General features: G+C 38.4%; 5 protein-coding genes and 1 pseudogene across 10 annotated transcripts; 2 read left to right on the top strand and 4 right to left on the bottom strand.

Annotated features, from left to right (window-relative positions):
* Window positions 1-28,292: 28,292 nt before the first annotated feature.
* AGR2 (anterior gradient 2, protein disulphide isomerase family member) lies at window positions 28,293-39,530 on the top strand. Of its 2 annotated transcripts, none has more exons than XM_014830618.3 (8): window positions 28,293-28,429; window positions 31,376-31,521; window positions 31,749-31,812; window positions 31,931-31,983; window positions 33,342-33,415; window positions 35,522-35,585; window positions 37,892-37,975; window positions 39,236-39,530. In XM_014830618.3, exons 2-8 carry the CDS (start codon window positions 31,383-31,385, stop codon window positions 39,283-39,285), a joined length of 528 nt encoding a protein of 175 aa, XP_014686104.1. In that variant the 5' UTR covers window positions 28,293-28,429; window positions 31,376-31,382; the 3' UTR covers window positions 39,286-39,530. The 2 variants fall into 2 exon arrangements, with proteins under 2 accessions (XP_014686104.1, XP_014686103.1); XM_014830617.3 differs by having other exon boundaries at window positions 28,304-28,447.
* A 6,068-nt stretch (window positions 39,531-45,598) lies between these two features.
* TSPAN13 (tetraspanin 13) lies at window positions 45,599-81,491 on the bottom strand. 2 transcript variants are annotated; one of them, XM_014830608.3, is made up of 6 exons: window positions 80,973-81,491; window positions 59,858-60,025; window positions 59,116-59,196; window positions 58,011-58,124; window positions 56,255-56,368; window positions 45,599-46,719 (listed from the first exon to the last, which is right to left on the bottom strand). In XM_014830608.3, exons 1-6 carry the CDS (start codon window positions 81,033-81,035, stop codon window positions 46,645-46,647), a joined length of 615 nt encoding a protein of 204 aa, XP_014686094.1. In that variant the 5' UTR covers window positions 81,036-81,491; the 3' UTR covers window positions 45,599-46,644. The 2 variants fall into 2 exon arrangements, with proteins under 2 accessions (XP_014686094.1, XP_070365594.1); XM_070509493.1 differs by lacking the exon at window positions 45,599-46,719 and adding an exon at window positions 48,894-49,131 and having other exon boundaries at window positions 80,973-81,257.
* Window positions 81,492-119,258: 37,767 nt separating this feature from the next.
* Window positions 119,259-122,178, bottom strand: LOC106824323 (splicing factor YJU2 pseudogene; annotated as a pseudogene).
* An 8,374-nt stretch (window positions 122,179-130,552) lies between these two features.
* BZW2 (basic leucine zipper and W2 domains 2) lies at window positions 130,553-190,171 on the bottom strand. 3 transcript variants are annotated; one of them, XM_014830550.3, is made up of 12 exons: window positions 189,891-190,171; window positions 168,663-168,727; window positions 160,815-160,991; window positions 156,730-156,833; window positions 152,887-152,952; window positions 149,534-149,669; window positions 146,169-146,278; window positions 141,398-141,568; window positions 139,233-139,379; window positions 138,056-138,194; window positions 131,707-131,829; window positions 130,553-131,007 (listed from the first exon to the last, which is right to left on the bottom strand). In XM_014830550.3, exons 2-12 carry the CDS (start codon window positions 168,718-168,720, stop codon window positions 130,979-130,981), a joined length of 1,260 nt encoding a protein of 419 aa, XP_014686036.1. In that variant the 5' UTR covers window positions 168,721-168,727; window positions 189,891-190,171; the 3' UTR covers window positions 130,553-130,978. The 3 variants fall into 3 exon arrangements, with proteins under 3 accessions (XP_014686036.1, XP_014686037.1, XP_014686033.1); XM_014830551.3 differs by having other exon boundaries at window positions 189,875-190,070; XM_014830547.3 differs by lacking the exon at window positions 189,891-190,171 and adding an exon at window positions 171,413-171,501.
* Window positions 190,172-190,351: 180 nt separating this feature from the next.
* ANKMY2 (ankyrin repeat and MYND domain containing 2) lies at window positions 190,352-229,931 on the top strand. Of its 2 annotated transcripts, XM_044766483.2 has the most exons (11): window positions 191,173-192,170; window positions 193,458-193,662; window positions 198,329-198,393; window positions 205,386-205,524; window positions 207,238-207,336; window positions 215,015-215,175; window positions 219,708-219,922; window positions 220,669-220,804; window positions 224,836-224,964; window positions 226,957-227,086; window positions 228,487-229,931. In XM_044766483.2, the coding sequence occupies exons 3-11, from the start codon at window positions 198,349-198,351 to the stop codon at window positions 228,669-228,671; spliced, it is 1,239 nt and encodes a 412-aa protein (XP_044622418.2). In that variant the 5' UTR covers window positions 191,173-192,170; window positions 193,458-193,662; window positions 198,329-198,348; the 3' UTR covers window positions 228,672-229,931. The 2 variants fall into 2 exon arrangements, with proteins under 2 accessions (XP_014686032.3, XP_044622418.2); XM_014830546.3 differs by lacking the exons at window positions 191,173-192,170; window positions 193,458-193,662 and adding an exon at window positions 190,352-190,658.
* Window positions 229,932-236,327: 6,396 nt separating this feature from the next.
* Window positions 236,328-281,147, bottom strand: LRRC72 (leucine rich repeat containing 72). The gene is made up of 9 exons (XM_014830552.3): window positions 281,055-281,147; window positions 275,247-275,320; window positions 270,618-270,687; window positions 259,219-259,300; window positions 258,014-258,124; window positions 250,997-251,086; window positions 243,812-243,964; window positions 237,530-237,557; window positions 236,328-236,621 (listed from the first exon to the last, which is right to left on the bottom strand). The coding sequence occupies exons 1-9, from the start codon at window positions 281,145-281,147 to the stop codon at window positions 236,456-236,458; spliced, it is 867 nt and encodes a 288-aa protein (XP_014686038.1). The 3' UTR covers window positions 236,328-236,455.
* Between the last annotated feature and the right edge of the window lie 7,211 nt (window positions 281,148-288,358).

Genomic DNA, 288,358 nt, shown 5'->3' with positions numbered 1-288,358 from the left:
GAAAATGTAAAATATGTGCATTTTACCAAAATAAGACACAATCTATTGTAAGAAAAATCATTATTTTATACATAACACTAAAAATAATTTAAATTGTTGCCAATTCAACTATGACACACGATCAATTGTAAAAGACATTTCCATTTCAGAGCTGCTAAGACATTGGAAAATGTGCATCTTATAATAGAAGAAATATGTTTGGAAAAGACAATGTAATGTTACTCTTGATTTCCAAGCTTAGATTTACTATTTCACAGTTCCCTGGATCCCAGCAACTAGTTAAGTTACTAAAAGAAGACATGACTTCTTGTATTTTGTTTAAAGTTCAAGAGGAAGTGGTTTTAAATGCATAAAATATTTTTAATATATTTGGAATTTAACATTTTCAATCTATATACCTACAAAGTAAATCGAGATCTCTCTGATCTAGAATTATATATTATTACTTTCCTTTGCCGCTGCACTTCTGAATGTAGAATGAGAGTTTGGGAGAGAATGCTTAATAGATGTTTGATCTTGGACAAGTTATATAACCTCTGGGGTTTTTTTCATTTGTAAATGGGGATAACATTAATAGTGGTTCTCTTATTGTATTGTTGGAAGATTTAAATAAGATGTGTAAAGTGCTGACAATGAATGGTGCCTAGCATATAGCAAGCACTTAGTAAATGTAAGCAATTATTATCATTTCACATTCAGTCAAAATATACATATAAGTAGCAGTCGCATACAATTATGTTCTATTGACACGCCCATGGGAAGGGAGAGTAGGAAAGGAAAGAAAAGTGTTCTAGATACTACTGCTATTTACAAACTATCTCAAAACTTACTATCTTAAAAGATCTATTTTATCATGTGCACTGATTCTGAGAGTCGCCACTGCATACAGAGCACAGCTCCTTGATGTTGGGGGCCTCAGCTTGGAAGACTTGAGGCGAAGGGAGGGTAGCTCATCAGCTGAGGGCTATAATCACCCTCAGCTGTCTTCACTCGCATGTCAAGGAGTTGAAGCTGGTTGTTGGCTGCCATCTCAGCTGGTCTATCAGCCAGAAAGCATATATGTGTGTTCTCCTCGTGGTCTCTCAATGTGGACTCGTTTGGATGTCCTCACAGCATGGCGGCTGGGTTCCAAGAGCTAGTATCCCAAGAGAATCAGGCAGCAGTTGTATCACTTTTATGACTTAGCTTTGGAAGTCACATAATGTCACACAGCCCCACCAGACTTAGGCAGAGGAACCACAGAACCCACGTTTTGACGCAAGGAGTGACAAAGCCACATCAAAAGCAGAGCATGTGGAATGGGAGATATTGTTGCAAACCGTTTAGAAAATACAATCTGCCAGAGAAAGAGAGGGAGACAAACTTTTAAGAGAACCTGAAAGAAGAATAGCTCTTGTGGCACAGCCATGCAGCAAAACAATTTGGAGAGGTATTTAATTTTGAAGTGTCAAATAACCACTGCCCAAATGCAGGAACTCATTCAGAACTGTCAAAAGTTTACTAGGCTCATATTCTCTGAAAGAAAGTAGACTATAGCAAAATTTTCTAAGTTGCTTCTCAAACTAAGCAGAATGAAATAATAAAAAAATAAAGTTGTTGTTAGATATATAGATACGCAGGACCCATCATAAACTAGGTAACGGGAGAAACTCAGAACTTAACCACTGTGCCACCAGGCCAGCCCCAGGAAGATTTCTTAATGAGAGAAAATACAAATTTTTGAACAAAAAAGCATAAATATTCAGAGGTAGTCCAAAAATCAGTAGAGACAAACAAGTAATAGAAATACAAATCTGAAGTTGACTGTGTTAATTAGCTGGAAAAAATAAATATAGATATTAAATCAATATTTCTGGAGCTCAATATTGTCATTAAAAAATAGAGGGGGCCAGCTGGCGGCACAGCAGTTAAGTGCACATGTTCCGCTTCGGCGGCCCAGGGTTCGCCAGTTTGGATCCTGGTTGCAGACATGGCACTGCTTGGCAAGCCATGCTGAGGTAGGCATCCCACATATAAAGTAGAGGAAGATGGGCATGGATGTTAGCTCAGGCCAGTCTTCCTCAGCAAAAAGAGGAGGATTGGCAGATGTTAGCTCAGGGCTGATCTTCCTCAAAAGAAAAAAAAAAAGAAAGAAAGAAATTGACAGGAAAATGGTTCAGAAGAATTTTTTTCCTTCTTCTTCTCCCCAAAGCCCCCCAGTACATAGTTGTATATTCTAGTTGTGAGTGCCTCTGGCTCTGCTGTGTGGGACGCCACCTCAGCATGGCCTGATGAGCTGTGCTAGGTCTGCGCCCAGGACCTGAACAGGAAAACCCTGGGCCACCGAAGCAGAGCATGTGAAGGTAACCACTCGGCCACGGGGCCAGCTCCTGGTTCTGAAGTTTTAACAAGGCAGACTCTTTTTCATAGGCCTACTTTTTTCTTTATTCTTCTTTGACTTTTTCTTAGGCTGTAACCTGAAATCTCCTTAGGGACATCATTTAATTTGCATTTTTCTCACTGTCTAGATTAACATGCCTTTCCAGATTTCTCTCAGATAATAAATTATTTTATTGAGCTAGTGAAATATTTTTATTTAGAAAGATTTCTTTCAAGATGGTGCAATAAAGGCATTTTACTGTGGTTTGCTACTTAAGCCAAAAGGAATCCTGGGTATTTTTTAAATATGTGTCACAGCACAAAACAAATTATAGAACTGAACTTTAGAAAAGATAATCTAATACTGATACTTCCATGTAAGCAGTGCATAAAGCTCTCTTATAAAGTTGGCTATTCACCTAACATCTTGTTGAAAAAGTTAGGGAAGTTTTCATTCTTAAATGAAGAGGTGAAACCAACTGCAATGTACAGGTCCATAGCAGAAAATGCTAAAGCAAATTAAGAGTATTAAACTACGTTCTTTCCACAAATAAACTAGCTCTGACTATTTAGGAAAAAACGCCCTTTGTTGAAGCCTCTCCCAGTAAGTTTATGTAACAATATTTTATAGCAAAATGCCACATTCACTCAAGCTATTAATTAAACAAATTTGGAAGCCTCCACATGAGAGTAATTTTAACGCACGCATGCATGCACACACCTTCACACACACACACACAGAGTAGAGTGAGTCAAGAAACAAAAGAAGCAGTGGTGTGTGTCTTTTTTGGTTGTTTGAAGTGTCTTTCTACATTACCTAAAGCTAGTTACTGGTGGTTTAAACTTTCTCCTATTCAAAAGCTTCTATATCTGAGACCTGACTTTTTAAGGTTTAGATTCAAAATCTTGAATAACCAAATAAGAGTGTGTTTTTTACCATTTTACCATAGAGAGAGAATTATCATTTAGAGAAAAACAACAGTTAAAATATTTCTGCAGCTAGCAAAGGCTTACCAGGAGGTCCTTCTCTGCCATTCAGGGCTGGGTTATCTGAGCCAGGATGGATGGACTGGAAGAAAACAGCCAGAGATCAAGCCAGTGCCTCCTGCCTTATGTAAATGCACCGGCTGCTGTAACCTAGTCTCTTAAAAAGGGAAATAATAATTTCAGACCTTGATATTTTATAAACATGTACCCTCCTATAACTGATAACTTCTCAAATGGCCATACTTTATTATCTTCAATTTATCTCCAAAAATAGGAAAAACACTCTCTTTTGTAAATGAACATCATTATTCATTTGCACCTAAGGATCTAAATTCAGATCCATTATTGAATAGGATGCAATCTGAGCCATTTTCAAGTTTTCACTTGGAATTGCAAGTCGGACCTGAGGAGAAGGTAACTAGTTGGCAGAAACCTACCCTCTTCTGCTGGTGAAAGCTTCATAGACGGCTAAGGATTTTTCAGAAGGAACTATACACATTAAAAGAATATGGAAGGTCCCTAGGGGCCGGCCTGGTGGCACAGGAGTTAAGTTTGCACGTTCGCTTTGGCGGCCCAGGGTCCGCCACTTCAGATCCCGGGTGTGGACATGGCACCACTTGGCAAGACATGCTGTGGTAGGCGTCCCACATATAAAGTAGAGTAAGATGGGCATGGATGTTAGCTCAGGGCCAATCTTCCTCAGCAAAAAAGAGGAGGATGGGTGGCAGATGTTTGCTCAGGGCTAATCTTCCTCAAAAAAAAAAGAATATGGAAGGTCCCCTTGCGTTAGGAACACGCTAGGCCTTTTAATCCATTCCCTACAAATAGTTTTTTGTGTTGTTTTGTTTTTTACCTTCAGAGCTCTCAGAGCCTCATAGAGGCCTATCAACACAGTCAGTGAATAGACTGACACAGACTGTTAAATTGGTTCACAGAACTGGAACTCCCTCCAAATCTTCAATGAATGCCTCATTCATACTGTAGGAAACAACATAACAGACTAGTTAAAAAGAAATATAGTTTATTTTCAAGTTTATACAGTAACTGGATCTAGCTTATCCACTTACTATTAAGGGCTTCACTCCAGTGAATGGATAAAAATGGTCTGTTTTGAATACATAAGATAAACTGCATGAGAAGCATTTATCTCAACCTACTGATATTGGTTTATGTTATATTGCTCAAGTTTTTAATTAGTCTGTTGTCTTAAGTAGGTAAATATTCCCACTTGAAATCTTATTTACACCATTTTTTGGCACAGACTCACCTTTCCAAAGGCATATCAAAGTTTTACGTCAAACTAGCCGGATATGCGTTATCATAAAGTCCAAATTAATGATAATTGACAGGATGACTTCATAGCAACAAAAAAGGCACTGTTCCAAATGGTACTTACCATTTATACAGTCACATTATAAAAAATGTTCAACAGAAAGTTAACTTTCTTTTCCCTCTGCTGTGTCCAGAAACTTAGAGTCATCAATCGCCAAGATTTGGATTAAAAGAACAAAAAGAGACCAGAGAGAAGTAATGGTATATAATAATGATGCCCCCTCCTCAGGAGTCATGGAGCTGCCCTAGGGCTTTCCAGAGAGAACTAACAGACCAAGGTAAACGTGGGGCAAATATCTTTGGGTCTTAGCATCAAGACAAACCACCACAAATTTAAGTGCCTTCCTAAGTGGCTCAACTGACAGGTGTTAATTAACAACACGGTCTGATTCTTGCCCTGAATAAAGGACAATTTATAGGAATGCTCTGCCCACTGTTTGACTCGTCATTGCCCGTCCGCAGTCAGGCTTCTTTCCTTGGCAGTGTGTGTTGTGGTCCAGCACCCAGGTTTTGAGTGGTGCTGGACTCAAACCCCAGTTTAGCCATTTTTTAACCTATGTGGGTTTAGATAAGTCAAGTCACCTAATTTGTCTCAAAGCCTCTGTTTCTTTATGTAAAAAATTGTAATAATAATACCCACTTGACATACTGTTGTAAGGAAGAGGGATAGTGTAGCCAAGCACCTAGCTTAGGGCCAAACAAGTGTTTGATAAATGATAATTATTCATTCAATAAACATCTACCCAATATTGCCATTATGAGCTACAAAGAATCATGAGTTGAACAAATGGAACTGAATCCCATCCTAATTTTCATATACTTAGAGCTCCTTACTGCAATAATCCAACTGTAAAAAGAGGGAATATTATACCCACTTACCACTAGTAGATATCTTTTCTGCCCTGTCCATGGAGTCCAGCACATACTGTCTATATATGAGGCCATTTAGAATATTTATAGTTTCACATTTATATCCTCTGATAATAGTTTGAAACTTGGAGCATGCATCCTCCTTCCATCTGCAGGCCCAACCTCCATGCTCCCCTCATCTTTGTACTTTGGTATATAATAAAAGCTTGGCCTTTAGAATCAGACAGACAGGGGTTTGATTTTTAGCTCCAACATTTACTAGTTGTGAAATCTTGGGCAAATTACTGACCTCTATGATCCTATTCACCTCATCTACAAAATTGGAATAATAATAATTGCTTTATCATGGTATTGTAAGGACTGGAAACAAATAAAATGTATGTTCCTGGCACAAAGTTGGCTCTCAATAGGTGGGAGCAATATTAGTAGAGTTCTTTGTGCTATTTCTCCCTAATTCTAAGCTTTAGTCTTAAGCTGAGCTATTTCAGTCTTTGAAAGAATAAAGATCTCATTCTGAACTTCTTATTTTGGACAAGATGGAGTCGATGTACTTCCCTCATTCCTCTTCCTAAGTACAGCTTAAAACCATGGATAGTATGGGGCTGGCCGGTGGCATAGTGGTTAAGTTCATGCAGTCAGTCCACTTCAGTGGCCTGGGGTTCACCAGTTTGGATCCCAGGCATGGACCTACACAGTGCTTATCAAGGCATGCTGTAGCAGATATCCCACGTGTAAAATAGAGGAAGATGGGTACAGATGTTGCTCAAAAAGAGGAGGATTGGCAGCAGATGTTAGCTCAGGGCTAATCTTCCTCAAAAAATAAAAACAGATATTACATATATATATATGTATATATATATACATATATGTATATATACACACAATATTTGAATATCCTAATCTTGGGACTGAAGAAGTTGGCAACCTGAAACCACCACCGAGTGCTTGCAAAATAAGCTCCAAGAAAAGCCTGGTTTTTCTAGCTAAAGGACCAGGAAAGGCATAGCTCAGCAAGATAGAAAACTGTTAGACAATACCACTCTATTCCAGCCATGGGAAGAGTTGTAGTTTCACCATCACCCTTGTTAGCAAGGCCAAGCAGAAAGCCAAGACTTCCATCACCATTTGGCGATAATGTGGCACCCCTTCCAGCTGTGATGGTGTCTAGGAGATCAAGTGGGAAGTGAGGACTTTCATCACTGCCCAGGATTAGTGAGGCCATCTCCCCACCCCTGTGTTGTCAGTAAAGGATATGTAGAGAGGAATAATGAGGCACCCCTTCCTTTGCCAGGCAGGGTGGTGTCATTGAAGGCCTAGTGGGGAATCAGAAGTCCTACCCTCACCTAGCAATAACAAGGCACTCAATAACAAGGTGGGGACCTGTTGTGTCAACAAAGGTTGAGTGGGGAACCTGGATTTCTATCACCACTGGGAAGTAACAAGATGGCTCCATACTTCCCTCACCAGTATGGTATCAGAGGTGTCACTAATAAAACCGAAGACTCAAATAAGATCTTAAGTCTCATATCATATTACCAAAAATATCCAGGATCCATTAGAAAAATTTAAAAACTCATCATATCAAGAACCAAGAAAATCTCAACTCCAGTGAGAAAGGACAATCAATAGATGTCAACACTGAGATGACACCAAAGTTGGAATTATCTGACAAGGACTTTAAAATAGCCATCATAAAGATGCTTCAGTGAGCAATTACAGACCTACCTGAAGCAAATCAAAAAATAGAAAGTCTCAGCAAAGAAATAGAAAACATAAAGAAGGACCAAATGGAAATGTTAAAATGAAAAAATACAATAACTGAATTTAAAAAAACTCAATAAATGGACTCAACAGTAGAATGGAGAGAACAGAGGAAAGAATCAGTGAACTTGAAGAAAGAAGGGAAAAAATGACTCAATCTGAACAACAGAGAATAAATACACTGAAAAAAAAATGAACACCAACTCAAGGACCTATGAGGCTGTAATAAAAGATTAAACATTCACGTCATTGGCATCTTGGAAAGAAAGGAGAAAGATGTTGGGACTAAAAGTCTTTGAAAAAATAACGGATGGCAAATTCCAAGTTTGGCAATAGACACAAACCTACAGAATCCAAACGGGATAAATCCATAGATATTCACACGAAGACATACGATAATCAGACTTCTGAAAACTAAAGATAAAGTTGTAAAAGCGGAGAGAAAAAAACACATTACCTATATAAAGGGGAAAAATGACAGATTTCTAGTCACAAACATTGGAGGCCAGAGGAAGTAGACAACATTTTTCAAATGTTGAAAGAAAAAAATGTGAACCCAGAATCCTGTATCCAGTGAAATATTCTCCAGGAATTAAACGGAAATCAAGACATTCTCCAGTACAAGAAACTTGAGAGAATTTGTTTCCAGGCCCTATTCTAAAAGGACAGCTAAAGAAAATCCTTGAAACAGAATGCACTTGTTAAAGGAAGGAATCCTGGAACTTCTAGAAGGAAGAACAACATAAAGAGTAAGAATATGGACAAACACAGTACATTTGCCTTCTCTTCTTGACTTTTCCAAATTATATTTGTTATTATATTATATCATGTGGTGCTCAAGATACATAGAGGAAATATTTAAGACTATTATATTATAAAAGGGGGAAGATAAAAGGAAGTAAAGCTTTTACCCTCTACTCAAATTGGTAAAATGTTGAAGCCAGTAGACTGTGTTGTTATGTATATGTAGCGTAATACTTAGAGCAACAACTAGAAAATATTGACAAAGAGACACACTCAGAAATACTATAGATAATTCAAAATTGGAATTCCAAAAAGTGTTCAAGCAACCTATAGGAAGACAGGAAAAACATCTTATTCTGTTAAGGTTTGGGTAGAAAGTGCCCGTGGCTAATTTATGCCCTACACCAATACAAGCTATACTCCAGCTTCAACCTTCCTCTACTGTGAATATTGATTATAACATATGGGTCTATACTCAGTGAGCCCACTAATAGCCACTACAGTCTTGGACTGAGTATTAATCAAAAATTGTGTTAAGGAAAGTAATACTCAGGGCTGATTGTTTGAAGAACAAGGGGCCCGTTTTCCGAGTCAATATAGCCCTGGATCAAGCAAGATCACAAGAGAGAAGGGCACTTGGACTACACAATCGTACCTCTCCCTCCGCCTCCCTACAAATGCAGAATAGCTTTCACTATGTTGCTTCTTGGTATAAGCTGTCAGCCACATTGATGGGAAGGTTTTTCAAAGAGACAGCCCTGCATCTAATATTAATAATACTGGTACCTTCCATTTATCAGGTACCTCTTACATACCAGACGTGTTGTATAAATTATTATTAATCCTTAAAACAAGCCCTGGAAGGCAGATATTATCTCATTTACAACTGTCTGGGCCAGAAGGTGAACTTGTATCTGTCTCCACTCACTCAGACTATGACTGTATAGAGAATTTTATTGCAAGGATGCTTTTTCACTGCTTCACAGTGTTCTCATTAGGAGGAGATACCAGGAGAAATTCTGAGTTTAGGAGACAGAATAATTGCTAACAGGAATTATAATCACAAGGCTAAAAAACAACCCAAAGTAATTAGGATGTGTAGCCAGGAGAGTTGACCAAATCTATGAACACCCAACAAAAAGAGAACAAGAGAAAAATCCTTACAGCCTCCAGAAAGTAAGACAAGGAGGCATCAAACTACCCTGACAATTTTCACACAAGGGGGAGCTTCCTAGTGCTATTTAGACAGGAACCAATCATGTATGGGAATTCTAGAAATTGTAGGATAACAGGTATTCAAATGGTACTGAATGTCAGGGGACAATTGAAGGGATAAGTCTTACAGTCAGATTCTGATACAGTGGCTGGGTTTCTATTCACTTCCTCGAGAGTTCTTAATATATTTGCATGTCAAAAGCAATCCAGATCTGGCCCTGGAAATTCTCTCACCTATGTTTCACTGTAACAAGCAGCCTTTTCTTGAAGAGTGAGACAAGTTGGGATCTTCTCCAGTCTTGTGCTAAAGCAGTGAGTGTTCGGGAGGCCCCTTAACTCCTCTCAGCCTATTTCCCCATTTGTAAAATAAGGAATCTGGAATAACTGATCTCTAAAATCATTCTCAGATGTAAAATCCCATGATCCATGATGGAGACAAACCTCCAGTCCTGTTTGTTTGAAGAACATGATATTTACAATTCCTGTTGGCTTCTAGGTTATTACTCAATGTTTAGTAATTTTTGTGAAAGTTAAACACAACTTCACAATGACCAATCTGTAAACTTTTCTAGTGTTTTAGTGTACTTTAGTTATTTCAACTGTCTAGAACACATATTAATACCAGTATTTTCTCATAGAACATTTATTTTTCTATTTTCAGTTCCATGTCCATAATCTTCTCTTTCCACATCAGCCAGATATTATATAAGATGTCTCCCAGTGACCATTAACGGGAACCACCACAAAGAATGTTGATAGATCAACACAAACCAGTCACCATGATGAAAAATACAACTCAAAGTGCAAGTACCCCCAACAGTGATTCAACACATTTGTGGAACAAAGTGATGGCCATCAGCCAGCTCTGGATGCCTAAGGAGTTGGAGTAATATTACCCTTTCAAACCACATTTTCTCTTTTTTGTTGTTGTTGAGGAATATTCGCTCTGAGCTAACATCTAAACCAATCTTCCTCTATTTTGTATGTGGGTTGCTGCTACAGCATGGCTGCCAACAAGTGATGTAGGTCTGCGCCCGTGATCCAAACCCACGAACCTGGGCTGCTGGAGTGTAGCACACCAAACTTAACCACTATGCCACAGGGCCAGCCCCAAGCCACATTTTCCTTATGTCAAGTAGGATAAGGATAGCTGCCCTGCTTTCTCAAACAGTGGTTTTAAGAGTCAAATGGAATGAAGTAGGTAGAAGAACTTCATGCACACAGAAGCATTGACATGGAAATGTATAGGTAGATCTATCTTTCTAGAAATAGGTTGCACATTGTCATATCAACTAAGCAGTGGTCTGATTCTATAAAATATCTATTTTGGTGCAACATTTTTTTTACACTAATTCAAGATTTCCTAAAATTTGTTCCATGGAATGTTAATAGATATTAAGCAAATAACAACAATGAAACCCCTTCCAAATTTTTTTGATTAAATAGTCTGAAAAAATGCTTGATTAAGCAAAGTTAAACTGACTTCTTTCCCACAGAACTTCATAATGCCTTCAATATGCTAATGTGCAATACTCCATGGGCGCTTTATAATGTAGTGATCTCTAAGCTTATTTGACTATAAAACCATTTTCCTATAGACCATCTCTTGGCAATAATGCCCAGTGAGTATCATTAGGAAATAGAGCACTAATAACATTTTTTTTCTGGTACAACTTGCTGAATGAAGCAAAACCTATTCAGCACATGCCTCAGAGCTGCAATTCTAGACAGACACATAGGAAGACGCCAGAGTAGGTAATACTGAATCCAGCTGGGTTATCACTTTTCTAATAAAAATAACAATAAAATAATAAGACTTCTGGGTGGCAGATATTTTAGACACAAGACATTTTTTTTGCTTCTCTGGCTTTAAAGTAAAGCCATAGGTAAGTGGGTGTCATTTGGCCTGGATTCTCTCCCCCACATCACCAGAGCTGCTCTCCCTTCTCACTCCCTCCACTCGTATTCTAATATTCTGTGTTCTAACTATTTCCTTCTCATTTCTATTAAAAAGTTAAGGTCCTAAACTTTCTGGGGCACCATTGGAGGTCCTAGAGAAAGACAATGTATCATAGTAAATAAGAACTTACTAGGCAGCCTGACTGTCTGGATTCAAGTCCCATGTTCAGCATCCACAACTGATTAGCCAGGTGACCTTGGGCAAGTTACTTCATTTTCCCTGGCCTCAGTCTCCTCCAGTATAGAGTAAATATAATCATATAGGTATCCTATTTAAATTTAGGAATGGAATAAATTTGAATAAATCCCTTGCTATCCAAAATCCCACTACCCGCTGTCGGCAAATCAAAAACCGTATTGATTTGGATAGTATGATATCCCTCATCATCCAACTTTGCGATCCAGACTCAATAACTAACTAGATCTGATAGGAAGAGATGTCTGTGGTACCTACATCACAGAGCCGTCATGAGAGTTAAATTATTTAATATCTGTAGAGCACTTAAGAGAGTGGCTGGCACATAGGGAGTACTTGCTATTCCTATTATTCCAGCTAATATGACATAATATTCCATAAAGAGTATTAATGACAGACCTCTTCTAGGCAATTTATTTTTATTTGACAAAGGCTCTTGGTACTTTAATCCAAAGTTTTATCAGAGGACTGACCCTCAAATGTTATTTATATATTCATTTATTTGTTTTTACCAGAGGATCTTTTTAGGAAGGAAAAAGAACATGGGGATATGAACCAGGAGACCTCATTTCTAGTCCCGTCTCTACAAAGTACTAATCATAACTCTTCAGGCAGGCCTGTAACCTCTGAAGCTTCAGTTTCCTCTTTGGAAAAGTGGAACAAATACCCACCCTTCTTATCTCATGGGGTCAACAGAGAAAATGAATATAAAAGTATTCTGCAAATGGTAACGTGTGCCTTAGAGGAGCTTGTCACTCCACTTAGGTCACTGTCGACTTGGTTTGTGGGATAGAACCTCAGAATTACAGTCCTAATCCTAAAACCCAGATGAAACCCAGAATCATAAACAAATATTTTTTGCAGAGGAAATCAGAGCATCCTTCACACTGATTAGCAGACTGGTGGATGTACAACAGAACATTTTGGAAACAGTATTCACTCAAGCAGCAAACACTTATTGAGCACCTACGAGGTACCAGGAGGTGTCCTTGGGGCACCCCTGGTTGAATCATGGAGCATGTGATTCATTACCTACAGAACCAGACATTAATGTAAGTTCTTCCTCTCACCTACCATATTGCTGATCCTTATCAAGTCACTTATATTATTTGCTCAAACTTCCTTCTCTGTAAAAATGGCCCCCTACTTCATGTTCATGAGAATAGGACTGTTCATAAGATCATGTTACTAAAGTTTTTGCATTTCCTCAAAAGGAAAGTGTAACTGAAATCCAGTCTACTTATCAGTAAAGCGTTAGAGGACTGATTCCAACTTCACTCATTTTCTTTCCTTTGAAATTTAATAAACTTTATCTAAAAGGTCATGAGTCCTTCCTGAATAGCAGCACCAAAGGTATTTGTATAGCATTTAATATTTAGCCAACCCTTTACAATCTTACTGTTTATTTTCCTTCTAGCCACCCAAAGTAGTTCATTACTATGATACTCTTTCTAGAAATGGAGAAGCTGAGGCCCCAGGGTATACACAATTCATTAAGTGTAACCACCAATGGTTATCCTTACTCTGTTAGTCAAGTAAGAAGTAAACCATCAAGTTGAATAACATCTTTAGCTTCTTTTTTATTTTATCCCCTAAGTATAATTGACCATGCAAAGATTTAATCCTGGCTGGAAAAAAAAAGGCTCAGATAGAATATGAATCCAGTGACAGACATTAAAAAAACATTACTGTTATTTAATATGAAAGAAATTCTTCTTTCTCTCTCTCTTCAATGTCCTTTTCTCCTTATTCCAATTATCTGCTAAATTACCCATAAAATACGCTATTAGCTTATCTCATACCAATATGAAATTGCAAAATAGAAAAAAAAAAAGGCAACTAAAAACCTTAGTTCTCCCAAATGGGAAAAGTCACTAAGAGTGAGTTGCAACTCCACAGCCTCTCCTGTGTAAGTTCTCTAATTCAAAAGCAATTTGTTTTTCTGAAGAAAGATCATAAACCCCTGGCTGTCTGAGGACACTTCAAGGTCACGGTCCCTGACCTCAGTTGGGCCCTTACTGTCTGACAGGTCTCTTATACACCCTTATTGAGCCTCATCTTGATCACAACTACTGCTTCGAATCTTTTTCCTCTCTAATTCCCAACTTCACTCAAGCAGACAAACCATCTCCCAAGTGCAGAAAACACTAAAACCAACCACACGCACACAGCAACTCCATCAGCTTCCCTCCCGCCTCCCCAAATTTCGGCTGCTGCTGAAGAAAAGATATCCCACTTTCTTGTCAAGGAAAATTCTTCCACCAAAGTTCCTCCATTGTTTCACTATGGCTCCTGGTCTTTCTTCAATTCCTCCAGCCCTTTGGGATCCTTTTCCTGTTTTCTCTAACAAGCTCAGATGGGCTCAGTTCTAAAGTAAACTTTCATCAGCCCTGCTCCTCTCTCAAATTCCCATCCACTCTCTTGCCACCAGTTTCTTGAGTTAATCAATATTTTGTCTTCTACAAATTATTCTCTACCCAATCACATCTTAAAATTCTAAAAACTGGCTTTTGCTCTCAATCATCTACTTTCATGTCTTACAACAGGACACATTTATTCATTCAGGAACTACTTTGGGAGCATGCACTATGCTTGGTGCGTGGAATACCATGGTGACTTGGCCCTCACAATCTAGTAGGGGAGACAGCTAAGAAACAGGTAAAATAATAAAAAATACTTGCAAATAATGAGGTATGATATGAAGGAAATGAAAAAGTAGGGTGACAGATGACAGCAAGGGAATCCTACCTACTTGGGGAGAGTGGTCAGGGAGGTTTCTCTGAAATGGTGACCCAAAAAAGCCAATTGTTCTAAGAATGAAAGGTGACCCTTTAGAATAGAGCAATCAGTTCTACAAAGACTTGAGGAAAGAAAGAGGTTGGAGCCTTTGAGGAATGATCCAGTTCATTTCAGCAGGCAGGGCATGAAGTGAGGAACCAGGGACTCTGAAAATACACCTACTGGATTCAGTAGCCCACCGTGTGAGACACACAAAGCGCGAGTCATTCTGAATGAGATGCAGGGCTGCCTACTTTTTCTCTCCCGCCACAGGATCCCTCACAGATTCTGCAGAGTATCTTAGGCACCTTTGATTTTCATATACTAGGCTTTGAAATACACATGCACACACTTCGCAGCGTAAACCATAAATTTCACCAATTTTTTTCTAGTTAACTACTTTTTGTGTTTTGTCCTCCCTCAATTATGTGCTCCTTTATGCAAACTCTGGACTAAATTTTATTTGATAAAAGCTGTACCGCTACAAAAAATTTATTTTTTTTACAAACTCCAGCATGCATTGAATCAGATTATTCATAGATAGTTTAGTAATTCTCATATTACAGATGTAAAGTGCACGTGGACAAGCCTACAATAGTACTGTAGCTTCTGAACAAATCGAATATTTTAAGCTTGCTTTTATGTTTTTTATTACAGATTCTCAGACTGTAGAAAGACTCTTTAAAAAATCTTGTACAGACGCGGGTGAGCTGGAGATAAAAATTAAGTTCTAATTTACAAATTACTTGGAAGCGAGGAAGTTATTTTTTATTTATATACACATATATATTCTTGCTTTTAATTATTTTTTATTAACTAAAATACTTGCTATGAAGAAAGATAGATTGTAAGACTATTAAGTAACATCCATAAAAGTTAAATTCTGGAAACTAAGTTATTCAGAAATTTCTGTAGCACTTAATTTGGGGAATTAAGAACATTTTTCCAGGGCTTACAGGATCTCTCCATAAATTTCTCTCTTGAAAGCCTCCAGATTGTTCTTAATGGAGCAAGAAGTTGTGCTACTTGTTTATGCAAGTATCAGTTGTCAAACAAGATAGTGTAACCAGAGAGAAATAGCTAGAAAAGGCAAAAGAGGAGCGTCTGTTGCTTGGGATAATACGTAGCATTGGCAGAGGCTGGCTTGTGTTCCAGGTACTGTTCTCAGTACGTTAGAGATGTTAACTCATTGGTTCTTCCAAAACGCCCTGTGCAGTAGCTGCTATGTTATCCGTAGTTTACTCACGAGGGAGCTGAACTACAGAGAGAGTAAGAAATTTACCTAAGGTCCCTCAGCCAGTAGTCAGGATTCAAATCCAGGCGCTTGCTTTGTCCCTATGCTCTTAACACCGTGTCATACCATCCCTGCAGAGCTGCAGACCATCCCTCTGAAGCAGGGTGCCGATGATCACAGCTCACTCAACCCAAGACCAGTCTTTACAATTGCTATGTCCTTATGTTTTAAAAATTACCAGGAAGGGGCTGGCCTGGTGGCGCAGCTGTTAAGTATGCAGGTTCCGCTTCGGTGGCCCAGGGTTTGCTGTTCAGATCCCGGGTGCAGACATGGCACCACTTGGCAAGCCATGCTGTGGTAGGCATCCCACAAATAAAGTGGAGGAAGATGGGCACATATGTTAGCTCAGGACCAGTCTTCCTCAGCAAAAAGAGGAGGATTAGCAGCAGATGTTAGCTCAGGGCTAATCTTCTTAAAAAGAAAAAAAATTACCAGTAAGTTTTCCCTCTCAAACAGTATCACCCACACTGTCAGTGACCATGTCTGAGATTCTATCATTAGTAGCATTGTATGGTTATTTGTGTAACTCTCTTTCCTCTCCATCCCTGTCTTATCCAGTAAATTCGCTGAAGGCAGGCTTCATGTCTCACTCTTCTTTGTATCTCCCTGAGGTGCCTAGTGGCATAATGCCATACACACAGTTAAGTACAAAAGTAACTTTCTACGTACAAGGAATCTAAATTATCTTTGGGTCTTAAAGGAAGTTTCTCTTCAAGCATCCTAGAGGGGCAAAGTGGGTGGCAACGTGAAACCAGTATCAGCCAGGACCTGAGCAGGGACAGTTTATCAGATGACTTTGGAGCCATCACAGCAGAGCACAGGATCCCAAGGCAATGCTGCGGGGAGGCAGACAGGCTGGGCCAGCTGAAGCAGGAGGTGAGGCGGCCATCAGAGAGAAGCTTCATGGGCTCTGCCATTCCTAGGGCTGACCCTGGAAACAAAATGCACCCTCTCCAACACCCACCCAGAATCCCACCCCAATCTTTGATCCAAAGAATCAGTTCCCTCAGACATTACAGCACTTTTGTGCCGTGTTCTCATTTCCATGGAGATTGGACATGGTGCCCTCTACTGTACCACGAAATCCCCACAGCTCCTTGGAATCTCTGGCTCCATCTCCTACTCTTACCTCCTGGCTCACTCAGCTCCACCCTTGGCACTCCTGCCCAAGCGCTTCGCCCTGCTCTGGGCCCTGCCTGGCTGGCGCCGTTACCTCCTTCTCTGAGGGCCTCCTCTAAGCACCCTATTTAAAATGACAGCTGCCCACCCCCTACACTCCATGTCCCCCTCACTTGCTTTATTTTCCTCCATCCTACTTCCCTACTTACCTACGTACTACATGTTTCACTAACTTATTTTGTTTATTGTCTGCCTTTCTGCACTAGACTGACATTCCATAAGGCCAGGTATTTTTCTGTGTTTTAGTCACTACTAAATCTCTTATGCCTGGAAATGTTGACATGTCACAATTATTTCTTGACTGAATGAAGTTTCCTTCACCTTTACTAATGATTCACTACCACCAAAGATACTTAAGCACCTGGTATGTGCATAGAAATAGATAAAGATAGAGATGAATACCCACAGATAGACATGAAAACAAATGTATACACATATGCATACACACACATACACACTCCTGGGCAGTATATGAAATATATTAAGAACATGGTTAATATTAGACACTGAGTGTGCTTGGAATAAAAACAGCACATCCTGGGAAATAGCCTAACTCACTCTCTATCCTGTCAGCTTATTTTCCTAGATGTTTACACTGGGGCACACATATCCTGAATGTTATCACTTCTCATTCTGAGGATAAATATATAAAATCAGGAAATAGAGGTCTTCTTCTACTTCTCCAGAAAGAATTAGGTGGTACTGCCGTTCTACCCACCCTGAATCAGGCCTCTCGCTGGGCACGCATCTGCTGCCCAGTACGTTTGTAATCACCTTTTGACTCACCCCAGGCTTGCTGCCAGCTCCCCACCTCACCCACTTCCTTTCCTAAGTCTCTTTCTCACCAATCAAGACGAGTAAGGCCCTGGGCTGGCTCCACCAGGACCTTAAATAAAGTCACTCCCACGTCACCAAGGCAATAATCACTCCTTACACAACACTCTTTACGCTGCCCCACTGGATCCTCATTTTCAGGGAGCAAATGCAGAGTGAAAAGTAATCACAAAAGCCTGCATGAACGCAAATCTGTTCTCACCTGGATATTGCAGGGACCGGGTTGCTTTTATACCCTAAGCATATCTCCAACTGACACTTCCAGGAACATTAAGAAGTGCCAAATGGGCTTAGAAAAAGTGATTTTGGTGCAAGGAAGAGAGCCAAAACTGAGAACTCTACTCAAACTAGGGCCCTGGGGAAAAGGGGCTGGAAGATTCCATGATTCCAAAAGTGGCCAAGAAACACAGGAAAGCAACTTGTCTTTTACAGAGACCTGGTAGAGAAAACCAAAATAAAAAAACATAGTCTTGTGAAAAACCAAAACTCTATACCTGTCCTATGCGTGGGTGTGGAAAGGAAGTTTACACTATCCTTATTGTGCTGGAATCTTCTAGAGAAGATCAAGTAATGTAAAAGTGGCCCTGGACTGCAGAAACCACTCAGGCACCTGCCACACACAAATTCAAAACTCCTTTTTAGAAACCTGTCTACAACCCAGCATACTGGACTCCTACAAAAAATAATCCCAACAGTCAATGAGTCCACAAATAAAAAGTATAGACCATTGGAAAAAAATGTCCCCCCAAGGGAGAGTCACCAAGCAAAACATGTAGGTTTGTTTAGCACTGCCAATTCAAATAAGTATGTTTAAAATTATTAAAGAAATGTTTAAAAGGAAAGAAAGAATAAGGGTAGGATGTTATAAAAACAAACAGGTGTATTGAGAAAGAACACAATAAAACTTCTTGAGATGAAAAATAAAACCATTAAAAAAAGGTGATCCATGAATGGCCTGGGGAAAGTGGAACATCACCCTGGAATTCCCTGGAAGCACTGAGGTGATTCCATTTACTTTCTATAAAAGGGAAACTTTCCCAGGCTGTCAAAAGGACAGCACTCTGCCCCAAATTTAGCTATAAGAAGGCATAATAATTCCCTTGAAAGCCCCAGTGGCGTTATGCTAACAGAGGTACGACATAGGAGGATCCCGACTCAGCTCCAGTTTACACAACTTCTTGTCATAACATAACGCTCTGCCTAGTGAACACACAGACATCCTCGGAAGCAGGGCTTTGAGGATGGCAAGTCTAGATGCTGGGGCAGATACTGAAGGTATAAAGATGGCAAGAGGCTCTTCTGGGTCACATTATTAGATGGAGGAAGCACGAGCTTATTTCTTCTCCTCTTCCATTAAGCACTGAACAGGGGTATGACCTTGGAACTACTGCTTTCGTGGACTTTTGAAAACCAGACTGAGTAAACAATGCATTTTTGTGGCCATATCTTGGATGCTGACTTGTGGTTGGAAATAAAATATAAAACTCTTTGTACTTACCCAGCACCCCAGAATTCTGGCAATTAGCTAGCATAAACTGGCCCCCTGGGCACCACTTCTGCATTGGTAACTTCCTTCTTCTGGGATTAATAAATCTTTGTGGCATTATTACCTAACCTGAAATGTTCCTCCTGAGTGCCTTGCAAGAGGAAAGATCGCCACAAAATCAGAACCTCAGAGTGGTGTGCAAAGCTCCCTCATGAAAGCTGTCATTTTTAAAAACTGTGAAGTAGTTCGGTCTACAGTTCCACTGAAACTTGTCGTGTTTCTGAGTGACAAGATGTCAAAGGATGTACCATTGTTTCCGATATGCTTTGGGTATTAGTTTTTTTAAGTTTAATCTTTGTTGGATCACGTGTGCCAGAATAAATATTATATTACTTCATACACGGTCTCTAGTTTACTCTAACTCAGAACATGAAGTTAGTCAACAAAAAGAGGCAGTTTTGCCAAAATTCAGTAGCATATACTCTTTGAAATGGTTACAAAAGTAACACCCAAAACCAATAGAAAGAAAAATTTCATTTTTACTTATGAGAGTAATTTTTTTAAAAAAAGTATGCTTTTTAGTGAGGAAGATTGGCCCTGAGCTAATATCTATGCCCATCTTCCTCCGTTTTATATGTGGGATGCCTGCCACAGCACGGCTTGATAAGTGGTGTGTAGGTCCATGCCTGGGATCCAAACCTGTGAACCCCAGGCCACTGAAGTAGAGCTGCAAAATTAACTGCTATGCCACCGGGCCAACTCCCAGATAAGACTAATCTTCAAGTCATAAATAAGATGTCCATGTATTCATTTGAAATTACAAAAAAATTCTATCCATAGATTGGCGCTTCAGAAACAAAAATCAGGGGCCGGCCCCGTGGCCGAGTGGTTAAGTTCACACATCCTGCTTCAGCAGCCCAGGGTTTTGCCACTTCGGATCCTGGGTGCAGATATGGCACTGCTCATATCAGGCCATGCTGAGGCAGCGTCCCACATAGCACAACCAGAGGCACTCACACTAGAATCTACAACTATGTACTGGGGGGCTTTGGGGAGAAGAATTAAAAAAAAAAGAAGATTGGCAACAGTTGTTAGCTCAGGTACCAATCTTTAAAAACAAACAAACAAAAAACAAAAATCATCCCAATGCTAGTTCTAGTATTTTAAACAAAGTGACTTGAATGATTCCATATGGAAATCTTCTTATACAATATCTGCATTTCAAGCCCTGGATACATTCAAATATCGCTCAAACCATTTTTACACCCTCAGAAAATTCACCAAATTTATCAAATGGTTTAATACTTATAGTAATTAGTTGGTAAATTTCTTGTTCTAGAGACTTTTCTTTGGCAACCCAACATAGAATAGGAATAATAGAAAACTGGTTTAGCTGTAATTAAGGTACACTTCTAAAGTTACATCCTAAGTATTCACTGAATTGGAACCCATTTTTCCTCATCGTGCAGTCTAAAAGCCTATAAATAATGAACAAATGTGATCTCTTCCCATAAGCACAGATTAGAAAAACGCAATGTGGTGAACACAGCAAAGCTTAGTCTTGAAAGGATGACGAGGTCTTAAAGAAATCAGGAAGAAGGTGAATGGGACTAGTTTCTTTTCTGTTTGCTTTCAGGGCTGACCTATTGCTGAGGACTAGGAGAATAAAGTTATTAGAGAATGAGTCATATGGAAAACACAGGCAAACAGAAGAATACTGAGAAGAGGAGTACGTGTTATTCTTTCACTGGTACTTACCATTAAGGATAAAACTTAAAAACTGGATAATGCAAAGTGTCCCAGAAAGATCATTTGTGAAAGCAATAAGTGATTATATTTCCTTAAATAACAATCATGGAAGCTTTTTGGAAACCCCAAAATTACTTAAACTCTGATTTTTCTTTTTAAAGATTTTTTATTTTTTAATTTTTTATTTTTTTCGTTTTTCTCCCCAAAGCCTCCAGGTACATAGTTGTATATTCTTCATTGTGGGTCCTTTGAGTTGTGGCATGTGGGACGCTGCCTCAGCATGGTTTGATGAGCAGTGCCATGTCCGCGCCCAGGATTCGAACCAACGAAACACTGGGCCACCTGCAGTGGAGCACGCGAACTTAACCACTTGGCCACGGGGCCAGCCCCTAAACTCTGATTCTTTAAATCAATTATTTCATTTGGAGAAATGATGTAACAGAATCAATTGGTATAAAAGAAACACACAAGCACACTCAAGGCAAATTTGGAATCATAGATCACAGAAGGATTATTTTTGATCTTCCAAGAAATATATTCAATTATATGCACAAGAAAATTTGAGGTCTCGGAAAGTTACCTTTTACTATGTGACAGATGAGAAAATTATCAGCATAATAGTACTTTCTTTTTGAGCCCATTTGCTTAATAGCAAGGCATATTTTCTGCTGTAGATTCAAAATATTAAAATGTATGGTTTTTTGCTCATTAAAGAAAACTTCATGAACTTCAAAGTACTATATTACATGATACAGTATGCCATGTGTTATATTTACCAAGATAATATTGACATGTAATATATTTGCTATTTCCATAATACTTTGGTATTCATTTACCACTGTTTCTTACAAAACATTTCAGCATACAGATGGCTAGGTAATAAGATAGAAAACTCTAGTCACGACTGCAAGACAAGCTGCTTACACTGGGTAGGAAAATAATGATATAATCGTTTTTAAAGAAGGAAAAGTGAAAAAAATTATCAGAAGAAATTTCATAGAACTGAAGTCAAAGTAAAGCTATCTCAGAAGATAGGAGCAGACTTTTTAAAAAGTCACTTGCATGCACAGGGAAGAATGACAGCTTCTGACAGCATCTCTGCTTGTTCAGGGCTCCACCCTAAGGAGTATATTTGTCATGTAACAATATTGACTCTAGGGTCAGACTCCAACTGCAAAGGACACGTCTCCTTAATGTATTTGAAATCCTTCTTTCACATATGGTTAAAGTAGTCACTAGATCCAGATATATTTTTTTAAATGATCCCTGTTTCCAGTGTATCCAAATTCATTAATTGCATTTTACTTCAATGGGAAGTTTTAAATATTTATGAGCTTATGCACTTAAAATTCCAAAAGAATGGTGTTAATGTTTCCTTTATGACTATCCATCTTTAAAAAGGTAGAGTTCATGGGGAAATCACTCATCCACTTTGGAGGTTCATACACTATAAGTTACTTTTCATTCCTCCTTCCCTATAAGGTCCGCCTCTACAATGATCTCAAAGGATTTCTGACTGTAGGCCTTTATTCAGGGAAAACAAGAGACTTGAATGGCTGTGAGACCAGGATTCCTTCCAGCTTAGCACAAGCTATAAAATTTCTGATACCCAGGAAGAAATATTAGATTGTACTATAAAACAAGTGCAGAGACCTAAATGCCAAATTCTAAAGCTCTGGGCTCCTTGACAATGGCTGCACATAGAGACTCGAACTCTGGAGCAAGAGTTTTTAACCCGGGTCTATGGATCCCGCAAAGGGCTCCTTGGATTAAGTTTAGTATCTAAATGAGCCTTCTGAAATAATTGTAAAAGTATATGTGTGTATGTGTGCATTTTTCCTGCAGAAAACTTCTTTGATAGATTTCATCATCTAGACCTTATAATTTATTGTCTGAATCACAATACTTTTGAGAGTAAAAGCAGATATTCTCAATTATTGTGCTCAGCAACAGGCTTACACTGAAACCATTTTGGGCAAAATGAGAGTATAGTCACTTTATTCACGACCCTAGAAGGTAATACCCTACTGCCCCAGAGAATTTAGCTTTTCATTATTTCAACACAAGTGCCATTCATAAATTTTGGTTTGAGGCAATTGATTTTTATACAATCAGATGTAATCTCCAAGTGTCTGGCTACAAGTCAGACAGCTTTGGAAAGCAATCAAATGCTTTTAAGCCTCAGGTACTCTTCTCTAGCCCTAAATTCTCACACCAGCATCTCATACTGGCTGTTGCTTTGTGATTTGCAGTTCCTATTAAACTTGGATTCTGGGCATAGCATATCCTGGATGTCTTCATACTGTCTCTCTGATTCTTTTTGCGCTTTCCAAGCACCTCTTTTCCTCACCCTCCTAAATGGATGAGTGTTACCAAGGTTTGGTGCTGAGCCTTCCGCTCCACACTTGCCCTTGAGAAACTCATCTAATTGTACAACTTTAAGTATAACATATCAATGACTGGTTCACAGCCTTTATTCCATATCAGAGTACCAAATTTTAGACCCAGGAAACTTGGTCCACCCTAGGGGCAAATCTGCTCCCTCTTCACTAGACCCTAGAAGGAACAGAAATAAGAATAAAGCTGATGAGGTTATTCAAATCCATGGTATTAAGACTTCTATGTGAAGTTGAGGAATGAGATTTGAAAATATTGGAATAACCTTTACACATTTGTTATTTAAGTATTTGTAAGATATAAGAGAAGCTTATATTTCAGAAATCTGAATATTAGCCTGTGACTCTAATTTAAATTGTACCTAGAATTAGGATTTTAATTTGGAAAGGATAATATATTTGCTTGTTTGTGAGCCATATTTACCTGATTAATAGAACTCAAATTACTATCCAGCAGTTTTTATTTATGGTATTTATAAGAATTGCTAAAGTGCTTAGAGAGGTTTTGCTAATTATGTTTGCAAATCTGCCCTATTGGGCCTTTTAAAGTTTAAAAGAATTAGATGTATTGGTATTAAATCTGTAAATGTAGTTAAAAATATTTAAGGGAATTTTATTAAAGAAGTAGATAAAGGGGCTATTTAATAGATTGAATTTAATCTATTGAAATGTAATCTAATTTAGGTGAATTTAATCTATTGAAATTTAACTTAATGAAACATCAAGAAACAAGTTCTAGAGATCTGATGTATAGCATTGAGTTATAGTTAACAATATTGTATGATACACTTAGAAATTTGTTCACAGAGTACATCACGTTATCTGTTATTACTGCAATAAAAACAAGTGAAGAAGAAACAAGCTAAAACAGATTTTCCATTTTGTACCAAGTTACCATATTCAAAACCAAAATATTTTCGTATGCTTTATACAAATATTGAAAATTTATGTAATTTTAACCTTAAACTTGTAGATTTAGAAAGAACTAGGTGTTAAAGTTTTGCCTTTAACACACTGAATAGCAATTAAACCCCAAGAAGTGGGAAACAGTTATTTTTGTACACGGAAGCCCCCCTCAGACATTAAGATAAATTCAATGGCAATCAACTCTTCCTAAAGGTGAAATCACTAACGCTCTGTGTCTACTTCTCTAAGCTAGATTTCGGGGAGAGCTTACTTATTCCGCAACTTGGTTTGCAGTTCAATGTATGTTTTTGAAAGCTCCTTTAGAGGCAAAGTCCTTGAGGAGAAGAGACTATTCTCATTTTCCTCTGCATAAGGCTCCTCACTATTCAACTTTGTGAGGTTGATGTTTGCTTACAGTTTTATCTCTTTACTTCCTGACATCAGAGGGCAGCTTGGTACCCAAAAGGAATATTGGATGAACTACCAGCAATTACGGAGGATTTTAGAGCCTCTCTTTACTCATCAGTTTTGTGTCTCTGGGTCAATTTTGTCCACCCAGCTGAGCTTATTTATTTTTCAAAGAAAATAATGATGTCTGATGAGGTTGTTATGATGACAAATTAATTTTTCCGATAATATGAGTTGAAAGTTTAAGTCTTATGATAGGCTGTAATTAAAGAGGAATCAAAGATCCTGCTGCCATGGAGTTAGTAAAGTAAATAGACTTAATATTAGTTAATAGATTGAGACCTAAATAATTATAAGACAGAGAAGCGAGTGACACATACTGAAATAATAACTAACATTTTGAAGTGTTTACTACATGGTATGTACCATTCTAAGCACTTTACCTCAATTGTTTTATATAACCTTCCACGGATACTATAAAGTAGGTCTTACTATCCACACTTTACAACTAAAGTACAGAGAGATTAAGTAATTTGCAGAGGTTAGTAGAGTATGCAATTGTCATAAAGTTAAATTTGAACTTGACCAACCTGAATCTACAACTTGCCCTCTTAAACACCTTAGTACACTTCCGCTTGAGGGTGAAGTGTAAACTCATAGTAATGGCATTCAAGGCTCCAGGCAAATAGCCCTAAAACACCTTTCTAAATCTATTGTCTATCAGACTAGTCCCATTAAATATTCAACAAACGTACTTTGCAAATTCTTATCACGTCTCCATCTGGAAATTTTGCTTTCTACAACCAATTTGAGCATTGTATTGGATAGCAATCTCTACTTCCTTTGAAAAATAATAACAGCTGATGTGTATACTACTTATCTGTCGCTTGTTGCATGCTATTCTCATGTAGATGGTTAATCTTTGGAGAGGTTCTATCTTAATTCTTCAATCAGATCTAAGTAACCTTAGGGCAGGGACAATGTCTTCAACTTCTTTGTGTTTTCTCATGCCATGGCTTAGCACCATGAATTATAGTTATCTATGTATGAGGTCTGGTGACCTCAATAACTGACCTTGTCTTTTTCATCTCTATATCTTTAACGGCTGGCATAATATTTGCTATATAAATAGGTTCAACGAATATTTGGTGAAGAAATGAATGAATGGGTGAAGGAATGAAATAATAAAGTCGAGTACCCAGCGCATACTGGATACTCAGTAATTGCTAGTTATTATTATTATAAGTCTCCAAATTTTGGAAATAACCTACTTTAAAATCTGCTTGATTAAAAACTGCTTGAATAAAGCCTCTACAATTATGATGACACAAATGTATAAAACACAAAAGGATAGCGTCCACTTAATTAGGCTATTGTTAGGTTCATCAGCACTAAACTTAGTTTCACTTACCAAACATTATTTTACATATCACATTATCAAATCCTACTCAGAAAAAAAGTGAATCAAAAATATCTACCTAGTAACAACAAATTTTTACAATACCAGGCAAATCCCAAAGACTGATCACATGACATCACTGTTAAAAGTACTGAAGTTTAATAACATATAAGAAAAACTTGTACCACCTACAAAACCCTAGTTGCTTCACGATCAAGACAGATCTGTATGCCAAGGATGCCACAGTCACCATGTGTGTGTAGGGTATGTTCTGTTAATTACTTTCTCCCTGCCATACCTTAGCCACTATGACAAATACTGGGTTTTTATTGACACAGGATTAGGCACAGAAGTACGGCAGAATATATGATATCATTTTAATTAATATAAAAAAACCAGAAATGTTTTTAATTAGCAAGTGTTATGGGCTGAGCTGTGTCCCCCAAAAATTCACACGTTGAAGTCATAAACCCCAGTCCTTCAGAATATGACCATATTTGGAGATAGGGTCTTTAAAGAGGTAATTCAGTTAAAAATAAGTCATTAGGATGGGCCCTTATCCAAGATGACTGGTGTCCTTACAAGAGGAAATTAGCACACAGACAGGTACAGAAGGAAGAGAGTGTGAAGACATAGGGAGAAGATGGCATCTAGAAGCCAAGGAGAGAGGCCTCAGAAGACATCAAATTTACTGATCTTCGATCTCAGACTTCCAATTTACGTTGTCTCACCCACCTCGTCTGTGGTACTTTGTTACAACAGATCTAGCAAACTAATACGCCAAGTACTTTCTCATTTCTCAATTCATTAAAATCTTACTTAACACTCAAAACAGTCATGGATGGTAATATTATCCCCATTTTACAGATAAGGAAACCGAGTTTCAGTGTTGTGAAATGATGCAGGACTCAGACTGGAATCTTGTGGCTCTGAATCCTGCTCACTGGGGCCAGCCCCGTGGCCAGGTGGTTAAGTTTGTGCACTCTGCTTCAGCGGCCCAGGGTTTCACTGGTTCGGATCCTGGGCACAGACATGGCACCACCCATCAGGCCATGCTGAGGTGGCGTCCCACATGCCACAACTAGAAGAACCCGCAACTAAAATATAGAACTGTGTACCAGGGGATTTGGGGAGAAAAAAGCAAAAAAAAAAAAAAAAATGATTGGCAACAGTTGTAGCTCAGGTACCCATCTCAAATCCTGCCCACTTTCCACTCTCAGCAGGTGATGGACTAGAGGACACCTGGGCTTTGGTCCCAGCAATTCCATAAACTAGTTGTGGGACCTTCAGAGATAATTAACGTTTTAACATCTTTCTTTTTTCATCTGCAAAATGAGGGGATTGAATTGAATATTCTAAGGGCTAAATTACACTAAGGATCTATATAAAAGCCTTTCCAGTTTTAAAAGTTTAGCTCAAATCATTGTTTTCAGTCAAATTCCTAAAGAAATTCTCTCTCATTTAGAATTGAAAGAAAATTAAATATTTTGGGAATCACTATTTTGCCCATGAGTATTTTGACTCTCTCAATAAATGTAAATTTAGTGAAAATGTTTTGAACCATCATGATCTTGACTCATTTCAAAAGTTATTTTTATAGGGCTTGCATCCATCCCGTTAGTTAATTTTCTATTGTTAAAGATTTCTCCATTCTGCGCTTTTAAGGACTGTACATAGCTTCATGAACAAAACTCAGGATTGAAATTTTTTACAGAAAATGAGTTCTGGCTTAAAATCTTTAATGAATAATTGCATAATCTTGAGTGAAAAAAAAGTAGTTGCAGGCCTTAGTTTCTAGGTCTGAAAAATGGGGTAAATGGCCTCCTGTATGCCTAGCAGGAAAGTTTGCTATTCAGTGAGAGGATATCTGTGAAATACCTTTGAACTCTTTGGATGGAAGTTGCTGCATATATTCAACTACAATATAATTAATAAAACTCATAGCGTTAGGTATCTTTGTTCAATAACTTCCTCAGTTTTGAAATATTATGTGAGTGCCTGATTTGTATTTTTTTTGTACCAGTAGTGAATGTACATTTTGTTTGCCAGAAAGAGGGAAGTATATTACAGGAAACAATTTGTACCATAATGCAGGATAGCAGAGTCGATGGCTGTAGAGGTTAGAAGCAGTGAATCATCTCTGGTGTGTTTTTAACTAAATAAAGGCAATCTGCTCAAGGGGGAGAAAAAAAAAATCTAGAAACCACACACTCCATCCAATCACGTAAAGACAAATCAGCCTTCAGGCAAATCAAATGTCTTCATTTAAGCTTACCTGGATTTGGCATTCTGCCCATCTTTTTCAAATCTCTTAACAATACGCTTTTACAAATAGTTAAAAACATGCATACTGGAAAGCATACACTTTGCAATGTTCTCTTTAAAAACAAGGAACTCTTCAGCCCAGGGGAGACAATTGCCTGGGAAAAGGAAAGCTCCTTTCCGAGTTTGCAACATGTAAATATGAGATTAGTGGGTGGGATTGAGGTGTGCTCCGGGGCATAAATAGAGGCGCCCGGCTGAGCCAGCACACTAGGAAGCTTGGACTGCATTGAGGCCACCTGGCTCACACGGACAGGTGGGTGGGGAACTCCAGGTAAGGCTCCTGACAACAGTGCTGGAAGGGCACTTGTTAGAGTGAGCTTTGGCTCTGAATACTGGGTATAGATGCAGGCAGTCAACAGGCAGAGAAATGCGAGGTAGTTGCAAGGGCAATGAAGGGGGATTTGGAGAGGAAATAATGGAATTTCCACCAAAGGCTTACTGGAGCCTCTCTTTGGTCAGAGCTGTATGTCCCCGAGCTGGTTCAAGGTGATGCTTTCTCCCTTAGGAAAGGAGAGGTTTAAGAGTGGGTGAACTCTAGTTTTCAAGCCAGGGACGGGGCCCAGGGTCTTCTGTCTCAGCCACAGTCCCTGGTCACCATCTAATGCTCTGCTTCTCTCTCACTGGCTAAAGCAAAGTCCCACAGGACTGTGAAATCTCAGCTTGGATTGCCCACCTGAGATTGCAACTCAGAATATTATTGCAAATCAGAAAACAGTTTTCTTTTTCTGTCTGGTTTAAAGATATCCTTGTTGCTTCTTCAGTCTTTAAATTCATGGGCTAGGCTGTAAGAGGAGAGATCTGGTTGCTTTTTTTTTTTTTTTAAAGATTGGCACCTGAGCTAACAACTGTTGGCAATCTTCTTTTATCATTTTCTTCCTCTTCTCCCCAAAGCCCCCCAGTACATGGTTGTATAGTCTAGTTGTAGGTCCCTCTGGCTCTGCTGTGTGGGACGCCGCCTCAGTGGGGCTTGATGAGCGGTGCTAGGTCTGCACCCGGGATCGGAACCAGGAAAACCCTGGGCCGCTGAAGCAGAGCACACAAACTTAACCGCTGGGCCACAGGCTGGCCCCTGTGGTTGCTTTTCTGAAGCATTTATGAATAGGGACACTGAAACTTCCTGCAAGTCATTCCTTCCTAAAGACAAGAAGACAGAGATATAGTGGCCATTAAAAAGTGCTGGTTTCATAGATTGCGCGTGTCTCCAAATTATCAAAATCTTCCATGGTTAGCGTTCTGTTTTGAGGTGGTTTATACAGGAAGTTTGAACAGCACAGTCTATTCATGTTATGAAAACTCAGTAGAGTGAATCTCAAAGTCAGCTCAGAGCAGGATGTTTGTACAGCAGGAATTACGTTAGTCATCCTGCCATAAAACACGTGTAATATATCCATAGTTCCAACCAGCAAGCTGCAGAGCTGTCGCAGGGTCCTAATGGCCACTTGCACTACAAGAACCGTCAAAGGACTAAATAAATAAAATACTTCACCACCAGTTTACTATTAATTTTCTAATATACGTAGATGCTGTTTCTATAAATAAAATACAACATCAAATGCTTGTTGAGAAATTTAAAGTAGTTATTTGCCATGATATGCTTCTGAATCAACTAACATTCCAAAAGTAGTTATTCTCACATAAAAATTCTGGTTTTTTTTACGTTAAAAAGAAGTCTTTTTACTAAGAGCACTTGGAATTGTTGACTTGTGGTACACTTGAGTTGTTTCTGCAGAACTCTAGGATACAAAAGTTATCATTGGCATTTCTGTGTCTTTATGAGTGTAGAAAATGAAGAAAGTGTGTCCTTGATTTTTGCTTATTTTTTTTGAGTGAGACATTTTGTAGCTACAACTATGACATGGGTAATAATTGGTCAGTTTAATATAAGGCATTATCTGGATTTGGTAACTTAGCAACACTTTTTTTTTTCAATCAGCTAACACTTAGCAAAGATTCCCAGTCAAGGTGGCAGAACATGAGAAACTTCCTTCCTTAAAGCATTGATCTTTCATCCTGCTTCCTTTGCAGAGTTCATTTGATTGAATTCAAAACTTCCACCGATATTAGAGTTAGATATTTCTTCTTAAGCAGTCTCAGTCTTTGGCTTTACTACAATCCCCAGTCTCCAGTCTTGCATGTTTTGGTGCCTGGATAACCACAGTGGTTTGCTAGTGAAACTCACTTTGCTAGCTAGCTCATGCCGTCACTCACTCATGGATCTTATCTTCCCATTCACTTTCCTGTTCATAAGCATCTGCTTTCCAGTAGTGTAACTTTCTCTGAGAATTAACTGTGGAATATAGGAAAGGAAAAAAAATTAACAGATAGACATCCATGGGGTTGTTTTCTCTGTGTTATGAGCCCCATAGAATATTTTTGTGCACAAAAGTGCATGCCCACAACCACTACAGAGAGAGTCAAAGAATTATTACACTGGAAGGAACTTGCACTGACGTATTTTAGTCAATTCAGAACCAATATATAGAGTTTGAGTAAATGCTACACTAGGGAAAGAGTTGTATGGGTGTTAAGTCTTCAGTTAAGTGGCAAGGTTGGCAGGTTCTAAATGAAATAAGGAATCATTTTACTCAGATCTTATTCTTCAATGGCCATGTTCCCATTTTAACAGAATGCTAAAGAAATACGTAAGTTTAGGGTAATTGTTTTAGAATGGGAAGAAGGGAGCCAGCAGGGAAAAATGGCAAGGTCGCGAAGACTTGGTTCTGTGCCCATCTCATAAGTCTTCATTTCTCTGAATTTCAGATTCTTCATCCATAAAATGAGGCATTGGGGAGGAGGGAAAAGAGGATTTATCCCTAAGGTGACCTCCAGAACTAAAATTTTTTAAATATAAAATTTAAAAGTAAATTCCCTTAGCTATAAGAGTACATTCATCTGTTTATTTTCTTAAAATATATCTCTATATATTTCTATACTGTAGATTTCTAGGGAGATCTACATCATATATTTATATTTATATGGATCTCTATCCATATAGAGATATAGACAGATAGTTATACTGTGTATTCTTAGGAAAATTCTGTAGAAGGTAGTTTTTCTCTCCAATTGCATGTGTTCAATTTCACCTAAGCCTCAATCCCTGTTGTAGCCCAGAGGTGTGATACAATCTGAAGATGTTGAAGACTGCTAATTCCCTTTTGTTTTACTGACTTTTTGCTTATTTGTTTGTCTTCCATACCAGATTTGCCATGGAGAAGATTTCAGTGTCAGCATTCCTGCTCCTTGTGGCCCTCTCCTACACTCTGGCCAAAGATACTACAGTCAAACCGGGAGCAAAAAAGGATGCAAAGGACTCTGGACCCAAACTGCCACAGACCCTCTCCAGAGGTAGGAGTCAGATGCTTCTTGGCTTCCAATGCTACTTAGCTGGGAACAATTTAATCTTGCAGCTGAGAGTTGTATGCTGAACATATATAATAATTTCTACTTTCTCTAGAGGTTTTGCCTCTTCTTTAGTATGGAGTATATATTTACCCAAGTTTTACCATTACTTTTCAACAGATTTGGGTCTGAAATTATCATCACTTTACAAATCCTGGTTCATTTTGTTGTAGGTTGGGGTGATCAACTCATCTGGACTCAGACATATGAAGAAGCTCTATACAAATCCAAGACAAGGTAAAGACAAGGGTTACAGAGTTCTTTCAAAGGTCTCAAGAGCACCATCTAGTGATATTTAGTTATACATGAAAACCTACTCATTAAAAATTATCCAATCTTTCTTTTTCTTTTAAAGCAACAAACCCTTGATGATTATTCACCATTTGGATGAATGCCCACACAGTCAAGGTAATTTATTCTTCTAAATATAATCTCCTTTACAGGATTTTAGCTTTAGGGCCAGGATTTGGATCACTCATCTTTATATCCTTAGCACCTAGCACAGTTGAATAAAAAAGAATATTTTATGTAGTAAAAATATGTTTTAAAGACTTCAAATATTTCCGTGGTTTGTGTTAACCATCGGTGCATATTTTGAAAAACAAGCTCTAGGATTCATCCTTGACTTCTTGCTTTCTCTTATATCCCATATCCAGTACATCAGCATATACCATGGCTTTACCTGCAAAATATAACTAAAAGCCAGTGCCAGCTTCATGGGCATGCAAACTGTGCAGTGACACAGGGCCCAGTGCTTGGAAGGGTCCTATGCTTGGTTTAAAGCTCTGTTGCTACTGTCTTAAAATTTTTAATAATTTTTGACAAAGAGGCTTTGTATTTTCATTTTGCACTGGGCCCCATATGTTACGTAGGTCCTCCCCAAATCCAGCAACTTCCTATTGCCTCATTGCCCTGGTCCAAACCAAGATCATATCCTGTCTAGAATACAGTGACAGTCATCTAAGTGGTCCCTCTATAGTGAGCTCTCCATACAGAAGCCAGAGCGAGGCTGTTAAACATAAGTCAGATCCAATCACTGATGTGCTCGAGAGGCTTCTCATCACAGGCAAAATGGAATCCAAAGTCTTGACTATGGCCTGCATGGCTGGACGTGATCTTGGCCCTGGCTCTTTCCTTTCCTACCACTCTCCCCTTGTTTTCTCTCCACTCCATCAAGCCTGGCCTTTGGGCTTTTCCTCAAACATCTGAGCACATTCCTACCTCAGGGCTATTGCTCTTGCAGTCCCCTCTGCCTAGTTTAATAGACCCTCAACATCTCAAAATGGATCACTGTCTCACTTCAATGTCACCTCCTCAGAGAGGTCTACCCTGACCTCTCTATAGCTCTTAATCCTCTTGCTTTGTTTTATTTTTCTTTAAAGTACACATCTCCACCTGAAATTATTAGATACTTATTTGTCTACTTGTGTATAGTCTGTCTCCTACACAGGCATTTGAGCTCTATGAAGAAAGCACATTACTTTTTTTTTCATTGCTCTATTTCCAGGGCATAAAAAAGTACCTACACATAGAAGCTACTCATTAAATATGGGTTGAAAAAAATAAATGGATACATGAATAAATGATTGCGTGAATGGCAAGAATCAAAGGTAGTCAACGGCCTAGATATTACTTCACTAATCATTTGATGAAGGGACAAAGTAGAATATTGTATTAAAAATACGGTTCAACCTAAAATGTAACAGAGAATGATGGTTTTAACCAACGATGAGATGGATGCGTAATGATTTTTCTTTATATTATAGCTTTGAAGAAAGTGTTTGCTGAAAATAAAGACATCCAGAAATTGGCAGAGCAGTTTGTCCTCCTCAATCTAGTTGTGAGTTGACTTTTCATCATCACTGACATTTCTCCATAGATCATTATTTGAAAGGGATGAATTATTTTTCCTATACATCTTAGTCATACTGCATTACCTTGGATCTGTGCCAAATATCTCATCTCATTGGTTAGAGAGAAAAAAGAGATTTTATTTTATTAATAATCTATCTTGCATGTCTGTTTTCATTTAGTAATTAATAATTTTAGGTTGTCTGAAAAATACTCTCCTGTGGTCAAGATTTTCTCTGTTGCTGTAATAATTGGAAGGCTTTTGTTTTTTGCAAATTCCTTCCTGTGCCACTTTCCCCTAAGTCCTGGCTGCTCTACACCCATTCTTAGTCCCTATCTCCTCTCTCTCTGGAAGAGACAGCTCTCTGGCTGTCTAAATCTAGTCTTTCCACTTGTGCTTTAACCTCGTGCCTTCCCACCTCGCTTCACCATCACCACCTCTCCTGGTGTTCAAGCCTTCTGCCTTTGCAAGTTCTTTCTACTCAGTATACAAACAGGTCCAACTTTCCTTCCAAATGGAAACAAGCAAACAATAAACAACTCAAAAAATTCCTCTACCTAACCATATGTCCTCTTCTTTCTTTCCTTCTTGTCCTCTTCACAGTTTGGCAGGATGGCTTCTTCAAAGAGCATCCTCACCGGCAGTTCTTCCTCGCCTCCCTTCCATTGGCTCCTCTTCCTCTTTCTACACCTCAGTGTTAGTGACTTGGTGAATCTATACTGGGCCTACTTCTCTTTTATATTTTATATTCTCTATGGACAACTTCATCTACATCTGCCTTTATTTAACACCCACACACCAATAATCCCCACATCTTACCTAAACATGCAATAACTTCCAACTTGTGTACACAACCATGGTCCAGATCTCTCATAGTTAGCTTAAACTCGACATGTTCAGCACTGAGTTTATCAGTCTGGTCCAGGATTGTTAAACAGCTCTTCTTTCTCTATTCCCTAGTTCACTGAAAGTGTTATTCTAGATTAGACTCTCCCATTCACCTCCAGCAGTCAAGTAGCCCATAGGTTGTGACTTCTAAATATTCTTGCTATTGGTCACTTCCTTATGAACTGAGGACCACTATTTTAGTGTCAGAATTTTTCACTTTGCCTGACTTACTGCTGTATTACTAAATGGCTCCCTGCCTACAAATAAATCCTGTCTAATCCCACATGGCCATCAGGGTAATCATTCTAAAAGTCAAGTTGGAATTATGGTACTGCTTTTAATATTCCTCCAGAGTGCTTATCTATTTATGAACAAATGCAAACACTCTGGCATGGTGTGCAAGGCCATTCATGAGCTGGCTCCTGAAGCAGTCTCTCACCACTGCCTCATGCACCCCTATCCTTCAGTCCTCCCCAAACACTTGGTCATACCATACCAGAAAGTGCTCTGCCTTTCCTCTACCTTGGCGTAATCTCTCCCTCCTCCCTGGAGTGACCTCGTTTCCCACATAACTGACTCCTAATCATTTTTTAAGATTCCTCCCTTCCCACTTCAGAAGATCCTAGTAGAGCTTGCACACTGGGTCAAATGTCTTCTCTGGACACCCACTGCACCTGCATATCCTCCATCATAACATTTCACCCACTGGATCCTCAATATTCATTTTCCTACTTGTATCGCCCAATAGACTTAAAGATAAGTGCTGTATCTTGCTACATAAATTATAAATAAAAAAATGATAAGTGGGTAGATGAATGCTCAAGATAATCCTGTTTGTTTCTGTAATTTCTCCAAAAGTGACTTCTGCTTTTTTCATTAATCTTTTTCTTTCTACCTCATCCAAGCTGTCTTCCCAAACACTATAACTCATTGCAAAATTCTCCCTTCTTGAACTTTTTTGCTCCTTGTTTATCACATACATTCAGCTCTTTGCCTTATGTTCTGAGTTACATTCTGCTCTGTCTTGCTTATTATTTCATGTATACAACTTGACTCCCCATCTATATTATAAATGCTCTGTGGAAGAGATGTGCCTTACAGTACCTTAAGATACCTAGCTCAGTAATGGACACATTTTTGAGTTAACTTTGAAAATGACTGAAGAGTAATCAAACTAAAGGCTGCTTTTTTTTTTTTCAATCTTAGTATGAAACAACTGACAAACACCTTTCTCCTGATGGCCAATATGTCCCCAGGATTATGTTTGTTGGTAAGTAAAAGTGACAGTGAGATGAAACACAGTCTGAAAATTACCCAAGTGCTGCCATATCTCTTGCTCTGTCCTCGCCCACCCTCATGTGCCGCTCCACCATAGCCATGGCCAAGCTCTGGCAAGGGGCGTAACATTCCTTTAATTCGTACAATGTATTTTCATTAGAAAATGCAAGCGTCTACCTATTTCCACATTTTTTTTCTCATCTGCTAACTTTTTCTTTCCATCTTCTGCCATAAATACCTTGGAGAAGGAAGCAAGTATCCTGTTAGCTGTTTGAATGTATTGACCATCTTCCTGAATACATCAGGCCTATAAATATCTATTTTCAATCAGGAAAACTTTCAATTTGCTGTTGGATTTTTCTTTCTGACATTTTTGATAATTTTTTTTAGGCAAGTTAGGAATATAGGCTGAAAAAGAAATCAAAGGAGCCATGTTCCTTCCTGCCACTGGTACTTTTCATATGCTGTTCCCTCTGCTGAAAAGCTTTTCCTGCATCCCCCTCTGCACCCTCACGCCGCCTACTTAACTCCCCAGTCATCACTGTCATTCACTGACCTGGCCAAATCCCCACTATATGCTCTTGTGGCACCACGTTCCTCTTGATGGTCGCATTTTCCTCAGTCAGAATTCTGCCAAATTGGCTAATTTTTAATAAATATTTCCCCCCATGGGACTATAAGTTCCATGTGGCAGGGACGGTATCTGTTTCTGCTCATCATCATATTCCCAATAAGACCCTGTGGTGGGCTCTCAACAATATTTGTTAAATGACTGAACAGATGAATTGAGTTTGGCTTTGATCAAAGTCATACTGATATAAGGACGACCCATAATTAAATCCATCACATAGCAGAGATCACTCTAATCAAGAGGTTCACCTATGTAATTCATCCAAGTTCACACTAAATGTATAAACCAGAGAGAGGAAAAGCGAAGGAAGGAGGAGGCTGACCCAGAGCTAATTTTATAGGTTTGCTTTTATTAGGATTTAGAAAATTTAGAACCCTGAAATTGAACGGGACTTTAGAGGTCACCCAGTCATACTTGTGCAGAAATTCTGTTCACAGTATTCCCGTCTAAGAGCATTTTAGCCCACATTCAAGTCCTTCGGTCATAAGAACCAACTCTGAGGCAGCTTGCTCCTCCAGCTCAGTGGTTCTCCACGCTGGCTGCACGTTAAAATCACCTGGAAGATTTTTAAAATCAAGCTGCCCAGGCCACACCTCAAACCAATTAAACCAGAATCTCTGGGAGTGGGATGCAGGTATTAGTATTTTTTAAAGGTCTCCAGGTGATTCCAGTGTGCAGCCAGGATTGGAAGCCAATGGCTGGGTGTTTAAAAAGCCTTCCTGATATTAATTTATTACCAAAACTAGACCATGTGTTGTATCCTTTGCACCAACAAGAAGTATAGTGGATTTTAAGTCTTTGTTGAATAAATGAATGTCTACTTCTTGTACTTTATGTTGGTCCTAGTCCAAAATTCTGAAATGACAGAGATTGTCCACTCAAGTACCAGAGACACACTTTGCACACAAGCCAATGCTTCTCACATATCTGCTTCATCTAGTTTTCAGGACGTGAAATTAGGTTCCTTCAATCATCTCTCTCAAGGCAAGGTTGCTAAATCTCTGGGTATCCTACTACCTCCCTCTGGATGCAGCTTATTTTTAAAATGCCTTTCTTTTTCTCATTAGCTGATAATTTCAAATTTAAATATAAAACGTGAAAAAATAGATTTAAATCTAGAGAAATATTGGTGTATATATAAGGGATGACCCCTAAATCTCTATTTTTAAAATGCCAGCTAGTTAACAATAAAGTGGAAAATAGAGACACGACATGCTTATTTGACCTTTGCTCTTTTTTTTTTTTTGAAGATTAGCCCTGAGCTAACTACTGCCAATCCTCCTCTTTTTGCTGAGGAAGACTGGTCCTGAGCTAACATCCATGCCCATAAGTTTAAAATAATTCTTTAGTAGAGAATGCCAATGTTTCCACTGAAAAACACCACCCCAAATGATATATATTATCCTGTTTTCAGGTTACTATAGATAGGACAGCAGGGTTCATAATCTTTTCCACAAATAGCACTGTGCAGCTGTTGCATGCCCTCAGCCTGGCTTTGGGTATTGACTGCTGGAGGCTGGGTTGCAGAGTGGAGGGAGGAGAAACTGATCCAGTGGGACATATACCACGTTCCTTTCACATGACATGGATAAATATGTAGGCTTCGTCATGCATTGGAAGTCACTTGGAAACACAGCACTCCACTCCCTTTTGTTTTTTCTTTGTAGACCCATCCCTGACAGTTAGAGCTGACATCACTGGAAGATATTCAAACCGTCTCTATGCCTATGAACCTTCGGACGCAGCTCTACGTAAGTGTTACCTCCTTTGTACCTCTCTATTGTGAGGCAAGAGAATGCCCTCTCAGGGACACCAGAGAATCACTTTGACCCCAACTAGTCTTGTGTCCTCAGGCAAATCAGATTCACTTTGATTTCATTTTTTAAAATCTCAATTGAAGATGAATTATTTAGATTAGGTGTCGTTTTCTCTAAGAGGATTCTATGACCTTATCACCTGCTTTTAAGGTTTTTCTCTTAGGCACACTAACACACAACTCCCTCTACCACAGAACTGTGTGCAATAGTTATACTAATCTGCATGCCTTGTTAAGTACTTCCTTCCAAATAACAAAAAAAAATAGTATTATCTTGCTCAGATAATATCACAGTGCCTTATAGAAAAGGCATTTAATAACAAAGGTGAAATCCGATAATCCAGCTTGTTTAAGTTGAATTCAAGTTCAATTTTAAAGATCAGTTAGGAAAAATAGCGCAGAATAGTTGCCAAGATATTCACTTCCCCTGGGGCTGCCATAAAATGGAAAAGGAAAAAAAGAGACTCAAAGCAGATGAGGTACCTCAATGGGAGACTGTACCTACTTGTGACCTCTAATTAGTCCTTCCGGGAAGAAAATTGGATTTTGTCCTAAGAACCATTTCTGCTCAATGACTAGTGGCTGCCTAGAATTGCACTGGCCAAGATGTTAGCCATTAGCCACATGTGACTGTTGAATGTTAAATTAAAATGATTTCAAATTTAAAATTCAGTTCCTCAGTCATACTAACCATATTTCAAGTACTCAGTGCACAGGCACTGGATATTTTTCATCATCACAGAAATTTCTATTGGGTAGCACTGACCTAGAACATTATATTGGGAAGATTTTGAAGCCGCGTCTGGGCAGCAGAAAGATTATGATGGTCCATTAGCAATGCCTCAAATTGATGCTGGGAGGAACAGCGGAAGTACATCCCAAGTATTGACTAGTCTCAAAATAATAGCGTGTATCTTAATAAGACTCTGGACTCCTCAAAGGCAAGTATCTTGCTCAGATAATATCACAGTGCCTTATAGAAAGGGCATTTAATAAATATTGGAAGAGAAGTGGATTGTAATAAAGCCATTTTGCCTAATTTTAGAAAAAAATTTTCAATAAGATGACCAACTATTCACCCTATGATAAAATAGAACCCATTAAAACAATGGAGTACCCAAGTTTGGGGGGTTACTATATCTATTAAGATAATTTCTGGTGGTGTCTTGACTCTTGTAACTTTCTCCCCCACTAGTGCTTGACAACATGAGGAAAGCTCTCAAGTTGCTGAAGACTGAATTGTAGAGAAAAAACAAAATCTCCAAGCTCTTCCCTGTGTTAGGCCCTGAGGCTTGGAGCCAGAGGAGAGTTTAGAAGACTTTGGAGAACGCAGAAGCACTGGCGGACATGTGATTAGATGATGGTTTAATGTTACAACAGCTATTGTTTTTAAAATTTGGTTTCAAGTATACACATGTCAAAATAATACTGTATACTACCATAGTGAGCCATGATTTTTTAAAAAATAAATCCTTTTGGGGGTGTTCAAACTGTTGTGTTTTTTCCTACAACTTGGTCTTTCACAGAAAAGCTATTGAGTTCATTCATCAAATAGGATTTTTGGATACACAGAGGGGACGAAAGTACTTCAAGCAATAAAGACCAAAGACAATTGTTATCTCACCACACAACTGTTTCTCACTGGGTGACTAATGTGCAGACATGCACTTAATCAAAAGAACTATCAAACAGAATATGTTTTAGCATAAAAGAGTATGGAGAAAGGCATCCCAAGAAAATCAGGTACCTACATGAAGACAATCCACCACCTTGGCCAGAAACTCCTATGTAATGTACATACTTTATTGTTTGTTCATATAGTAATTCAATTTCAGTTAGATTTTGCTCAACTGAACACTCTCAGAGAAAGCCTCTAGGAGATATGTTTGTCCTTCACAAGACTAATTTTGTGAAAAGGTCATTCAAAGAACATCTGCACCCATGAGCACACCCTAAAGAAATCCGGAGAATGAGCCTTATAATACATTTTGTCTCTCAACGTTTTCGAGTACTGGCCTGGAATAAATTCAGTTGAATTGTTCCCACCTTCTTCAGCAAAATGTGACTGGCTGGGAGAAGAGCAAAGGGCAGTGATACCATGTTTATGGGGTAGAGATCAGAGGTCGCCACTTATCTTTGTAAATATTGTGAGAGGGTGTGGCATCAGATAGGGGAGCAGTTTTAGCTACTTTTAACTCCTTATACTGCCTGAAAAAAATTAGAACTGTGTATTAATTTCTACACTACATATTTAATCTCGCAATAATTGTTACATGGAATTTTTTTATTACCCAGCCCCCACTGGGGCTGTGGTGGTCTATACAATGCTTTACATATTGATTATCCATTGCTTGCCTTAACTTTCCTTTTTTTGTAATAAATTCTTTTCTGAATAGATCCTTTGGCATTATTAACTTTTCCAGGTCAGGTAATATATTTTAAATACTTTTCTCTTTCACAGTACTGTCAAAGAGCTATGCACTAATAGGTTCTGAGCAAATACTGTTGATTTAAGGACCTCCAAGCCTCAGCCAAAATATCACCAGAGGGACTAGGCTCCCCTCTCATAAGTAGGTAATCTACATGTGCTTACAACGTAAAATATTCCATTTAGAAAGCTGTCAGAGTTAATGAGAGGCAAAAACAGTTTTTACTTGTATAAACAAATATTTTGAAAAACAACTTCTAGGCTATTCAAGTTTCCCCTACAGTACAGCAAAATAATGTTTATCTTTTTATTGGACTGATGTGAAAGATTAAGTCCTTAAAATTTATTGAATGACAAAATGTTATTTTAACAACACATGTAATTGTAAAAATATAAATAAATCTCTAGGAAGTCAAATGTCAAGATTGTAAGAAAAATGAATCTCCTCGAGAAAGTGTTAAATGCAGAGGAATAATCATTTTTAAAAAATTGATTAACTTTGACTCAGTCTCCTCTACTTCTGAGAATCTGTCCTAAGGAAATCATTCAAGAGAAACAGAATTCTGTGAAGATGCCAATGGCAACATTATATAAACACACCAAAAAAAACTGGCAGCCTCCAAATATAAAGATTACATAGTTTATTAACAAAAAGTGTACTAAGTTGTCATCTATAAAAGCAGTAAAAATTATGGAGAAATCAAAAGGATAAGTGAAAAATGACTTTAAAATTTCTATGGCTATAATCGCAATCACAGGGAACGTGTTCATACACAGGTGAGAAAGAGAAGTGAAGATCCATACATAAAAACTTGTTTTAAGTTCACGGAAACATCAGCAATGCCTGTTCTTTCTATCAAACCCTTTACTGGCATCTCACAATCTTTCTTTTGTGCATAAATAAATTTAAGTGAAAGCACTCTTTGACTCTGGAGAAGGGGAAGAATGTTCTAAGACTAGGGGGTATTATTTCAAACAGCTGAATAAAAATGTTGGTAACATAGTGGGAATGTAAAATGGTGCAGCCACTATGGAAAAAAATATTACTGTTCATCAAAAAATTAAATACATCATTACCATATAATCTAGTAATTCCACCTCTAAGTACGTACTCAAAACAACTGAAATCAGGGGAGAGATCTGTGTCCTCACATTCATAGCGGCATTATTCACAGTAGCCAGGAGGTGGAAGCAACCCAAATATCCAGCGATGGATGAATGGATAAATAAAATGCAATGAAATATTATACAGCCTTTAAAAGAAACTTCTGACATGCCACAACATGGACAAACCTTGAGAACATCACGCTAAGTGAAATAGCCAGTCAGAAAAGGACAAATTTTGTATATTTCCACTTATATGAGGTACTTAAGAGTAGACAAATTCACAGAAAAAGAAAGTAGAATGGTGGTTGCCAGGGGTGGCTGGAGTCGGGGAAGGGGAGTTATTGTTTTAACAGGCATGAATTTTCAGTTTGGGAAGAAGAAAAAGTTCTGGAAATGGATGGCGATGATGGTTGTGCAACAATGTGAATGTACTTAATATGACTGAATTACACACTTAAAAATGGTTAAAATGATAAATTTTATGCTATCTATATTTTACTACATCACAAAACTATCAGTTTTATTAAGGCTCCACATCTTAGGGGGGAAAAAGGAACTAAAAAAGACTTGGAAACATAAACCATCTGTAAAAGTCATTTACACGGATCATCAACATGCCTGAGAAACCATTTTTACCTGTGTTAGAACTTCAGTCTTCACAGGTATGACCGTCTCTGTTTTGGGTTTTTGTTTGTTTCAAGCATTCAGGAATCCTAAGCAGCTACTGAGGTCCTTATATTTAGCAATCCCTTATGAGAACGGGAGCTGGGGGAGAGTAGAAAAAGCTCTAAGGCAAGACAAGAACTTTCTTCAGTGCCTCACCAAGGAGGCCGACTTCAAAGTCCAAGAAAAGTCATCCTAACTTACTAAAAGCCTACTTGTCTAGCTGTGACCTCTATCTGTAAAAAGATCCTGAAAGTAAGCAAAAGTGGTTTCACCCTCAAAGTGAGGTCAAAGTCCATCCTTTGACATATATTTTAACCCACGAGCAACTCCCTCAAGCTCTCATTTGAAAGTGAATTCCAAAGGCCAATTTTCCTGAGGAAAGTACATGAGATGTAGCCTGCAACTTGGTAGGAGAGTGATTTTCCTCTTTCCCACAGTCTCAAGAGGTATTTCAATGACTGCAAGTGCCCAGTTGTGATCCTGACATTCAAGAGAAACTTCGACATGAAGAGCTCTGTTCTCTTTTCTTGCTCTCTCCGGGGTCGGGGGATGGGGCGAAGGGCATTACTTGTTGCTCCCTTAAAACTGTTTAGAAAACATTCACCAACAACATACGGCAATTGCATTTGGCATAGAGACCCTGGTGCAACTGCTGGCCCCAAACATACCAAGTGCAGAACAATGACTTTAAGCAAACCCCCTCACTTATCAAGAAACCGGGAAATATTGGTTTAACTTTCTCGTCATCCTTAATAAAACAGAACTGACATGTGAATGATCATATGTGTATAATCACAATGCCTAAAAGTGTTTTTCTCCCAAGAAATACTATGTAAAAATGTCATTCTAATTTTTTCAGTGCCAACTAAGAAGTGAAATAGTTTCATATACTTACTCAGTGCATTTTCAAAAAGATGAATAAACTTAAACAGGGTTAAGCAAATATTTAGAAGAATTGAGGAGGAGGGTTTTTGGCTTAAGGAAACTAACAACTAAAAGGCACACTTCTGGTTTCTTTTCCTTCTCTGAAAGGTTCCAGACAGCAGCATATTACTTAGGTTGAACACGCAGAACTGGTTTTCATACCAAACTCATCGTTGCTTAGTAAACAGAATATCTGAGATGAACTTATGCCACATGAGCTCAGATTTTAGAAATTATAGCCTAACATTTTTCCTTTGCATTTGCATTATATTCTCTAACTAAAATTTCACCTTTATCCTCAAGGCTGACTGGGTAAACCTTCTAAGAAACAGTCCTCTAAAAGGAGTATGTAAACAGGGAATAAGAGAAATTTTAAAAAGTAATACATTTTCTTTTTTAAATGAATGCTAGCTTTAGAAGAAAGAAGCTCTAGGGTCTTGAGTTTGCATTATAACCATTTGTTGTAATTTGAGGACAGACCCTGATCTGAAACTCACCGCCCTCTGAAACGTGTGTGTGTGTGTGTGTGGGGCAACATTTCTGTGCACACAGGCAGTGAGTCTGCTGTAATCCCGGGATCAGCCTGACTTCCACAGGCTCACAAGATTCAGGACACATCTATTCAGAGGCCTTTCCAGTGGGCATCATAATACACGGTGGAATGGGAGCTACAGCTCTGCACCCAGACACCAAGATCACAGGAGACCCCTGGCAGAGGCAGAATAATCAAGCACGTTCAGATCTGCCTGAGAGAACAGAAAGCCCAGATTAATCTGACAAGGCTGCTCTTGGAGCTAGAAAATGTATTATTTGAGCGGCTAATCATCAGTAATTACCCAATTTATAATCCTATAGATGAGAAGCCCTGAAGACTCATGCACCCCAAGCCCTGATTTGTGACTGGGTTAACCCAAATAAGGCCACTGCAATTAGAGCACACACCAAGGCTAAGGGGTGGTTCTCACTGGAATAGCCCTTTCCACATATAACCATTTGTACCAAGAAAAGTATTCTATCAGGAGATGCCAGAACCTCACGGGAACTTCTAAATGGAACAAAGCAAACAGGGAAAATACCAAACGCCTTAAAAGAAGACAGAGTTTAAAAATCTCACTTTCCTCATGTGTCACATACAATTTCATCTTACGGCACAAGTGGGAACATTGTCACAGTTGCTCAGAGGTCAATATGACATTGAAGGATAGCAGAATATGCCACCCCAGAATACATCTCTTTGGAATAAAGATTATTTGGAGCTGATTATTTTTTATTTAATTTTGGTGAGGAAAATTGGCCCTGAGCTAACATCTGTTGCCAATCTTCTTCTTTTTGCTTGAGGAAGATTGTTCCTGAGCTAACATCTATTCCAATCTTCCTCTATTTTTTGTATGTGGGATGCCGCCACAGCATGGCTTGATGGGTGGTGTGTAGGTCCATGCCCAGGATCCAAACCAGCAAACAGGCCGCCGAAGCAGAGCACATGGACTTAACCACTATGCCACCAGGCAGGCCTGTGAGCTGATAATTTTTGAGAAACGGAAGACACAGAAAAAGCTCTGAAAACAGAGTACAAGTTTACCTTTTTGTAAGGGAAATTTACCTTTACGAAGGAAATCTCTATCTGTACCAGGAAGAGAAGGATGACTCTAAATCCCAAGAAACTTTTATCAATGTAAAAGGCACTGACTTAAATCTTTACAACAAACCTTACGCTTGTTTAAGGTACTTTTCCTGGTAAGCCCCCATAACTGGCTCCACTCACACACACCTTTCTTTCTTTTGTCTTTAGCTGAAGATGGTATTCAAGATGGTGGCTTGGGCCACCTGGGGGAGTTCCTCAGTTTTTCTGGGTATATCCTCATATACATGAGGTACAGATGTTAATAACCTTCCATTTTTCTCTTCTTAATCTGCCTTTTATTGCATGGGGTCTCAGCCAAGAACTCAGAAGTATAGAGGGAAAATTATTTTTCCTCCCCTACAACATTATGGGAATTGCACAATTCAGTTTTCTTGAAAGATTAGCCAGTCTTCCAGAGTCATAGATATGACACACCTACAAAATGCTCTAAAATTCTATAGATTAACCATTTACCCTTTTTCTTGGTCTAAAATCAATCAAGACAACTGCCAGTAAAGTACCATCTACTACATAGAATGCAAGACAAGAAATTAATAATTTTCAGTAACAGGAAAAAACAACATATTTTTCCCAAATAAATATAAAAGACTTCTCTTTTAAAAAACAATTCTCACTATGGAGAAATATTAAACACAGAAACATTTCCAGAAAGGATTTGGGGATGACCACCAGTAGACATTAGCACCGAAGTTCATTTCCATGGCAGGATTATACACTAAAATAGCAATACTCAGCTCTAGGTCAGTCAAAGAGAACCCAAAGCAAAAAGAAAAGAATTCCACTCCACTTAATTCATTTATCAATTATTCCATTACTTTCTTTTAATTCAAACATTCATACACAAAGAAAGGTTTCCATCCTTTAATTTTTAAACATAATATACAGAACCACAATACTATTTCAATTTCAAATTATGGGAGATCACATTCAAATATGCTTGGATTTGACAAGTTGCTGTTACAATACTGAGAAATTTCATGAAATAGGTATTTAACAATTTATAAGATAATCAAGTATCTTTTTGCTACGTGGGCCAATGCATTAAGAGTAACTTGGTTAAAAATGCAGTCTTTTGGACTTCAAATTATAAAAACACATCAAGATTATATAGGTATACTTTCGGAATTTCTCAAACTCATTCCATTTTCAAGGCTGGAGGCAAATGTACATGAGAACATTTCATGAGACCATTTCTCTTTCGCAGTTACCTGTAAAAATCAAAAACTAAACTACACTTTCCTAAAGACATAGCTATTTCTAGAATACATTAGTGTAATCATAAAAGACTACTAGAACTAAATTATCACTTTTATATTAACAATTTTTACCACAATACACCTTTCCTAAAAAGACAAAAAAATTTGGGAACTTACATTTCCCTTATTGAACTTAACATAAAAGAATCGCATACTTTCTGGCTTCAATAAACATCAATTCTTTTTTCCAGTAAGGAACTATCTCCACAGCACAGTGCTACATACAACTAATTATTCCAGTGAGATGTCTATTTAGAGTCACAATATGATCAACACAATAGTGCCATACAAAGTTTTTCTGCAGGTAAAAATGCTAAGAAAGGCCACAGTGGACAGTGCCAGACACTGAATACAGTAGATTACAGGGACCACTGAGGTTCAGAGGAGACCACAAGTTTCAACTTTTTTTCAGCAATGGAAAAAGAAAAACATTTAGAGAAACCTAAGAGTAAAAATATATAATTCCACTGTCAATCATGTAATTTTTCAGACATTGTTTCCTTAAACAGGCAAAATAGCTTAACTTAAAGTTAGAGAAAGTGAACAAGATCAGAATATGAAAGATTTCCCTTGTTTTCTCATCAAAGGAATGCACTAGGATTAGCACGAGGATCCTTCTGGTTCCTGTATCTGTAGGTCAGCCAAACACCCAGAATCTGGAATGGAAGAAAAAAAAAGAAGAAAGAAAATAACAGTTGTGTATATTTATTCAATTTATCAGTAAAATAACTCTGGACTCTCTGGAGCACTTTGCACTATTTTTTCAAAAAGGAAGAGATTTCTTTTTCTTTTTAAAATGGAGTACGTAACCTAAATGAGAGGCCCTAAGAAAAATTAATATGAACACTGTGGTAGGCTGAACAATGGCTCTCCAAGGATGTCCAGGTCATAATCCCCAGAACCTGCAAATACGTTACCTTACATGGTAACAGGGACTTTGCAGACATGATTGAGTTAAAGATCTTGCGACACGGACATTATCCGAGTGGGCTCAGTGATGGAATCATTAGGGTCTTAATCAGAAGGAGGCAGGAAGGGCAAAATCAAAGATATAGAGAAAAGGCAATGTGCTGACAGAAGCGGCAGGAAGTGGAGTCAGAGAGAGAAGATACACAAGGAATGCAGGCGGCCTTTAGAAGCTGGAAAAGGCAAGGAAATGGATTGTCCCCCAGAAGCTCCAGGAGCCTTCATTTGAAACTTCTGACCTCCAGAAGTGTAAGATGACGAATTTGCGTTGACTTATGCTGCTACATTTGTGATTATTTCTTAGAGCAGCAATTGGAAACTAATACAAATGCTGAATTGTCTGAATAGCTAAAATACCTCATATTTTGATAATTCAGAAATTCTGGGTTTAGCAAAAATTAAGGAATAACAAAAATCCTACAATAAATAAATTTTCCAATACAGATCATAAAAAATATTATAATTCCTACCTCTCCAAGAAGGGGGGGAACCTATAATTTTAGAAAAGTGGTAAGTTGTTATTGTGCCATTTCCCATACCAGGTTCACCAAAAATGAACCAATATAACTTTTTTTATATCAAGAAATGTGTTCATTTTGTTTCTGCTACTTCAAAGTTGATTTATTTAAAAAACCGGCATACCTCAGAGATACTGCAGGGTCAGTTCCAAAAGTGTTAAAGAATCGTATATATTCGGGCAGAAAATAATCAAAATGTACTTTATTTCCATAGGCCTCCCAAGAATTTGCATACACCTGAGAAACAAACTACCACATTTTTGCAGACAGACTTTAAGTACCAACCACATTTACTTTACATCTCCAATTAATTCTTTACAACGTGAATGCTTTGTAATTTAATGCTTTATAAAGCAAACATTTTGATAAAGCGAGTCACATGACGTTTTTGGTTTCCCAGTGCATATAAAAGTTATGCTTACACTATACTGTAGCCTATTAAGTGTGCAATAGCATTATGTCTAAAAAAGCAATATACATACCTTAATTAAAAAATACTTCATTGTTAAAATCTGCTAAACATCATGTGAGCCTTCAGCGAGTTGTAATGTGGTTGCTGGTGGTGGGTCTTGCCTCAATGTCAATGGCTGCTGATGATCAGCGTGGTGGTGGCTGAAGGTTGGGGTGACTGTGGCAATTTCTTAAAATAAGACAACAATGAAGTCTGCTGGATTGATTGACTCTTCCTTTCACGAATGATTTCTCTGTAGCATATGATACAGTTTGATAGCATTTTACTCACAGTAGAACTTCTTTCAAAACTGGAGTCACTCTTCCCAAACCTTGCTGCTACTTTATCAACTAATTTAATATATTAAATATTAATATAAATATGTGTATTAATGAATATATTAATAAATTATAACCACTTATTTTTATCATTTCAACAATCTTCACAGCATCTTCACCAGGACCAGATTCCATCTCAAGAAACCACCACCTTTGCTCCTCCACGAGAAGCAACTCCTCATCCGTTAAAGTTTCATCATGAGATTGCAGCAATTCAGTCACATCTTCAGGCTCCACTTCTAATTCTAGTTCTCCTGCTATTTCCACCACATCTGCAGTTATCTTCCCCACTGAAGTCTTGACTCCCACAAAGTCATCCAAGAGGGCTGGAATCAACTTCTTCCAAACTCCTCTTAATGTTGATATTTTGACCTCTTCCCATGAATCACGAATCTTCTTAATGGCATCTAGAATGGTGAATCCTTTCCAGAAGGTTTTCAAATGACTTTGCCCAGATCCATCAGAGGACTCAACATATATGGCAGCTATACCCTTATGAAATCTATCTCTTAAATAATAAGACTTGAAAACCAAGATTACTCCTTGACACACGGGCTACAGAATGCATGTTGTATTAGCAGGCATGAAAATAACATTAATCTGTCCTGGGTGACCAGGTGTATTATCAATGAGCAGTAACATTTTGAAAGGAATCCTTTTTTCTGAGCAGTAAGTCTCAACAGTGGGCTTGAAATATTCAGTAAACCATGTTGTAAAGAGATGTGCTGTCATCCAAGCTTGTTGTTCGATTTTTAGAGAACAGGCAGAGTAGCTTCAGCATAATTCTTCTGGACCCTGGAATTTTTGGAAGGGTAAATGAGCATTAGCTTCAACTTAACACCAGCTGCATTAGCCCCTAACAAGAATCAGCCTGTCCTTTGAAGCTTTACAGCCAGGTACTGAATTCTCTCTAGCAATGAAAGCCCTAGATGGCATCTTCTTCCAATATAAGGCTGTCTTGTCTAAGTTGAAAATCTGTGGTTTAGTGCAGCTGCATTTATTAATCATCTGAGTGAGATCTTCTGGTTAACTTGCTGCAGCTTCTACATCAGCCCTTGCTGCCTCACCTTGCACTTTTATGTTATAGAGACGGCTTCTTTCCTGAAACTTGATGAGTCAACCTCTATGAGCTTCAGACTTTTCTTCTGCAGCCTCCTCCCCTCTCTCAGCCTTCAGAGAATTGAAGAGCGATCGGGCCTTGCTCTGGGTTAGGCTTTGGCTCAAGGCAATGTTGTGTCTGGTTGGATTTTCTGTTCAGACCATGAAAACTTTCTCCATATCAGCAATAAGGCTGTTTCGCTTTCTTATCATTCGTGTGTTCATGGGAGTAGCACTTTTAATTTCCTTCAAGAACTTTTCCTTTGCATTCACAACTTGCCTAACTGGCGAGGGAGGCCCAGCTTTTGGCCTCGCTTGGCTTGCAACGTGCCTTCTTCACTAAGCTTAATTACTTTTAGCTTTTTAGCTAAAGTGAGAGACATGTGACTCTTCCTTTTACTTGAACAGTTAGAGGTCACTGTAGGATTATGAACTGGCCTAATTTCAATATTGTTGTGTCTCAGGGAATAGAGAGGCCTGAGGAGAGGGAGAAAGACGGAGAAGAGCCGATCCGTGGAGCAGTCAGAACACACATTTATCCATTAAGTTCGCTGTCTTGTATGGGTGCGGTTTGTGGCACCTTGAAACAATTACTATAGTAACATCTAAGATCACTGATCACAGATCACCATAACAAATGTAACAATAATGAAAAAGTGTGACATATTGTGAGAATTACCAAAATGTAACACAGAGACACAAAATGAGCAAACGCTGTTGGAAAAATGGTGCCAACAGACTTGCTCAACGCAGCAGCGTTGGCACAAACCTTCAATGCATAAAAAATACGCTATCTGCAGAGTGCAATAAAGCAAGGCACAATAAAAAGAAGTGTGCCTGTAACAAGAAATTCTTAGACTGAAAAAGATACAAAATTTTAATGGAACAAAATGAATTTCAAATTATATTTCCCACTTTAGATCTGTGTCAACTTTTCATTTAAATTTTGTTTATTTAACTTTGTAACCGCTCAGTAGCCCTTTAAACCACTTCTAGCGAATTATGGTAAGTCCCAAATTGTCTCCATTTACCACAATAATAACCCCTGAATTACTGTAAAATTCATGACTGGTAACGTTTATAATTACAACTTGTAAGGCCTAATGGAACTATCGTTTGTGAGTTGAATCAAGGAAAGAGAAGCCTAATTTAAGAAAATGGAAAGTCTGGTTTGGAGTCTGTATGACAGGGGGAAAAAAAGGAATTTACTTAAAAAACACATGAAGAATACTTTGTGACAGGCTCTGTTCTACACACTTTACAAATTCATACAAGCCTCCCAAGAGCCCATGATAGGAACTATCATTTCCTCATTTTACCAGAAAGGGAACTGAGACACAGAGAGGTTAAATAACTGGGAAAGGTCACACAGGTCATGAGCAGAGAATCGGGGTTCAAACCTGGTGTCCATGCTCTTAAGCACATCTGCAGCTCTGTGAGAATCTAATGTGTTACTGGCTGTTCTCACCTAACATTCCACCTATCACTTCAGCCATGCTGGTTGTTACAATACTGAAATACCTGTTGTCAAACGGCTGCTTTTCTGATGCTCCCCACCTACCCAAGCATCATTTCCCTGACCCTCCCTCAGAAATGCTGGCACAGAGGGAGCTTCTGGTTAGAATTTTTACTTTTTTCTTGAGTAAGATTAGCCCTGAGCTAACATCTGCTGCCAATCCTCCTGTTTTTGCTGAGGAAGACTGGCCCTGAGCAAACATCCGTGCCCATCTTCCTCCACCTTATACGTGGGATGCCTACCACAGCGTGGCCTTCTGAGTGGTGCCATGTCCACACCCAGGATCCAAACCAGCAAACCCTGGGCTGCCAAAGTGGAGCGTGTGCACTTAACCACTGTGCCACCGGGCTGGCACCTGGTTAGAATTTTTGAGGTATAATATTTTGAGTATCACCCTTGGATATATGCCAAGAGCATGAGTTACAGTCCTTAGGAGAAACGAAGTAATTGGGTAAATACTCATAATCTGGAGCCACATTTTACCAAAATTTAATTCCTTCAATTCAGCTGTAAAGTGACAAAATAGGACAATCCTTTCCTTTGCCCCATTGCTGAACCACTATTTCTGCCCTCACTCCCAAGGACAGCATGGAAGGGAGGCATATCCAAAATGCAAAAAGATCAAAGTTAGATAATTATTGGATTTTAAGTTTATGAAGGTGCTCATGATTTAGAGGTTTTCAAGGGCAACTGAAGAGACCTGATTCTAGAACCTAACTCCTGTATTCAGTAGGTCACCAAAGTATAGTTCCTAACATGAAAGTGTCTACGTAGAGTGTGCAATAACAAATCTGTACTCATTTCATTAAATTTAGGAAGGCAGAGGCAATATGCTAAAATATAAACATTACTTCTGAGTAAGTAATTTTAGGCAGTAGATACATTTAATCTTTCATCTTCATAATTTTCTGCATTTTCTCAAGTTTCTACAAAGAATGTGTACTAGTTGTCATTAATTTTTTTCCAGTTTCTAAATCAGTGTTTCTTTGATGGGTTAAATTTATTTTCAGGCATTATAAATGGCTCCAATCAAATCTATTTCACCTACGATAAGAAACCATCAGCTAGTTGGCCTCATCCCTCCAAACTCTGAGAATAATGTGACATAGTGAGTGAAGCAAACATTTAAAAAGTCAGGGAGCCCATAAAATATTCACTCTCCAGAAAATATCAGCTTGGATAAATTACAATTAAAATCTCTAGCTAGGTTGCAGAAGGATATGGTATATAAAATAGAGAGCAGGATTTCATGAAACAACACTTCAGAAATCTAAGACTCATGAGCCTACGTTCTTAAAGAACTGATATTTTAAAAAACAGCAGGGGGAAGGGTGACTAGGCAGAGCACAGAGGATTTTTAGGCATGAAATACTCTGTATGATATGATGACGATGGATATATGTAATTCTACATTTGTCCAAACCTGCAGAATGTACAACACCAGAAATGAACCCTAATGTAAACTATAGACTTTGGGTGATCATGATGTGTCAGGGTGGGTTCATCAATTGCAACAAACATACCACTCTGGCGGGGGATGGTGATAATGGGGGAGGAGATGCATATGCAGCGGCAGGCCATATACATGGGAAGGCTCTGTACTTTTCTCTCAATTTTGCTAAGAACCTAAAACTGCTCTAAAAAAAAATAAAGTCCTTTTTAAAAAAAACACTAGGCATAATTCAAGGCAGTGTGATCTGATGAGAAGAAAATAGAACTGCTCAAAAGAACTGAATTCTCAAAATAAATGCCAGATATAAAAAAAAAACCATGTGGCAAAATTCTGGTAACTGTTGACTCTAGCTAATGGGGTGAATGGAGATTGCTCATTCTGGTTTTCCTCTATACTTTTAAGCTTTCGTGACACAAACTCATGTCTTTTTTCTTTAAGGAAAGAAAGGAAGAATTCACAGAACTGTTTTCAAGCTGTATATGAATTTTCTTGAATCAAGGTCACAACCAATCCACAAGTAAGACAGCTCTTTCCTGAGAAAAAGTGAAATGAAACAACACTCCAAGTAGGACGGGATGGCAGGGGGAACTTCTTTTAAAAACTGAATATTAAGCTTGGTCTTTATCTACACTTTGTTAATAGGAGCCAAGTGTGGATTTTTCATTCTCAAGGGGAAAAAATGAAAATCAATTAGAATAAAATATATAACATACACACATATATGTATATATAATGAGCCACTATATGCTATATGTTAATCATACATTATATACATATATATACACAATATATACACTATACACAAATGCAATGCATGCATTATATGTATATGGTACACACACATGAAAGGATCTAATGTATAACATGGTGGTTGTAGTTGATAACACCGTACTGTATAATTGAAAGTTGTTAAGAGACTAGAGCTTAAACGTTCTCTCCCAAAAAAAAGTACGTGAGGTAATGAATGTATTAATTTGATGGGGGGCATTTTTTCACAATGTATACACATATCAAATCATCATGACATACATTTTAAATATCTTACAATTTTATTTGTCAATTATACCTCAATTAAACTGAAAAAATATATATATACAGTCATGGGCCAGATAATGACGTTTTGGTCAATGACAGACCACATATATGATGGTGGTCCCATAAGATTAGTACCAGATAGCCTAGGTGTGTAGTGGCTATACCGTTTAGGTTTGTGTAAGCACACTCTATGACGTTCACACAACAACAAAATCGCCTAACCACGCGTTTCTCAGAACCTTATCCCTGTCATTAAGCAACGCATGACTGTGTATGGTTGAAATAAATTTCTAGTGCCACGAAGGAGCTGCTTCTGCCCAAAGCGCCATATCAGCAAACTGAAACTTAGAGATCTTTCATGTCCCTGTAAATGCTCTGCTTGACCAGAAATGTAGTATATTCAGTCAGCCAATCTCCAAACGTCAAGCCAACCCTGGGCCTTCTGACCCCAAACAAAGCTGACCACATAGCCCCAGCCAATCACATATTTTCTATTTGTCTCTTCCTTGTTCTTTATTCTTTATCCTATAAAAGCTGCTTGCCTTCCGCCCATTTTGCAGTTCTCCAAAGGAGACTGTCTGCTTCATGAAGTGTTAAAGTTGGTTTGTATCGTTTAAATTGTCTTCTTCAATACTTTTTTAACACATGTAATCAAAATGAGAAAGGCCTAAGGATAAAAATCAACGGAATAAACCTATAGGAAAAGGCAATAAATTTAACTACAGAAAAAGCAAAATCTTCTATAAATTTTGTTTGAAAGTCGTAAAGAAAATTAAGTAAATGCCAAAGAAATTGAAAGCAGAACAAAGAAGCCTAACAGAGTGGGGACTGAGAGGAAGAGGGAGAAAGGGACGGAAGGGAGGAGATGAGAGGGGGCTGGACGACATTCTCCTGCGCCTGGTTTCTAAGCCCACCCCCTCATGAGCCCCAGCTTCGTGAGACGCTTCTTACACACCCCCAGGCACGGAGGCCCCCCCTGGTATTCTGATACAAAATTCCGATTTTTTTGCATATGCTATTTTGAGTTTGTTACATGCAACCCAGAGAGCCTCAATCAAGACAAAAGTAAGTGAGCAATTCACAAAAGAAGAGATGCAAATAGTCAAGAAACATGAATATACTGTCAGATTCATCAGTCACATTTTCAAAAGAGCAAATAGAATTGTAAAGCTATTTTTACCTATCAAACTGGCAAATATTTCTAAAACAAAAATATCTATAATTAGTGGTCAAATCAAAATTTGGTAGAATCTCCCCAAAAGGAATTTAATAATTTTCTTTTAAAATGTCCACATACTGAGAGTGTCATATTTTACCACTACAGATGTATTCTAAGGAAATAAACTAGAAAATATAGATAAAAAATAATATAGAAGGAAATTGACCATGGAATTATTTATTATAGTGGCATATTGAAGGGAAAATTAAATGTTGAAGGGATTAAATGAACACATTAAACTTCAAGCACATAAAACACAGGATTTTTCTGATTTTCTTTTAAAGATACATGCTCACTCTTACAATAGTCTACCATAAATTTCTATAGTTATATATACAATCTTACTTAATAGCACTGAATAGCATTATTCTATACGCTATTCTATTCTCTATTTAAAGCAGGAATGTGACATGGGTGACCAACATGACAAGGGTTCCCTCATCTTGTTAATACGGTGACTTATCCCTCAGTAATTAACTAATAGCTACAGAATGACAGCTAACACACAGCACCTGCCATGTACCAGGTAGTATTCCAAGTATTAAAAGTTTTTCATATACTAACTCTTTTAACCTTCACAACAACTCTACGAAATAGGGGCTTTCCATTATTATGCTTATTTTTAAAGATGAGGAAATAGAAGCAAAGAAAGGTTAAGCAACTTACCCAAGGTCACACAAGTAATGAGCAGTGGAACTAGGTTTCCAAACCACACAGTGCATTCCTTAACCATTTGCTCCTGTCTAATGTACCCTCATTTAACCAGCTCATTACTGAAGAACACAAGCTGGCCCAAAGGTTTGCTATTATAAACAATAAACATTCTTGTGTATTCATTTTTCATAGTTATACGATTATCTCCATGAAATAAAGCATTGTAAGTAGAATTTATGAGTTAAAGCAAAACATTTTAATTTTGATGCATATTGCCAACTCATACACATCAAAAAGCATCCAGTTATTTAGAGTTTAATAAAGACACTGAGGAAAGAATTAGCATTCCTCAAAAGTTATCAAATAATACGTGTGTGGTTTTGCTTAAAGACACATCTATTATATCTAAATGTATTAATATATTAATATAGTATAAATATATGTTATATAGATAATAAATTAATAACAGTGGTTACTGTAGGTTTTGGAAGGCTAGGAACAAAGGCGAGTGGGGGATGGGGTTGGAAGGCAATTTTTCAAAGCATACATATATGTGTGTGTATTATATATGAACATATACAGTCAACAATGTGAACGTCCTACGTATTCCAAAATTAAATTTAAAATAATTTTTCATACAACTTTAGAAATAGGAGAGACCCTAGATACAACCCAGTCTAATCTCCTCATTTCTTTGTTCACTAAACTTTACATAATTTAATGATCAAGCATTTCACCCTGTATAAAGTTCATGCTAGATCTGTGAGGTCTTCTTATTTCAAGCCAGGGCTCCTCCTATTGCAATATTAGTTCTCATGAAAATATCCATTGACACATTCCAAAAGTTGAGTGCAACGCTAAGGTAAAATGTTATGCCCTCTTCCCACATAAAACAGGGATCTCTCTGACAAAGGAGGGAAGGTACTGAGTTATTTGTACGTACCTCTGTAAAACTGAAGAAGAGGCCAATGCCACCGACGAATCTCAAAACTTCTCCAGCATATTCTCCTATTATCGGAGCACATGGTACGCAAGAGCGGCTGCTTTTAAAACAGCTCTGTATCAATTAAAGAAAAGAATTTTTATTTCAGATTACATTTATGAAGAGCAGATAAAAAGTGCGCCCAGACAAAAATTAATGTCTGGAGTATTATATCCAATTTGGGGCTGTGGTTCTTTAGTAATGTCCAAAATTCTTAAGATGGCTCCCAAGATTCCCATCAGTGTACACGCCCTAAATAATCATTCCCTTGAGTGTGGATGGGATTTGGGAATACAATGGATAGTCACTCCCATGTTGTGTTACATAAGACAGTCTTAACAGAATGAAGAGATTCTCATGTTGACTTTGATGCCACCATGTTGTGAGATGGCTGCACAGTTAGGACCAGAGAGCAGCCTCTAGGAGCTGAGAGACACCCAGCAAGAAAACAAGACTTCAGTCCTACAACCACTAGAAGCTGAATTCTGCCAATAATCACTGAGCTTGGGAGTGGACCCCAAGCCTCAGATGAGACAGCAGCCCGGCTGGTACCTTGATTTCACCCTGGTGAGATCCTGAGCAGAGGACTCAGCTAAGCTATACCCAGACGACTGATCCACAGAACCTGAGATAATAAATGAGTGTTGTTTTAAGCCACTAAATTTGTGATAATGTGTTACACAGCAATAGAAAACTAATAATCCCAGAAAAGAGGTCTCCTTGAGGAGATATCCAGCTCAGGGCTCAGAGAGGTAGTAACAGGAGTTTCCCCAAAATATAAACACAAGTGAACTTCCTAGGAGAGCCAAGCTCCAAGTCCATCCTCACACAGGAGCAGGTTGGGACTTGGAGGTCAGGGGTCTGGCCTGGGAAAACAGGGTAGCTGTAATTGGTCCATCACCAGCTCAGCTCACAGACAGAAAGGGCAGGAAGTCGTGATAAAGATGAAGGGAAAAAGGAAAAAGGAAAAAGGGTAATTCCATGTGTTCTCTCCCTGAGGATGTTTAGCTGGTTAAAAAAATCCAATTTAAGAGCCAGCTCCAATGGCCTAGTGGTTAAAGTTCAGTGCGCTCCATCTCAGTGGCCCAGGTTTGTATCCCCGTTGCAGAACCACACCAGCCGCCTGTCAGTTGCCATGCTGTGGCGGCAGCTCACACAGAAGAACTAGAATGACTTACAACTAGAATATACAACTATGTACTGAGGCTTTGGGGAGGAAAAAAAAAATGAGGAAGATTGGCAACAGATGTTAGCTCACGGCAAATCTTCCCCCCACCCACTGCAAAAAAAGGACCCTAAACCAGGGTTGCCAAACTTTAAAAAAAAAAGAAATCCAATTTAGTACGGACCACTCTCCTCCTACTACCCTGATATGCTTCAAAACCAAGATATTTACATGCCTCCTCTGAATCTCTAAGGCTGATTTGCTATTATTTCTCTTTCAACACTTGCTCTATGAGGATCTGAATGGGAAGGAATTAGGGGCAAAGAACCAAAAGCATCTATGTCTGGGAGGGCCCTGGAATATTCAGTACTCTCAGGAGTAGATATTTAAGAATAGACAAATGATATAATAGTCTACACGGAATATATTATAGGTATATGTACAGCATTTTTAAAATACAATTCAGCATCAGAAAGTCCAGTTCTTCCAGATTAATTATTATTCATCTCTACACAATACATCTCCAAAAACTATTTTATACTTTGTACTTACAGCCAGACAGGTCTCATTTGGGTTAAAAGTTCGGAACCCACAGCAGTTTAAATTTCTCTGGATGTCATTTCTAGCACTTGCTGTATTGTTCCAGCCAACTTCCAGAAGTTGACCCTAGAAAATGCATTTAATATATACATCAAAATGTATCATCCCGGGGCCGGCCTGGTAGAGCAGTGGTTAGGTTCACATGCTCTGCTTTGGTAGCCCAGGGGGTCATGGGTTCAGATCCCAGGTATGGACCTACACACCACACTCATCAAGCCATGCTGTGGCGGCATCACACATAAAAATAGAGGAAGATCAGCATAGATGTTAGCTCATGGCCGCTCTTCCTCAAGCAAAAAGAGGAAGAAAGGCTACAGATGTTAGCTCAGGGCCAATCTCCCTCACCAAACAGAAAAAAACAATGTGTCATCCCTGCACAAAATGTATAAGGCTAGAGCCTGCAGCTTTTAACACTGAGTGTGCCTAAAATAAATATTGTTTATAAGACCATTAAAACTTTTCAAAGGGTTATCCCTCAATCTGCAACAAAAATTAAGGCACTATTTCTATCCTAAGAATGAAAAGTCTTAATTTTTACATGCAATGTTCTTTTGGCGGTAGGCAGTTTATCCCACTTCATGCAGACACTGACCCACATGCTACATGCAATTTAAAAGAAGCACTTGGTTGAATGGCATAATTCTCAGAAAGTAACAAGACAAATTTTCCATTGCTCCAAGACAGGGACCCATATTCTTCTACAAATTAGAGGTTGAAATGAGTAACTGCTAGAATGGAACCACAAACATTCTGGAGCAAATGTGTCGTTGCACAATGGTGGGCAAAGACTGGGTGAATATCTTTAGCAGCAGCACTTTTTGCCCAGTGAGGGCAAAATCCTATGTAAACGATGCACAAAATGGCAACACCTGATGATGTTTTCGGGCTCCAGTCAGCCCCACTAACCCAATCAGGATTAAAAAATTTTATCTATGTAGAATGAAATGGCATTCTGAGCAAGAAGAAATTATTTATATTCCCACCATTTCTCCCCCTTTTTTATACCCTACACGTATTCTGTGGGATAATAAAGCAGAAGGAAAAAGTCTCTACTTACCTGTTGCCCCTGGTTCAGGGCTAAGCAAGCACACGATACAGAAAACTGAACAATAAATACAAGTAAGAGAATAATCATGTACTGAGAATGCAAGTTAAGGGTATTTCTTGATACTCTTAAAATAACATAAAACAGAGGTACTGACAACTTTAGAATGCACTAGAAGGAATTCATCCAGAAAATAGAACAAATGGCACACACAGTTCAAAAAGACTACATATAAATATTATTTTGATAATACACTGTAGATAAGTTTATATATAAAAATACTAACAGTAACAACTAATAAAAGCTGACCTATTAGAATTTCATTTAGATTAAAATAAAAATTCTTAGATTCTTAGGAAATAAGTATAGATAAATGTATATAAGCTTTCTTAATAGTAAGTGAAGTATTAAGTGAGATTCTCAACCAAATATTAACATATTGGAGAGGCTCAGAGGTCACTGAATCAGTTCCACGTAACTCTGAATTTGCAGTACATAAATAGGACTGTCCTGAACCTGCAGAAGACATTCTTCACGATGTGAAGAGAGTGGGAACATGTAAACATACGACAACTTCACCCCAAGGAATGTTCCTAATGTTGGTTGAACAAATACACATAGGGCTTGCTAGGAGTTGCTGTCTGGCAATTATATTTCCTAATGATAATATTAAATCAGTTGTAGTTATCAAAAGAGTAATCAATAAAAGAACAAACTCAACTGGAGTAAAAGTCCTGCTTTAAAAAAAGGATACAAAAAATAGCAACACCTGATGGTGTTTCACGGCTCCAATCAGTCCCACCAAGGCGATCAGGAACAAGAAGATGCCCACCGCAATGACCACGCCGACTACGCGGAGACTGGAAATCAACCCGAAGCCAATGCCCCAGGCAGCAATTCCAATCAGCAACAGGCTAACCAACTGCAGAAACAGCAAAAAGAGTGGGGACGGGGGGTCGGGGGGCAGGGAAAAAAGAGACAGGAGAAAAGCATCAATTTATAATAATAATAATATATTTTATAATAAAAATAAATTTATAATAAAAATAATAATTGTCAAGAGCATTTGTCAGGCACCTACTCAGTATCTTACAAACGATTGCTAATACTCAATACTAGAATACGCACAAGATCTCAGTAGATAGTATTATTTTAACAAATTATATTAATCTTCAGTCATGCTTTAAAAAAACTAACAGTAATCTATAAAATTATTATAAAGCCTCAGACATCACTTGTTTTACTAAGCCTAAATGACTGCTACTTAAGCTTTTGAAATAATAGCACATGTACTACTTCTAGAAGCCAATACACCTCAATCCAACATATTGATTTCTTCACGTGGAAATCATTCACCTTTCCTTCAAAGCCCAGTTGGACTATAACCTTCCCTGTGATGTCTTCCTAGTCCCCAACAAACTAAATTAATCTCGCCCTTCTCTGGGCAATCTCAGTTCTTTGAACATGGTCCTGTTGTTCCCCTCATCACACATTCTGCTTCCAAGCCTGTCTCTCCGGGAGTAACTTGAGAGTAAGAACCCCAGCTTTTCTCCTGTCTACATCCCCAGAATCTATCACAGAACCTGGCCCTTGGGAACAGTCAGAAATTTCTCACGGGAACAGACTGGTGGTTACCAGAGGGGAAGGAGGTTGAGGGTGGGCGAAAGGGGTAAAAGAGGTCAACTGTAGGGTGATGGATGGTAACCAGACTTTTAGAGATGATCACTATGTACACGTCAAATCAGAATGTTGTACACATGAAACTTACATAATTAAAAAAATTCCCACAGAACTGTTGCTGAAATGAATTGCTTTAGATTTCATCATCTCCTCTATCAGAATTCATATACAGAGAGAGAGAGACCACCAAAACTTTTAGGATGAAAAGAGTGTAAGGGATTTTAGCTCTTTAGTGCAAAATGGCATTCTGAGCAAGAAAAAATTATTTTATAATCCAATCATTTTATTTCTATACTTATAAAAAACCAAGCGAAGAGATAAAACACATGCCTCAAAATCGGTCATACTTCTTTAAAATAATACTTAAATAAATACCATGCAATATAAAGATTATAATTAACTGATAGAAGATAGAGTTTAAACAAGTATGTGAGAGGGATGGGGTTGGGGTTTGTCAAACAGGAAGGAGACTATCTTCAATTCAATCAAGAGTCAATCATTTCTTGGAGCAAGTTGGGAGGAATACAAATACATAAAATATTCTTTCTAGCACCATTTGAAGGCCTAATAAACTTTGTTTCAAACTATAAATCACCACTCACTCAAATGGATCTTTTTTTACTCAAATGAACACATTTTTCCTGTGTGTAGCCATAGTTTATTGGACACAAATTTTAAATGTCTTAGTATATAAAACTTCTTACATATGCAGAGAGATAAAACTGCTAAATATTGACAAATACATCATCATTTGTATTTTTATCCATTTATTATAAAGAAACAAAACTTGAGGATGAAAGAAACTATCGGTAGCATGGCAGAACCAACTTATGGATTATATGGACTTGGTATCCTCTGCTGCGGTCAGTACATACAGAAAGCTTTCGTTTTCAGAGGAAGAAGGAGAAAGAAAAAATTCTCAGAAATGTTGTCACCCAGAAATTTGCCTAGTCTCTCTCACTTTTGCAATTGCTCCTTATCAGCAGGTCCATTTGCCTGTGCCTCATTTTTATCATCTCCCTCACAATCTTCTCCTAACTTCAAACAGTCTTGCATTGAGAAAAAGTCCTCTGCCCCATCACAAGTGAGCTTATTTCTGACTTGTGATATCCAAATATAGCACATTTCCTTTCACGGGGTATAAAAGACAGAAGCCTTTAAGGAAGTGTGAAGGAAGAAGGGCAAAATGACGCAGGAATAGGCCGCGGCTCAGCAAGGCAACAGGGCCAAGCTCAGCATCCTCACTGCACTGTGGGACCAAACACTGAAGACGGTCCACATTTCCAACACGTCAGAGTAACAGACAGGCTCTCCAGAGAAACAAAACCATAGGGTATACTTAGGGAGAGAGACATTTATTTTAAGGAATTGGTTCATACAATTGTGGGGGCCAGCAAGTCCAAAGTTTGTAGGGCAGACCGGAAGTTTGGAAATTCAGGCAGGATTTCTACGATGCAGTCTTGAGGCAGAATTCCTTCTTCCTTAGGAAAACCCCAGTCGTTGTTCTTAAGGCTTTCATAGTTTATGTTGTGGTTGAGGCCCACAATACAGAGAGCAATCTGCTTTATGTAAAGTCAATTGAGCATAAATGTTAATCACATCTAAAAAAATACCTTCACAGCAATGTCTAGACTAGTGTTTGACCAAACATCTAGGCATCACATTGTGGCCAAGTTGACACATAAAATCACCTATCACCCTTGCCAACTTCAAGTGCTGGGTATGATGCCTATTTCCTATTTCAATTAAATTCAAGGGCAGGATTATCACATTATATTTCTTTATTTGAGTCAGAAGCATGAATAATATGATACATAAAATTCTTCTAACCCCATAGTTTTAAGGAATCCTTTTGGGAATCATACCAAATCCTTACTATATTAATGAAATTCTTACAAGTTAAATATTCATCAAGAAATGACTGGTACCCACTATGCACTAAAAGCCAGAGACAAGATATCCCCACGAGAACAAAGGTTGGCAAACTTTCTCTGTAAAGGGCCAGACAGTTACCATCTGGCTGTGTGGATCACATGGTTTCTGCCACAACTATTCAACACCGTCACTGTAACATAAAAGCAGAAGCAAACTATACGTAAACGAATGAGCAGGGCTGTGTTCCAATAACACTTCATTTACAGATACTGAAATTTAAAGTCATGTAATCTTGTGTATAACAAAATATCATTCTTCCTTTGATTTTTTTCCCAACTGTTTAAAAATGTAAAACCATTCTTAGCTGACAGGCTATATAATAACAGACGGTGGAAGGGATGTGGACCACAGGCTGTAGTTTGCTGACCTTTGCTCTAAAAGTCGGTGTAGAAGAGAATGAAAAATTATAATGGAACAAATAATTGCTATATCAGAGATTTTTACATGGTGGGTCAGGGCAGAACAATAATTCAAAAAATCCAAATAAATAGAATAGGTCAAAGAACGGCAAAGAAACAGTAAAGGAGCAGACAGTAGGCTGAAAAAATGACCCCACAGTGAATATTACCTTATATGGGAAAAAAAATGAGTATTATCTTATATAACAAAAGACGTAACTACATTAAGGATCTTAGAAGGAGTTTATCCTGGATTATCGGGTGGGCCCTAAATGTCGTCACAAGTATCCTTAAGAGTGAGGCAGAGGGAGATTAGAGAGAGAGACAGAAAGAAGAAGGCAATATAAAGACAGGGGCAGAGGCTGATGTAGCCACAAGGCAAGAAATGCCAAAGAATGTTAGCAGGCACCAGAAGACAGAAGAGGCAAGGAACAGATTCTCCCGCAGGGCCTCCGGAGGGAACGTGCCCCTGTCTACACCTTGACTTTGGACTTCAGAACTATGAGAATAAAGTTCTGTTGTTTTTAAGCCAACAGGTTTGTCATATCTGTCATGGCAGCCCTAGGAAACTAATACAGAATAATTCACACCTAATGGAGTTGGACAAGTCAGGAACCTCGAACTGTTACAGAAGCTGCCTGACATTTTACCACCAACAGAATCCCTACCGCGTAGCTGGAGTGAAGCATTCAGATGTCCTTGTCAGCACCCTCCCAGCAAAACAAATTCGTTCTTTACAACAGCAGCATTTCAGCAAAATGAGAACACTGTTCTCTGCTCTCTCAGAGGCCAACTTAGAGGCTCATTAATGAGAATCTTTTCCCTTTTGAAAAATAATTTCCACAACTAAAAGGGGAGAAAAAGCACTTTCTCACTTCTATAACAAGTTCCAGCTCTCGGACTAGGCATTATTCTATTATCGAAAACATTATCTAGAACATTCGCAAGTATCTCTGTTTCAACTTTTTTTCTAAGTACGGGAAAACTGACGCACCCTTCTACAAAACTCTCTCACGAGTATTCCTCACCAAGTTCATTCTGTTGTGTCTCTTTAACACAGTTTGCCCTGGTACTCTTACCAGGCACCCCTCCCTCAAAAACATTCACGAGGGTGTACCAGTTTCCTATTGTTGCTTGAACAAATTACCACAAGCTTAGTGGCTTAAAACAACACAAATTTATTCTCTTGCAGTTTTGATGGTCAGAAGTCCAACATGAATCTCACTAAGCTAAAATCGTTGTTATCAGAAAGGCAATATTCCTTCCGGAAGCTCTAGGAGAGAATCCATTTCTTTGTCTTTTCCAGCTTCTAGAAGCCACTTGCATTCCTTGGCCAGCTGTCCCTGCCTCCATTCTCAAAGCCAGCAGTTGTAGCATCTTCAAATCTCTCAGACACCCTGCTTCCCTAGGCACATCTCCTTCTCCAAGTATAACCCCGCTGCACACCTCTTATAAGGACCTTTATGATTACATAGGGCTCCCCCAGACAATCCAGAATAATCTCCCCATCTCAAGATGCTTAACTTAATCGCATCTTCAAAGTCCCTTTTGCCATGTAAGGTAACATATTCACAGGTTCCAAAAATTAGGATAAGCACCTCTGGGGGAAGAGGGGTATTATTCACCATACCATAGAGGGTTCTGGCAACAGGAGAAACTGACTGACTTTAGAATCCTTCCTGTTACAAATACTTTAAAACATTGAAAAAGATTGTAACATTTTATTTAAATATATAGCTGAGCACAGAGAACTACGGGAAATTCTGACCGGCCAGAAAGGAAGGGAGAACTGAAAGTCAGAAGCATAAGCAGACAACTGGTGCTGTGGGGACCCATAGAGGGGTGGAGAAGGAGTTCCTGGATCAGAACAGTTCCAAAAGAGGAGGGACTTAGGTTTTAAACCAGGCACAATTGGGAACTGGAACTAAGACCCTTGCATGTCTAGGACCTCCAGAAAACTATATTTTCAGTGTAAGGGGTTAAAGAAAAACCACACCACGACACCCAGGAAGACAGGAAGAAAGAGAGAAAACTGGGATATGAACCCAGGCTGTCTGACTGCAGAATGGGTGTTCTTAGCCACCACACTACGCCTCACATTAAAATGTTAAAATTCTATATAATAAAAAACACCAAACGTAGGATAAGCCTCAGACTGAGAGAAGATACTTCCAGCACACACATAGATCAAAAAACACCTACAGATCAATTTCAAAGGACAAAAAGCACACTGGCAAGCAGTCAAAGGTAACAAGATGCAGTTCACTGAAGAAACCAGAAGGCCAATCAACACATGAAAGATGTTAAATCTCATTACACATCAGAAAAACGAAAACGAGAACAATGAGATACCATCTCACATGCACTAGATTGGCAAAACTTAAGGCTAAGGACACCAAGGATGTTGAGAATCTAGAACTCACATTCAAGTAGAATTGTAAATTGTTGGAGCTGCTTTACAGAACAATTTAGCAGCACCAGGAAGATTTAAGATATGTAGCCCTGAGTAAAACAGCAATTCTGCTTCTAGGTTAATACCCAAAAGAAGCACTCACGTCCCCAACTAGACGTTTATCAGGATTTCTCTGTAGCCTTGTTTGTAATACTGAAAAATTGAAAACAACCTCCAACATTATGACTATGGAAATCATAAACTCTATTGTGATCACACAGTAGAATACAAATGATTTTGATCTATTTCTATTAACTTGGTTAACCTGAAACATAAAAGAAATGAAACTGTATAAATATTAATAAAATATACCATTTATATAAATTTTAAAACACAAAAAACAATACTATATATTCTTTGCAGTTGAATAATAGTTCAAATTGTCATAAATATATAAACATCCAAGGAAATGACAGATGTTGATTTTAGGACAGTGACTACCTTCTACCTTTGAGAGGGGAAAATGGGAAAGTGGACAAAGAGTGGGCCTTTAGCTGGACTGTCACAATTATTACAATGACAGAGATGTGGCAAACACTGGCATCTGTGAAATTAGGGTATTGGCTTCACAGGAGTCTAGTGTATTATTTCCTGTGCATATGAAACATTTCCTAATTAAAACTAGCCTTGAAATTTAACAGCTCCAGGCCTGGCCCGGTGGTGCAGCGGTTAAGTTCACATGTTCCCTTGGGCAGCCGGGGATTTGCCGGTTCGGATCCCACGTATGGACCTACGCACCTCTTGTCAAGCCATGCTGTGGCAGGTTTCCCACATATAAAGTAGAGGAAGATGGGCACAGCTGTTAGCTCAGGGCCAGTCTTCCTCAGCAAAAAGAGGAAGATTTGCAGTGGATGTTAGCTCAAGGCAAATCTTCCTCAAAAAAGAAAAAAAATTAACAGCCCCTTTCTTACTAGGGCAGCAACTCTAAATTCTTCTGCTTTGCTTTCCTCTGTAAATTGGTCAAACTTTCTTCACACAGCTTTTGTTCCCACTATTCCCAAACACAGCTTCTTAAATCAAGATTTTCTCTTTTGGGGCTGGCCCCGTGGCCGAGTGGTTAAGTTCACACACTCCGCCTTCGGCAGCCCAGGGTTTCACTGGTTTGGATCCTGGGCGTGGACATGGCACCACTCGTCAGGCCATGTTGAGGCAGTGTCCCACATGCCACAACTAGAAGGACCCACAACTAAAAGTATACACCTATGTACTGGGGGGATTGGGGGAGAAAAAGTAGCAGGGGGAAAAAAAAGAAGATTGGCAACGGTTGTTAGCTCAGTTGCCAATCTTTAAAAAAAAAAGATATTCTCTTTGATCTCTCAAATATTTCACATTAATTCCAATCTGAGCCTCTTCAAGTACTGTTCACGTCCTATAATTTGCTCCCATCTAGGAAAAAGGAAGGCTTTCAATTGAAGGTGGTATACACCTGAAGGCAGTAAGCCATAATTTATTTATTTATTTTTGGAGTGAGGAAGATTGGTCCTGAGCTAACAGCTGTTGCCAACCTTGCTCCTTTTGCTTGAGGAAGATTATCCCCCAGCTAACATCGATGCCAATCTTCCTCTACTTTGTATGTGGGATGCCTCCTCAGCATAGCTTGATGAGTAGCGTGTAAATCTGCACTGGGATCGGAACCTGTGAACCTTGGGCCACCAAAGTGGTGCACACAAATTTAACTACTATGCCACCAGGCCAGCCCCTGGCCATAATTTATTGAATCTCCACTTGTTTATAACAGAAAGCAAAGCTCTAGGTGTATCACACTTAGTCTCACGTGTGAAACAAGATGCCCCTATCATCCTCCTCTTGTACCCAACTCCCAAGCGAGCACACGTATGCATGCATGCACACACACAAATACATTCTCATTTCTAAGGTGGAAGAGAACAGAGACTTAACTTCCCTATCCAAAACAAATTTTGCATTTATTACTACAACAGTGAAACTGTCCAAACATAAAGTTATTTGAGCTAATCAATTTTCTGATAAACCCCCAAAACGTTAGATTTTCTTAATAAAAAACTAAAAACAACCTAAGTGTTTTCTTGTGTGTAACTGGTGTTTCTAACACAATGTAACAAAAATCCCCCAAGTCTTCATAATTAACTTTTTAAAATGAGAAATAACACCTAAAGGTTTATGATACACCTCTAATTAAATTTGATTATTGATGTTTCTATAACTTTTACTAAAAAGGAACCTTTTAAAGATAATAATGAAAGTATTTCTGAGTAGTGCTAATTGTATGTTATGGTTGGTTTCTAACTTTGAAGAGAATGGGATTATATGAAGTCTTCCAAACTAGTGATCTAAAAATTATTGATTCCAATAAAATTAATTCTAAGTGTATAATTAAAAAGCAAAAGTTTACCACTAGAACTTAGTAGACAAAGCAACTGCAAGAATCCTTTGTTCAATAACAATAACAGTCTCCTTATGAGACCAACTGTAATAGAAAGTAAATTTAGACCTGTGACAAATAGTTTCCTTCCTTTGGGGGACAGAATGCTGATAAAAACAGGTTATGGATCTGTCAACTCGTTGATAGCAATGTTTTTATGAGCAGAAAGCTCCAACCTTTCCTGTTTTTTCTTTAAAGCAAAGAAAAGTGAATCATTTAAAAGGGCTTTAAAAAGAGAAATTACAAAAGCAATAACGGATAACGCACGCCAAAGCAAGATTATAAAATGTCTACACCTGGCATTGCCTCCCCAAGCAAATCCTAAAGGGAGGAGGTGGTGGTGCGAGTGTGGGTAGGTTCTGATGAAGGTGAAGCAGCAGGAGGGCACTAGGGAAGGGACAGCGCACTTCTCGCCCAAGGCTCACGAGACAGCACCAACTCAGAGTATCAAGGCACAAAGCTACCGGGCCGGTGATCTTAATCTACTCCCTTCATTTTATAGGTAATAAACCAGAGCAGCAAAATGACACACCCAATGACACAAAGTCAGAGTTACAGTAAACTTTCCACTTGGTCTATTTTTTCTCCTGTAGGACTATATCATAGTCCTACAGATATAGTCCTACAATATAGCAATATATTTAAGTAATTTTTAATATTGAGACATAATACTAAAAACAATATTATAATGCATAAGAAATTGTAGTTCTTGCTTTATTGCCAGGTCAATATGCGTTTGAACAGCATCTCTTTAACTCACTCCCTATGAGGCCTGGTTGCACAGCCATGCATAAAAGAATGATAAAGTCCTCTACGCATATGACTTTTCTATTACTTAACTATCAAATGCCAGCTTATTCATTTTGCACTCTTTATTTTCCTTTTCCCTGACCCAGAAATTTTGTCACATATGCCTACATTCACATACAAGCACACAGTGCATTGCCTGAAGCAGGGAAGCAAGAAACTGTACTAGAGATGAAGACTATCTTTGAGATTACTCTAGCATATAAAATTGTTTAAAACTACTCAACATGTTACAATGAACATAGGGATGCACAAATCTCTTTGGGTCATTGATTTCGAGTTCTCTGGATAAATACCCAATAGCGGGATAGCTGGATCATATGATATTTCTATTTTTAACTTTTTGAGAAATCTCCATACTGTTTATTCACAATAGCCAAGATGTGGAAGGAACCAGATGCCCTTCTACGGATGAATGGATAACGAAGATGTGGTATACACACACAATGGAATACTACCCAGCCACAAAAAAAGACAAAATCATCCCATTTGCAACAACATGGATGGAACTTGAGGGTATGATGTTAAGCGAAATAAGCCAGAGAGAGAAAGACAAATACTGCATGATTTCACTCATATGTGGAAGATAAACTAACACATGGATAAAGAGAACAGATTAGTGGTTACCAGAGGGGAAGGGGGTTGGGGGGTGGGCAAAAGGGGGTAAAGGGGCACATACCTATGGTGATGTACAAAAATTAGACTACTCGTGCTGAGCACAAGGAAGTCTATTCAGAAACTGATAAATAATAATGTACACCTGAAATTACACAATGTTATAAACCATTAGGATCTCAATAAAATTACTGGAGAAGAAACTAATCAACTTGTCTTCGTGCACCTTTTGGATTAATACATGCAATGCCAGTAGAGAACAACAACAAAAAATATGTTGTGCATAACGTTCCTTCTAATCTAGCTGAGGTGGGTGTTGATGTATTAACCCATTACACTAAGCCTTTCAAATGTTGAAGGAATTGCTAGAATATTCTAGAACTAAGAAAAGAAGAACCAGGGGCTGGCCTGGTGGCCCAGTGGTTAAGTTTGCGCAGTCCACTTCGGCAGCCTGGAGTTCGTGGGTTCAGATCTTGGGCACAGACCTGCACACCGCTCATCAAGTCATGCTGCAGCAGCGTCCCACATACAAAAATAGAGCAAGACTGGCACAGATGTTAGCTCAGCAACAATCTTCCTCACAAAAAAAACAAAGAAAGAAAGAAAAGAACCAGACGAATTGCTGCTCAGAGGAGGAATGACCTCGGTGGTGGACATACGTTGCTTTTACAAGCCAGCACATACATTTCTTGTAAAACTCTTAATCACAGTGTCTCACTGGTCCTCTCTGACCACCACCAGCAGCAGAGAAACAAGATTCAGGCCTATCAATCATGGTTGCTCATCCTCCTGTCCACAGTAATTGGTCCAAAGGATGGGTCCATAAATCAACAGGGTCAACTGTATGTCTCAGAAGATATTATAGGAATATTGAAAAAAATGGGTTCCTTTGGCATAGCAACCTATAAGGACAATCAAAATTGTTCTGCCAGTGGCCATCTTGCACACAGAAAGATCTAGCCTCAAAAAGAATCTAACCAGAGGCCAGCTGAGCTGAGAAGTGGCTAGAAGGGGCCAAGAGAGTTCTGACCTTTTCTGAGCCCCTTGATCCAGTCATACTTGATGATCCAATGATTGGATGTCCCAATTATGTGAGCCAACACATTCTTTTAAGCTCATCTATAACCCATAAAGAATTCTGATTAACACAAGCTCCACCTTGCAAGTGTTTATCATAAATTTTTTAATACCTGCAAACTTTCAGTGACTCTGTTTACCTTTACCACTGCGACCACCTTCCCTACCTAGACTAACTCTAAATCCTTCACCTCGTCAATGGGCTTTAAAAAAATATGAGCACTCCCTTTTAGCTAAAAAGACTGCCCTAAAACTGTTTAGGCTAAGGACAAAAGAAGAAGGAAATCAACGAGCCGGAGAAATGCCCTAGGCCATCTTATTTCTGCCATGCCCTCCTTAGGTTTACAGATTTAACTCCAGCCTCAAGTTTACTGCGGAGCACATCTGCGGTTGCCTGAAGACTGGGAGCAGGGGTTGTGCTCCAGGAGGGAGGGGTTATAAATGAGGATAAGGACACTGCGGGAAGATACGTTCAAGGTCTTGAACGTGGTGCTGGGTTCACAGGCATCACATATGTCTAAACTTATCAAATTTATGCTTTAAATACGTGCAGCTTATTGTATGTCAATAATACCTCAATGAAACTATTCCCCCCAAAAGAAACAGCTTTAGGAGGAAAAGCATTTTACAGCATCATCCTTCTGGCATGGAACAAATCATGATGCCTAGAGTTGCAGATGTAATTTAGTGACAAAGAAGAAAGTCACAGGCCAAGGACAATGGGGCAGGAAAACAGATGGAGACTGGGACCTTGATAACATGCTTGAACTGTGTGCCTGCTTTGGACTACCTACATCTGGATTTCATGCTACATGAAAATAATAAAGTTTACTATTTTAAGCAGTGGTAGCTGGATTTCTACGACCTGCAACTAGACTCTATTCCTAATATGGTGGTCTTTGATGGTCTTTTTTTTTAAAGCTAGTAAGATCAGGTCATTTCCATGATAGCTATCTGTTGTTTCTAATCTTAGGATAAAGTTCAAATCTCAGGCTGACAAATCCTGGATGTGAAGGGCCTAGATTACGTCTGGAGGTAATTCATTAGCCACTATTCCCCACCTCCAGCCATACTTTGAATTCTTCTAATGAGCCCTCTACACTTTAAATGCAATAAAATCAAGGCACATGTGGACCTGATATTCCTAGCACCTGGTTAAGTGCTTGGTCTAGAAGAGGTACTCAAAGTATACCGCTGAATGAAAGAGCTCATGCTATTGCTCATTATGCTTTAAGGACAGGCAAATGTTCATTTCCTAACCTATACTATATTTGGGGGAGAAAGGTCTAGTCTAACAACGTTCCAGATTAATCTTTCTCTATATTACCTATAAAAGAGATTTTCATTCTTTCATCAAATATCTACCACATTTCAAAAACGAGATGCAAAGAGAGGCTTAAATTATTTCTAAAACAACTACATTTTTTGAGCATCCAAATTCTACCAGGGTAAGTGAATTGCTTTGAGGATAAAAGAGAAATGTAGAACATTTGAAAAAGTAGATTTTGTAGTTAAATCACTCAAAAATGTTTTGTCAGCACTAAAGCAAGAGAGAAGTTGTGATGGTAGTGGAGGGTAAGCAAATCTAAAACAATAAGATTTAGAAGGACTACACCACCAAAATGTAATACAGCATCCATGGACACGTGGAGAAAATAAGGGCCCCTGCCATCTTCCCTCTATATGCTTCAACAAATACAATAAAGAGTTTCTCCTGAACACCCAGCCTCTTCTGAATTCTGCTTAGTGTGGAAAACTGAAGAGCACTTTAGAGATGATTGAGCATGTGTTTCTACAATGCCAAGCATCTGGATGGAATTTGAAAATTCTGTAAATAATCTAGATATTGCTCAATATCCAGACGTTTAGTGTTGAAGCCAAGACCTAAGTTCTTTGATTGCTTCATTTTCATTCCACAAGTAACACACGGAAGCCTCAACTGCTCTTGCCACATGTTTTTCTTCTTTACGTTCTCCATGGTGCCAAGCAGATTATTTTATACTTACTAGGCACAAAATACATAGTATATAATGTCTGCTGGGAAGAAATTACATAAAAGGAACTAAAAGTAAGGGACCAGGACTTGTCATTTTCCAAAAATAACTAGTTTGAGGTGGCACCCGTTGCCGCCAACAAAGTTCCAACCCCACTTTACCCTCTTCATCTTTGTAGTGGTTCTGGGAGAAAAGAATTGGGGTTATGGGTAGACCAGCCCCCTGCACCGATTCCTTCATTCAATTAACTACATGCCAACCATGTGCCAGGGCTGTGTTAGGCACTCAGGAAAGCAGGAGTGATTGGGACACGGTCCTTATGGTTGAGGGGTATATAGTCTAACACACGAAAAACAAAAGGGTAATTGCTCTTTTTCTTGACTTCTTCATTGATTAAGTCAAAATCAAGTCTTAGTGCTCACCTTACTTAGCAGCATTTGACACAGATGTTCAATTCTGTCTCCTTAAAACAATTTGTACTTGGCTTCAAGGACACGAAATTCTACCAGATTTTCCTCTACCTGACTGGCCATTCCTTCTCAGGCTCTTTTACTGGCTTTTCCTTGTCTCCAGAAACTCTTATAAGAGTATCCTTGCTTCAATCCATGGACCAGTGCCTTTCTCCATGTACCCTCACTAACTTGTTGATTTCATCCAGCTTCAACTGTAAATACCATTTTCTATGTTGATGGCTCCCTGAATTTAAACCTCCAGCTATTCCTCTCCCCTGAACTCCATTATTCTTAGTCTAACTGCTACCTGACATCTCCGCTGGGTACCTATTGGCATCACATTTAATACCAAATCCCTCACTTTCTCCCAACGCCTGCTCCACCCACAGTTGACCCCATTCCCAACAGCAAATCCGTCCTGCCAGTTGCTTAGGCCATAAATCATCAGTAATCTGAGACTCATCTTTCACATCCCATTGCAATCCATTAGGAAATTATGTTGGCCCCACTTTCAAAACACACTCAAAATTTGACTATTTCTCTTACTTCCATTGTTATCATATTAGTCCAAGCCTCCATCATCTCTTGCCTAAATTACTGCAATAGCCTTATAAGTGGTCTCACAGCTTCCACTTTTCCCATCTATAATCAACTCTCAATTCAGTAGGCAGACATTCTTTCAAACAAAAATTAGGCCCAAACCCACTGATGACTCCCAATTCACTCAGTGTAAAAGCTTAAGTCCTTAAGTGTTTTCAAGGCCCTTCATAATCTGGGTCCCATAACTTCTCTGACCTCATTTCCTACCACTCCACCCCTTGCTCCCTCTGTCTCAGCATACTGTACTCCTCTCTGTCCCTTGCATAAAGCAGAAATACTCCTTGGCCAGGATCTTTTCAAAGGTCATTCCCTCCACTTGAAACATTCTTCCCAGGAATTTGTCCTGTATCTCCTTCAAGTCTTTCTTCCAATGCTGTCTTCCCAAGCAGACTGATCCTCCACACCCACACCACTGCCCCACTACTCTTCATTCTTCTTACTCTACCTTTCTCCATAGCACTTTTTTACCTTCTAATATGATGTATAATTTATTTGCTTATCTACTTATCTTCTGTCTTCCCCCAAAAATGTAATATCCACGAAGGCAGGATGTTTGGGTTTGTTTTGTTTACTGCTGTTGATGCCCAATTAATATCTATTACTGGAATGAATACAATTATATAGGTTCACCTTATAATACATTTATATTAGACTAATAATAATATATTAGACTAATAATATAAAGAACCCCAGCCAACTATGATTATAGTACAATTTTACAGGAAGTGGATTTGCTCAGGGGGAAGGTTACAGAAAAACCTCAGAAATGTATGAAAGGTTGGCCAACAAAGAAAGCAAAAAGACTATCCCAAGAAAAATATTAGATTCTACACTAGATAGAGAAAAGTAATTCCTACCTATTATTATTTTTTAACCCAATGCTAACTTGCATGTTTTAAAATATTTGGCTGTCTTCTAGATTTCCTTTCGATCAAAGTACCATTTTCATGCAAGTTTTCATTAGGTATGTTTTACCTCTGGTGAAAAGGGGGCAGCCAATTCTGCAAATTTAATTCAAGAAGAATTTTGAGAGTATAGGTTCTGTGTCAAAAAAAAAAAAAAGCTACTCACTGAAGGATGCAACAAGGAGAAAGCTATGATGCAACAAGGAGAAAGCTATGATCTTTGCCAACAAAAGGTAAACGGTCCAGCCTGTGGGGGGAGAAGCAAGCACAGAGCTACCCCCAATACAGAGCATTGGTATGGTCGATGCCAAAGACAAAGTAAAACAAAATCTTACAACACCGGCTCTCTGGCCTCCCTGTAATTTAGAATTAGCTAGGAAGCTTTACAAAAGCTTTTGAAAAAATCACATGCCCTCCCCCCTCACTGAATCCTGATTGAATTAATCTGGGGCGACACTCAAGTATTAACACTCCCAAGTGAAAATTTAAGGAAACAATTCATTCTGACTAAAGAAATAAAAGGCTTTATTTGAGTAACTTCATAAAGACAGAACAGCAGCAGATCAGCAGAGACAAAAAGGGGAACTCTTCTACGTGGGGAATCTTCTCGGGCTGAAATACATAAAAGGATGCACATAGGAGGAGCAGATGGTGAAAGATCTTGAACGGAATGCTAAAGAATTTGGGTTTGTTCTCCTAGAGTTTTCATCCATTATTACAAGTGGGTTTGGATTATTCATTTTACAGTAATAAGATACTCTGGAGGATGAATTCAGGTGAAATGGGATAAAAAGAAAGAGGAAATAAACCTCGCCTGCCTTCACCAGTAATTCGAATGTGTTTGAAGTGACCACGGCCAAACTTTAAACCACTTAAAACTCTATGTAAAATTAAGCCACTGAGATGTTCAAATCTCACTTTTCAAATATGGGCTGAAATACAATTTTTCTCAAAATTAACTGTTTCTTTGTAACTGCCTCTTAATTATGTAGTTAAATTTTGTGAAAGTCAATAACCTCATTTCAAGTAAGAAATGGCATGAATGGCACATTTTTATTACTGTGTTTCTAAATCAAAAGTTGGGAAATTTTACAAACATATTTGGCACAAAGGCGGACTATAAATATCAGCACAACAGCATCATGTTAAAATTCCAGGTTCTGTAAACAGTGAGTCATTTTTAAATTCAAGACGCAAGTAAATATTCAGCAACCACTTAAATATTTTAAATTCACTCAGTAGTTTGAACAAGGGCAGAAACAGAAATAAGATACACCTAGGCACACATTAAAATATCAAACAAGAAGGATTTGAAAAATGATGATCAGAATTTTTGAAAAATGGCAAATGTAATAATGTGAAAGCATTCGCAAAGAATAGATTTTCCTTTACCTGAAGTGCTAGTGTTTTCCATTCATTGTGGAGTTGAGACTGAACAAAATTATAGTTTTCTAGCACTCTAATGACCAGAATAGGACTAAAAAAAGATGTTCAGGTAAATGATTCCAAATTTATACTTACCACACCTCAGTCATTTTTTTCTTACAACAAAAAGATTAATATTACTATTTGGCGGGTATAAAATCTTGCCTCCACTAGGCCAGCTTGAGTTAACACCAGCCTGTAAGTGTTAGAAATCCCAATAGCTTGACAATTTCTTCATTATAACATGCAGGTTTGTAACTCAGAAATTTAAAGTAATTCAACTTTTTCCACACGAAGCTGTTAACAACTTCCTTTTTTTCTGCAGTGCGTCCGTCCATCTGAAGCATGTACCCACATTCTCTCATTTTATCCTCACTACAACCCCGTGAGGCAAGAGCGAAAAATATCACCACTAGTTTATAAATGAAAAAAATCTGAAGCTCAAATAATAAGCTGTTTGCCCGAGGTTAAATTCCAAGCAAGCTGCAGAGTTGGTACTCAAACTAGAGTTTCTTCCTGAATTCAGTGTTTTTTCTCCCCATAGATTGTATAGCTATATATTTTTTTATATTAGTATGGTATGTTTTACCTATTTTAAGACAATCCAATTTCAGAGATATTAAAATGAAAATCAATAGTGTGTCTTAGAATGAATGTGAATAAGTATAATTTTTGATGCTGCATGGGGATTTTTCCCAAAGCAATCAAAAGTATAGAAAAAAATTACGAAAAGAAAAAATCAATAGAAACAAACTTGCAAAAATTTTAGAACAATATGGAAAAAGAAACAAAACTGAAACTTCTGAAATTACCCTTCTTATTTTAAGACCATGAGTTATTTTCTGTTCCTTACATTCTTTTTTTTTTAAAGATTGGCACCTAGGCTAACAACTGTCGCCAATCTTCCTTTTTTTTTTTAAGGATTGGCACCTGGACTAACAACTGTTGCCAATCTTTTTTTTTCTTTATTTTCTTTTTTTTTATTTTCTTTATTTTTATTTTTTTACTTTATTTTCCAAACCCCCAGGTACACAGCGGTATATCTTAGTTGCAGGTCTGTCTAGGTGTGGGATGTGGGACGCCGCCTCAACGCGGCCTGACGAGCGGTGCCATGTCCGTGCCCAGGATCCAAACCCTGGGCCGCCGCAGCGGAGCGCGCGAACTTAACCACTCGGCCACGGCGCCGGCCCCGTTCCTTACATTCTTAATTAAAACTATTCACATAGGGGCCGGCCCGGTGGCGCAGAGGTTAAGTGCGCACGTTCGCTCGGGCGGCCAGGGGTTCCCCAGTTCAGATCCTGGGTGCCGACACAGCACCGCTTGGCAAGCTATGCTGCAGTAGTCGTCCCACACATAAAGTAGAGGAAGATGGGCACGGATGTTAGCTCAGGGCTAATCTTCCTCAAAAAAAAAAAAAAAAACTATTCATAGATATACATTCATATATATATACACATATCAGCAGTGCAATTCCTAAAAGTCTTTTCTTCTCTGCTTAAGAAGCACTAGGAGATATAAATCCTCAAAATGTTAAATATTGTAATGTAACATTTATTTCATATTTCCTTCAACTCCCCACAAATTACTAAGCATAATTTTAAAAAGTTTTTTATTACTTGTCAAAATATTTTCAATCAAAACTATTTTAAAATAAACTATTAAAAATAAAATAAATCATTTTCCCAAAGTAGTTTTAATTTGTATTTCTATCCTAAGCAGTATCAAAAAAGACCCACACTATTTTCTACATTCCCCCCCCATTCAATCATACCTTCACTCTCCGACTTCTCTACCCACAAAGATCTCCCCAGTCCTAAATGTTATGACACCTAAAGTCAGTCCATTGCCTTATGTAGCATTTAATTTTCCCACTCCATGAATCCCAACTAGCTCCTGTCTTCACAGAGTAGGTACTGTTTGTCTGTGTTTATTATTTCCCATAGTTCTCAGCAGAGTGCACACAGTGGGCAAATGTTTATTGACTGACTAATGTTCCTGAGGTCATATGTAGAAATGATAGTATATACAAAAGAGGCGTCAGGGGCCAGCCTGGTGTAGTGCTTAAGTTCGTGTGCTCTGCTTTGGTGGCCTGAGGTTCACAGGTTCAGGTTCCAGGCGCAGACCTGGACACCAGTCATCAAGTCATGCTGTGGCACCGTCCCATATACAAAGTAGAGGAAGACTGGCACAGATGTTAGCTCAGGGACCATCTTCCTCACAAAAAAAAAAAAAGAGAGAGAGAGGCTTCATAACCGCATATTGAACATCAAGCCCAGTTCGGGTCACTGCTATATTCCCAGTCTGAAACAGAGCTTAGTATATAGTATGCACCCAATAAATATTTATTGAGTGAAGAAACTTTCAGTTTCTCTAAATGTCAGAAGTCCTGAAGCAAGTCATTCTCTTTCTTATGACACCATGAAGGTGTGTGAAGTGACTATCTTCTCCCGTTCCTCCCATTTCTACAAACTGTTTATAGAAATTCACTACATTAATCTAAAGTTGCTCAGTACTAGAGATCCTATTAATTAAAATGACCAAATCATAAACAACAACAAAACTCAACTGCACCTTTGGCTAGAGATCAAATGTCCATGACTAGTTCGGGGGATGGTCCCTTCAACCTATTTTAGTGACATGCTTTCTGGACTGATGATGAATTCTGCTCTAATCTCAGGCCATTAGCAGGCCAACTGAGTAGCTGGACAGTTTGGCTGGTAGAGTCCTAAGTTCCCCAAGAAACTGCTTCAGCACAAGACAGACGACGCGTAACGCAGGCATGGCCTTTACCCTGCCACTCCCAATTGCAAGTCTGGTTTTACTAATACTTTTAGAAATGACCTCAGACCGAATCCTGCAACTTTGAGCATATTTTAGAGGCAGTGACCCAGGTGGGACTGGAACCTACAGAGGGTCCTCCTATTCAGGCCTTCAAAAGAAATATATGCCAAGTCTTCAACCTCAACCTAGCCCCAACCATGTCACGTTTTTCATCTTAGAAAGCTGAGGGAGAGACCAGGGAAGATACAGAATCTAAATAACAGCAGTGGCACACTTTCAGCATCTGTGTAAGACCTGGTGCAACTTTTACCTTTCATTCACCTCCAATTTAAACTGCTGAACTTATTTGAGCTAGTTCGCAACATATAAGAGTAGACGTGAATTCATTTTAAGAAATATCCTTTTCTCTAAAAAGTCTAGGATTTAAAAGGGCTAACCATTTTTACAGTCCTGTGAATTTCCAATTAATGAAGTTTTACTGCATAGCTATTAAAATCAATAGAATACACTGCGAAGATCAATAATTTAGGATAGATACGAAAGTCTAAAAATGTTCCTTTAGAATCATCTTTCTCCTTGCTTTCCTGATACACAGTAAATGTAACCAGAAATGATATATCTTGAAAGCAACAGAACTAGATTAAAAAACAACTTGCCTAGCACCTTCGTCTATGTAGACCCCCTCAGTCAAGTAAGTAAGCAAAGCAGACATTCTACTGGGTGTAAGCAGATGCTATAAGGTGAAGCATCTGGTGAGCAGGTGATTAAATCACTGGGCGGGGGCAGAAGTCAGGGTACAAAACAGGGAATCTGAAGTTTTAAGCAGGCCATTTATGCTAATAAAAGAAAATACCTGGAGAATTAATCGGCATTTACTTAATAAACAATCAATGTGATAAGCACGCTTTAGGCGCGACAAAGATGGATATTGATCTGAAACTTGACATGGATCTCCAATTACATGGAGCTGTATCACCAGGTGTTCTAGAATTGTTTCCCCCAAGCCTACTATTAGTGACCATGTTGATTACCTTCCTACTTAACTAACCAGAAAAGCATACTTTATTCCAGTTTCTGTCTTGCCTTCCAAGCTTTGCAATCATGTTCACATACAAAGGAACAGGAATGGTAAAATGACCCAGCCTCTTTCTCCTGTTGGTGAACACAAGGCAGCCTCTTCATTCCAAGGATGTAACCTAAGCCTGGACAGATGGCCTAGCTCTCTCCTAATGCAGGGGAGCTGGGTTTGTTTTCAGGGTGGGTGCTGCAAAGCACTAGGTGTATTTATAGAAGGGAGCAAGACGAAAGGTGGAGGGATGATGACAGAAGAGGAAGTTTCTTCCCTCTGGTAGAGAAGCCTGTGGAAAGGCCTGGGTTTCACTCCTGACTCGCCAGCTGCCAGCTATGTAAACTTACCAAGACCGTTTTTGGGATGTTATTTTATGTACAAAATTTAGACAATGCCCCTTACCTCGGACGGTTGTCAAAATGACGAGGGAAAACCACGTATGTAAAACCTGGGACGTGGTAGGCAATCAATAAAGGGCAACCTGCTCTCCCATCCTCCCATTCACCCAGGATTGCGCCGCAAAATTCACAAAGATAGACTGCAGCGTTAAAACTAAAAGGCCCAACCTGGTTGCAGGGTAAGAAACGACTTGGGTGGAGGCTAGCTCATTTACTGGAATATTTCGCTTAAAATGGTGTTAGGATGTTGATAAGAGGGGAGACACATGGAAAAAGAATTAAGTATCACCAAAACTGGCCCCCCAAAAAAGGACATCCTTTATGTAAGCACGAAACAAACTTCGGAAGCTGCGGATATCCTGTGAACCTACTCGGTGGCCTCAATGAAAATCACAGGAGCACGTAGAGCTGCCAGGACGCACACCATCTGTATGGCGCCTTGTCAGTTTCAGATCACGCTATTTCTGCAAAACTGTCCTGAAAACCAAGGCGGCTCTCCCACCTCCAAACCCGTCCCAGATAGGTCTGGGAGCCAGGAGAGAGCAGCAGAAGGGATAAGAATGGGAAAGTGGGAAGGTCTGGTGAAATGACTGCAAAACAAGGCAGTGGGTGAGGGGCGGGGTAGAGCAATGTGGCAGAGACGCGGCCAGCGAGCCAGCAAGACTGGCTTCACAATGAGGAAAACGAAGAGACTGCGACAAGCGTCGGCTCCCGGTCCCCACTGGGGACTGATGGCGAGGCCGGGGGCGCGCAGAGCGTGGGAAGACGGGAAGGGGGCGCGGGACGCAGTGAGAGAACCGCCGGCCAAGCAGGGTAGCCAGGAAAAACCCGAGCAGGTGCAAAGCCCCCAGACCGGGAGGAATAAGGAACGCATACTCACGGTGTAGAGCAGGTTGAGCGCGCACAGGCAGTTCTTGGAACACGCGAAGCCCCCGCAAACCATATTGGAGCCTGTGGTTCCCGGCAAGTGCAGGTAAATCTGGCTCCGGCGGAGCCTCGCCGACAGCCTCTTTGTCCTCGCGTCTGGGCCTGGCCGAAGCCAGGCAGAAACGCAGATGCGAGCGGTGAGCCCGGGGCTAGGGCTGCACTGCGCGGCAACCCCGGGGCGGCTCCGACCCGCTCTGGAACCTGCGGCCGCCGCAGCGGGAGCCGGAGCCTGAGCCCCGCCCAGCCCCCCCGCCTCGCCCGGCGCGCTGATTGGCCGCCGGCAAGGAACAAAGGTAGAAATATGCAAATAACTGCGCGCTGCCACCCCGGATCCGGGAGGGGAGGGAAGGGGAGGGGAGGGAAGAGGAGGGAAGGGGCGGCCCGGAGGCGAGGGGGAGGGGGCCGAGGCCTTCGGGGAGCGAGCCCGAGGCCAGAGCGTGTGACAGCGGCCTTGCAGTCGTTTCCTGGGGAGCAGGTGAGGGGAAGAGGGCGGGGCTCCACGGAGATCCACGCTGGCAGGGAGAAGCATGACGGCACCTCTCGGTTCCCGGCCCCGGCGGATGACGTGGTCCCATTTTGAATGAGATTTGAAAATTAAGCCCCTGGCCTTGTTTGGATAAATAAATGAAGCAATGAATGAATGGGAAAGATTTAAAAGAGAAAAGGAAGTGGGGGAAAAATGAAAGGAAGGATCTAAGTGAAAGAATAAAAGGAGAGAATGAAATCTCTCCTCTCAGAAAATAGGGAGGGTACATGGCTTCTGATGGTGACTCTTGTCAGGTCAGATTTATCCCACGGGGATTTGAAAAATACTAATAAAACTTATTAATATGTGCATGCAAAAGAAAATCAAGAGAGATTATTTTTGTCTTCCCTGAGTTTCAATAAGCTTATTTTTTTCACAAATAAGAACTCAAAATTTGTAAATGACAGTCTTTACCTCCGTCAGTTCATTATCGCTTTACTGAGTGTCTATGTGTAGAAATGCATCTTGTATCCTCAGACTCCTGACCGATAAATTGGAATATTAACAGTATGTCAAGCACTTTTTGCACAGTCCCTGGCACAGGGTAAATGCTCAATAAATGTCAGCTAGAATTAGTATTAAGACTAATCCATAAATGTCAGCTAGTGTTAGTAGATCCAACAGTTTTTGAATACCTACAATGTTCCAGGCAGGCACTAAGCTAAACCAGTAAGGATTTCGGTATTTCATAGTACCTTCTACCAAAAAAGGTTCTTATAAAGAAACATTCAAATACTTATATGGAGCCTAAGAGTTCATGTTGAGTAAATTATGTGATAGCCAATGCTAAATATATGTTAAATAAAACATTGCAGCTGATTAAAATAATTTGTGTTCTTGGAATTCTCTGCTCTCTCTTCTAAGCTCTGCTTACCTCCCCAAACCTCACCATACCAAGAAAGCCCCACTGATTCTTTGGCTTTTGTATTCCACATTAACCTTTTGTATACACTGAGAAGTATTCCAAAAATCAATCTGGAAAATGACCCTCAAACCCAAACAATACTTTGGTGCTCCGCTGTCCATTTTAAAAGCCAGAGGCTTACTAAAGAAGAACGAGTAAGGAGATCTGTTCCTCCTCTTCTCATTCCTGGATGTCAACAACATTGCCACCACTTCAACATTACTCAACCAACCATGGCAACTCTCTTTGCCTTTTTCATACTGTCTCCTATCTCCCTGGGGGTTGAATCTCATTCTTTTTTTCAGAGAAAGGCCACCTATCGGTCAGGGATCCAGGAGGGAGATGGCTCATTCAAATAACATAATTGAGAAGAGTTTAATAAAGGGGCTATTTTCAAAAGGGTGGACAAGGTTAAAAGAAGCCAACAAAGGATGATGAAGCAGCTCAGACCTAGTAAGAGCAGGTAGTTATGGTTTCCCTTACATTTGAGGGACAATTTAAGGGAACAGTTACAGAAGCGAGGCAAGAGCTGCAGTGTAGGAGGGCTGTCCCACAGGAGGTGTGGCCTTTAATAGAGAAAACAGAGAAATTACCTACTGCAAATTGGGAAAGAAAACAAATGAACACAGTGGGATTTCTCTTAGGATTTGGATGTAGAAATTTATAAAAGACCATTTAGTCCCACCCTAACAAGAATGAGCTAGATAAGCTACAAAATCATAGTTTTTTAAAAACCCTACTAGAGAACTGGGAGCCCAAAGGTACCTAAAGGAACTAAAATCTAGGAAGTAACAAGACATTCTTAGGAAGGTCCACAGTTGCTTCCATCTCTTGTGGACTGGCCAAAGAAGGAAGACTGCCATGGAGAGGAACAAAGAGGAACTAGCTGATCATTTAACCATCTTTTAATGGCCATATGCGGACTCGTGCGACAGTTTATAATCCAAGGAGCCCCAGCCACAGTGTAAGGCTACAACTACTCACCAGCTTTAACTCACGGGCCTTCACTTAGTACAAGGCTTATAAGCTCCAAAGGCTGTAATTAGACAAGAGCGCTCCCTCCCCAACTATCTCAAGGTTCACAGGCCTTCCTCAAGTACAAAAAAGCGACTAAAAGCTGGGGTCAGAACAAGAAAGATGAGAATGATCACTATGAAGCAATCTGAACCTTTACATAATCCAAGGCAGTGGCGGCCAAAGGCTAAGGGAGTAGCAGAAGAGAAAAATCCCTCTATGGTATACTGAAGAGCCCTCCAGGGCTGCGCTGGAACAGCAGGAGAGGGAGAGATTCCATAAGGACATGACTGAAAGCCAAGGACGTGACTGGAGAGCAAAGACTCCCCAGGAAACAAAAAGCTGACAGGCAGGTGGTAAAGCACAGAGATCTGCAAGGCTCAGAAAGCTAGAGGCTAAGCTATAAAGCACAAAGAGATCTCTACGCAGACTTCCTTCCTAAAACAGGACAGTCTTAATTATGCCCTCAAAAATATTTGAAGTCAATGCTAAATGGAATCTAACTAAACCTGTAACAAATCCTGACCCAGCTCAACTACAGTTTAGACTGACTTAGACACCTACAGTAGCAGCCTGACAGAATGAGGGATGTAGCATTTTCTGGGGATAAATATTATTTACTTCAGTCTCAATAAGTATTTTATATACACAATCTTACACACAATCAAAAATTATGAAAGGCTTGGAGCAGGCCCAGTGGTGTAGTGGTTAAGTTCGGCATGCTCCACTTCGGTGGCCTGGGTTCGCAGGTTCAGTTCCCAGGCATGGATCTACACCAGTCATCAGCCTTGTTGTGGTGGCAACCCAAATACAAAACAGAAGAAGACTGGCACAGATGTTAGCTCAGGGCAAATCTTCCTCAGGAAAAAAAAATTACAAAAGGCTTGGATGATCAAGAAAATTTGACCTATGATCAAAAAAAGAAATGGTTGATAGAAGCAGACCCATGGATGATCTGGATGCTAGAATTATCAGTCACGTCCTAAAAACTCAACATGATAAATGCGTTAAAGAATTTAGAGAAAAACATGCTGAAACATGGGGAATTTCAACAGAAAGATCAAGATTACTAGAGGGGCCGGCCCGGTGGCACAGCAGTTAAGTTCACACATTCCACTTTGGTGGCCCGGAGTTCGCCAGTTCAGATCCCAGGTGCAGACATGGCACCGCTGGTCAAGCCACGCTGTGGTGGGCATCCCACATATCAAGTACAGGAAGATGGGCATGGATGTTAGCTCAGGGCCAGTCTTCCTCAGCAAAAAGAGGAGGATGGGCAGCAGATGTTAGCTCAGGGGTAATCTTCCTCAAAAAAAAAAAAAGATTACTGAAAAAAATGAAAATGAAATGAGAATTACAATAAAAGATTTTTTTAAATGTGCTTTTAGCAGACTGGACACAACAGAAAAAAAGAGTGAACTTGAAGATAGGTCAATAGAAATTACTGAAACTAAAATACAAAGATAAAAATGGTGAAAAAATGAATCAGAGCCTCTGATATCTGTGGGACAAAACGAAGTAGAGGGTGTGATTGGAGTTCCGGAAGGAGAAGAGAAAGAAAATGAGGCAGAAGAAATAAGTGAAGAGATAATGATCAGGAATTTCCCAAAGTTAGTAGGAGATATCACCCCAGAGATCCAAGAATGGTCACCTCCACCATTTTCTACTGGTCAAGGCAACACAAGCCTGCCCAGATTCAAGTGAGGGGAACAGAGACTCCACATCTTGATGGGAAAGTTGCAAGGCCACATTGCAGAGGAGCACATAAGATGAGAAAAACTGTAGTGTATCTTTGGAAAATAAAATCTGCCACAGTTAATGTCCTTTTTCCATACTAAGCCTCGATATTGTCCCTTTGCTGACAAATTGCCTTTTTCTTTTTCTTTTTGGTGAGGAAGACTGGCCCTGAGCTAACATCTGTTGCCAATCTTCCTCTTTTTGCCTGAGGAAGATTGTTGCTGATCTAACATCTGTGCCAGTCTTCCCCTATTTCATGTGGGATGCCTGCCACAGCATGTCTTGATAAGTGGTACGTAGGTTCACACCTAGGATAGGAACTGGTGAAGTGGAGCACAAGAACTTAACCAGTACACCACCGGGCTGGCCCCAACAAACTGTTTTTTAACAGTTTTTAAATAGGGAGAACAAAGACAAATTAACTCTAATCAGTTTTACATACAATTTCTTAGTCCCTGAGTAAATTTTAATGAGGTGAATTTCTAGCAATTTAGGAGATTGCTACATTCCTTTCTTCTTCTCCTTCTCTTTTGTTTTAAATATTTTTTTGAGCCAGGGCAAACAGAATTCTCATGCATTAGTACACGTTCTCTGAGAAGCAGACACTTAGACTGGATAAAATGTGCAAGAGATTTATTGGGAGAAATGTTTGTGAGGGAAAATAGGAGAGGAGCTGTAGGGGGCTGAGAGAGCTAACAGAACACTACAAGAACACAACTCAGGTCTGATCTCTATGAAGGAGAGAGAAAGGGGGAAAAGGAGGGAGGGAAGGAGGAAGGAAAGCAAAACGGGAGGGAGGGAGAAAGGGAAGAAGGAAGGAAAGGAAGGAAAGTCTTAGACTGCAGTGCAGTTTTAAGAAGATTTGGTAAGGCCAGCAGGGAGCCTTGGGGCCAAAGTCAGATGTCAGAGAAATCCGGCAAGGCCCCTGTAATGGGCCTGCCTTAGTGTCCTTGCCACGCTCAGTCATTGGCTGGAAACATCAGCACAAATGCGATGATGGACGTCAGAGGCTAACATTGCGACATTGCGGCTGGCTTCAATTACATTCGCCACAATAGATCTGAGAGGTACATTTTCTTGAAAAATAATTCTAACTATATTTTTTCCCTTATGTCCTAACAACATTTTTCTAGTTACATTTCAAACCATCTTTCAGTTTTTCAGTCCTCATCATTTTATCAGGGAGGGAAACTCTCTAACTTCATCTGGGTAATCTAGTTCATGTTTTAACGATCCTTATTTAAAAACTCGTCATGGCTTATGTTTAGCTTGACATTATCTTAATTTTTTTAAATTCTTTTTTTCTTATAATTCAGGTTTAAGGTCAACATTTCTTTTTTAATAATTCAACACCAGGTATTGATTGTGTTCATTAAATCCTAAGCAAAAGTAGTCTAAAACTATTGTACAGCATTAACTACTCCACCAAAAGGCTTTCTAGACTCCTCATAAATATAAACATGAAATTAAACATAAAATTGTTCCATTTATAGTCACATAAAATATGTGATATAGCAAATTTTAAATCATCTCAACGACAGCACACCTTGCTCTAGCTAAACCCCAGTATATTTCCTTAGCCAATAAAATATTATTATTATATAAATTCAAGGCCAATTTTTTAAATGTCTGTCAATGGTTTTAACTAAAATTGATCCAGTTAAATTATTTCTAATGACAAATAGATTTTGTATTACAATTTCTTTTGGTCCATTATTCCTCTGATATTCTTCTGTCTCCTGGGCAGATAAAGGAAGAAACTTTCCTTTGTAATGATTTGCAATCTCTCGGATTCAATGAAGCAGGAGAAGGGAGTTTCTGGGCCAAGAATAAGACAAAGAAGCTGATCAATAGCTGCCTCTGTCTTGTCAAATCTATCTCTGCCTCTGTTTTTTCTGTGTTATCCTTTTTGATGTTTTGCCAAACTTTAGCAATTAAATGCAACACATTCTTCCCTCCTACAATAATATGCAGTCTCCCTTTTGCTATGCAGGATGTTTCACCATTCATGCCAAAGGATTTCAAATCATAATTCAATTTCAGAAAATGTTTTTCTTCCAACCACAAATTAAACGAAGTTTTTTCTTGCTTTTACTAGCTTTTTTTCCTTCTATAGGATGCCAACAGGACTAAAATGTATGCATATATATGCCTATGTTGTCGTATGATATGGCACTACAATTTCAATTCTGAATTTCCATGACTATTTTTAGTGGCACATTCGGCTATTGGAGCATTATGTGTGATTCCAGGGCCTAAAGAGCAAATCTAGCTTGATGGCAGACAAATCCAACCTGGCCACTGATCAGCTGACTTTAATGAGGGTGGACAAACAGCTTTAATGACAGCATAATCTGCTTACTCTTTGCCTCTTTTTTCTCCACATCCTCCCTCCCAATTTTTCTTTGTTTGCTACATTAACAATGTACCAATGAGATTACAATTTAGAGTGAATTGACAATATTTTTAAAGTTCCATCACACCCAAAACAACTTTCTGGAAATCTGCCTTCCTTTGATTCTGGGCCTGAATCTGTTTCCATCTCAAATATCATGGATCAGTATGTGAGGTATTTATTCAGTCCAATGGCTACTTAAGCAAATACATTATTTTTTGTATCTGAAAGTAATAATCCTGCCTTAATTAATACAAATATATCAGAATGAACAGGAAAAGGTGCGATTAAAGTAGTTAACTGAGTTTATTTAAATACTTCTGTCATTATGTTTGAGAAAATGGAGGGAAACCTGGCATTTATAAGGATCACTAAATGTTCTTAAATTTTATAAAAATATATCTTTCTGCCTCTTATCTGTAAACGCTTATGAGTTCTAAAAGTGAGACTGAGATAGTCTCATGCAGCTCCTGGTGCACTGGAAATCATCCAAGCTGGAAATAACGCAGATGTCCATCAATACTAGAAATGGATAAATCATGGTAGCTTGACCTAATGGAAACCTATCCAAAACCAAAACTGAGCAAAATACAGCTACCTCAACAACATGGATGTGTCTTACAAACGTGGAGCTGAGTAAAAGAAACCAGAAATACAAAAATGCTTATTGTAGGACTCCATTCATATAAAACTCAAAAACATAAATTTTAGTAAGATGAGTATTAAACAGTAAAACTCTAAATAAAAGCAAGTGATTGATAATCATAAAAGTCAAGATAGTCATGCATTGGGGGAGGTGTGTGTGTGGAAATAATGACCGGGGAGGTATGAGGGGGCACTCCTGAGGTGTTGACAATGTCCCTAGATGATCACTTTGTGATTAAACTATAAAAGAATTGGGGCCGGCCAGGTGGCACAGCTGTTAAGTGCACACGTTCTGCTTCGGCAGCCCAGGTTCACCGGTTCGGATCCCGGGCGCAGACATGGCACCGCTTGGCAAGCCATGCTGTGGTAGGCGTCCTACATATAAAGTAGAGGAAGATGGGCATGGATGTTAGCTCAGGGCCAGTCTTCCTCAGCAAAAAGAGGAGGATTGGCGGCAGATGTTAGCTCAGGGCTAATCTTCCTCAAAAGAAAAAAAAAAAAGACTTGACAAGAGAACAAGATTTAAAAATAAATAAATAAACTATAAAAGAGTTGAGAGGGGGAGATAAATACTTATAGCCCAAAGTACCAGTAATCTGAGATTTTATATTATATAAACAATGTTATTACAGAAAAAAATAGTAAAACCATCTGTCTACTTTTCAAACTTAGCTTCTTGTACAAATTTTTCTTTAGAACAGTAACTGTTTACTGGGGAATGTAGCCGATAAGGTAACCTTTGTCATTTCACTTCAGAGGGCTTGGCATATTAGCTGTTACTGCCATAAAGTGCCAATTCTGTCTTTGTGATATTTTTGGCAACGTCTACCAGGTACAATTTAGGGCAAAGAGACATAGCTTTTGGCAATAAAAGTGTGTCAGAGTTACGTCATGTCCTGTTTACGTAAGTTCAAATATACTGGAACTCATTGTTTAGCACTTTCCTGAAATAAGGAGCATGGTAAATTTTTTGAGACTTTATACACTGGTCAGAAAATATTTTTATTCTTCTTTCTCATTTCGTTGATGATCTCCCAGTGCACCGAATTCTAGGTTGGAAATTATTTCTCCTTATAAGTTTGAAGGTCTTTCTCTAATAAATTGTATCCTGCAGTGCTGCTGAAAAGTCCAAAGCCATGCTGGTTCCTGGTACTTAGTGTATGACAGTTTGTAGTTTTTTTCTTCTTTTTGGAAGCTTGTAGAATCTTCTTTTTGACCTCAGTGTTCTGAAGATTTGGAGGAGCTCTTTAAGAAAAAGAATGCCAAACTATAAAAAATGAAAAAGTCAAAAAGTAAATATTTGTCTAAAATGGAAAATGGAAAAGCACAACAAATTACAATTTTTTAAATAAATAATAAATACTACAAACCTCACAAAATCCTGAAAATTCATATAGTTTTTGTTAATTAACTTCCTTATATAACTCAAATATTTTTTTTTTTCCTTTTTCTCCCCAAAGCCTCCCAGTACATAGTTGTGTATTTTTTAGTTTTGGGTCCTTCTAGTTGTGGCATGTGGGACACCCACTCAGCATGGCCTGATGAATGGTGCCACGTCCACACCCAGGATTCAAACTGGGGAAACCCTGGGCTGCCGAAGTGGAGTGCGAGAACTTAACCACTTGGCCACAGGGCCGGCCCTTATATAACTCTATAATACATTTTTTCCTACTTTTTTGACTGCTTGCTCTTCGATCTCTTGATTTACATGACAACCATTTTGTAATATTTTCCACAGAGAAACAGAAAGGTAATTCAGTCTTCCCTCTAGCATAGCTGATTGAAAGTTTTTTTTTGTTATCACCAATTTACATTAATTTTGTTCTGCTTTACAACTTGTCATAATTCATATTCATAATTCATTATTGGTAATGCTATATAAATTTGGGAAAACCTCTAATCCCCATTATTAATTTCTGCATAACCTAAATTTAGTAGCCTAAAACAATGACCATTTTATTGTATCTCACAATTTTGTAGGTCAAGAATTTTAGTAGGGCTTGGCTGATGAATTCTTCTGCCCCATATGATGCTGACAGGGTCACTCAGTGATATTCAAGTGGCAACCAGGCTGGTCTGCAGGATCCATCCTCACATGCTGGATGTTCTCTCTCTCCATGTAGTCTCAGGGCCTCTCCAGATGGCCTCTGTGTGAATTTACCACATAGTGGCTCAGTGCTCCAAGAGACAAGGTGGAAGCTGACAGTCCTTAAAGACAGGCTTCAGAACTGGCACAGTATCACTTCTGTCGTACTTGTTGGGCAGAGCAGTCACAGGCTAGGGCAGACTCCAGGTGAGAGGAAGTAGACCTAATCTCTTCATAGGAACGTGGCTAAGATTTTGTGGCTGTCTTTATTATACCACAGTGATTCTATTTCAGTTTTCTAGTGCTACCTAACAAACTACCCCCAAAACATAGAGACTTAAAACAATAACTTGTTATCATCTCTCATGGTTCCATGAGTTTTCTGGACTCAGCTTGGCATCACTCAGCAGAGATTTCTCATTCTGTTGCAGTCAGTTGGACAGTAATGTTAGAGTCATCTGAAGGTTGGAATTGACTGGACACACAAGATGGCTTCCTCCCCACATGTCTGGAGCCTCAGCAGGGATGGCTGAAACAGGTGGGGGATGCAGGCCATCTCACATGACTAGCTTGAGCTTCCTCACAGCATGGCAATCTCAGGAAAATTGGACTTCTTACATTATATATTACTTCCCCTAGAGTATGCGTTCCAAGGGATTCAGCCAAAAGCTACAAGACTTCTTAGGACTTTGCCTCAGAAGTCACCTACATCCCTTCTACCATATTTTATTGGTGAAAACCAAGTAATATGGCCAACCCAGATTTAAGAGGAGGAGACCACACAAGGGCATGAATACCAGGAGGCATTGGAGGCTATCTTTGATGCTAGCTGACATACCCTAACAAACTTCTTTCATATATATGCTCCTCATTTCAAGGCATTTCATAACCTTAAATACTCTTGAACTGCCAACACTCGATGAGTTTGCATTGATGTTCATGTGTAGTGAAATATTATGTTTTATGTAATTCTATATGATATGATAAAACTTTCATTTTGATGAGGTGTGGTTGAGACAGAATCTTCCATTTACAATTTTGTACATCTAATGACTGAAAGAATTTTCCATAGAATTCCTTCTGGTCCTGCAAATCGCAAACCCTCTTTCTCCTCCATATTCTTTTGGTGCTGAGTTCCATGCGATAAATTCATAACACATTATGACTTCTGGCACTGCACCTTCATGTTTCATGGGATGAATTGGCACAGTGGAAATACAAATTTTCCTGGAAGCCATTCCTACACAGGACCAGCTAAGCTATATATGGAATATATGTGGAATAACTAACTATACATGGAAGTGACTGCAGGCCACATATCTATAACACACTAAACCCAAACTGAATATATACCCAACTCAACTTCCCCTAACTGAACTCAAATATGTTGACAGCCTCTACAAAGCCACCTGATGGGAGGGAGAATTGTGACAGAAGGGAAGTTGGAGTAGAGACAGTCAGCTGTTTAGGGTTAAAATCTCATGTTGGCAAATTTTACGAAAACATTGGACTACTTGGATAGAATCCCTCCCAAAGCCTTCGAAAAGGTCTGCTTATGCTCTTCTCCTCCCTCCCTGCCCTTCACCCCCAGTGTCCACCATCAGTTCAGCACAGCTTTCCTCTGGCTTGCTGCTGTAGCCTCTATATCTAGCCTCCTGACCCCAGGCTTTGGCTTGCTTCAGTCTGTTCTCTATCCTGCAACAAGACTGATCATTCAAAACCATAAATCTGACCTGCTTGTCATCCTAGCTTAAAATCCTCAATGGCTTTTTGCCATTTGTCAAATCCCTTAACATGGTTTACAAGACTTTTGAGAGCCTGGACCATACCAACCTTTCATCCTAATTCTTCTCACTGACCTTCGAGCGCTCTTTAATCCACAGTGAACTATTCTAACTCCCTGACACTCTTTTCACTCTGGGCCTTCCGAACTTCTACGTCTGGGTTAGGTAATGTATTAGTCAGATATGGCAGACTATACTGCAATAAAAATTTGACCCTGAAACTTCATAACCCTGACAATACAAAAGTCTATTGCTCACGTGTTTGAAATTGAAAGTCAGAACAGCTGTCCTCCTTGTGGTGCCCCAGCAACCCAGGCAGCTTCTAACTTATCACACCAGGGAGAGAGTTTGGAGAACACACACCTGCTCTTAAAGGCTTCAGTCAAAAGGGATCCATGCACCTTCTGCTCGTAGTCTCTTGGCTGGAATGAACTGAAGTGCTGGAATGGTGGGTACCACTAACCTGAACACATTATCCATCTTCTACCACCTTCTATACCTGCTGCCAACTCTATCATAATGTTTATCACACCTTTCACCCAGGTCCTCTCACTTATTTCTCCACCCTTTATTAATATATAATAAATTATGTGAGAGGAAGAAGCATGTTAGTATGGTTTAACAGTTGCTCTCTATAGTACCCAGCAAATTCTAGGCATTCAATGAATGTTTATTGAATGAATAAATAAATACATAAAATATTGAAGCTATCAAATGTTTATTACAATGCTCCTCGCCCCAGTTTTCCATAATCACCTGAATAAATTATAAGTATAAAACTCATTTGGGGCCGGCCTGGTGGCATAGTGGTTAAGTTCATGCACTCTGCTTCAGTGGCCTGGGGTTTGCAGGTTCAGATACTGGGTGTGGACTTAGCACCACTGGTCAAGCCACGCTGTGGCAGCATCCCACATAAAAAAGAGGAAGATTGGCACAGATATTAGCCAGCGACCATCTTCCTCAATCAAAAAGAGGAAGACTGGCAACAGATGTTAACTCAGGGCTAGTCTTCCTCACAAAAAAACAAAACAAAAACCTCATTTACATACATTCTTTCATTTGTTTTTATTATACTTCAATGAGATCATTATGGTTTCTTATGTCATTGACTCCATTTGAAAGATCATGAAGTTGAGGCTTAGGGAACACAAGGGACTTGTTATTGGTCCTACAGTGGAGTTCCTGTGCTCTAACTCCAGTCTTCAGGACCGCCCTTGGCCAGTTGTTGGGAGATGACCTGAGCCCTTGGAATATTTTCACTTGACAGGTATTTCAGTATGCCTGAGGCCTTGGACCATGCTGGTTTTATGGAAAATGCCTGTTTTGCTCTGGCAGAAGTTGAGGGAAGGCAAGGTAATGGAGTCTGAGTTGTGGCCAGTCGCACTGGGCTGAAGCCTGCATCACTGACCCCCAATAAAAATCCTGGATATCAAGGCTGAGGTGAGTTTCCATGGTTTGTGATACTTTGCATGTATTGTCACACATACTGCTGGGAGAATTAAGTGTGTCCCTGTGCGACTCCACTGGGAGAGAACACCTGGAAACTTGCACCTGATTACTCGTGGACCTTTCCCCATGTACCACCTCTCATTTTTCTGATTTTAATCTGTATCCTTTTACCGTAATAAATTATGACCATGCATATAACAGCTTTTCTGAGTCCTTCTAGTGACTCATCAAGCCTGTCAGTGGACTTGGGGACCCCGGACACAATATCTAATACACCATGTCACCTGCCTTGCCATCTTCTAAAGTGTGTTCATTGGAAACTTAGGTTTTCAGTTGGAGAATAAATGAAATGCTTTTTATAATCAACTTCTTTAGAACAAAACATTCCCATGCCCTTTTCCAGAGATACATAGTTTTAGATTCGGAGTTCGTTAAAATAACTCACTAAATGGCACAAATAAAAGAGTTTTAAATCATTCTCACATTTCTTGGCAAGTCTCAAGTAAACATCCAGTTCTAACCAATTATCTTAAGGCAAAATGTAGTAAATTAGTTTATGCTGTTAAAAGTGAGACTGATTATTGCCCCATCTTTTTAGAAAATCATAGGAAACACGACTACTATATTTACTCAGAGAAGTGGTTTTGATACATGGCGTGGTATAAATACCACTGATTTGGGAGTCTGTAAATCTGGTTTTAGCTATGGATTAGGTCCTGGATGAGTCTACTCATCTATAACCTGCAGTAATGCCCCACTTCCAATGCCTCGTTAAATCAGAGTGAGGAATAAAGGAGAGAAAATATATGAAAAAGAACCTGGAAACAGTAAAGCAGTGTGTGAATGTAAAACATTATACATTTTCAACTTAGTGGCAACAAAGCAATATTTTCGATGCAGCTCATTTGTGCTCTTCAGAAACTGCTTTTAAGTGGATCCTTTTATTGTAGTTACTTCAACGCTTAACCAAGAGATTCATACTTAAAAGCTTAACAATTTTACTCATAAAAATAATGCATACTTATGTTGTTAACCTATAGGCAGTGGCAGGGCTGGGAAATGAAAGTCATGTTTTATATATTAATTTATAGCCCTAAAAGAGACTAAGATTGGACCATAAAGAGAAAATGTTTCAATAAGCCAGCAATCAACCCCCCACCAATATAGATATTACTTTATAAATATGAGATAAAAGCACTTGAAAATTACAATAGTGCTCACATAATCCCAGATATGATACAACAATGTGACATAATCATCTAATGAGGATAGACTAGAATTTTTTAATTTTTTTTATTGAGTTCATAATAGTTTACATCAATGTGAGATTTCTGTTGTACATTATTTCTTGACTGTAACCACATAAGTGTTCCCCTGCACCCTCTGTGCACCCCCTTCCCCTGGTAACCGCTGAACTGTTTTCTTTGTCCATGTGTTTGTTTATATTCCACATATGAGTGAAATCATGTGCTGTTTGTCTTTCTCAGTCTGGCTTATTTTGCTTAGCATAATTCCCTCCAGGTCCTTCCATGTTGTGGCAAATGGGATGAATTTGTCTTTTTTTTATGGCTGAGTAGTATTCCATTGTGTATATATACCACATCTTCTTTATCCAATCATCAGTGAATGGGCACCTGGATTGTTTCCATGTCTTGGCTATTGTGAATAGTGCTGCAATGAACATAGAGGTACACATGTTACTTTGGATTGTTGATTTCAAGTTGTTTGGGTAGATACCCAGTAGTGGGATAGCTGGGTCATATGGTATTCCTATTTTTAGTTTTTTGAGGAATCTTCATACTGTTTTCCATAGTGGCTGCACCAGTTTGCATTCCCACCAGCAGTGTATGAGGGTTCCCTTCTCTCCGCACCCTCTCCAACATTTGCTATTTTTAGTCTTAGTGATTATAGCCATTTTAACAGGCCTAAGGTGGTATCTTAGTGTAGTTTTGATTTGCATTTCCCTGACGATTAGTGATGTTGAACATCTTTTCCATGTGTTTATTGGCCATCTGTATATCTTCTTTGGAAAAATCTCTGTTCATATCCTCTGCCCATTTTTTTATCAGGCTGTTTGTTTTTTTATTGTTCAGTTGTGTGAGTTCCTTATATATTATGGAGATTAACCCCTTGTCAGATATATGATTTGCAAATATTTTCTCCCAATTGGTGGGTTGTCTTTTTGTTTTGATCCTGGTTTCTTTTGCGTTGCAGAAGCTCTTCAGTCTGATGAGCTCCCACTTGCTTATTTTTTCTTTTGTTTCCCTTGTCTGAGAAGACATGGTATTCGAAATGATCCTTTTTAGTTCAGTGTCAAAGAATTCACTACCTATATTATCTTCCAGGAGTTTCATGGTTTCAGGACTTATCTTCAAGTCTTTGATCCATTTTGAGTTTATTTTTGTGTATGGCATGAGATAATGGTTTACCTTCACTCTTTTGCATATGGCTGTCCAGTTTTCCCAAGACCATTTTTTGAAGAGATTATCTTTTCTCCATTGTATGTTCTTGACACATTTGTCAAAGATTAGCTGTCTGTTGATGTGGGGGTTTATTTCTGGGCTTTCAGTTCTGTTCCATTGATTTGTGTGCCTGCTTTTGTACCAGTATCATGCCGTTTTGATCACTATGGCTTTGTAGTACATTTTGAAGTCAGGGATTGTGATACCTCCAGCTTTGCTCTTTTTTCTCAGGATTGTCTGAGCAATTCGGGGTCTTTGGTTGCCCCAAATGAATTTTAGGATTCCTTTTTTTTTTTTTGTGAGAAAGATTAGCCCTGAGCTAACTACTGCCAATCTCCCCTTTTTGCTGAGGAAGACTGTCCCTGAGCTAACATCCATGCCCATCTTCCTCTACTTTTTACTTAGGACGCCTACCACAGCATGGCTTTTTGCCAAGCAGTGCCATGTCCGCATCCAGGATCCGAACTGGCGAACCCTGGGCTGCTGAGAATTAGCATGTGCGAACTTAACCGCTGCACCACCAGGCCGGCCCCAGAATTTCAGGATTCTTTGTTGTATTTCCATGAAGAATGTCAGTGGGATTCTGATAGGGATTGCACTGAATCTGTAGATTGCTTTGGGTAGTAATGACATTTTAACTATGTTTATTTTTCTAATCCATGTGCATGGAATCTCTTTCCATCTCTTTATGTCATTAGCAATTTCTTTCAGTGATGTCTTATAGTTTTCATTGTATAAGTCCTTCACCTCCTTGGCTAAACTTATCCCTAGGTATTTTATTCTTTTAGTTGCAATTGTAAATGGAATTGTATTCTTGAGTTCTCTTTCTGTAAGCTCGTTATTGGAGTATAGAAAAGCAAATGATTTTTGTAAGTCGATTTTGTACCCTGCAACTTTACTGTAGTTGTTAATTATTTCTATTAGTTTTCTGATGGATTCTTTGGGGTTTTCTATATATAAGATCATGTTGTCTGCAAACAGTGAGAGTTTCACTTCTTCACTCCTTATTTGGATTCCTTTTATTCCTGTCTCTTGCCTAGTTGCTCTGGCCAAAACCTCTAGTACTATGTGATAGATAAGAGTGGTGATAGTGGGCATCCTTGTCTTGTTCCTGTTCTCAGGGGGATGGTGTTCAGTTTTTGCCCATTGAGTATGATGTTGGCTGTGGGTTTGTCATATACGGCCTTTATTGTGTTGAGGTAATTTCCTTCTATCCCCATTTTGTTAAGAGTTTTTACCCTAAATGACTGTTGGATCTTGTCAAATGCTTTCTCTGCATCTATTGAGATGATCATGTGGTTTTTATTCCTCAATTTGTTGATGTGGTTTATCACATTGATTGATTTGCAGATGCTAAACCATGCCTGTGTCCCTGGTATAAATCCCACTTGATCATGATGTACAATTCTTTTGATGTATTGCTAAATTCAGGTTGCCAAAATTTTGTTGAGGATTTTTGCATCTGTGTTCATCAGCAATATTGGCCTGTAGTTTTCCTTTTTTGTGTTGTCCTTGTCACGCTTTGGTATCAGAGTGATGTTGGCCTCATAGAATGTGTTAGGAAGTGTTCCATCTTCCCTAAGTTTTTGGAATAGCTTGAGAAGGATAGGTATTAAATCCTCTCTGAAAGTTTGGTAGGATTCCCCAGGGAAGCCGTCTGGTCCTGGCGTTTTATTCTTTGGGATGCTTTTGATTACTGTTTCAGTCTCTTTCCTTGTGACTGGTCTATTCAGATTGTCTGTTTCTTCTTGACTCAGCTTTGGGAGGTTGTAAAAGTCTGAGAATTTACCAATTTCCTCTAGATTATCCATTTTGTTGGCATATAGTTTTTCGTAGTATTCTCTTATAATCCATTTCTGTGTTGTCTGTTATTATTGCTCCTCTTTCATTTCTAATTTTGTTTATCTGAGCTTTCTCTCTTTTCTTCTTTGTAAGTCTGGCTAGAGGTTTGTCAATTTTATTTATCTTCTCAAAGAACTAGCTCTTTGTTACATTGAGTCTTTTACTCCCATTTTTGTTTCAATAGCATTTATTTCTGCTCTGATTTTTATTATTATTTCTCTCAATCTGCTGACTTTGGGCTTTGTTCTTTTTCTAACTCAGTTAGGTGTAATTTGAGATTGCTTCTTTGGGATTTTTCTTGTTTGTTAAGGTGTGCCTCTATTGTGATGAACTTTCCTCTTAATACGGCTTTTGCTGCATTCCATATGAGTTGGTATGGTATGTTATCCTTTTGTCTCCAGATATTTTTTGACGACTTCTTTAATTTCTTCAGTGATCCATTGCTTGTTCAATAGCATGTTGTTTAGTCTCCACATCTTTATCTCTTTCTCAGCTTTTTTCCTGTAATTAATTTCTAGTTTTATAGCATTATGATTGGAAAAGATGCTTGTTATTATTTCAATTTTCTTAAATTAATTGAGGCTTGCTTTGTTTCCCAACATATGGTCTATCCTTGAGAATGTTCTGTGTGCACTTGAGAAGAATATGTATTCTGCTGTTTTTGGATGGAGTGTTCTATATATGTCTATTAAGTCCAACCAGTTTAGCTTTTCATTTGATTCCACTGTTTCCTTGTTGATTTTCTGTCTGGATGATCTATCCATTGATGTGAATGGAGTGTTGTGGTCCCCTACTATTATTGTGTTATTATTAGTATCTTCTTTTAGATTTGCTAATAGTTGCTTTATGAACTTTGGTCTCCTGTTTTGGGTGCATAGATATTTATAAGTGTTATTTCTTCTTGGTGGAGTGTCCCTTTGATCATTATATACTGCTCCTCTTTGTCTCTCTTTACCTGTCTTATCTTGAAGTCTACTTTGTCTGATATAAGTATTGTGACACCTGCTTTCTTTTGTTTGTCATTAGCTTGGAGTATCATCTTCCATCCCTTCACTCTGAGCCTATGTTTGTTATTGGATCTGAGATGTGTTTCCTGGAGGCAGCATATTGTTGGGTCTTGTTCTTTAATCCATCTTGCCACTCTGCGTCTTTTTATTGGAGAATTGAATCCATTTACGTTTTGGGTGATTATTGATGTATGAGGGCTTAATGCTGTCATTTTATCACTTGTTTGCTGGTTTTCCTGCATTTCCTCTGTTTCTTGTCCTGTGTGTTTTGGTCTACCCATTGAATTATGTTGTTTTTTATGATGTGTTTCTTTGTTTTCTCCTTATTTATTCTTTGTCTCTGTTCTGCTTTTTTGTTTATTGGTTACCCTGATGGTTGTATTCAGAACCTTGCTTATAAGATAGTCCATTTTCTGATGGCCTGTTATTTCCTTATTCTAAACCAATTCAGTCCCTTTCCTTCTCCCCTCCTAAGTTGCTTTTCTAATATGTTATTCCACCTTGTGTTGTGAGTTTGTGGTTAAAATGACAGGATTATCTTTGTTGGTGTTTTTCTTCCTGTTTGCTTAATGCTACACTTGAGTATTTGCTATCCTATTCTGATTCTGTCTACCTATTTATCTCCTTACTCTGTGTTTTGTGATCCCTTTCTCCCCTTTTTATTTTGTTCAGGTGTGAGGGCCTTCTTGAGGATTTCTTGGCGGGGGCGGGGGGGGGGGGGGCAGGTCTCATGGCTATGAAGTCCCTTAGCTTTTGTTTGACTGGGAAAGCTTTTATTTCTCCCTCATATCTGAAGGATATTTTTGCTGGATTGAGTATTCTTGGCTGAAGGTTTTTCTCTTTTAAAGATATGAATATGTTGTTCCATTCTCTCCTAGCTTGTAAGGTTTCTGCAGAGAAATCCACTGAAAGCCTGATAGGGGTTCCTTTGCAGTTTATTTTCTTCTGCCTTGCAGTTCTTAGTCTTCCTTCTTTGTCATTCATTTTTGCCAGTTTTCCTACTATATGCCTTGCAGTAGGTCGTTTTACATTGACAAATCTAGAAGATCTGGAAGAGGATAGGCTAGGTTTTGACCTGGTAATGTTAACCCTGAAATCTCATGGATTAACAAAACCAACATTTATTTTTTGCTTACACTGTTTCATGAGAGATGGCAGAGGCTTCTGCTCTATATTGTCACTTGATTCGAGTTGATGGAGACTCTACCATCTAGTGATATGAATATTTCAATATGAAGCTTTTAAGGTTGTCATATCACAGGAAGAGGTAGCATGGCAAACTTGCACCTGTTCTTAAATGTCCCAGTCTTTCAGCTCGTTTTTTGAAGTAATTACTGCAAGAGACTGTGAAGTCTTCCTGAGAACCAAATATAGTTAGCACTGTTTATCAACACCACAGATGTGTCACATGCTAATGTATCATTGCTAGTATGACAATACCGGTATAAGAAGATATGCAGAGCAGGCAGACCCTGAGTCTTCTCTTGCACCTGACAGAACTAACTTATGTGTGCCTTGGTGGATTATACCTCATACAATTTTATGTAACAGACGTGTTGTCCTATACTGCACATTATGGGCTGGGTGCCTATCCAGTATCCATTTACTCCAGCTTCCTTCTCCCTTGCTAAAAGTACACACTAATTTCCCAAGCAGCACTCATAGGAAGCTTATGTCACCCTATCTACAGGGATGGGTCTTAGGTGGTATGGTGGCCTTTCGTTGGCCACAGGTTTTGATTCAGGGGTTGATATGTGAACTCAGTGTTCTAATTAAGAGAGAATTCTAAGATTCTAATTAAGGAGAATCTCGGGAGTCTTGCTCGACACATTGGGGCAAAAGTTTGCTCTAAGAGTAGAAAGATGTAAAGCAAGGAATGTGCCATCCTAGGGAAACTAGCCTATGATGATGATACACCAGAAAGGCACAGCCACTAGAATAAAAGAGAAATAGAGTCTGAGCCAGTGGATTTAGCCAATCATGAAGCCCTGTTCTTCCTCTAAACTTGCACACAGAGGAGCCAACATTTGTCTTCATAAGGCCATCGAGTCAGGTATTCTCTCTGTGCAAGCAAAGATATTTTAACAGAGTAAGTACCTAAATTCCTAAATACCTGAACGTCTACAACATTTACAAAAAGCTCAAATATATGCAGTGAGGTGACCAATGAAACTTCATTCAAAGGTCTGAATAAAACTACATTTACACAACAGCACATGCGTTTGCCATCTTAAATGAGTTAAAATTGATCAATCTACAGGAACACTGTAATGAATCCCATTGTATTAGTCAGAGTTCTCCAGAGAAACATAAGCAATAGGGTGGTGGTAGGGACAGAAAGAGAGAGAGAGAGGGAGAGAGACAGGAGATTTATTTACAGGAATTCGCTCACACAATTATGGAGGCCAAGAGGGAAGTCCCATGATTTGCTGTCTGCACGCTGGAGGCCAGGAAAACCAGTTGTGTAATTCAGTTTGAGCCTGAAGACTGAGAACCAGGGGAGTCAGTGGTGTGAGTCTGAGTCCAAAGGCCTGAAAACCAGGGGTGAGGGCCAATGGTATAAGTGTAGGTCCAAGTCCGAAAGCCAGAGAACCACAGTGCTGATGTCCAAGGATGTCTGGGCTCAAGCAAAGAGGACAAATTTGAACTTCCTCAGACTTTTTCTTCTTTTTCTTTTTGAGGAAGATTAGCCCTGAGCTAAGTGCTGCCAATCCTCCTCTTTTTGCTGAGGAAGACTGGCCCTGAGCTAACATCCATGCCCATCTTCCTCTACTTTATATGTGGGATGCCTACCACAGCATGGCGTGCCAAGCGGTGCCATGTCTGCACCTGGGATCTGAACCAGCGAACTTTGGGCCACCCAAGCAGAATGTGCGCACTTAACCACTGTGCCACCAGGCTAGCCCCAAGAAGAAAGGCTAGACTTTTTCTTCTATTTAGGCCCTCAACTGATTGAATGATGCCCACCCACATTAGGGAGGGTGATCTTCTTTACTCAGTCCACCAATTCAAACGCTAATCTCTTATAGAAACACCCTCTCAGACACACCCAGAAATAGTGTTTTACCAGCTATCTGGGCATCCCTAAATCCAGTCAAGTTGACACATAAAGTTAACTATCACACCCATTAAATAAAATAATCCTCAAACTCTGATACCTTTCTTTTCTCTCTTTAGCTTTTGCTATTGACTTTAGAATATTTCTTTCTTATCTTTTCTCCTTGCAACTTCCTCAAATATCATACCCCACCTCCACCACAGCAATCTCTATCTTACGCAGCGATACTTAAGAGGTACATATACTACTTTTACACATAACACCTACCACTGCCCATAGTTTATGGAAGGAGTTAATTTAACATTAACTGAAATTTATCATGAGCAAACAAAAATTACAGTGGGAAGGAGTTAAAATTAGCTGAACACTATCTTTACAATGTGGCTACTATATCATGATATAAATTATCAGCGAAATAGAACTAAAAACAAAATCTTCTCCCAACCCAGAAATCCTCTTCACAAAGGTAGTAGAGAAAGAGACACTTTTATTATTGAACAGGCATTAAACCAGAATGTAATACACATCCTAGGCAACCATCTAAGAGATTGCAAGAACAGACAGGAATCTCACGCTTTTATATGGCCAAACAGATACAACCCATCACCTACACATTCTCAAGATAAATAGTAACTAGTCCCCAAGTTAAGAGGACTTGACAGTACCATTTGTCATGATGAGGATCAAGACTGCACCAGGGAGAGTAGCCCAAGGTGTCCTGCCCTACATACTGACCTATGATCTATATCATCCTCTGGAAGAAGCGTAGGAGTCCTGACTTAATCCTATCTGATTCTTATCTAAAGTTATAGGACCAGCCAATAACCAGACCCCACCTGTACTGATACCATTTTAACGATTTTTTTCATGATCTTTCCTTTGTCTTGTAAAGACATAACTCACATACCTACACCTTATAAATTGAGCTCTAACCCTCAACATATTGCAGCCCTTCACTGCCCATGGGTCCTGTCCCCATGCCTGCAGCTCTTCACTGCCCATGGGTCCTTTCTCCATGGTATTCTCTGAATAAAGGAGCACTACTGCCAGACCTTGAGAATCCAAGAAATCTTTCTTTCTACTCCTTCACTCACTGAGCCTGCATCATTCACACATAGTTCATCCTAACTTTACTTGGTAATGGGATTGGCGTAACCATCTATCCTAGCTAACATGGGGCCGGCCCTGTGGCCAAGTGGTTAAGTTTGCATGCTCTGTTTTGGCAGCCCAGGACTTTGCCAGTTTGGATCCTGGGCATGGACCTAGCACCACTCATCAAGCCGTGCTGAGGTGGCGTCCCACATGCTACAAGTAGAAGGACCCACAACTAAAAATATATACAACTATGTTCCCAGGGGCTTTGGGGAGAAGCAGGAAAAACAAAATTTTTGAAAAAAAAAAGAGGAAAAACAAACTTTTCATATCTTTATGACAGGAGGTAGTTTTGCAACTTGGCGCAAGGCACCCACCTAAGTTCAGCTCCTATTATCCTCTAGAAATTGGGAAATGGGCTGCTACCACCCTCTATGTTCACATTTCAAAGAGATGGCTCCCAGGTCTTTGAGAAAGACATTCCTGGGTCATGAAGCTAATAAAATGCCAATGTAGTCTTCTAAAATATTTACATATATTTCAAAGAGAGGAGAAAGTACTTCCAATGACAAGTTTTCTAAACCAAATACTCAAGAGGAAAGGAGGGGAGAGAAATCTCTTCCCTTATTTTCAACAGGGAGAATTAAGCAGCTTATTTTTAATTTGTATTTGTCCTTACATGATGCTCATATTTTGATTTTATTCTAGGTGTCCAAGACTCTAATGTAGGTGGAACTTCATTCAACAAATATTTCTAAGAGTACCTCCTATGTGCCAAGCACATGCTAGGCAAGTCTAAAATCCTTTATCCTTATTCTAAAATTTAAAAAGCTCTGAAAATTGCAAAGTTTTTATAAGTCTGGTGCTGAGATTCTTTTTGTGCAAAATTTGACCTAAGAGGACATGAAACTAAGTATAATCTTTATTTCACTTGATGTGAATATCTTAATACATTTTACTGAGAATTATTTTTTTGTGTGAGGAAGAGCAGCCCTGAGCTAACTACTGCCAATCCTCCTCTTTTTGCTGAGGAATACTGGCCCTGAGCTAACATCCATGCCCATCCTCCTCCACCCTATACATGGGACACCTACCACAGCATGGTTTTTGCCAAGCAGTGCCATGTCCGCACCCGGGATCTGAACCGGTGAACCCTGGCCCGCCGAAGCAGAATGTGCGAACTTAACTGCTGCGCCACTGGGCTAGCCCCCCTGAGAATTATTAATGTGCTTGAATAGCAGATAATATCCCAGACTCTACTTAGTTAGCTTTAGTGATTGCTTTACTTTGACTTTTGAAGGAAAAAAGTATTAAAACATAAGGCAGTGGGAGAGGGGAGATTAGATTCTATATATGTGTAAGTTGCATTTTTGAAAAATTTAATTCCACGTTATAGTCAGTTAATGGAGGTTGAAGAAGTAAAATGAAAAACAGGAAGAAAAATTAGAGGAAAGGGAAAATGCAAGCATGATATATATATATGAGGGCAAGGATCATATTTGTTTTATTTTCTATTAAATATCCAGAATTTAGCACAGAGCCTAATACAAAGTACATGTTCAATTTTATGAGAGGTACAGGAGGAAGGATAGCTGGACAAGCACAGAAAAGAGAAAAAGAGACAAAATCATAGAAATAACCACTACGGGGAATGAAACAGCATATTCCTAAAACTAGAGGGGAGAGATTGAGAGAGAGAGAACTAAGATAGAAAGAGTCAGGCACAGAGACACCAGGAGTGTCTGAACTATTAGCCTGGCGACAGCGCTGTAGAGCTGAGAGAGACTTCAAAGTCTATTATCTTTGATCTTTGAAATGCCAATTCACTGATTAAAGACTTTTCACCACTTGTTATTTAAACTTAAATTTTCAAGCCACTGCAGCTCACCAGGTGGGAAATTCTTCTTTTAGCTGCACTGACAGTGACTGAAGAGCAGAGGTGATGGGGTGAAGTCCTGCCAAGGTCTGAGGCTGTCGACCCTTTCTTTAGAATGAGTGAAAGATACCCCAGCATTTGCCATGTTTGCATTTGAAAAGAGAGGTTATACAGTATGGCGATAGCATTGTGTTTTTTTTCTCTTGATTCCCTTTGTTTGGTGATGTCAGCCACAGTCATTCATTTTGTGAAGAGACATCTGAATAGTAATTATTCAGAAGATCTCTAAACCTTCAAATTGTTCCATTGATGTCTCCCCTTTTGATTTTCCTCATTGTAACATTTTGTTGTTCTCATTAGGCCCCAGGTGATGTAATCCAGGCTGGAGGGAAGAGGGAGAATTGAGGTACAGGGATTATACAGCCCGGAGAAACGGTCTGTGAGGAAGTGAAATTCTCAGCAGTTAAGTGATGTTAGCACTAAGATCTACAAGAACGAGAGAAAATTTGAAGATAGGATGAAAAGCAACAATTTAATTTTAACTTTTTCTTGATCTTAGCCAGTAATTCTTAATCTTGGTTGTTTATTAGAATTACCTGAAGAAGCTTTTAAACATACTCATTTCTCGGCCTCGCTTCAACATATTTTGATCCAATTGCATCAGAGTGGGTCCTGGGCATCCATATTAAATACACACACCGCCCTCTCTCCAGAGGTTTAATGAAAATCCAGAATTGAGACCTCTGCTCTAGGTGATGTGCTAGTCTCCTGTTGTATTAAATTCTATCCATATGACCACAGTTCCCTTCTGACTGACTGACTTGTAACTTCATGTGTTGTTTTACTTCAAACTTAGCTCTTGATTTTTACACCCACCTCCCCAAAATTCAACTTCATTCTGTCGGGGACTGGCATTGGCCACCCCAAGATACGTCTCTTTGGCATGAGGATTATTTGGGGCTGGTTACTTTTAATAAACTGCAGACGGGAAGGAGGCTCTGAGTGGAACTTGCTTGCCCTTTGTTAGGAGACATTTACATTGTAAAGGAAATCTCCATCTGTAAAGTTGTCTCCTTCTCTGTACCAGGAAGAAGTGGGGATGACCTTATCTCTAGAAACTCTTATCAATGGGGAAGGCAAGGACTTAAATCTGCATTTGTTTATTGTGATTGTCTGGTAACCTCTTGTAACTGACTCTCCCCACCCCCAACATCCTCCTTTGTCTTTAGCTGAATATGATATTTAAGGTGGGGGCGTCAGCCATTTTGGCGACTTGCTCAGCTTGCCTGAGCCTCTCCCATGTATACATGTTATAAAGCTTTGTTTAATTTTCTCCTGCTACTCCATCTCATGTGAATTTAATTCGTTCTCCGGCAAGACGAACCCAGAGAGGGTAGAGGAAATGTCTTCCTCCCCTACAATTCCTAGTCAATGGTTGCCCTCTCCTCCAAGGTACCTCCAACACTGCAAACAAACATCATCACTACTAACTCATGTGGAAAACCTCCTGACACCTCCCTGTACCTCATACTGTCCTGGTGTTCAGTCATCAAGTCCTGCTGATTTTACTTTTAGGAAATCTGTCCACTTCTCAGTGTCTCCACTGCCTTCACAGCACTCCAATCCCTCCTCATAGGCACCTGGGTTACTGGTGTGGTCTCTGAGCCAGCTTCCTTTCTTTTACTCCTGTTTCCTACAATTCGTCCTTCACATAAATTTGTTTATGACCCACTATTGATGAAGAACTTTCAAAATCTTTCTTAGAGTGGTGGTTACCAGGGTCTGGCTGAGGGAAATGGGGCACTATTGGTCAAAAGGTACAAACTTCCAGTTATAAGATTAACAAGTTCCGAGGATCTAATGTATACATGGTGCTTATAGCTAATAATACTGCATTATACACTTGAAAGTTCCTAAGAGACTAGATCCTAAATCTTCTCACCACAAAAAAGAAGTGGTAATTATGTGACAGGTTGGAGGAGTTAGCTAATGCTCTGGCAGTAATTATTTTGCAATTTATAAATGTATCAAATCAATAAGTTAAATACCTCGAACTTACACAATGCAAATGTCAATTATATTTCAATAAAGCTGGAGTGAAAAAGATACTTCTTTTGCTCTATGGATAAAACCCAAATTGCTGAATTTGAGCTACTAGGCCCAGTCCACATCTACAGACTCATCTCCCAGTCTCCTCCCATCCCTCACCCTGCTTCCACATCGTCACTGACCTTTTTTCTTTTTTTGTTTCTAGGTCACATCAAATCTCTAATCTCCTCAAGGGCCTTCCTACAGGATCATTGTTCATTCTGCCTGAACCGTCCATCCTCACATCTTTTCTCTCCCAACACACCCCCAGTTCCCATACCACTTCCCTGTCATTTTGCAAAGCCTGACTAAATTCCATGCACCCTTTACTTCTCAAGTTAAATGTTACCCTCATTCTAAATTAGGTCCACTTAATAAATGCTCTAATACCCTGTATTATTCCTTCAAAGCATTTCCAACAATTGCAATTACATATTTATGTATTTTTCTTTCCCAGTAGAACATAAGTTCTACAAAGTCATGGACTAGGTCCTTCTTGTTAGTGCTAAATGTCCACCACTTATCACAGGATAGGTCTCGTGGTCCTCAGATACTAAATCATTTGTTCCACATTGATTAAAATGGGAGCTTCCTCTTTCCATGGTATCAGTATCCGTGGGATTGTCTTGACTCTGGAAAATTGACGAGCACTCATGATTCCCAGCTTAGCTCTCACAGGGAGGAGCTGAGAATGAGGAAATCAAGACTGTAAGAAACTTTACATGGGATCCTATCTGGGTAGGTGTAGGTTTCTCAGGAATCTCTGCCCTTTTACCCAGTCTATGGTTGATAGATTGTCTTCCTCAATAAAAGCATGTACATGCTTGCTAAGGGGTCCTGGTGGATTGCCACTGCAGTGTTGTTCTAAAACAGAAGTCTGTCATGCAGGATGTGATGTGGATCATGGGACATGAGCAGTGGGAGAGGCTTAGAATGACAGCTCAGAATACCACGAGAGTCACCCACTGACACCAGTCAAACCCGAGATTTCCAATCACTAATATATCTCGGTGGTTCCATCCCCTGGTCCAGCAACATCAATAAATTTCTCTTCTTGAGCTGTTGTACAGTCCAGAATCATCCTTACCCTTTACCAGAGAGACATTTCTAAAGTTCCTCCAGTATTATATTGGCTATTTAATTAAAGTTTCTATTTAATTTTAATAGTTGACTCATTTCCATTTCAGAGGCTACTCATAGAAATGAAATGCTTCTTCCAGTCTTGTTCTGGCCCAAAGATATATGCCAGATATTAAAACCATCAAAGAATAATCTACTCTTTTTTTGGCATCTAATCACCAATCAAAAAAGAATCTACTTGTTTATGGCAATCTGCAAAAAAAAAAAAAAAAAAAAGTGAGATAGTAGTACTTAGAACTATGAAGGAATATAGCACTGGCAGAATTTCCCATCTCTCTGGCTTCAGCCACTAAGCATTGACACAGTTAACTAGGCTCTAGAACTCACCAAGGAAATTTCTGGGGACTTCTCAGGGTATTACCCAGCAGAAAGTACTTATAACCCTCACCCTTCCAGGCATCTGATATCATGAGCTTATTCATCTGCATGAGGAGCTGTGCATTTCAAGTTATTTAGCATCTCCATCTAGCAAATATTGCACAGGAAGAAATCTCAGGTCAGTCAACCAACAGAGTCATCCACAGCTTGGGGACCAATTTTATGGTCCCAGGGGAGTCCTGGAGAATGACACTCAGGTCAGAAGTACCTGTAGGCACCAAGTGTAACAACAGTCCGGGTACCATTGTTCCTCTAAGACCCCCATGAGCAATCTGGGTCTCTTGGCTTAACTTTCTAGGGTACCCCTACTGACAAATAGGTAAAAGTATAAAGGTATACAGGTATAAATAAAAAGAAGAAATTATTTATTTTTTTGTTTTAATTTATTGAGCATAGGCAGAAGATTTATTTCCCATTTTTAATTAACTATTATCAGTATGTATATGATAATAACCCATTATTATAACGTAAATCTCTGTATTCATTATTAAAAGAACCTCATCTTGTTGTTATTATTATTATCTACAACTAATATGTAATGAGTGCTTACTATGTGCCTGACAAGGTGTTAAGCACGTGATATGTATTATGTCATCTAATTGTGATTACAATTTTGTGAGAAGCTAGGTAACTTGCATAATCTTGCATATGAGATAACTTGTACTATGGAATAACTTTCATCTCATTCAATTGCGACAGCAACCCTGTGAGAAGTTAATAAACTTTGGTAATAGGGACTATTAATGAAGCAAGGCTTGGGGAATATTTGTGGAAAAGTAATAATAGTGATAAAACGTTAGATAAATATAACAGCAAAAGAGTTTGGTTCAATGCAATTGGTAGGAAAAGACAACAGATCTCAAGCAGAACATAAAATTATATTAAGATGACACTGATATTCTATTGCATCAGTCATAATAAATAGCGATTTATACTTGCAAAACACATTTTAGTTCCATTCTACATAATTCCTAAAATACTAGATTAGAAAATTAAGGAACAGATCCTAAGTAAGAGTTTAAGAATCCACAAGAAATAAGAATACCACCACCGAGTTTAAAAATTTCCTTTGTCTACGTAAGAAAAAAAACCTTCTGAGATAACATACTTAATATATTAATTTAAATATACTTAATATATACTTCAACATATATTGAAGTATATACTTAATATAATCTTAAATATACTTCACTATAATCACATATTTCAAAGAGCCAGGCTGAACTTTCAGAGATGGTAAATTCCAAAGGCAACTTCTATTTTTAAGTTTTTTATTAAAATAATGATAGACATAAAATAAACTTATTAGAACTTATATTTCGAAAGTTATAAGGTGGTATAGCATTTGCTTGAGAACTCACATGTAGAAGTCAGACTTCCATGACATGTTATCTATAGAAATTTGGATGAGTAATTCAGCTCTGCTAAGCTGGTTCATCAGCTGTAAAGTCAGATTAATAATAGCTCTACCCTACAGGGTTGTTTTGAAGATAAAAAGGAAATTATTTGGCCTTAGTGAATTACATATAATTACTGAAACGTCAATTAAATTTGCCCAGTCACATTTACAGAAGCCTTTGATTACTCTATGTTTTAATTGGGCAAATGTTTAAATTAGCTCTGTGTGGTAAGATTCCCAGTACTGAAGCATTTTAGAACACTGCATTATACTGCATATTTAATAGTATTTGTTATATTCATCTATCTCTAACAGCAATTTCTGACCGATTTCAGGATGCTCACAAATTTGACATTTAATCATAATTATCTTGAACATTTTAGAAGAAATTTTGATTTCAGACCACCAGCAGAGCTGGTTGTGCTTCATACTCAACTTGGAGTTCCATGTGGGTTGCCTAGAGTTTTGTCTTAGTCAGCTCCAGCTAATATAACAAAATACCATACACTGGGTAGCTTAAACAACAGACACTCATTTCCCACAGTCTGGGAAGTCTAAGATCTGGGTGCCAGCATCGTTAGGCTCTGGTGAGAGCTCTCTTCCTGGCTTGCAGATGGCCACTTTCTCACTGTGTCTTCACAACGTGGAGAGAGAGAGAGAGACTACAAATTCTCTGCTGTCTCTTCCTACTAGGATACTAATCCCATCATAGGGGCCACACCCTCATGACCTCATCTAAACCTAATTACCTCCCAAAGGCCCTACTTTCAAAGACCATCATATTGGGGGTTAGGACTTCAACATAAGAATTTTGGGGGACACAACCATTCAGTCCACAACATTCGGCTAGGGCTGCCATGACAAATTACCACAAACTGGGGGCTTAAACAACAGAAATTTATTGTCTCACAGTTATGGAGGCTGGAAGTCCGAAACCAATGTGTCAGGAGGTTCCTTCTGAGAGCTGTACAGGAAAATCTGTATCATGCTGCTCTTTCAGCTTCTGGTGGTTTGCTGGCAACCTGTTGTGCTCCTTGGTTTGTGCTGCAGCACCCTGATCTCTGTCTTCATTTTTACACGGTGTTCTCCCTCTGTGTGTCTCTATGTCCAAGTTTCCCCTTTTAATAAGAACGCCAGTCATACTGGATTAGAAACCTACTCTATTCCAGAATGAATGATCTCCTCTTAACTAATTCCATCTTCAGTGATCCTATTTCCACATTAGGTCACGTTCTAAGGTAATGGGGTTAGGAGACGAACATATGAAGTGGGAGGGAACACAATTCAATCCATAATGCCTTTAATATCTATAAAACTTAGATAAAGACATGAAACATTATTTAGCTCCCAAGTATTCATAGGCTATATTATTTTTTCACATTAACATAAAATATTATTTAATATATAACGTGGTCTATGTTTTCTCACTTGATATCTTCTGTGAGAAGTATTGGCAATATTAGAAGAACATTCCAAGTTTTGTGAACAAAAAGAAACCTACACTTACAAAAAGAAATTGAACCCTAAGTGTCATCTGAGAACACTTTGCCAAATGAAATTAGCAATTTGCTTAGTTCCCTGGTATGGTACTTCCAGGGTTTAAAAGTGTTTCTAAATTAGCTATTAAAAAGCATTTAATTTTGCATAAAGCAGCTTTCACTGCAGAGCCTTAATTAAAAGTCACTAGTGAATTATTTATGTACCACTCAGGGTATTCAAATGATTTAGGAAACCAGCAAGTAACATTTTACAGATTTGGACCCACTGGCACACAATAACTCAGAATAAATTCAAATACTATTCTGACTTTCCTTGTCTGGATTTATATCCATTAGCCTTTACAGAAAGCTGCTAGCTAACGCGGTCTCTGATGAGATCAAAAGACAAGAAGATGTTTGAAGTATTCTGAATACTCACTTAAAAGTCCACAGAAATTTGAAGCTATAAAAGTTTAACTAGCTCACAGAAGAACAATTAGGTGACAAATACAAATAAATTTTTAAGAGCTAAATAATCATCACAGTGAAAGAAACAACACTCAGTTATCTAATTCAAAAGGACATCTGCAGCTCCCTGGTGACCAGGCAGGCCCTGGAATTGTTGACTCCTTTATCTGGTGGCCTCCAGCCGTGCACAGTTGCCTTAGGGGTTCCCAAAGTGAGAGGAATTTAAAGGCATGCCCATGGACCCCCAAAACAATGAGCAAAATGAGTGACATGGGTCCCCATCACTCCTCTCTGATACCTCGAGAGTGTCCAAGAGGTATTCCGCCACTGGGACATCTACTGCAGTGGACAGCTACAGAACGTGACACTGCCCATCACGGACAAGTGGCCCAGGGAGCCATAGGAGTTGTATTCCAGGTGGAAGCAAGTCAAGTGGTTCTACGAGGTACTCTTCTAATTTAAGTGATTAACCTTTCATGGGCTGAGTTGCTTCCAACAGGATCAGTGAAGTCATCATCAGTAATTACCATGAGGCTGGTGAGTAACCTCAACTTGCTAAGACAAACAGGGTTTACAACTTTCACTGAACAAACACCATCCTTCAAAACAAAGATTTTCACAGACACTGCTTTCCATAAAACAGAGTAGTTCTAAGGTCAACAGAGCTTAGAGCATATCTAATAAAACAAAATTAAATATCAATATAAAAGACAAATAAAAAAATTGAAATATTAGGGGAAAGTTCCCTTCCCCTTTTAATAAACAGACTAAGATTTCACTTTAGGATGACAAGGAATGGACTAAAGTTAGGTTTAATTTACTTTTTATGGTAAATCAAAGCTAAGAATTCTGTGTTCTTTATCTTTCTTCCTCACTTCACTAAACATATAGCAATGACTAACCTCAAGCTTTGAATTCACGGAGTCCATTGTTACAGCACCTTTTTATTTTTCCTTCAGGTTTGACTTGAGAAATCTTTGTCCAGTGACTTTTTTCCTTTAACTCAATCAAGGCTGAATTAAAGTATCCTGAGCTAATGATCTCTTTTTCCTCTTATAATAGTTCACTGTGAATGAGCACTATAGCCAAGCTTCTTTAGATTCTCATTGGCATTTTGACAATTGTTGAAGGTTGAATGATGTCCCCCTCGCAAAGATACCCTCATCCCAATCTCCAGAACCTGTGAATGTGTTACTTTACACGGCAAAGGAGCTTTGCAGATGTGATTAAATGAAGGCTTTTGCGATGGGGAGATTATCCTGGATTACCAGGCGTAAGGTGATTCTGATGTGGGCAAAGAGTCCCGTAGAGGGAGAGTAGGAATGCAGAGAAGCAGAGGCTACGCTGCTGGCTCTGAAGATGGAGCACAGGGCCACAAACCAAGGTCAGCAGGGAGTCTCTTGAAGCTGAAAAAGGCAAGGACCTGGATTCTTCCCTGGAGCCTCCACAAGGAACACAGCTCTGCTGACCTATTTTAGACTTCTCGCCTCCAGAACAGTTAAGGTTACAATTTGTTAGGTTTTAAGCCACTACGTTTGTGGTGACTTGTTAGTGCTGACAGGAAACTAATACAACAATGGTCTGCAAGCAGCTTTCACTCACCTCCTTCGCGGGATCTCACGTGCTGCCTGTGGTGTTGCTTTTAAGTGTATTTGTGAGGCTAGCACTGCTCAAGCCAATGCCTCCAGTTACAGACCTTAAAAGGTGGTTGAGGGGCCGGCCCAGTGGCCTAGTGGTTAAGTTTACATGCTCTGCTTTGGCCACCTGGGGTTTGCAGGTTTGAATCCCAGGCATGGACCTACACACCACTCAGCATGCCATACTGTGGTGGTGTCCCACATACAAAACAGAGAAAGACTGGCACAGATGTTAGCTCAGCAACAATCTTCCTCACCAAAAAAAAAAAAGAAGAAGAAGAAGGTGGTTGAAACTCTAGGTAAATGGTATTGCCTAAGCTGTCTTATAATACTTAGATTTCTCCTATGTGCGACTACCTAAGCTATAGATCAGAAGGCTATTCACTATAACAAAAACACTAACAAATTAATTTTAAATAAGATAGACAACTAGAGGAAGATTCAAGCAAATGCCAATCCCTATACCCAGTTAGTGACTCTAATCAGTAAATTTTAACTGTTCATCACTGCTTAATATAATTTGAGTTTCCTATGAATTTGAGTAGAATAAACTCATCTTGAATCTTCATTATTTTGAGATAAGTCTGGAACTATCAGACCAACTTGATATGAAAAATGTTTCCCAACTGCAATACTTTTATTCTCCTTAATTAAATATCGATCTTTGAGGTTTTCTCTGATAATCCTCTCCCCTATTTGGTTCAGAGCCCAGACTGCCCGTGGCTTGCTTCTGCTTCCACGTAGAATTAAGAATATTATTGTCTTCTTGCATTCTCCTGGGCTGGATTCCATGATTGCTTTTCATCTTATCCCTTGTTTACCTTCCAAGATAATAACCTCAGAGCTGTTCTCCGTGTGTGTGTGTGTGTGTGTGTGTGTGTGTGTCCATGTCTTCTAGCATTTTCTGCTAAAATCCTGCTGGAAGAAGGCCGGTAAGAGATCAAATTTTTAAAAAGGCAAGGCATGAAGTTACATTTAGCCTACTCCAGGTATTGCACTTCTGGGGGCTAAGACCACCTCTAAATATTCCAATCAAGTTTCAAAACTTAGATCTTTAGCACCATGTGTTTTACTTTTTAAATTATTTTTCAGTGTTTATAAAGTGAAGAAAAAAAAACCCCTCAATTCATCCAAAACAGACACTGATACGTGCAGCGTGGGTGGTACAACGGTGAGCACAGCTGCCTTCTAAAACAGACACTAATCGGCCATATTTTTTAATTAGCTATTCGGTTGGATGATTCAAGCTTACTACCTGAGTTTTTAAAAACAGAAATGTACAGCAAGTTATCTAATCTCCTCCATATTTCTTGGAAAATGGGTTATTGCTTTTTTTGAAACAGTACCCTGTAGTGTTCTAACTCCTAACTGAGATGGACAAAAATTAAGTGGGTCACTGGAGCAAGCACTTCATTAAATCAGCCCAATTCTTCCTTCCTGTCCCTCCAATTCTCTCTACCCTGAGTTCCCTTTCCTCTTCACTTTTCCATTGTGGGAATATGTCAGAAGGAACGAAGACTGGCCCCCAGGACAAAGCTGAGACACTGGTAGGTGACTCTGATATTGCCATGGCACATACATTTCATACGGGAGTTGGGCTGTCCGGCTATAACCATCTGCCTTGAGTTCCCTTGACACCACTATTTGGCAAGCCCTTGCCAGCTGGCTGCTATTTTTTTTAAGCAGCAGCATATTCTTTCATGAGTTCTAGGTAATTTTCCTGAATGCACACATTTCTAACATATTTTGCGGTCCAATCTTCAGAGGCATCTACTGTATTCATTTAGTTACTTACAAATCTTTCACTAGTAGAATCATTCTTTATTTTCAGCATGATTTTAAGAACAAGAATACTTTCCTCATATCTAAAACAATGCATAAATCATAACTTCTGAGGAGTTCACTTGTTTGCTTGAAACTTTGTTGGTCATTGTATATGGAAAATAACTTTTTTTTAATACACAAGGGGAAAAAAGGAACGAAGCTTTAGACTCAATCTAACTAAAACAACTTTAGAAATTAGAGTCTGACTTAAATGATTATTTTTAACCACAGGGTGATGTAGGGCCTTATCTGTGACTTTTATGAATTTTATTGTGCATTTTAAAAAAGTGTCATTTGTGGCAATACCAAATCTTTAAATCGTTTTATTACAACCATTCTTTTAGGGTATCCTGATAGCATATCCATAGGGTTCACGGAGGTCAACAGGCAGTTCTGGAGCCACTCTCAGGTCGTATGAATGCACTTATGAAATCACAGACACTTAGAAAGATACGTGCTTTTAGAGGTCATCATGTCTAACCCTCTGATTTTACAAGAGAAGAAACCCAAGTCAACAGAGGATAAGAATGAAGAACAGAGGGACCATAGTCTCACTCTCTTTTCTTTTCTTTTTTGTAGGGAAAGGTTTGCCCTGAGCTAACGCCTGTTGCCAGTCTTCCTCTGTTTGTTTTTTCTCCCCAAAGCCCCAGTACACAGTTGTGTAAGCTAGCTATGAGTCATTCTAGTTCTAGTTCTTCTGTGTGAGCTGCTGCCACAGCATGGCAACTGACAGATGGGTGGTGTGGTTCCATGACCAGGAAGTGAACCAGGCCATCAAAGCGGTGAGCACCAAACTTTAACCACTAGGCCATCAGGGCTGGCTCTCTCTTTTTCTTTAACTAAAAAAAAATTTCTTTTTTGGAGACCACAGTCTCTGGAATCCCGATCTGATGCACTTGTCCCCAAAACTATGTTACTTCGGGCTTTGAACATAAACAAACATAGTCCTCCAAAACTATTATAAGAATGAAAAGGTTATAATATCCATTTTAGAGATTTTCCTTGACAGTTTGGGGGGGTATTACTTTGATCTGAAGAGAAACTGAATTCATAATATTTGCAGCACTTTAAAATGGGATTAAATAAAACAATTTTGTTATTCCACATTATTTGTTTCCATGCAAAATAGTATATATATCCCCATGTGTGCATATGGGTGTGTATAAATGTGTGTGTGTATATATGTGTGTATATTTATGTATGTGTGGTGTATACATATATCTCCTACTGTTTCTATTTCTCTGGTAGGACTCTGACTAATACAGATTTTAGCATCCTTATATCTTGATATCATACTATAATAAAAAACACTGAATCACTAAGTTCTGGAATGTAATGAAACCCACAATCTATTTCTAAAGTGGTTTATCATCATTATCTTTCAGTGCTTTGAACAAGCTGCCAGTAGAGGTGATACTAAAATTACCAGGAAATATGCCAATATTTGTAATTTTGTGTTTTTCCCATCAACTAGAACATAATAAGGTATAAAAGGTTTGAAAGGTGCCTATAAGGACACAAAACAATGAGAGCCCTGATAACTGGCCCCTTCTCCCATGGTGTGATACTGATGCTCATTTCCTGTGTGATTACTCATTTTGTGACATAAATTATGACCTAAAGAAATTCTCTCTTCCCCACAGCACCATACATTCCCAGTCCCTGATTCTTTTTTTTTCTTTTTCGTGAGGAAAATTCGCCCTGAGCTAACATCTGTTGCCAATCCTCCTCTTTTTTTACTTGAGGAAGATTTGCCCTGAGCTAACATCTGTGCCAATCTTCCTCTACTTTCTACGTAGGATGCCTCTACAGCATAGCTGATAAGTGGAGCAGGTCCGCACCCGGGATCCGAACCCGCAAACCCAGGCCACCGAAGTGGAACACATAGAACTTTAACCACTTGGCCCACAGGGCCAGTGCCCCCTCCTTTTTTTTTTTTTTTTTTGATAGTGATGAGCATAGCTGCCTTCCTGATTAAGTTTTAATAGAGGTGAACTCACACTTACAATGATTTTTAAAAAATATCGGGTTTTTCTTGCTTCTGCCAAGGTAACTAATACCTGACAGAAATGGTACCCTCAGGCTAAGGAGGATTTCTGGAACCAGAACCCTCTCTTTGGAGCTGGGAGCAATCAAGTTGAACACGAGTTAACTGACTTTCCTACATATCTTTGCCCAGGATCTTGGCGTGCTGTAGAACGTGAATTATTGATTATGGTGGAGTCAGATGCCAAGTTCACAACAGACACAGACTCTCCTGTTTTATCTCCTGGATCACTCTTGACTTTGGGCAAACTGAACCCCACTTGAAGCCATTAACAATAATGTGATAAACTGTTCCTCAAGTTAACTCTCTAGACGTGAAAGCTACAGATTTTATTTTTCAGAATTTTTAACGAGACAAATGTAGCAGAATCAAAAAAGCTTACATCTGACCTTGAGGGTATTATATGTTAAGTGAAATAAGCCGGAGAGAGAAAGACAATCTCTGCATGACTCCACTCATATGTGGAAGTTAACCACGTGGACAAAGAGAACAGATGAGTGGTTACCAGGGAAAGGGGGGGTAGGCAGTGGGCACAAAGGGTGAAGTGGTGCACCTATAATATGACTGACACACAATAATGTACAACTGGAATTTCACAAGGTTGTAAACTATCATAATCTCAATAAAAAGTAAAAAAGTAAAAATAAATAAAAAATTTAAAAAAAGGTTACATCTAATAAACACCTAAGAGAACAAGGATAGGTGTGGAAATTGTGTGGCTATAGCTGCAAGCTGGAATGGTGGGCTGGTCAGTAAGATTCCTAGAAGAATTCACTATTCAAGGTCCTGCTTCTGGTAATGCTAAGTAGTTTCTATAAGACCAAACTCCCCATGGATAACAACTATAAACTCTAAACAAAATAGGAAAACAATTACTTGAAGGCAGTGGAGAGTAACAAAAAATCAAGCAGATACTGGTGGGGAGGCAAACAATGGGAGGAGTCAACACAGAGAAAGAGAGAGCACTGGGTAAGTGCGCCTCTCCCCCACCCCTTTAAAAAAAGCATATGTAAACAAATAAATAAATACATATATACATACATTAGCACAAGGGATGCCATTTGGGGCCTGTGGTTTTTCTCTTCAACACTAAAAAGGGTGGGTTGGTTGTACTATCAGGTAAAGTAGATTTCAAGACAAAGATTATTACTAGAAGCAAAGAGGGACATTTTGTTATCAGCTCTTAGTTAACATCAGTCCTGACATCGGTTCACCTACATTGAACCCAGCATATATGGGGTTAAAACCAAAAACATTCGGCTCCCTGCTTCTTTAGCTACACTCATATGTTAAGTATCTGTCTCTTAACCTTTGACTCCCCAAGCTTTACAACCAAATAGAAGTTACAAATTGTTCAAGTCCAGGTAGCCTGGCATTGGACTCACATTAAAGTTTTAGCTAATCATGCGTCCTTGAAGTCTGCCCCAGGAAAACTGGTGTCTAGAGGATATCAGAAAACTGAGGCTTCCCAGACCTCAACTCCTTGGCTCCCTGACACTAGAAACCACCATCCATTATGAAGGCAAGACAGCCAAGGACGCCCACCAGCAATCATCCTGTCTTACCATTCCCCTCTCCCTGCAAGCAGCCAATCAAGGCCAAACACAGGCTGGCGGGAAAATGCCCACTAGCAACGCTATATGTTCCCCCCCACCCGGCCACCTAAAACCCCAAGTAAAAACCCTTGCTTGTAGCTTTTCCAGGAGTTTGGGATTTCAGCATTAGTTACCCATTCTCCTTGCTCAGCACTTGCAATAATAAAGTCCTACTTTCTTCCACTGCACCTGGTGGCAGAGATTGGCTTGCTGTGCAACAGGTAACCAAACTCACTTCAGGATCGATATCAATTTCATAATGAAAAATTGGCCAATTCATGAGAAAGATATAACGATCATAGGTTTAGGCATTTAATAACAGAGCTTCTAGATACATGAAGCAAAACTGGTCAAATTAAACAGAGAAATGTACACTTTACAATCAGGGTTGATTTTAATACCCCTTTCTCAGCAGTTGATACAACTACTGGGCAAAGAAGTCATTAAAGGCAGACGCTCTGAACACCACCATCAGTGATATTTATAGAACACTCTGCCCAACAACTGCAGAGTCCACATTATTTTCCAGTGCACATGGGATATTCATCAAGATAGACCATATGCTGGGCTATAAAACAAGTCTCAATAAATTTAAAAGCTTTGAAATCATACTGCATATTTCTCTAACCATTGTGAAATTAAACTAGAAAGCAATAACAACGTTAGAAAAAATCAAATATCCGGAAATTTTAAACTGTACTTGTAAATAGTCCATGGGCCATTGTCATAATTCATATATTTCAGAAGTTGTTCAGTACTCACATGCTATGATGTGAAATGTTTTTTTTCCCCGGCAGCATCCTTTTACTGGCTCTGGACAGTTTTGTGGCAGGAAGAGATGGAGCCAACCAGGGGTGGATGGGCTCACCCATCCGCCCAAAACATGGCTGACATCTCAAGGACTGTTCAAGACAGGACTTCAAATGCCTGCCAGAAGCTCAGCGCTGCTCCAGGGATGTTGCAGCCCTGAACTAGGTGCCAGGTAGGGGCCAGAGTGAGTTGGGGACCCTGAGATCCCAGAGGACTAACTGGGTGGGGTGACAGGAGAGAAACCCAGTCCCTAGGCTGAAGCCCTTGCTGGCCCCACTGGTTGGAGGGCTTCATGCTTGTCCAGTCGTGGCTGTGGTTGGTGCCAAGGCCTCCTGCCCCCACTGGCTGGAGCTAGACGTGTGACCCTTGCCCCAGGGAAGGGCCTGGGCGGTGGCCCCAGACAGTTGCTGCCACTGCTGTCCTCGCTGTCCGAATATGTGCCCAGCTGACTCAGGGAGGAGGTGCGGGGCGTCTGGGGTCCAGGGTCGGCAGCTTCCCGTTCTTCACGGTGCCCAGGGCGGGTGCTGCGATCCAGGTACGTTTTCTTCACCACGACCAAGTCCAATAGCTGGGGCCTGCTGCCAAGGGTGCCCACGCTCCTCTCCCATTTCTCCACTTTCCTCTTAGCCTTTGGGGCCTCCTCCAGGATGGAGATGGGATTGGGCAGGAGGGCTGACCGGGGTGGGAGCAGCATCCTCCTCCTCCGAATTGGAGTCTCCAGCAGTCTTTGTTTCCTAGCTTCTTCCCTCTAGGCCGCCACTAACTTCGTCCTCCTTCTGCTCCTGCTCCTGCCTCAGCACGGCCTCCAAGTCCACATGGGTCTGCCACTGCCCTTGAGGTCCCGCAGGTTCTTCAGAACTGTCTCCAGCTTGGAGTCCTCAGTTCGGTTCTCCAGCTCCTTCATGGGGTTGTTCAGCTCCTCGTCCTCCTGCTCCCTCTGCACCCTCTTCTCCTCGGCCTCCAGGAGCTCCTCGGCCTCCAGGAGCTCCTCGGCCTGGAAAATAGGCGTGACTCCGCTCCCTGGTGTGGTTTGTGTTTTCAGGCTCTGCCCTGAAGGTGCTCTCTGCCAGGCAGCACGCACTTGGCACAGAAGCGGAAACTGCGCAGGCCCGGCCGCCTCGCTCTGCAGCGTCTCTGAGCGCTGAACTTGTTGCCCCAGGAGGTTTGTCTTGCATGTCTTGCACCTCAGGTTGAAGGGGGGCCGTCAATGCACGCGTACTCCCGGTCTTAGGGCAGCTTGAGCACGGGGACCTTTGACCGGTCAAAGCGGGTGGGCAGCATTTGTTTAAAACTTTTTGCTCCACCTTTGCCTCCGACTTTTCTCACAAGTACAAGAAAACTGCTAGCGTTCGGTGTTCGCTGACCTTCCCTTGTACTTCCGCTGACATCACTTCCGTCGGCCTCTATTATTGGCTGTGGCGTACAAATCTTGTCTTTTTCATTGGCTCCACTGTGAAACATGCTTTGTTGTGAACGAAAGGATAGAGGCTGTATGGGCAAATAAACAGCTTAACCAAAATCCGTGGGAAAGGTTTATCGTTTGACCAACAAAAGATGAATGATCAGATATTTCATGTGCTTTGTCCACAACATTAATGTGGCATCAGAATTTTAAAATCTTTTGTTGCAAGCTAGTTAGCCTGTATGTAATCCTCCTATCTAGATTCCCATGTGCATATATACATAAAATTCATCTTTGATTTCTCTGTTCCCCCTATGTTCCTCTCTATTATCCAGAAGTCTATTCTGAGATATGTTGAAAATACTCATCTTCCAGATTCCATTGTATTTAGAAAAATTGCTGTTTGTTACTACGAAACCTGCTTGTTGATAAGCATACTAGAAAGAAGAAAAAAAACACTGGGAATCCCTTTTCACTTCATTGTTCAATAAGAAGATAAATGGGGCTGGCCCAGTGGTGCAGCGGTTAAGTGCACAGCAGCGGTTAAGTGCACACATCCTCTTTGGCAGCCGGGTTGGCTGGTTTGGATCCCTGGTGCGGACATGGCACCGCTTGGCAAGCCGTACTGTGGTAGGCGTCCCATGTATAAAGTAGAGGAAGATGGGCACAGATGTTAGCTCAGGGCCAGTCTTCCTTAGCAAAAAGAGGAGAATTGGCAGCAGTTAGCTCAGGGCTAATCTTCCTCAAAAAAAAAAAAAAAAAAAGAAGATAAAAAGTTGAGAAAAACTAGTTTTTAGAAGAACTATTACTTTTCAGGTGTTCACACGCACTTAGGAATGAGTTCATACTAGCCACCAGCTATTCCCATAGTTTGATCTGAGTCATATAGTTATAGTCTCTGGAGATGTTTTCCAGTCTCTGATCAGCCTTCAAAAACATGAAATCTACCATCTCACTAACCCCTTACCTTGTGCCAAAGCCTGGTCCTGCCTGTACTCTAATTGTCCTCCAATCCTCATGTCTTTTAGGAATGTGTTCCAAGATGGTCTAACACTTGAAGTTTAGGTCAGGCCAGTGGTTCTTAAACCTAAGTGTGCATCAGAATCACCAGGAGGGCTTGTTATAATAGATTCCTGGGTCTACCCCCAGAGCTTCTGATTTAGCATGTCTGGAGTGGATTTTGACAATTTCCATTTCTAGCTAGCTCCCAGTGATGCTGATGCTGCTGGTCTGGGGTCTACACTTAGAAAACCATTGGGTTTTCCTGTTCAAGGGAAAGGAGAATGCTAAGAGAGTTTCCAGGGTTTACTCAAAGGATTTTTTTCTATTGTAAGAATTCTAGACTGTGTGAATTGAGATGTTTCAAACCCTTGTACTTCTTAAGACTACTTTAGGATTTCAGAGGAGACAGGAGTTTGAGAAAGCTAGGTAAGAAATTTTAGAAATTCCAGCGCTTTTGAGGTTGTCTAGATCAAGGTCCCATTCTGTGGGGCTGGGTTGCTTCAACATGCCTGTTACTAAGGGATTAGAAACTATCTAGCCCAGTGGTTCTCAACGTGAGGTCACTGGACTAGCAGCAGGAGCGTGACCTTGGAACTTGTTAGAAATGCAGATCTTCAGGCCCCACCCCAGGTGTACTGAGTCTGAAACTCTGCGGCTAACAATTCATAATTAACAAGCCCTCAGGTGATTCTGATGCACACTAGAGTTTGAGAAAGGTAGATATTTTACCGTTTTGGATCTGTTCTAGGCTGGAGGGGATAGGCTGAGGGGCTCACAATTGGTCAACAACAGGTTGTCAACACCCACAATGCACTGTTATAGAGCCTGGCTAGACAAGCCTCACAAGAACGTATTATTTCTTCTTTTGGAAGCAAATAAGGGATAGTGTCAGAATCATTTTATAAATTATGAGTCCACATTTTGTTGGCTATGTTCCAGAGAATGACACAATCAATAATGATGCATTTCTATTTAGTGTATCAATCCTAATTGTTACTAAGTAGAAGTCAGGCTGTGGTTCCAACACTGTTCTTTTTAAAGAAGGTATAGGAACACATTAGGATGAATTTATGATCAACTCTTTAAAACGGAATTCTTAATGCACATTCGCTCATTGATTCATTCAAATATTTACCAAATGCCAACTTCCTACCAAGCTATGCATTGTGCTAGATGGCAATCAAAGATAGAGAGATGAGTGAAATACAACCACCTCCTTTATTGAAGACATAATCATTTGCAGAAGTCAGCACAGAAATGGATCTTAGTAACCACTTGGCCCAGTGGTTCTTTCTCAGTGTAGTCCTGACACCAGGAAGATCAGTTATTACTGAGAACTTGTCCCTAGATCTACTGAGTCAGAAACTCAGGAGGTGGGGCCAGGAGGTGGGGAGGTGCAGTCCCAATCAATTTTAAGCCTTTTGGGTGATCCTGATGCATGCTGAGATTTGAGAACAAGCAATCTAGCCGAATGATATTTTGCCTTTCTTAGGTAACAGACCACTCAGAAAATCTGATGAAAACAGAGTCTTGTATATAACTTTGGGTGGTATAAACTGTGAAGTCTCAATTTAAGGACTGATCTTGTCCACATCCTTATTTTACAATTAAGCAAAGTAAATACCAAGAGTTAAGTGACTTGCTAATTAGTTAAACATCTAATTAATGGCAGAATGGTGCCTCCAAGCTCAAGCTAACCAATTCCGAGTTCGTCTCCACTCCTCCGCTTATACAGCAGCAAAAGCAAAATGTAGAAGTACACACAATTCAAGCCACAGTAATCTATGATTTTTGAAAAATTTATCTTGCCCGTATAAGATGGGACTACTCCTTCAGAGGAGGCAGGGATGGTTTTCTTTTTTGTAATGACTACCATGAGGAAATGTGTGCCTTCCAAAACTCTCTCTGAAAAACAGATATGTGCCTAGGAATTGTTCTCTGTGCCCAAAGAGAATAGGGCAACATTTTGGCTCATTAAAAAATATTAATGTTCTCTTGTTTCCCATGTTCTTGCTGAAAGAGCTGAGTATTATTGTTGGTAGATCGACTAAGCTGCTAGGTGGACTTAATCACCTACCAGAAAGAAACTAAACACAAAGAACAACGAAATGAGGTAGAGCAAAGTTGAGTAAGAGAAGGCGTGAACAAAACAATGCTATGTGCATTCATTGCAAACACAGGTAAAATGAACCTGTGCTGTCAGAACTCAGGAGAGTGATGTGCCTTGAGGAGGCAGAGGTGGGGAGGGGCATACGTGGGCTTCAGGGACTCAGCTAATGTTCACTTTCTTATGATTGCTGGTTACACAGGTGTGCTGTTTCTAGTCAAGCCATAGACTATGCATTTTCCTTTGTTTCACATCAGTAAAACACTTCTACACACAAAACCAAGGTGTAGAGATTTTAAATATGCAAAGCCTAGTCTAAAAATGTGCTTTGCACGGAAGAAACGTTTTACTCCCATGTATTCCACAAGTAGAGGGCCAAGGCAGTGTCGGGGCATTTATTAGGAGGGACCTTGAAGCCTGCCGTTTTTCGAAGGTACAGAAAGCAGAAAGAAATAATTTCCATTAGCTCAGAGAAGGTGAGGTCAGAGTACTGAATCAGCTGTGCCAGGGAACCACATTGGCTCAAACCAGGTAATTCTGTAGCCATGTAGGACTTGATGTGCTTACAGACTGCTGGTTTTCTGGCTTGAAAATGAAGTATTTTAATTTCCTCCACCCCTACAATTTCAAAAATTGGATCTGCTGAATTCCAGAAGTTTAAACTTTCGTATTTTTAGAAGTTAACAGGTACTTTTTTTTACTTATGATTGAAATTATATTGCCTTGAACTATGCCCTAAATGGGTATAAAATGCATTCAAATGTATAAATACAAATTCAGAAATAAGAATTTGTGTTAAAAATATTCAAGTCTTTTAAGCCAAATTCCATATCTATTTTTTCTAAATAACCAGAGATAAACAAAGATTTATGTAAGAATATACCATGGTTATTTTTAAAAGCAAAATTTATAAAATACCTTCTATTGAGCAATAGAGTGAGAAATAGATTACACTCCATCCATACCATGAACAATTAAATATACTTTAAAATGTTTTTGAAGAAGTTATTCATATGGTAAAATGTTATAGAATGCTTTTTTTTTTTTGAGGGAGATTAGCCCTGAGCTAACATCTGCCACCAATTCTCCTCTTTTTGCTGAGGAAGACTGGCCCTGAGCTAACATTCCATGCCCATCTTCTTCTACTTTATATGTGGGACACCTGCCACAGCATGGCTTGCCAAGCAGTGCCATGTCCGCACCCGGGATCCAAACCAGCGAACCCCAGGCCAACAAAGCAGAATGTGCGCACTTAACCGCTGCGCCACTGGGCCGGCCCCTAGAATGCTACTTAATAAAGAGCAGTATATAAAACTGATATAGAATGGACTTAATTTTATAAAGAATTAAGCAAATCATATGTGTAAAAATATAAAAACATTAGAAGTGCTCATCTCCATAGCAGGACACTGTAATGTTTAGTTTTTCCCAAAAGCTTTTTCATATTTTCCAAAATAAATATATATTAATTTTTAAAATTATAAGGATATTGCATGCTCTTTCTAAAGGAATTCAAGGAAGTAGAAAGAGTAAAGAGAAAATTCTCCTTCCGCTTTTTTCCTTCATTCCCGCCAAGACTTATGCAGAAATAACAATTATTTATAATATTATTAGAGAATATTATTGCTTTTCTATGTGCTTATAAAGATATATTATATATAGACATAGCTTTCATTAATGGAAAAAAGACATTCTTTTTAACTTGCATTTTTCCTTTAATGATACACTATGAACCTCTTTTTGAGTCTACCTCATTCCTGATATGGATTTATCATAATTTATTTAACTAGTTCCTTCTCATAGACATTTTAGATTTACCAGTTGTCTTAGGCCATTTCAGTTTTATCGTTAATAGTGATCATTGCACATATGTCTGTGTGTACACCTGTGGAATGATTTCAGAAATGGAAGTGCTGAGTCAAAGGATATGCATTTCAGAAATGTTAATATTGATGCTCATCATCACTAATCATCAGGGAAATGCAAATCAAAACTACCCTAAGATATCACCTCACACCTGTTAGAATGGCAAAAATATCCAAAACAAAAAGTGACAAATGTTGGAGAGGTTGTGGAGAAAAAGGAACCCTCATACACTGTTGGTGGGAATGCAAACTGGTGAAGCCACTATGGAAAACAGTATGGAGATTTCTCAAAAAAAATAAAAATAGAAATAGCTTATGACCCAGCCATGCTACTACTGGGTATCTATCCAAAGAAGTCGAAATCAGCAATTCCAAAAGTCCCATGCACCCCTATGTTCATTGCAGCATTATTTACAATAGCCAACATGTGGAAGCAACTGATGATTGGATAAAGAAGATATGGTATATATATACAATGGAATACTACTCAGCCATAAAAAAGGATAAAATCGTCCCATTCACAACAACATGGATGGACCTTGAGGGTGTTAAGTGAAATAAGCCAGATAGAGAAAGACAATCTCTGTATGACTCCACTAATAGGTGGAAGTTAAACATATAGACAAAGAGAACTGATTGGTGGTTACCAGGGGAAAGGGGGGGTGGGGGGAGGGCAAAAAGGGTGAAGTGGTGCACCTACAACCTGACTAACAATAATGTACAACTGAAATTTCACAACATTGTAAACTATCATAATCTTAATAAAAAGTTTTAAAAAAATAATGTTTATTGCCAAATTTTAACTCAAAAGACCATGTACACAGGGAAAGAAACCATTTTTTCCTACACTACCATTATGGTTTTAATATTTTTTCTAACCCAATGAGTAAAACATCTTATCTCATTGCTTTATACAACTTCAATTAACAGTAAGGTTGAGCACTTTTCCATGTTAATCACTCATTTGAATTGACTCTTCATACTCTTTTTGTGTTTTCTCAATTGTTTTTTTCTTATTGATTTATGGGCACTCTTTATGTTGTATTGTTGTTAATTATTTGTTATTTTTATCAAAAATATTTTCTTCCAATCTGTCGAAGCTCTACTAATCCCACATGCATTTGGTCTTTATTATTCATGTATATATCCTTCAATATGGAAGAAATGTTAACTTTTTAATCAGATTTCTTTTTGGCTTTTGTGTCATGCTTTTCCCATGCCAAGATTATGAAGCTATTTCATAGATTTTCTTTTAGTGCTTTCATCGTTTTAGCATTAGGTGAAGATTTTTATCCATCCAGAAACTATTCTAGGATGTGTGTATATACTACTGTGGTAGCCAGCCTCCAAGATGGCTCTCAATTATCCCCACCTCCTGGTATTCACATCTCACACAGTCCCCATCTACAGCACACCAGGTTGGTCTATGTGACCAATAGCATGTGGCAGAAAGGATGTTATGTTACTTCCAATATTGTTATTAAAGATGGCTTCCTTTTTGGGCACCCCCTTCTCTCAGACCACTCATTCTGGGGAAAGCCAGCTGTTATGTCCTGTTGACACTCAGGCAACATAAGCAGAGGACCCTGTGGTGAGGAACTGAAGTCTCTGGTTAAAAGTCAGCAAGGAACTGAGGCCCGCCAACTACTGACTACTGTCAGCATGGAAGCAGATCCTATAGCCTTCAGTAACCGCAGGCCCTTCAGGCCAGGCTTGACTGCAGCCTCAGGAGGGGCCCTGAGCCAGAACCTCCTAGCTAAGCAGCTCCTGGATTCCAGACCCACAGAAACTGTGACATCAGAAATGTTTGCTGTTTAAAGCTGCCAAATTTTGGGATAATCTGTTACGCAGCAATAGATAACTAATGTAACCACTTTTATAACTGGGATAGGCTTTATATTTAAAAAGAAAACAGACACTTGTCTTTCAGAAAAAAGGATTCATTAAGTCTTTGCTGTTTGAGCATTCCCTGCCCCCATGCTTGCTTACCCTAAGATTACTATCTAAAAAGCTAAAACTCTCTGCCAGAAAATGTTGTTTAGTATTCTATAATTGCTGCAGTTTATAGATTAGAAAATAGCTTTTCCAGATGTTTATCAACAAAAGTACTAGTTTTAAAAACACTTGCTTGAACTTACATTCTCATTATAAATAATTTGACGGGAGAATGTACAAAAGAGCATAGGTGTGGGACTCTGAAAATGGCAATTTTAGCTCCATCTTGGTCACTAACTCTACGACTTCGGGTCAAATATTCTCTAATGTAGGGGCCTTCACTTTTTACTCCTGATCTCCTAAAATGAAGGGAAAACTCTCTTACATGTTGACATAGAAACTTAAATAATATAAAAACATAAAAGTTGACATAAAACTTTTATCATAAATTGAATGTGATTTTCAATATCTTACCTCCAACTATATTTTTGTCAAAATATTAGGATGTAGATTTAACTTAATTTATGGGATATGTCTGCCATATTAATTGGCAGTCAACACTCATCCAATTGGCCAAATTTATTTTTCTTAAATTACTTTTACCTATCTTTTTTTTTTTTAAAGATTTTATCTTTCCTTTTTCTCCCAAAGCCCCCCAGTACATAGTTGTGTATTGTTAGTTGTGGGTCCTTCTAGTTGTGGCATGTGGGACGCCGCCTCAGCATGGCCTGATGAGCGGTGCCAGGATTCGAACTGGTGAAACCCTGGGCCACTGCAGCGGAGCACGTGAACTTAACTACTCGGCCACAGGACTGGTCCCCAAATTTATTTTTCAACTAAAACTTTTCATTTTTTTCAATTCAACCAAACACATTAATATGCACTCTATGATGTGACTACCACTTAACTTCCTAATTCTAATTTTTAGAGAGGAGGAAGGGTGGACAGATAATGGAGACTTGTCATGAATTGATGGCCTGGAAGAAATCAGATACCTCTCCCTTTGGTTCCTGATTTTTCTCTTGAGGAACTATCCTACAAGAGCAAAGAATTCTAGATTTGTCCCTTTGTTTAGTAACATATGGTTTTCATCTCCCAGGATAATGTACCATAAGGAATAGATGAGTTAATACTTTCTTTTATAAAATAGGACAAGGGCAATTGTGAAAAGGCAGACTGGAAAGGAAAACCAGTATGAAAGAGGAGCATTACCCAATAGATCCATTTTAGGAAAGAATATATAAGGACATCCAGGGGTATGCTAAGCACTTTAAGGTGCCATAAAGCTGTTTATTCTATGACTTCCAATCATTCTTGGCCACAGTTGTCTTGTTCTTATTATTTCCTGTGTGATGAAAATGACATTCTTACACACAGATGATTTTTCAAAAATTATCTATGCTAAATATTTCTGTCCATTGTTGGGACAGAGAACTTGACAGTGCTCTAACTACACGAGAAGAAAGGCATTTATCAAAGCCTTAGTGTTTAAAAGATGGGAGGAATCCATCATGTTAAAGGTGTAGGTATGTGGTCAAGTTACAGGGGGAAAGATTTCCTTTTTTTTTTTGGTGAGGAAGATTGGCCCTGAGCTAACATCTGTTGCCAATCTTCCTCTTTTTTCTTCTTTCTCCTCAAAGCCCCAGTACATAGTTGTATATCCTAGTTGTAGGTCCTTCTACTTCTGTGTGGGATGCTGCCGCAGCATGGCTTGATTAGCTATAGGTTTGTGCCCAGGATCTGAACTGGTGAACCCCAGGCTGCCGAAGTAGAGTGTGCAAATTTAATCACTATGCCACCAGTCCGGCCCCAAGATTTCTTTTTTCTCCTGAAGACAAATAGGATACTAGAAAACATTGTACCATGGTGAACATTGTTTCCAACATATCCTCCCTTTGCTTCAACTCTCAGACAAAACGTTTGTCGGAGCCTACCATTGCCCTAACAGCAGCAGGGCAGTTCTTAAGTTTTTCAAGAGTTAAGAAAGGCTTCTTAGAATTTTAGTTAAGAAAGAAATAAAACTATGGGCTTTCCCAAATGGTATGGTGTTTCACATCGCTACTCTTGAGAACAGGATAATTTAAAGAATAAAATCACATAGTTATAAATAAATATAAACAGAGATCTATTTACATTTATAAATCTTTTAGGTCTTTAGGTCTTCTCTAAACAGGGAGGAAACAGAGCTGAGGAAAACATGAGAAGTGTAGAACTATGCATGTACATATATAATAATTATTAATAATATCACTTCTTGGTATTAGTGCTAATATGCATATAATTTTGGATCAATTTCTATTTCGCTACAAAGATAACTGAAATTTATTACATATGATGATAAAAGGAAGTGTTATTTTCCTAGATGACAAGAAATGTAACCATTCAAAATTCTGGATGGGGGAAAAAAAGCCTAACACTGAATGTCATCTGCTTAAGAAGTCACATACTGTAAAGAAACAAAAGCTCCAAGAATATAAGCCCAGATTTTTATAAAGCCATTTATTTTAAAAAACTGGTTTGTCAAATCACATACACGAGCAGATACACAACTACCAAAGTGGCCCTGTAATAGACACCAGTGGGGCGTTCACCACACAGTACCTGAAAAATACGGCTAAAAAACAGGAGTCTGTTGAGTATTTAACTTTCAGATTCCTAGTTGACTCCGCGTTGAATGGCTTTAAGTTAGCATATAGCGAGGGAGAGGTAGAGTCCCAAGTATAATAGCTGATGCCTCAGGGCTCCATTTAAAAACAAAATAAAACAAAAACCATTTCCCTCTCTGCACAAGGGAAGTCTATCCTATTTTTTTTCCTTCGTGAAAACAGAAGCCAAGTTTCTCTTCCCAAATGGTTCAGCATTCCTGATCAGTGCTGTGTGGTAACCTAGGTATTGTGCTTCTTGAGCCATCTAACTTTCCTCGCCTTCCGATTCAGATTCTAGGAGAGAAGAAACAAAGTTAGGTTTTCCTTTTTTTTCCTAAGACTCTTTTAAATAAGGTCATGGAAGCGTTTCTAACCCACTTCCCACCGCTGCCCCTCAAAAGACATTTTTGTCCTAGGCACCTATCACTAAGTAAGATAATTATATAGGAGGACAGATAGCAAACTTTTGCTCCCTTTTGCTTTTAAATTACCTTTGCCTTTCTAAAAATGCAACATCCTCATAAGTACTATTAGAGAATATAACTACTTTTATTCTTTGAATCACCTAAAATAAAATTTTCATTCTGAGTTGGATTCACTCTCATCCATTATTATCCCGTGTTGCCATTTTAAATATCAGTCAACTGGCAACGGTGCTTATAAATCCTATACAATCCCATAATGTGTGATTAAGCCAAATGTGCTTTTTTCCTTTCACACCTGCTTATAATTTCTTCCTCCTTGTCCTTCATTAGGGTGGATAATTTAAGGGAGTTTTCAAAATTTTGTTTTGTTTTTTGCCATTTAGAAGTTTTCATTGCATTGATTTCAGAAAGGAAGGCTAAGATAGAGACAAAATGTGTGATATGGAAGACACCTCTAGAACTTTAGTTTTAGGAAGGCAAGAAAAATCTGCAGAAGAGGTAGATATCTTGAACTATAACGAGAAAGCATTTGCTAAATGGCCGCCAGAGTTGTTAAATGGAATCATACCTTCTTCTGCGTTTTGTAACCACTCGACAAATTTCTTCATCTGGTCAAGAAAAACACTCTTGCCTTTGGCAACATGCGCTTCTTTGTACCATTTCAATATCGCTTCTTCACTCAGCACATCAGCTGCAATTAAAAATCAAAGATTTCAGTTACCACATAAATGTCATGTTTCAAAGCAGCCTCATGTTTTATAGGTTAATAGAAAGCAATCACTTTTAATATTAAAAGCTCTATTACAAAAGAAATCCACATCCGAAACTTAGAAGACTGGAACCAAGCTCATTTCACACAGAACAGTGCTGTACTTTAGCAGTTGGCTTAGTAGTACTTTAGGGATGATGACGACATACATCTCATCAGGCCTGATATAATGCAAGCCTATATGCAAGTCACTACTGGGACCTGGAAATCTCTTACAGTGCTAATTTGCTGGTAGGAAACTGGGTTATTTTGGAATTTTGCAAATGCATCAGCAATTCCAGCATTTCAGAACACTCTGTGTCCTGCCAACGTCAAACACATCTTGATCAAGCAGCAACCTTAAATGACTGGTCTTTTAAGGAGATTTACTTTTTCAGGAGAAAAAAGGGCAGATGAAAAACATGTAGATAAGATACAATAATGATATTAACAATTAGATAAAAAGATGAGCCTCCAGGGTGTATCATGGGACCAATACACACAGAACCCAAAGTTCTACACTTATTCTATTGCTAATCACTAATTTATTTTCCTACAGTATAATATCCTAAATCACAAGAGTAATGATTTCCTTGTACTCTATTAAGAGAAAAACAGAGACATATTGGATAGATTTCCTACAGGTTTCTAACAAAAAGTGTTATCTATTAACTATTACATAAACTTTAAATTCCACAAATATGCCTTGATATTCTCAAGTTACCATTAATTTAGAACATTTAATGTTAAGAATAGGAAGGGGAATACGAAAATAATAGCATAAATATTCTGCCAATGTTCTAATGGGTTGTCTTCTGAGATTTCAGAGTGAGAAATGAGATGGAAAACAGATAAAAAGCATTTATTATGGTCTCTAATGCCTGCCCAATCCATTACAAATGCTGATAAGTCACTCTGATGATAGATTTGCAGCTAAAATATAATTTTAACTTGTGAAAATGAGAGAAATGATTTTGATAATGTTTTCATTTAAAACATCACTGACCCTTTCAAAACAAAAACGTTAAGCTTGTTTTCTTTTTTTAAAATTAATAACTGGCTCTTGGATTCGACTGAAGAGACTGAATTGGCTAAAAATGCACATGATTGGTTTTAGAAAATATAAGTTTTTTATTTGTTTATTTTTATCATTAAATAATACTACCTTTTTCAAAGGAAGGAGGAAGTCTGGATTTATTCATTTTTAAGGACTGAACATAAAAGTTCTCATCAGGAGTCCTATAGAATTAAGTATTCTTAGCTTCTAGTCTTTTAGCTGCTTCTGTTTGCAGCTCCGCACCTTCCACTCACAATGATCAAAGAACGTTCCTAACCACTTGTCATCAAAGCCCAGTTTTTGTAGGTGAGGGGTAGGGTTTACAGCCTGGGAAAGTGACTTGTTATTGTGCAAACCTGCTTTGCAGAGATTTTTCAAGAACACTAATTAGCTCAAACATGGATTTTAAAAGTCTCTTTTATATAATTTGTCTTTACAACATCTTTAAGATGCTTGTGATTTACATCAGTAATTTCCAAACTGTTTTGATCATGCTCCCCTATTAGTAAGACAATTTTGAGCATGTACACGCAACATGTGTATATTTTTTGGTTTATAAATTATATGCATGTTCTGTAGAACTATTATTATTAATGTTATAAAACAAACAAAAAAGAATTAAGAGTATGACAAACATGGAAAAGGAAATTCTATTTTTCCCCTCACTTCAATGAACTGTGTATGACACAACGTACATGCTGGAAAGCTGGTCCAGACTGCAGGTTAGTGATAGGTTGTCTGAGGTTTTTCTTTTGAAGGCTGAGAGCTCATCCTATGTTTTATTGCCCCACAGAGGCTGAAAGAGGCCATGCAACTACTAAAATGCTTGTCAATAACAGTGCTTGTGAAAAGGACAGCAAGTGAGAGATCAAACCTCTCAGATGAGTTGTCCACCGAAAATCAGACAAACTGTGCCAAGTGGAGTTCTTAGAAGAACCTGATTTAGTAACAGTCCTGTGTTGCTTAACGACAGGGACACGTTCTGAAAATGCATCGTTAAACAATTCTGTCGTTGTGTGAACATCCTAGAATGTGCTTACACAAAGCTAGATGGCATAGCCTACTACACACCAAGGCTAGATGGTATGAATCTTATGCGACCACCGTCATATATGTGGTCTGTCCTTAACTAAGACGTCAGTATGATTGTAAATACCTGCTCTGAGACCAAATTTCTAGTACGAGGCATAATAAAGAAGGGACAGAAACAACCACACAGGCAATTTATGAGGCAAAGCATGAACAACAGTCTAAGAAGAAATTCAACTTTTGTTTACTGAAAAGTCTAATCCAAAAAAGAAGGAGCTCCTTCTTGAAGAAAGAAGAGGGAGATTTTTTTTTTCTCTAATGAAAAGTAGGGAGAAGAACTAATTCAAACTGGGAGATGACAAAGTGTTTGTTAGCATCTTTCAGAAATACCTATTAGGAATATAGAAAATCACTAAAAATATAAGAAGAAGGAAAGACACACTGTTGCACGTAGAGTTCCCTCAGATTAAAAAATATTTTTCTGCCTTCTATCTGGCCAATTTCTTCATCATCTCTGGTGAGCTTCTCAATTTGCGGAGTTATAATTTAAAATTTATGTTCTCATGAGAATCAAAGAGACAATATTGTAAAAGTGGTTTTAATGTTATTTAGATATTTAAGTTGAAAACTATGTTCCTTGGAACTCAGGTGAGAAGGCCACCTACCTTGTTTTAGAACGAGAATAAGAAACTCGTTTTAGAAAAATTTGCATGAGAGACAGAATTTAACCTTAAGAAATGTCTGCAAACAATAAAACCCATGATAGAGATACTAACAGTACTTGAGAAGGTGGTGTTATATTTTTCAGACCTACATGCTGAGAATATGGTACTTAGCTTCAGGAAGAAAGGAAGAGAAATTATTTCTAAAAGTGAATAGTGTGATGTTTAAAAATTAGTGATGGATTTACTATTTTTCCTTACTGCCTTAGAAATATAAAAATCTAGATTTTTAATACAGAAAGTGAATGACCAATCACTAGTTTTTTCTTTCATTGCTGAAAAGCATTATTTATTTATAGTTTATTCACTTTTATTCCACTGTTACTTATATAAAATATTTAAAAATCTTTCAATAATGGCATGCATTTAAGTGATTAGGTTTGTCTAAGGGGACATGGGTAATCATATCCCCAAGTTTCTGTTATCCTCAAGTTCTGGAAATAAGGGTAAAGTGTGTGTGTGTAATAGAGAGAGAGAGAGAGAGAGAGAAATGGAAAAGGAGAAAGAATTTCCACTATGTGTATATATATATATATATTTCTTTTTTTGAGGAAGATTAGCCCTGAGCTAACATCTGCTGCCAATCCTACTCTTTTTTGCTGAGGAAGACCGGCCCTGAGCTAACATCCGTGCCCAGGCCGCCAAAGCAGAATGTGCGAACTTAACTGCTGAGCTACCGGGCTGGCCCCACCCCCTATATTTTAAAAAATCTGCTTTAAAGCAAAAATCTTCCTTACAATAATTAAAAGGACTCCACATCTAAGCACACAAGACATTATTTGATACTTATAAAATGTACATGTGTGCATGGAATTAATGAGAAGGATAATTCTGAATATGTTACTTTAGTTTACAACATTTGCCCTTCTGGCATTCAATACTCTTTAGACTGGTGGTCTGGAACCAACAGTCACAGTATTACCATAAAGTCTGTTAGAATGCAAATTCTTGGGTCCAATCCTGGACCTGCTGAATCAGAATCCTTGGGATCCCTGTTTTAACAAGCTCTCCGTTGATTCATATGCACACAAGTGTTGGGAAAGGAATGCTTGAATATCTACTGTTCATCAAGCCTTTCTAGACATATAAAATATACGCAAGACATAACAAGAGCCTCCAAATCCTTATAAAAACATATAAAATATATATCTCCTGGTGCACAAGTGTTTGTTGGATGAAATTAGGTCAAAGTAAAAATGACTATTCAAGGAAGCTAAGAAGGTAAACACTGTAACTCTCTCAATAGTGGTCTGGAACAATCATTCCCCAGGTGTTTCACGTTCTCAGGAGAAAACTTGTAATTATTTCATTCAGAAAAAGACTATATGTATAATTTTGTGGAAAATTATGAAATTACCTAGAAAATGACATTTAGTTTTAACATCTCAGTGATATATTTTAGGTTTCTATTTTTAAAAAGTTTCCCAATTTCCTTTCCAAAAATAAGCCAGAATAAACTTGACGTTGACACTTGCCTTCCTGCGTTCCCTGGGCCTGCTCATACTTGCCACAGACCTTACTAGCTTTACATTTAAAAGCTGATCACCTCTTAATCATGGCCTAAGCAAGAGCTAATCCCTCTTGTTTTTACTTCTTGATGCCCACTTCTTGGTTATTTTATAATTTCAGGTACTGTTCCTTAGTATTTGGGACCGAAAAAAGGGAAATAACTCAAAGCAGTCAGTTTTGCTAGTTCTCAGTAGTTATTAGAAGGAGTATAATGGGGGAGGAAGTTGCCATTAATGGTTAAAATGAGAGATTTGAAGAAGGATTTTAATGCTTCATATGCCACCTAGATGCCATTACTGATAAAAAGTAGTTCGTTTGTTCTTTTGTGAGAACTAAGTACAATAATGAAATGAGGTGTTCCTGTAGATGAAGCTCAAACAACTGTCTCAGTTAAGAAAACATTTGGTAAGAGACACTGGTTGGGTTAGCTATTAAATGACAAGAAAGGACATTGTGTGCTTAGGCTACTAGTTTATAAACACTTTGCTTCTCTGTAGTGGCAAATATTGACCACCCACAAAGCAAATGTGAAGCCTCTCAAGGCTCTCTCTACCAGTTTATAAATGGAGCCAGCTGTGGCTAGCTAGCGTGGGCAGAAACGGCCACTGGCTGGGCGGGCTCTGGTTCTCTTTCTTGGTTGCTGAGTACCATAGGTGCGTTGGCAGTATGACCTGCAGGTTTTGTTTGACGGGTTACCTTGGGTATCATTTTAGCCCTAGGTTTAGGACAGTGCCATCTCATGACCACATTCAAGAGGACCTACATCAGATCTGGCCAGAGAGAAATGCCAGTCAGTGAACTTTAATTGGGACCTGGCAGTCATCACATTCTCCTACTGACAGAAAAATTGTGCCAAATATCTTAAGGCTGAGAAAGTAAAATATCACCCAACACTTGTGGGTAAGATGTATGCATCTGAAGAATCTGCATGGCCAATTAAAACTTCTTGTGAAATGCTATTAAACATTTTAAAAATAGCTATCAATCAATAACGTAAAGTTTTTACACTCCAAATGCCCAAGTAATCATTAAAAATAGACAAATTTAAGAACACATCAAAAGGAAAAGAAACAGTGGCTGGTATTAATTCATACTTTAGTTTTTTCTGATGTTTTGCATTTAAGATTGCAGTAACTTCTAATGAACATTTCATGATGTTCAAAATGTAGCATTTCTTAAGTGTTCTTTTATCCCCCTTACAAAACTACATAAGCCCAGACCAAAGACTAGTCCAGGATCATTTTTTACATACTATAGGTATAGAGATTGAGATCAGTTAAAACTCTAATAGCATTAGTTCATCAAAGACAGTGCCAGTTGTCATGGCAACATAATCCTTATAAATACAATGAAAAAACAGTAAATGTGAAAAATCTAAAAATAGCCATTTACTTGGAAAACAGAATACCTGGGCCAAATAAAAAGTAAAGAACTAATTATTTCAATAATTTTAAGGTCAGCTTTATGGCACCTAAAAAGGTCTGACCATACTATATGCAGTATTTTGGTAATCACTGTTATTAGATCTAATCCTTACAATTCAAAAAGAGACCTACACTTTATGTAATTATATTCTTTTCTCACCGTCTCCCCCCAAAATAACCACCAGTTCATCAACAGTCTCCTGGGAAGTTCCACCAATGAGAAGTGCCCAGGGGCCTAATCCTGCTGGTTCCTGAGGCCACACATACGGTGTCTGCACTTTCTCTCTCTACATAACCTGCCTGCCTCACTGAAACCTGCAAAGATTAACATGAAGCCCCTGTGCTCCTCTGCCTCACCCCCTGCTCTGGCCCTAAAAGAGCTTCAATGAAACATAGAAACACAGAGGTGGAACAACACGGAGGGATACCTTTATAAAAGAGAACCACGATCTTCTGAAAGGCTTTCATGAAATGGATGTTGTCATAGCAGTATTCCTGAACCTTCTGGAGGAGGATCAGCTCTGACTGGCCTTGGGAGCTGAACACAGCCAGGAGAGGAGCGTATTGCTGGAACAGAAGTGGGGAGTAACACTGTGAACTTTCATGGGAGGTGGAGGGCTGGCAACACTTGAATCATAACAGTAATCTGGTGATTTGCTTAGAAAACATTCACTTTTAGGATTATCTTCTTATTATATTGTATCTAATCAAAACAAATTTTTTATCCCAACATCTTATCACATTTGTCTTGCTGTACCCACTAAAGGAAGAGACCAATATGAAATTTTGACTATATTAAAGATAACTGTTGTGCTACTATGTCTGTCTATTATGAAAATGAGACAAAGCATGAGATTTTCCTTTCCCAGACCCCTCACAGGTCATCTTTATGGTTTTGTTCATATTGTTGCTTTTGTCCTCGATATCCTTGGCCTCCAGTCACTGATGTAGAGCCATTGTTTTCCCTAAGGCCTACTCACTTCAACACACATCCTCTGAGGAGCCTTCCCTGATCAACTTAACCCGCATACATCACTCACAGCTCTGTTCCCCTAAACACTGAGAGTTCTCTTTAATTTACACTAGGTGATCTTTGACTTCCCAATTCAAGTGGAAACTCTGAAGGCAGGATCGAAGTCTTCCAAGTCTCTTAATATGGTTTTGTAGGGAGAAGACACTTAATAAAAGCAAAAACATACGTATCCATGCACACAGATAGACAATTTACATAATTAGTTGCTCAGATACGTTTCAAGTTCTAAAGTCAGTTTGTAGTTTTACTTAAAAATATTCACTAAGAATTTTTGTCACGTAGAAAAGAAAGAAAAACAAGAGTTAGAGCATATTACTCTTTAACTTTAAATACTAAATACATGACTATTCTATGGATCTTCTGACATCGTTTTTGGTAAAAACTTACCCTTAGATATTTCATAGGCTCTTACATCTGAAACATTTTTGGTAGCGACAAATTTGAAAAGAAAAAAATTAGAAAATATCTGTTTGGCCTGAGTCTAGGTGAATTGCAGTTGGAAGCCATCTGTCATACTGTTAAGAGCCGCAGTTGGCCTGCAGCCGAGGCTGTTCCGTGTTAAGATCCTGTACCTTCAGGTGCTTAAGAGCCTGCTCTGCAACGAGTTCTTCCTTCTTGTTCCACTCGACAGCATTCATTATACAGGTCCATAGCAGTCCAATCACTGCTGTTTCCGGAAGGTCATTCCTCTTCATCTCTTCTTTCACATAGAGCACCACCTAAATTTCATGGAAAAAGGAGTCAGAGAGTCACAGGCAGATGGGGAGTTCCCCTCTCACTGTGCCTGGTTAGTACAAGATTTGGGGCAGATAAATATTCTGCTCAGTTCCTCCCTTCTTGGCATATATTTGCAGATTACAAGAGGGAGGAAAAACACAATGATTTGTTCTCAAAGCAGATTTATTTTTAGTCCAAAAGTTGATAGGCTCAGCTCTGGCCAGGAGCTGCTGGGTAACAGGAAATAAGAGAATCGTTGTTTCTTAGGAGTTATTCTTTTACGTGCAGGAACCCCTCTGGGTCCAGCAGAGCAGGGATTACTTGAGACTGACTTTCTTGGGGTTTGAAGAAGGCAATAGAGCTATGAATTTTTACCTCTGACCCTCAACTTTAAACCTTTTGATGGATAATGTCTTGGGTTTGTACTTGTGCATTCTCCACAATTCATTCTTTTTTTTTTTTTGGTGAGGAAGACTGACCCTGAGCTAACACCCATGCCCATCTTCCTCTATTTTGTATGTGAGCTGCCACCACAGCGTGGCTTGATGAGTGGTGTAGGTCTGTGTCTGGGATCCGAACCCATGAACCAGGGCCGCCAAAATGGAGCATGGAAACTTAACCACTATACCACAAGGCTGGCCTCTCCACAATTCATTCTTTAATTATTACTTTTGATGATCCTGGTGCCCCATCTCAGTGAAAAGTTAACTTATAAATAAATTGTAAAGTGCAAAGGTAATTTTTTATATGCTATGTATCAATGCAGCAACACTCAGCAGGTTATTTTCCCCTTGGAATTATGTTTAAGTATAAATTTATCTTAAATTCTGACAGTATAGAATATAGATCTGCCTAACAAGGTATTTTATATCAAATTTGTTTGGAAAAATCTTGCTTTTGAAATAAAATCACAAAGAGAGGTTACAGCCTCAGAGGTGATTAAAACCCATAATATATGTCAAGTATAGTGGTTTGTGAGTAGTGCAACATTTTTTTCCTTTCCTGTTTTAGTGAAAATATATTGCTTTCTTTTCTGATGGCCTGCGTTGCAGCAGCCGGTTAAGCAGCCTTCAAGAACAGAAGGAACTGGGAAGTGCCAGTCCCCGAGGTGGCTGGGGGAAGCGGCAAAGAAAGGTGACATCTCTGCCTCCAAAAGCATCACAGTGCTTTTGGTTTTGTTTTTTCCCCCATGGAAAATCATGTCCAGGTTCTTGTTGGAGAAATGATATTGAACATATCGCTGACCTTAATGCTACGAGATTTAGGAACATTTATTGCTCCAACACATCCACCTGCTGGGTAGCATCAGTCTGGAATTGTCCAGTCTTAAACCACACGAGGGGCCTTAGAGAGCTTAGCGTATGCAGGGTGGTGAGGATGAGGGACTCAGGAGTAAGTGGCCAAAGGAAAGGACTCTTCATTTAGTTTTTGGATTATCGTGTAAAAGTTATTAAAGTTCAAATAGGAAGTTTTCTTCAGGTGTGAATTAAAAACTAAAAAGATACAGCCCTAGCTATATGAACTACAGTATACAAACTATGTTTCTACATAGCCACACAGAAATGTAGCATTTACATTACGTTGCACTAAAATGTAGCATCACACAGCTATTGTGAATGGGATCAAACAAGCCACTGGTCCAACTGGTCCTTTCCCATAATATGAATTCAAAATTGTCAACCTATTTTTCCTTCAAATGAAAAAAAGAGAAATAACTCTAAATATTCATATTTGGTAATGCTCAAAATACCCAGTGTGAATTTCAAACACTAACCAAATGATTAACCATGTTACATAATCTGCAACAAAGCAGAAAAACCACCAGATAATGGGGTATAGTGAGAATGGATGGTAAATCTACTTGACAGATGAGCTCATTTAAATGGTATGAACAAGTGCATGAAGTTCACAGCAATAAACAAAGGAAGGTCTTCTTAAGGGAGGTAAAGGTGGTGTTATAGAGTCTACGTTACTCCTCTCTTTCATGCGTTTGCAGTGATGTCAGCCCATGGTTTCCCACCTCCTTAATCGGGCATTCCTGAGAAAGACGCTCCTGGAGCTCCTTCTGCAGTTCCTTCCTGGTGCCCAGGGACTGCTGGACTCGCAGGAAGTCAGAAAGCTCCTTCAGACCTGCATCAGTGAAGTACTTAGCAAAATGATCCACACTCTGTCTGTTAACTGGAAAGAGCTCCTGAAAGAGAAAAGAAAAAAGAGAGACTGTTACACAACAAGCTATTTAAATTTCAGCAAGCATAAAGGACAAAATTTTCATATTAAAATGGCACTTCGAATATATCATATTTGGAGGAAAAGAACAAGGACTGATTTTCAAAAGAACAAATCTTGGGTATATTTCTTGAACATTTGCTAAGTACCTTTGAAAATTAGTCAGTTTCACAAAGAAAGGAAAAAAATGCTAAGCAACTTCCATGAACTTCACTCACTTTGAACCATTATTTGCTTTTTCTTTCACTTTAATAAAAGTATAGCATGTAAATATAGAACTAAGTTTGCTAAATCAAATGTAAATAAAATAACTTTGAATAACATTTGGATTGTTTTAAACTGACAAGAAAAAAATGCAAATCATTAGGTAATCACACTGTTTCTTTAACTGAGTTAATAGACAAGTCAGTTTTAATAATGCTGAAAGATCTGAGATAATATTAGAAAAACAACACTGACTATTGTCATCTCAAAGACCTCTATTCACATTCTGAGAAAATGCTGCTATTATTCGAAAATACTAGCTATAGAGCTAAAGAGAATTTTGTTATATATCTTAATGATGGTGCCTCAATTAAGTTCATGGTGAGATCTAATCTAAACCCATCCTACCAACTCTTCAGAGTTCATTACATAATTTTGTTGGAAACTTGGAAAAAGAGCAATGTACCATGGCTGCTCTCATATTTTTACTTCATTTCCATTTTACCTTACACAGCTTGGCAGAGTCTCAGTAACACTTAGTCATGTTCTAATCCTGTGTGCCTTCAACACCCAACTAAGAAATAAAGCAATTTTCAAACTCACATTTTTCAGACTGCTGCAGAGTCTAAAAAATAGACCCAAACTTTTATCTTGGTTAGATTTGCATGTATATGGTCAATGGCCACGTGACTCCAATAAAAATCTCAGCAATGGGTTTGCCACCATGTACAGGGGCATAGCCAGATGGCTTCTATATCATGACTTGAATTTCAATATTCTCTATATCATCATCCCATAATCTCCCCTGTTGAGTCATGAGATTCAAAATGTCAAAACAGAGTTTGGGGGAACAGGTATAAAACATGCATTAATGCTAAAGCAAGCATTTCACGCAAGACTGAAGTTGTGTCACTGACATTTGCACTACCATTCATGAGGTCTTCCAAATTTGAGGGACGGGGAACCAATTTAATTGAGTTTCTTCTATGAATCAAGATGTGGCAGGCACTTTGTTCATAATTTTGTAAGGTAAAAATTTTTATAGAAGGGGCTGGCTCCGTGGCTGAGTGGTTAAGTTCGCGTGCTCTGCTGCAGACGGCCCAGTGTTTCGTTGGTTCGAATCCTGGGCACACACATGGCACTGCTAATCTAAACCACGCTGAGGCAGCGTCCCACATGCCACAACTAGAAGGACCCACAACAAAGAATATACAATTATGTACCGGGGGGCTTTGGGGAGAAAAAGGAAAAAAATAAAATCTTTAAAAAAAAAAAATTTTTATAGAGGATAAACTAAGTCTCAAAAAGGTTAAGCAGGTTGACCCAAATTATGCAGCCAGAATATTTATGGACAGAGCTGTGCAATCCCAAAGGCAATATTTTATTCCATTACTTGATGCCAACATTCAATATTCAACTTAGGAAGACTGTGACTGCAAAGTTTGATCTAAAGTTACACTCAGAGCAATATGTCATCAAACGTATTATTCGTGGCTTATTTATTAACGATATCCAAAGTCCTCATGAATGATACATAATATATTGAAAATTATTATTTAGATTAAACTGAGGTAAAGTCAGTCTAAATGGTATCATGACATTTGCTAGCTTAGAACGTGGTTTGCGTTTGTTAGAAAGACTTTCCCTGGTACAACGTTGCATCACCTCATCCCTAGATGAAGGTGTCCCTGCTTCTGTCCTTGCTCCTCAGTCTATCCCCAAGGCAACAACCAGAGGGATCCTGTTAACACCCGAAATCCCATTCTGCACAATTCTGCAGAGAATTTTCTAAAAGCTTCCTGTCTTACTCAGAATAAAAACCAGTTGCTAGATGATATGGCACCTGCTACATCTCTGAGCTGACCATCTCTACTTTCACTCTTACCTAATACTCTCTCTTGCTGTTCCCAACATGCCATGCCTCAAAGCCTTTGCAGTTTCTGTTCCCTTTGCCTGGAATGCTCTTCCTAGAGCTATCTGGGTAGCTCAATCTCTCACCTCCTTCAAGTCTTTACACAAATGTCACCTTATCCGAGAGGCCTTCCCCTACCACTGAAAATCATATCCCACACTGACACTCGTTAGTGCTGCCCTACTGAATTTTTTCCTCGTAGCACTTTTCACTTTTAATGATACTACATATTTTAATTGTTTATTTAGTTTATTGCCTGTTCCCTTGCAATAAAATGTAAGCCCTGTAAAGGCAAGGGTCTATTTATTTGATTTCTTTTAATATCTTCAGCTCCTAGAAAAGCTTCTGGCTGATATCTTGAGCATTGTTCCTTATTCCACTGAGGAGGGAAGGATGTCTCCCATCCCCTCTCTTCTTAGAGTTGCGACAAAATTTTCTTGCTTCTGTATTACAGAAGTGGGTAATTGCTAAACTTTGAGACTATGCTATTTTTTCCTAAAATGTCCTGGCGCAGTCAGAGAGAATCTCGTTGTATGTGTTAATGAAACAAAAATTCCCTCCTTGATGGTGGAACTGACCCTCTAGTTCCTCATTCATTCGTTGAGTCAGCAAATATCAGTCAGGCGCGGTCCCAGTGTGCAGGCAATTTGCCCATCCTCAAGGAGCTTGCAGTGTTTCTGGTAGACACTGCCACCCATGCTTCTCATACCCAAAATACATGTAGACACACAAACCTAGTAAGAATAGTTAAATGATATGTGTTTTTCAAAAAGGAAATACATTAAAAGAATTTTTCAACGAAGTGACCTAATTAAGCGAACCAAGCTCTGCCTATTGATATCTTTAAGGAACCATGCTTTAAGAAATAACTGAGTCTTTTGTGACGAGTTGTAATAGACTGTATCCTTGTTCCCAATCATTCACCCCGTCTCTTTAAATAAGTATTAAGAGAAGCCCCGCTTTGCTGTGTTGTTTGCAGGGGTGGAGAAGTAGCCTGAGACTTGCCTAAATTTTCCCACCCCACTGTCAGTCTTCTCAGTGACTTCTTTTGGCCAATAAAAAGTGAGCTTTTAATGCACCAGAGGGGCTCACTTCAGTCTTCTGTGTTTCTGTGTTCTGCACGGCTCAGATGGGAGCTGCTCCTTCAGCCTAAGTCCCAGAATGAAAAGGTATGTACATCTCAGTGGGGCCCAGCTAAGACAGAGCCAATCCACACTCAGGGACAAGAATACCTTCCCTTCATAAGACCTTCCACTGTGCTCAGCAACCTACTCACTTATTTTTTATGACTGTCCCTTTGATATACTGGGATCCACTCTAAGACCATGAGAAAGTAGTTTCCATAAGGGCAGGGAGCTTTTCTTTCTTGTTCTCTACTGGCTCCACAGCTTCTAGAAGCATGCCCGGCACAGAGCAGGCACTCAGGAAATACCAGCTGAAAGAATACTATCATCAGTGGCAGAAATTAACTAGAATCTAGACTTCTTGATTTTTCTTTATCATATTACAAAGACTTTAAAGATAGAAATAGGGCTATTTTAAGATAAATTTCAAGAGACAAAAGAATTTTAAGTGATTGAAAGTACAAGTATTTACAGTTAACATTATTTTCAGGTTTTCTTGAGGAAAAGAATCAGTTTTCAGAATTATCCCATAGACCAACAACTTTGTACACTGAAACACGTTGGAAGAAAAAAACAGACAAGAGACTAGGTGAAGAGAAGCTGGCAGGGTGTCTTTTAATTTTAGGCTTTGTCCTAGAATTGTAAAAGCAATTTCACTTGGAGAAATCTCTATTATCTGGACAGCTGTTGCTTCTAGCAGAAAGAAATTGTAGGGAGCAGATAGAAATTACAAGGACAAAATACTTTTCTTGATTTTCTTTGAAAAATACACAGATGGAGACATAAAAATATAATCAAGCAATCGTGATAATGGGAGCTTCAAATTAACTACACTTAACTTATTTGCTTTGTTAAATAGCTAAGTATGTCCAAGGAATCGTGGTATAAACAAGGAATCCTGTTTAAACTCTTATTTTGTTAACTAACATGTATTTGAGATCAGTGTCATCCATCTCCAACCCAAGACATCACAAATGTCTAATGAAGTAGGATCCATAGGACTTTATCATATTAAAACTTTAAATTTCTATAGTTACTAGTTACAAAAGAAAGTGCTAATTCTGACAAATGTTAACACTATGTCAACAAACTTTCAAATTTGAAAGTTTCCATATTCTCTATGACTTTAATCTTATCATCCCATTTATTTATACAAGAAAGATTAAAATGAAATTAGTTTCTATCTGCCAATAATACAGAAATAAAAGGAACCATGCTCCAATTCCACACAGACCCAGCATTTTAGTCATGTAGTACACTGTGGGCATTACCAACGCCACGACAGAAGCACGAAGCATACAACCCTCTGACCAGACAGCACTTACAAGCAGCCTCTTGTCTAAGTTGGCTTTTCTCAAAGAAGAGGTCACAGAGTTGGCATCTTTTTCTGCCATCCATGCTTTAAAAAGCTTGACAGCAAATGAGGCTGCAATGCCTGTTAGAAAAAGAGAGAGAGTTTCTTTCCTTTTATAGGTAAAACCACTTGTGATGATAGACAAGACAACATTTCCCACTAGGTTTCCAGAAATGAGTAAATAACTCAAAGACTTGACTTGGTACTGAGGAAAAATGGATAGCTTTCTAGGCACAGTTCTATTCTTTTCATTACTCAAAAGAGAACATTTTCATGAGGAGGAAAAAGATAAAATATTTTTCAAAGTCAGACTCCCTAATTCCAACCTGGAATTTATTTATTTATTTTTAACTTGGTCAAAAACAGATTCAGAGCCCAGCATTTTCTAGTATTTTTGCTTCTGTTTTACCCTGTGGCTCACCAATATTTCATGTTTCTAACACCGATCCTGAGGTACAATAAATAAATCATGAGATATAAAACTGAAATGTCAACTAATGTACTGATAAATGATACCAGTGAAAGAACATTCATAGTGACATATAAATAAAGCTGTAGATGAACATGCATCATTTATTTTACATTTTTACTTTTTGTAAAAATCATTTTGAAATATTCATGAGTTAAGCTATAAAAATATCAATGCTGTTTCAAGTTGAACTCTCTTCTGGATATTTTTTAAGAGATTATTAAAATAGCTAAATTAATCAGGAAACCACTCAATTACATATCCATATTTACATTAGGATTTATTTCTAAATATAAATAATCAGATAACTAGTAAACAGTTCTTCTGGGAACACTTTAAATTTCTAAACTAATGTTGCATTTATATAATGAAGAGTTAAGGTGTAGTGGAAATATTAAACTGATTTTTCTGAACTGAAGGCTTCCCTATTGTTGGTGGCCTAGCAGCCTCTATTCCCCTTTCCTCTCTCCTGAGAGAATTTTCCTTTGGTTCAGGCCAGGTGACTTTTAATTAGTCTAGGTCCTGGTACCACCTCCTTCTGCAAATGATTAGTTTCATGACCTCAGCTTGAACCCATCTGCTCATGGCATCCCCCTGGCAACCACTACTGGGCTAGAACTGATCATGTGGCCAATTTCAGCCAATCAGCCAAAGGCAAGATCAATTACGCTATGTTCAAAAGTGTTCTTCCACTGAACCTGAATGAGGAAGCATGTGCCATAACTATACTAGCAGACATCTTGTAATGACTAGGGAACCCATCCTTGCAGAACAGTTGATGCTATGAACGGTAACGTGGAAAATACCTGAGGCTTGAATGATATTTGCGTTCACTCTAAAGTCTGCCTTACTTTTATACTTATTGTTACATAAGAAATAAATGTTCTGATATAACAATTTGAATCTTGTCTTCCACTTACTCGAAGGTAAACACTTTTGACCGATATATCATATCATTTATATAGATACCAACTTTACCCAATTTTCTTCATCTGAATAGCAGAGGAACTAAGCCAAAAATAATTATGGCTATGACAATAAAACATGTGTTATAAGCTGGAGAATTTTACATTATCAACTTGTTGACATGGATTTTTAACACTTTCATTAGTTCATAAAATCAATATAAAATTTAATATAAATTTAAGTAATTAAATAAAAATAACAGATGGTGAATCTATCTTGTAAGTAAGAGAAATAAAGTATGCTTGAAACCAGGAGTCCAAACTCTAGGCTTAAACCTATCATTTTGCACTGAAAGTGGCTCTTAGCAGAAAGGTTGGAGAAATTTCTTTGTACCGGAGATTCTACTGAGTGGGAAGATCCCATCCCCCTTAGCCGTTTGGTAGGTGGGAGGTTGGGGAAAAGATGTAATTTCTATTAATCCTTTCCTATTTAGGAAGCAAGAGTTTAATTCTTTAGTTTCTAAGGTTGGTGGAGTATAAAGAAAAACCAGCCAGCGCAGGCACTATGTCACCTCCATAGCAAAGGTATTTTTCTTCTCTTTCCCTACCCTACCAACACTTTACTATAAAAATTTTCAAACATACAGAAAAGCTGAACAAACTGAACAGTAGATACTCATATACTCACCATCTAGATTCTACAGCTCTTAATATTTTGCTATATTTGCTTTCTCGCTTGTCTATCTATTCACCTAATAATTTAATTTTTTGCTACATTTCAAAAAAGTTGTATACATCATTTAGATTTTTAATACAACCAGAAAGGCAATTATTTTCTGTTATGAAGGTAAGGGCATTTTCTCTTGTTTTCCTAGCGTAAATTGGCTAGTAACATAAATAAGACATGTGAAGTGTCATAAATTCTCTTCAGGAAATACTTTAAAATGTTATTATAATTATTAACAAGTTAATAATAATTACAGAATCTGAGCTATCATAAATCTGAGCTGTTCAAAGCTGAAAACTATAGAGAATCTCTAAATAATATTTGACTCAATTTACTATTCTTTTCGCGGCTACAAGAAAACTATAACACATTTCACTGCAGGCATGAATGAGGCTGGGACTTCATGATTATAGGAGAAAAACTTGTTCTAAGAAGACAGATGTTTTCACAAAAGTTCTTTTAACTTATTTTTAAGAAAAAAATAACTCTTTGTTTTGTGTTGCCTTATAACTTGAATATCATTATCCTCCTACAAGAGCCCTCTTTTGTTTTATTCTATAACCAAGAAATTGTATGTATGCCTATAAAACTCTTAATGCTTTAAAATTAAAACAAAACTTTGATGCAGCCATCTGGACTTCCAAAACAGACATAATAAATATCTTAAAAATGTGATCAAAATGAACCTACGAGCATAAGATCTTGAAAGTTAACAGTTTAGAAGAATGGCTGTAACCAGGGAAATAAACAACCATTTGGGGGGCATTTTTGGTTGTTATACTAAATGGAGGCGGGTGCTACAGGCTGGCATTTTGCGTCTGAGGGCAAAAAGGTTAAATGTCTCACAAAGCACAAAAGAGTCCTAGACAATGAAGCATTGTGCCAACAAAATATGCCAGTAGCATCTAAGTTGAGAAAAATGGCTTGGACCAGTTCAACTTCAGGGTATTTGACCTAAGCATTTAGTTTTACACCAAAAATTCTAGTTTATTCTTAGTCTTTATTTGTCTTTGTATAAGTGTGCAATTTTTTTTCTTTCAATTTCCTACAATAAACATGTACAATCCTCTCATTGCTTGAAGGTACACACACACACACACACACACACACACATTCTCTTATATGGAGGAAGGGTCGGTAGTAGAGGATACTAAGAGGTACTGGCATTTTTCTAACCATCTGTGGCTTTACTTTTCTTTTACATCTGACAGGGAAGAAAACATGAGAGGAATTACCTTCCTTGACTAAGCTGTCAGTGAAGAGACTGGTAAGGATGGTGGCAGGAAGGGTGCCGTTGCCCAGCAGGATCCCAGACAGCATTGCCAACTTTGTCTGCTCTGTTTCGGAAAAGGCTTTAAGGAAGAGGAGAAGCTGTGGGTCAAACAAAAGAAACCATGTCTATAAAGCAAAGGACTAAAGCAGGAAAATAACAAACAGAATGTCCAGCCATGGCTAGGTGGTACACAACCAGTAGGTCAGACACAACGCATAGTTATTATTCACTGGAAACACATACATATGTTCAGGTATAAATTGAATGCTACAGTAAGAGACTTTATCAGGCATAGTTCCTTTTTTCCAAGTTCACTTACACATAGCTATAGATAACATTTATGTGAAGGAAAAGAGACATTTGGAGAACAGTGTGAATAGGTTGCATAAATAATTTACATTTGACTTTGTACATGACAAAGGTTAAGTGTTACATAATGAACATGATGTTTTCTGACATATATTATTGTCTTTCACTTCTTTGGGTGCGTCACTCCCCCCACCCCCCACCACATCTACCCATTTTTGGGGGGGTTTGTTATAGCAAAACAAACGAAAAACAGGAAAGAGTCAATAAGCTTTGACATTCAGCATATACTTCTCTGAGTTCACAGCACATCATACTCTTTCAAACAAGACTGCTGAATGAAAAAAGAGTTTTCTAAGTTCTTAATGTTCTTTTTAAAGTAATGAGATTCAAACGCAGTATTTCTTGGACCACACAGTTTTACCACCAGCCCTGGTGATGAGGTAATGGAGGATATGAGGTAAAGAAAAGTTCCTAACGGAGAAAAGGTCTCTGATGTGAGTTGGAAAGAGCAATTTTGGAGGGGTAACGAGAAGATGAAGATGTTGTTTGGGTCCTTCTGGGTCCCAGTGCTCCCAGCCTCTTCCCCTAAGGGGAAGTGAAAAAGTAGCCACCCCAGAAAGGTTGAAGGGAAGCCTTCACACGGATCAGACTCCATTTTGAATTCCAAGAGTATTCAGTCTGTGGAATGCCCTCCTCTTTCCTAATCCTCCTCCACCTAGTGCTTTGACTACAATCCACGCCTATTTTCTCCATTTCATCAGTCCTTAGGCATGTTACTGAGATCCCTAGGGCCCAATATCACTATCAGGGCCTTGCTGACTTTTTCATTACTTTGCACCAATGAAAAGTTACTGGCATCAACATAGGTGTAAGTGCTTTAGTGCCAGTGAAATTCCATTAACTCTGTCCAGTGGGTAGGGCAATATTAATTTACTATCCCCAACAGTTAAAGGATTATTACTTTATGGAGAGGTTATGTGACTCTCCAAATATTTATATTATGAGTAAGTGGCAGAACTGGAATCAAACTAGTCCATTTCACTCCCAATTTATCTCTATTAAAATCTCAATGAATTAAAAAGAAGTCGTCTTCTAAGTTCACAAGAAAACAGGGAGTGAGGGAACGAAGCATCAATGGTTAAAGCATCTGGGAGCACCAGGAACGGCGTAGAGTAAAAGAACTGACAAAACCATCGACACTTTGTATCAGTCTGGCCTTCTATTAGAAAAATGAAAAGCGCATATATTTTGAAAAATAAATCATTCTTGAAAGCATATCCATACATGAATGAAATACTTAAGGAAGTTTTCAAGGTTCAAATGAGCCGAGAGAAGTAAAAACATAAGTGATATTACTAGATAAAGTGATAAGATGTTTAATTTATTTGAATGTTTTGCATCATGTTTTTCATCATATCTATCCCTCTATTTAAACAAGCACTTCTTATTTTCTAAGCATGCAGCAATATAATGGACCACATTTTTTCCATTTATACTTTTTCATATTAAAAAAAGTCATATATATTAGTAGAACAAAATCTGACAACACAGAATAATAAAAAAATGAGAAAAATCTCTCTAAAGCTACTCTCTTAGAATTAACATTAACATTTTGATGTGTGTCCTAGATATTTAAATGCACTTATATATGTCTACAAATTATAAATAACTACATGTATACACATGTTGTTTTTACTGAATTATACATTGATAACAGCTACAACTTGTTGAGTGGAGCAGATACTCCTCTGAACACCTTCTATGTATGAATACGACAGCCTCAATCCTTGTTTTACGGCAAAGAAAACTGAGGCACAAAGAATACATAACTTGCTCACAGTTAAACTACTACCAAATGGTTGCTCTGCACCTTGCTTTTTCATTCAACAATTTATCACGGGCATTTTCCCTTATCATTTCATGTAGCTATGCCTCATTCTATAAAAGATTGCTTAGCATCCCACTGTACGAATAGACCATAATTTAATTAACCAGTCTCCCACCAATGAACATTTAGATTACATCTCAATACTGTGATGAACATCTTTATACATATAGTTTTATGTATCTGTGCTGAAAGATTCTTATAAACACGAATATTGGGTCATGGAGAATGTGAATTTAAAAAAAAAAAGATTTTACTGTCAAAATGTTCTTCACTATATATGGAACCACTGTCAACAGGGGGAAGGAAGGAAGTCACAAATTAGATTTTATGGTTCCTTTATTCCTGTGGTTTATAATTTAGGTAGATTTAACACTGGAAACAATGACAAAGCAACATACAAATCTGTAACAAATTAATGTAGTGACTGCTATATATAAATACAGAGGAGTTACAAATTAGATGAGAGATCATACTGCGAACCCTGAAAAGAGGGCTTCTTTAATAAAGTGCTACTCTTTCACAACTTACTAGAGGCCAGTTACTGTGTTAAACACCTAATATGTTTTCTCATTTATTCCTACAACAACCATAAGGTACATACTCTTATTGCAGCCATTTTACAGATGAGAAACGCCACTGAGATTTACACCCATCCACTGTTTCCAAAGATGTGCTTCTATCCCCTTTGCTCAACTGCACCTTCTAAAACGAAAGAACTTTACTGAGTATTAGCTGCTGTGTGAGGCTCTTTCACATGCTTTAACTAATCAAAGCGCCTTATCTCGATTCTTCCCTTGATATATTTATTTTTCTTGCATATTTGGAATCTCTAGTTTTTAGTCAAACTCTGCAAGATCAGAGATCATATTCTATGGAACTATTCCTATTGAACAAAGCATATTGTCTTGCATGAAATATGAATGAAAAAAGTCTAGGCTCATCATGTCTCTCTTCCTATAGCTACTGGCTAATGATCTGTCATACTCACTCATTTAACAAACATTTATTACAAACTTACAATGGCCATGGTACCTATGACTATTGTTGTATATGCAAAATTTTTGTCCCTCTCCATTCCATCACTTTAAATAGATAAGGCATGACATTTGAATTTTTACCTTTTTCATTTCATCCTCAAATGCCTTTTCCAAATACTTATATCTCCTGATGAGTTTATTGAAGACCTAAACGTAAAACAGAACCATTAGATATTACGTAAACAATATTAAAAGGCAATAGAAGGAGGTGTAAAAACTCACCCTAACTACAACATAGATTGACACGAATAAAAATGTGTAGTTAAACATGCTCACCTTGTGCTATCAGAACTATAAGTACTACAGAAGAACTCACCAATTATGACCTAGAGGACAAAATAGGATCAAAATGCATGTGGAGACTAAAATAAATTCATTCAAGAATATAACAGGTGAGAAACCAAAAATAACTTTGATGAAAATAAAATGAATGTAATTTTAAAACTGTGAGATGCAGAGACGGAAGATAACTGAAATGAAGGGGTTACAGACGTCATCACATAGACAGTGGATATGACGGAGAGGAGAGCAGAGTTCATGGGAGATCATGCTCTAGGTGGACACAGACACATTTGCAGCAGATGAGCAAAAAATGGTAGAACTTAATGGCAGTAAAGGATTGCTGGCCCCTGCAATCCAGTTAGAACTCTCAAGCAGGGTATACACAGGCCAGTGAAATTCTGGACTGTTTGTAAGTGGAATGATGTTTGTTATGGACTGAAGGTTTGTGTTCCCCTCACATTCATATGCTGAAGCTCTACCCCCTAAGGTGACTGCATTTGGAAGTAAGGACTTTAGGAGGTGGCCAAATGAGGTCATAACTGTGCAACCCTAACCTGACAGGGCTGATGGCCTTATAGTAATTCTCTATAGAAAGAGAGACCTCCCCAGGAACCAGATCCAACTGGAACCTTGATCTTGGACTTCCCAGCCTCCTGAACTGTGAGAAATAAAATTCTGTTGTTTAAGCTACCCAATCTGTGGTATATTGTTATGGCAGCCCAAAAAGATTAATACAATGTTCTTATTTAAATAGCGATTTTTATAAATATTGATTATTTTAATAACTGTGGAAATGATTTCTGAATCTAATTCCTTTCTCTTATATCTACATGATATACTTTCATCTAAAACTTTCAGGGGGCCAGCCTGGTGGTGCAGTGGTCAAGTTTGTGTGCTCTACTTTGGCGGCCTGAGGTTTGCAGGTTTGGATCCTGGGCGTGGACCTAGACACCACTCATCAAGCTATGCATCTGGCATCCCAGATACAAAACAGGGGAAGATCGGCACAGATGTTAGCTCAGCAACAATCTTTCTTAGGCAAAAAGAGGAAGACGGGCAACACATGTTAGCTCAGAGACAATCTTCCTCACCAAAACAAAAAAACAGAAAAGAAAACCATTCCCTCTCACTAAGGACAAGAATACCTCCTTCAGAGTCAAGAGATCAAAATAAGTTATCTATATCAAAGTGTAATAAATAGACCATTTGTTCTTAAAAAAAAAAGCAATAAAACACTTTCACTGTGTTTATTCCTTAATGTAATCAAGATGGAGTCCAAGAGTAAAAATTACAGTATTGCCCTTTATGAGGAAAGACTAATGACCCAGCATGGGAATTGATATGCAATAAAAAAATAATAATAATAAATTATATTGAAATCCTACAAATTTGATTTCTGACTTACACTAGCACTCACATATTCCTTAAGATGATTATTAACAGGAAAAAGAATTCTCCTCATCCAAGAACGATTATCCAAATCGCCACAGGTAAATGTCTACATATGAAAGTAAAAATCATCATACTATAAAAGTACTCTCCAACTATTAAATTAATCTCCACTAAATACTCTTTTCCATTTAATTTCTCTCTCACCTTGACTACCCCATTGACCAAGTTTTTCTGTCAGTCTATAAGGCTACAATAATTTTTTTCTGTTTTATTTTTAAAACTTTTTAATGTTTAATTTTTCCTTCTTCTCCCCAAAGCCCCCCAGTACATAGTTGTCTATTTTAGTTGTGGGTCCTTCTAGTTGTTGGCACGTGCGACACCACCTCAGCATGGCTTGATGAGCTAGGTCCATGTCCAGGATCCGAACTGGTGCAACCCTGGGCCGCCGAAGCAGAGCACGCGAACTTAACCACTCAGCCACGGGGCGGGCCCAAGGATACAATAACTTTTAAACTCAGAAACAACAACGTATCAAAGGGTCTTTCCTCAAATACACATATTCTGTATGAAAAATAAAATCATCTGTAAAAAGAAACAATCCTATTTAGATATAATGAAGAGGCGAACTCTCTCTCTTTTTTTTATGGGAAAGTATAGTGAAGTAATGATTTCTCTTCCAGGCCTTCTTATCTTTCTTTCTCAGTGGAACTCAAATAGCAAAATAATACACATTTAAAAGACCAGCTTTTGAATTGAGTATATTTGCTTCAGTATACACCTGGTCAAGGTGTTTTTGGGCATTTACATCCAGAGAAGAAGCAAAGATTTACAGAGGACAGGTTAGAACCCAGCCCACTCAATCCTGTATGCTTAACCTTTGTTCCATTTTAAAAGATTTTCTCTGCTTTCATTTGTTATACATTTCTTAAATATAAACCAGGAAAGAAATATATTTGCTAAAACAGCATGTAATTAAAATACTTTTTGGAAGTTTAAATTCTTTTTTTTTTTTTGGTGAGGAACATTGGCCCTGAGCCAACATCTGTTGCCCATCTTCCTCTATTTTTTGTATGTGGGATGCTGCCACAGCATGGCTTGATGTACAGTGTGTAGTTCCATGCCTGGGATCTGAACCCACACATCCTAGGTCACCAAGGTGGAGCGAATGAACTTAACCACTAAGCCACCAGGGTTGCCCCTTGAAGTTTAAATTCAATCATTTAACTGCCAGTAATTCCTCTGGCCTTCTTCAGGTATATACTGATGTGTATAACAGGAAGACTTGGTGACCTTCAACTTGCCCTCATACTTAAGTTGGGAATAACGCTGACTTATAAGAAGAGTCAGAGATAGAATCAGAACAGAAACACACCAATCCTAAGCTGGCTGCTCAGGATGCACACATTCAGCTTTACAAGGTCACGTCTACTAGGTTGCTCCATTTTACACTCCTGCCACTTCCTGACCTTCCTTAGGGCCTAAAGACTTAATTTTTACCAGTCTAATGAATGCAAAAGGATGTCTCATGACTTTAATTGAAATTTCCCTAATTATCAACGAGTTTGAACATGTCTTCATCTGTTTTTGGGCTAATTGTTTCCTCTTCCTGGAAATGCCTATATGACTTTTCCTGATAGGTTGCTTATCCTTTTCTTATTGACTTGCAGTTCTTTATCTAATCTGGATATGAATCCTTTATAGATTTTATGTACTACAAATATCTTCTTGTCTCTTTCTTTTTAACAGCTACATGATAGCCTATTAATATGAATTAACAAACTTTACATATTAGTACTCTATCAATTGACTTTTATATTGCTTTCATTCTTTGATATTATTACAAGCAAGAGTGTGATGACACGTCATTTCACACATGTGCAAGCTTATCTGCAAGATGAAGTCCTCGAGGTGGAATTGCTGGGTCAACGGGAACGTGCAGTTTTAGTTTTGAAAGACAGTGCTAAACTGCTCTCCCTGAAGATTGGACCAATTTACACTCCTACCAGAAATCACGTGAGCATCTCATTCCCCAAGTCCCTTACAGGTGAGCCATAAAAAAACCTTCGTGAAATTTTAATGCCCATTGTCTTACTATGAATGCAATTGAGGGTCTTTTCATATGTTTAAGAGCTAGCTAACATTCCTATTTAAAAAGTGGCCTGTGGAATTCCTGAATCTAATGTTTCCCTAGATGCTTCCTGTTCAAACATTTCCCTTCTAACACAACAATCTCTCAGCAACAAGCTCTACCTGAGCATAGTTTCGGATGGTTTCATGATCTTCATTTGCTGAAAACACACAGTGGTTGGTCATCTTGGTCTTGTCACCATCATCTATGCGTGTTCCGCCAGGGGCTGAAATGAGAAAGGCAACTACAGTTAGGACAATTCTGAAATGAGAAGAGCATTTGCCAAACAGATCAATTCCTGCACATCGAGGAAAACAATAAAAGTAGATGTAAAATCTAAGAGCCACATAAAATTTCATGGAATGATGCACATGTGTAGATGCGTACATGTTGTTATGTATTTGCTCATGTTCCGAATACAATGCAAATTGGTCATTCCATTGTATATTTCCACCACAACGTATGAGACTGTTGTGCTACATTCTTGCCTTCACTAGATTCTATCACTGTAAGTCTGGTTCTTTCCAAAGTATATCCTTAACCATGGAAGTTAACAATAATATTTATTCGGTGAACTTAATACAATTATTCTCAATTCAGTTCCTGACGTTTCCCACTAGGACATGGTTCACTTTTCAGGCTTGATAATATTTTGCTGGACTCCAGTTCACCAACACTGAGATTGACCAGACCTGGCTCTTACGGTAGATCTTGCTGGTTTCTACTTGAGTAGGTATTGAAACTGTTCCCTCCTCCACAAACCCAGTTATCCATGCAGAGTTGAACAGTATACACTGACTCCTTGCCATTTGTATTTGATCACCTAGCAGATGCACTGGCTACGAAAGAGAGCATTTTATTCCCTCTCATCTTTTTTTCCCCATGGCCTATAAAATATCATGAAATAAATGGACTAGAACGAAAGAATGCCTTTTTTTATGACTCAACTTTCCACATTTAAAGGCTCTTCCTGTAAGTTTCAACGGTGCCATTCCAAACATTGGTTGATTAGAAGAGCAGAATCAGGAGACTAGGTATTTTTGTTTTCTGATTCTACTTCACTGAAATTAGGGTGGAAGGTTTGAGCAAGCCAAGTTAGATTAATATCTTTCATATACTTGAGAAATATTTGCAGAATATATACTTGTACCATCCTCCCCACTATTTCTTTCTTTCATTCCTTTCTCTCTGTCTTTCTAAGTGTATAACTGCCTTGATTTAACTTGTGATTTCAGATCTTTGGATGAAAAGAGCTACACATAGCCAATTTTTTTTCATACTCCAGCATACAGCTTTATAAGTAAATTAATTTTTAGAAAAGTCAGCTCATTCAGGAATCTATTTTCATGCACTTAATTTATGCACAAGGTTTAATTAGCCCTTTGTAATGAATACAACCACCTGGAACACAATTTTATCATGATGATAATCTTCTAAAAACTCTGGGCTAATGATTTCTAACTGACAGAAGTTACATAACTGAAAAGTCTGATTTTGAAACTATTATCTTTTCTCTTAAGAGGTAAGTTTTAAAAATTGCATTCTTTTATAAAACAAAACATCTGTTACACATTAATAATATTGCTACACCTTGCATTTAAATTTTTTTCCCTGATCTTGGAACCAAGTATTAATTCCCATTTCTAAAATTTTTGTGAGCCTGTTTTTCTCAAAGTAGAGGTAATAGAAAGTAAAATATTTTTATACATACTCTTCAAAGGATACAATTAAAAAACCAAAATGACTATTGTTTCAAGAACAATGGGAGGAGGTAAATTCTTTTGTGGGTGTAAAGAAAATTCTTCCATACTCAACAAGTAAACAAAGTGTTTATATAAAAAGAATGCACCTGGCTGGCTTCATTCATTAATTACATCATAGGCTTGGCCTCAGTAGACATAAGACATCCTGCCTTATGCTCTCAGTAAGTTGTAGCAAACATTTTGTCCTACCCTCTTCTTGGATGTCTGGGTGTGGAGTGAAGGAGTGAAATCTGGGCTGCAGATAAAAACTAGCTGATCATCATTATACAGATGGTAAATAAAGGCTTGAGATAATCAACGCAAAGTGAACAGAAAATTTAATACATACGTAGGGGGAGTAAGTATGGAAACCCAGGAGTTAGGTAAAAAGTGGCATCTGAGACATGTCTCAATGGTCTCATGTAAGGCAAGAAAGTAAAACATTTCAAAAATGGCGCAAGGCTCCAAAGGGCTGCCAGGAGGGCACTAAGCACTGAAAAGGGTCCATATGATTGACTAACGAAGTCATGTGTGACTTTGGCAAGAAGCAAACTCACTGAAGACTATTCAGGCACGGAATGTACCAGCATACCAATAAAAGTATATCATCATTCATGAAATACAAAAAACCAAAAATAGCATTAGAAAGCATTCAACTTCACTTTTAATTTAAATTTTTTAAATGAAAATATTTATCACTTTCCTAATTGACAAAGATCTAAAAACTGACAAAGTTGAGAGTACCTAACATTGCTAACAGTGCAGGTAAATAGGAACACATGCTTTTTGATAAAATGTTAATTAGAATATTCTTTTTGAGGACTGGTTCTCTCTCTCTCAGATAGATATAGATATCTCCATGCTTCAATTCATTAATCCCTTGCTAAATACATAAAGATATAATCAGATAAAAGCACAAAGATGTGTATACAGATACTGATGACATTGTTATTTATAATAACAACAACTGGAAACAACTTAAATATTCTTCAACATCAGTATGGTTTAAATTCTTTTTAGCATCATCCAAGGTAACACTCATGGGCCTGAAAGGCAACAACATATTGCTGAGTAAATACAAAACAGCATGCAGAGTATCAGATTAGCATATCATCCCATTCTCAAAAGTTTGTGTATTTAGGTAAAGAGATTTCTAGAAGGGAATTAACCAAAATATTAACAATGTTATCTGCGGGTATTGGGATTTGAACACACTACATATACCGTTTATAATTGGACTTGAATTATCTATAGTGATAATGTGAGAAATTTATAAACACTAACAACAGCAAAATTAATTTGGTATGTAGTGAAAACTAGCAGCACAGATCAAAAGGGGCCTGGTAGTAAATGGGGCCATGTATCAAAACAGATAGAAGAGCTCAGAGGGAGGAATTCGAGGGTGGCTCCACCTTGAAATGGAGGAATGTATATACTTTGTGTTAAAGTAGGTTGGCTTATGCAGCATTTCTCAAGGAAAGGCACTGATGGTGCAATAGGCAGGGCAACTTTTCATTGTACTCAAAGTCTCTTGCATGGCAAAGGAGGTGGCACAACTGGTCTCTACTCCCAAGTCTTTATAGCAACCAAAACACTTCTACACATTTAGCAATGTCCCCTAGATAATTGAAAATCACTGGCCTAGGAGATTTGACCACTTCTAGTGATTTATGGTTACTACAGGAACGAATTTTAAAAACTAAGATCTAGGAATAACTATGAGAGGGAAAATGGCGGTTATGATACCTAATAAATGTTTAGATCAATAAACCATGTCACTTAAATAGTATTCTGAAGTCTTCTTCTCTGACACTTCTGCTCTATAAGACAAAGTTTTTATTTTGCTTTTTACATGTCTTTAATAATTTCCAATCATCTTCTCTCTCTAATCCTTTTAGCTATATATCCACAATTTCAAGGATTAAAAAAGGTTTAAACTATAGTTCTTAGACATTCGTGGATGAAATGGCATTTAATGAAACACTGGGAATTATTTTTAAATTTGTTGACACAGTTACATTTCACTGCACCAAAAAAAAGGGTGGGGATCACAAGAAAAGGTGCTATGGACTTTGGGGGTTAATTAAATATAGTGGAACATGTTAAATGTACTGGAAGGATCTAGACACACAAAATTATACTCTACTGCAGAAATTATTTCCCCTATGTCTGCTCCAGAAAGATTTAAAGATTAGGGACACATGGGAAAGTTGGCTTTTAGCTAAAGCAAAGTGGCCAACTATGTTTGTAATGTCAACAAAAATCCCTAATTCTATGCCTCTCTTAACCAATAACCATTTCACAGCCACATTAATACCACTGAGTAAAAACTTGTGGACACTCTCATTTGTATTTCTTATCAACTCTCATAAATGTAAGCTTATAAAGATTCTATCCTGTACAGAACTATTTCAATAGAATTGGAAGTACATATACTACGAGAAGATGCTATAACGCATAGCTACCGAGCATACTGCCAGCCACCAGGATATCGAAGAGTGTGTCTGCATAGCGACGATAATCTAATCTTGAGCCTGTAGAGTCCAGAAACTTGGCTACAGCTTCAAGGTCATCCCCAGCTTCATTAAGCCCCTGGACAAGTGTATCCCTGAAGACTGTGGGTTCGAATTTCTCTTTTTCATCTAAAATAAATAAATTATAAAATTATTCCTTTATTTACATATCATATTCCCAAACGCAACCATGTATTTCCTGCATTCACTGTTCTTTATTTGATAAGGTGATTACTTAAAAGTTGGAGGACAGTTAAGTTTTAGTACTAGATTTCCAGGTCTTGAAACCCCTTGTTTAAACATTTATTCAACCAAATAATTTATTTCTGCTTAAAAGGGGCCACAAAAATATGTTAACACTAACTAATACATAATAAAATTGTTGACTGGTCATTTGTGTCATTCATAGTATAGGCCAATGTAATCTATTAACCTTAACCATCTGAGAAAAAATAAAGTATAACCACCAAAATTTAAAATTTTGTTTCATCTAAGACAGAGAAAGAAAATGATGCAGGGACAATCACCTAAGAATAAAGGACAATGTATAAACAAAGTAAAGATTGAGAGGGAGGAAATAAGTAGGAACATCTCTTTATTACTTTTTAACTGAGATATAATAGACATATAACGTTCCATTAATTTCAGGTGTACAACATAATGATTCAGTATTTGTATATACATTGCAAAATAATCACCACAATAAATCTAGTTAACATCCATCACCACACAGTTACAAATTTCTTTTTCTTGTGATGAGAACTTTTAAGATTTACTCTCTTAGCAACTTTCAAATATACAACACAATATTATTCACTATAGTCACCACGCTGTACATTACATCCCCTGACTTATTTATTTTATAACTGGAAGTTTGCACCTTTTGCCCACTCTAACCCATTTCACCCACACCCTACCACCACCAATCTGTTCTCTGTATCTGTGAGTTTGTGGTGTTTTGTTTTTTTTAGATTCCACATATAAGTTAGGTGATACAGTATTTGTCTTTCTCTATCTGACTTATTTCACTTAGCGTAATGCTCTCAAGGTCCATTCATGCTGTCCAATTCATGTTGTCACAACCTGCAGGATTTTCTTCTTTTTATCCCTTCACTCATCTATGGACATGTAGGTTGCTTCCATATCTTGGCTATTGTTAATAATGCTGCAGTGAACATGAGTGTGTATATATATCTTTTTGAGTTAGTGTTTTTGTTTTCTTCAGATAAATACCCAGAAGTGGAATAGTTGGATCATACGGTAGTTCCATTTTAAATTTCTTGAGGAAGATCCATACTGTTTCCATAGTGCATGAGTCAATTTACATTCCCATCAACAGTGCACAAGGCTTCCCTTTGCACCACATCATCACCAACATTTGTTATTTCTTGGAGGGACATCGCTCATTACAAGATAAATTATTTCAGGGTACTTGAAGATTTAATATATATCATGAGCAATATATGCATATTTATAGCTTCAGAGCAGATGTTCTCAACCTTTTTGGTTTCATGATCCCTTGACATCATTAAAAAGTACTGGGGATTCCAAACAGCTTTTTTGTTTATGGAGGTTACATCTATGGATATTTACTTTATAGAAATTAAAACAGAAAATTTAAAAATATTTATTAAATAAAAAAAGTGAGAAGAGAGGCGGTGTTTTACACCTCTCTTTAACACCTGGCTTAATATCAGACGGGTGGATTCCCATATCTGTTGCGTGCAATCTGTTGTAATATCACACCTTCTGTAGCCTCTGAAAAACTCCACTGTAAACTCACCAGAGAATGTATGAAATGGGCAAATAATATCTTAGCATTATTATGAAAAGTTTGGATTTTGTAGAACCCTTGAAAGGGCTTTAGAGGATTTAGGGATACAGATATTTTGTTGAAAAGAAGTGAAGATAACAAACTAGAGGTCAGATGAGGCATTAAAAAATGACTAGATTAAAGGCAAAGGATCTAAGATTCAATTCAAAGGACTTCACCATTTTTTTTAAATTTTTTATTTTTTTGCTGAGGAAGATTTGCCCTGGACTAACATCCATGCCAATCTTCCTCTATTTTTTAATATGTGGGCTGCCAGCACAGTATGACCACTAACAGAGTGGTGTACGTCTGCACCCAGGAACTGAACCCAGGCCACCAAAGTGGAGCATGCTGAACTTAACCATCAGGCCACCTGGGCTAGTGGTTAAGTGGCCTAAGTGGTTCTTTCCCCTTTATGGAGAATGAGTCTGGATGTGTGGAGAAAGGGGCAAAGGATGAACTCAAAACTTAAAAATAAAAAATTCCTGTCATGGATATCTTCAGAAAGATAAATAGATATTAAATAGATAAATAGATAAAAAAAGAGGAGGGGGCTAGCCCAGTGGCACAGTGGTTAAGTTCACGTGCTCTGCTTCAGTGGCCTGGGGTTTGTGGGTTCAGATCCTGGGTGCGGATCTACACACTGCTCATCAAGCCACGCTGTGGCAGCGTGCCACATACAAAATAGAGGAAGATTGGCACAGATATTAGCTCAGGAACAATCTTCCTCACCAAAAGAAGAAAAAGAGAGAGAGAGAAGAAGGAGAAGCAGGAGGAAGGGAAGAGGAAGAGGATGCTATAAAAAAAGAAAACATTTCATGAAGAAGAGAGTCCTTGGAAATGAAAAATAAAATAGAAAAAGTTAAGAAGAGTTGAAAGAGAAAGCTGAGAATATCTTTTAGAAACTAGAAAAAGAAAGTCAAAGACCTAGAAAATAGGAGCAAAAAGATAAGAAAAAGGGCAGAGCAGTCAAACGTCCAAATAATAAGTAAATAAAATAAAAAGAGAATTAAAAAAAAAGAAAGGAAAGGAAATTATTTAAAAAATTTCAAGAAAGTTTTGCAGAATTGTAGGACATGAGTTTCCCAGCAAAGGGCTGTCTGGGCACCCAGCACAAGGACTGAAAGTGGCTACACCATAAGGTGCATTCATTATCGTGAAATCTCAGAATACTGGGAATAAAGCGATTATCTGAAGTTTCAGGGGCAAAAACCCAAATCACATATAAAGTATCAAGAAACAGAATGACACCGAATTGCTCAACAGAAATACCAGAAACCAGAAATTTCTTCAAAGGGAAAGATTAGAGTTGACTAGGTTTGAGGCACAGAAAACTAAGCAAAAAAAAAAAAAAAAAAAAGTAAATTATTAAACTTATTAAATCCAAAGATAAAATGATATTCAGAAAATGAAAGGTAATCAAATAACAGTTCAGCTGCAAATAGCATGTCCAAAGTCACAATAATATAAGCCCTGAACATAGGCTGGCTATAACTGTGATGTAATGAAAGGATAGAGAGGGACAGGAGGTGTGCAGGTGGGTGGGGGCAGTGTGAGAGCGCCAAATCCTGATCTTCCACAGTAGGAAGTGTGTGTACAATACCTCCAACAGAAAAATCAAGAAATAGCCACATAAGGATGTTGTTTGGCTTCATGAACGTAAATAATAAAAGAAGCAGTTAAAGAGCAGAAAGAGTTTCTCTAGGGAGCAGACTTGCTGTTGTTATAACATGTCTTAGAGAACTGTGTGACCATTTAAACCATGTGCATGCACAACTTTGATATAATTAAACTCTACATTTAAAAACCAGACAGCACCTGTCTGGTTTGTACAGACTGACTACTTAGAGTGGTCTAATAAAAGGGGTGGGTTGTAAGGGGTTAACATCACAGCATCATAACCAGAGGAGAAGATGGCATTCCCAGTACCCGTGAGAGTCACGCAGACTAAGATACCATAAAGACAGATGTAAATTAACTTGAACACGATTCGTCATGAATAAGACATAAAAGTCCTTTTGATGACATAAACAAAACATTATGCAGCCAAAAACACGCAAATGTTGATTACAGAAAAAATAAAATTAGTCTTTTTGTGCAGAGGGGGAAGAAGAGAATGGGAGCACTAGAGGAACAGATGATGAGGAGCTGGAGGAGGGGTGACTGACTGAGCAGGAGGAGCTCACTGGCAAGCAAAGGAAACTTCACCCTCTACTCAAGGTCTAGCCAAAGGGTAATTCTCTCCCCAGCGGGAGAAAAAGTTTTCTTTCCTGTAACATGAGAACATGGAAGTAAAAAGATCACCAGCTGTTTATTAAGTCTTGTGACCAGCTTCCAAAATCAGTTGAGGCCATCCCCACCATGCACTACAACATGCTTGAATGTTGACTCAGGTGGGAGAACAGGCTTTCGTGATTTCAAAGTTATGAATTCGAAGCACTGGAAAATATAAGTTGGTAAATAAGGTAAAACCCAGACTATGCTATGAATTCATGCAGAGGACTTCGTTTTGAATCTCAGAGACAGCTTAAAATCTTGTGTTCATACAAAGGCCTTCATCCTCTGGTTATACTTTCCTAAGAGATCCGCCAAGGAAGAAGAAAAGAGGAAGACAGGTATCATGGCCAAGGATATTTCAACAGTGAGCAATCATGCAATAGGCCGAAATAATCACTTATAGCTTGGGAATCTTAAAAAGTCATGATGATACGATAGGATTAGTAATTCTTTTGCAGGCTGGAAAACACCTCCCATCTGCTAAGATAAAGTGTCCATCCGGAGGAAGACAAAATTCCCGAGCAAGAAAATGGCAAGAACACCGATGGCAATTTGGGAAAACAAGACAACATTTTACCCAAAGGTTCTTTTTCATTTGAAACAACAGTGCATACAATTCCTATTGCATTTGAGGACAGTCTAGCAGAAATACTAACAAAATCCTAATGAAAATACGCCACTGCTTCCTTGAGTTTCCATTTGGCAGGTCAAACCTCCCTTGAGGTGGGAAATATATAATCAGGGTCTCAAATTTATACTGTGTTGGTGAATCACAAGTGTGACACTGAAGAGTTCGTCACAATAGCCCTTATACCGACATAGAGAAACGGGCCTATTTATGACACTCATGTACGCCTGTAAACTATCTAAATACATTGCTTTCTCTGAGAACTACAGTACCTGGTTAATAGAGCATTTTTCCTACCTGTTAACTTAATAATAAATAACATAACCCATATCCCTTTCTTAGAGTCACTGAGGTATAGTAAATGAAGAGGAACTATCATGGGTTTTCTAACTATACACACACATATATATTTCAACATTTGAAGGTTTACTCAATTAGTTGCTAACACCACTTCTTATAAGTCCAAGAGTGATTTAAAATCCCCAGCACAGATCTGAAGTCTTAGGGAGAAACCCGAGGACATGGTCACTCCGGATGCCTGCGGTTTGGTCATTTTGTTTCTCTCCTATTTTCACTAATTTTAATCCAATTTCCCTACAAAATTTACAGGGAGGCCAGTTCAGTTATTAAATATTTCACTTAGCTAAGCATAACAATAGCTCAGAGGAGAAATTTTCATCCTCTTAGGTTCCCATGAGCCACACTAGAAAACATAATTTCCTTGGAGAAAATATAATAAACAAGATGTGCATATTTTATAAAGGAAAAGAGAGTCTGAAGGGAGCTCTATATGATGTATCTACCATAATGTTTAATTTCAATGTTCGCAATAAGAAATGCACTTTTGTACTAACTTGGCATGGAAGAACATTAGCTTTGTTAGGAAACAGCTTCAAACTGAAGACAGATCTTCAGAAGACAGCCTACCAAAATGACCTTGAAATATCCTCAGTAGATTTTTTCTACAAAACCGCAGACCATTTATCTCAAGTCAGCCCCACCGTAAGTGCAAAGAAAAGCCAAAGCACAATAAACCGTCAGGAGGCAATTCACTATTATGAAGAATAGAAAATGAGGTTGACTCCATTTTTTTTTCCAGTCAGCAATTTGGCACAAAATGGCTCAAGTGTTGCTTAAATCCCCTAGAGATCTATGTTATATAAATCCAGATCAGCTGACAAATAGTATAGAATATATTTCTCGACAGCTCTCTCAGTGCTCCAGCAGCAGCAAGACGCAGGCACAATCTTGAACACCAAATGCATCAGAACCGAATCAGAATCTCTAATTCTCAGAATTCGAGAAAATCTTTCCAGTTCAAAACTGAGGACGGACTGTAAAGGCCAGTTGAACCGTTGAATCATGAGCTGTTGTGCAACACATCCTTCGGCCTTCTCTTGGCTTTTGAGCTCAGTTACCGGGAATCAGCGTCACACCCATAAAGCTGCTTGATCTCGAGATCCAGGTCTGAGATTAACACATTCCCTCAGCAGGCAGGCGATGGCAAAGCTCTCTGCACCTCACAGGCAGATATGCATTAAATATTATCACATTACTTGGCCAAACAATACCTTAACTGTAATTAGGTTTCTGAACTGTATTATTCCTTACTGATTAAGTCCTTTTGAAACCATCCACGTCATCCCCGCCCCCCCCCGCCCCCGCCCCCAAGACTGCTTTAAACAATGAGACAAAGAATGCCTGTTGGTTGTAGCATCCTGTATTGATAGCTGCTTCCAGATTTCAATGGGGAAAGGGAATGGGGACACAATTTGTAAGACCAAGATGAGCACCACATGGAGTGAGGTTGCGCAGGCTGTATGTGTACTGAGCTTATGGGAACGAGCCAGGGATGAAAAAAACAGGAAAGAGGAGAACGCAAGACAGAAATACTGAACAAAATTACCATTTTTCGTTAGTTCTAAACTTCTTAATTTTCATTGTTTAGTGGGAATGTGAAGCTTTCCAGCAGGCAGCATTTACAGTTAAACTCAGCCTTACTGCTGTCTAGTGACTCCTGCAAACTCTTCTAACCCAAAAGACCTGTTGAGACTTCTTTTTTTCCTACATGACTGGACTTGCTACTTATGCAGACAAAGCCCTACAAGAGATCATCAGGTGCAGGCGCTGCCTCAGTGCTGGAAATGCCAAGAGCATAGGTCATCAATCCAACGAGTTAGCACTCGATGACCATTACACGGCGTTATGCTTCATACTCAGCAGTGAGGCCTCCAGACAGATATTCAGTCATCACTTATCTTTATACATGATTCTTCCGTAAATATTTTTCAATCACTCTCCTCAGTGTTAGTTAACAGAATAATTTCATGTTTCCTGTTTAAAAAAGTTTCCCTATCAAGTTTCAGCTCAACTATTCTTAAATCCAAGAGGATCACTATATAATATGCAAAACTGATTAAATATAAATTTTTAAAAAATATTCTTTACACAGCAAGGAGGATAAGATGAAGATAATGTAAAAAGAAGTCACTCACACAAACAGAAATTTTACCAGTCATTATCAAACTGGGCCATCACTACTCTTCCCACATAGAAGACAGTTGAAAACAACCTGGGTTTTAAAGAAATTTAGGGCAGTAAATTTAATTTGACTTCCTAAATTCTGAAAAGGTAAAAACTCTTCAATATCTCTTTCTCTAAATTACTCTCCTCTTAGTTTTACCATCTTTGCTAGGAACACTTTCTTAAAAACAACAAAGAAAGGAAAACCAAATACAAATGCTGATGTCAAAAATGATAAAGCTTATCAATCGCATAGCCTCACATGAGAGTAAGGCAACTTGAACAGAGATAATCACCCCCATTTTGTAGATAAAAACACAAAGTTCAGACAAGTTAAATGACTCGTCCAAAATCAGGCATCTAAGTAACTGGCAGTTCTGAGGCTCGAATGGAGGACTTCAGATTCTACATCCGGAGCTCAAGAGTAGAATTAGTGAAGTTAGGTGGAAACAGGGATAAATTCTAATTCTTCTCCAATCTTATATTTTGATTAGAACTTTAAACACACACATCGTCTCCATACACACACACACACACACACACACACAACACAACCTACCCCTTTTCCGAGTTTTGAACCGCTGGCCTGTTAGCACTGGCTTCTGATGCTTATTCATAAAATTTCTGAAAACAAAGAAAATAAAGATTACGCATTTCAAATAAGCAGTTCATATAAAAAAGTCTAGCTAATAAGCATATGTTCAACCTCACCCGTACTGAATATATTTTTAAAAATGAGATATAGTTTGAACTATTGAACCAGCAAAACTTTTAAAGTTGAATAATACTTAGCGTTGACAAAAGACACAGGGAAAACAACCAGATGCAAACTATGGCATAGGAGATAGACTCCACACTTTTGGAAAGCATTTGATGAATATCTATAAATATTTATACGTACATAACCTGTGGCCCAGCAATTCCTTTACAATGAATTTACTCCTCAGTTATACCCACACAAGTTATGCAAACATACGTGTGTGTGTGTGAAAGGATTTAGTTGCGGCATTGCTGGACGCATAAAAAAATGGAAAGCTAAATGCCCATAAACATGAGTCTGGTTAAATAAGTTCTAATAAGCCATCAAATGGCACATTATGAAGCTTTACAAAATTAGATCTAAATTTGCTAGATTTCTGGCCCTAGCTACCTCTCCGATTATGTTTCCTACATTGACCTCTCTTCCCATCACTCACTGTGCTCCAGCCACACTGCCCTTTCTTCGTTCAGTGTGCCAGAGAAGATCGCCTCTCTGCTGGCAAGGATCTTTCTCTGCCATTCGCGTGGCTCACTCTCTGCACTCACTCAAATGCCTCCTTTTCAGCGAGGCTTTCCCTGACCATCCCGACTAACGGGGCCCCTCTTCACTCTCTCCTTACCTAGCTTTATTTCTCTTAGCCATACCTGCCATTTTATTATTACCTGCGTGCCTATGGTCTATTTCCCCCTAAGAGTGTAACTTCAGTGTGGGGAGGGTCTTTGCAGTTTTACTCAATACTGTATCTTTAGCACCTAAAACAACACCCAGTAAAGAGCAAGCATTTAATACATAATTGTCAAAAAAGCTGTTGCACTGACACAGAAAGATGCTCAAGGCATACTGTTAACAAAAAAGCAAGGTGAACAAAAGAACACAAAGCATAATTTTTTTTGTTAAAAAGAGGGTATATATAACATTTGTTTTTCTATGGAAGGAAAATTTAAGAAAGATATAAAAACTGTTAGTAGGTTTTCCGTTTCTTTGTTTACCTTAGAGGATGGGGATTTGGGTATTTCAAATTCTTCTACTGGATTTAATATACAATTGAAAAATATAATAAATTATCTTCAAAAAACCTGCTCTACAAGATCTTTTAAAAATTGAGAATAAGCTTGCAGGTATAAATATTATAATCTTAAACCATGTCTAGATTGCCTAAACTATGAAGACCAAACAAGTAAGATGTCAAGCAAATTATTTAATTACATTTCAAAGTTTTTTAAAATTGTGATTTGAAAATGACTAGATTTTCTCCATTAGCTATACTGTTAAACAATCAGGAAAATCTGCAGTATTCAATTAAATTAATTACATTGCAAAGATTAAAAAAAATCTTTAAGAACATAAAAAAATTATTATTCAGTTTATGTACCAAAACTTTCTTCCCATTCCATGAAAGAAGAGAAACTTCTATCATAGAAAGAAACTTCACATAGAAAGCATCTGTTTATCATTGAAAATTTTCATCATAATTTAAAAAGTGAAACTAATAAAAAATAATGAACACAAAAAGTAACTTCTTTCTTGGTTTAAGTGGAGAGAATTTTTATCAATCCTATAAAATAAAATGAACTTAATACACCACGCTTTGAGACACAAACGTGACTAAGCCAGATTCCACACCCTGAAGGAGCACAGAGCCCAGCAGAGATAAAATTGGAACGTGTACAACACAATGAGAGGTGAACAGCAGCAGTACAGACCTGGAACAAGGGCAGAGAAAGTGATTGATTGCTGTGTGTATGGGGCAGCTGCTACATATTGAAATAGCTACAAATGCAATAAACTTAATCAATGAAATCTCATTTCATTTGACAGATGTTGGAAATAGAGCTTCTAATGCATTATTTATAGTCACTGTGAAGCTCTTTCGTTCAGAAATTTCCCTGTTGGCATTTTCAACAGATTCTACTCCGGATCAGCAAACATTTCACAGCGGCACAAGTAATGAATATATGTGTGTGCTCTTTATCATTTCCACACCTCCCCAAACACAACAAATATCACAAAAAATGTTTTCTTGTGTTAGCAAGGAAAAATACCTATTAAAGAGTTGGGTCTTGTACCAAGATACAAAAACAAAAATGGAGGCCAAGTAGCCTGAACCTTCGCTAGTTGATGAGCATACAAGGAAGCAGCTACTCTTTGCCAAAGACGTTTTTACTTTCGAATTAATAAAAAATATTTTAAAAGTGTGAGCCCTTTCTAAGAGTTTTATTTTAGGGTCCAGAATATAAACACACGGAAGTCCCTAATTAACTCTACTTTGTTTCTATTTTTCTGCTAATGGAGAATTACCAGCAAACACAGCCTACCTATGAGCGAATTACTCTATTTCACAAACCTTTAGCTCCATTGACACTTTCTTCAGTTCTAAACACAAAAGTTTGTTTCTTCATAGCCTCACTACGTGGGCTTAGTTTTCACACAACCTCAATAGGGTCTATGTGGAAAATAACATAATAACATGTAAACATAAAAAAGTACGTGAAGATTTTGATGTACACAACACCAAAAATTAAAACAAACAGACAAACACAGAGACTCACCTACTGGTACTGAAAGACTAAATGAAGATAATCCCTTCACTAAAGTCTCTATCGTTTAGCTGTTACTATTTGGAGCACAGGCCTGGCTTCCCTCTATATTTAGCTCTCTGTGCTACATTATAATCTGCTCCAGTGAGGGTCAGCCTTTATAAGGCACTCATGGAAGCCCTGGCCGAAGAGAAGCAAGGGCACTTTGAATAAGAAACTGTGCTAGCTTCAACCTGGGACAGCAACAACAAAGAAAGAGGAACAAAGACAATTTTATCAGGCCAATGTCCAAAGCTTGCTTTTACTAGATTGCATTGCAATTTACAACTTGAAATTAACTAACTAAAAATACATAAATTTTTTTTAAAAATCAGAGTTTAACAAAATCCTCAAAGACAAATTCGTCTGGGGTACAACTTACACATCAGGATGACTTGGCATCCATTCAAAACACTATATGCCACAGTATTTTGTCAACGCATACAAAATAAGCTCATGTCTCACCAAAATGGAAAAGTTCCATGGCTTAAAACAGTATTTTAAAAAATTGTATGTAAAATGGTAAAACAAAACGGATTTAAATATTTCCCGTCATCTAAGAGATTAAATTTCTTGGACATTCCACAAGATAAAAGAAGATTATAAAAATACTAAAATGATCCAATCAATCAAAAATTAGAAACCAGGTACTGTATTAGTGAATTTTTTGAATAAATTCCTATTTAAGACTAAATTGAAAGTTTTTTTTTTTAAAGATTGGCACCTGAGCTAACAACTGTTGCCAATTTTCTTTTTTTTTCTGCTTTTTCTCCCCAAATCCCCTCAGTACATAGTTGTATATTTTAGTTGTGGGTCCTTCTAGTTGTGGCATGTGGGACGCCCCCTCAGCATGACCTGACGAGTGGTGCCATGTCCACGCCCAGGATCCGAACCAGCGGAGTGCGTGAGCTTAACTACTTGGCCCCGGGGCCAGCCCCTAAATTGAAAGATTTTAATTGAAAGATTTTTAGGTCTAACATATTAGATAGATTTCACTCCACCTTATTCATCTTCTAACTGTCCTTGTGTCCTCTGCAGATTCCATTCCTGACTCCCAACCAGACTCTGGGCCCAAGTGTGACAATGGGCCAGCAGCACAGAAGGGCCTCATGGCAATAGTTTACTAACTCTGTCAGTTGTGCAGCCCACCTTATGCAGACTGACACCCTGTGTGTTGTCTTGCCTGGTATTCTTCTTTCTCTTCATTTTGGAAAGAATCTGATCTACCAGAGAAAGACTTATCTTCTATGCAAACAATCAACTTTATGAATATGTACACTCTAAAGCAGGGTCACCACCTTTTTCTATAAAGGGATACAAAGAAAATATTTTTTGCTCTGTGAGCCACATGGTCTGTTTCAACTACTCATTTCTGCTGTTACGGCCTAAAAGCAGCCACAGACAATATGTAAACAAGTGGTCATGGCTGTATTTCAATAAAACTTTATTTACAAAACAAGTGGTAGAGCAGACTGAGTGCCCAGGTCGTAGTTTGCCAACCCCCATTCTAGAGCAGTGTATCCAATACAACTGTCTGGGATGGTGGAAATGTTCTATATCTGCACTGTCTTACACGGTAGCTACTAGACACATGTGGCCATTGAGCACTTGAAATGTGGCTAGTGTGAATGAGGAACTAAATATTTAATTTTATTTAATCTTCATTAATTAAAATTAGAATAGAAATAGCCAATGTGGCTAGTGGCTATCATGTTGGGCAACCCAGTTGTAGAGCATTCATTATGGCCCAACATACTTAAATTTGATAAAAAGGTGAAAATACAGCCAAAGAATAGGAACTTTTTAATTAACGTTTTTTGAATAAAATAGTTCTAGGGACAATTTGGCCCAAATTGCAAAACCATGTGGCTACAGCAGGAAAGAAAAAAAAGAACTAAACTTCAAAGTGAAAGTTTCTGTGTGGGGTCAATATTACTTAAGATAGCAGGGAAAAAAAGACTTTTGAATCTAAGATAATAATTATAGGCAACAATATTACCCTCAAAGTATAAAGTGTTTCATAAAGATACAAGAACACCAGCACACAAAACTCATAACACAATTGAGCCACTTCACTGCAACATTCTCAAAAAGTACTTTGTTTCATAGCAAGTTTCAAGAATCACCTTTTATTCTATATTTCAAATGAGTGAAATAATTTACCATTAAAAGAAAAAACTAAAAATTGCCCATAATTATAAACTATTCTCCTTTCCATTAAAGCTAAAATTGCAAGAACAAACATCATAAAATACTTTACAGAAAGTTGTCATATCCAATAATCATTGGGTTAATAACATTGTGGCATCATTCTCTCCAAAGCAGCAAAAATAATTAAATTACTCTCTAAAAGTTTAAATTATTAACATTCTAAAGCAATAAACTAAACATATGTCTATAATAACTCTATACAATTTGTTGCCCAAAATAACATTAACTTGTTTAATATCCTTATCATGATTTTGTAACAAACCACCTCTCTCTAATCAAAATCACCCAGCCTCTACAAAAGGCATCATTACAGCTCCTAGTGAATTCTTTTTTTTTTCCCTCCCCAAATCCCCCCAGTACATAGTTGTATATTTTAGTTGTGGGTCCTTCTAGTTGTGGCATGTGGGATACCACCTACTACTGAGAGGTGCCATGTCCAGGCCCAGGATCCGAACCTCGAACTTAACCACTCGGCCACGGGGCCGGCCCCGTTCCTAGTGAATTCTATGTTAAGTTTTAGTATTTATAATAATTGAAAAAAACATTAAAAATTTAACAGATAACCTACCTATAAAAGAAAAATGTTTCTAAATAAAATCAAATATTCCTTTCTTAATACAAAAATATTACTGGTATATTCATATCCCTTCATTCTCATCCTTAATGGTATAAAAGAACAAAAATATCTTTCTTAAAATGCATGAAACTTGGGGCCAGCCCTGTGGCCTAGTGTTTGAGTTCAGCGCACTCTGCTTCTCAGCGGCTTGGGTTTGGTTCCCAGGCACAGACCTACACCACTCGTCAGTGGCCATACTGTGGCAGCAACCCACAGAGAGGAAGATTGGCATGGATGTTAGCTCAGGGCAAATCTTCCTCAGCAAAAAGAGGAGGATTGGTGGTGGATGTTAGCTCAGGGCGAATCTTCCTCGAGAAAGAGGAAGACTGGCAACAGAAGTGAGCTTCAGGGCAAACTCCCTCAGCGCAGCATGCACGTGCAGGCACACACACAAGCAAGAAACTTAATAGTTCTTGCCTCAAAAATTTACAACTATGTTTTCCAGTTAAGGACATTAATGACGGAAACTTAAATTGTGCAAAGCAACTAACTTATAAGGAAAGAAAGATCAAAGCCCAATGGAATTGTGCTGTGGAGAAAAAGAGCACTAAGAGTTAACTATGTTCATCTAAATTTTCCTTAAGAAGATATATTGGCATCATAAAATGTTCATTATAACATTTCCAAAGCTATTTAACATCTTAAAATTGTTAATACACCTATCTTATTTCTGAATGCTGATTTTTTGCTTCCCTTTCAATAAAAATGGAAGTATTCCAAAAATTACATTTTAAGTATCACTGCACAACCTCTGCATAGAAATAAATTAAGACAATTACATAATATCACTTTTTTCATCTCAAAGAAATTATTTTAAAAATCTTTCAAGAAGTATAAACTGACTCCTAAAATACTTTCACTTATCAATTTATACCCTCCGGTTAATGTAATCTCTGAGAAGTCCCCTAGGGCATGCACTTTCCCTTCTCTGCCCTGCCACTTTCCCCAGATGGAATCTCTCCCAGATTCCTCCCTTCCCCCACCAACTGACCAGGCTCATTCAACTTTCCAGATGGTCTAATCTTGCTGATGTCATTCTTACGTCTCTCAACACTCTGAAAGACACAAACACACACACACTACACACATTGTAGCACACTTGGGATTTCAGAAAACCCATCCCTCAAATAGAATGTTTCAGGGTATTTTAATAGCTAAATGCCCTAAAACCTCTGTTCTAGATAAGTTAAGACCCTTAGAATTTTTGTCTGCAAGACAACAAGATTGTGATAACGACTGCATACCTACCATATTTCAAATTGTAAATTTTGAGAATTTAGAGGAAACGGTGGCCTAAAACAAGAAAATGTCCAGTGATTAAATGTCTATCTGTGGTTTAAATAAATGTATTAATTTATCAAGTATTTCGGGGTGCTTATTGTGTGTCAGGCATTGTACTGGAGCAGTGGTCTCACTTCAGGGTAATTTTGTCCCCCAGGGGACATTGGCAATGTTTGGAGACACTGTTCATTGTCATGCCTGGGGGAGGGAAGTGCTACTGGAATCGAGTAGATAGAGACCACCGATGCTGCTAAACAATCTACAATGCACAGCAGAACCCCCAGAACACAGGGTTATCTGGGCCAAAATTTCAATAGTGCCAAGGTTGGAAAACTGCACTAAAGAGGAAACAACAGTGAGTAAAAGCAGAGACAGTCCTTGTTCTCTAGAGTTAAAAATCGTGTGCACCAGTCTAAACATACCAGAGCTGCAACCATGCAGATATTTCCTTGAATGACTTGTTTCTGTTTGCCAAACATTCATGTTAATTGTAGAGAAAACAAATTTATCACTGAGTAGCTTGTCATAGCTAAAATCAAAAGTACAATTAGTATACAAAATAAATGCTTCCCACAGTCTTTGATACTCATTGATGTATTTCCACACTGAGAACTTCACATCCTCTGATAAGCGGGGAGGGCAGAGGAGAGGGAACAAGGTGGGATGTGAGGAGGGAGGCAGGAAAGAGGAGGCTGAGCGCCAGCAGACAAACTTCTGCTTTCAGACATCGCAGTAGTGAGACTAAAAAGACAATAAGGAAAAGAGGAACTTTAAAATGCAATCTACAACTGAAAAATACAATTGTTTAATTTTTAGGACTTGGAGAAAACAATGATATGCTAAGTAGAAAGAGCAAAAAACTAAATTCTATATAGATACATGACATGATCTTAGCTACATAAAATACACTAGCACAAACAGTGGTCAACAGGAGCAGTGAGTTTAAGGGGTATTTTATTCCTCTTATTTTACTTGTCTATATTTTCTATATGATGAGTATACATAACTTTTATAATCAGAAAACAGTGTATGTTTGAATGAAAATCTTTAGCCTCTTCTGAAGTGTAAACCAATTTCAAGAGTCACAAGTAGATCTATTGTTTGTGCATATAGAGAAATACGCCACAGGATCTAAATATTATTTCCTACTAAAAGAAACCAAGATTTCTTGGATAAATGGCTGATTCCAAGGTTGCAGCAGAGAAGATTCAATATAATCCTGGAACATCTTGTGTCAGAAAGTACGGAATTGTTAAAAAAAAAAAAATAGATCAAATGACATAGGAACCACCTGGAGGACAATTCCACTGGCATAACCTGATAACCTGGGACAATTTCAGCACCAAAACAATTAAGGACAGCACTGGATAATAACTCAACTGAATAAAATAAGAATTCACAGATCCATACTCAACATTCATTTCAGAGAAAGCAAACAGTGCACAAGGGAAAGGGAAGTAACTGGGCAGAAGGGAAAGCTTTTCTTTCAGTAGAATGCCAACTAATAAATAGAGAGGGAAACGTGGAGCCAGGAAATCACCATTTTGCAATCATCGTATTAAAAATTGATTCATGCAAGAATCATCAATGTATGCTAATTGTACCCTGCCGTGTGTGTGCGTGTAGGGGTGTTTGATGATCAACAGGATACTTACACAGACTCAAAACATCTTCATATAAATTACAAAAAAGAAAACAGTAACTGCAAAGTGAGAAACAAGGTAACACCTTAACCAAGGCACCACCTGTCTCTAGATGTTTTACACTTAGGACAGGATATTGTTTAAAAAGCACGACCTGAATCTAATCATGAGGAAACAAATGCATATCTAGGGACATTCTCCAAAACTGGCCTGTATTCTTCAAAACTGACAATGTCTTTAAAAAAAAAAAAAAACCCAAAAGATCAAAGAACTGTTGCAGATTACAGAACCAAAAGGACATCACTAAATGCAGTATGCAATCTTGAAGTGAACACTGTACTGGGGGAAAAAAAAGTACACACACACATATATGACATTATTGGGACAATTGATGAAATGGGAGTATAGACTACAGTGATGTAAGTACGGTATCTATGTTAATTCACTGAATTTTATTATTGCACAGTGGTTCTGTAAAAAAAGTGTCTTATTCCTAGGAAATACACACTGAAGTAAGAAGGGGCAAAGCGTATGCAGCCTACTCTCAAATGGTTCAGAAATAAAAGTGAACATGTTCTTTAAAAAAAAAAAAAGGGGGCCAGGCCCATGGCTGAGTGGTTAAGCTTGGGTGCATCACTTCACCAGCCCAGGGTTTCGCCAGTTCAGGATACTGGGCGTGGACACGGCACCGCTCATTGAGCCATGTGGAGGCAGCGTCCCACATGCCACAACTAGAAGGACTCACAACTAAAAATATGCAACTATGTACTGGAGGGCTTTGGGAAGAAAAAGGAAAAATAGAATCTTCAAAAAAAAGGTGAACATGTTTGTATAGATATAGAACCATGGGGTGAAGGCAAACACTGGAGGTCATACATATTTTGGGGAATGAAATTGGGCAAGGAGAACAATTTAGGGAGCTGAAAAAGCCTAGGACCCTGAACAACACAGATTTTGTATTTTCTGGGACTGCTTAGAAATCAAGCTTGCCACAGAGAGAGAAGGTGCTTTATCCTGCTGCATACATAGACTACCCAAAATCCTTGGCGTAAGCCAGCTATGACCTGCTTAACCACGCCCTGCACTATGTGTGTTATTCCTGCCATGGAACTACTGTTCTGCATTATAGTCTTGATGGAGGAAAGATTCAGTACTTAAAACGAAACTATTATTAAAGATCATCATCATGGAAAGGACAAAGTCAACAGTGAAAAAAAAGTACGTGCACGTAAAATAAGATGTGAGATTTTTAAAGATAAGAAGTTCTAACCTCTTCACTAATTCAAAACCAATACCTAAAGGCAAAGTTATGATTCCTGAACAGAAAAGGTTTTTAAAATTTTTAAATAAACTAGTTCATTATTTTTCCTGTATATTTAAAAAATATTTATCAAAGCAAAACACACAAGTACAGAATACTATATAGTAACTTAATTGATTAAAAACCATATATTCCAGAAATTACCCATCAAATTAATTTCTTCCTTAAATACACAACTATGAATTAAACTAATAATGCTGTCATTAATTAAAACTCCTTTTCATTAATATTTTTATGAACCTATTCTTTTATATATTGTTCAAAGGCAATGAATGCAATTTTCAAAAAGCACTTTAAAACATTTATTGATCAACTGAATTATCAACAGCGATCTCACAAGGTGAAGATTTGGAAGGTCCATTATCTACCAAGATATTGTTTAACGTTATCCATGCTGTTGGCTTATCTCATTAATATATCTCATACATTTTATATATTATTATGCATACCACTTGATTATTTCATAAAAATGTGAAAAAATTAATACTTGCTGTAGAGAAAATAATTCCTTAAAAATCACTGTTTACAAAATCAACTCATCATGTAAATTGCTGAAAGTTTAGGAAGAAATTGGGAAAAAGATGGATAAAAAGTATCTATAATTCTAACTTTCAGTAATGGCCACTGTATACATTTTAACATACTGTATAATCCTCCATTCTGTTTTTTTGGTGCATACACACAGAAAAAATGTTTAAATCCAATTCTATCAACTTTTCTAATACTGTGACAAACTATAATGTAAAAAGAAAATTTCTTGCATTAGAACTTGCAGTTATGTGACTTGATTCAGTGACAGCCTCTAGCATCTTTATTTTAAAAGTCATGTGTTCTAATGCATCACTTTAGGAAAATCAGAAGCCTTTCTTGGAGAGGGAAATGACCTTTGAAATTTATTAATCATATTTTAGTTTGAAGCTGAGAGGAAACACGATGGTCTCTGTATATTATTTTATTTTATTTGGCTCTTTTAAACTATAAAGTGCAAATACACTGATGGCAAAATACTAACATAAAGGGTATGAAGTGAAAAATAAAGTCCACTTTCCAACCTCTCACTCCTGATCTCATGTCATGGAGTGGTGTCCCATTCCATGGAAATAGCAAGTTTAATCCTTCACATTGTCTTACGTATCCTTTCAGACAATGTCTATGGATATATGACAATAAATACACATACACATGTGTGTGTGTGTGTGTGCACGTGCACATACAGAAAATGAATTGAACATTTATGTTGGGCACCAAATAGGTACTAGACCATCTGCTGTCAAACAATCCATAAATTTATCAATTTTAACAGATGTACCATTCTAGTGGGGGATGATGATCATGGGAGAGGCCATGCACGTGCAGTGGTTTATGGGAAATCTCTGTACCTTCCTCTTAATTTTGCTGTAAACCTAAATCTGCTCTAAAAAATTCGTCTTAAAAAATCAGCAGGAAGTAGTGACCAGAGAGCAAGTCAGTTTATTGAGATTGACTCTGTGTCAGACATAAAACTGAAGGGAGTGTTTATGACTATTAGTTCAAATGGGAAGTTAGAAGTTATCATGACAAGGGGGACTAAAGTGTCCTCTCTTCTCAGCATTTTAATCAAGTAGAGAGGAAAATAGAATCTTCTGGAAAAAAATAACACCCTAGACTGGTAACCAGTGGGAGAATCTTGCTTTGGAGCCACTGCCTAAAAAACACGGTAGTGGACCTTCAGGAGGCTCAGAGGTGGTGGTGGGCAGGAGTCCCCCAACACTTCCTCACTCAACCAAGCCAGCCACTCCTGCCCCCATCCTCCCAAGAGGGGACCTGCCCAAGCCTGTCTAACAGAAGATTTGAAGAGCTGCACCCCCAAAAAGTTAGTTACCATACACACTATTTCACAATGAGGAGAGCAGGAACTGGAGAGAAATGCCAAAGCCTCGCCTAGGACTTACTGCGACACAGCACACTGATGATATGGGACTGTACTCCCTGACACAATTCTATAGGAGTGGACCACACAACCTCAAATTAAAGGAGGAAAAAAAAGACTAGTGCAGAGCTACAAACGCTCTCAAGTACGTATACTTTTCTAAAATGTACAAACATATAGAAAATCACTCATTTGTATTCATTCACCAAACATGTCTGGTACTGGTCAACAGAGATGCAGCCGGGACCAATCGGACAAGTTGCATGGTGCTCACTTTCTAGAAGGGGAAGGTGTGACCCAAGTACAGCACAAAAAGCCTAGCAGTGAGTTAACAAGAATTAATGGTCTCCAGTATGTTAAAGGACATCACATACTGCATTTGAGTTACAGTTGTGTTTATTAATGTTTTAATAATTAAATGTGTTTTTGACTTTTTAACTTATAACTGATACCCATGAGACATGGAACACTTTGCAAACCATGGACCTAAACCCAGACCCTGATCTCACAGCCCAATAAGGCTCACGGATGTCACACCACCGCCTGAGGTCATGCACTCCATTCTAGCATTGGTGATACAGCAGAGATCAAAGTAGAAAACTCCCTGCCCGCCAGGAGCTTACACGCACGGAACAGTCAGGCCGGAATCTGATCAACTCAGTCTCCATTTAGTGCACTTCCCAAACAGCCAGCTGAAGATGTTGCAGTGTCTTGGGTAATTATTTATACGACGCTTGAAGGAGGTTTTTTCATTATTTGCCTCATAGATTTTATGGTTTAGAATTAGATGGAGTAAAGCATAAATATTAATTTTAGTGTCTAGTTCAGCACTTGGATAAATTGAATTAGCATATGTTACCTCCAAAATGTCAAATAGTTCTCCATGGATTCTATTAAGGAAAAAAACATTTATCTTCAGTGAGAGGATTTAACAAAAATCCTGCCTCTTAGGGACATGTAAATAGTAGGAAATTTATGGCACCATGGTTTCTAGTACTACAGGAACCAGTTATCAAATTATTTCCTGCAGAGGCTCAATTCTAACAAAAACACAATCTTCACACTCCTAAATACCAATGCTACATCCCTTTCCTCTAGCCAGCAGTTTCCTCTGTACCACCAACTTGGGGTTCTCCTTCCTGTTTACAATAGCCCCATTCTATTACCCTGTATACAAGAAAAACATATGTCATGTTCTTCTTTTTTCTTAGAAATGATCACAGATCCAGGAAGCCGTCGAGGCTAGTTTGAAAAGCATTAAAGTCTTTTGTGTGAACCTACAAAAAGAAGAGGATGACAGCAGAACATCACAAAACTGCACATCCCACAGTGGCTTATGATGTCTCCTCTACAGTGCTAAGAGGTAGTGTCCTTTATTGCTACTCACCTCTGAGCAGTGGTTTTCTTGAGATTTATTCACATCCTCAAAAATAACAGTACCTCTAACAATTATTTTTTAAAAGTCTTCATCTAACATAAAAATAAGTTGAAATATGAAAAGAGAAAACATAATTCTCTATCTTTCACAGATTTAAGTTATTATTGTTTTCCTACTAAAATATTACTTCCATAATTAAGAGAATTAAAGATAGCCAAAGGAGTACATTATCTTTAATATTAATGTAGGGCATTATTCTTTCTTATGTTATCATTATACTATTTTCTTTCTTTTTTCATGTAAACTAAAAAACAAACAAACAAACAGAAAAACGAAAAACAAAGGATACATCTGATGTTAAAAATCATGAAGGAATAGTGAAAGCATTGCGTCTTTGGTATTTGCCAAAAGAATGGTTCATTCAATGAGTTACCTAAATCTTTATTTTCAAAGTAGATAGTTTACAAATGTGACCATCAAAACATTTTTTGGCACTCTTCACTCAACACATGCCAAGTTTAGAACAGGTCAAATCTTTCCACTTGGCATTTAACTGCCCCAAAGATACTTGCCAAAGAGATCCACGGCCTCAACATAGATACGAGAGTGAGCTAAGCATGTATTTTTGAGTACACTCTGCTAATGTTAGTAGATTTTATATTAACAAAAGTTAGAAATTATTCTAAATCATCAAGTGCTTTTTCCCCTAATAGACACAAAGGAAAAATGCTGTGGAAACTCCTAATGACAACCACAATCCTACATTAAAAGATCCACATTAACCTGATTATTAAATACCTGAGTTGTATCTCAAGCTTAACCATTTCGGCAATGTCTTTATTCTATTCATCAATAAAAGTAGAAAAAAAAAAATCTGAATGGTCCAATTGGAAAAAAGTCAAATTGAGAGAATAAGAAGTCCTAAAATTCCTTTAAGGTATAGATAAAAACAGGTTCCATGGATCAGATATTCAGACATGTTTATTTGCAAAATAAATTTCACAAAGAATTTTCTCCTTATTTTATTTTCTAGCCGTTTGGCTATTTACATTCTAGCTATTTTGGATAATTTCACATCATTTTGCACCCAAGGGCAAAATATTCTAATAAGTATATGGTTTTTCTCTTCCATTGTTTTTTTTATGTCCATTATCAAGTTTCCTGCTACCACCAATTCTAAAGAGACTAGTTTATAATTTTCAATTTAGTCTTAAACATGTGATGTCACATTTTATAAATTACTTGAGAGCAAGAACATACCATCAAGTGTGCTTTAAAATATAATATACCACCTTTACAATTTTAAAAAGTTGGCATATTGAGGAAAGCATGCCTTTAAATGAAATCACTTTTAGTTCCAGTGTGATCGGCCATAAAATTACAGCCAATATTTACTTTACAAATATTTATAATGTTACGATATTTTATAGAGTTGTCTTCATGGACATTGTTTTCCCTGGAATCCTCTCATTTTCTAGCTCTCTTGCCCAAAGTCACCAATTCTTCCAGACTCTGTTCAAAATCTCACTTTCTCCGGGAATCAGCAGCCCCACTGAGCTCTACCCTTTGTGGAATCCACACTTGTGTCTGTCCCGCCCTGGCTGGGGACTGGAGAAGGCTGTGTGGAGCAGCGGTCATCTGAGTGGAGGACTGGAGTAAAATTTGATATGCAGAAATGGGTGGGGAAGGGCATTCCAGGAGCAGGAAGCGGAGTGGGTGGGGAGAGGAGTAACAACAATGTTTGAATTAGAGCTGAAAGATCGGCAGGAGGCAGACAGCCACTCCAACATGCAAAGGGAAGTTCTCAAAGGTGTCTAACCTACAGGCTGACATCAGCAGGGCAGAGCCTTGGGAGGATTACTTTAGTCCCTACTGTTTCAGGGGCTGGCTTGTCTCCTGGAGGAGGGTATAAGCCTCTTGAGGACAAAGATCATGTCTCATCCTTTGTGATTCATTGAACATGACAGATGCACACCAAGCTCTTTCTTAATAATATAGAAAGGAATGTTAATTTTGAGATATAATTACTAGAATTATATCTTTGATGAAAGAGTCTGTCTTTAGAAATAATTTTTATCTTCCCAAACCTACAAAGACAGGTTTATGGCAAATACTCACGTCTATACAATCTTACATTGAAATGATTTATCAACTAGGCCTGTAATTGTGTTATTCATATATTTCCCAGCTGTAAAAATAGACAGAATCAGCCCTAAAATAGCAATTGGTTTTTATACACCATTTTATAGTTGACAAAGTGTCCTCAAAGTCACAGTAGGTTTGGTTACTAACTGTTTTATATATGAAGAAACTGAAAGCAAGAGAGATTGCCTTGGAAAACACATCTTGTCACAGAAGCTGAAGCCCTGGTTTTGCCACTCCAACTTCCAGGGCTGTGGCTGCGGCTGAGCTTAGCTGCCTCCCAGGGACCACCCACCATCTTTTCCTACCAGGTCAGAAGAGCCTACTCAATGGGACTGCTTCACTCCACAATCAACAGGCCAGCAAGAGATTTTACTCAGAGGCTGATGAATGTAGTATGAAAAGCTGCTTTGTCTGCTGGGTCTAACACAATCCCACAATAGATAATCAAATGACAAGAGATCAAAACACCAATTTTCTAGCTTCAATGTATTTATCAATAAGGTGAATGCTACCTTTTTCCTCCTGATGCAGAAATAGTTTTCTATCTTTAATTACTGCAAAAGTGTTATTATCCTAAGAGATAAGATGCATCAGCCTAGAGCTTTAAATTCCACAGTGACATAGCTAACGTAAATACGAGTTGAAGCTGGATATATCCTAACATGTGCTTCAGCATTACCTGGCAGAGATACTGGACTGGCTACCCTGTCCTTAGACATTGGGAAGACTTGGCTTTAAAGTTTAATTAAATCTTCTCTAAAAACCACTCAAACAAATTCTGGGAAGACACGTTACAAATGATACAAAAAAATTCCATGTTGGCCTTTGAAAACAATAACATTTACTAAGTCCAAAACATAATCAGAGAAGAACTTTAAATACCAAGAAACACAAGTTATACAAGAAACAAACACATAGACACAGAGAACAGATTGGTGATTGATTACTAGAAGGGAAGGGAAGAGGGAGGGCGAAAGGATAAAAGGGCACACGTGTACAGTATGGACGGAACTAGACTTTTGGTGGTGAACACGATGTAGTCTACACAGAAGTTGAAATATAATGACGTATACCTGAAACTTACATAATGTTACAAAACAATGTGACCTCAATAAAAAATTAAATAGAAAAGAAAATTATCATTATTTGAATTTAAAAATAATAGTAAAAAAATAAACACAAGTTATAGAGTTGCAAGAATCCAGAGAGCAGGTGTCAAATTAGCATTTAGGCAAACCCTCAGTAAGAACCTTGCAGGCACACCTAGTCCCGAGGCTGGTCCAGATTTTCCTATATTAATATACTTATCCTAACAACACTGATATTGTTCACAACAGTTTTGCTACTCCTTTTTTGGAAATGCCTTCTGACTTGGTTTATGAGACAGAAGAAAATCAGTATCTCCACTTCATTCACATCTTGATTTTCTCAGTTAAACTAAATATATTTGCACCCCCTGTTCAGACTTGTCTGCAAATTACTTTGTCAGTTTCCAAAAAGGATGAAGATTAGCTGTCAGAGATATTCATAAGCCTGTGACATAAGCACTGAGTAATACCACCTACCTTTTAGTTTTGTGGAGAAGTTAACATGTGATGTGAACAGTTAATGGAAATGCATTCTTCACAAGAGAGTCTTTTGCAGATTTAGGTGTAAGTGTTTTAACATTTAAATGAATAATTGCATAAGCTAAACTCCAAGTACAGAGAAACAGCATTTGTATTTATTACTTTATGTTTTGTTAAAAAACCATAACAACAATTTCTTAGAGGCTGTAATACTTCCAAATTTTCCTTTTTAAAACTTCATTATGGAAAATTTCAAATGTATCTAAAAGTAGAGAGAGCAGTATAAGGAAGTCTATGTACTCATTGCCCAGTTTCAGTCGTTAACAACGTAGTCAGCTTTGTCTCATTTATACTCTTACTCAGTCCGTGTCCCCACTGTCAACAAATTACATTGAAGCAAACCTCCAATGTCCTATCGTTCCCTCCTTAAATAATTCAGTACATATCTCCGAAAGATTAGGGATCTTTTAAAAATATAACTACAATATTATTTTCAAACGTAAAAGAAAACAAAATTCCTCATTATCATCAAATATCCACCCACTCAAGAAATGTACCTAAGTCTAAGAAAAGAAAGTCAAATGTCAAGGAAAAGATTACCCTGAAAGATATAATATTCAAAAATGAGCCGTTCCCTTGCAATGGAAAGGAAACAGCACCCTCTGAAAGCAGAGAGCTGGAGGTCAGGGGCTTTAACGAGAGGGGATCCAAGAACGGTATGCAAAATTGGTATCATTTACATATGAACAATTTTTTTCTTGGTTCATAACATTCATCCAAATGCCAAGCAGCTGGAGATTGAAAACACTTAAAGACCTACTGCCCTTGGTTATGACTGTGTGTGCTTAGTGGCACATCACCTCACACTGCCAGGAAGGATTAGTCAAGTAGGGAAATAAATCCCCCTAAAATAACTTAGGGATCAAATTGAATTCAACTCAGCATGTACTGAGCACACAGTAGGCACAAGGCACTGGGTTACATCTTGAGAAACAAGGGTAAATTAGTCCTAGTTAATTTATAGTTTGGAAGGAGAAGGGGTCAAATAGATTAATAAACACTATAATAGAATGTCCTGAAAAAGGTGCCTGCTTTAGGTATTTTCATGGAGATCCAGAGGAAGAAGCAATTTGGGGGGTGGGAAGACTAGGGCTCATACGAAGATAGGAGACAATCGGAGGATGCCAATAATTACACCAGTAACTCCTGTGTAAAGATTTTGTTTATCCTATTTGCTGAGGGATAGGAACAAATGTGTTTACTAATGTCTGTATTTTCCTTACTGGATGGGGTGGGAGAGGTGATCCTGAAGGCTGGAGAGAAAAGGTTATGTATAAGTAGTATCTTGAAAGTTGAGCGATTCATAAGATCTGCGGAGGAGAGAGAGTCAGTGAAGAGGGAAGGGAGGTCACTCCAGAAAAAGAAAAGCAGGAACAAAGGGGTGAAAATTACTGGTATGTTAGGGAACCAGCAGTGTGGTGACATTATAGCAGTGTGTGGGAGGGGCTGGCTGACTGGAAATGCTGGCTGAGACCAGAAGTTGGAGCCTTTCAAGCTAGACTTGGCCCTCTATTCTGTGGCCAGTGGAAAGCCATTGACATGTTTTAAGGGACTCAGTTCTGTCTTTCAGACTCTGTCTTGTCTTTGGGGGGATGATGGGTGCTCAATGTTTATTGAAGTGATGGTTCCTTGAATTAGCTGCATGGGGTGAGCGGAGAGAGAAGCAGGCCACTTAGGAATCCATTGCAATAGACTGGCAGAATTCTAGGGTGGGAGAAGCAGAAAAGAGATGAGGGGACACATATAAGAATTTCAGATATTTCAGAAATCATTATTTTTCAAAAAGTGAAGAAAGAAATGGAAGAGAGACCAAAGCATCATACCAATTCTATTACACAGTGTGGAACAATGTGTTAGCATGCTCTCATTTCTACAAAAAAAAAAAAGTAGAAATATCCATATAAGCTATAAACTCATCAAATATCTCGGGAAGGACATGAGAGAAATAGATACCATTGCATTGGACTGGGCAAAGAAGCAGGAGAGAGGCTTTTGTAACTTTGGCATGCTGATCCACGTGAATATATTATCTCTCAGCTCGTTAGAATACATAATTTCCCCCTTACTGCCAGCCACATAAGCAAAGAATAGTGAAAAGAGAAAGGGTTTTGGAGAAAGATCTAGGCTCCAATTCTGGCTCTGACACCTCCTAACTGTGAGGGCACGGGCAAATTAACTTCTTTTAGTGCTGTCCTCTTATTTGCAGAAATAGGGATAATATTGGCTAATTCCTGGGTCACTATAACAGTGATTAAAATAATCCTATACAAAGCATCTGTTAGAACATCTGGCACAGACTAAATACTCAATAGTAGTAACTATTTTATTACCAAGCACAAGAAAACTTCTTTGATGTCAAAGCATTTTTAGCACAAGAAAAGTTCCTTAATCTAGTCTAAGGTAGGCTCATTAGCTAATCTTATTCACATTAAAAATTTACACTGTACAAAATGATTAAGGTAATCCCCTTGATGAACACTATCCATTATGTGTCTGTTTCTAGAAATTGAAACGTATTCTTTACCTGCATTTCTAGGTAGAAGTTAGCTTTTGTCTTTAAATGTCATTTACTCTAAGTTTACTGAAGACATGTATTCACAGTGGACTAAATACCAACCAGGTGCCATAAAGCATCGAGAAAATAGACAGCAAATTGCTATCCTCGAGGAACTGACAACCCCAGTGAGACAAACAGGTGTGACCTTCAAGTAACCATGGCCCAAATTTGGCACAAGAGATGGAAATACTGGCACCGAAGTACCCAATTCTGGCCATGCACCCACTGTAAGATGTGAAGTCACATGTTAGGGGAGGTTACTAGCAAACATTTTCTTAGGTTTGTGGGTTTCTTCTGCATGATACTGTTTTTTAAATTAACTGGAACTGTGGCATTAACAGCATTCTAAGTGTTAGAAAAGATTGGTCACTCTCAAAAGCCTCACTACTTGTTGTTTGAACAGCCACATCCTTATTAAAGCATCACTCAACAAAAGTTTCTTTGTTATACATTGAGATGAATAATTTCAAATCATTTTCATGTGAGATGTTCTGGCTCAGATCTGTTCCAGCCTCTAAAGATGAAGCCTTAGAAAAGAAAACAGCTGGGGTTTAGGAAAGATTTTTGTTAAAGACAGGAAATAAACATCAACATCTTCCAGGATTCACAAGTGTTAGTGAACACTTCAAAAAAATGAAGGCATAAGGTCAGAGGAAAATGCATTTCACTTCATATATGGCACTCTAGGGAGAAAGAGTGGTAGGAGGGGATGCTTAACAAAAAACATCCAGATAATTATTCAAATATTTCTCTTTGAAGCAGACGGGTCTTGGGAGAAACATCAGTACTGGTCTGTAGAGAAACAACAGTAAAACATAAACACTAATTTCTAAAGCTTTCATTGATGCTGTAAATATGTTACGGTTTGCGCGGCCTGGAGAAATGACTGACTTCATATTAGCAAGCAATCTTGTTAGTGAGCCACAGGAGGGTACACACTTGTATTTACCCGCCAGCTACCTATGGTCTAAGCTCGAGGCTACATATTGCAGTTGAATGGAGGTTGGATTAAGAGGCTAATCTAAGGCTATATATAGACAGCAACACCAATTTAATCTCCGCCCCCTTCCCCTCCCCTCCCTATTTCCATAAATCTCAAGATCTGAGTTACAAAGAGACTGGGAACTCCAGCAGAGCGACGAAGAGGCCCTTCCTCCCCCAAGCCGTCTCTCATAAACGAAGTATCAGTGCAAGTGTAAACTGCTTCCAAATATCCTTAACAGGCACCACAGGGCGATCAGATCCGGTTTTCTACTACAGCTTCCACAGAAGCTAAAGGAGATGACAAGCAGAGGCGGGGGGAGGTGTTTTGAGGCTTTGCCAAAAGAAAACTACCTTCTCCCGAGACTATTTGCATCGTGCGTTCACCTCGCTCGTAATGGGGAGCTCTCCTCCCCAACCCACCCCCAGCCCAGAGCCCCATCTCTCGGCAGCTGCATCTGGCAGTGCCACGCACGAGACGAAGTGCACCCGCCACTTCCCACCGCGTGGCGGACCCCCGCCCGCTCGCAGTCCCAGGGTCTCCAGGGGCGGCCAAATGTGGCAAGTGGCGGGTCTTCACTCTGGGGCACTGCTACGCGGTATATGTGACGGTAAGGGGTGGAGGGGAAGCTTCCCCACCGAGAGACAGGAAGCCGCCCCAGCAGGCAGGCACATGCTTTCACCCGGCCAGCTCCGGTCCGGGTGAAGCCCCCGGCGGGGTGGCGGACGCGGCTCCCGCAGCCCTCGCGGCTCCCTCGGCCTTACCTGGGTTGCCTCTCACCTGTCCGAAGGGGTAGCGGCGACGCGCGAGGCTGGGGGCTGCGGCGATTCCGGCAGCGGCAGTGGCAGCGGCGGCGGTGGCGGCGGCAGACAATGGAGGAGTGAAGGACAGACACATTGACATCGACACACGGAGCCCGGCGCAGCCCCGCCTCCCGCACCGCCCCTGCCTCCCGGGCCTCCCCCCGGAGCGGGCCGCGCCACTCCTGGGGAAATGGGGGAGGTGTAGCGAGAGCGGGGGACCTCTGTACGCCCTAAGCAGCAATAACCGGAAACACAACTTCCAGTAGAGAATTTTAAATACTGTGTGTCCTTAAGTACCTGAACTGGACAGGATGGGGTTGGCGGAGCGTGTAAGAGGAATTTAATCCCTCCCTCTGGTTTTCTCCGCTTGGTTTTTCCTTCCCAGGCTGCTCCAATGGGAGTCTCTCCCTGCGGCCTCCTGCAGCTCCGCCTCCCGGCTGGACCAATGACGCGCGGGGGCGGTGACTGCAGCTGGGCCTGCAGACTCCGCTGGCCCGGCTCGCCCGAGCTCGCCCGCTGCTCGCCAGCCCGGGAGCGGGAGGAGAGAATTCGAACGCTTCCGCGGTTGGCTACTCAGTATCGTGGTTGCCTCATTGCGGCTGGCGTTCCTTATACAGACACATCGTTTCTTTGTAATACTTCCAAAGAAACGGAATAACCTTCAAGCTGGCGGGAGCAATGGTTCACATAAAGAAAGGCGAGCTGACCCAGGAGGAAAAGGAGCTGCTGGAAGTCATCGGGAAAGGTAATGGGTGCTGGGCTGCGGCCGGGCGCTGCCAGCCTGGCCGGGGGGCGTGGCGGCGCCTGGGAGGCACTCCTGGGCCCGGCTGACCCTGGGCTGCCGTTCTACGAGGTTGGCAGCCTGGGATCGAGAAATAGTGTTTCTCCCTTCAGTCTGGGACCCGTGGTGGGGGAGAGCTGCTGCTGGGAAAAGAGCGGAGGTTGCAGAGGCTCGTCCTCTAACGCAGCTTTGGGAAAGGTACACGTTTCCAGGCCCTACTTCAGATTATAGAGAGCGACCCCGGGGTGGGGGCCCCAGGATGGGCATTCTTCAAAACTCCTCAAGTGATTTTGTCCGCGGTCCGTCTTCGAGAGTGGCCTTGTAGTTTCAGGTTCTTAGACGGGTGTCTAAAGGGCTGTTTCGACTTCCGGAGGCCGAAAGATCTGGATCCTTGGGCTGTCCCCGCCCCCGCTTGGGGGTGGAGGATCTCCTAGTGAGAGGGCTTCTTTATAAGGTCAGAGAACTAGGTCTCTAATTTGCCGCATCGAGGTTTCCGCGTCCAGGGCCTCTCCGGCTTCCTTCGAGAAGCCCCGGCCGCCTCTGGAAACCAAAGAGAAGCGAGGAGGTTGGCGAGGCGTCCACGCCTGTCGGCGCACTTAGCACCGCCGGGATTTTCGGATCGCGCTTTCCCTTCCTACTCTCCCAACGCGTGTCCCGCTTCCGCCGCTCGGGGTCGTAGGGAGAGAGACTCAGGCCCTGGGGACCAGCTAGAAGCCATGTTTTCCCCCTCAGTCCCCGGGAGGACGTCCCAAAGGAGTTCCCTGCTAAGTCCCGTTACCTGGCAGGTGACATAAGTGTGGCTACGTGGCTTCTCCTGAACCATCACGGCGCAGGGATGGGGGAGTGTGGGACTGCGGGCACAGTTAACGTGGTTGTTTTAAGCTCAACAGTGAGAAAGCCACGTCTGCCATCGAATGGCAGAGAGGCCAGTCATTGCAGCATAAAGACCCTCCCAGATTCCAGTCTTCTTTCTGTCCAGGTAGCCAGGCTCAAATCTGGACCCTCAGAGAGTAAGGCAAATTTTTTCTGCATACTGACAAGGAAAGTCTAAATGTAAAGGAGAAAATAAAATCGGATTTGAGTTCAACAGGTGCTGATGAGCTGAGCCCACACCATCTGATCCGAACAGTTTTAAGTCAGTCGCAGCTCTATTTTTTATGATGTGTTCTTTGCCTAGAATTGTAGGACTTTGAGTTGGTGTTTTTATTGTTTCTTCTGCGCGGTTCTCGCTGACCTATTTGGCACTGCAGTCTTTCTGTTCCCGACTGTCTCTGGGTCATTTCTCCCTGCCTTTGGCGGCGCTGGGATTCAATTCAGCAAACAACGTGAGTCCCAGCCGTGTGCCAGGTCCTGTGCTGGGCAAAAAGGAGACAATGGATCAACACGAAATCCACCAGGAACGCAAATTGTGTTTTTTAAACAGTCCAGAGCTATCATGTTCTCTCAAAAGTGTAAACCAGTGAACAGTTTTACAAAGTGAGTCTCTGAAAGGGGTACGTGGTCGTGGGTAGAGCCTTGGATATATTCTTAGGTGTCTGCCAGTTTGTATTTTAAAGACTAAATGAAAGAGAATTAATGGGAATTTAGTCTGGTTAGTGCTGTGATATTTCTGGGCCCACGTCGTGGGTCAAGTTGCACCAGTGCGGACACTGTGTTTCAGCAATTTATTTGGCTCAAGCCCATGAGAAAAGAACTGAGGTGAACTTAGTCCGTGATGCACTCTTGTCAAGTGAAGGTCCGTGGGTCATCACTGTATTGTCAAAGAAAAGGAATGGGAGATATGAGAAAATAACAACTATAACCAAGGTTTATTGAATATTATTATGAGCCAGGCATAGTTCTTAGCACTCTACATGTATTGATGTATTTAATATTGATGAGCTAGTTATTTTTAAGCTACAGCATTCCTAACCCTGCAGGTCTGGCTTGGAATCCTGCCTCAGTCATTTGCTGGTGATGTGGCCTTGGACAAGTTACTGTTTCTGAGCTTCAGGTTCTCCATGTGAAAAATGATACCCACTTCACAGCGTTGTTGTGAGGATGAAATGAGTTAGTGTGTGGAAAGCATTTAAAATACTATTTGTGTTGCTGTTATTATTGGTAAATATGGTAATAAAATACTCTGTGTTGGCCGTTATTATGGTAAATATGGTAATCTCCACTTTACAGACAAGGAGGCTGAAGAACTGAGAAGCTAGATAACTTGCTCAAGTCACACAGGTAACAAGTGGCAGAGCAGAGGTATTATAGCCCATAGTCCTAGAAATATGCTGGACTTGAAAACAAACCAAACAAAAGCAAAGCCAGCACCATACCAGTCCATACCATATTCACTTTGAGAGGCAATTTCATTTCAGCAAAACATTCATCTGTCAAGTTAAATTAATTTTAAATGTTATTGATTTTGTAGTTTTGTGTGCATTTAATTTGTAACATAATTTTTGGTTTATAGTTGAATGAAGGTCATAAGCAGAGTTTATAGGAACTTTTTTTTTAAGCAGGTGGGTGGAGTTGTAATTTTTTTCCTTTGGTACATTTCCCGACTTTGAGAAGCACTAGATCCGTCAGTACTAGTACTTGGAACTAACAGTACATTTTCAGCCAAGTGTGACCTGTCATCTTGGCCAATCTGAAATAAACTCAGCAAATTTTTTTTTTTTTTTTTAAAGATTGGCACGTGGGCTAACAACTGTTGCCAATCTCTTTTTTTTTTCTTCTGCTTTATCTCCTCAAACTCCCTGTGTACACAGTTGTATGTCTTAGTTGCAGGTCCTTCTAGTTGTGGGACGCCGCCTCAACGTGGCCTGACGAGCGGTACCATGTCCGCGCCCAGGATCCGAATCCTGGGCCGCCGCAGCGGAGCGAGTGAACTTAACCACTCGGCCACGGAGCCGGCCCCAAACTCAGCAAATTTTTGAGTGTCTCCATTCTGCCAATCACTGCCCTCCAGAGGCTGAGTAGACGGGAGGTGAGACTTACAGTCTAGAGAATCCTGCACGTTGCTTCTGGACACTTTTTAGGACAGTTTCTTCTGAGTGAATTCACATGCTAGGTATTCTGTAGATAGTATATTTGTTCGGATGCCAAGAAGTTCCAGATGAAACTGAGAAGCTGTTTCCTGTGTACCCATTTAAATCATAGTTAATGACAGCATCCATTTTACGACATTTAAGAAGAGAAAATTGAAATAACTGAAGTGCATTTAACTGGCTTATGTTACTTGTAGATTGACTCATTTTCTAACTTCAGATATCTTTTTCATTAAGCACTGAGGAAGCACTATTTTAAAATAAATTAGACCTTTAAGGGTGTGACCAGATCTTCTGTTACTTTCCTTGTTTAGTACCTGAAATCCCTGAGACCACTGTTGCTGTCTTAACTAGAAAGTAAGGTATTTACTGGTTCTTTTCATTATTTGTGTAAAAGAAGCTATGGAACAGGCTTTAGGTAATAAGGTTTCTTCCACCAACTTTATTAAAGTATAATTAACGTACATAAATGGTGCATACTTAAAGTGTACACTTTCTAAAATCAGGTTTTTTTGGTTTTTTTAATACTGTTGAAATGCCATTTTTTTTTGTTTTTTGTTTTTTTCTTTTTGTGTGTGTGCAAGATTAGCCCTGAGCTAACATCTGCCACCAATCCCCCTCTTTTTGCTGAGGAAGACTGGCCCTGATCTAACATCCGTGCCCATCTTCCTCTACTTTCTATGTGGGATGCCTGCCACAGCATGGCTTGACAAGCAGTGCGTATGTCTGCACCCGGCATCCAAACCAGTGAACCCTGGGCCGCTGAAACAGAATGTGTGAACTTAACCGCTGCGCCACTGGGCTGGCCCCATAAAATTAGTTTTGACTTAAGTATACATCCATGAAAATGGTCACTACAATGAAGATAATGAACAGTTCCGTCACCCCCAAAAGCTTCTTCATGCCCTTTATAATCTGTCACTCCTACCACCCCTCTCTCCAGGCAACCACTGATAGGTTTCTGCATATATTGATTGGATTTCTTCACTCTAGAATTTTATATAAGTCGAATCATACAGTAAGTATCCTTTTTTTTTGTTTTTTCCGGGACTTCTTTCATTCAGCATCATGATTTTGAAGTTCATTCATGTTGTACCAATAGTTTGTTTCTTATTTTCTTCCTTTATTTCCATTGTATGGATATACCACTATTTGCTTATCTGTTCACATTGATGGACGTTTCAGTTCATTCCAGTTTGTACTATTTAAAAAAGATCCTGCTCTAAGGTCCTGTGTAGTTAATGTTATTTTTAGTATTTTTATGGTTTAGAAAGATTCAGGTCTGCTAATAATCAATTATAGTATAGAGTTCAAAGAAAAATTAAGGGCTGGCCCTCTGCATAGTGGTAAAGTCTGGCATGCTCGGCTTCAGCTGCCTGGCTTCATGGGTTTGGATCTTGGGCGAGGACCTGCACTACTCATCAAGCCATGCGGTGATCCACATACAAAATAGAGGAAGACTGGCACGGATGGTAGCTCAGGGCTAATCTTCCTCAACAAAAAAAAAAAGAAAAGAAAAATTTAACAAAATATGTAGTTACTATGAATTATGTGTCTGGGCAGGTTATGCAACCTCTATCAGCTTCATTGTCTTCATTTACAGAACAACAGCCTTTTAGATACTCTGATTTTTATGCAGTGATTCATATTCCCAACTTGTTGGGAATTTTGTTACAAAGTCTAAAATAGATGTTTTTCTAACAAATGTTGTAAAATATTTTGTTACAAAGTCATTTTGTTACAAAGTCTAAAAATAGATACGTGTAGGAGAACTTTTAGAAAATTCACACTTAAACAAATTCACAATTTCAAAATGTTATAATTAGAAATGTCTACTTTAAAAATACGTTTTTAACTATATATCTTATTGTCTATACCCATATATTGTTATTTTAAAATTTAGACACTTTAAATATTTTATACATGATTTTACTTATACATAAGCATTATAGCAATTAACAAGCTGAATAGTTTTTTAAATATTTTACTTGGATATAGATTCCTTAAAACATCCCACTTTGTGGATCCCACTAAATGACTGAAGCTCATACACATCCAAATCTCATGGTTATCTGATAGATTGCTAGAAACAGAAATGTTACAAATTTATTTCTCCCTTTTTGTTTGTTTTGGCTACATCTCCTTGTCTTCAGTAGAGACCAATGGTCCCAATCTAGATATTAGAAAATGTCACACTCAGTTATATTGTGCTACTCTGAATATAAAATAACAAGAGAATCCAATATGCACTGAGGGCATACACTGGGCCCCACATTGGGACAAGCCCTTAGTCCTCCTCAGAACGCTGTGGGATGGATACTCCTATCTCTGCTTCATAGATGAGGAGGCTGAGGGTTTCCAGGACTTGTTCAGTTTCGCAGTGGTCCTGAAAGGGCTGTAGTGTGGGAGAAGTGAGGCAGTAACTGAGAGTATCACTCTGAGCATCGTCTCTTCTCTGTTAAAATGCTGGCTCATCCAGATAAGTTGATCAGTCCCACCCTAATGAGGCAGCTTGGGTTGTGTTTTCTTCTTTGGTTTGAGCAACTTGGAGAAATTATGAAAAGGGAAACAAATATTGCTGTCATCAGTTATAGGTCTGTTAATTTTGGTCTCCAATCAAGAAAAATGTTGGCTCATTTCACATTCCTCCTTATAGTACTGTATTCCCTCATCTTAAAAGTTTAAATCATATCTAGTTCATTTCTTTTCAGCAATTAATCTTTTAAACTTTGTTGCAAAATACTGTTTGAGAGTCTACTGTGGACAGTAAGGAATGACCAAAAATAAAAATCCGTCTCCGTGAGCCATGTGTCTCACATTTCCGTGCTATTCTAGAACTCCTATAGTTTCCTATTCACGTCATTAAATTAGGAACACCAAATTAGAAATCATCGCCAGTTTTTCCTCTCAGGGTATTGTGCCCATCTATTTTCCAAAATCCATTTTTATTCTTTAGAAGCCAAAACCATTTCAGAAAAACTTTCTCATCCTAGTCCCTGCGTTTCCAAAGACTAACTGGTGTTCATTGATATGTGAGTGCACATCTCATCTTTTTTTTTTCAATTGCTCCTTGACTAGACAGATTTAACTTATATTGCTGGCCATTGGGCTAAACGTTTTGTAGGATTATTGGCTTGTTCTCTAACATGAGCCAAATGTTTATGATTGTAATCCCCGTCCTGCTCCAAACATGTGGCTTTGACATGCTCACAATCCTTGTAGTATTTTCCTTTTACTGCATAAACATCTCCTGGTCAGATGGAAAATAACCAGTTATTCCCAGTGGTTAATGGGATTCAGCTGAAGCATCGTCCTCAAGTGAAATTGGGGAGCAGGGTTTTTGTTCTAATTCCTCTCTAAAGATATTTGAGAATCTCTGATGAGAAGCTGCAGGTATGGAGAAGCTTCCATGTAGAACCTGCTAGTGTGCTTGAAGGCTTTGCCCTCTTGTTCTTTAGCCATTCAGCCAGTGATACCAACTGCCCTCAGGGACAGAAAAAGGCACTATTTACAAAAGAGCTGCTGTCGTAATCCAGGGATTTATAGATCATTCACTTGACATTTCCCCAGCAGACCTATTCCTCTGTCCACGTAGGAGACAGTTCTCTTCTCGCCTCTGTTGCTGAGGGGCATTCATGCTTGCCTAAGAAGCAGGTTGGGGAGAAAGAAGCCTGCTCATCTTTATTGTGCATTCCACCTTTGACTCTGGGAAACTGGCAGAATTGACCACATTCTTGAACTATAATTCTAAATTTAAGGAGAAGAAATAACACTCATTTGGGGGGTGCTTTCTATTCTTTTATGTCGTTTTAGAGGAGAGGCTTATCTCATCCTTTTTCCCTGAGAACATTCAATTTCATTGTTCTCTTCCTAGTCAAACCAGAAATTTTCAGCAGAACATGTGATTGGCTCTTATTAATGATGATAATAGCAACATTCTCTCCTACAACTGCTTGCTTTTGTCAGTAGGCCTTACAGAAGACTGGAGAAACCTGAGAGTTGTGGCCCAATTACAGCTTATTTCCAAATTTATGGAGACTGACCTTGAGGTTTACATTAGATGACTTTCAGTCTGAGAGTCTGAACACTGACCCTAGGCACTTACCAAGCTTTAAAGATGTGTTTACTTGAGCATTTCCAAACCCAGACTTCTATTATAAGCATGCCATCAATTCACAGGGCCTAGCAGTGACAAAGTACATAAATACTGACTGTATTTTGAGCTCCAATTATTACATTGACTGGAACTTAAGCTTTAGATGGTGGGTTGCACTAGGTGCCCTTTAAGATTTGTTTCATTATTAAGAGTCTCATGCTTTGTGGTTATTGTATTACTGCCAAAAGGAAAATGTGGCCAACTTAATGTACTCTAAGGTCAGTGGAAGTAAAAACAAGATGGAGCTATTTTTGTTTCTATGAATCTATTTTCTGGATAATTACTTCATGGAATAAGTAGTATTTAACTGATGCTTTATGTGTTAACAGCCTAAGCTGACTAGTCTAGTTTTACAGATAACACTTTATAGTTTGTTTCCTTGATGTTAGGTCTTTTTCTATTCTAATGATAAATAACTTTACTTTGAATTTTCTTTCTTTTTTTTTAAGGTACTGTCCAAGAAGCTGGAATGCTGTTAGCCAGCAAGAATGTTCGTGTCAACTGTTTGGATGAGGTAAAATGAAAAAAGTTTAATAAAGTGTTTTACTTCCTATGAGAATGGATAATATATAAAATCTAATAAGAAGCGTTGTTTTCTAGCATTTGTTCTCAAGTTATACTAATCTCTAAATCAAATGTAAGCAGATGGGTTGCAAAAGACAAATAAACATGTAAAAACATGTTTAATCTTATTAGTAATCAAATAAATGACAATTAAAACTGAAAGTCCTATCATTTCTTGGAAGTGTAGGAAACGTTGGACTTTTATATGCTAATCGATTAGGTGTATATTGGCATCACATTCTGAAGAAAATTTTAGAATATTTGTCATTTTTAAATGTGCATACCTTCGATCCAGCAGTTCTACTTCTAGGGAAAGTTGACTCAACCTAAACTCAACTTTCTAGAACAATTGCTGTCCAAAATAACTTTCTAAGTTGATGGCAGTGTCTATTCTGAGCTGTCCAATATGGCAGCCATTAGCTATATATGACTAGTGGCTACTTGTTATACAAGCACAGTTCTAGTGCTAGAAAGTTAACTGAACTTCAATTTCTCATGCAGAAGGGGAAAAGATTTTGTTAACCCCTTACCCGACATGGATAGCAAAATTAATATCAGACAAAATAAAGTTTAAAGCAAAAAAAAAAAATTAATAGATAAAGGCTATTTCTTATAGATTAAATTAATAATCCACCAAAAGCATACCAGGCTTTACTCTTCATTATAAGCCTATAAGCATGGAGGTTCATTAAAAAAAAGATAAAATTCAAAGGAGAAATTTATAAGACCATAATAGCACCCTTTAGAAACCAACAGGTTAAGTAGAAAAAAGTAATTCAGGGGACAAAAAATTTGGATAACCTAATTAACAGTCTCTGTGCACTGTATGTGGAACAGAAAAAAATAGTACATCTTTTTATATGGAACATTGATAAGAACGAGTCTCTGTATTATACTGTTTTATAGAGGAAATTTTAGCTAATTTCAGACAAGTTCACCAAATGCAGTATAATACATCGAAAATAAACAAAAATATGACAAATAATAAAATGTGTAAACTAAAATTTTTTTTAAATTCTACATGATTCTTGGGTAAAAGAAGAAATAGCAGTAGAAATTGCTTACTATTTAGAACTGAAAACATGGCATTTATCAAAAGCTGTGTTGTGTGGCCAAAGTGATAATTCAGAGGAAATTTTGTAGCATTTATTATGTACTTTCAATCTTTGTGGTGTTCTAAGCTTTCAACTCATGAAATTAGAAAAAAAGAGTAAGGTATACTTACAAAATAGAAGAAATAAATTAAGAAAAATAAAATAGAAATAAGAATTTTAAAAAGCCGTCAAACACAAGCAACAAGAAAAAATAAAAGTTAAAAACTTGTGCTTCAAAGCACACCATCAAGAAAGTGAAAAGATAATCCACAGAATGATTTTACAGATCATATCTGATATGGCAGTTGTAACTAGAACTTGTAACTAGAGCTCCTACAATTCAGTAATAAAAAAGACAAATAACCCTATATTAAAAAATGGGCAAAGGATCCGAATAGACATTGTTCCAAAGAAGATATGCAAATGAGTGATACACACATGAAAAAATGCTCAACATTAGCTGCCAAGGAAATGCAATTCAAAACCACAGTCAGATACTTCACACCCACCAGGATGGCTCTAGTAACAAAGATGGATAATAACAAGTATTGATGAGCATGTGGAGAAATTTGAACCCTCATAGATTGCTGATGGGAAGGTAAGGGTGCAGCTGCTCTGGAACACAGGTTGGCAGTTCCTCAAATGATTAAACATAGAGTTAGCATGTGACTGAGCAATCCTAGGCATATACCTGAGAAAAATAAAACATATGGCAACACAGAAGTTGCACATGAATGTTTATAGCCTCATTACTTATAATAGCCAAAGGTGGAAACATCCAAATGTCCAGCAACTAATGAGTGGATAAACAAAACATAATAAATCCACACAAAGGAATATTACTTCATATCCACCGAAAGGAAAGAAGTACTGATACATGCTACAACGTGGATGGACCTTGAAAATGTTATGCCAAGTGAAAGAAGCTAGTCACAAAGGGCTAAATATTATGGGATTTCATTTATAGGAGATGTCCAAAATAGGTAAATCCGTAGAGACAGCAAATAGATTAGTGGTTGCCTGAATAGGGGCTGGGTAAGTGGGTGAAGGGGGAAAATGGGAATGACTATTAATTGGTATGGGGTTTATTTTGGGGGGTGACAAAAATATTCTAAAATTGATTACGATGGTGATTGCACAACTCTGCAAATATACTAAAAACTATTATACTGTACACTTTAAATGAGTGAATTGTATGGGATATGAATTATATTTGAATAAAGCTGTTAAAAAAGAAAAACCAAAGTTGTCAACTAAAGACCAAGAAAATAGATACAATTTGGAAAGTATGAGCAAGAAAGTAATACGTATAAACACCAAGAAAGAGAGTGAATTATAAAGGAAATTGTCATAGCTTTTTTGTTTAAGCCAATATATCTGAAAACCCATATGAAAGTAGTAACTTTGTAGAAAAATCAAAATGAACATATTCATCTCATATAGAAGGTATAATTAAGGAAGAATTCTGTAAATGTATTTAAACACCAACTACTTTCTACAGCTGTAAACTTGCATAAGCTTTACAAAACCTTCAAAGACGAGTTAATTCTCATTTTACACAAATTGTACCAGTAGTTCACAAAAAGACAGAAATATACTCAGCTCATTTGATAAGCTTAGCATAACGTTGATGCCAAAACAGTACGAAGCCCAAGAAAATTAGGGCTCAAGTCACTTTGTAAAAACAGATGCAAAAACACTATATAAAATATTGGCAAGTTGATTCAGTAGTGTGTCAAAAGGATAATAATACATCATAACCAAGTAAGGTTTCTCCAAGAATGAAAAGATGGCAGTTTTAGAAAATCTTTCAGTGTAATTCACTATTAGAGAATAAAAGAGAAACAAATATGATTAACTCAACAGATACTATAATGCATTTGATAAAATTTAACAACCACTGATGGTAAAAACTGTTAAGAGATGAGAATTTAATGGATCTTCTATAACTTGATGGAAGAAAAGGTTTGCAGAAACCTTCCACAAACTTTGGCATCCTACTTAACATTAAATCATTAGACACACTCTCATATTTAACGTTAAAACCTTGGATGCACCAGAATGAAGACCAGAGACTCCTGGAGATTCTGTGAGTGAGCTGCAGGCAGATTTGGCCTTCTTGATGTTCCTTGAACATAGTACTCCTCTCCCCCAAGGAGTTTTGCACTTGCATTCCCTTTACCTGGTGCATTCTCCCTCTAGTTATTTACATCCTTTGCTCCCTCACTCCCTTCAGGGCTTTGTTTGAGTGCCACCTGCCCAGAGGGACATTCCTTGACTGTCCTTTTAAAAATGATAATCTCCTCTTTTCTTCTGGCATTCCCGCTCCTCCTTCTTCCATTTTGTTTCCCTATAGCAAGTATATCACCATCTGCCTTGTCACCCGTCTGAAAATTTAAGTGCCAGGCACTTAGACCATAGTGGCATGGAATTTGTTAATTGCTAGCCACAGTTTATAGATCTATGTCTGACATATATTAGCCACTCAGTAAATACTTGCTGAATGAATGAATGCTGTATTTAATGATATAGAATTGTAACTTAATAGACAAATATTGATTAATTCTTTGATGTAAGAATTATAGGAGAGAAACTTTAGTTATTTTTAGGGTCATTGTATCAAAAATATTGTAGCAGCTCGTTTTTCATGCAATTCAGTTAAGCAGACGTCTTCCAAGGTTGTCTTTGGGAAATGACAAGGAGGTGAGAATTTTTACTCTTACATTTCATGGAATTACAATGTCATAGACTTTAAGTCTCATCCAGATTTCAGAGACACTAAAAAATGAGGGAGATGGAGACTGATAGCAATTTATAAGATTCTAGTATTTGTAAAGTACAACTCAGTTTCAGAGATGTTAAAATATGAAAATGAAATACTTCTTAGAAGAGATGATTTCATGTAACACTGAGATAACATTTTATGAGACCTTATGACTGCCTTCCTAGTTTAAACAGAGGTAGACATTAGGTATTTTATTTTTCTATCTGATACTTAGTTATTCCATATTTATAACTAGAATATGACTTTTTTTATTGAGGTAACATTGGTTTATAACATTATATAAATTTCAGGTGTACATCATTATATTTCGACTTCTGTATAGACTATATCACATTCACCACCAAAAGTCTAGTTGCCATTCGTCACTGTACACATATGCCCCTTAACCCCTTTCACCCTCCCCGCTTCCCACTACCCCTCTGGTAACCACCAATCTCTTCTCTGTATCTGTGTGTCTGTTTGTTTGTAGAACATGACATTTTAAATTTAACTATTTTAAACATGGCAATATTCTACTTCTAGTAGATTAGCAGTATTGTTTTGAATTATTCAACTCCTTGTTTTGAATTATTCAACTCCTTGTTTTGATATTTACACTGAAATACTTTCAAAATATTAGAAAGACTAGAAAATTTATAGTATGGTGGCTTTATATCTGTATGGAATATCAAAATTTATTAATACATCTTTTTTTCTTTGTCCATTTAAATGTTTCCGCAAATAACAGGTAGTACTAGAACTAAGATGATAATGCGTTGTACTCATTGCACTCAGAACTTGTAATTTTCTTTGCATTGTTCTAAATTCTTATAGCCCAAAGTTGAACTAAGAGATAGGAAAATAATTGGGATACCCACTTACTTGAAAAGCTTAGTGTAAATTTGTCACATCACAAGTTTGGCTGCTAATACCCAGGACCATCCAGCCCAGCACTGAAATTTGATGCAGGAAATATATACACTGTATTATAAATGTGACAAAAGCAACAGGTTTAGAGATTGCACAGCAAACGATATGATTGGAGTAACTTATTACCTGTTTGGAAAGAAGCTCTTTCGTTGGTTGGCTCTAAAAACCAATATGTACTAAGACAGCTAGTCAACAAGAAAGAGCAAAAGAGAAAAAAGAAAAGCAAGAGAAAAATTTTAAAAATGAGAGGAAAGGGAGGCAACAGGTAAATGGGCAGAAGTGATGAATACAGATGACAGTTAAAACACAAGCCGACATAAGAAACTGAGGACAGTTTGCAATATCAGACCCGAAAGCTTTGCACATTTGCTTTGCTTTAAGCATATTGTCACATTGTGATGAAAGCTGCTTTTTTAATTTTTTAAACTATGGGACAGTTCTGCAGTCTCAGGAGTATTCATTCTCAGAGCTAGAGAACTTGTAGTTGTAGGATGGGATTGCTGGGTGATTGACTGCCCACCTGTACTGTGTCCTTCCTTCCCCCCCAGGCTATACACTAGCTTCTTACGTACAGGTTATATCATCCTTTAGGGGCTGTCACCCTAGTCAAGCTCAGAATACATTTTTGCCTCCTTCAAAAGGTAATAACCATATAGTCTATTCCCATTCCCTTAAAGTACTCCATTGGCCTCTGTACAATGAGATTTTGATTACTCATACCCACCCAGCCACCCCTAATATTTAAATACTCTATCCTTGTAGATACACCTAACTAAGGGAGTCCTAAAGTTATAATCTCCTTATCATTTTCCCGTTACTACTCTCAAGAAACTTTCACTACTTTTTTTTATTTTTTATTTTTTTTTGAGAAAGATTAGCCCTGAGCTAACATCTGCTACCAATCCTCCTTTTTGCTGAGGGAGACTGGCCCTGAGCTAACATCCGTGCCTATCTTCCTCCACTTTATATATGGGATGCCTACCACAGCATGGCTTGCCAAGTGGTGCCATGTGTGCAACCGGGATCTGAATCAGCGAATCCTGGGCCGCCGAAGGAAAACGTGCGAACTTAACCCCTGGCCCACAAGGCCGGCCCCAAACTTTGACTATTTTTAATGAATTAACACTTGTGTGACCACCTGAAAGGTCCCAGCCTCCCTACAATTCTCCTATCAACAACCCTATGAGAATATTGATAGCTTATGTTGATAATAATAATCTAGAACCGTCGAGAACAATTCAAATTATGTTAGCATTATAAGATTTACTAATGTAAGAGATTATATGTATTAGAGGGTTTTTTATTCCAAAACAACTTTGAAATTCTAGCACTTATAGACATTATGCTGGGTTACTGAGAAAATTTACTTACAGGGAACAGCTCATTCATTTAGCTAGCAAATAGTATTAGATACTCAACATGTAAGATTAGATCTTACATTGGATATGCCCAGCACATATGGGAGACTAAGCAATGTAGCCTGGTCTAAATACTACTAACCATTTCTGCATATTTACACAATCATATATATGAATGAAACAGATATATGATCAAAATATAAATGTGATTTTGGGGATCATTGTTTTTAAAATGATATGACTGTAATATATGTCTCCCACATCTTGTTTTTCTCATTGACAGTAATTCATGGAAAATTCTCCAATTCAATAGATACAGATGAATTCAGTCAATAGCTTCACAATATTCCATGTTATGGATATACCATTCTTTATTCAACTTTCCCCTTGTGCACATTCTGTTTTGAGATTCTGTCTTAGTTTCCTTTTTATAATGCGTTTGTATCTTCTTGTTCATTTGTTCCTCCAGGAGCTAAGTACGTGAAGTAGAGGTGAGAGCACAGGTAAATTTGGGTTCTGGTCCCTGCCCCAGCCATTTTACTAGTCACATGAGGTTGAGCAAGTCTTCTCTGAGTCTGTTTGCTAATCTGTAGAACAACCTCAAGTAACAAAACCATCTTTTTTCCTCAGCAGTTTATGGAGGATCCAAGTGGGGAAGTGAATATAAAAATACTCTGCAGATTATAAAGATGATTTTATTAATTCATGTTTTTGTTTTAATTTAATTGCAGGAATTGTTCATAGGCAGGGGAAATATAAATAAGTAAAATTAATACTTTTTTTCTTTCTATTAAAGAATGGAATGACTCCACTAATGCATGCCGCATATAAAGGAAAACTTGATATGTGCAAATTACTTTTACGACACGGAGCTGACGTAAATTGTCATCAGCATGAACATGGATACACAGCCCTCATGTTTGCTGCACTTTCTGGTGAAGTGTTATCATTTATTCTAATATATTAGTCACCTATACAAATTTGTTATAAGTGCATATATATTTTTAAATTAAATGCACCTTTATTATAGTAATTTTAAGATTAAATCTTCTGGAAAGGAATGGTGGGAATTGGCTTTGAAAAGCTGTAATGTATGAAATATGTGACATAGTTAATTTGGTGATGTTTCTTCAGTTATTGAAATCAGTTGACTATTTGTGTTGACAGCATATTTTGTGTAAAGTTGTGGAGCTAGATCTGTTATTCTTTCAGCTTAGTTCCTTTGATGTTCTGTACTTTATGTTATGAAATAACATGAAAACTTCTTGGTTGTTCTCTTGAGAAAATAACTGCTGTGATAGAGCTGTCCATTTGCTTCACTGACATTTATATACTGAATATGATGATTCATTTAGAAACTTACTCTGATTCATATTGCTTATGATTTGGAATGAAGACACTTGGGAAATATTATCTAAAGTTAAGTGGATTTATCTGTAATTGTTATAATTTTCAAGACAATAAAGATGTATAATATTATCATACTTTAAAAGTAGTAATCTGTATATAAAAAAAAGTAGTAATCTGTTATAATCCTGGAACAGGAAAGCATTTCTAAGCATGATATAAAATGTAGAATTCAAAAAGGACAACATTGCCTGATTTGATTACATAAAATTTTAACATTTCCATATGTAGAATATACCGTACATAGACTTAAAATATAAATAAAAGATTAAGGAAAATATTTATTACATATCCTAAAGGGTCATATCATTATATATGAGGAGTTCTTATTATCAATTAGAAAACAGCAAATACTACAGTAGAAAATTGGACAGAAGATTGAACAGAGAACAAAAGAAATACAGCTGGCTAACAAACATGGGAACACTTTCACCAATAATCAGAGAAATGCAAATTGGAACAATAAATGATCATTTGTCACTTATGTTGTCAGAGGTTAAGAAGGAGTGATAATGCCCAGCATTGGCATAGGGACTTCTTTGCTCTGTTTTGGGTAGTGTACATCAACCCAGCCTTGTGGAAGGCAGCCTGGCAAAATGCATGTAATATATGCGTAGTCTTTGATCCTGCAGTGTTTTCCAGGAACTATTCCTAGGGAAATCATAGTTCAAACTTGCAAAAATTAATGGAAAGTGCTGTTCACTGAGTGTAGTTTATAATAGAGAAATACCTGTAATGATTTCATTAGTGAAAGAATGCAAATAGAGTAACTATGGATGTTTAGATGGAAAAAAGTGTAGAAAGATAGACCTCTAACTGTTAATAGAAATTCTGGGTCCTGGAGGTGTGAGGGATGGGATGGGTTAGTAGATATTAAGGGAGGACTTCTATTCATTTTCTTTCTTCTGTCTTTGTTTTTGATATTTTTTGTTTTGAGTTTATGTTAAGCATTATTATTAGGAAAAACACATTTGTTTTGTTAAAAAAAAAGTGATACTCAATTCCATACCATTTTTGTATTTCTTGATGTGTTTTCTAGAAAGTAAGGTTAATTTCTATGTGGGTCCTATAGCATTTTACTCTTTACTGTAGTTGTGATTTATATTTTGGAGAAAAAATGAAAATATTCACAAGAGGGAAACCTAAAACTAAGTGGAAAAAAAGGGTACAGATTATTTAGAAGCGGCTATTTGAATTGTGCATGCATTAACACTAATAAACATGTTCCCTTTTGCCTCTAGGTAATAAAGACATCACGTGGGTAATGTTGGAAGCTGGTGCCGAGACAGATGTTGTCAACTCCGTAGGAAGGACAGCAGCTCAGATGGCAGCGTTTGTGGGTAAGTTTTTATGGCAGTTTTACATTAGGTTATACCCAAAATTTCCCCTGTGGAAAAAATGCCACTTTGCTTCTCAGAGTACAAATACTGTCATATTTATTTTTAAAAAAGCAGAATGTTTGTGGTTTTGTCTAACTTAGTGAAACACCTCACAACAGTTTGGAGAAAATGAACAAGCTATTTTAAATTTCCACTCTGTAACTTGCAAAGAGTGGTGGGGCCATTTTAGTTGCAGTCAAATGCTTGAGTGAGTATATTTTATTTCTCTAAGGGAAGTATTTTAGTCTAATGTTTAAGAACGTGAACTGTGGATTTAGCAGTCCTGGGTTGAAATTCTGACTGTGCTGCTTAATCGCAAGTTACTTAATGATTCTGACCTTCAGTTTCCTCATTGTAAAATGGTTACATGGTTATTGAAAGGATTAAATGAGATGATAGACTTCAAGAGCTTTACATGTAGAACTAAATAAATGCAATCATTTACTGCTATTAATAATAATTATAACAATGATGCAGTTCTTCCTTAGGAAGAACCATTAATAATCATATAATACACTGCTGCTTCATTATTATCGTCATCAACCACAAACATTTTATTGTGTGTGCCCGGTGATTCTTGGTATGTTAATCCTGTTACTTAGGGGGTTTAGAAGAGTGTGGGAGTGAATATTTGATCATTGCTATTTTGGCCCCATTGATTTGGCGGTTAGGAGAGTCCATTAATCGAAAAGCAAAGATAGAAACATCTGATTTATTGGGAGTGCAGTAAATGGCCTTGTGGGAACTAATAATTAATTAAACAGATACTTACTTTCACAATCTATATCCTAAGCGTCACTCTAGGTACCTTGGTTACAGTGGTGAACAAGACAGAGGCTGTTCATGCATTCATGGCACCAAGAGGCTAACAGCAATGACAGACAGTGTGAAAATATCCTCCAGTGGATGACTTAGGTGCTCCATAGACATACATCGGAGAGGGATCTTCTATCCCATTCCAAGGGAGTTTGGGAGAAATACACTTATGCTGAGATATAGTTGGAATTAGTCAGTTATGGGGAACAGTAACTATATATTGTGTTAAATTTTATTGTTAAATTATCTTAAAACTTCTAATAACAGCTGCTGTTGATTAAGTTAGATAGTCCCTGAGTCGCTTTATGGCAGCTTTTAGAGAGCAAATATTCTTATTTTATTTTAATTCAATTTCAGGAGGATTTGAAAAAGGTATGGCCTTGCTATGCAAACTTAAGGGAAATATTTATCTCCCACAGTTAGGGGCTCTCTGGTTGCCCCCAACTCACCTCTAAGCTTATTTTGAAGGTGTCAGTGCAGTGACAAAAGAACACTAAACTGGGAATCTTGAGACTCATCTTTTAATTCATGTCTGCTCCTAATTAGTTACAAGATCATAAGGGAATTCTTTCACCACCATGGTTTTCTGCTTTGTAAGCAGCAGCCAGGGAATTAGATGGTCTCTCTAACTCTACAAGTTTTCTTATGTCCATGATGTAACAAAGTAGAGCTCAGCTAGAGGTTAAGTAACTTTCTCCAGGTCACAGGGCTGAAAGTGGAAGAGTCGGTTCTTTCAGCCGTTAGTACAATGCTCTTTTCTTTTCCTTTTTCTTGATACTACTATATTAATAAAAATCCAAGGTAGAAGTTGTCCACAATCACATCCTAAGATAAGGGTAATGTTTTCATTCTATTTTAATCTTTTTAGACTAATTTCATACACAGAGAATTGCATTGCACCTTTTCAGTTGACATTATATTTTCTACAGTTAGTCTTTTAACAAACTCATCCTCCTCATTTTGTTCCCCTTAAGCCAATCAGTATATATACATGTGTGCACACACGTGCAAGATTTTTGTCATCTGTTTGAAATGTGGTCATAAAAATATATTCCTTGTAACTCGTTTTCTTCATTTACCAGTACAACATGGAAGTCCCTCCATCTCAGTTGGTATAAATAAATTCAGTTATTTCAACAACTGCATAATATTCCATGATACAGGTGTACCACATTTCATTTAGCTCTCCCTATTGATAGATTTTACAGTTTTTAAATCACTTCGCTGCGAATAATGTAATAATGATCCTTGATCTTCCATTTTTACATGGTAGTGCTTTAAAATCTGTAAGATATATTCCTGGAAGTAAAATGGCTGAGACAAAGCTGTGTATTTTTAATTTTAACGTAAGTCTGGATTACTTTCCAAAAGGGCACAGCAATTCACACTCCCGTTAACATCCTCTCAGAACTAAGTGTTCGCACTCTGTCATTTTGACAGTCTGATAGTTAAAAAGATGGTCTATTGGGAATTTACTTCCCCCTCATTATTAATGAAATTAAGCTTTTAGTTTTGGTCATTTGTATTTTCTCTTCTGTGGATGCCTGCTTATATTTTTTACTCGTTTTTTCTTTAGGTTGTCTTTTTCTTATTGCTTTGAGTTGTTTTATGTGTATTATGGATGCCAACCCTTTGTCTGTCAAATGTCTTTCAAATATTTTATGCTGTGTTGTTTTTCTTTTGACTTTATGGGAAGTTTTGCCATAGATATTTATTTTTGAGTAGGAATATTTTTTCTTTCACAGCTTCCATGTTTCTGATCTTGCTAAAAGAGGTCTTCTTACCATAGGATAAATAAGTATTCTCCTAAATGACCAGTTTGTTTTTTTGTTGGTTTTTTTTTGTACTTCTAATATTTATTTTTGTAGACTTCATTTTCTCCTGGATGTATATAGTTAATTGTGATAACACCATTTATTAAACCTCTCACCATTTTCCCACTGAATTGAGATACCACTTTTGTGGTAAGTTAAATTCCCTTATGTGCTAGTATCTATTTCTGGAGCCAGTCTTCTCTTCCACAGATCTCTGTCACTTTCTATATTAATGCCATATTGTTTTGATCACATTGACTTTAGAGTTAAGCAAGTGTCCTCTCACTTATTCCTCTTTGAATACAGTCCACTCCCACAAATCCTTTTCAGTTCTTGTTGAACTTTTATTAAATGGTTATATAATTATTTGCAGAGCATTGACATCTGTATGATGTTAAGACTTCCCACCCTATCACATGTTGTTTTTTTAACTTGTTTTTTGGTCCCTCAGTAATACTTCCTAGATTCCTTCATATCAGTCCTTTTTTTAAAAAAAATGTTTAAATAAAACTACCTTTCTTTTAAAATTTATTTCTAAGTAATTTGTAGTTATTGCCCACTATAGGAGAATTCTCTCCACCAACCTCTCCACTTTGTCCTTTCTAGTTGATAATGAGTGATAAAGAAAAAGCTATTGATTTCTGCTTTTTCCTTGTCATTTTTATTAGAGTCTCCTGGGTTTTATACCTATTCAATTTCATTTCATTATCTTTTTGAATTAGCTTTAAGCTTCAAAGTAAGAAGAAATAATAATAAGAGATAATTGGCATGTCTGTCCTTTTCTTATTTTTTAATAGAAATATTTGTAGCTTTTCACTTTTTATTGTGATATTGGTATTGGTTTTATCATTGCATCATGTCATTCTTTGTCCTGTTTAATTTTTTAGTTCTACTTTTTCTGATGTTATAGCCATTCCTGATTCCTTTCTTGTTCTTGTTTTTTGTAGTTGTCAATAATCTCTTTGCCCATCCCTTTATTTTCAATCTTTATCATTTAATTTTAATAGTGTAACTACTACTAGACCTACGTGTTTACAAACATATAGGTGTGTTGTTTTATAACCCAAAATGATAATCTTTCTCTTTTATCAGGTATACAGCTTATGCACATTTAATATAATTACTGATAAACTTGATTGCATTCCTCCTCTTTTACCTCATTTTTTACTCTTTATTTTACTTGGTGGTTGTTTTTGCTTGTGTGTGTTTTCTTAATGTAATTGTCTTGGTCATGTTAGCGTACATTTTCTTTCTCCTTTTATTAACGTGAAAGATCAAGAATGCCTTTCCATTCTACTAGTGGTTACTTTCCTGTCCATAACACTCCCAATTAAAGCCATATTTCTCAGTTATTGTCTAAAAACAAGAACAAAACAATATCCTATGCCCCATCCCCAACGCACTGGATTTGTCCATTTAGCAACTATAACAAGATGAAATCCCTATAGCTTATTTCTCTACATTCTTTTTTGTTGCCTTGTCAGGCAACAGGCCTTTCCTTTTGTCCTCCCCCACCACCATTAGCTGCAGACATTGCTGAGAGAGTTTAGTATTTTTAGTACCAACATGTGGTTAGAGTGTCATTCGAAGAGTGTTACTTCTCTTTCAGTAATTCTCATGGTTAACAGTATAATTTCTCGGTCATGCTATCTCCACCCATTCAGATTAATTATCCCTGCGGCCGAGGGCTGTTTGTTCCCCTCTCTCTCCCTTCCTTTCTCCTCGCTCCCTCTTGGGACCTCTATTTTCATTTAGGTTTGGATTACAGGACCTTCTGAGATGGTATGTAGGTTGTATATTTTTTTGAAACCCATCATAACCAAATCTATCTTTCTTTCTGAAATAGGAGTCTTATCTTGGCTGGTTTCAAGATTCTTATATCCCTATTCTTTTCTCTCAGTCATATCTGAAACTAAATCCCAGTTTTCTAAATCCTGGTTTTGCAAATGAGAATTTGATTTATTTTCCTTTGTAAGCTTTTCATTTCTCATTCTGGAAGCGCATTTCAATTTCAGTTCATCCTTGAAAGTAAAAATTTTTACTGAGATATGTCTGGTTGTATGTGTGTTCTTGTTAATCCTGCCTAGGACTAACTCAGCCCATTCAATCTAGAAGACTCAAGTCTAGTGACCGTAATACTGGAGCAGAAGGATGCACTGGTTCCCCTGCACTGCACAGCATTTATTTTCCATATTAATAGTACCGTTTTATTTCTTTGTATTCAGAAGTCATAAGTTAAAAACCAGTAAAACTAAATATTTAATAGTTTCAATTGTAAAAATTTAAATAGAAATTAAATAGAAATTTATGTTTATAAAGATAAATTTTAAATATATCACTCTAACATAAATTATTAGCAGATTAGTTAAAATAAACTATCAAAATAATCTAAGCAATACTTAAAATGAAAAAGATTAATCTTGAAAAAGAGTAAAGTAGGGACTGACCTAGTGATATAGCAATTAAGTTTGCACATTCCACTTCAGTGGCCTGGGGTTTGCCAGTTCGGATCCCGGGTGTGGACCTACGCACCGCTTGGCAAGCCATGCTGTGGCAGGCGTCCCACATATAAAGTAGAGGAACATGGGCATGCATGTTAGCTCAGGGCCAATCTTCCTCAGAAAAAAGAGGAGGATTGGTGGCAGATATTAGCTCAGGGCTAATCTTCTTCAAAAAAAAAACAGGTAAAGTAACATTATTTTTTCCTTCTCACAAAGGTGTTATCTGAAACCCCTCGTCCTGTGATAGTGTCATTGTTACATAGCAGATATTTTTATGTACAAGTATTTCCAACTGCCAACGGGGCTTTTTCTGACTATATTAGTTGGGGGACTCATGGGACAACATGGTTAGAAGCCAGCTCCGTATTTTCCTCTGACCCCTTTATCTTCAAATCTTCCTATGTTTATTTTGACATTTTTAGGAGCTATTTTAGAACACTTTTTTTTTCATTAGGAACACCTATCTTTTTATTGAGGCTGAATGTAGATTGTGTTTTAAGGAAGCAGTGCGGTTTGTCTTCATCTTCCCTAGTTTCTTCACATACAGTGGTAAATTCCCACACGCACTTATCTGTGTTCATTTTGATGCTGTCATGTTCATATCCCATTTGTAGTAGATCTGCTTGATTGACTGTCGTTTTCTCCCTTTTTGAAGATTACAGAGGTAGAGATGATCATTTTCTAAACAGAACATCTCAGATTTTTAATATATCCTATTGTTTGACTTCTCAAGATATATTTAATGGAGTTTTCTGATTTTTAAAAAAAAGAGAGAAACTGATGTTTCAGTCTTTGAGAATAGCATTGAATACCAAAAATGATACTGTGATCACTACTAAAATTTCCCTTCACATCAGCATGTGTTCTTCTACCATTTGTTTAATTATTAATTCTCCATCCATTTCTTTTTTATTTCTGGGATTTCTCTTATTTTTCACTGTTATATTTCCTGGATCTGTCTTTCAACTCTCTCATCTCTTCCACAATGATTTCTATCTCCTAATTTTTCTATTTTGAGATATTTTATCTGCTTCATCTTCTGCATTACTATTTTAGTTCTCAATAGTAGCCAAGATTACCACTTTCAGTTTGTCTGTTAACTTTTAAAATTTGAGTCTTTCTGTGGTCCGTGACAGTCTTTTTACATACTGTAATTGATCTGCTTAATTTAAGCGTTCTTGTCTGGTGATGGTGGTTATGGTTTGGTTGTGGTTGATGTTGTCAGTACACTTCCCACCAAAGACGCCATCTGTTGGAGGCATTGCATAGTCTTCTGAGACACTGGATCCCCTTGGGTACTTTGCTTTGTATCTCCTAGGCAGTCAGGTAAATGACAAGTTCATGGGGCAGTGGAGGGAAGTGCCACCATCTCTATACTGCTGGGCCCAGGGTTAATAAACCAGTGGATATTTTTTCCTCTGTTGAGAAACAAGTGGGAAGCCACTCCACTCTTAGATTCTCCAGAAACTCCCAGGCAAGCAGAGCCCTCTGCCAGCCTCAAGTACCAGTATCCACCTGGCCCACAGTACAGTCCTGCTGCAGGTCACCTGTTGTTGGCAAGATCAAGCAGATGCTCCCAGGACTGTGCATAAGTGGGCAGGGGCCACATGGGCTGCCCACGGTGGACCCGCTCTCCAGGAACCTTAGTGTCTGGGCCTGCTCACCAGGACTCTCCATTGCTGGTCTCTCGGCCCTCGTCAGGCAGAGAGGAGGAAGAAGTTTCTCTTCTGGAGATCCTGGAAGAACCTGAGCCCACAAGTGTCCCCTGTAGGTTCTGCCTGCTTGCCTAGAGTGGCCACTCTCTTGTTCCAGAGAGGGAGTGGACAGGGAGTTGGGGGGGGAGAGGCAACAGGAATACACATTCAGGCCACTGTCTTCACCAGGGAAGGTTTTGCTCGCGTAGAACCATTTTTACCTCTAGAGATGGCTTAGGGAAGTGGCTCAGGGATCTATGAGAAGTCGTAATATGGATTCCAAGCTTATGGGAGCAAAAGCTTTCTCTCCAATTCATTTCTCAGAGAGGCAAACTTTTCTCAAATTCAAGGGGAGGCGAGATTAGTTTAATAATATGAATAATAATTATAATGAAAAATTGTATATCGAATACATTTAAATTCTGTGTAAAGAAAGCCAGATGTGATTAGGGAAGAATGGCCATCACCTGCGTAGGGGTGGATGAAGAGACATTTAAATAATAAGCAACTTTTATAAAATATTTAGGGTCAATCATAAACTGAATACAGCTTTTTTTGTAATCCATGTAATCTTCATATGTATTGTGGATTCTGTGTCTTTAAAAGATTCTTTCTTGACTTCACAAAACATGCTTATAAATGTTCCCCAAAACATTTTACCTCTCCTCCTCCTCCTCTACTCTCCTTTCCTGAAAATTAGAGATGTTGATACATGTTTACTTTACAAGAAACCAAGCAACATAGTTAATGAAACATTGGAAAATGTCTTATTTTGAATAATAATACAACAAATTTCCTATTTTTCTATTCAAAGGTCAACATGATTGTGTGACTATCATCAACAATTTCTTTCCTCGAGAGAGACTGGATTATTACACTAAACCCCAGGGATTGGATAAAGAGCCGAAACTGCCCCCAAAGTTGGCGGGCCCACTGCACAAAATTATCACCACAACAAATCTTCATCCTGTCAAGGTGGTGTGGTGTTTATTGTATTTGCTTTTTATTCAAATGTTGCTTCGGAGTTTAAACTGCCTTTATTGTATGGGGTCATAATTCTCTTGGGTTGAGTCTTGTAGATGTCAAGCTTGCGATGGGCTTTCTTGTTCGGTTGAGGCAGTGAAGGAGTGCTCTCAGTTGAAACCTGGAAGAGAGTGAGGGACCCACACTAGAGCAGGAGGAAAAAGCAGGACGAAGAGGTGGGTGCAGCTGAAGCCCAGCTTGCGCCTCATCTCACGGGGAGCTCTAGACCATGAATGGCTCAGGGAGACAAGGAAGCCAGGCTTTTATATGCATCAGTCTGTTGTTGGCTGAGGCCTGTCCTCAGAGGGAAAGGACAGCCTCCCAGATAGTGCCAAGTGAGGTGACTCCCTTTGGTTGAAGGTCGTTCCCTAAAGAAGGAGGCAGCTCTGAGCCCATAGCAGCCAGCACTCCCATAGCTGGGACCTGGTGCACAGGCCTGCTGAAGAGGGTCTGGGTGGGGCACCAACAGCATCTACTCCAATAATTATCCTTCCAGGAAATGTTCTCAAGTGTAATCATGAACACATTGGTTAATGCAAGTAGCCATTTGATGCCTTTAAGTAATATATTCTTCCAGTACTTAGTCAGATCACACAGATTTTTAAACTTTGTAGATCAACCCACAAGTTCAAATGGCTTAACTGAGAAGCTTCAAGAGCCATTCTGAACTATTTTCACTGCTATTTTCTTCATATTTTGTATACAGCCTTTTTGTTTGTTTATAAAATGATTGTTGCTGGGTTTTTTTTTTAATCAATCCAAATGAGTATAATTTCTTCAATGGGTCATTACAGAAAACTCCATGTTTGCTACAGTGATGCTGTTGTTTTCCAAATTTCAATATCTTTCGTATGTCTTCATTCATAATGTATAGATTTAATAGTAATTCAGAACTATTCGATGGGCAAGACGGTAAGTTGGGTCAAAAATTGAGGTTTTCACTTAATACGAGGTGTTGTTATAATGTAGTGAAATAGATTTCCTTAGAAATCTATTACAAAAGAAGAATCTACGGCATATACTGAACATCATTAAAATAAGTGGACAGTTCTTAGAAAGTAACTCTTTTGAAGACTAACGCTTATTTGAAGGTAGAGGTTGCAAATTGTACATAATATTATTACTTTACTGACGCATCCCTTTGCATACAGTCTTTGAAGCTCAAGAAACAAACCAACCAACAAAAAAATACCTGCCATGTGGCGCTTCTCCCAAATTAATTTCCTGAGCCATCAGGAGAGATGGCAAACTAGCAGATCCTTTCCCATAAGACAGACAAGTGGAGTCTATTCTGCTTTTATTTTTCAAAACTCAAAATGTTTTACTTAACCTAAAAGAACTGCCAGAGGCAACACTTGTGATGCTAAGTGGGCAAAGAAGAGATTCAACCATGAATCACATGTTTGTATTTCTAGCAGAGATTATATGGGACTTAGAATTTAATCTTTAAAAAATATTTAGCCTCTGCTGTGTTTGTGGTTCTTTCTCTTCCAGCACATGCGGGAAAGAGAACTTTCATAAATAGTAGCTACTCCCTCTCCAGGGCACTCTTTCTCTTGGGGCGGGGCAGGCTGGGTTGGGAGGACAGGATTTTTCCTAGGGATACGGTACTTCTCAGTGTAGAGAAGGTACGCGATTTGACAAGGCCCTGTTGTTCCCCCTTCAGCCTGAGCATTACAGGATATTCTGGTTTAGATTGACTTGAAGAAGTTCTGTGTGTTTTTCTGTTTCACTGTCTTTTATATCTATATTCCCACCCCTTGAGATTACAGTAATCTCAATTATTGCAATAATTGAGCCAGCAGAGTAATTTTTGATGTTTACATGGAACCTAGTCTCTCAGAGTTAAATATCCTAAGAATTATTGTACCTCTAATTACCTTTAAAAGCATATGTTTTGAGTAAATGAGATTAAGGGCATATGTATACAGGCGATAAATTGTAAAGGTGTATAAACTGAGATAGTCTACATTCTATCTTTAGAGCACTTGGTCTTATAAGAGAGACTATTCTCTGGCTATAGTACTTTCCCTCAGACCAGACCTTGCTTTTTATAGGTATAAATGAACTGTTCACTTGAAAGCCTTTCTTTTATCCACAGCTCCGGTAAAAGCTGCCCAGTTTCTTTGGTGGTGGCCCATTTTCATTGCTTCACCCTTTTTCAAGCTGGTGTGGGTCTTCATAGAGCGTAGTGTAAAAAAGTAACTAATAGCCACTCTATAAAGTCAAAGACCTCTTAAAATCAGCACAGAAATCCTCCTCAATACACAATTCAGCTGTTTGCTACACTGCACCTAACACAGCTCCATTTGCATCGAGGTTAAGTGGCTGCTATAGCAATAAAGGTGTTTGTTTTCATCAGGGACTTGGGGAATTGTGTTGATGCCCAGAATACGGAGGTTATAAAGGAGAAAAGCAGACTCGCAGGAAAATCACAACAGAGTTGAGGATGGTCTCTAAGTGGTCAAGAGACAGATGTACACACGTGATCCTGTCTTTGATTATTAACATGATTTTTAAGCCCAGAATTGTTGATTTAGTAATTTTTAAAAAATGGGATCTAAAAAATGAAAATAATTCAAAATGCCACTATATAAACATATTCTAAGGTAGTCTGTTTTTGTGAGAGGAGATCTATCTGGCTTTTATGCCTAGAGGACTCTATTTATTCCTGCTCAATAATTACTAATAAGGATTTCCTTTATAGTGTCTTACTTTATAAGGCTGCAGAGATTAGAGGAAGGAAATTAGTTCAAATATTATTCTTTTGTGTCCAGCTATGTAAATGTTTCAGTAAGCTCATGGTAGACCTGTGGTTACGTGTCATTTTTCTTTGTCTATGTTGCTGTATATTATAAAATAAAGTTTAATGTCTTAAATAAAGAAATCATTAATCTAGGTTCTATTTGAAATTTTTTTTAAGAATTCTCACTTGTAAGTTTAAGATCTTATGCTTTGAGTATAAATGCTGTATATAAAAATATTGAACAAACAGGGGCTGGCCCTGTGGCCGAGTGGTTAAGTTCGCACGCTCCGCTGCAGGCGGCCCAGTGTTTCGTTAGTTCGAATCCTGGGCGCGGACATGGCACTGCTCATCAGACCACGCTGAGGCAGCGTCCCACATGCCACAACTAAAGAACCCACAATGAAGAATACACAACTATGTACCGGGGGGCTTTGGGGAGAAAAAGGAAAAAATAAAATCTTTAAAAAAAAAAAAATATTGAACAAACAACTTCAAATGATTGCAGTTGACAGCAGAAATATAAACAGGTAATTAATGAGTCTTTTCTTCTCTGCCATAAGTCAATTTTTGATATATGTTATGGTAGGGTGGGAGTTGTCAGCAAGTTTACCAATAAGGATTTTGATTATACTTACTTCATCAAGTCTAATAATGTATTACTAAGTGCTATATTTTAAGTGAAATACTAGATTATAGCAATATAGTAGCATCAAAAATAAGTAAAAGTCATATTTTATTTCACAAGAACACTTAATCTATGTTAAATTTCCAAGGAGGAAGCTAGGCACGGGTTTTACTTAAGTTAACAAATTATCTTTCTTCATGTCTAAAGAAAAGGATCTAATTTGTGAAACCTGCTGCCTGTTGTCCCCTTAATGACCTGGGATGGATATTTAGCTGTAACACGTAGGTTAGCAAATACTGACTTTCTGCTCTGTCCGTACAACTGTGCCCACATTACACACATGTTTACTGTTATGTCACCATGGATTTTTACAGCTGTCCAGTGCTGACATGCTGCAGGTAATCTACCCTATAACAAAGCCAATAAAGAAAATACTTCTCATTACACTAAATTTGAACTTAATCTGTGCATATATGGGAAGTGTGGCTCTCATGATGCATAAGAGTTGATAACTCTCTGATATTGCTCCTTTTAAGCTATTTTTGCTTTCCTCTTTGACCTGTTCTCATTACTGTAGATGATTAGAAGCATATTGGGGAAATTTCCACAGAGAAATGTAGTTAATCGGAAAGCAATACTCCTTTTATTTTTAGACTTCTTTCTGTAAAAATCTCATTTCCTCATCATTAATAAGAATTAATGAGAATTGTAGTTCTCCTAGCCATGAAATTGTAAAGCTCAGTAATGTTAACTAAAAGTAGTGATTGCTTGGTAATTTGATGCTGTGTATAAAGGATGTGCAGATATGCTGTGTATCTTTTAGTAAGAGTGCTTTTAACAGAGGCGGTAAAACCGTGACTCTGAGTGGCCAGTAACACCCTGGTTGGCTAGATGGTAGAGCACGTGATAACTTTGATATACAGAGTTCAAGAGATTCCTTATGTGTTAGTTTTATAACTTTGATCAATGTCAGTTTGCACTTAACATAGTAAATATAGAACTGTAAGGAAGACTTTAGCTGGAAATCTTTTAAAATCAATCAAAACTGACTGCCTGATTTGTACATAGAAAGATCTCTCATGGAATTTCTAAGCTCAGTGGAATTTCTTTTAGATTGTGATGCTTATAAATGAGAATCCTCTGCTGGCAGAAGAAGCAGCTCTGAATAAATGCTACAAGGTGATGGATTTGATTTGTGAGAAATGTATGAAGCAAAGAGACATGAATGAAGTCTTGGCTATGAAAATGCATTACATCAGCTGTATCTTTCAGAAATGCATTAACTTCTTAAAAGATGGAGAGAATAAACTGGATACTCTGATCAAAAGGTACTGTTTTTACTGTCATGTATAAAATACACTCAAATGGATAATATTGTATTATATGAAGCCTCATTATAGATTTAAAAATTAAGCATTTTGCAGCAGTTCTTATCACATTTAGTCTGCAAGAAACAAGGGACAGTATTATACTCAGATTGAGTGATTCTTCCATTCTATACTCTTCACAACAATGCTTTTGTTATCCCCAGTGACAGGTGAGGAATCTGAGGTTTGGAGTTTAGATAGCATGTGTAAGATCATACAGCTGGAAGATAACCCAAGTCCAAGGATACGTGTGCTGTGTCATGTGCTCTGGATCCGTAATGGCACCCAGTCTATCTCCCTTCCTCTATCTGGGAGAGCTGGGTGTTACCATTGTTCTGTGACCACCAGGGATCAAATTCTCCTATAGTTTTACTGAGAAAAGTGAGCCAAGTCAGAAGGGCGTGACTTGATGAGAGTCTTCACTCTTTGTGCAAATAACTGACATGGTAATAAGTAACTAGCTAATCTGATAACAGTGTTTTATGACGGGGTCACTTTTATAAATACATCACCGGGTCCCTAAGTCTGATAAGGCCTAGACTAGCATGCAGGTGGGACAGCAGTTTGGATTGAGTCTATCGTCATGATTTGAAGAGGCAATGAAAATCTTAAGTAGCAAAGACGAAAGTACTAAAGGTTCATGGGTTCAGCTGGGAGGAAAAGCTTCGTGGTTCAACTCCAATTACTTTTTTGAAAATATCTTTCAGCTTGTTAAAAGGCCGAGCTTCTGATGGCTTTCCGATATATCAAGAAAAGATCATTAGAGAAAGTATCAGAAAATTTCCTTACTGTGAAGCTACCCTCCTCCAGCAGCTGGTGCGAAGCATTGCTCCGGTGGAAATTGTAAGGCTCCTCATAGCTAAGTTAACTCTATCAGTAAGACCTAATTACCATATTTTGTACAAGTAAAGGCAAGTTCTCTTTAGCATTAATTAATTATTTAATAAGGAAATTATTATTATTTTAAAAAATTTTGAAGAACAAACATGGAAATAGGTTTGCCTGTTAACTCTGTTCCTGTTTATCCATTTCCCCTCTCTGGATCCTCTTCTTCCATTTATATAGCTTGTGGTTTCATAAACAGTATTTCCCTATGATGGAATTGTAGATGGTTATAGTGGAAACTTACATGTTAAATAGCTCTGAAACTTGTAAAGGTGGGTACAGATGCACTCTGTAATACAGATACTCACATGTACACTTGTAGCTTCTGAAAAACCAGTCGATGAAAGAGGAGTTGATTGTCAGGTTGATGGTTTCCGGTCAGTGAAGGGGTGAGTCATGGGAAGGCTCATTGTATGTTCTGATAAAGAGTCTCAAAAGTATGTCCCAGCTTCTTATATTCTACCTTGATGCCTCTAATTATAAATTTTCCATACTTAAAAAGAAAAAATCTGTTTATACTTCCCAGCTATGAGAGGTGAATTTTGTTAACTTTATTATCTGTTCTTTAAATTACTTATTGCCCTTTTGTCATGTGTTTATTTAAGAAGTATTTCGTAAGGCACTCCCTGCCTTCCCTATTTTGAATAGGTTTCTGTTCACCTCATCTATACCAGTCATCCTTTTATACCCTTCAATGAAATCCTTTATCAGGTTTTGTCTACTAGACAAGACGTCAATCCTGACACTAGTCGCATCCATGGCTCCCTCCCTCCCTCTGGCAATTTCGATTCTTCTCTCCCTCCCCTAGGCTGTTATAGCATTCTCAGTGTGAAAAGTCCAGACTAGAAATGAGTTCCTGGTGCTCCTTTATACATTAAGACTTTACCTGTTCAGACCCGTGAAATGAGAAAGCTCTGAGCAGACAAGATCATCTCATGAAGTTCATGCATCCATTTATGCCTGAGAGCTCTCCACGATTGCACAGAGATTCTTCACCCTCACTTTAGTAGACTTGGCTATTTGGGGTTTAATCTTTTGGAAGATTAAAGTTAGCAGATTATGAGGATGGTTTATCAGTTATGAATGTGTTTTGGCTGCACATATCAAACACCAACCAACCATGAATTAAACATAGATAAGGGTTTGTTTATTCACAGATATTCAGAAGCCCAAAGGTAGGCAGACCAGATCTGGCACAGTGGCTCAAAAGTGGATTGGGGACCCAAACACTTTCCCACTTTTCCGCCCAATATGCGTTAGCTGTATAAATTATCATACTCATGCTTACTACCTCATGTTTGCAAGGCATCTGATGCTCTTCCTCCAAGTTCACATTCCTATCCCAGGCATGCAAGAAAAGGAAAGAGGGTTATAGCTGGAAAACATAAGGTCTCCCACAAACCCTCTGCCTGTGCTACATGGCCGCTCGTAGCTGCACAGGCTTCTGGGGAAATGCATATTTTTGGCTGGTCTAAAAACCGTTGCTCTGAACAAAATTATGCTTCTATTAGTAAACAAGTTGAGAATAATGTAGTTAGAGTTTATGGAGTATAATGATTCATGTTTATCCTAGTGATCTGAGTCATTGAGAAGAGGTTTATTAATAAAGATAGTATTTAATGCAAATGAGAAAAATTTCTCTCTTTAAAAATATTTGTTTTTTAAGAGTTATATATTCTGCTCTCTGGAAAACTTTATTTATCTGGAATGCTTATGGTTGTGAGTGTCCCAGATAGCCACTGTTTCCTGCCTAACGGGTTTCATTATACTGCAAGTTCATAAGCCTATGAAGCTATGCTAACCTTCTCCTGTAACACGGTGGTCCTCACAGCTGGCTGCCATGAGGATCATCTGTGGTTCTTTCTGACGGTGATGACGTCTGGTCCCTCCTGCACAGGTTTTGATTCTCTCTGCCTGGTGTGGAACTCTGGCTTCTGCCTGTCACAAAGTTCAGCAGGAAGCATGAGGCGTGGCTACATTTAAGCAATGCTGTTCCAGCAGTATAACAGACTAAACCGTTAAAGAGATCTTGCTTTATCAATTGGCAGTGTGTATTTTAACTTCTGGAAGGCCAGCAAATGTCTCTGATTTTGTAGGACACACAGAGTAAAGCATCCTGTTTGTTTTCAGGCTGAATATCGTCCATGGGCAGAGTTCTGATGCCTAAACAGACTCTTATTTGACAAAGCAGATGATGAGATTTTGTATAGTAAGAAAGAGTTCTTGTCACTCACCAGTGAGAAGAAAGATTCCATGTGTTGTTCAGCTGTACCATCAGTTTTTTTCTGAAGCGATAGTTCATGTTAAGAGCCATGCTTCTAACAAAACGTCTTCCAGTTTTACTGTCAGTTACATCTATGAGAATGTTACTGTGTTCTGACTCTCACAAAAGTCCCATTTGGGGAGAGATTTTGAACATGTCTCAGTCACTTTGGGGAAAAAATATTTGAATGTGAAAAAGCAATTGTCGTAAAGTCGGTTGAATTTATCCTACCCTGTTGATTTGTGGACCAGACTGTTGTCTGATCCAGTACTCTACTTTTGAGGGAAAAGAATTCTATAGATTACTAAGTGCTCAGTGTAACATTAAGTACCACTAATTCTTAAACTTTTAAGTACCAGCAATTCTTAAACTTTTAGTATGTCTCAGAATTACCTGTAATAATGCAGGTACATGGGCCACATGCTTAGAGATCCTAATTTAGAAGGTATGGAATGGCAGGAATGATCTGAATTTTTAACAAGTTCTCTGATGCACACCATTATTGGAGCACAGCCTCCACAGACCATCATTCCTGTTGAAATTATTAACTTAAATAACTAGTATCTAAGGTTTCATTTCATCTATTTTTTTCTCACCATTATACTATCTTCATTCCAAAAGAGAATTCTTAGCACTTTAACGTGAAAGGAGACCCAGTCATTATTATTTGTTTTCAGGAGGATCATGACAGTTTCAAAATGAATACGACTTTTAAAATACTTCTTGAACCTTTTGATTATTTTTTTGACTATCTTGTTCTGTACAGAACAGTATAAAACAATGTTCCAAGGTGATATTTGTAAAGCTCTGTTATATACAATTGGTAAGGTAATACTAAAACAAATATTCTTAGGAAGAAAAAGCAAATAATCAAATGAAAATTAGAATTGTGAAAATTGGCAAAATTTTAGTTGGGAATAAATAAGTAAGTTTGAAAAATTCAAACAACTACTATTGGGAGTAGGTGAGATAGCTAGAAACCTATGATTATTTTTGCTTGCTCTAAATAGGTCTTAATCGCATCATCCCAGACAGATAAATATTTACCCTTATAATTTTCCATGTAAAAAAAATTTCACAAATCCTCTTTAGCAACACATTCTCTTTTTCAGTAGCCCTATGATAAAGTTTCCACACTTTCTGTTTTTCTTAATACTCTGATGCAATCACACATATGTCTATTTAATTAAAGAGTTTGGAACATTTCAATGATAAAGGTGATAATTTTTAACTATTAGAACTGCAAACCCACATTAAGTAGTTTTAAGTATATAAAGTCTTTAAAACACTTAAGTTGCACCAAAATTTTAAGAATTAAGGTAAACATTTGTAATGTGCCCTATGAATTGTCCCACAGAATATGTATATTGTTTTGATGTCAATTCTCAGAAGAAAATTCCACCCTGAGTTCATTGTCCTACATCTGAAATCTTTGTGAGCTTATTGAATAATTCTGATTGAAAAATACTTTTATTCTAGAATAGGGCATTTTTTCTCTTGAAATATTTGGATTCATGACTTACCTCCCATATACTTTGTGTAGAAAAAGGTGTACTCCAATGGATATTTGTCATTTTGTCATAGATGAAGTCTGTGTAATATCTAGCCTTAATGACTTTGCCACTTGTGTGCCTGCTTCTAGACAACATTGTTCTTGGAATGTCATCTCTGTAGTCTTTTCATGGTGACTTCAGAGTGTTTTTTCTCCTCTTTATACCCACTCTAGGGTTCCGATCCCACTGCATTCTCTGTACTTACCCAAGCCATCACTGGTCAGGTGGGTTTTGTGGATGTTGAATTTTGCACTACCTGTGGAGAAAAGGGAGCAAGTAAAAGATGCTCAGTATGCAAAATGGTAAGAAAGAAGTTCTTTTAAGTTCATTGACATCTGATTTAGATTTCATCCAAGTTGATGATTGAGTTTTAATATTCTGTAAATATGATGGTTGACATTAGTTTTCTAATACATTAGCTATAAAGTATTGTATCTAATACTTAAAAGTAATTTTGGAAGAGAACTATGAGATAAATATAGTTCTGTGCCATGTCTTCTGCCAAACTCCAGGCTGCCCCAGCTGCTATGCTGACCACCCCAAAGAAAGAAAATGAATGTGAGAAAATAAGAGAAAGATTATCCATAGGGGACTGAGGCTGGTACACATATGAGAACCTAGAATAAGACAATTTATAAACATGCAATCTTAAATCTTCTGCCGTTGACTTTAACTATAATCTCTTCACCTACTCTTCCTTGTAAAATTACAACTCCCTTCTGTTACCAATCTTTAAGCGCTCTGGACTGTGATACCTACTTCTGCCAGAATTATCTTGGTAAAGGGCATATCTACTTGTGTTCTTCTCACATTCAGATATTACATACATGTATACATCTGTTCATTCACTTTACCCTATAGATAATGTTAATTTCCTTTTTTTAAAGATTGGCTCCTGAGCTAAAAACTGTTGCCAATCTTTTTTTTTTTGATTCTTCTCCCAAAAGCCCCCCAGTACATTCTTGTATATTCTAGTTGTGAGTGCCTCTGGTTGTGCTATGTGGGATGCCACCCCAGCATGACTTGATGAGCTGTGCCATGTCTGCGCCCAGGATCTGAACGGGTGAAACCCTGGGCCACCGAAGCAGAGTGCACAAACTGAACTATTCGGCCACAGGGCCAGCCCCTAATTTCCTATTATTTTTGAGGTTGAAGTTCTTCAGCATATTCTCCCATTCTGCTGTAACCCATCACATTCTGTTGTAACCTAGTTCTCCAGCTTCATTTCCTTTACTTACTTGCTTCTCTGAGCATCAGTTTCCTTATGTGTGAAATGGGGCTAGAAGTGTGAGAATTAAATGAGACCATCTGTATTAAGTCTTGCTGATATAAAAACACCCCAAAATTCAGGACTTAAAACAGCAGTCACTTACTATTTGTCCCATGTTTGTGGTTGACTGAGGTACTTCTGTTCCAAGTGTCTCTCATCTTCCTTGGACCAGCAGGCCAGGCTGAGCGTGTGCTCATGGTGATGGCAGAGGTAAAAGTGGGCAAGTAGAAACACGTGAGGTCTCTTGAGGTCTAGCCTTGAAATTGCCATGCTGTCTCATTCCTTTGGCCAGAATAAGTCACATGGCCAAATTTAAAGTCAATTTTCCTCCCCTTCAGTGAAAAGAACTTTGAAATCACATGGGAAAGCATGTGGTTGCAGGAAAGAGTGAAGAACTGGGACAAATAGTCCAATACCGTCTATGTATAAGGGCCTAGCACAGTGCTTGGCATATAATTTTGCAAAAATATATGCTACATTTACACAAACTTCTTGCTGTCCTTGAACATATCCTTCACTGCCCTATTCCTACATTTTTATACAGGGTATTCCCTCCGCCTGGAATGCTTCTTTTCCAGCTCTCTGTCTACTGATTCCCTCCTGATAGAATGAGTCACTGCTTCCTCTGTGCTCCCATTGCTGTTATTTCTATACTGGGATATGAATCATGTTGTTAGGTGTCTGCCTTCCTCTGTGCTGCCCCGTCCTGCTCTTTTTCGACCCTGGCTTCCTCTAGGATAACAATTGTATCTTCTTTGTCATTGTACTTTACCAATTGTGGCACTTAGTAGGTTCTTAAATAAATCATTCATTAGAGTCTTTGGTAGACCGTTTGTTATATATCCATTATTGTTATAAAGTGTAAGCTAAAATTACAAATATAAATCAGTACACATCCACACATATGGTTTTAAAATATAGAAAACTTAATATTTTTACTGCATAGTTCTTGGTTTAATGTCATAATTGGAATATCATGCAGTCACAGCTCTTAAAATGAAAATCAACCTACTATCGCTTTCAGGTGATATATTGTGATCAAACCTGCCAGAAAACACACTGGTTTGCACATAAGAAAATCTGTAAGAATCTCAAGGACATTTATGAGAAGCAACAATTGGAAGCTGCCAAAGAAAAGAGTGAAGAGGAGAACAGTACGTATACAAAGACCGAGCTCGCACTGATGCTCCGCGGGGAGAGGAATGATAGATGATATTCACCCAGGCCACACAGGACCTGAGTCTTCTCTGGGGACCAAGGACGCTTGGGGATGACCAACATAAGGATCACACTTAAACTCAACCGTGTCCCTATTTTGAATCCTTGAGATAACGTGTAGAATATAGTCAGCCTCGATCTCACTAGAAAACGAAAGACATCAAATTCTGTAGTTTATGTAGTTTATTCCACATTCTGCATTCCGATGCACAAGAGTGCCCTGGAACAATGGGACTCTTGATGAATATTTATTTACATTCTGCTCACAAAGGATTTTAAAGTCTTTGAATAAGAAAATAATGAAATTTCCCCTAATAGCTACCCAAAGATTTTAAGTTTTGGAAACCTTTGAATTTCTTAATTATAAAACTGCAGGTGAAGTTACAGAATAAATTTATAAATTACAAATTAAATTGCAGATGTAATGCACGGATTAAATTTCTCCAAGTGCCAGGGCAGTGAGTGCTATATTGTTTTTCCTCTCACTCCCTCTTGAAGTACGTGACTCCTTTTCATCAGAAACAGGGAGTTGCTTCAGCAGTGGTTCACGTATAGCAGAGCAGGACCCCACTCCTACGCCCCACCCCGGAGAATACGTCACACATCCTGGGGAGTGCCTGTAGGTTGAAACAGTTGTCCAGGGGACTCTGATACTAAGCGCTTCCACCTCCACCCCTCAAGGGACTGTTTCCTACCTGGTGGAGAAACGCTGTTAGTGGGATTCAATGATTTGTACAAAATTTAATCCGTACAAAATTAAATTGTATAAATAAATTGTCCAAATAGTCAGGCTTTCTCCTGTTTTCTGGACCAAATTTCTGTATCCTGTGTGTGGAGAGCAGTGAATAACAGCTGGTTGTGTATTAAACAAGCCGTGGGAGAGAATAGGACTGTTGGCAGAAGGGGAACTCCTGGTCATTAGCATCAGCACGTGCCACACACTGTTCTAAATGTTACAAACCCTTTATTCTTCACAAATGTAGCATAGGCTTTATTATCCGCCCCTTTATAGATAAGGACATCAAGCTAATTCATGGCAAACTATTCAAATGCAGATTTTTGTCAGATCCCAGACAATAATCCTGATTTCAAGGCCTGGCTTTGCAGCCAGAGGCCTGAGTTCAAATGCCAGTTCTGCTGCTTTACTAGCTTGGAACTCTGAGCAAGTTACCAACCCCCTGTCTTGTTAGTTTCCCCATCTGTAAAAGAATGATAATCGAAAGAATAATCTACCTCATGTGGTTGCCACGAGGAGTAAATAATACGCATAAAGCACTTAGAAGAGTATCTGGCACATGCTAGGAACAAAATGACTGTTTTGTTTTCTTTTTATCAGATGGCAAACTCGATGTCAATTCTAATTGTGTTAATGAAGAGCAGCCAGAGGCGGAAACAGGAATCTGCCAAGAGGATTGCGGTCCTAAAGATTCTACGGAAGGGGATAAGGAATCTCTTCAGAGTGATGCTGGCTTGGAATGCTTACAGGATGCTCCTGCAGGTCCACAGGCATCTGAGGAGTAAAAGGCAGAGCAGTGCCAACATGATGGTCCTCCCTCTGGCAGGTAGCTGGAAAACTCATGTGACTGTGTCCTCATTGCCTTGTGACACCTGCATGGCACTGTGGCAAGATTTCATAGAAGAGAGGCTTTCCAGCAAAGCTCTGTCCACCATGCCCTCATTTCCTCCTGATTTCTGTTCTAGAGTTGGACAGATATTCCTAGGGAAAAAAGTATTTTTCAAAATATGGGAGAAATATTTCTTTTTCTCTTTTTTTTTAAGGAAGATTGGCCCAGAGCTAACACCTGTTGCCAATCTTCCTCTTTTTTTTCCCCTCCCCAAAGCCCCAGTACATAGTTGTATATTCTAGTTTTAAGTCCTAGATCTTCTATGTGGGATGCCACCACAGCATGGCTTGATGCTGTGATGTGTAGGTCTGTGCCCAGGATCCAAGCCAGCAAACCCTGGGACCCTGAAGTGGATCGCGCCAACTCAACCACTATGCCACCAGGCTGGTCCTAGGAGAAACGTTTCTATTCCCTTTCTGAACTCAGCTTTCCAGCAGTTGTTCTCAGAGGAAAATAAATTCCCTGAAAGAAGAAATACAAGCTGTAGAAAACAAAGGGGCAAGGAGAACAGGTGTAGAAGAGAGGAGAGTTTCAGGAAAGAAAAAGTTTACAGCCACAGAGATGAGTAGTTAAAAGAATCATAAGTTATATGTGAATAAAATGCATATAAATAACATTTACAAAAGTGAAGTTCTAGTTATTAGGATGTAAGGAAATGAAAAGCTCTATGTTAAAGGATCTTTGCCATAGTTCAGCTAATTACAGTTTTCTATAGAAATTATCCTGAGCAGTCTGAGCTTTATGTAGTGCCTGCAGTGATGTTTTATCTACAGTATTGGTACCTTCAGAAATGTCAGATCCCCCAGAAGGAGCTAAAGCATAGCCAGAGTCATCTCAGCATGTGCATTACAAAAGATGTTCCATGAAATTTTTGATTAAATAATGACTAAACATACTGGGTCCACAATTATTGTAAAATTAATTCATGTGCCATATTCCACTTGAAAGGCTGACTTTTATCTTCATGTAACTTTCCTGTGGCTCTTCCTGTCCAGAAACTGATTTATAACTGTCATTTATAGAATGTTCTGGCATCTGTTTTTAGAGTATGTAGTATTTAAACAGAGCAGCAGTCTGATAGTTGAAGATAGTGCTGTGTTTCAAAGTTTGTTGTGTTGATTGTAAAATAAATTGTACCTATTGTATAACCAACTCACATCTTGTTTCACAGTTTATTGCTGTTAGAGTGTGGCAAATATTAGACAACTTAACAAATATTAGGAAACTTAGCAAATATTGGAGAACACAGTAATTATTTTAATATGTACCATTGTGAATCAAAATGTCTAGAATCCTCAGCTGACTTTCCTGTCCACATTCTCTATCTTGCTGGTTCTCCTCTTCCTTACACTCAATTTTCCCAGCACCAACATGTACATCGTCTGCACACCCTACACCACGCTGCTCCAGGAAGGCTGCATGTGAGTAAATTCAATGCTAAGGGTTAGCTGGGTAGGGATTGAGCAGCCAGATTTCATCTGAACTTGTCAATCCTGACAAGCCTTCCTTCCTTCATCAAGGTACCTCGTTTATGCACAGATACACATTTGATCTTTGGGTAGGAAGATAGTCCTCTCGGACCATCCTCTCGCACAAATATGTTTTTTAACCTGAGTTCCTTTCTTTTTAATATTTTTTGTGTTTGTGTTATCATCATTCTGTGTTACCACCATGTCCTGCCTTTGGATACCATAGAGAGTTGTGAAAAAGCAGAAGGAAATAGGAAAATCAAGAGATGTGGCAACGTAGAGGTAATTTTCCCTCTCATTGAAATGAATCAGATATCCAACACAGCTAAAACTGGCTTAAATAGGAACTTTTATGTTGGACAAAGAGGACTTCAGGTGTACGCCATGTCAGTATCAAAATTTTCCACAGGTGTATTTCAGGGAAGAGGTGGTCAGAAAATGGGGTTTAAGAGAAAATTGGGTTGGTTCTGATTATAATCACTTCCTTTGCTGTAAATAACCTAAAATAGATGTTTCTGCTATAATAACATCAAAACAGATGGTCATCCTGGTTATTCTTTTTCTTTACCATGCTAATTTATATTGAATATACTATCAACAAACTTTTCTCAAACAAAAATAGGACCTAAAGGATTAGAATAGTCTTACTATTCCAGTATGTCTTATACCTAGAGCTGATGTAATAGAATATTAAATTAGCCAGTGAGTTTATTAGAGAATTGGATTCTGCTTTTTGACTCAATAGGTAATAATAGTAACTAACACCGAAAGTTACTGTATCCCTGAAGTTATCTTGTTCCATGTTGGCAATAGCCCTGTGAATTAGACTTTATTTTTATCCCCATAACAGAGATAATGAGGTTTAAGTCTAACAAGAACAACTAACTTAATCCAGAAGTGCAGAGCTGGGACCCGACGAGGTCTGCAGTTTTGACTACTATGCTGTACACTCTGAAATGCTACCTTCACTATAGTGTCTCTGCAGACATAAGATAATGGAGCTCTGAAGGCAAGCCACTTTATAGGATGTAATGGATATTCTTGAGGCCCTTAAAAAGATGACTGGTTTTAGTCATCCATCATACATATGATTTACTTGAGTTTTAGTAGGATATTAAACTTAATACAAATTCTTAAAGTAGATAGTCTTTTTTTTTTTTTTCCTTTTTTCTCCCCAAAGCCCCCCGGTACATAGTTGTGTATTTTTAGTTGTGGGTCCTTCTAGTTTTGGCATGCGGGCTGCCGCCTCAGCATGGCTTGATGAGCAGTGTCATGTCCACGCCCAGGATCCGAACCTGCGAGACCCTGGGCCGCCGAAGCAGAGCGCACAAACTTAACCACTCGGCCACAGGGCCGGCCCCAAAGTAGATACTCTTGCAGTGTTTTTTTCTTCTCTGGATCCCATCTCCCCTGCTTGTGAAGCAAATCAGTACCCTTCTTGAGCAGGAGCTGTACGTCTCCCAATGCGGGTGGTTTTATAGTTACTGTCAGGTGGTAGTGACATGATTCCTTGGCCACAACTAGGCCAATCAGAGCACTTCCCAAAGATTTGACATTCCTGATGCCGAAGAAGGGAGAGTTTTGTGTGTGTGTATTTCTCCCTTGGGACGTGATAAATTACAGAGATTCAGTTCCAGAACTGTTGGAGCTGTTGTGTGGAGGGACCTGAGAGAATGCAGCTGTTAAGCAGACACAGGCAAGAGAGGGATGGATGATGGGGACACTGTTTGAGCTATTGAATCCACTGGGCTCTGACACAGCCTACACTGGGTTTATGGGATTGGGTTACATGAGCAAATAAATTTCCCATTTGGATTTCTATAAATTAGAACCAAAGAATCCTTATTAATACATCTTGTGACAACTAGAAAACAACTGGAACCAAGCTTTAAAAGTTAAATACATATAAATATAGCTAAAAGGAAACTGAGGGTGTGTAATTGAAGTTTTTTGAAATTTATATGCTCTTAGAAAAAATACAATGGCAGTTCAAGTGTTGAATTAGATTGTAGTTACCATTTTGGTTGGAAAGGAAACCAACACAGGTGTCTTTGCATCTCTTTACCGACAGTTATTTTAGAAAAACTGCTATTTGCTTGAAGTTGTATAAAGATTGGTGCACATTTATGTAAACTGTGATAACTTCACAATGTAATTTGCATAGATAAAAAGCAAGATCTTAATTTAGTAAAAAAGCAAATTTCTTCTTCTCATCATTACTTCAGTAGATAAGCAGGAAATATTTTCCTCAAAAGGAAATATATCCTAATCCTAATTTATAGAGCTAGTTTTATATATCCTTTAAGGATGAAGTTGTAGTTTTATAGATAGGTGAAGGCATCTTTTTAAATTGTGATCACAATTTGGCTAGTATTCTATCAGCTATCTAGTGTTGTATCAGGTAGCTACATAATTGACCAATCCAGGGCAATGTAGCTAACTAATTCTTAAGCTCATGCAATACTACTTAATCCCTGGATGATTCTAAATGGGTAAGAATTAGATTAAATGTGGAAAAAATGATTAATCTCAGAAGAAAGCATGAGAGAATTCTTTATGACTTGGCATGAAAAAGGCCTTCCTAAATATGATACTAAACCCAGAAGCCACAATAAGTTCAGCTATGTTTAAAAAATAATGTGAACACTTCTGCTTCTGGAAAGATGGAGCAGACATATTTTTCCTTATTCCTCCCACTAAGTAAAACTAAAACCCCTGGACGTTATGTATAAAACATAAAAAGACCCTGTAGGATGGAGAGAAGGCAGACTAACTAGGGACCTTGGGATTCAGGCAGTGACACTTGATTTGTTCTCTGGGTTTTCTTTGTGCTTCGTATATCCTAGACTTGGAGCTGAGGAAGCCGGCAACATGAAAATATCAACAACTACAGACAAAAATAAGCCCCAACAAAAGCCTACCAGTCTGCTGGCCTGCCTGTGCCCTCAAAACTGCAACATCACGTACTTCACACCTGAATTTCTAGCCTGCCCCAGGCTACCCTACGAATTTTAGACTTGTCAGTACCCACAATGGCAGGAGCCAATTCCTTAAAATAAATCTCTCTCTATACATATATGCATATACCCTATTCTGTTTCTCTGGAGAACCCTAATACACCAGGTGTCTTAGTTCGGACTGCTATAACAAATTACCATAGACTAGGGCAGCTTACACAAAAAATATTTATTTTTCACAGTTCTGGAGGCTGGAAGTTCCAGCCCAGGCGCCAGCATGGTTGAGTTCTTGGTGAGTGCCCTCTTCCTGGTTTACAGAGGGGCGTCTTGTTGTGTCCTCACATAGCAGAAAGAGGGCAGGCTAGCTCTCTGGCCTCTTACACAGGTACTAATCTCCTTCATGAGGGCTCCACCTCATGACCTAATCACCTCCCAAAGTCCCCACCCCCAAACACCATCCTATTGGGGATTAGATTTCAACATATAAATTTTGGGGGGACACAAACATTCAGTCTGTGACACCAGGTACAGTTCCTAAGGGACACAACTGCTCTTGGGATAAAAATAACAATATTAACTGAGGTGTATTGAGCACTTTAAGAAAGCCACTCTACCTAACACTTTACATATATTATCTAACTTAATCTTTGAGACTCTATGAGATAATTATGATTATTATTTTAAAGAAGAGGAAATTAAAGGAGGTTAATTTCCACTCGTTAAACCTAGAAAGGTTAACTAACTCGTGCAAGTAACATAACTAGTAAGTGAAAGAGCTAAGTTAGGTATTTCTGATTCCAGAGCCCCAGCTTTGAGCCACTACCCTCTGTAAATCTCTGTATATCAGTATTTTCTGTTTCCTCCTCATGCTGTCTCCTGACGGATCCTGAAATAAATATGCTTTCACTTGAGCCAGCTTGAATGGGTCTCTGTTGTTTAAAACAAAGAACTTAATTAAAACTTAATTAGAAACATCCTCTCAATTGTATGTCCCATTTTGGTAGAGTTTTAGGTTAATTAAGTGAGGATCATGTCTTCTATTTTGTGTTTCTCCCCAAATGGTATTTACTACAATGTTTTCCAATCACAGCCGACTCAGTAGCCCTTCATTATTGAATTAAAAATGTCCAATATTGAGGCATGCATTTTAAAGCAAATCTTTTTCTTCACACAAATGAGACATATTCACGTTAGTTCTCTATAAAGGAAATTAAGTAAAATTTGCTAACCATATTTTTGTAATTGGGATAAGTTTTTTGTCCTTTTCAGTGATTGTAGGATTAAAAATATAATAGACACATTCTTTTACTATTCTTTTAGTGGTTAGCCTGGAGATTACAATATTCCATCCTCAATTTACTAAAATCTAATTAAAAATTAATACTGCCTATGTCACTTATGGGCCAGTTTAAATCTGATCCCGAATATACATTTCCATCATGAAATGGATTGTTGCTATGCCCAGGCAACATTATTGCTTGGTGGGTCTGATAGTACTCAGCTTGTGATGAGTAGCTTCAGTCAAACTGTTACTTGATGATCAATGGTCAGGCTCTTTGTGCTGGGATGTGTGCAGTAGCATGCCTACAACTGCTGTTTGAACAGTGACTAGTTCTCTGCTGAAGATGGTGTAGCTCTGCTCAAGAACCCTTGGAGACTGCACTGTGACTCTCTTGGCACTTGCCAGAGACTTGACTTCACAAGGCATCCTTACCTGCGGGAAATACTTCTAGCACCATGGATTATGCTAGGTTATTGTATTAGTTATTTATTGCTGTGTAACAAATTTCCCTACAGTTTATGAGCTTGCAGCATCAATAAGCATTATCTCATACAGTTTCTGCAGGCCAAAAATCCAGGAGCAGTTCACTGGGTGGTTCTGGCTTGGGGTTTCTCAGGAGAGTGAGGTGACGCTTTCAGCGAGGCCTACAGTCATCTGAAGGTTTAATTGGGGCTGGAGGATCTGCTTGCAAGATGGCTCACTCACATGGTTGTTGGCAGAAGGCCTTCGTTCTTCACTGGCTTTAGGAAGGAGGCCTCAGTTCCTCACCACATGGGCCTCTCTAGAGGACTGCTTGTGTCCTCATGACGTGCCAGCTGGCTTCTCATGGAATAAGTGATCTAGGAAAAACAGCAAGAGAGCCTTTCTATTCTTTCTATGACCAAACCTTGGAAGCCACACACCATCATTTTTGCCTTGATATTGGCCACTCACCCACATCAATACCAAAATCTGCTTTTTCTTTTCCAAGCTACAACCTTCTGCCAGGGGCCATTCCTGAATTTTCAGACTCTGGCTATGTACAGAATCATAAGAGCCCATGGGTGAAAGGAGGGTATAGATTCTTGGTGACAGTCGTTACTCCCTTTCGGGCTCTCACGTCTTGCCTGTTTTGATTTCAGCCTCATTTCTACGGTGTGTGTATGTTATATGTCTATGTCACAGTGTTATGGTGTCTAACCACCATCAGATGTAAAAAATGTCACTCTTCTTTTTATAAGTTTTTGATCTAGCCCTTTAGCTTAGCTGGAGAAAACCAACAATGCATTTGTGTTACCTTAAGTGTCCAGCTTTGTGTCGCAGTACCGGGCAACTGCCAAAAGCTTTTTTGGTTTCTCTTTCCTCTAGCAGCAAGCTTCTGGGTAGGCCAAGCTCAGATCACTGGCCCACACCCAGAACTGGCAAAGGCCTCTGAAGGTGAGGATAAAAGATCATAGACTGGAGAAATAAATTGTGGTATAGTCGTATAATGTAATACTATACAGCAATGAGAATGATAGCACTATTGCTACGAGCAACAACATGAGGGAATTTTACAATGTTGAGTAAAAGAAGCCAGACCCAAAATAATTCAACTTTCATTTATATGCCTTTCAAAAACAGACACAATGTATGGTTTAGAAATGAGGACAGTGATTACTTTTGAAGGGTGGGTAGTAATAGGTAATAGGACAGGTGACAGGAATGAGGAGGCTTTTAGAGTGTTGAGAATGTTCTGTTTCTTGATCTACGATGCCAGTTCACATAAACATGTTTATTTTTTGAAAATTTTTTGAGCTGAACGCTTAAGATTTGTGTACATTTCTATATGTGTTTTACTTCAACAAAAACTTAAAATGTAGGAATTATTTGTTGGTGTTTCTGTTTACATTTAAATGTTTCAAATAATATCATAATAAACATATAATATGCTGAATCACAGAGAAGTTTAATATACACTGAAAACCACTAGAGTTTCTAGAAATACCAGGGGTTATCTCAGTGTAACTGTGAGCATTTGGACATGTTCTGTGCCTTTCTCTTCAAGGTATTTTTCCTCTCGTGTTGGAACCGTGTCCCAGTTCAGAGAGGTGAAAGCCATTGCTGATCTCTTCATGGACCTTACAAAAACAGCATCTTCTGGGTCTTCCAACACAGTTCTACAAAAAATGGCAATTATGTCAGAAAAAAAAATCGATTATACAAAAATGAATCTTTAGTTTAAATCAATCAATGCCATATTTTTCTATGTTATTTGTATAGTACAACTAACAAATAACTTTTGGGCTCTACTGACAAATGACTTTCAAGATATGTAATGCTATTTCTATTATATAGATTGTTTATTTTAAAAATAGAGTATTTGAACATATTTGGGATTGGCTATTACAGTTTAGATCTCACACATTCATGCATTCATGTTTTAAACCAGTGTTAAATGAGATTAAAATATTTATACATATCATACGCGTATTAGTAACTTATATACATTTGATTGGAAAGTTATTATTTCTTGACATTATGCTGTATTTTATAGACATTCTTGGGGATAACAATTTTTCAACACTGAATCCAAGCAAAAAATTCATAAGTGCAAAATTTAAAAAGAAAGATGATTTTTAAATTCATCAATATTCATGAATATGAAATGTTTTTCATAGTTTAATAAAGTATTTGCTTTTGAAAATGTAAATTCCAGTGGATATAAAATGTTAACAATTGCTCTCATTCAACATATTTAGAGGAACAGTAAACAAGGAAGGTAAAGACCCTCACTTGTAATAGCTAATAATTCTTGTTTTATCTTTTTACTCATTGAATCATGGTTTAGTTTATTTTAGGTGATAATATTAAAAACCTAAATATGTCAGATATGAATATGTAGCTTGAACTCATTTATCACAGAAAAACATAGCATTTTTCCCCATTGAAAAATTTTCCCATCTATTGAAGTGTTAGTCATTTTTTAATTCATTAAAATGTATTTGGGGAAATGGGAATAATTTAGAGGGTCAACACAATTATGAAATAATCTGATAATAAAAGTAAAGTTAAAAAAATCACTTACTTGTCTACATTATTCACAAATGCAAAATCTAAAAAAGATACATTTCTAAATTAGTATTTTTCAAATGTTTATTCAGTATCTTAAAACAATAGAACAATGCTGTAAAGGAAAAGTCTAGAGCATAGCTCTCTGGTTTTTGAACAAGCATTTAGATGAATAGTTCAATTCATCAAATAAGCCTTGCTACCTTATCTTAAATTGAAATTTTCTCTTAGATATAGTGCCTTAGGTTTTCCTTAACTTTTGAGGCAAATTCTTTAATAAAAGACACGTCTCAAAACTCTGAGAACAAAATTCTTAATCAATTTAGTTACCAATGGAATCCAAGTGGGAATTTTCATAATTAAGATATTAAGTCTCATGTGCAGAAACTGATGCTTTTTTTCAGATAGGCACATGCATTTATGAATAGGATAATAGACCAAATGAGGAGAAATATTTAGGGCAATTTAAACCATTTGAATTCTTGGCGTTAACTTCAAAGTAATAGAATAAACAAATCCTAGATCACAAGAATCTACATCTTCCCCAGCGTTGGAGCTCAAAGGCTAGTCCTCAAAGCTTGGATTTCTTCTTCTGTCTTCCAGAGACTGTCCGTGCTTGTTTTTTTCCTCTCCAGAAGGCCTAGTGCCAGGCTAGAGATGGAATGTACCAGCACCTGTTGGGCCACCAAAGCCCACAGTGTGAGCTCTTGCCAATCCACAGGCAGCAGGGACATACGGCGTCCTCCTTGGGAGAGGAGTTCATGGCGTTGTTCCCTTCACAAGTGGCTGACTCAAGTCTCTCATGCCCTTTCTGATCTCCTAGACTTTATTTTTATACATTTTTAATTACAAAAAGTGTACATTTAACTGAATTTAAACAAAATAGTGAAAAGTGAAACCTTACTTTGACTTTCCCAATTATCAAAGTATCACTTATCAAAGTATCACTATTAAGAGTTTTATATGTGGGCTTCCAGCCCCCTAGGTGCATACACACGTGTACATGTACACAGGGATTTATTAGCTGACAAAATTCCAATTTTGTCATTACTTTACATTATTCCATGATGTATTTTTTTATACTCAAAATATATCATGGAATAATTCTGTAGTGCAGTAGTTCACATTGTATGAATGTGCCATAACTTAACATTCTTCTATGACCATTTAGATTGTTTCCATTATTTTTTCTATTACAAAAAATGTTTCAACGAGCGGCTTTATACACATATCTTTGTATGCGCAAATACTTATATAGGAGGGAGACTTCAAATTTAATTGCTATGTTGAATGGTTTGCACGTTTTATATGTTGATGGGTACTGCCATATTGCCAATGGTTTTCCAAGAAAGTTGAACGAGTTTACGCTCCCACCAGTAGTACATGAGTTGCGCTTCTCTCTCCCCTCATCCACACCAACTTTTTCAACTTTTGCCTACCCACTAGATGAAAATGGTATCTCATTGGTTTAATTTGTTTTTATTTGCTCACTAATGAGGCTGATCATTAGATATCACATTTATTTCTTTCTATAAATGTCTTGTCGATAGTTCTTATCACTTTTTGGAGTTTTCAAAGTGATTTATAGGAGCCCTTTGAGATAATGGATATTAACTTTTGCCTATTTTATATATTGCAAACATTTCTTCCAACTGTGTCTTTTAATTTTGTTCCTATGTTACATAATGGTTTTGGTTTTCATTTTTTTTTTTTTTCCTTTTTCTCCCCAAAGCCCCCCGGTACATAGTTGTATATTCTTCGTTGTGGGTCCTTCTAGTTGTGGCATGTGGGACGCTGCCTCAGCGTGGTTTGATGAGCAGTGCCATGTCCACGCCCAGGATTCAAACCAACGAAACACTGGGCCACCTGCAGCAGAGCGCGCGAACTTAACCACTCGGCCACGGGGCCAGCCCCTCGGTTTTCATTTTTATGTCGTTTAATCTGTCAATATTTTCTTTTCATGGCTGTGAGGTTTGTGTAAGGCTTTGATTGACCTTCTTCACCTCGAGACTGTGAAAGGTTTTTTCCCCAGTACCTTTCAATTCGTTTACATTTAGATATCTAATCTCGCTGGAATTTATTTTTGCATGCGATGTCTCCCTTAGAAAGTAGTCCTTTGGCCAAGGACCCCTGCATGGCACAACTCCAGGGGCTCGCAGTCATTGTTTTTTGTGTAAATGGCACTTACTGGAGTTGTTCAACATGGTGGTGCTGCTGACTGCTGATTTTTGCCTTCATAAATCCTTCTGACTCCGCGCAGCTTCCTCAATTGCCAACCATTCTCCAGATCTCACATGGACCTCTGGTACCTACCTGAGCCTTCATGCGTAAGTAGCACTTGGCATTTGCTTTCCTGGGTATACCTGGTGTCATTGCTACCCAAAGTCAGAGATGTCTTCGAGGCCTGGCTTCCTGAGCCTTCGATCCCCCAGCTCAAAACTTAACTTTCTGTTTTCTCTGGATTCTGTCCTGTTTCCTTACACCTTGGGTGATTCACGGTGGTGAAATGCCATTGGTTGAATTGTCTGCCTGATTTTCCTTTTTGGTTTTCCTCGTCCCTCTTCCTGCACTGTATGTGTCTCAGCTGCCAGGCCCAGGCTCTGCGACACTGCCCCCAGCCTGGTCTCAACACCTGGAGTTCTGTCTTGTTTAGGGGAGAAGAGCAACCATGATAGAAATCCAGCAGTTTCACTTTTGGGCCACTAGTGGACTTTGTAAAAGTTTATTGGTAGTTTCATTTATTTTAAATAGCCCTTAATGGCTTTCCACATTTAGATAGTTGGTGGGAAATCTGCAAATGTCTGTTTCCTTAAAGCCATATAAAAGCCCAAAGAGTTTTGGTTCTGAGAACGTTGCTTATCGTGTAATAAGAACCAAAGACATTAATGGAAATAGGTACATGCCTTTTAACCACAGCTATTTGTTAAAGATAGATAGCGGAAATTTGAAGAAACTTCAAGTTGACGTTGCTTCTCAAGCTATTTGGAATATAATTGGTTTTTTTCTCAATTTAGGGTTAAGGATAATAAAATCAAAATGGGGTGTTACAATTGCCTTATAAACATTTTCAAGTGTAGTTTCTTCCCAATAAAAGAATTCAGGGTCTTAAATGTGCATGTCACAGTAAAATAAGATTTATATAAAAACAAATACAGAAACTATAAAACTATAAGGCACAAGTTTCAAAATCCTGTGGTGGGTTTTATTAGTTTCATTATAACTCTTTGGTTTGTAGAAAATGAGGAGATTGATTAGAGTCATGTTGCCAATTTTTAGGAGGGCTGTAATCAACATGCTCACGAATTAAGAAGAAAAACTTTCAAATGCAATAAAATATTCTATCTTTTCTTCCTCTGCTTCTGTTTTTGGAGGTTTGCTCTGAAAGGCAGTAAAGAGAATAATTCTCTCAGTAATCTGGTTACTCAAGAGAAATGTGTAGCACTAAGGTCAGCTGTCCTGCTCACACGTGTACCAAAAATAGCACTGAAAACCAGATGGGGTGGCCTTACAGTGCTGGTTATTAGGTGCATTGGCTATTTTTAAGAGTGGAGATTTTCTATCCAGAGATTCCGCTCCCACCCCAGCCTGGCTAACTCCCACTAATCCAGGAACATTCAATTTGGGCATCAGCTCCTACAGGAAGTAAAAGAAAAACCAAGGAAGTGGCTGACTAAGAGAACAGTTCTACTTATCACGCACTGGATATGTGTCAGATGGGTGTTGGAGTGTTTCACATACCAAGAATCATAACAGCCAGAGGAAGGTGATATCCCCATTCAAAAAACAGAAAGCTGAAGCAAATTCACGTCCAAAACAAAACTTGTAATTATTAGCAGAGCTTGTGTTCAAACTCGGGGAAATCCCCCAAAGCTTGTGCTCCTGCCCCTGCAGTGGCTGTTCTCTAACTGGAGTGCATCAGAATCACCTGAAAGACTTGTTTCAAACACAGCCTCCTGGGTCCCACCCTTGAGTTTCTAATCTACTAGATCTCGTTTGAGGCACGGATTTGCATTTGTAACAAGTTGTTAAGTGATGCTGCTGCTGCTGGTTTAGAGGACCACACTTTGAGAACCACTGCCCTACCCTATTGTCTTCTGCACGTAGAGCATGTCCTCCAGACATTACTTCCATTCCATGGGACATATAGGGGATAAAGGAACAAGTTAAATGATACTTTGTGGAAACAGTCATATAAGTTGAGGCATTCTACAATATAACTGGTCCAGTTCCCTCAAAAAGTTGTGGAAACAATTTGGGAATCTATTCTAAATTAAAGTAGATTAAAGAACAATCAAATGTAATTATGAGCCTTGATTGGATACTGGTTTGAAAAGGCAGCTGTAGAAGCCATCTTGGAACTGGGAAAATTTGAATATGGATTATGTATTAAATAATACAAAGATTATTTTTCTTAGGTGTCATAATGGCATTGTGGCTGTGTAGGAGGATGTCCTTATTTTTAAACTTACAGGCTAAATTATTTAGGAGGGAAATGTCACGATGTCTGCTAGTGAAGCATTTAAAGGGTTCAGCAATGTTTTGACGTTTTCCAGTTTACGCAAGAGGCAAAGCCTCATATGGAGTGCAGTGAATATGACAGAATATTACTAATTGTTGAATATACATGGGCATATACAGGTGTTTAATATTATTTCGACTTTTTCTATGTTAGAAAGATTTCACAATAAAAAGTTGAAGGAGGGGCCGGCTCCGGGGCCGAGTGGTTGAGTTCACGTGCTCCGCTGCAGCGGCCCAAAGTTTGGATCCTGGGTGCGGACATAGCACCGCTCATCAGGCCACATTGAGGCGGCGTCCCACATCCCACAACTAGAAGCACCTGCAACTATATACAACTATGTACAGGGAGGTTTGGGGAGACAAAGCAGAAAAAAATAAAAAAAATAAAAAAAGAAGATTGGCAACAGTTGTTAGCTCAGGTGCCAATCTTTAAAAAAAAAAGTTGAAGGAAACATCTTGATTTTTGCTCTCATGCTTTTTTTTCTCTTGCTCATTCTTGAATAATAATTTAGCTGGTTGTAGATTTCTTCGTTGACTATTACTTTTTCTTAGCATTTTAAAGGTTTTAGATAACTCTCTTCTGACTTCTGTAATTGCAGTTGGAGAGTTTGTCATGAATATATAAATAATTCTTTTGTAGGCCACTTACATTTTCTCTCTGATGATCTTAAGATCATTTTGCCTTTGGTGTGGATTTTTGTTGTTATATGTCTTTTACGTCTTTGGACTAATTTTGTCTGGTGAATCTAAGGATTCATACATTTATCAAATTTGGAAAATTCCCAGCCATTATCACTTCGAATATTACCTTCTCCCCTCTCTTTCTCTGTTTTTCCTGCAGGGTTACTAAACTAATTGGACTTTCTCTTTCTAATATCTCCTTGTCTCAACAGCTAATTAATATTTTCTGTCTCTTGCTTTCTCTAGGTTGCATTCTGGGTAATTTCTTTAAAACCTTTTTCCAATTTAATATTTTCCCTTCATTTTTAGAAAATCTATTCCAGAATGTATTTTCTATTTCAAATGTATGGTGTCTCTTTGGCAAAACATCCTGAGGAAAGGATTTTGTCTTTGTATCTTTTTTCATCCCTCCTTGTGATACCTGGTGATACAGCAGCCACCTTGTAAGCATAAAGCACAGTAAGAATAGCATAACAAAAGATAGATGTATTCTTGAACTCTGATGACATCATTGAGCTTTATACTCACCCCAGACACCTTACCTTTGTATTCTTTGCTGTGTGAGAAAAATAAACCTCTATTTGCTTAAGTCACTGTATTGGATTTCTCTTACATACAAGAATTAAATTCCAACTAATGAAATGTCACAGAAGATATACAAATTATACTTGCATATTATGATAGTATATATGAGTACAACCAAAATATTAACAATGCTTATTTCTGGGTGGAGGAATTGCAGATGATCTTTATTCTTAATGTTTTTTCCATTTTATCAAAAACTTATACCCTTAATTGGTGAAATTGTCCAGTGATCATGGTAATAATAACAACTGCAGCTTATTTACAATGTCCTTTATACTGTGCTAGTGACTAGGGTAAGGACATCAATGTAATATCTCATTATCACATTACCTCATTAGTTAAATATGTGTAAGTGAAGATGAAAATTGTATATCACTTTTATTAGACTAATAAAATTAGAAAATATTCATTTCTCTATGTAGGTACTTAGCTTATTGCAACTTGTAGTTATTATAATCAAATTACTCAAAAGTTGAGGAGTTTGAATTTTAATTTTGTCTTTTTTTGAAAATACCTGAAGGTACTCTCTGGGCTGGCTTTTGCTTAAATGGTGATCTAGGATCCCACGAGGCATCTACTTTTCCTTGGAATGCTATTGATTGCACAATATGAGCCTTTTTATGGTTAAAAATGGTAATCATTGATCTTCTTTCTTTTTCTGTAACTTCTGATAAATGCAAAAAATAGTGTTATTGCATAGCATTATAAACAGATATGCAAAGTGATTCAAACTAGAAGTAAACACTTTAAAAAATGTATTTATCTGAACTATGCAATCGATGAACATCCTGTCAAAACTAATTTGTGAAGGGTTATCACAGTTATTTCCCTAATCTTAGAAGTGCTCAATATGTGCTCCTCAGGTCACAAGGCACAGATCAATCCTACTGCATTCCAACATTTCCTTTTTTTTTTTGCTGAGGAAGATTCACCCTGAGCAAACATCTATTGCCAATCTCCCACTTTTTATATGTGAGGCCCTGCCACAGCAGGGTCACTGACAGATGAGTGGTGTAGGTCTGCACCTGGGCACCAAACCCAGGCCACTGAAGCAGAGTGCGCTGAACTTAACCACTAGGCCACTGGGGCTGGCCACCAACACTTTCTAACACATCATCATGAATGATTAAAATCACAACTATGAGACCAGGGCTGGGGGAACTTTCAAAGGCCGGCTCTGCGACCCGGACGGGAAGCGCCGGAGTTCCACCCGGGCAGCAGACAAAACTCTCTGTCTGCCATTAGCAGAGGGGCCACGCCGAGCATTCACGGCTCCGGGAGAGGCCCGGAGAGAATCCCAGAGGGCGGGGCGACCCCCAGCTGCCGTTGCCCGCCCCGTGGGACTAGGGATAGCCGGAGATCTCGGAGAGGACTGGGGCTGGGGGGAGTTCCAGAGACCCAGCTTCGTAGCCTAGGGGGAAACCCTACAGGCTCACAGCAGCCTTAGGGAAAGCCTCTGCACAGCACCAGTAGAAGGCACCCAGCTGCCAGCCACAAGGCTGGAAGACCCCAGGGCAAAAGCAGCATAGCTAGGTGAACTAACCACAGACTGTAGAAGATGCCAATAGCTCTCCTGCGACCCATAGAGGACAAGTGAGATTTTGTGGGTGCCGACAGCAACGGAGCAACAAATATAAGTGATCTCACCCCTGGCCGCTGGAAAAGCCCATAACACCGTTGCAGACCCCAAGGAGAGAGCACATCTAGGTGGGCTGCAACAGTAGGCACCAGCAGCCTGAAGCCCCCCTGTGACGGTCCCCACGGCAGAGGAGGGAATCCAAAGGGCCACTGTGGCTACGAGGAGGGGCCCAGGCCCAGTTAGCAACTGCGGACAGGGTTCCTGGTTGGTGCAGTATAAACAGCTGCTCCCCCACCGCAGCAGCTGAAACAAGTGAAAGGAGCAACTAAACTCTATCTCCATGCGGAGGCACAAATCAACAACATCAAGCAATATGAAAAAATACATTAAATCTCCAGAACAGAAAGAAAGTAACAAATACACAGAAAACAATCCCAAAGAAAATGAGATATATAACCTAAATGATGGTGACTTCAAAACAGCCATCATTAAAATTCTCAATGAGTTAAGAGAGAGTTCTGACCGACAACTCAACGAGTTCAGGAGCTATGTCACAAAAGAGTTTGATACGATAAAGAAGAACCAAACAGAAATATTGGAAATGAAGAACACAATAGAGGAGATTAAGAAAAATCTAGATGCTCTGAACAGTAGGGCCGATAATATGGAGGAAAGAATTAGCAATTTGGAAGATGGCAATATAGAATTGCTGCAGGCAGAGGAGGAGAGAGAAGCAAGACTAAAAATAAATGAAGAAACTCTCCGAGAATTATCAGACACAATTAGGAGATGTAAGGATTATAGGTATACCAGAGGGAGAAGAGAAGGAGAAAGGGGCAGAAAGCCTATTCAAAGAAATAATGGCTGAGAACTTCCCAAATCTGGTGAGGGAGATGGATCTTCAGGTGACAGAAGCCAATAGATCTCCAAACTTTATCAATGCAAGAAGACCAACTCCACGCCATATAGTAGTGAAGCTAGCAAAAGTGAACGACAAGGAGAAAATACTAAGGACAGCCAGGCAAAAGAAACTAACCTACAAAGGAACCCCCATCAGGCTATCAGCAGATTTCTCAGCAGAAACTTTACAGGCTAGAAGAGAGTGGAATGATATATTCAAAAATCTGAAGGACAAAAATCTACAGCCGAGAATTCTCTACCCAGCGAAAATATCCTTCAAATACGATGGAGAAATAAAAACTTTCGCAGATAGACAAAAATTAAGGGAGTTCATTGCCGCAAAACCTCCTCTTCAGGAAATCCTCAGGAAAACCCTCATTCCTGAAAAATCCAAAAAAGGAAAGGGGCTACAAAACCAAGAGCAGAGGAGATAAGTAGAAGGACAACAACAGAGAGTAGCAGCTCTACATCAGAACAGATTAAACCATGGGACGAGAAACAAAGGAAACTGAAGAAAACCGGAAAACAAGACACAAAATGGTAGTGGTAGGCCCCCACATCTCAATAATCACTCTAAATGTAAATGGATTGAACTCCCCAATCAAAAGACACAGAGTGGCAGGATGGATCAAAGAACAAGATCCAACAATATGCTGCCTCCAGGAAACACACCTCAGCCCCAAAGACAAACACAGACTCAGAGTGAAGGGATGGAGAACAATACTCCAAGCTAATAATGAACAAAAGAAAGCAGGTGTCGCTATACTAATATCAGACAAGGTAGATTTCAAAGCAAAACAGATAAAGAAAGATAAAGAGGGACAGTATATAATGATAAAAGGGACTCTCCACCAAGAAGACATAACACTTATAAATATATATGCACCCAACACAGGAGCACCAAAATTTGTAAAGCAACTCTTAATAGAACTAAAAGAAGACATCAAGAACAATACAATAATAGTAGGGGACCTCAACACACCATTAACACCAATGGACAGAACATCCAGACAGAAAATCAACAAGGAAATAATAGAATTAAATGAAAAATTAGACCAGATGGACTTAATAGATATATATAGAACACTTCATCCAAAAACAGCAGGTTATACATTCTTCTCAAGTGCACATGGAACATTCTCAAGGATTGACCATATTTTGGGAACCAAAGCAAACATCAATAAATACAAGAGAGCTGAAATAATATCAAGCATCTTTTCTGATCATAATGCTATTAAACTAGAAATCAACTACAAGAAAAAAGAAGAGAAAGGTGCAAAAATGTGGAGACTAAACAACATGCTTCTCAACAAACAATGGATCATTGAAGAAATTAAAGAAGAAATCAAATTTTATCTGGAGACTAATGAAAATGAGAACACGACATACCAAATCATTTGGGATGCAGCAAAAGCAGTCCTAAGAGGGAAATTCATCGCAATACAGGCTCACCTCACTAAACAAGAAAAAGCTCACATAAGCAACCTCAAACGACACCTAACAGAACTAGAAAAAGAAGAACAAACAAAGCCCAGAGTCAGTAGAAGGAGGGAAATAATAAAAATAAGAGCAGAAATAAACGATATTGAAACAAAAAAGACAATAGAAAGGATCAATGAAACAAAGAGTTGGTTTTTCGAAAGAATTAACAAAATTGACAAACCCCTAGCCAGACTCACCAAGAAAAGAAGAGAGAAATCGCAAATTAATAAAATTAGGAATGACAGAGGAGAAATCACAACAGATACCAATGAAATACAAGAGATCATAAGAGAATACTATGAAAAACTATATGCCAACAAATTGAACAACCTGGAAGAAATGGACAAATTCCTGGACTCCTACAATCTCCCCAAACTGAATCAGGAAGAAATGGAGAATCTGAATAGGCCAATCACAAGTAAGGAAATAGAAACGGTAATCAAAAACCTCCCCAAAAATAAGAGTCCAGGACCAGACGGCTTCTCTGGAGAATTCTACCAAACATTCAAAGAAGACTTAATACCTATTCTCCTCAAACTGTTCCAGAAAATTGAGAAAGATGGAGAACTCCCTAACACATTCTATGAAGCCAACATCACCCTGATCCCCAAACCTGACAAGGACAACACAAAGAAGGAGAACTACAGGCCGATATCACTGATGAACATAGATGCAAAAATCCTCAACAAAATTTTGGCAAACCGATTACAGCAATACATCAAAAAGATTATACACCATGATCAAGTGGGATTTATACCAGGGACACAGGGATGGTTCAACATCCGCAAGTCAATCAACGTGATACACTACATCAACAAAATGAAAAACAAAAACCACATGATCATCTCAATAGACGCAGAGAAAGTATTCGACAAGATCCAACACCCATTTATGATAAAAACCCTCAGTAAAATGGGTATAGAAGGAAAGTACCTCAACATAATAAAGGCCATATATGATAGACCCACAGCCAACATCATACTCAATGGACAAAAACTGAAAGCCATCCCTCTGAGGACAGGAACAAGACAAGGGTGCCCACTTTCACCACTCCTCTTCAACATAGTACTGGAGGTGCTGGCCAGAGCAATTCGGTAGGAAAAAGAAATAAAAGGAATCCAAATAGGTAACGAAGAAGTAAAACTCTTGTTGTTTGCAGACGACATGATCTTATATATAGAAAATCCCAAAGAATCCACAGAAAAACTATTAGAAATAATCAACAACTACAGCAAAGTAGCAGGGTATAAAATTAACGTGCATAAATCAGTAGCATTTCTATACACTAACAATGAACTAACAGAAAAAGAACTCAAGAACTCAATCCCATTCACAATCACAACGAAAAGAATAAAATACCTTGGGATAAACTTAACCAAGGAGGTGAAGGATCTATACAATGAAAACTACAAGACTTTCTTGAAAGAAATTGACGATGACATAAAGAGATGGAAAGACATTCCTTGCACATGGATTGGAAGAATAAACATAGTTAAAATGTCCATACTACCTAAAGCAATATACAGATTCAATGCTATCCCAATCAGGATCCCAAGAACATTCTTCACAGATATTGAACAAACAATCCTAAAATTCATATGGGGCAACAAAAGACCGCGAATTGCTAAAGCAATCCTGAGCAAGAAAAACAAAGCCGGCGGAATCACAATCCCCGATTTCAAAACATACTACAAAGCTACAGTGATCAAAACAGCATGGTACTGGTACAAAAACAGGTCCACAGATCAATGGAACAGAATTGAAAGCCCAGAGATAAAACCACACATCTATGGACAGCTAATCTTCGACAAAGGAGCAGAGGGCCTACAATGGAGAAAAGAAAGTCTCTTCAACAAATGGTGCTGGGAAAACTGGACAGCCACATGCAAAAGATTGAAAATTGACCAGTCTTTTTCACCACACACCAAAATAAACTCAAAATGGATCAAAGACCTAAAGATTAGGCCTGAGACAATAAGTCTTTTGGAAGAGAATATAGGCAGTACACTCTTTGACATCAGTTTCAAAAGAATCTTTTCGGACACTGTAACTCCTCAGTTGAGGGAAACAATAGAAAGAATAAACAAATGGGACTTCATCAGACTAAAGAGCTTCTTCAAGGCAAGGGAAAACAGGATTGAAACAAAAAAACAGCTCACTAATTGGGAAAAAATATTCACAAGCCACTTATCCGACAAAGGGTTAATCTCCATAATATACAAAGAACTCACACTGCTTAACAACAACAAAACAAACAACCCGATCAAAAAATGGGCAGAGGACATGAACAGACATTTCTCAAAAGAAGATATGAATATGGCCAATAGACACATGAAAAGATGTTCATCATCGCTAATCATCAGGGAAATGCAAATCAAAACTACACTAAGATATCACCTTACACCCATTAGATTGGCAAAAACATCCAAAACCAAGAGTGACAAATGTTGGAGAGGTTGTGGAGAAAAAGGAACCCTCATACACTGTTGGTGGGAATGCAAACTGGTACAGCCACTATGGAAAACAGTATGGAGATTTCTCAAAAAGTTAAAAATAGAAATACGCTATGACCCAGCCATCCCATTACTGGGTATCTATCCTAAGAACCTGATATCAGAAATCTCAAGAGTCCCTTGCACCCCTATGTTCATCGCAGCATTATTTACAATAGCCAAGACGTGGAACCAGCCTACATGCCCAGAAACTGATGATTGGATAAAGAAGATGTGGTATATATACACAATGGAATACTACTCAGCCATAAAAAAAGACAAAATTGGCCCATTCACAACAACGTGGATGGACCTCGAGGGTATTATGTTAAGCGAAATAAGCCAGTCAGAGAAAGACGAACTCTATATGACTCCACTCACAGGTGGAAATTAGTATATTGATAAGGAGATCTGATCGGTGGTTACCAGGGAAAAGGGGGGGTGGGGGGAGGGCACAGAGGGGGAAGTGGTGTACCCACAACATGACTAACAAAAATGTACAACTGAAATCTCACAAGGTTGTAATCTATCATAACATTAATAAAAAATAAAAAAAATATAAAAAAAGAAAAATCACAACTATGATACATCCTTTCATTTCCTCAAGGCTGTGAGGAAGAAGAGGTATAAACATAAGGTTTTGATATAGAAGTTAGTAATAAATTATTAAGAATTTTCAAACCTGTAGACATAGAAAGGTAGATGAGTAATAAAGCACTTGGAGGTCAAATAGGCCTCCAATAATGTAAAATGTAATGCCCTGAGGTGGATTATTTTTGTGGCTTATATAAATCAGACATGCTAGTTTATCTACAATGTCTAAAGATGTATATTCATAAAGAAGTTCTCAATTATATAGGTTATAATATGTGTATTTATAGGATTTCAAAAATATGATTTTTAGAACTTAAATAGGCCTAAGAGATTTAGTCCAATCCTCTCAATTTTGAAATACGAAACTAAGGTGCTGGGGGTAAAGGATTTGGCATCCAACACGTTAATGTCAAAATCAGGATCACAAGGAGAACTAGCATCACACTCAGTTAGATGCCGTTTCCAATACAGTGGTCAAGAGACACAAATTCCTAAAGTAGGGCAAATTTCATTGAGCAAAAATTTCAAAAATAAATAACTGAAAAACTTTTGTTTACAAAGACAATTATGTTCAAAGACATTTAGCATTTTTAGCCACTGAGTTATAAGACTGCTTCTCAAATATTTCTCTGCAAGAAAGAGGTGTCCTTACGATTTCGGTCAAGCAACTCTACTGCTGGCAGGTGGTAGATTATATACAAACGGTATAGGTTATATTGGCACAAAGGGTTTTGGTAGAGACCTGCAAAGGAAAAATCCAAATTAAGATGTCAGGTTTCGAAATTGGTTTCATTTATCACTTGATAAAATATGGGAAATTGTAGGATTAATATAAAACATAAGACCATGTAAAGCTCTGCTTCACAGACCAATGGTCTCACCCAACCCTTACTTATTCAGAGCAGCACTTCATTTTCCTATCTGCTAACTTCATTCATTCAAACAAAGTTTTCTGAGTGCTCACAATCTACTAGGAACTGTGCTAGGTGCTAGGGACATAGCATTGACCCAAATCTGCTACAAATGAGGAAAATTTTCACATGTCCATGAGCTAATTAGTAAAGGAAGAACTAGATATCAGCTCTCCGGGGGTCTTGACGCTGCTCTTTATTAACGTATTTGTTCACTTGGTTCTCTTCTTCCAGTCTCAAAGGTCACAAGGGGGCCTGTGTGGAGATAGGCGGACACACTTTTCTTCCTACACTTCATGCCATTGCACGTAGTTCAGAATATGTAAATGCCAGTAGCAGCTTCAGCCCTCAGCAGGAGCAGAGCTGCCCAGGGGTGGATGTTGCATCCAGTCTCCCTGTGGTCAGGCACACGGGGCTTCGATGTCCGTGTGTGCCAGTGCTGGAAACGTCATGCACCACACTCGGTAATAGGGTGGCTAGAAGTAGAAGGCGTGCAGATACAGAAGAGCTCCTGGCACTACTGACGTCACATCCTTTATCCCTTAGGCATCAGCATGTAAATTTTTAAAATCTTCAACTAGAAGATGTGACTTTCATTTTCATGGAAATGGTATTCTCCCTATTCTTCCTTGGATAAGATCAAACAGGGTTATTTCAATACAATATGAAATAAAACATTTGTGATTTCCAGCTGGATATCTTTAGCTACTGAATTCTGCCTACATGCAGTTTCTAAAAAATACTTCTGAAAAATAGATTAGAGAGGAAAAGCACTAGATGGCAGTAGCAGAAAGAGCTCCAGCTATGGTACAAACACGCTCAGCAAAATGAGGCTCACGTAACGTACAGGTTAAATTTAGCAGCTCTGCTGTGGCATTTGACTATTTATAAAATACAAAGAAACTTGATAAAAGCATGAAAATATTAAGCATTAGAAACCCAGGAAAAAACTGGCTAATATTTATAAAGAATAGTTTGCAACATAAAGAAGATATGGGGGGGGGCATGCTTAAAACACTACAAATTATTTAGATAAAAACAGGAAAAGTTAATCATCTGGATGTTTTCTCTATAGGTAATAAAACATTCTGATATTTGCTGTATAAACACAAACTTTTCTGGCTAATAAAATTGTTATGTATAGCCATTCCCTGTGGAAAACACGAGCTTTAGAGGGACCTAAAGCAGGCAATGGAAGACACCTGGTGCATTATAAGCAAAAGTTATAAGAGGAAAAGCATGGAGGGAAATGTAGAGCCAGGAGCAACAAAGAATTGTGAAAGAAAAGAAATATGTATGTATTGGGGGAAATGAGAGGAAAAGTGCAGTGGATATTTTTCAAGATTCCTGAAGTGACAAAACTGGTTTGAACTCTAATCTTAAAAGAGAAGGAATTTAAAGTGGTAACAAATAGTTACAACTACAGTTCAGGGAATAGAACGGATGTATGCTGAACCAGTAATAAAGACAGATTTAAAAAGATCCACAGGGATCACGCATTGTAGTTTGAGCCAGAAGGAGAAGAGAAAAAGACACCCTTCAAGGATATAAAAGCAAAACACAATAGTTTTTAATGCGAGTTTAGGAGGGAATAAGTCACAAATGCTTTAGTGCAGAAGTCTGCTGTGTGGTGGCTGTCTCGGAGAATCTCATCTGACACCTCATAACCCTATCATTCACTCTAGCTGGGCGACAGCCTGCCTTTGCAAATGATGTTAATGGAAAATGTACCAACATCTTTCAATGACATTTACTTTTGGTATACCCCTCATATTCTCTTTTCCCTCTGAGAACATTACTATTTCATTTTTTTTCCTGGCTTCCTCTCCTAGTACTTAGTTAAGTAACTTCTTTATGTAAATTAAATAACTTTTAGTTTCAGCTAAACAAAACACCAAATTTGGATTTACTACTATTAATTACATTACTTATGAAGAAGGTGTCTCAATACTGAAGACTCGCTGTGCTTATTGTGGTTCAACATTCATCTCATCATAAAGTAGAATCTAAATGACAGCAAGTCAGAAAATTGGGCCTTTAAGCCTGGCCTCTGTCTAAATTAACTGCAAAAACTAAATAGAATTAAATAAGTTGAAAGGCATTTCATCTTTATTTTTCTTCACTTTTTTCTTCGCTCTTACCTTTTAGAAGGAAGAAATTTATTTTTAACTTTGCTTTTTTTTTTCCATTCCATACTATTAAACATGTAACATTTTGGATTCATGAGTTTTGGAGTGATGCTACTAAAATTACCATAAATTAAGTTTCTAAGACGTGAAATCTGTTTCCTGTGTCTGAAAGTTCGGAAAGGCTTCTGTGATGTATGGTACATTCCTTCAGAAACAGTGAAACAAAATTGCTTACACTTTCACTTTCAATAGGTTAATACTATTTAATCCACCTTTCCTCTAGGCTACATGTAGAGTACGCCTTGGTGGCGCCAGCACTGTCTTGCTTATCTTAATTTGGGATTGTGAGTCTAAGCAATTTACCCCAAAATATATCAAAATGTCTCTACTACCTTACTGCGCAAGCTTGAGTTACACAAGTCACACGTGTGAAGCTACTTATTACTGAAACAGGAGAAAATACACTCATCTAAATAATTGGCTTCAGTTAATTTTTTTTTTTTTAAAGATTTTATTTTTTCCTTTTTCTGCCCAAAGCCCCCCGGTACATAGTTGTATATTCTTCATTGTGGGTCCTTCTAGTTGTGGCATGTGGGACGCTGCCTCAGCGTGGTCTGATGAGCAGTGCCATGTCCGCGCCCAGGATTCGAACCAACGAAACACTGGGCTGCCTGCAGCGGAGCGCGCGAACTTAACCACTCGGCCACGGGGCCAGCCCCTCAGTTAATTTTTTTAAACTTTTAAAGCAAAAGAGAAAATCATCATTTAAATGAACCCGAATGGTTTTAAGACCACCTCTGAAGAAAGCTGATGTAATTAATAATGTACCAACATATGCATCTTAATAGATGAGGGAAATGATATAGAGAAGTTAAAAGCAGTTATAGTCTGTGCATATACAGAACTGCCTGTGGAAGGAAGTTCAGATGTCAATGATCAGACGCTAAGATTTTGAGGTTCTGGATCAAAGTTACTTAGTAAGGTCAGCATCTCCATTGTTATCATCATTTTATTTTAACTAATATCTATTGGGCCACCAAACAGCACAGGTTTATGTTGAATATGAAAATCATCCCTGATTTTAAAAGGCAAGCTTAGACTAAAGCAGGGGGTGAAGAGAGTGGAGGAGTCAGAATATTCTCTTCTTCTGGACAAACAGCAGGGAAAGACCAGTGGGCCCTTTTTCTTGGGTGGATTGTTCTGTTTTGTTGTTTGGGAGGGATGGTCCCCCCTTGAGGGGCATTTCAGGCAAAGAGGCTCAGACGAGGAGACTGTTGAGATCACAATCCCACCCTGGTCTCTCAGCCCCCCTCTTCGCTCCCTGGCTGCTCGCTGTAGGCGGTGGCCTGGGCCCAATGAGGAAGGTAGAAGACGTTTAAGGACAGAACCTGTTGAAATGAAGATGCTCTCTTGGAGGGGCCGCTCCCTGTCTCCAGTGAATCCCTAAAGCTCTGCTAGGAAGCAAGTCTTAAAAAGTATGGAATGTAGGAGTCCAGCTGTGCTTTCTAACAGTGGAGTTTAATGAAACAGAGAGAATACTTGAGAGAAATGAGACTAAAGGTTTAAGAACAGGATAATGTGTTAAGTATTTAGTTGCTGCTTTAGTTGGTGGTGTTCTTTCCCTCTGTGCTGGGAAAGGGGCAGGGGTTAGTGAAAATTAGTGAAAGTCAGCAGTCACCGGAAGTGGGTCTTTGACACCTGTAGATCCTGATTTAGAGAGAGCTTGGAGGAGGTAAGGGAAGAGGAAAATTGAGCTGGAGAGGGAGGGTGTGGAAAGGGAGACCGCCTGGAGAGAGGAGGTGGGGCCCTCCTGACTCAGCCTGGAAGTCAGGAATTCCAGTTTCCAGGACCTCACACTCTGCAGCTGGTGTTGCGCCTCCCTGAAGCTCCCAGCCATGGACAGTGTCTTGGCTGTTCTCCTCATAAATGCCCATGGAGGGTGCAAGGCCGAAATAGGTTAGAGGTTTCTCCTCCAGGTTATTTTCTCACTCTCTGAAGAACTTGTAATTGAAGTGGAATAATAACAACACTTCAGCATTTTATATGATTTTACAACTTGAAAGGACAAAAACTTTAACAATTGAAAATACATAGATTTCTCATTTTAGTTAATGAGCTGAATCTATTCTATGGTTGCAAATGAGGCTCAGAGAAACTTAATTTGAGGACATTACTGCACAAATATGATTAGCAGTCTAATAAATGCAAACATTGTTTCCGTACAATATCTTTAACCAAAATGGGGCAAGGTTCAAAACGTGCATATTTTCTACCAAAAATTTTCAGAAAACGTATCTTTTTTTGTAATTGGACACAGCATTTTCTCCATTTAAACAAATGATCCCATTACAAGATTCTCAGTTGGAACAATTATAGTTCTATAATTTGAATTACATCACTACGATTTTAAGTAGAGGTCACTTAAACTGTTGTGATAGGTGGTGATATGGACATTATACTACCAGGCCGGCCTAACAGCCTTTCAGAGAGCTAGAAAAGGCATTTCCGCACCCCACCTCAGGGCTGACAATTCTGTGCTCAGTACACTCTTGACAAGTGGGGCATGAGGTGGATTTCAAACTACTTACTCCAGAGCCACCCTTGTTCAGGGCATAATCCTATTGACTGTGATTGGGGCAACCTTGATTGCTAACCTCAAATCTTATATTGTAAAATAAGTGTGCTTAAATTATTGATTTCTTACATTTAGTAAATTGTCCTATTAAGTTTCACATCAAGCCGTTTCAGCTCTCTAAGAAGTATTTAGGCTGAGAGTTTTAAAACTGTAAGGTCCGTAAGGGTCCATGTTCACTTTTGCGTTCCCATCTAGTAGAGCGTCACATAGCGAATGCGTGATAAATATGTTGCATGAATGAATGAATGAATAAATGATAAATAGAAGGAACAAAGCATGAGTTTAAGTTTCAACACTCCTTAGCAGTTTGGCTAAAGCTCTGAGACTTGTATTTCCACCGTTAACAAGGGAATAATCCTAATCACATCACAGGATTACTGTGAAGATTTCAATGAGAAGATAAGAAAGCCTTTTTCAACAAGAAAGACATTCAAACATGTTACTATAATGATTATTATTTAGAATGTCAGTTATATTTTTTAATCTATTTACTACTTGGCAGAATTTCTAGACTGTGTACATCTTAATTCATTATCTAATTTACACAATGCACAATAAAACAATTTTTGTTTTTGTTGCTGCTTCAAAATACCATTAATGTCAAGAAGTGCTTTTGAAAAAAATGTTTGAAAGAGTTGGCTTAATATTTGAAGCAATCCTGAGAGGTAGCTATTAACCCATTTTGTAGAAAAATGAAGATAAACGAGAGTTCTGAATCTAGCATGGCCAGTTTTGAACCATAGAAGCGTTTGTTCAGCACAGAAGGGCCAGATAATTCAAATATGCAGACCACTCCTGAGTGTTTCACAGACCTTATCACGACTCAAAGATAAGCATGGAATTGTCATGATCTTGGTGCAATCTTAACAGTTAGACTTAAACTTAATAGTCTCCTTATAAGCACATGAATCGTTTCTCCTCCATACAGTAGACATAACTGATTAACACTGAAAATATCAGAAAACTTTAATTACTCTCTAGGTATTGATCTGATCAGAACCTCTACCATCAACGTCAGTTTACACGTATTCAAAACACTGTCTCAGGCAATTTTGAGAAATGAATAGAAAATGGATAGGAAGACAATATCTATTTCAAGACATTATATGAAAAAGTCTCCTGACTCTAAAGTTTGAAAACCCACTCATTGATTTGAGCATCTTTTCCCTTGGTGCACCTCGGACCATTTGTCCTGTATTGCGATTGTGTATGGGTTTATTTACCCTTCAAGACTGTAAACTTATTGAGAGTAGGAACTGTGTATTTATTTTTCCAACCCATCTCACAATTTCTTCCAATACTGAAGCCAGTTCCTTGCTAGGTGTGATTCAACATTTGTGAATGAAGGTTGCTGTTCACCAAATTAAAAGCTTAAATAAAAATTTACTCTTTTTTGGGGGGGGGTGTCAGCTTTATTAATATCATTCACATACCACACAGTTCACCCATTTTTAGGTATACAATTCATGTTTTTCAGTATATTCACAGAGTTGTGCAACCATCACCTCAGTCAATTTTAAAATATTTTCATCACCCCAAAAAGAAACCCCATACACCTTATTTTTAGCCATCACTCTCCAGTCCTCTCAGCGCCCCAGCCCTGGGCAGATGCTCATCTATTTAAAAATAGTTGCCTCTCAGTGTTGCTGTCTTGAGAGATGTGGCTGTTCTGGACATGTCATATAAATGGAGTCACATAATATGTGCTAAAACTTACTTTTGAGGTAAAACCAAAAGCACGGATTTAAACATGTAAATAGTCTTTTATCACCTCTGTCATTTTCATTTGGCATGCCATGTCATTTCACAAAATTTTTTTCATCTGTTGTTCTTTCAAAAACCCATTTTAGAAAAGAACAAGATCTAGTCTTGTTTTCAAAAATATCTAAATATTTTAGTTATAAACATTGATCTAATTTAAATTTAAAAAATGAAAAAATGCCCTATGTTATTACTCTTTTAACTTATAGCCATATAAAAGTGCAAATTAATACTTAGGGTCTTCAGATTTAGCATTCCCTTCAACTCCTTCACTGCGGCGTCTATGTTTGTTAACTCATTGTGGTGAAGCTGGAGTATATGCAAGGAGGGCAGGCAACGCAGGCCTAAACAAAAGACAAACTTTGTTTTTACAAGATTTTAAACATTTTCATTGCTAATCAAACATGCTAACTAAACAAAAGCAAAGAATACATTACAGCTGGTGAAAGGAGGCATTATTATTAATAACATTGTGAACCATCATTAAGAATACAACAAACATAAGCATCCAAATAATTGAGTGTGATGTGGGAATGTAGAGTCAATTTATTTCCATCGTTATGATTTTACTTTTTCTTCGCTGTATCAAAGACTTTTTTAAATTTTAGAGAGGTTATTTTCTTACTCTTCTTTTGGTTTGGTTTTGCCAATGTTAGTTAGAGTTACAATGCTAATCAAGGGAATAATTACTCATTTAATTCAATATCTCCCCCCAAACTGCTCAACCAAATATTTTCTTTACACAACAGGAAGCCAAATATTCATATCATTTTTGTTGATTCTAAGTTGCACATTCTCCCACCTTTTTATCATAAGTAAAAGTGGGTTGTGTCTTTGTGATATCCACATCATAGTTTAATTGGCAAGATTTTCTTTCTTCGTGGTGCATGGAATAATGGTGGATCTTAAAACTTATAACGTTTTGATTTTATAATATATGGTATTACAGAAAAACTTTTTCTGCTATGCCTCTTTGTATCTCATAACCATAATACGTTACGTACTTTTATACCTGGCTTGAAATTGTCAGTTTAGAGATTGCTGTGCATATAAAATTAATGCAGAGTGAAAACAGGAATTTGGCTGGTAAAAATTATAGCCAGTAAAAACATTAAGACTATTTATAAAGTTGTTGTATTTATTAATGCTCCCAAATATTGTTAAAATTTGCTTCCACAGTATCTAATTTGTGTCCAACTGTGCAGAAGAATGGCGAAATTTCTATGTTAAAAAAAAGATTCTTTCACATTTTGAACAAGACACATAAAAGCAAATTTCTTAAAATAAAAAGTACATAGGAACATTAAAAAAATAGACCATCACATATTTTCAACAGAAATGTTTAAATAGATTTTTGCATGCTATTAACAATATCACGGTTGAAAGTTATTACTTAATTGAAAATTTATTCAATTGACAGAGAAAATTTAAGACCTACCTTCTATCTCAAATATTGCATTGTTGTTTAGATATAGTTCTGTCAGACAACAGTTTCTAGTTAAAAATGTTATTCCATGGAGCTGAAAATGAGAGTTAGAGAACAATATACTTTCTACAATAATTATATAAATGTATAATATTGTATATACATAATTACAATAAGACCACAGAAGTTTGATGCTTGCTGTTATTAATTATTTGTGACCTTATGGTCTAGGATGTGAGTTTGCATTTGGCTTGTCTTTGAGGGCAGTGGGATAAAAAGTGTGTTTTAAGCTAGCTTAATACAAACCTCTCTTACTGTGGTAAGACCAACTCCCTTGCAAGACTTTGAAAGCCTCTGTAAGCTGGCCTAGCCCTAGCTCTAACAACATTTCCCACAATTCTCCATATAGTCTCACTGGATCTGGCTCCACATATCCACTAATTCACCGTCACATATGATTAAGTGCCTATTATATGCCAAGGGCTCTCCCCTCAGATAATGAGGAAGCCATTTCTGCTTCTGCGTCTGAGTCATGATTTCTCTTTGCCTGCAGGACTTTTCTTCCTGGTACAGTTCCCATTATTCTTAAGGATCAGCCCTAGGCTAGCAAGGTTTATCAAACCATGCCTGAGCCAGCCATCACAGGAGGTTTTGACTGCCCCAGGGATTTGTGGAAAACATCCTTTGATCTCCTTGCATCTCTCTACTATCTTCTCACTCTCTTTTGACCCACGTGTTCTTTCTCTAAACTTCCACCCACTCCAGCACATTGAATCAGATCTCCTGAATGATGGTCTAATTCTGAACTCTTTCTTAATTCTCATCTCCTCTTTTCAGGCTCACTGTCCTTCTAGTAAACGGATCTCCTCAGTTTAGCTGAGGACTCTATAATCTGAGTAGACACAGGAGGCAACTCTTACAGGTCAGGCCCACTTCTAACAGCTCAACTGGCCACATCCCAAAGGAGAGGGCAAGGCACAGCATAATCCTGTTACTGCACAGCTCATCTTTTGAAATAAGACCTTTCCTGACAACCCCCATACGAACCTCCATTTTCTTGACTACTTCCCGCTCCATTTGACTTGTACAATTAATCGCTTGATCACTAGTTTTGTGTCTTCCTTAACGAAAGTAACCACATTTCTTCAGTATCTTATCCTTCCCACCTCCCCATTCTCCTAATGATATGGTGAAGTTGTGTCTGACTTTTAAGATTAGAAATTCAGTCTACATGAATTGGAAATATGTAATCAAAAGCACTCTTGAAAATTCCTCAAATGAACCATTCGGCACACTATACATGATATGGGGTATCCAACACACAAAACTGAAGATCAGAAATGTTTGTTACCCTGCAAGGAGAACTCCATTATTTTTTTTTTAATATTGACTCTATAACCTTGATAAAATTTACAGATTTGTTTGAGTCATGAGGATGAGACATGGTGGAGTCATAGAGGCAGGGCAGGTATCCTCTGACAGCAGCCGGCAAGTTCAGTATAGCAGGTAAGTGGCTGCTTAATACACGGTCTAGCAGGGAGAAGATTTTCTGGAAATAGTTATTGATAAATGCTTAGTACTTTAGATATACCGCAATATAGGCTTATGATTATAAATTCGTTTTATGTGTTTATTAAAGCCTATCCCAGGAACTATTGTTATCAGTTAAATAGAATTGTTTTGGCCTTTGATGGGTTGATTCAACTTATCTGATTTAGTGAGGATTTACTGGAAATTTTACTCCTGGCCTCTCATATCTCAGAAAAGCGATTTAAGATTTGTAACCAAAGTTTGAATTTGTAACCAAAGTTTGAAAACCGGTTTCTTTAATGATTTTTCTTTAAGTTGTTCTTATATTTGCAACATTCACAAATTGTGATGCTACAAAAGGCATGTGTGCTGCTCATCTCCTCATTTCACGGATTCATTCTATACCAGATTATGTCAGCACTCATGCTGGAGGACCACCAATAATTTCCCCACAGCTTTTGTTAAGTCATGAGAGGAACCATGTTTTCCCCAGGTGGGAGGGGTCATTGAAGGCAGTGAGGGGTGGGTCCCAGTTGGTTGCCTATCCCTTTCTACTTTTCTTACTGGCTTCCTGACAGCAACTCACTGCCTTCTGTCCTCCTCACCACTCCCTGATCTAATGATAGCCACACCTGACATCAGCATAGAAAAAGAACACCAGTGGAAACCACAACTTTTTCTTCCCTTTTTCCAGTTCTCTGCCAATCACACATTAATAAAGCATTGCTAATTAGCTGAGGCTTTAATTTCTCTTGCATTACTCATTAACACAGGAAGAATACTAATAAACTCAACAGTTTCATCTTGATCATAGAATCAAAGTTTTCCCAAGAGCATTAACATCCTTGGCCATGATCATTGGGATTTTAAGATTGCACTATTTGTTGGGGTCAGATGTGTAGGGGGAGTGGCATGGAAAGAGATAAAGCCAGATTATGAGGACCTTGGGGAGCTTTTAAAAGATTTTGTGCAGAGGAGTGCTATTGCCCTATTTTATTTTAGAAAGAAAATGGAAGGGAAGAATGTAGTTTAGAAGGAATAGTAAGTATAATGGCAGGAATGAATAGGAGAAGTGTTACGCTAATTCAGAAGAATATATGGTGGCCCAGAGTAGAGTAATGGCAGTGGGAGAAGAGAGAAGTGGAGCGAAATGAGAGACAGTTCCAAGGTAGAATTCACAGCACTTAATAGACATTGAAACGTAGCAAGTTGTTGAAGTCAAGATCTAGGAACAGAAATTGGAGGACCTGCTGATTGTCCTGAAACTCAAGCCATTATTAAAGTAAAATGTTATTATAATTATCCATTTAGAGAAATCTACACTATTGATTCTAAGGATGGCCATAGCATTAATATTTAATGTGACATTTCACAAATCACACCTTAGCTCAAGACTTGGCACATAGTAAGTGCCCAATAAACAATAGCTATTATTTATTTATTGGTTAACAGCTACTATTTTTTATAGACCTGGAGGCTCATACATTTAGTGTCAAGCACTTAAAGGTAACAACTGAGGTATAGTGGGGAAAAATGAATACCAGAATGAATTAAGGAGGCTTCTTTTAGAGCAAGGTTTCTTAACCTCTGCAACTATGGACATTTGGGGCCTGATAATTCTTGGTTGGGGTTGGGGGTCTGCCCAGTGCATTGTAACATGTTTAGCAGCATCCCTAGTCTCTACCCACTAGTTGCCAGTAACATGCACACCTCAACTGTGAGAATCAAAAATGTCTCCAGACATTGCCAAATGTCACGTGGGGGTGGGGGCGGTGTGCAAAGTTGTGCTTAGTTGAGAACTGCTGACTTAGAGTCAAGAAAAGAGGACAGATTCATATTTAGTAAGTGCTGATTATGAGCTGAGTAGTAAGCTAGATATTTTCACAGACATTATTTAATATGGTCCTTACAATAGCTCCATGTTATTTGCTTTATCCTTCATTTATCTAGGAGGAAACTGAGGCTCAGAGAAGTTAGACAATTTTCCCCAGGTAACAGAGCAAGGATTCAAACTCAAGTCTGTCTGACTCTCAAATCAAAAACTGGCTTATAGTACATCGTTACTGGGCTCTTTAATTTGGAGGAACTTCTGTATAAACCATCCAGATGACATTAATTTGAACATACTTTGAAGAAATGGAAAATATTGTTGTTTTGAGTAATGGAAAATATTAGATTGAGTGATAGAAAATAGTATTTCAGCAATAACTCCAAAACATGTCTAAAATGCACCCAAAAATATTCAGCAGGAAATGGAAAAAATAGAAGAGAAATATAATAGTTTAAAAATATAATTATATATAGTTTCTCTTTCTCTCAATATATAGAAAGAGATATACAGATATAAACTTATTTGCATGACACGTAGTAAGGCTACATCCTGTTTATCATTATTATTTGAAAGTGTTTAGCTATGTTTTGGGTTATTACTGAAATGTGTATGAGTTTCTTTGATCAGTACTTCACATATGCCACCTCATTTCTTTATCATGACAACCCTTTGTTAGGAAGAATAAATGCTCCCTATATTAGATAGAGGAAGCTGAACTCTGGAGAGATTATGCAATTTCCTAAATATCATCTGATTAGTAACAGCTGATTAGTAACAGGACCATAACTATACCTGAACACAGTTCAAAATCCACTTATTAAATACCTACCCTCTTCCAGGAATCACTTACACAGACATTGGTGCTATTCTTTTCTTTTCATCTGTCAAAACATTATTTAATGAAATATGAGATGCACTTGTCATTATTTTTTAGCTGCCCGGCATCTAACACTCCTCCCCAAAATTCAAGGAATTCTTCCTCTAATGAGTCTTGGTGGGAATCAGAACCTACTCCCCATTAGGCAAGATATTTGCTTTTCCAGATTTCCTGCCAGGTAGGTGTGACACATGACTAGACCAAGCCAATCTGATGCCTTCCCTCTGAACTTTGAATCAAGAACTAGTAATGCAAAGAAGTGGAGATAGCTGAGAGTTAATTCTGGTGTTGGCAGAGATGGAGACAGCAACGTTTGTCTCCACAGCAGTGGAAACAGTGGCATTGGTGACGGTGGAGGGGTCCAGCAGCTGGTGCTGGTGACAGGCAAGCAGCAGCACAAGCTGGGGCTTCCATTGTTGACTGGCAAGTCAGTAGTGTTTGTGGAAATCAGTTCTGTGAAATGGTTTTGACCATGGCTCCCTTTGATCCTGAGAATTTTCTACAGTTGATTCTTAAGCTACCTAATACCTATCCAATACCTTTTCAATATATTATTTTTCTGCTTAACTTAGCCAAAGCATGTTTCTGTTAAGTGAATTTCTGTTACTTTGACTAGCACCTATGCAAAGAAAAGTTTAACTTGGCAGACCTAGCTCTGATGTCAAATAAACAGAACCTGACATTTGTGAATGAACAAAAAAGCGTAATGCTAAGCAAAAGATTATCAATTTACCCTCCTCAAACTTATAATTATGATCAATTACATATCATTTGTGACTCTCTGACCAAATGGAAATATTTCATTTATTAGAAAACATTAGTATCTTTGTTTACTCATTCTTCCATGCAACAAATATTTGTTGAGCTGCTACTGTGTCCCAGACACTGTGCTAAGTTCTGGGAGTAGAGCTGTGAACAAAACAGACAAAAATCCTTGCTTATTTTTTCCAGCAGGAAAAGAGAAATTAAACAACATGTACAATAAGTAAATTATATATTATGGTATCAGCTGATAAGTGCTGTGGGGAAAAAGAAAGCATAGAGACTGGGTGTGCCAGTAGGGAGGTGGTGTTATAGAGGGGGTAATATTTGCACAAACTCTTTTTAAAAAAAAAAAAAAAGATTGGCACCAGAGCTAACATCTGTTGCCAATCGTTTTCTTTTCTTTTCCCCAAAGCCCCCCAGTACATAGTTGTATATTCTAGTTGGGAGTGTCTCTGGTTGTGCTATGTGGGTTGCCGCCTCAGCATGGCCCGATGAGCAATGCCATGTCGGCGACCAGGATCCCAACTAGCGAAACCCTGGGCCACAGAAGCGGAGTGCGCGAGCTTAACCACTTGGCCACGGGCCGGCCCCCTGAATGAACTCTTGATGAAGGGGAGGGAGTGGGCCACTGGGATATCTGTAGGAGGAGCATTTGGGGACTAGCCAGTATATAGGTCTAGAGACAGTATGGTGCCTGGTGTGGCTGGATCAGAGCGAGCACGGGAGAGAAGGGAGGTAATGAGGTTAGAGAGAGAATCAGGGGCTGCCTTGTGTAGGGCCTTGTAGGTACCGTAAGAACTTGGCTGAAAGTAACAGGGAACCATTGCAGGTTTTGAGCAGAGTGAGATGTTTTGACTTGGGTTTCCACAGATCACTCTACCAAATTGCATGATTCTCAGTGAGGGGGTGATTTTGCCTCCCGGGGACATTTGACAATGTCTAGAAATATTTTTTGTTGTCACTTCTCAGGGGGAAATTCTTATGGCATGTGGTAGGTAGAGGCCAAGGAAGCTGCTAAACACCCAAAAAGGCATAGGACTCCCCCCACAACCAACAATTATCCAGTTCAGGAATCAGTGGTACCAAGGTTGAAAACCCTAGAGGGAAAGACCTATATGCCAGTGATCTGACGACATGATGAAACTCTGAAAAACTCTATAGTTAGGTGCTATTTAAAAGGGTATATTATTGTACGTTTGACATTGAAGTCACAATATTTCCTAAATTTATATAAAACTAAGTATTGTTTGGGGAGCATTTTAATAATATACACTGAATTAAATAGAAAAAAAAGAAAATTTTCAATGTACTTCCAAGATTCCTAAGTTCACTTTTATGGAGTTCCTGTCCAATAAATGAAAACAACGCATTTGCTTGTGTCTTAGTTTAAAATATGCACAATCCTTGAAAATAAAATCTGCACTTTAAAAATATTCAGAAATAACTATTTTTATCCAATACAAACAGAATTTCATTCTGAAGTTTTCTCTTCTTTCTTCCATGTTACTAAAATTGTTATATATGCTCTTTTCCAAAAGTAGGTTATATTTCTTGGATAAATCATTTTAAAGCATAACTAGAGATATAGTGTACATATCTATGAATTTCACAACCATGCAGTGAAAGCTTATTTAGATTATGTATGTTAATTTACTTTCAGAGGAGGCTTTAAATATTTGGCAAAATAGAATTCTTTCAACTAAGTTGACATACAGGATATAATTAATGTCCTGGGGTAACAGAAACATGCAAGAGCCCAAATTATATGGAATACATGAGAGTTTGCCTTATTATTTAATAGCTCTTATGCTTTACCATTGGCTTTGTTCTGCCCTAAATCATTTTTCAGAATAAGATATGGTATGTATAGTAAATAGATAAATATATATATATACCCAAGCTTGATTAAAAGAACCAACTAAAATTTCATGATAACAAGGCGTGTCGTAAAGCTGCCTGAAAAAAGTACTGCCATTCAAAGAATTCTTTACAAACATTTAAAACAGCACATTAAAAATAATTATTTAAATTTTCAAGTCATGATTTGTAATTTTGTACATCAATAAACCTTCCTAAAATATATAAATCTGTGCTGTGTACCAACTTCTTAATAGATACTGAAGGCCTGGGAGATGGGAAATAATAACATATCTTAGTGGCATAGAAGAATGAGCCCAGGATCTTTCTTAAAACAATTTTGTTGATTTTAATCTGACCATTCTCTGGTCAGCTAGTGTGGAAAATGTTATTATAAATAAGTATTTTAATTATATTTTAGATGATGAAGTTTATAAACAATGACTTTGCCAGAGAGGTACTTTTATATTAATTTAGTTTTGTGAAATTTGCCAACTATTTGGTTTTTGCTACATGGCAGAAATTCCTATTCCATTTGGACAGCTGCTTGGTGAGCCATTATACAGGTTTTTCATCAAACGCTTATTCTAATCTGAAACAAATGAAATATACCAAAGTATTGCTAGTTCTTCCAGCAGTAGAAGGATACCAGCATTGTGGCACCAGTATTATGAACTCATTATTAAATATCTGTAAAAGAAAATTTTCGAGGTAATTAACCAAAACACAAACAAATCAACTGTATAGACCATTTGCAATTGTAGTATAAAAGACAAATCACTTAGATCACTTGTCTGAGCAGACTCCACTTAGCATGAAAGGCTGTAAAGGATGAACTGTGGGCCTAAAATCCCCTCGGTCAGGCTCACTAGAAGATGAGACAAGGAAGGGAGTCTTCAGAAGGGCTGAGTTAAGATGCGCCAATGAGCAGCTGCCTCCCACTACTTATGTCTGGGGAGATTAGAAAAAGGTGACCCACAAAGGGAGGTGACGCAGACCTGGTGAATATCTATATGCAGGAGGAGGAGAAAACAAACCCTCAGCAAGCATAATTAAAGATCCAGAGTTGCCTGAGCCAACCTAGGAAAGCTGGGGCAGTGGAGGTCCTTAGAAACAACAAGTACCTATTGAATTTGCTAGTCCAGAGTCAGACCAGAAGTTCCAGTTTTAGCATCCACTAGATAATAATGGGGAGTAGTGTGCACCTTTCTACCATGCTAGGCTCCAAACACACCAAACTACATTCATTGCCTCCCGAGACTACTGCTTTCTCTCAGTTCACTCCAGGCAATTTGCAAATGCAGTGTCCTCCCCAAGAGCACAGCCACTCCCTCTGGCCTTCCTAATTTTATCACTAGAGCAGGTACCATCCCATTTATTGTTGTATTCTATCAATAGCCTAATGCAAGTACAGAATAAGCTGTATCAGATGGGATGCTTTTGGCTCCAAGGAACTTCTAAGATCAACTCAAACTGGCACATCAATTAGAACGTTTATTATCTCATATACCAAGAAGTTCAGAGGTTGTGAAAGCCTCAGTCTTACCATCTCAATGATTCTCTGGGTTCTGCTTTTCTCTAAATGTTGGATGCATCTTCAAGTTGGTAGGATGGTTCCTAGCTTCATATACAGGCAAGAAAACATCCAAATTCAGAAATAAGGGACCTCTCTTCTAGCCCTGTCTTTTTGGAGTAAGGAAACCTCTCACAGAAGCCTCCCAGCAGATGTCTCTCCAATGTCTCTATTACCACAATTGGGTTATGTGTCCATTCATTGACTAGCCACTCACAAGGAGGATGGGATTCTCCTGATTGGCTTGGAGAGTTCAGTATCTACCCCCTGGAACCAGGGATAGGCCCACCTACCTGAGTAAAAAGGAGGGGAAGTATGTACCAAAACCCAGTCCTAGATTCTGCTGGATAGGTTAAAGGAGAGAATGGATATTGAGTGGACAACCAATAATGTCCAGTACATACACCTCAACAAAATTGTTGATTGAATAAATGAATAAACAAAAAAGATGTGTCCATTTTATTTTACTACTTTGTGCCTTAGTTGTTCCTAAATAGAGGGTAGTCTAAGATATTCACCAATGTAAGAATAATGCTGTCACAAATGCAGATCATTGTTAACAAAATGTTACAATTCTAAATATTTATATTCCTATATCAATGTTGATGTTTTTCACCACAATTCACCATACTATTTTCTACTGGCATAACAGCTTCTTGGTGGTCAACCTAGAGTGGTCAACTAATCTAGATTTTAAAGGAAACTAATCATCAAAATTTACATGTGAATTTTGATGAAGTTCTATCATAGCTAGTATGCCCATTCATGGAATGTAAATCCTCAGGCAACTTAGCAACTAGTCAATTATTGATCAAAAGGAAAACTCACATTAGCTTATTGACTTATCCCAGGACCACTTAAAATTTATTTTGGGTATGATGTCCTTTCAGTATTATATGGATTAAATAAGTCTATTTTTTAAAGAATAAAGTTAAGTGACGGTAATTTTGGAAATAACATAGTTAATTTATTGAACGTAAATAGCCAAGCACAAGAAGAGAATTCAGCCTCATGTCACATCCCTTCCCCACCAACCCCCCTTCAAAAGCAAAAGGAAGTAAAATAGTTGACAGCATTTGCGATCTCTTCTTATGTACATGATGCATCTATAAGACAATTGCATGAAAATTCAATGACTAATAGAGGTGGGATGGAGTCCACTACCAGAAAGCCAAAAAAATTACAAAATCTCTAATTATACATCTCCCTTTAGACATATTGTGACCATTTGTACATTTTCTTTCCTTCAAAATCCAACTCCACTGAACACCACAAGGAGCTCACATGAAAAACAAGGATGCGTCACTTTTGCCATGCTTGATGATTTCCATCTTTTTCTAATCAGAAGTGGCACACTGTGACCCAGGATAATTTCTGGCAGAGTGTTTAAAAGAGTTTTGAACTTGTATGCCCTTAAGTGGTGCATGCACTTTCCATTTCAGTTGTTAGCTGACTGGGGCCTTGAAGGTTTTCGTGTTTGTTCTCCAAGAAATTATTTCAAGTTTATAAGACTCATGCTTACACTTAATACTAGAAGCACTTTCATTTTCCACTTAGTTAAACAACAACAAAAACCCCCCTGAAAATGCAATGTAACATTGAAATACTTTCATAAACATGGCTGCTTAAAGATTCAATGCTGTGAATGTGGACTACTGCGTGACGAGAAGACTACTGCTGAAAATTCAAATTTATTTTTGAATCAGCTAGTGCTTGAAAGTCTAAATTCAAAATATTAGGATTGGATTATCAGTTTATAATGGACAAAATACAAGCTGTTGGAAAGGGAAATTTTTGAAAATTGAGAATAATTTACTGACTACTGAACTGTAATGACTGTTTGGGTTTGGATTTTAGTTCAGTCCTGCTCTTCGACCTGAAGAGAACTTGGGGCCCCAGTCAGGCCCCATTATGGGGAGCCGGTGAGAGGACAGTGCCTCCTAAACCCTAGCCTCTGAGAGAAGCTTCAAGGGCTACATTCAGTGACCTCAAGGAGTGTCCCCACAGTTGGAGACATGGTGGCTTAGTGCCTGGCACTTTCTGAGAAGCTGGATCAGTCTGGGTAGCAACTAGGAGGTAACCAAGCCCCTTGGCCTCTGATAGTGGGACAAAGGTGTGTGACTTCTGGGAACTGCATGCAGGACCATTGGAACAATGGGGATCTGGGGCACTTTGCGAAGCATCCTGCCCAAGAGGGTAGTTTTCCATGGCTGGGAGACCCTCAGTTGTAAGTACCACCAGGATAAAAGGGGAGGGGAGGTCAGGAGTGGCCAGCGAAGAGGAATGAGAGTTGGAGAAACTTCACAAGGGAGCTTCTGAATAACACATTAAGAGAAAAAAGTCAACTCTGAACATCTGTTAGTACCAGAGGGTGCAAATCAAATAAAACCTTTGTTTCTCCCTCGCCTTTCCTCTACCTCCACACCTTCCCCTTCCATACCAACCCTGGAGAAGGCTGGGGTGGAGGTGAGAGAGAAAGAAAACGACTAACCACACCTCCCTAGCTAATAAAGATGGCAGGTGGCCATCAGCCGTTAGCTGTAGCTGGAGAAGGGAGGGGAGGTAGGGGGATGTCTCATTTATGAATCAAGATTGAAAGTTGATAAATGGATTTGCCTAGACATTCTCAGTTCTGAACTGGAACTATGACTATGACTCAAATGGACTGTAAGATTTGAGCTACATAAGAGAGCTGAGAACTATCACGAGATGGACGAAGTTTTCTTCCAGAACCCTGGGAAGGAGTAGCCTCCACTGAGCAGTTTTGACAGCACGTGAAAGATAAAAGTCAAGGTGAAGTCTGATCACAGCTCACAAATTGTGCTATTCAATATACTAATTTAAATATATATGTTTCTTACCTAAATTTAAATTGGGAGCATAAATATTAACACTTTTAAAGATTAGCTCTATTAAAAACATGAAATTAAGATAGTAATTTAATTACAGAGCTACTTAAAGATAAAATATAATACTACCTTGTTATGATGTAGCCATAAGTATTTTAATTTTTTAAACCTAGAAAGATCAATGACCTCTGTCAGTTCCCTGGAAAGGAAAAAAAAAGTGAACATTAGCAACGATTAATTCACCCGGTAAGGCGGGTTATATAGTATGACTTTGGTGTAACTGGAAAGGCCTCTCTCTTTGTCCTTTCAAAATTGTTGGCCCACTTACGTGCTCATTTCCGAAATCATTAAAACTTCATTCATTTGGATTAAGACTTTTGTCAGCCCATTAAAGCAAATACTTAAAGGGGATCATTTTATCACATTAGTGGAAATTTACACCTCATTATGACTGAATGTATTGGGACCTCAATTAAAAAATGATCTTACTGGGGAGAGAGTGGAGGAAAAAAAGTAAGCGCAGAACATACTGGACTTTCAAGTACTTTTGGGAAACATCATTTGCTCCTGTTTCATGTCCGCAGACTTCTGGCTTTGACGTTGTCCAGACTGGATTTAAAACGTGGAAATTTTGGTTCCCCAAGAGACAGAGACTGGGTAAAGGGTTTTCTTCTGCCTTTGTTGTTTATTAAATATGGGGTCAAAATATTGCCCATTCTTTTTGAACTTGCAGGACTCTAGCTGCCCAAGAAGTCCTGAGCCTTTTTATTGAAGTAGCTCACCCAACAAAGGGACAGACAAGGGGTGGGAGGAGAGCTGTCAGCAAAGAGGGTAAAGCCTCTGAGGGTAGCTGGCCCTTTGACTGCTGTGGGCTGGAATATTCAGATCTCTTTTATTTCTCAGGGCGGGAATCATGGGCTTGGAGCAGATATGTATATATTTATGCTTCCACTTATCAAACACTTACAGAACATGCACTCTGTGCCAGGCCCTTCTCTAAGCACTTTAAAAATGCTAATGTTAATGAATATTACGTATGTTAACTCATTTGTGGCAACATCCTTTCACAGTCATTTTTAACCTTGGGATACGGAGGGACTAACATTTTTCTAATTTTTATGAAAGCAAACATTTTTCAAATGATGCAAACAACATTTCTAAACAAGAGAAACGTTTCCTACCAATTTTTATATTGAAAAACTTCAAACAGAGAAGTTGAAGGACTAGTACAATGAATGCTTGCACAGCTCTCCTAATTTCTAATACTTCGCCACACTCAGGCTCATTCTCTGTCCATCTAGTACATCTATTTATGGTTGATGATTTTCTTGGTGCATCATTTGAAAATAAGTTGCAGGCATTATTGCAGTGCCCACACTCCTAAATACTTCATGTGCACATCCCTCAAATCAGGACATTCTCCTGCACAACCACAATGCCCTTATCACACCTAAGAAAATGAAATAGAATTCAATAATATCATCTAATATACTATTCATATTCGGATTGTCCCTGTTGCCCCTACATTTCTTTGATAGTTTGTTTTTTTAAATCCTGAATGCCATCAATTCCTGCCTTGCATTTTCAGTTGGTATAGCTCGTTAGTCTTCTTAAACTTAGAATAGTCACCTTCTCTCTTTTTTTTCCCTTAACACTGACTTTTGGGAGAGTCCAGGACAGTTGTCTGACGGAATGTCTTACATTCTTTTTTTTTTTTTGAGGAAGATTAGCTCTGAGCTAACTACTGCCAGTCCTCCTCTTTTTTGCTGAGAAAGCCTGGTCCTGAGCTAACATTCATGCCCATCCTCCTCTACTTTATATGTGGGATGCCTACCACAGCATGGCCTGCGAAGTGGTGCCATATCCGCACCCGGGATCCGAACCGGCGAACCCCGGGCCACCGAGAAGCAGAACGTGCGAACTTAACCGCTGTGCCACCAGGCCAGCCCCTGTCTCACATTCTTGATTTGTCTGACTGCTTCCTCATGATGAAATTCAAGGTAGATCATTTTTCACTTACAAAGGTCGTAATTGCTACATCACATCAGGAGGCAATGATGCCACTTGGTCCCAGTCTTAGTGAAGCTAAGTTCAGTCATTTGGTTAAGGCTGTATCTCCATTGTACAAGCACAGATTTAATCATGGAAAAGTAACATGTGGGGCAGAACTCTGAGACTACTTGTATATCTTGTTCCCCCAAAACTATTTATTCAATGGCTTTAGCTTCGATTGATGTTCCTTACCTGAATCAGTAGATTTGGGATTATAAAATGGTGATTTTCTAATGCTCTCATTCTTTTTACATTCATTAGCTGATATTCTGTAAGGAACATTTGCCCCTCCCCTTTCTTTCTCTCATTCACTCTCTTCCCCATCCTTCTTTGATTTGAAGAGTTTTTTCTTAATCCTTTTTCAATCTTTTTTTTTCTTGAATTCTCAAATTATCCCAAACAGAAGACTTTTCAAGCAGACTACCTCACCCTTTTGACATGCACCACTAGTCTTTGAGCACGTCCCTAGCACAGCAAAATATTCCAGGCTTCTCCAAAGCAACTTCTAACAGGAGATTTGCACACATAATGCCTTCTCACGCCTCAGTGCAGACACGTAGCCTATTTCTGGGAAGAAGCATTGGACCCTGGTGCGTCTACACTATTGCATTAGGCAATAATAATAGTAGGTTAGCTTCATCTGTTCCCATGAAACATAAAACAATCATTACATCGTAGGAGAGAAACTCAAACCCCACTTAGAAAAGTTATTTTAATACATTAATACTTGAAAATATCAACTGTGTCAAATTATTGTCATTAATTTTCTTGTACTAGTAGTATTGATGCTGAATTTTCAGCTATTGGATAATGTAACAAAGTGATTCATTTTTAAGAGGACTTTAACTCAAGTCAGGAGGGTTGATTCAGCCCATAAACCTGTCCTAAGTCAATAATGGGCTGTTACATTTAAGGTGAGGTCAGCAGAAGACAATGAGAGGAAATTCCACTACTAATGATGGCAATGACTTGTGCTGACAATAATCTGTCAACACTGTTGTCACAGTATATGTTCTCTGTGATTACTCAAGGAGACATTGATAACATGCTTTCCATTTTCCAAGTTCAACAGAGATTTAGGAAAATAACTATTTACGCAGTTTATTGGCACCTGGAGTGAAAACATTTTTTTGGTACCCAGATGGATTAAATGCTAACTTAGTATTCTTAGGATATAAAATGCATTGTCCTTTAGTTGAGAAGACCACTAATTACCCTCTGTCAGAGGATCAATATTTCTCATTTTTTCTAGAGTTTTAAAGCTTTTCTTATCGTTCTCTGCTTACCCTTATGATCAATAACATACAGTTGTTAAAATCATGAAAAGCTTAGAGATTCAATCTTTAGACCACACAAACTATTTGTTTATCGTTATAGTAAAACTAATTGATCTATAGAAAGTTTCAGAACATGACCTTAAGGTGTGTCAGAATTATCTACCCTACCTGTTCCATTCTAAAATATGTATTTTCAAAAACCTTAAATTGATCAGCTATTTATTTTCTTAGTACCAAGAGATTCAGGACCATTATAAAAATAAATATTTTTCTCTGCACTAATAAACTAAAAATAAATATTTATATATAACAACAGAAATATATTTATTAATAAATGATTTCCTGAAATCACCAGAGAGAGAGTGACTAATATCATTGATAAAGTAGGACCTTTTCTTTAAAAAGTAGCTGGGTTCCAAAGATTACATATGAGTAGAAATATGTCAAGCCTATATTAAAATAATACATAGAATTCACAGAGATTAAAAAGCAAGAAGTGGGGGGAAAGAAGAGTAGGAATAGGTCATTGTTATTCAAATGTAAACTGTGGCTGCACAGGTGTCACGTGGCCAGTGAAAACTGTGGTGTCAAAGTCCAGCCCAACTCATCACTTCCTCTTACATCTGAGCTCTATCTCAGGCACCGTGAGTGTTCCGAAGCAGAAGAACCCACTTTGCTGTCTGCCACCTTGGGAAGTTGAGTGGTATTAAAGGGGGTTGTTACATGAGAGAGAGGTCCTCCTGCCTTTCAGTAAAATTAGGATAGTGGCTGTTAGCTAGTGGTTATAACATGGTAGGAGTTGTTATTATTATAGCATAGGGGTATCATGAATCATTATTCTCTAATAGTAATAATATTGACTGTCCTGACACTCATTGAGTGTTTACTGTATACCAGGCCCTCCCCTACCTTCTACTAACTCATCTAATCTTCACAATAACCCTGTGAAGCAGGTCATATTGTTATTGCAGGCAACAGGGTTGCCAGATAAAATACAGAATATCCAGTTACATGTGAATTTCAGAGAAACAACAAATGTCCTAATGTGATATGGGACATATTTATACTAAAAAAAAAGAGAAATTATATTCATTTGTTTCTCTGAATTTGCATGTAACTGGACATTCTCTATTTTTATTTGCTAAACCTGAGAACCCTGACAGGGAGGTTTATGACAAGCCCAAGATCACTCAACAAGAAGAGAAAGAGCTGGGATTCAAACTCAGCCTGGCTTCATAATCTTTGTTTTATCCATGTCAATATCCTGCCTCTCCAGTAGAAACTGGTGACGTCAATGAGTGCTAAAGTAATTAGAGCGTGGTACTGGCCTCTCCAGTCCTTAAGGGGGAAAACAATGGAAAAGAACATTTGAAATCTATGAAACATTGTAATATGATGCTCTTCTATTTCTTACATAGAGTACACTTACTTTTGAGAAAGGAACAGCTCAAAGACATCAGCATCCCTCTTGTGGCCACATATCTTTAGTTGATCTTCAACTGCCTGATAACATATAATTAATCTGTCAAGCCACATTCCACTGAGCAAAAATACTGAGACATTTGCAGTCAATAACAATAACGTCTACCAGAAGATCAAAAGAAAGGTGAATATGAAGGCAGCCACTCTAAACTGATAAATTCCAACACTACAATTATATATTATTTAATCATTTTTGTGGTTGAATTTCATTATCCTTAATCCTGGGCACAGATGTATAAATAATTTTTAATCAAAAAGAAAAAATGTGTATGTGTACTTATACACCAAAATCAAGTTTTCAATTCAATTACCAGAATAATTTGGTTTTTAAATGTTTTTAAATGTTCCTTTGAACACCAAGAATTCATATTTGGTAGATTTTCAATATTTACAGAAAGCACTCAGTATCCAGGTTGGAGGTAGAGGGAGCAGGATATGATGTACGTTATCATTCAGGAGCTTGGCACCTTGTAAGTTCTCAATAAATGTCAGGCAAATGAATGGAAGAGTAAGTAAATATCATTTCTCTTTCTTTGCAAAGGAACAATGTCTTCATTTTTCCTGAGTTACCTTACTTGCATCATGGGAAGTTTTGGTGGAGAAGCAGCGATTTTTATTCCCATAGGCTTTGTTTTGAAAATACAAATCCAACAACAGTTATTTAAGTGGTTTGCTTTTTCTTCTTAAAGCTCCTTTGCTAAATTACAAAATAACATTTAAGGCCACATGGCCTAAGATGATATGGAAAAAATAAAGCCCATCTATAATTTGCCACGAAAGGTAAAGCTAACAAGACACAAGGAAAGTGGAAAGTGTAATTGTTGCACTTCTGAAATCTGACAAACATTGTAATTATCAGAGTCAAAACAATCACCAAACTTGAGCTGGGATTTGTTGTGGATGGTGAGGTTGTAATGTCAGCAAGTGATTTATGAAATTTTAGCAATGGTTTTGTTGTTCAGCAGAGGACTTTAAGAAGAGTGAGATTTAATGGGATGAACAAATATCTAAAGAGAGGAAGGCAGATATGCAGGGATGGAGAGCAGCTGCTAATTTCTATCCCAAACTTCCTTCGTTACCTTGTTACACAAGCTGGATCTTGGGGTTTGGAGAATCCATTGGCTCAGGTGTGGGCACTCCATCAGGGTATTTTGTGACCCTGATAAGCTAGCTGAATCTGGGACTTGGGAAAACCCATAGATCAGACTTAGGCATCTGCATCTGGGTATTTGAACTTAAACATCTAAACTATCAGCTTCTACTACACACAGTCAGTCACAACTTTGCCAAAGTGTTTGGGAAGTGAAAGCCCAGCCAAAGTAGAATTAAAATTTTGCAGCTATCTGTTAAAATTATAAGTGTGCTTTTAACTTGATCCTGCCATTCCACATCTAGCACTCAGAAATACACCAGTACATACACAGACACACAAAATGTGAATATTATTGCTTATTTCAGCATACATTGTCTGTAGCTGTGAAATATGCCCCAATAATTGGAATATGGGTTAAATTAGGATGTAACTTCACAATAGAATACTGTACAGTAGCTTAAAAATATGGAGAGATGGATATCTGTACATATAAAGATATCCAAAATATATTTCTAAGTAAAAATGCCATTGGCAGTATGATACATGTAAATGTAACAACATTTTTGTTACCAATGACGTATATATGCACACACTCCAAATTGTTAACTAAAGTTATCACTTGAGATCATGGGGCAGTTTCACTTTCTAAGCAATATATTTGTGCGTGCGTGTGTGAGGGAGATTGTTGCTGAGCTAACATTTGTGCCAATCTTCCTCTATTTTACATGGGATGCCGCCACAGCTTGTCTTGACAAGCAGTGCTATGTCCACACCTGGGATCCGAACCTGCGAACCCCAACCGCCAAAGTGGAGCACGGGAACCTAACCAGTATACCACCAGGCCCACTATAATACATTTTTAAATAATGTTTGAATATTATATAATATGCATACATTAATTTAGTAATCAGAAATTAGTGTACCTTTTGAAAATTTTAGCCATGAAATGAATATTTAAGAATTTAAGTCAAATTTTGAAAATTAAGAGATGAAAAGGGAAATTGAAACTATCAGCATACTATGTAAATCACTGGTGCAATTAATTATTTATTTACACAGTTTTTTATCATTGTATGTTTCTTTCCAACCAAAAATTTCGTGTGACTCTGGTAACAAATATTAATGTCAAAGTGCTGAAGAACACAAAAACGTGCCAAGAAGTTTCAGGTTTCAGTGACTCTGTGGTGGAGGAGTTCCAGTTCCCAATGAACACACAACTTCACTAGAAGCAGAGACCTTTCATCTAAAGAAGCACAACAACCATTCTTTCCTTGAACTGTTTTTTCTATTGTGGTAAAATATACATAATATAGAATTTACTATTTTAAGTGTACAGTTCTGTGGCATTAAGTACATTTACAATGTTGTGCGACCATCACCACCATCCATTTCCAGAATGTTTTCATCTTCCCCAAATGAAACTCTGTACCCATTAAACACTAACTTGCCATTTCCCCCTCCCCTTTCCCTAGCAACCACCCTTCTATGTTCTGTCTTTATAATTTTGACTACTCTATATAACTCATATAAATGGAATCATACAATATTTGTCCTTTTGTGACTAGCTTATTTCACTTAGCATAATGTCTTCAAGAATCATCCATGTTGTAGCGTGTGTCAGAATTTCCTTCTTTTTTTACGGCCGAATACTATTTCATTGTATGTATATATCACATTTGGTTTTTCCATGTATCCATTGATGGACACTTGGATAGCTTCCACCTTTTGTGTTTTGTGAATAAGGCTGCTATGAACATGGGTGTACAAATATCTGTTTGAGTCCCTGCTTTCACTTTGTTTAAGTGTATACTCAGAAGTGGAATTGCTGGATCATAAGGTAACTCTATGTTTATTTTTTGAGGAATCACCATACCATTTTCCACAGCAGCTGCACACAACAGCATTCTTTACAATGAGCATTTTTTAAACAGTGGGTCTGAACAGATCATTCAGTCACTTATTGAGCCACAAACTACTGAGTGCTTAGTTCAGGCTGTGACTACTTTAGTCTGTGACTAGCTAGTAAATATAGCAATAAATGAGGTAAGGTGCCTGCTCTCTATGAGCAAACCTTTCAGTAGGAGAAGTAAGGGATATATGATGCTGTAAAAGAAGGTCACAAGTGTTCAGGACTATGAGAAGGGAAAACATGCTTTGCTGAATTCAAAGGAAGAAGAAATTACTATCAGCCTGGGAACTCTGAGAAGATTTCAGAGCCGGATTGACAGTTGGGCTGGGCCTGAAAGGATGGGGAGAAATTAGAAACAGAATATTGACAGATGGATGGATGATTTAGTCTGAGGGGAGTGAGTACACAGAAGAGAAGGCGGGGAGAAAGCGTGGGGTGTGTGGGCTGTACAGACTGAGGCTGCAGTGAAAGACAGGTGGAAGGCAACTGTGAAAAATAAATTAAGAAAGGTGAATTGGAGTCATATTATTTGTGCGAACTTTGAAATTTAGGCTCAGAAGAGTGCACTTAATGTTCAGACAAAACTTTTATAGGCCCTGAGAATTCTAACTCAAAATTACATATTTTATGTAATCTGTAATTTAAAATTAATTTTATATGATATATACATATATATGCACATATATGTATACTAACTACATGGTAAAATCAGTGCAAGAAACTCCAACAAAGTTCTGATTTTTCTCATTACAATTACATCAGAGCTTTTAAACCACATCCAACATCAAGTGATTTTAAAGACATTTTTCCTCCTTCTCTTTTGGTGCCCTGGCTTTATTGGTACTGTAGAAGAATGGGCTTAATAACTATTGGGTAACTCAGCATTGGACTCAATCCTGGGGCAATAGGTATTACAGGATTTTTAAACTGCGGAAAAGATGTGACAAAGCGAGGCGTCAGGAAGCTGACTCCAGCCACAACATGTATGATGGCCTGAGGTGCTGAGGGAACTGCAGGCAGGAAGCAAGGCTGCCTCTGGAAAATCAGAGCAAGAGCTGTTGAGCCTGCCCCAGGATCGTGGCAAGAGGGAATGAGCAGTGAATAGATGTGGCATGCAGTGTGCAGAGAGAACTGATGGGAACTGGCAAGAAACAGGAGGCTGGGGCTGGCTCCGTGGCTGAGTGGTTAAGTTCGCTTGCTCTGCTCTGGCGGCCCAAGGTTTGGATCCTGGGCGCGGACATGGCACCGCTTGTCAGGCCACGTTGAGGCGGCGTCCCACATCCCACCACTAGAAGGACCTGTAACTAAGATATACAACTGTGTACGGGGGGGGGTTGGGGAGATAAAGCAGAAAAAAAAAAAGATTGGCAACAGTTGTTAGCCCAGGTGCCAATCTTTAAGAAAAAAAAAGAAACTGGAGGCAGAGAACAAGGGCAGGCAAAGTCACGGGGGAGGATGAATAATGTGATGACTTGATGATGAGAAAGGTGACTGGAAGGGAAGATGACTTTGAGAAATGCTGAAATTGAGACGCTGGTGGGACACGCCGGTCAAGGTGCAGAAAGCTGCAAGTGGGAAAGCAAGTCTCACCAGGCGTGTCAGGGTGGGGCTGTGCAGGCGGGTGAGTCAGGTCAGCGCAGAGGAGAGAGTGGGACCCAGGTAAGATCTTCGTGAAGTGTCTACATTTAGAAAGGGGAAGCGGAAACCAAGCTGGGAAAGGAGACAGGGGAGGGATGGTCATAAAATTAGGAGGAGACACACAAGGACAGTGGGAGCGAGCAGATTTCCAGAAGGTGGAATCTGAATCTGCAGTGTTGCTTGGGCGTTAGAGGAGATTACTCAAAAACGCTGTTGAATTTGGAAGGCAATTTCAGTTGCCTGATCAGGGGGAAAAGTCAGATTTCAAATTAACTGACAAACGAAACAGGAAAATAAAAACAATCCAACACGGTGTTGGGGTGTGGACAGTTCTAGTGTGGGGAGATTAGAGCAGCTCCCTCCACTGCCGGATGCCTTAGGATCCCGATAAAACAGAAAAAAGTCTTTGAAAATTATGAGACTATTAAATCCCAGAAGAATGAAGTCTGTATTAAAGTCTATAGAAAAAAATATCCTCTCTTTGACGATTTATGTACTGCAATGACCGATAAATTCCTATACCCGCACGCAACACGCATGCTCCCAGGTTAGCCGGGACTCGGTGTGAATTACCTTGAGTTCATTACAGCGCTCTCAGCCTGTTAATTATCGCCGCCCCCAAGCCTTTCCAGACAAGTCCGAGAACCCTAGAACACTTTGCTAGCTCCTATGCTGCACAATTCTGACATTTTTTCCCACTCAAGTATTCTTTAAACCTTTATCTTACCTGCCCTAAACTCTGCTTGTATTGTTCGTCGAAGAAACTTTCCTCCTCAATGTGTCAATTTGCACTTTAGGGGAAAATTTCAGGGTTATACATATCTATCGTTGAGTCAAAATTCCAAATTTATGGCTTTATTACCTAATCTCTAAACTGCCAGAGTTGTACATGCAGCAGAGGCTAAGTGGGAAAAGGTCCGTATAAGGCTGTCAGTGTGGATCAGGGGCAGCCCCAAACACCACCCAAGAGACGGACTTCTGGCCCCAGCGGAGGGTCGGGGTCCGCTGCGGTTCCACCCTTTCCTGCCCTAACCCCAGGGGCCGCCTCCTGCGGGCTGGCGTCTTGGGTCAGGGACCCTGAGGGCTCCTGGTCTGGGGAAGAGGGCGCCGCTTACCCTGCGGCTGATCTCCAGAGCAGCTGCCGACGCCCTCGCTGAACCCTTCTCGTGTCGGAAGGCGCGGGGCAAATGGTTCGGGTCCCAGGTCATCAGGACCCGCCAGCGTCACCTGTCATCGACCCAGCCTGGGCCGCGGCTCATTGTTGTTATGTTACAAACAGTTACCGCAAACTCGCCGACTAAAAGCCAATCCAGACCAGCGAAGATTTGAAGCTAAACCCTGACTTCTGTGACGTTTGCACGGGTGGCCCTGCACCCGCCGCGTCGTCCCTCGGACGCGCTTGCGTTTCCCCTGCGCGGGGTGTGGCGGGCTGTGAATGCCAGTGATGGGGTCACCAGCTATGCCAGAGTGGGTCAGAGGACCCCAGCGGCAGTCACCCAGTAACAATCATTTCTCTGATTTGAGATCTAAATATCAGAAAATTTGGGTTTCTGAAAATTAGATGTGTCTGGCGACCAGGGTCCACATGTAGAGGGTGGGAGTGAAGCAGTGACCTGAGGAGTCCTAGCGGAGCTTGGGGCCAAAGGGAAAAAATGAGCACTGCTGATCCTGTCTTTATTTAAAATTTTGGCATTGTGTTCATCATGGATGCTTTTGCATTACTTTTGATTTTCTAAAATAAAAGAAAGTATTGCATAAAATATGAATTCTGACTGGTGAGTTTGGGTGTCCATTAAATTTTTGTACTAAGGCCAATGCCTCACTTGGCTCACCCTAGACCCAGTCCTGGCATGGAGATAAAGGAGGTGGCATCAAGAAACACCAAGATTCCAGGTGCGCAGAAAAATACAACTCTTTGCTGACCTTATTGGCCAAGAATAAGTACATATTGGTTCAGTAGCTGTGAAGTCCTTCTTCTGGCAGAAAATGGGTAAGTTGAGCCACTATTTTGCCAGTCTTTTCCAATCTTGAAGGTTTTTTTCTAAATTGATGTATCCCCTAGTTCTACTGGAACCTCTTGCATAGACGAATGATCTTAGTTTTATGAGCTTGGTTCCCTTTGGCTTGGGAAAGTTTAGAGGCAGGATTCTGAGTATGCCATCAGCCATCTTCTGCCAGGGCCTAACACATTGCATTCCGTAAATGTTGATTCAGTTGGAATAAGTTGGTTTCTTGAGTCCAAATTGAATTTGAAATCTCGGAATTAAATGTAGCTTTTTGAAATGGGTCAGGCTCAGGCTACTTGTATTACAAAAAGTGCTGATGTTAGAATGAAGCATTAAAAAATGTCTCAGTGGAGAAATCAAGCACATGCTATTTTAGTACTTCTAAAAAGTATTTACAGCCCAGCCCTGGTGGCCTAGTGGTTAAGTTCCATGTGCTCTGCTTCAGTGGCTGGGGATTGATTCCTGGGTGCAGACCTATGCCGCTTGTTTGTCAGTGGCCATGCTGTGACAGTGACCCACATACAAAAAGAGGAAGATTGGCAGCTGATGTCAGCTTAGGGCAAATCTTCCTTACCAAAAAAAAAAAAAAAAGGAAACAAGGGCCTGGCCTGGTGGCATAGTGGTTAAGTTCACATGCTCCACTTCGACAGCCTGGGATTTGCCAGTTCAGGTCCTGGGCAAGGACCTACACACTATTTATCAAGCCATGCTGTGGAGGGCAGCCTATGTATAAAATAGAGGAAGATGGGCACAGATGTTAGCTCAGGGCCAATCTTCCTCAGCAAAAAGAGGAGGATAGGCAGCAGATGTTAGCTCAGAGCTAATCCTCCTCAAAAAAAAAGTATTTGGGCCTGGTGGATGTGGGTAGGTAAAAATCCTCCAAGTTACCGTGGAAGGAGTAATCATCTGAGAACTATTGTTTAAATGGTTTTTATATCAGAAATAAAAATCAGTTGAGAGGAATGGTCCACTAAGACAATGTATAAAATAATTTACTGACCTCTTGTCTCCCATTTTTGCTGCTACTGTATGTTATAGCATTTCAGATATCATTCATGAATATACTACATAGAAAAATGGAAATGCATACTACTACTTCAATGTTGCACAATACACAAATGTGAGTTTTGGAATCCTATGCAAAATACTTTTAGAGAGCATCTTACAGAAGTAACCTACTAACCAGTTAATTTCTACTAAAAAACAAATTGAAAAATTTTATCCTCGATTTAGTGTTTAAATCTTTTTTCCTTACACTGATTAAGAAGAGAAGAACAAATTTTAAAAACCCAGCTCTGTTCTTAGGAAAGGAACTCAGAAACTCATTTATTATAAAGTCTTAATGTGTTCCCTCTTCAAGAAAAATTTACAATTTAACTAATCAAGAGGACTAAAATGATGCAAATTTAAGTATGGAATGTAAAAGATGCAGGTTAGTGAAGGCACTTCTTGGATAAAACTTCCTTCCTTCACATCCTCGTGTTGGTGACATAAAATTTTTACAGAAGTAGCCCTAGCAGAGGGAACAGAGAGAATTTTTACCTCCATGTAATGGGCTTATAGCCTGAGGAATCCACCCTGAAATTTTAAAAATTCATGTAAAATGTAAATTCTCCTTTACAATCAATCTTGTTTTAATATAAAAATAAAGTGGTTCCCCCTAACTCCCCTCCAATCTTTGAGTCATATTTACATTGAAGCAAGGCACCCTGTGTTTATCCTGTGGCTTTCCCTCCCTGGCACGCTGCCATTGCCTGCAGGGGTACGCATACCCCAGTTTGAAAGCTCTATCAAATCATGTCTGTGGGTTTGAATAAGAAGAAAGAGCCTGTGCTCCAAGTCAGGGCATGTGGAGTTTAGTGTCAGCTCTGACGTTAACTAATTGTTGGCCACCTTTGAGTCAGTTAATGTCTCTGGGCCTCAGTTTCTTCAACAGTAGAATGAAGAAGTTGGAAGTTTACCTCAAAAATCTATTATTTAATTACACTCTCCTAGATAGGTAGTATGTATCGTTGACAGAGTAAAAGATTCTTGTTGAGATGTTGACATGTAATTGTTTTTTAAGAACAATTCTTCAGTGGAAGATGTGTGAGAAAAAAAATTATGCATGTGATGGCTATCATTAAAGCTACAAAATTTGAAAAATTCTCTTCCTAATTTTGTCTTGAACAATTTCAGTGATCAGTCTGGATGTTATCTTTCTGAGTGACTAAAAATTACTTATTAGATAAAATAATCATTATCAGCCATTTTCTATTGTGTAGAATGAGCATAGAATGAGCAATGTGTCTCCCACAATCAAATCGTATTCTTATGTGCAGTCAAATGCTCTCTACCCCTGAGCCATAGCCTCTCTTATTCTTATACGTGCAAAAAGATATATTTTTTTATGGTGTTTGATGACCAGAGCATCCACATTTTCATTGTTATAAGTTTAGGTAAAATAGCATACCATTTTAATTGACTGATGTGGGTTTTTGCTCGTTTATACAAAATGAAAATGATAATAGAATGTTGAGAATTCACGGAATTCTCCGTGAGTCTTCATGTTACTGCATGTCTTATGAGAAGAGGCACTGACTCTCTTTGTTCAGGACTATAAAGGATATTTGTATAGTGAGCAGCCTTGGAAGATAGAGATAGTGTCTTAGTGTCTATCTCTATTTGTCATTGTTGTTGTTTTTACTGTGCAGCATGATAAAGATAATGTCTCTCTCCCTTATAATAAAGATAAAGTCAGGCAGGCTTACTGCTCAATATAAAAGATTTTGGTTCCCTAGGCTCAAGGTTCCTCTCCTATGACACAACCCACTTATGAGGCCACATCACCTGGACACATTGCCTTCTGGGAATGGTGGCTAAGGGAATTGTGGCTATGCTGTTACTGTGAGTAATAAACTGTCCTTAGTCTCTGAATCAGAAGTCTCAAATCATCTTCTATCATCTATGAAACTGTGGCTAGCTAACTTTTGCTTCTGCTTGTGTAAGTTTTTTTTTAATGGAATGCATCCATATAGTTTGTTTTTAAGCTTTCATATTTCTCCTTACCATCTTAGGAACTTCCATCTTTTAAAGTGAGCTTTTGGATTGAATTATTGCATTATGTTCCATTGTAATGTATCTTATGGTTTATTTACTCATTACCCTATTGATGGACATTTATGTTGTCCAGTTTTTTGCTGTGATAAACAGTGGTATAATACACGTCTTTGTGCTCCTGGGTTAGTGTTCCATTAGCTGAAATTCCTTGATGGTATTAATGAATCATGTATAAGAATGTCCCTTTCTCTATAGGATGATATCAATCTTGTTGAATTTTGCCAATCTAATTGGAGAAAAATTTTATCTCAATATTTTCATTTGTATTTATTTAGTGAAGTTGGTCATTTGTATTTTTTCTGTAAATTGTTTCATATTAATTGATTAACTTTTAATAAGCAAATGCCAATGACTGAAGCCCTACAAGCAAGATCTGTAAAGAGTTTCCCAGAGGTTTCCTGAAGTCACCAATGCGTTGCCTCAAGTCATCCTGTAGCATCCTGCAAAGCTGTCTTCCTTTGCTCTCCTCTCCCTGGCTAATGCTTGTTGTCCTTCAGACTATTTAAATAAATTTCATTTCTCTATCTCCAGAGTACCCTTTTGCTGATCTCCAGGTCCATGCCCAGAATGCCATCACCTGATGCTCTAAGTGTTGCCATTTTTGAGTTATTAGCGTGGTGGCGAGTTCTAAGATAATAGAGGAAGAATCAGTCTCTCCCCAACCCCATGGCACACTTTGTTATCAGGTTCTGAAGGAACATTGCTCACCTGTAGTATTTCTTAAACTTTTTCAGGAAGACAGGCATTTTCATTTCTTCCTTACCTACCTTGTTTTCTCTCAAAATTCACACACAATCTCCCAAATACCTACCTGTATAGGAACAGGAAGTGGTTCAGGTTTGGAAATGTTCCTATGCTGTCTGGAAAAGCTAGAAACCTCTAGACAAAGCCCCAGCTTAACCAAATCATATAATTTTCAATTACAAACCTGTGTCTGCTTCAATGGGATTTTACATTTTCTCCCAAGATCAGTGGGCCCCCATGTCTAAGCTCTGTCGTTCCTCCAAAATATCTACCCATTGACTATCCCTTGGGCCTAGGGGAGCACATGCCCATCAGGGTCCTAGATATAGAGCATGAAAAAGATGAGGAGGCAAGAACTCCTGGTGAGTCCATCCGCTTGTCCCACCATGGAGTGGGCAGGAATGGCGGGGGACAAGTCCAGAGGAAGACCTGAGCAGGGCCCTCTAAATCATGGAGACTAGGACTAAAGACTTCTTGCCTGAAATTAGAAATGGTACTTGGTGGAATAGTAATACAAGTCATAAAATTAATTTCCAATTTAGGATTTCGTTGTGTGATGTTATTGAAAATAATAATCTTTGCCTCATTTGGCTCAGTTTAGACTTAATGAATTGTTGATAAAGAGACGTTTATCCTAAGCTGGCAGAGAAGTCTTGTTAATGCTAGCAGGAATGCTGCATTTTTATCACACATATGATATAACAATCAGGCATTTGAGGCATAAATTCTCTCTCTATCTAAATGTGTGCATATGTGCCTGTGCCTGGACGGCAGCCTTCTGGGAGACTCTTAGCCAGAGGCACACAACTGAGTGGCACCCAGATTCCTGACACTCAGAAATGGAGATAATAAATATTTGTTGTTTTAAGCTGCTAAATCTTGAGGTAATTTGTTATACAGCAGTAGATAACTAGTTATACATATATATTGTTATGTATTATATGTATACTATGCATACATATATATAAAAATTTAAATTAAAAACACACAAAATGTATATATATGCATCTACACACATAAATATATGTGTGTATGCATGTACATATGCATGCATTCATATACATGTGCATACATGCGCGCACACACATATGTAATAGGCAAACTCTACAATGCCTGTTTCTGGTTTTCACATCCTTGTATAATCTAGTCCCTTGCTTCACGTGTGGGCTAGACTTAGGGACTCACTTATAATGAACAGACTATGGCAGAAGGGTGGGATATCACTTCTGAGAGTAGGTTACAAAAAGACTGTGGCTTCTATCTTGTTCTCCGGCTTACTCCGAGCTGCCATTTTGTGAGCTGACCTATAGGGAGGCCCATATGGCAAGATATTGATGTCTCTAGCCAACAGCCAGAGGGGCCCTGATACCAATGGCCATTGAGTCAGCTTGGAAGTAGATCTCCCCAGTTGAGCCTTGAGATGATTATAGCCTGTGCCTGGACGGCAGCCTTCTGGGAGACTCTTAGCCAGAGGCACACAACTGAGTGGCACCCAGATTCCTGACACTCAGAAATGGAGATAATAAATATTTGCTGTTTTGAGCTGCTAAATCTTGAGGTAATTTGTTATACAGCAATAGATAACTAGTTATACATATATATTGTTATGTATTATATGTATACTATACATACATATATATATAAATTTAAATTAAAAACACACAAAAGACCAAAAAAGGTACATTTCTCTGGTATAACTCATTCCTTCTGAGAAGAATTCTTGTCTCTATCATCATATGCAGTAAAAATTTGACAAAATTCCCATTCTGATAATTTCCAAATTAATATTTAAATCTGGAAAGACAGATTTACTCTTGAAATGTTATCTACTTGCAACCACATGTTTAAATGTAAAAATAAATTCAACTCTTTCATCTTAATAGACAATAATTTAGTTGGAGGATAACTTTAAAAGGATTTATGTTAAACTACAACTTAATCCAAACTGAGTGTCGACTTAAAAAGAAACATGCTTTGCCAGAATGAATACTATTGCCAGGTCAATAAATATTTCTCTCATCTTCTTATGGAAAGTTTTTCAAATGTGCTATGTATTTTTTTAAAAAAAACAATGAGACAGTGTAAAGCACTATTATTTTTGTCAAATTTGGGGTGTTATCTTGGGGCTCACTTTCACCTCTATCAACATATTGCTTTCTCTGAGATTCTAATTCAAGCGTGTGAAACTGCTGGGATTTTCTTCTCCACACTCCCATAAGTTTTTAGGTAAATTTCAGAATGAAGACCCATCTTGGAATTCATTTTCCTTTCTGTCCTGGGTGAGTTTTGCAGAAGATCGCTGTTGGCAGTGGCATCTAGGATTCTCAGGGACGAATTCTTTGTTGCTCTTATCTACACACTACAGTGGCAATGAGAGACTCCCAAACTAGCTCCAGGAAGCCTGGGTTACCATGTGTAGCCAGACTTGGGCCATCCAGCCATTTAAAGTGCTCTTCTCACTGCCTGAGGAAGCTATTTTAGATGACCTGACATCCTCATTTATTCATTCAGTCAGTCAGTCAGGCGCTGAAATTGACTAAGTCCATACCAAAAACCGCACCCTCTGAAAG

Source organism: Equus asinus, chromosome 1, assembly GCF_041296235.1.
Source record: "Equus asinus isolate D_3611 breed Donkey chromosome 1, EquAss-T2T_v2, whole genome shotgun sequence".
NCBI classification, from domain to species: Eukaryota; Metazoa; Chordata; class Mammalia; order Perissodactyla; family Equidae; genus Equus; species Equus asinus.
The sequence above is the reverse complement of the archived record's forward strand: the minus strand, read 5'-3'. Positions and strand labels throughout refer to the sequence as shown.

What these genes read in the sequence shown, in the direction of transcription:
- AGR2 (XM_014830618.3), top strand. Translation starts at nt 31,383, where the DNA reads ATGGAGAAGATTTCAGTGTCAGCATTCCTGCTCCTTGTGGCCCTCTCC. An exon ending in GCCACAGACCCTCTCCAGAG is followed by an intron (nt 31,522 to 31,748) that starts GTAGGAGTCAGA and finishes ATTTTGTTGTAG; the next exon opens with GTTGGGGTGATCAACTCATC. An exon ending in CCCCAGGATTATGTTTGTTG is followed by an intron (nt 35,586 to 37,891) that starts GTAAGTAAAAGT and finishes TTTTCTTTGTAG; the next exon opens with ACCCATCCCTGACAGTTAGA.
- TSPAN13 (XM_014830608.3), bottom strand. Translation starts at nt 81,035, where the DNA reads ATGGTTTGCGGGGGCTTCGCGTGTTCCAAGAACTGCCTGTGCGCGCTC. An exon ending in CAAATGAGACCTGTCTGGCT is followed by an intron (nt 56,369 to 58,010) that starts GTAAGTACAAAG and finishes TAATTGATACAG; the next exon opens with AGCTGTTTTAAAAGCAGCCG. An exon ending in TCTTCTTCAGTTTTACAGAG is followed by an intron (nt 46,720 to 56,254) that starts GTACGTACAAAT and finishes CTTCCATTCCAG; the next exon opens with ATTCTGGGTGTTTGGCTGAC.
- BZW2 (XM_014830550.3), bottom strand. Translation starts at nt 168,720, where the DNA reads ATGAATAAGCATCAGAAGCCAGTGCTAACAGGCCAGCGGTTCAAAACT. An exon ending in ACTTAGACAAGAGGCTGCTT is followed by an intron (nt 141,569 to 146,168) that starts GTAAGTGCTGTC and finishes TTTCTCTTTCAG; the next exon opens with GAGCTCTTTCCAGTTAACAG. An exon ending in AGGAATGCCCGATTAAGGAG is followed by an intron (nt 139,380 to 141,397) that starts GTGGGAAACCAT and finishes CATGAAATTTAG; the next exon opens with GTGGTGCTCTATGTGAAAGA.
- ANKMY2 (XM_014830546.3), top strand. Translation starts at nt 190,592, where the DNA reads ATGGTTCACATAAAGAAAGGCGAGCTGACCCAGGAGGAAAAGGAGCTG. An exon ending in GCATTGCTCCGGTGGAAATT is followed by an intron (nt 220,805 to 224,835) that starts GTAAGGCTCCTC and finishes TACCCACTCTAG; the next exon opens with GGTTCCGATCCCACTGCATT. An exon ending in GATGCTCAGTATGCAAAATG is followed by an intron (nt 224,965 to 226,956) that starts GTAAGAAAGAAG and finishes TATCGCTTTCAG; the next exon opens with GTGATATATTGTGATCAAAC.
- LRRC72 (XM_014830552.3), bottom strand. Translation starts at nt 281,147, where the DNA reads ATGACCTGGGACCCGAACCATTTGCCCCGCGCCTTCCGACACGAGAAG. An exon ending in AGCCCAGAGAGTACCTTCAG is followed by an intron (nt 237,558 to 243,811) that starts GTATTTTCAAAA and finishes TATCTTTTTTAG; the next exon opens with ATTTTGCATTTGTGAATAAT. An exon ending in TTTGTGAATAATGTAGACAA is followed by an intron (nt 236,622 to 237,529) that starts GTAAGTGATTTT and finishes CATTTTTTGTAG; the next exon opens with AACTGTGTTGGAAGACCCAG.